This window comes from Hemicordylus capensis, chromosome 1 (genome assembly GCF_027244095.1).
Source record: "Hemicordylus capensis ecotype Gifberg chromosome 1, rHemCap1.1.pri, whole genome shotgun sequence".
Lineage (NCBI taxonomy): Eukaryota > Metazoa > Chordata > Lepidosauria > Squamata > Cordylidae > Hemicordylus > Hemicordylus capensis.
In genome coordinates, this window is record NC_069657.1 from 221,431,012 (window position 1) to 221,715,071 (window position 284,060).

A 284,060-nucleotide genomic window follows, 5' to 3' on the forward strand; every position below is an offset into this window, starting at 1 on the left:
TTTTATATTCCAATTTAATATTTTTCTTGTGCAACTGTTTTATAGTTTTAGATTGTTTTAAATGTTTTGTAAAGCGCCTTCTAGGGATGTTTGAACAGGTTCGAATTGGGCCCACTGGGCATGCACGGTGGCTATTTGTGAATAAATGAAGGCTGGCAGGGGGAAGGGGGACCTCTGGAGACCTCCCCACAGCCTCGGAGAACCCCCCAGAGCGGGAGGCAGTGAGTTTTATAACTTAAAAAAAATTGTTTAATTTTTTTTTTACATGAACACCCAAACTGAACCGGGGGTGGGGGAGGAGATGTTCGGGGATGTCCAAAACCAAACATGTCCCGTTCGAGTCCAATCCAGACTCAAATCAAACCAGACAAACCGGTTTTATGTACAACCCTACCGCCCTGAGGTTGTTTTAATAAGAGGCGATATAAAAATCTAACAAACAAACAAACAGCAGAGCATGGGAGATCTATGGAGTTTTAAAAGCATCTGTCAAATTAAAAAGCATGTACATATTGAGCAGTTATTACAAGAGAATGAAAGTACGGATGGTCAGTTCACAGCAACATCATTATTTAAGCAACGACACCCCTAAAACTCCCAAACTTCTTCTAAAAAAAAATCTCTTAGCAATTCCTCTGCTTCCTCATTGACTCACCAAAGTAGTTTGCCAGCTTATTCCATCCCACACGATAAGCATAGACATGAACCTACAATCCTAATGACCAAGGTGAACAACTTCAGGGATTGCACATTAATTACTATCTGTAGTTAGTGAGAAAGGCATGTCAAAGCTAACTTAGGGAAACTTTGAATAGTAGGACAGCATGTCTGGTGTGAAATAATGGCCATAATTAAGCCAAAGCAGAACTTTGTTTAAATATAATTTTTATTAATCAGTTATATACTTTTTAAACAAAAAGAAAAGAAAAGCCAACAAAGCAGTTTCACAAAGAAAATGTAGCAATAATGCAGCAAAAGATTAACATTTCAGGGATATCTATCAGACAGAAGACAGTAAGAAAAAGAAAAACAGAATAAAAGAGACTATTAGACTTATTTCAGGGTGAAAGAACCGCCAGTCAGTCAGTCTTTATTTCGGTCTTTGACCAATAAACAAACACTAGCCAACCAACCCCGCACAGAGCATCTGTGTGCTCTTTGGGGCCGGCTACCTCTTCCCCCCCGCCTTCTGCCCCAGTCTCCAGCCCGCGACCAGTTCTCCTGGGTGCGCCTCAGCCAATCAGGTGTCTCTGCCACCCAGCCAATCAGCTGGGCACCGGGACACACATTCCAAAGCTCACCCAGGATAATTAAATATATAGATAACAAACAACTCAAACAATCAGCAATTATATACTAAATTTCCATAATGTGTTAGAGGTACTACAATTCAGGACTATGAAGGTAAAACTGAGTATAAAATATAAACTAGAAAAGGGAACAAAATAATCTAAATTATATTAGCAAAGCAACCAGATTTTATATTTAAAGCCAAGCAGAAATAGATCTCAGAGATATTTGCTATTGATATGCTCTAACCGAATTTTATTCGCAATAAGACAAAACTTGGCAACGTTATAAGACCTAACTTGGTTCTGATCTGCTAAAAGAAAATTCAAATAAAAGGTATCAGTAAAGCCTGGATAGAAGATAATGTCTGGAGAAATAAGCTTATGTTGGATATCCCAATAATATTGACAGTACAAGAGTACGTGTGCTGTTGTTTCGATCTCACCAGAGCCACAGGGACAGACACGCTCTTCGTAAAGAATTCCTTGGTACCTTCTAACACTGCAGTGCACAAAGCGTTACAACGGGCCGGTGTCAGAGCTCTACGACACTTTGGAGCTGTTATCTGTTTCAAATAGTTGTCAGAGGTAAAGCTCGTAATTTGATTACCCAAATAAACATCAGCCAGGATGGAGCCCTGACTGATCAGCGCTCCATGTCATAGATCCTTTCCCTTGTTTTGAATCTGGCATTATCATAGCCAAAGATAATGCAGTGGGGGGGGGGCCTAATAATATAACCTCTCCTCCACTCCTTTTCCCCACCTTGAATGGTGCATGTCCTTTAGTACCATTGGAGCTGGGCCAATAGGGTTGAAAATAAGCTTGAGCCAAAATTCAAAGATGATAATCCAGGCCCTGGCCTCCATTTTGAGCATCCCCGCTTCCAGCCGAAGTACCACCCTAGGGACGCAGCTGGGGACCTGAAATATATTCTTCAGGAAATGTGATTGAATTGCTTCTAGTCTAGCAAAACTGGAATATATACCCAGCTGCACTCCATATAGAAGTTGTGCTCGAACCTTGGCCTCGAATAGTTTAATGGCTGCGGGAATGAATTGAGCACCTCTAGAGTGATCATAGGATTGAATGGTATGTGAGCTCTTCTTTGCATTCTGGACAACATAATCTCTGTGTGCAGATCTGGAACCAGAAGAAGTGAAAGAATGTATTTCCAAAATGTAAAATGTCTTTTAGAACTATGAAAGATAACTGTTGGTATATTATTATATACTGTACAAACACACACAAGGATGTTTGTGCATATTTTAAGAAGATACCAACAGTTAATTAAACCTGTTGTTAAAATGAGCTGGAAACCCACCCAACCCTGATAAATTTGAAGTTGTAGTAATTTGTCCATTGGCAATATTCCACAGGTGTATATACCATTGCTTTATGGTGGGCAGTACTGGATCTTTCCAGTGATATGCAAGTTCCATTCTGGCCACTGCTAAGTTATAGGACAAGAAGTCTTTATAATTAATTGTTTTGTCTTTTGGCTCTGTATCCCCAATACAAAGCCAGAACTTTTAACAAAACTAAAGAACTTGATCTAGCCAAAGCCATTTACTTTTGAAGTAAATGTATTCCAGATTCGCGAGTGTTTTTCCAATGGAGGCTGTTTACCCCAAAGAATATTCATTATAGTATGCTACAAGCATGCAAGTGCTTAACTACCAGCAAGGGTGGCTCCAGGGGGGGGGCAGGGGAAGCAATCCCCTCCCAGCAAAGTGGTTAGCTCCCCAACTGCCCCCCCTTTCTGTTTCAGAAATCTACTAAGCGGGACACAGCTTGCCCACCCATAAATGCACTTTGCCCCTTTCGTGCCACCACTGACTATCAGCAAAATCAACAGGAGACAAAATTGCTTATCTTTGGCTCGGGCTTCCCTTTGTATATACTTTTGCACTGTCCTTTAATATCCTGGCATTGCCTCTTGCTTGTAGAGCAATATAGTAATCATCATTCCCCTAATAACTTTTGTATATGTCCAAATTTACATCCATATGATACCTTTCATGAACTAACATTTAAATCAGGCTAACACAATCCATATGTTTTATTTCAACTATTATTATTATTACATTTATATCTTGCTCTTCCTCCAAGGAGCCCAGAGCGGTGTACTACGTACTTGAGTTTCTTTCACAACAACCCTGTGAAGTAGGTTAGGCTGAGAGAGAAGTGACTGGCCCAGAGTCACCCAGCTAGTTTCATGGCTGAGTGGTGATTTGAACTTGGGTCTCCCCGGTCCTAGTCCAGCACTCTAACCACTACACCACACTGGCTCTCTATGCAGTTGTGCCCCAAGAAAAGTATTTAAACATTTAGAAATATTTTGATTTAAGTTGTATTTTGTACTCTTTCTTCCTCTTAGGCTGTCAGAAGCCGGGGGAAGTGCATACATTTTGTTGTTTCTTTGGGGTGTATTTACGAGGCCTGCTTACCAGCTGGAAATAATGATCCTTTGTTTGTGACATTTTAATTGCTTACACAGCCACCTTTCCAAGTTAAAAGATTGTGAAGGCAAATAAAATGTAGGGCAGCTGAAAGCCTTTCATTGGGGACAATCAAGCCATTTCTTGGTACAAGTGAGAAAGTAGCCAAATGATTAGTATGTGGACCAATTTTTTAAAAAATAAATGTATTTCAGATTCTTTAGAAGTTTCTTTCTTTTCCACTAGATGTTGCTTATCCAACAGAATATTCACCAGAGTGTGCTTAAAAGCATGTGGGTAGGAAGCAAACAAACATTGTAGTATTGTATTCATCTGCAACTAGTCTTATAGGCTGCCCAGTTTGAGGAGCAGATGGATAATGCTGGGTTGGGACAACAACAACCCCCCTTCTTCAGAGCAGACTGCCAGCATCCTGTTCTCACACTTACCACTCAGTTCTCACATCTCTCTCACTTCCAGGTTGAGATCTGGGGAAGGGCTGATACTCCTCTAGGGCCAGTAACCCTGGAGCTCCCAGTTGCCTACCACTACTGTACAGTCTTGAGGAGACTGAAATGCCTGTCCTTCCATAATCAGGTGTGTAATGGATTTCAAGCCTTTGTCTCAGAGCAAGCCCACATGAGAGGAAGGAAAATGCTGAATCATCTCCCCTACGCTTTCTGAGCAAAGGCTTATCCCAAAACTTTCCTGTAATCTTGGTAGGTTCTGAGGCTGCTTATGCCCACTTATTAACAGAGCTTCACACACACACACACACACACACACAGCTTGGGTGGAAATCCTAGGGAAAACTCTCTCCTTCTTTTGCTATTGGAAAAGTATACAAAAACCTTCCACATGTAAGCTTACATGTGATGAGAAAACTGGTAGTTGCTGAACATCTGAGGACATGTTTTGCACATGAGAAACCCCCTTCCCTCCTTCCCTGCATTAAAAATCCACTCAGAGAGGCTTGCAAAATGCAAAGAACAAAAAGATTACAAAAACTTTATTCAAATGCTACAGACTGCTTTGCTCTGAGGCTCTCTCAGCAATGGTAAACCCCATCTGTATTCTACCAAAGACAACCACAGGGCTCTGTGGTCACCAGGAGTCAACACCAACTCAACAGCACACTTTACCTTTAAAAGAAATACTCAGTAGGTTACAAGAATACTTCAAAAAGCATCTCAGATGATGTTGGGGCAGCACACTTTAAAAATCATGGTTACCCAGTTGCAATGGACATGGATGTTGGAAAATACAAAAGCACCTTTAAAAGCTTATAGATAGACCATCCTAGAACAGTATCAGGGATTTACAAAGCACACAAAAGAAATATAAGTTCCTAACACAAAATCTGACTAACAAACTGTTCCCTAGGCTGAATCTCCTTTTCCTTGAAAACTCACCCACCATCTGATGAGAATCAAGCTTCCTGCAATCCTGTCTCTCAAGGATCTGCAGTTCCTTCCACAGTCATCCTCCATGGCCATATGTCCTGCCCTCACCCCCAGTCCTCCTCCTTTCCAACAAATGAACTTCTTTTCCCCCCAACTTTCTCTAGATCCCACCCACTTGGTGTATAGATTAGCTGATCCCTGGAGTTCAGCAGCCTGTCAGTCAGGACAGGATTCACTTCCGGTTAACTCTTTAGGGGAGAGGAGGAGCTGGTCAGTGACTGATCACTACAAGGTGTAAGACAATAAACCTGGCAGCTGGAAGGGAGAGGCAGGACGTGGCACCCAGATGATTCCTTCTGCAGTGTACCACAAAAGTTGCTGTAATTACAGTGTTGTTTTCACAGTGGTAGCATCAGCTGGTTTTCAATGCAGTAGTCATTTGCCCTACCTGAATTGTTTCTGCATGTTTGATGAGAAACAGCCACTGACACGTTCTGCAAATGAGTGATCCATAGACTTCGTCAATACCATTGACTACTTTATTCTTATGCTTAGGCATAAAACTAAGGATAAAATTATACATACTTTGTTTATATAACATCTAATGAACAGGTTCAACAGACATCAGATACAACTAACCGCAGCTTTTATTGTGTGTAAACGTAATATAACCCCATAGTGATCCTCAAACAAAGAATTGCCTTGTGTCAGGACCTTCACCTTATCTCTAACTGGCAAAGCACAAAAACGATAACTGAAAATAGAGGAAATGCTTCCTCATTATTACTCTTCCAGGTAAGCAATTTTCTTTATAATGTAAAGTTAAGATAAAATAGGACAACAGTTTTTCAAAAGCAAATGTGGAATTTAGGGTACATTCCCATTCCTGCTGGGCAGGGATAAAATTGCTCCTTAATTTCCCTGCACTGGTAGAGTCTGAAGTTACACGGGTGAAGAAAATCTACAAGGGTTTAACTACATCATCCTTGCACTCGTGGAGGTGACTGCCATTGGAACTCTTATGCCAAAAGGACAGTAGCACAAAAGGGGAGGGGGCAAGCAGAACAGGGCTATGGTAGGGAGAAGAGAAGCTTAGGAGGAATCCACTCATACCCAAGTGCTATTTTGGTGTAATGTTGTGCCAAGAAAAGAGGTGGCATAACTGAAAACATTCCCATGGAAGTAAATGGGGAGCCCCAGACAACTGCCCACTCATCCCATTCCACACACCCACTGCAAGGACTCTGATTCAAGCTCTTTTCAGAAATTCCTCCGTGTATTCGCTGAGCATGTGGGGAGGGGAGCAGAGCTGTGCACTCTGGCTGCACTCCTGACATCACCGCACTACACCGGCCCTACCCTAACACCCACACATTCAGGGCAACATCTGACAGAGGGTCTGTTGTGCATATGGTTCTACACACGTAGGTGCTCTATGTAACCAGAAGCACCTACTGCGGCCCCCAGTTGTGTAAAGCTGCTGGTATGCATGGTATGTGTGTGTAGGCGCCCTTTTCAGAGGTTGGGCAGAATGCATGGACATCAAGAGTGTGGGGCACAGTAGTGTCTAGGGTGGAATTAACAGATGCAGCCCCTTCTTCACGTGTGGAGACACGTCTGAAAAGGGTTGAAGTATACATCCAATTGCAGTGCACTACAGCTACGATTTACATACTGCTTTCCAACAAAAGTTCTCAAAGTGGTCTAGATGGGAAATAGAGAAGTTGGTTCCTTGTCCCAAAACAGCTCACAATTTTAAAAAGAGCAAAAGGTAGACACCAGCAAGCACTGCTGGAGGGATGCTGTACTGGGGCTGGAAAGTGGCAGTTGCTTTCCCCCTGCTAAATGTAAGAGAATTATCGCTTTAAAAGAAGCCTGCTGGAGAAGAGGAGAAGAGGATTCCATCTCCCCCAGGGTGAGAGACTGGGGTGTTTGCCTCTTCTCTTCTGCCCTCCCTGGTTGCCATCTGCTTCTCCCAGGACTGCTTGTGGAGTGGCTTTGCAGGACTGGGGTTGTAAGGGTGAGTGGGCAGTTTTTTTCCTGGTTCCACCTGCTGAGCTTACTGCTCAGCCTACATAGGAAGGCTGCCAGTGGCGGCGGGCCCGCCACCGGCGGGGTCACCACCGAAGGGGCGACTCCAAAGGGGGTTGCCCCTTTGGGGGAGCCACTTCGGGGGAGAAACGAGGGCGAGGGCTGGACACTTTGTCCAACCATTTGTATAGAGGGAGGCTTCTGTTCAATCAGTTTTAGGTTGTGCTGAGGTTGGGTTGAAGTTGTAATGTGTGTGGGTTTGTCTGGAGATGGGGAGCCAGGGAATGCCTTCGTTGAAGGTGGGGCTGCTATTCCTGTGGTGGTGGGGAATAGAAGAAGTAACGCTGGCAGGTCCGCAGGCTGTTCCGGGGGAAGGGTGGTCAGAAATCTAATAGCTGTCCCCCTTTCCAGCTCTCCTGCCAGCTCTTTGATCTCGGGGAGCACTGCCAACATCCCACATAACCTTACCTTGCTTCTCTGCAATGCCAGGTCGGTCCAAAATAAATCAGAACTCATCCATGATTTGATCATGGATGAAGGGGCCGACCTAATGTGTATTACTGAGACTTGGTTGGGGGAGGCTAGTGGTCCAGTTTGGTCCCAGCTTCTCCCGCCAGGATATTCTGTAGAGGAGCAGGTGAGGGGACGTGGGCGGGGAGGTGGAGTGGCTGTGGTCTATAAGGATAACATCTCCCTTACCAGGGTCCCTGTTAGGGTATCGGACCATATCGAATGTGTGTACTTGAGTTTGGGGACCAGGGATAGATTGGGACTTCTGTTGGTGTACCGATCGCCCCGCTGCCCAATGGAATCCCTTACTGAGCTCACGGACTTGGTCGCGGAACTTGCGTTGGAGTCTCCCAGACTTTTGGTGCTGGGGGACTTCAATGTTCATTTTGGGACCAATTTGTCTGGGGCAGCTCAGGAGTTCATAGCGGCCATGACAACTATGGGCCTATCCCAAGCGGTCTCTGGATCGACGCATATTGCAGGTCACACGCTTGATTTGGTCTTTTATTCTGCTCAGGGTGGTGCTCCGTGGGTGGGGACTCCTTCGATCTCCCCGTTGTCATGGACGGACCACCATCTGGTTAAGGTTGGACTTACAACCACTTCCCACCTCCACAGGGGCGAGGGGCCTATTAGAATGGTCCGCCCGAAGAGGTTACTGGATCCGGTAGGATTCCAAGGATCCTTGGAGGGATTTAATGTTGGCTCTGCAGGTGATCCTGTTGATGCCCTGGTTGAAAACTGGAACAACTTGCTTACCAGGGCAGTAGACACGATTGCTCCTAAGCGTCCCCTCCGACCTGCTTCAAAATTGGCCCCTTGGTATACGGAAGATCTACGGGGGCTGAAGCGGCAAGGTAGGCGACTGGAGCGCAAGTGGAGAAAAACTCGACTCGAATCCGACAGATTACGACATAGAGCACATTTAAAGATCTATGCTCAGGCGATACGTGCGGCAAAGAAGCGGTTCTTTTCTGCCCGTATTGCCTCTGCGAGTTCACGTCCAGCGGAGTTGTTCAGGGTTGTCAGGGGACTAGTATCTGCTCCCTCTCCCTTGAACCAGAATTTGGAAGCATCAGTTACCCGCTGTGGTGTGTTTAATGAATTTTTCGCAGACAAAATCTCTCGGATTCGGGCCGACCTAGATGGAGACTCCACAATTAATCTGATGTCTGAACTGGAGGTGTCCGACAACCCCTCTTATACGATTCGGCTGGATCAGTTTCAGTTTGTGACTCCTGAGGATGTGGACAAGCTGCTTGGAGTGGTGAGGCCTACCACTTGTCCCCTTGACCCTTGTCCAACATGGCTTGTTCTATCTAGCAGGGAGGCTGTTGTAGGCGGCCTGGTAGAAATCATAAATGCTTCTCTGAGGGAGGGCAGGATGCCTCCTTGTCTTAAGGAGGCAATTATTAGACCTCTTCTAAAGAAGCCTGCGTTAGATCCCTCAGAGTTGAGCAATTATAGGCCAGTTTCCAATCTCCCATGGCTGGGCAAGGTAATTGAGAGGGTGGTGGCCTCTCAGCTCCAGACGGTCTTGGAGGAAACTGATTATCTAGACCCATTTCAAACTGGTTTTCGGGCGGGCTATGGGGTGGAGACTGCCTTGGTCGGCCTGATGGATGATCTCCAATTGGCAATGGACAGAGGAAGTGTGACTCTGTTGGTCCTCTTGGATCTCTCGGCGGCTTTCGATACTATCGACCATAGTATCCTTCTGGAACGTCTGAGGGGGTTGGGGGTGGGAGGCATTGTTTTTCAGTGGTTCCGCTCCTACCTCTCGGACAGATTCCAGATGGTGTCAATTGGAGATTGTTGCTCTTCAAAATCTGAGCTTAGGTATGGTGTTCCTCAAGGCTCCATACTCTCTCCAATGCTTTTTAACATCTACATGAAACCGCTGGGAGAGATCATCAGGGGATTTGGAGCTGGGTGTTACCAGTATGCTGATGACACCCAGATCTACTTCTCCATGTCAACTTCTTCAGGAGTTGGCATATCCTCCCTAAATACCTGCCTGGAAGCAGTAATGGGCTGGATGAGGGAGAATAAACTGAAGCTGAATCCAGATAAGACGGAGGTACTTATTGTGCGGGGTCAGAACTCTAGAGACAATTTTGATCTGCCTGTTCTAGACGGGGTCACACTTCCCCAAAAGGAACAGGTTCGCAGTCTGGGAGTACTTCTGGATCAACGTCTCTCCTTGGTTTCTCAGGCTGAGGCGGTGGCCAGGAGTGCCTTCTATCAGCTTCGGCTGATACGCCAGCTGCGCCCGTTTCTCGAGATCAGTGACCTCAAAACAGTGGTACATTTGTTGGTAACCTCCAGACTGGACTTCTGTAATGCGCTCTACGTAGGGCTTCCTTTGTACGTAGTCCGGAAACTTCAGTTGGTCCAGAATGCGGCAGCCAGGTTGGTCTCTGGGTCATCTCAGAGAGACCACATTACTCCTTTGTTGATGGAGTTACACTGGCTGCCAGTAGGTTTCCGGGCAAAATACAAAGTGCTAGTTATTACTTATAAAGCCCTAAACGGCTTAGGCCCTGGGTATCTAAGAGAGCGTCTTCTTCGCTATGAGCCCCACCGGCCGCTGAGGTCACTTGAGGAGGTCCGTCTCCAGTTGCCACCAACTCGTTTGGTGGCTACACAGAGACGGGCCTTTTCAGCTGCTGCCCCGAGATTGTGGAATGCACTCCCTGCTGAGATACGATCCTCCCCATCTCTTGCAATTTTCAGAAAACACCTGAAAACACATCTCTTCAGCCAGGCTTTCTCAGCTTTTTAAAAATTTGTTTTTAAATTGTTTGATTGTTTAATTGTAGTTTTATGATGTTTTTAATTGTTAATCATTGTTATGTTTTATCATTTTTATTTTAATTATTAACTGATTTTAAGGTGTTTTAATGTAAACCGCCCTGAGCCTTTTGGAAGGGCGGTATAAAAGTTTTAATAATAATAATAATAATAATAAAAGGTGCCACGTTTTTGCCCACTTAGCAGGTGTCAGTTCGTAGAGCACCTGGAGTGGAGGAGACCCAGGAAGTGGACACGGATCTCAGACTTGGCATTGGGCTACATCACTCAGTCTTTCCCACACCAGCCTGTTAGAACTAGGAGTACTGAAGTGGGGATTTTTGGTAGTGAGACCTTTTGCACAAAGGAATCGCAAGCAACAAGCAGACTAGTCAGCTCTTGTCACTGGAGCACCAGCACTGAGGACGAATCATATTGTCCTTTGGGGAAATAACCAGCAGCTGCTGGCAAGCAACTTGACACAGAAAGCTAAATGGGGTGTTTATGTGCAGCTGGGGGGGGGGCTGGCTTCATATGCATCTTGTGGCTGACAGTTGTCAGGCCACTGGCCCATGCACCCCCCTCTCTCAGTAGCTATCACACGGCACTGTCTCAGGGCATAGTCTGAAGGCACATGATCCAGCAGTAGACAGCCCTGGAGACCAGCTCCCTTCCACCATGATTCAAGCCAGCTCCTGCTCCCAGCAGGCACCAGGCAAACTCTTACAGCCTCTTTTCTTAATTTTCTAATGCCCATTATTGCTGCTGGCACAATAGGCAAGGCTGTGGTGCTTTTGCAGAGGACAGGAGGTTGGTCATTAGCACTCTCTGGGATAACTTCCACCAGATACCAGCAAGCGGATAGAAGACCACTGTGAAAGTAAAAGAGAGGTGGTCAAGGTGAGTGGGATGAAGTGAACAGGGCAAAATGGGAGTCTGAGGCATGATGAGCAATTTAGGACATTGCTTTCTCCTATGTGAAGCCATTGCTCCATCCATTGCAAGTGTACCATTCCATAGGAACATAGGAAGCTGCCACATGCTGAGTCAGACCATTGGTCTATCTAGCTCAGTATTGTCTTCACAGACTGGCAGCGGCTTCTCCAAGGTTACAGGCAGGAATCTCTCTCAGCCCTATCTTGGAGACGCTAGGGAGGGAACTTGGAACCTTCTGTTCTTCCCAGAGTGGCTCCATCCCTTGAGGGGAATATCTTGCAGTGCTCAAACATAAAGTCTCCCATTCAAATGCAACCAGGGCAGACCCTGCTTAGCTAAGGGGACACTCGTGCTTGCTACCAAAAGGCCAGCTCTCCTCACACATTCCAGTAGCTCCCTCTCAAAAAGAATATTGTAGAATCCGAAAAGCTTTCTAAAAGGGGCAGCCTCAAAAATTGATTAAGTGGGATCATAATAAAAGTGTATTATTATGTATACAGCACTATGCTTGCACATGGCACTTTGTAACAGATATGCAGGTGAGAGGATTGATGTGAGCCCTTGCCCAGAGGTGTGACTAAAAATAGACGCAAGGGAGACAAAAGAGGAAGGAAGTAGATGCAAGGTTAATACTGGGAAGAATATGTGATTGTTCCTTGCTGCAGGATAGTATGGGGACTAGCGGGTTGACAAGGGCAGTTTTGAGCGATCTGAAGGAAGTAAAAGAGGAGGTATCATGCACAAGGCAGTACCAAGCATAAGGGGCAGCAAGGGAGAAAGGATGGAGTCATCTGAGAGAGCAGGAGATCTTTTGGGAGGGTTGAGGGTGCTGGAGCTGGAGAAGTCAACATCATGGGATAAGAGAGTGGAGATGTATGGAGGGGCAAGGCCATGGAGGCCTTTGAAAGCAAGGACAAGGAGCTTACATTGGCTCCAGAGTAGACAGGAAGTTGGTAGTTGTTCTTTGGGGTTCAGCAGGGTTCCATTCTTTCCCCTGTGCTATTTAACATCTACATGAAATCACTGGGAGAGGTCATCCAGAAATTTGGCTTGAGCTGTCATCAGCATGCTTTTTCATCAGATGCAGGTGAGGCCGTGACTGTCCTGTCTGAATCAGTGCTCAGATGTGGTAATAGACTGGATGATGGTGAACAAGTTGAGAATCAATCCTGAGAAGAGGGAAATACTGTTGGCTGGTGGTTTATCTGTCTGGGTTAATGATGCAGATGGCACTTCCCCTGAAGGACTAATTGATCCAGCACTTTCACTACAGGCTCGTGGCTTCTGTGGCCCGGAGCACCTGTCAGCTTTGGCTGATATGTTGGCTGCAATACTACCTGGGTGGAGACAGTTTGGCCACTGTTGCACATGCTCTGGTTACCTCCTGCATAGATACTGCAATGAGTAGTATGTGGGGCTGCCTTTGAAAATGGTTCAGAAACCACAGTTGGCCTAAATAGGGCTGCAAGATTATTAACTGGGGCTGGGTGTTTTGATCATATTATGCCAGTGCTTTATCAGCTGCACTAGTTCTGGGCTCAATTAAAATTGCTATTTTTGACCGTAAAAGCCCTAAACTGTTTGGGACCAGATTACCTGAGAGAACATCTTGCCCCTTATCTATGATGATAAGGAGAGGAGAGCTGGTCTTGTGGTAGCAAGCATGACTTGTCCCCTTAGCTAAGCAGGGTCCTGGTTGCATATGAATGGGAGATTTGATGTGTGAGCACTGTAAGATATTCCCCTCGGGATGAAGCTGCTCTGGGAAGAGCATAAGGTTCCAAGTTCCCTCCCTGGCTTCTCCAAGATAGGGCTGAGAGAGATTCCTGCCAGCAACCTTAGAGAAGCTGCTGCCAGTCTGTGAAGACAATACTGAGCTAGATAGACCAATGGTCTGACTTAGTATATGGCAGCTTCCTATGTCCCTATGATAGCAAAAATTAAATCTCCAAGTGCAGAGGCAGCATACTTGCAGTTGCTGTGGGTGGGGGAAGAACAGTGTGGAAGGATTATTTCCCTGATGTTGGCTGCTTGTAAGTATCTGGGTGGCCACTGTTGAAAAAGAATGCTGGATTAGACAGTGGGTTCTCCTTCTGTAGTTAGGATTCTAGAAGGCAGAAAAAAGATGGTAGAGGGAAAAGATGAAGAAATAGGAAAAATGTGCATCAGAATAACAAAAAGAACAGACTACTTCTGAAGGCACATGATTTTATCGCCTAACTGTCGCTAACAGTTACCAGGTTAAGTTTAAAGTTTTACCTTCAGCCTAAACATGTATAATGTTTTGTGAAAGCAAGCTTGTCTGATGCTTAATCTGGGTGACACAGAGGGGAAAGTATTGGCAATTTCAGCTTGTCCCTATTTCATTCGTGCAGCCCGATCCTATGCATGTTTACTCGGAAGGTTTTACACCAAATGAATGAAAGGAGTCCTACTGCCATTAAATGTGCACAGCGTTGCAGATCTGCTCTCGAGTTCTGTCCATGAGACTTCGGAAGTCAGTGTCTCCCCTTTGGCTGCACCGCACGAGAGTTAGTCCTTATGAAGTGTGCTGATGAGTGCAATCTTATTCTTACTTATTCGCTATGCGATGGGAGTTTTACCTTTATTCAAACTACCTCCAAGGCTTAGTAGCCTGAGACATTTCCTTCTCCCCGCACATAAGGGCAAGAAGATAAAGATGCTGGCGATCATCTCTTCCCCTTTTCCCGCCTTCCACACCTCAGGGAGCTTTTAAAGCATCAGTTTCTAATATGAACAAAGTGGTCCACGAACCGTCTTGAGACAGACACTTCCCTCTTCCCATCTTTATCAAACGGAACGTTTTGCCAGGAGTCAAAATGGCCGCTTCGCTCCTCAATGGCGCCATCTCTACGCGCCTGGAAGGCAGGCGGCGCCACGGAGATGATGAGGGATGTAGGGAGGGGCAAGGCAGGCAGCAAGCGCTGGAATGTGGGCGGGTCCTCGAAGCGGGCGATGTGGCTTCCTATTTGCCAGGAGCGGCAGCAGCAGGACTAGGGTAGTGTCTGCTACCAGCGAGTCGGACTGAGTCGGATGGGGGCCAGAGAAGCTCCTCGGCGGAGTTGCTCCACTTGATGGTGCGTCGTCCCTGGCAAGTTACTTTGCGGAGGCCCCCAGCTAAGCAGGGTCGGACTCTGTGCGCGAGCAGGAGGGGGACGGCAAAGAAATAGAAATGGGACCAGGCGGCTGGGAAGGAACAAGGAAACTGACATCAGGGCACTGGGGAAGCATGGGAAGGAGGGAGCCGTGCATTAATCTCTCCCCATGGAATGGCATCGGGCTGAGTGGGGTGAAGGAGGGGGCTGGGAGCCGCCGTGATGGGGAAGGGGAAATGTGGCGAGGCTGGCTGCTCTTCAAGATGGGGAAGGAGGAAACGAGGCAGGCAGGAAACAAATGAATTCCTAAAGACAAACACAAATTTGCGCAGGAGAAGAGAAAGTAGTTGTGATGGTGGATTGGCTTGACATTTCATAGGGACGACGATTCGACATTGGAAGAAAGACAAGGGGTAATTTGACGTTTGATGGATTGATTGGTTGATTGAAAAGTTAAAGCATTTGCGCCCCCACCCCCTCGCTACAATCGGTTATTATTTTAGGAGAAAGCCATGATTAGTTTCTATTTTATCTTTTTAAGTATCTCTCATAGGGCTTAGTGTGCTTGGAAATTTAAGAGAGCCATCCACCTTAAGTCTATTTTTGCACTAGGGGAACAAGTTGCCCTTGAGAACCCAAAGAGGTAGACAGCTCTGAGACAGACTGCTTTTGGAAAGAGTTCTTGCTTAATGTCCTTTATTCTGATTCCTTGTGTGTGCTTGGTGGTTGGGGGTGGGGGGAGGATGGTGGCAAGGGAACAAATTCTACCTCCAAAATTTGAAATTTTTTAAGAAGCTGATGTGTAGAAATGGGGTATATGTCCCAACATGCTATCTATTTGACAGATAATATTTCTTTTGACAGGTGATCATTTGCTCACTTTCATGGTACATTGAAAAGACACTTTCCCGTCAGTGATAACAGCTGTTTAAATTGCCACTGAGAAGCTGATGAAGACTTTGATACCATCAGTCAAACAACAAAAATAGTTTCTTGGATCTTCTACAATATGGAATTATAGCAATTCCTTTCCTGCGCCATCACAAACCCAACGGGTTTGATTTTGCTTTTCAGGGATTAATTCCAAAGTGGCATTGATGAAAAAGAGAGGACAGACTGTCACCTTTGGCCATTTGAACTGTGCAATTGTATTACAGAAATTAAATTTTGTCCTCCTTGATTGAATCTGGAAATTAAATGCTTTGAATAGAAAGTGAGCATGGTAGGCTCTTGAGCATATGCAGCTTTACAACCAAGGAAGAGGAAGTGAAGGATGGCGTCCAGAGAGAGGCTGTATGAACTTTGGATGCTCTATTGCAATAAGGTAACTTTAAAAATAGTTGATGTGCATTAGTTGGGTGAGCTTTGCAGCAGCCAAGTAATTAAGACTGCAAGGGAATCCCATTTAACTTATTGAGACTTACTTCAGAAAAAAACATGCTTAGGATTGTACTGCATGATTAGTTTCCTAACATAATTGTAATATGCTGATAAATTTCACCAGAATAGAGTACTCCTCATTCTACCTGTATTCACTGGATGTAAGTAATTTAGGCTCATTTCATATGCTCCCATGTTTACATTTATGTTTAGATGTCTTTAAAGTGTGCACATAAAAATGTTGAGTGTGTCATACTGGCATGTTCATCATGCAGCTAGAATTGACTGCAGCTTCTTTTTGGCCAACCCAGACTGCATAGGCTGAAACTGGTGGTGTTGAAGATGATCTAGAAAGGACATTGAATTTCAGGCTAAAATAAATGATGCACACAGCGCCATCATAACTTCCTGGGAATTCTCAGTATATTTATTCTTTCTTCTTCCTCTTGATTGTTGTTATATTACAGTTTCTTCAACAGTTAATTATACAAAGCACTTTAAGTTTCTGGTTTGTGTGTTTATTATTATGTAGCAAAGAAGAACATGCAGAATACTCCTCTGAGCTGTAAGAATTTGTTGAGGGATTTTTCTGTAGTCTGTTGTTCAAGCACTTTTGAAACACAAAGGTCCTGTTGTTTGGCTTATAAGCTCATTATTATGCTAATCAGGTTTCCCTTCTACATGAACAGGTACTTGATAGTATAATAAGAGAAGCAGTGTTGAAGTAAAGATTTTGATGTTGTACTTAACATCTAAGCCACCTAATGGGGCAGCGGAGAAATAACTTGCCTAGCGAGCAAGAGGTTGCCGGTTCGAATCCCCGCTAGTATGTTTCCCAGACTATGGGAAAATAGACTATGGGACACATCTCTATCGGGCAGCAGTGATATAGGAAGATGCTGAAAGGCATCATCTCATACGGCGTGGGAGATGGCAATGGTAAACCCCTCCTGTATTCTACCAAAGACAGCCACAGCGCTCTGTGGTTGCCAGGAGTTGACACCGACTTGATGACGCAACTTTACTTTACTTAACACCTACAAAATTAGCAGTAACCTCTACTATTTGTTCCTAGCAGTACTAACCACCTGACCTCCCTTGCCCATAAGTAAAAGATGTAAGACACTGCCTTAGAATCAGTACAGTGATTTTGTTTAGGAAAATTGTATTGTACCCACTGAGGAGCGGGGAGGGACTGGTGTACTGTGCTGGGTGGTTATACCAGCGTGGTGTAGTGGTTAGAGTGCTGGACTAGGACCAGGGAGACCCGAGTTCAAATCCCTTCAGCCATGAGACTTGCTGGGTGACTCTGGGCCAGTCACTTCTCTCTCAGCCTAACCTACTTCACGGGTTGTTGTGAAAGAGAAACTCAAGTATGTAGTACACCACTCTGGGCTCCTTGGAGGAAGAACAGGATATAAAATGGGAAAATAATAATAAAAAATAATAATAACAATGTTTTCTTTTTAAATGGCCCTTTAAAATGAACATGGTAGCTTTGGGCACAGCTGCTTGGTGGTGTGATGGGAGAAGAAAGATAAAGGGATGCTCTTAACTGGTGAGTGACTTGTAACCATTCCAGTCATAAAAATGCCTTGAGGGATTTCTTAAGGAGTCTCTTTTTTGAGGTTTGCTGTCATACTAACCTGTTTACCTCAATTAACCCTAATTTCTAACCTGTCCCAAAAATGTCAGTTGTGACAACGATTCATGTGGTGAAAAGCACCACTGGAACTTGTTTAGGGATTGCTGTGAAGAAAGCAGAAAAGCCCCAAAGACTGACTGGGGGCCCAGCTTCTCCTGCCTGTATAACCCTAGAGTGGACATGAGCCAGGTAGTTCTCACTCAGCTCTGCTCAGATCCATGTATTGTTCCCTGAGCTGACACTATACCATGCATCCAGAAGGGCCAGTCCTTTGCAAAGAGAAGGGGGGGGGCACCCATTTTGACCACACCATGAGGTTGTTCTCATGAGCAGCCAAGACCAGGCTAGGGCAGCCGGGACCAGGCTTGGCTGCCTGTGAGAACAACTGGTAGCCCCAGGGCTCCTGGCAGCTCCTCAGCGGCAAGCCCGCCTCTTAAATGAGGTTAAGGGAGTGAGTGCTATTTTCCTGATGCTGGCTGTTTTCAGCTGGCGCTGCAACACTGACAGGTGCCCACCTGTCACTGGGGGGATCCCCACTATGCACCGTGCCCTGGTGCATTGTGGGATTTCTTGGGGTCAGGACAATGCATCCTGGCCCCTGCTCCTCTGCACTGCCAGGGGCAATAGCGGAGTGTCTTGGTGTGTGATTTGCGTGCCCAGCAACATCCTGGTGTTTGTCTGCGGGGAAGGGAAGGTTATGTAGCCTTCCTCCCCTCCCAAATGGTTGTGTGAATGGGCCCCATGTCTATAGTGCATTGCTTGCTATGTCTTCCTCACCCAGCATGATGCACAAACAAGTCCTCATGTGAGGACATGTTAAAACAGATGGAAATAACAATGAAAATGGGAACCATCCCTAACTGACACTGGTAATCAGCTCTGTATATGGTTCAGTTTGGACCGTATGAGTTTAGTTTTTGTATCCTAATGTTGTCGGTTCTTGTAATAATAACTTTTATTTCTCATAGTTGAAGAAGACACCCTTAAACGTTGACCACTAATGCTGAATGATCTGTTCTGTTGTTGTTGTTGTTGTTGTTGTTTACACAGTCAGACAGGTGTTATTGACTGGTTTGTCTTATCCAGACATAGAGTCCTTCCCAAGGACTTGGGATGGCTGAATTTTATTGTCAATGTTGTTGCTGTTATTATAGATATCGTTGCAGAATATAGGCTGTTCCCAGTAAAGCTGGTTTTTGTAATTGGCTGATGGTGATTTCTGTGGCTCCTATGGTGTTGAGATGCTCTTCAAGTTGTTTTGGAATTGCACCCAGGGCACCAATTACCACTGGGATTATTTGGGTCTCTTTCTGCCACAGCCTTTCAATTTCAATTTGTAGATCTTTGTATTTTGTTGTTTTTTCTATTTCTTTTTCTTCTATTCTGCTACCCCCTGATATTGCTATATCGATTATTTTGACTTATTTTTCTTTCTTCTCAACTACAGTTATATCTGGTGTATTGTGTGGCAGATGTTTGTCTGTTTGTAGTCGGAAGTCCCATCATATTTTTGCATCTTCATTTTCTACCACTTTTTCAATTTTATGGTCCCACCAATCTTTGGCTACAGGTAACTCGTATTTTTTGCAGATGTTCCAGTGTATCATCCCTGCTACCTTGTCATGCCTTTGTTTGTAGTCAGTCTGTGCGATCTTTTTACAACAGCTGATTAGGTGGTCCACTGTTTCATCTGCTTCTTTACAAAGGCGGCACTTGCTGTTGGTTGATTTTTCTACTTTTGCTCTTATTGCATTTGTTCTCGGTGCCTGTTCTTGTGCAGCCAGTATTAAACCCTCTGTTTCTTTCTTCAAAAGTCCAGCACTCTAAACACTACACCACGCTGGCTCTCTGTTATGTCTTCTCTGAAAAATATTTTCAAAGAACTTCACATAATGTAGGTGCTGACCAAATAGCATACAATTTGCATTATGGAAAACATTAAAGAATGCAGCAGTTGCAATTGACTTGAGGGTTATTAAAAAGTAGGTTAAGATGATGTTTTTTATTGGGCCAGCATCTGTTGGCAAGAATGCGCAAGCTTTTGAGTTTAAAAGCCCATCAGGCAAAAAACGATTGCTCTTAAAACTTTAATCCACAAGTGATTTATGGCAGTTCTGAAGCTGTTTGTCTGCAGGGCAAAATGCAGTACTGGTGTAGCTATTGAACCACTAGAGGAATCCATCTCAGCTTTATGTTGTTTATCACCTGTCATAAGAACAGCCCTTCTGGATTAGGCACAAGGCCCATCTAGTCCAGCATCCTATTACACACAGTGGCCCACCAGATGCCTCTGGGGAGCCCACAGGCAAGAGGTGAGGGTATGCCCCCTCACCTGCTGCTGCTCTGCTGCAACTGGTATTTAGAGGCATTGTGCCTCTGAGGCTAGAGGTGAGCTGTAGCCACCAGACTAGTAGCCATTGATAGACCTGTCCTCCATGAATTTGTCCAAGCCCCTTTTAAAGCTATCCAAGCTAGTGGCCATCACCTTCATCCTGTGGCAAATAATTCCATAGATTAATTATGTGTGGTGTTAAAAAGTACTTCCTTTTATTGGTCCTAAATTTCCTGGCCTTCAGTTTCATTGGATGACCCCTGGTTCTAGTGTTGTGGGAGAGGGAGAAAAATTTCTCTCTGTCTGCTCTCTCTACTCATGCATAATTGTATGCACTTCTGTTATGTGACAGAAGAAGCGACTAAAGGGAACCTTAGTCACTTCTTTTCCAGACTAAAATGCCCCAGATGCTGTAGTCTTGCCTCATAAGGAAGGTGCATCTTGGTTGCCCTTTTCTGCACCTTCTCCAGTTGTACAAAGTCCTTCTTAAGATACGGTGACCAGAACTGTATGCAGTACTCCAAATGTGGCCTCACCATAGATTTGTATAAAGGCATTACAAGATTAGCATTTTTATTTTCAAGCCCCTCCTTAATCATCCCTAGCATGGAATTTGCCTTTTTCACAGCTGCCGCACACTGAGTTGACACTTTAAACATCTACGATGACCCCAAGATCTCTCTCCTGGTCAGTCACTGACAGCTGGGTTTGTTTAGCCCAATATGCATCACTTTACACTTGTTTACACTGAACTGCATCTGTCATTTTGTTGCCTAATCACCCAGTTTGGAGAGATCCTTTTGAAGCTCCTCACAATTTTGGATTTCACTAAGCTAAATAGTTTGGTGTCACCTGCAGCTTTGGCCACTTCGCTGCTTACCCAACTTTTAGATCATTTATGAACAAGCACTGGTCCAAGTATGGATCCCTGGGGGACCCCACTTTTTAGTTCCCTCCATTGTGAAAACTGTCCATTTATTCCTACCCTCTGTTTCCTGTCCTTCAACCAGTTACTGACCCACACATGAACCTGTCCCCTTATCCCATGGCTGCTAAGTTTACTCAAGAGTCTTTGGTGAGGAACTTTGTCAAAAGCTGTTTGGAAGTCCAAGTATACTATGTCAACTGGATCACCTTTCTCCACATGCCTGTTGACACTCAAATAACTCCAAAGGGTTAGTGAGGCAAGACTTGCTCTTGCAGAAGCCATGCTGGTTTACCTTCAATAAGGCCTTTTCTTCTTTATGCTTAACAATTTTGTCTTTAAGTATTCTTTCCATCAATTTGACAGGCACAGAAGTTAAGCTGTAGTTAGTAAGTTAGGCCTATAAATGTTATTAGGTTTGTAAGCTAACCAGCCTGTCCTAATTATGAATGGAGTGAAATCAATAGAACTTGAGTGGTTTAACTTTGGATGTGCTCCTTGTTTTTGGACCGGTGTACAGAATTACAATATGTGTCTCCTTTTGCTTCCAAATTAAGAACTGTATAATGCATGAAGTACTTGTGCCTCTTTAGGGCACTTGTTTAGAAGAGCAGATAAGATTGAAAAACAATCAATCAAAATGTTTCAAATGGAAAAGCTCGATCCATCCAGTAAATGCCCTAAAGGGAAGAAATGGGAAACACTTTCTGCACATTTGGCAGACGTTCTTCTGTTTGTTGACACAGGCTCATCTTGTGTCACTTTAAGATTACCAAAATGTTTCTGGTTATATAGCTGTGTCAGTTATAGATACAAAGACATCCAGCATGGGATAGTGGTTAGAATGTTGGTCTAGGACTGGGGAGACTTGAGTTCAAATCCCCATTTTGCCATGAATCTCACTGGGTCAGCCACTTATTTCTCAGCCAAGCCTACCTCACAGGCTTGTTGTGAGGATAAGCATAACTCTGGGCTCTTTGGAGAAAGATCAGGATAGGTAAATGTAAAAATAATTAATAAATGAAGATTGAATCTATGTAGATCACCAGCGTGGTATAGTTGTTGGATTAGGATGGCTCAGGTTCAAATACTTCTTGTCCATGAAGTTCGCTGGGTCACTTTAGGCCAGTTGTTCAACTTCATAAGGTAGTTGTGGAGAAGAAATTGGAATCGGAAGAATCATATAAGAATCCTGAGATCCTTGGAGGAACGACAGTAAAAAGTAATGATAAATACATTTTGAAAACATTATTTAAATAATGCTCTGATTAGTAAACATTCTTGAGAAGACCCATATGCTATAAATCACTCTTGATTTCTCAAAATAAAAAACTAAAAGTCATTGGGCCTCTTCAGATGATTTGCAGTCTCTCTGGCTAAGGTCAGTTCTGTGGTGAGGGAGCAAGAATGCAGCTGCATGCTCCAGCGAATGGGTGTCCATGTGTGGACGCTGTATTCAGATAGTGCCTATTCAAGAGAGATCCAGCATAGGTAGGTCAAACTGCACGATCAATATCTCCTCTTAAATCTGGGAATTGACCACACCATTCAAGCTTTTGTGTGTGTGTGTGTGTGTGTGTGTGGAGTTATTTTGTGTGTAGGTGCTGTTTGAATGTGATGCCCAGAGATGGGATGACGAGTTCTCCTAGTGGGTAGTGACCCTACTCTTCTCTGATATGAGTTGATTTCGCTGATCTTTCTGGCTATATTATGAGTTTGGAAATAGAGCTGTGGCAAAGCAGCAAAGAACGCTAGGTGGGAAGGAATAACTCGGCTGAAAGTTTTCAAGATCGCTTGTAGTACATTAAATGAATGCATTTTCCATTCAGTGACAGTTCACTGAATCAGCAGTTCGATATTCTACCTCTTTAACATGGTAACCTAAGAGCCTTAGAAGCTGGTTGTGAAAATATAGACAGCTGTCATGTCCAATATCTTCTCTCAAGTTCTGCCTAGGGGCTTTAGAAGCAGAGAAGGTCACTTTGGCAAAAAAAGCAACAAGAAGATAACCTTCAGGCTTTGTAAAAATAACAAGTGTAGAGCAATATGCATCACATGTTTAAAAGTGCTTGTATAATTCCACTGCAAGTGATGGAGACATTTTTATTCAAAATATTTAATGAATTCTTAAATTGTACTCAAACAGGTTTTCACTCATGTTTCCTGTCATCGTTAGTTTGGTCTCTCTGTGGCTGTTTATTGTTCTTCTCCATCTTCTTGGCTCATGTTCATATGTTGTCTGCCTGTTCGTTTGCAGTTAAGCGAGTCAGGTGATAACAGTTCTGAGTTTCAGTGGTGTGAGTAGGTTGTATAGAAAAAGTCTGCCGTAACAGAGTTTTGTTCACTGTTCTTAAGCTCCAGAACCTTAGAGCCAGAAACCAGTTCAGGCAGTGTATCACTTCAGAATGTAGGTAGGGAAATGCATGTGTGATTACTCTCTTGCAGCAAAATAAAAGTAGCATGATTGGAAGAAGCCCTTCTCCCTGATATGTGAGCTATAGGGTTGTGATCATGACAGTACCATACCTCTCTGGGGCCACCGATAACTTTTACATCCCATGTGATTTGCCAATTCCATGCCATTTTTTCATCCAAGAGATACCAGCAGCATGGTATCTTCTCATAGGGAAATAATAACCATGCCACACAGATGATATTATTATGAATCATCATGCTCTGGTTATCAGCTCAGAAGTAGCTCATGGTAAATTAATCAACATGGATGGAACTCCAATATCTTTTTTTTAGGGGTTTGAACTAATCTTGCTTTTAAAATTTGTGATTCTATAATATGCTTTAGTTCTCCTGCACTAGCAAGTATTCTAGTGTGTGTAGATACAGAATATTTGTTTTATATGGAAGCAGTTCTGTAGTTGAAAAACATCATTGGATACCTTCTTAGTAACTGAGCAAAGAAATGGGGTGGGGGAAACCATATTGTTCAAGAAGTGGGGATGCCTACTGAAGTTTTAACTTTCAAATAGCCATACGTTATGATTTACCTCTCCCTTTCCCCACTGTGACCTTATTTGATCACCATATTGGGGCAGGGCCACTTAGTGTTTCCTACCTCACTTCTGATGAGACTTGACTTGACACTTCAGATGTACAACTGGAAGTTGTAGGAAGTGGTGCCTGAGCAAAAGAAGGTGGAATGCACCATAGCATCCCAGGTGTTGGTGGGATTCCTTCCCCTCTGTGGACTGTGCCCTCTGGGCTCTATTTCCTTGCCTCTGTTGTACGGGTGAATTATGCTGGACTGTGCACAGTGGTAACCTGGTTAAGGATCCTAGGCACTGAATGAGTATGCCCCGGCTCTGAGATAAAGCATCCACCTGACTGTTAAAAACAGCCTCTCCTTGGCAGATTCTACTACTTTGCAATAGGCAATTGGGTGCTGTATGTTCTGGTTTAGTTGTAAAGACAATAGCTCAGTGGTAGTGCATCTGTTTTGCATTCTGAAGGTCCTGAGTTCACTCTCTGGCATCTCCAGGTAGGGCTGGAGGAGATCCTGCCTGAAACCCTGGCACTGAATCAGATTAATAATTCCAAAACAACAACATGCCCAAGAGAAGCAGACTATCTTTCTCAGATACAAATATATGATGATTCAGATTTACCATATGGCAATTATTCAATAAAATGAGCAATGTTGTTAGTTGGAACCCTACACATTTCAAACTGCTCTTTTTACTCCCCATTTGCAAGCCCATTAATTAAAAAAATCTATGACCTATACAGGTGGCCCTCGAATAGCCGTTTCGCCCATTCACAGGCCACCTCCCTGAATAGTTATCATGGGGATAGTTCTTGTCCATGGTTTTTTTCTACCCTCCTAACGAACTTGGTCCACAGTTTAAATCGCCACTCTCCCCACTTTTCAACGGGGAGGTTTAAAGAAGCAGCCCAAGAGGCGCAGGCTGCTCCATCCACTCTTGCCTCTGGCGCCATGTCTTTAAACCTCCTTGTGGGTCAGCTGAGAGGTGGGGAGAGTGGCTCTTTAAACCTCACACCTCCCTGCGCTTCTCAGCTGACTACATAGAGGTCTAAATAGCCACTTCCCCACGCAAGCTGCCCCATCCACTCTCACCATCGGGAGTGGATTGTTTAGCTGAGGAAAAAAACTCAGTTGTTTAGGCTGGTTCAAGCACTTCAGTATTGTGGTAACCACGAGTGTTACCCCTGCGATATTAGAGGGCCTCCTGGATTTGTGTAATGTAATGTAATTTTATTTACAGTCATTGACCAAACAGAGAGTAAAAACCAGTAAACGTTAAAATATGTATACACATATATACAGTTTAAGATTGGGGTGATATCCCATTATACCTTTTAAAAGCAATATAACTAAACTTAGCTACAGGAATAGAAATTAAAGCATCTTGGTCTGAAAGCAGATGTTTTACAAGGTTAGCATCGGATTGATCTGCCAGTTTACATATTAGAGGAGCAGTAAGGCGTTCCCTGGGATACAAATGAAGATTACAGTGGAGAAGGATATGTGCGACAGTTTCTGTATCTCCTGACCCACAACGGCAGTGTCGTTCTTCTAAAGGCACACCTTGAAACCTCCCAGCTAGAAGTGCGGATGGAAAGGAATTAACCCTTACTCTTGTGAATATCCATCAAAACTTAGAGAAAGTAATTGTCGACAGATATTTTGCGGGGAAGAGATCCATATTAGTTCTTATAGCTCTATCAAACTCTGGAAGCGCAGCCCAGTTTTCTTGGATCTCAATATCAACAAAGCGTTGTTTCACTACTCTTTTCATGTTCACTAGACCCAATTCCAGCAGTTGGGCTGGGTCTAAGCCTAGAGAGGTGAGCTTCGTACTTACTGTAGTCAGGGTGGATTTGATTTAAATCAAACTGATTTAAATCACGATTTAAATCACTAGCAGGGTGGATAAAAATCAAAAAAATCCGATTTAAATTTAAAAAAATCCGATTTTTTTGATTTAAATCGGATTTTTTTGATTTAAATCGGATTTTTTTGATTTAAATCGGATTTTTTTGATTTAAATCGGATTTTTTTGATTTAAATCGGATTTTTTGATTTTTATCCACCCTGCTAGTGATTTAAATCGTGATTTAAATCATGATTTAAATCAGTTTGATTTAAATCAAATCTACCCTGACTGTAGTACACCATAATGGCTGGGGACTAACTGAAAGAAACTCAGGAATTAAACCAACTGGTCGCAGATGTATTTTCAACCAGAAATAAATAATCAAAAGCCAGGCCCGAGATTCAATTTTTATGAAGCCAGCCTCTGTCCTTAAAGTCACGTTTGCTGTACATTTTGGTGTACCAAATAAATTCCTCAAGAACCCTGATTGGGTTCTTTCCAAAGTGTCAAACCTTGAGTATGGACCTAGTTGTATGCCATACAATAATTGCCTCCTGGATTTCATTTCTTGAACTTTCTTAGCAGTGTGATCTATGCAAAATGACTTTGTCCAGTCCATGATGGGCCTCACCTACTAGTTTGCTATAATTACACCTCTCCGCCATATAATTTCTGTACTAGGCTGCCCATTCATTCACAGAGCCTTGACTCAATGAGTTGAAACGTCTGTACAATTAAAATAGTGTAGCCACAATGACAGAGCATCTAATTTTTCAGGGCAGCCTGCCAAATCCTGCGTAAGTCTTGTATTTCCTTTCACTAAGAAACCTGGTTTATGTAGGGTAAATGTGACCACAGTTAAAGACTTTGAAACCATCTCCTATGCTGACCTTGACAAATTACCATTTGATGGTATCACTTTTCTTGGCCTCGCAGCATTGATGTACACAATGTCTTTTTCATTGAACTTTCCATGTAATAAGCAGTGATCCTGCCCTGCCCATGTCTGTGTTTGCCTCATGCTAAAGAGAGCAGAATGTCTGATGTTCCAGAAACTGGACCGGTCTCCAGTTTCCCCTTCTGTACTAGGGGGACATAGAGGCATCAGGAGCCCTCAGTTCATCAGTGTGTCCTCACCCTGAGGTGTGTTGACTGTTCGAGTGAGCCAGGATCCGTCCAACAGATTCCTCGGAGCATAAGGCAATTGTGAGAAGAACTGGTTGCTTCCTTTCCTCCTGTCCTGTCCATGGCCTGTCCTGTCCTTAACCCTTTCTTACTTGGCAAAGAGGCACCTTTTAATGTGGTGATTCTCTTTATATAGCAGGGGGAGAGTAATTGACCCTATCCACCCCCAGCACAGTACCTCCAGTCACTGTTGCTGGTGTCTATCTTGTGTTGCTTTTTAGATTGTGAGCCCTTTGGGGACAGGGATCCATCTTATTTGTTTGTTATTTCTCTGTGTAAACTGCCCTGAGCCATTTTTGGAAGGGCGGTATAGAAATTGAATTAATAATAATAATAATAATAATAATATGAGGTTGGGGTAAACAATGAGACACTGTGATGGTGGTGTGGCACATATAATTGAAACATTTGTGTGTAATGGATTTTAAATTGCTTAATTCTAGGAAGAGAGATGAACTATGTTTGGTTTTTAAAAAATATAAAAATGCTGAATTTGAAATCTTTAAGAGGTATATAGTTATAGCCTATTAATATCAGTGACCTTTTAGTGGTTTATGATTTATTTATTAGTATAAGCAGTGAGTTGTCAAAATTATTCCTGTTGCAATTAATGCCAAATGGAATTGTCAAGTAAAGTGCTATATTGCTTATAGTTTTGCTCCAGGCAAGATAATAGGAGATTGCTGGACCATAAGTTCTCATGTTCTTTGACTATGTAAAATACATTCCTTTTTTCACCTCAAGAGATTTCAAAATACCTATAGACCAGAGCTTTCCTATACCCTAATATTGTTTATACTGAAGTATTAACTAGGCATGTTGCTACTATGTTCTAGTGTAGAACTGAATCCCTTAACTGGATTATAGTACTCTGTAGAAGACCAGAGATTTGAGCGAAACTTTTATGCTCCTACAAAAGTGCCCCTGTTGAACAGATGTCTCACCCTTTTGCATTGTGTCTTTCTCAGCTACTGTGGGGACTAATTACCCTCAGCCATTTGTTAGCAATTAGAATGTACTGAAATATGCCAAGACACTTCAGCAAAAACAGCCTGAAATGATCAGGCAAATTGGGTGAGTTGGCAATAACTGATGCTTCAACAATGTCACACTTATGATCTAAGCAATCAGATCAATGGTTAGCAAAAACCAGTAAGTGCAGAAAGGAACTTGTGAGTGGCAAGGGGTGGTGGTGGGGAGAGTGCATGAGCTCACAGGGGTGCTCTGGATTGCCAGACTGTGGCCTGGCATTCGGTCTGCACTGAGCCATTGAGTTCTGAATCAATCTATGAAGGCTGTAAAATATATAAAATATATATCGCAAAATATCTTCCGTTGTAAATTTATTTGTTGTAGCCATTCGCCATAACAGGTTTGACTAGTCAGTTGACCAGTTGGCTTTTGGCTGGTTAAGAAAGAAAGAAAATAAATAAATAAATGCCATACCTCTTTCTGGATTATCTCTATCCCAAATTATTTGAGAAGTGCTAATTAAAGTATGAACTGAACTGTGAGTGCTGATTCTGATCCAGGCTGTGGTAGAAAAGGTATTTCAGATCAAGCCCAGGAGTTTATATAATCAAGCAGTCAGAAGATAAATCATTAAATCCCATGGTTCAGCATCATTCCAGTAAACACCCATAATATGCAAACCTGATGACTCAGCACCTTCTTGATAAAGGCTGTTACAAGGAGTGCATCACTGCCAATTTATAGCCAGTTTGTACTATATACAAAACTGTCTAGGACTGCATGGAGTCTGTTTGTAGAGTGCTCAGCTGTATCCCTGCTGCTATTACTGTGCTGCTGCTTTCTACAACTACCAGCTACTGCTTATATGTATATGGGTATTTATTCATAATTAACTTTATCTTACTGTCCCACCCTTCCTTCAAGAAGCTCAGAGAGGGGTTTACATGGATCTTCCCCATGTGCTTTTTATTGTCACAACAATCCTGTGTGATGGGTTAGGCTGGGAGACAATGATTGGCCCAAGTTTATCCAGTGAGCTTAATGTCTGAGCAGGGGTTTTAACCTAGGGTCCATTCTAACATCCTAACCATTGTACACACTGGCTCATATATCTTGAAATGGCAATGCAGCTACCATGGCCACAATTATTGCAACTTTTTTAGCCTACTTTGCTTAACATAAGCAAGCTTATGAGATCACCTGGCATTGTGTGTGTGTGTGTGTGTGTGTGTGTGTGTGTGTGTCCATCCATCCATGTGTTTCCCTCTAGCAACTTTGCAGTGTTTGGACCAGTATGAACCAAATTTGGTACAGTTGTAGGAACACTTTAATGGTGTAGCTTGTCATTATGAACCAAATTTGGTGCAGTTGTAGTGAGTGACTCATAGGGACACTTCAATGGCATAGTTTTTAAAAGATGTCATCCATCCCATTTCAAGATGGCGGTCGCATGAACCTTTGAGGCACAAGTGGGCTAACTTGTGGACTGTCTAACTGATTTGAACCAAATTTAGCCCAATTGTAAGGATAGTGAAAGGATAGTAGGCAGATTAGTTCTTACCAAAGCTACTTGTCCTCTTTAGGATAGACCTGGCCGAACTGCCCTTACAGGTGCTTGTGGCAAGGGACACAAACTGAAGAGAGGGCAGTTTCTTATGGAACCCCCTTAAAGTTTGGTCATGTTTTAGCTTTCTTTTCCTAGAATGTCATCTAGTCTGCTACAATGCCTTTACATAGAATTAGAAATGGTAAAATGTGGTAATTACCAACTTTCTGCAGAAGGAATGGTGAGGGTTGATTTTCATTGATTGGGTGTTCAAAATAATCAGAATGGCCACAGAATGCTGAAGGAGTTAAAACGGTGTATTATTAAACATGAGTCAAGATGGTTAGATGTCTTCCTTAGATGGCTAAAATTAAATTCTAGATGCTTAGTTGGGTTTCCTGTGAACTGAATAGCAGAAACCTTACTATGAGCTTACATTAAATATCTGTTAGCCCGAGATAGTTCTTTTGTGATAGAATATAATATAAGATACTCTTCTAGGAGAGTGTGGGAATTCCATAGGTTACTTCCTATTGCTTTTTAGCAATTTGTGCAGCATGGTGTTTCCCATCAGGCATGTCTCTAAGAGCCCCTGGTTATGTTTACTAAGGCAATAATTTTTGTAACTCTAGAAGAACGCTTCAAGCTAAACATAGTTGTTTTGATGGGAGCGGAAGCAAATTTTCCTGGGATCTAATAGAATTCCTTAACCTTCTGCCCCTTCCCTTTTCTAAACCAAATAGATTCAAATTGGAAGGAAGGAAAAGGACATGAGATTACACAAGTAATATGTGTTTTGCATTACAAAGGCAAAACTATAGTGAGGATAACCATAGGGTATATTTTTAAAAAATCTTTGGTCTATTTAACTACCTTTCAGAGAGGCCTCTAACATTAAAGCTCAAATACTGAGCTTTATGTTTGAATGGGGGATTGGAAGCTGGGTTTCCCTAGAATAAGAACAAACACTCTAACCCCAGGATGCTTGCTTGAGTGATATTGATGGTTTGATGACTGCAGTATCAAGTTATAACTTGCAGGTGTGAATGGGTACTCAGAGATACACCACACAGATGAAATCTTTTGCATGGTCTCATCCGCAGTGCTTTTTAAATGGAGTCAGTTCAGACATTTAGCTGAAACCATCAAGAGTAAGTAACCAAGTGATGTATATGCATATGTGAATTGGAGAGCCAGCATGGTGTAATGGTTAGCGTGTCAGACTGGGGAGACACAGTTCAAATCCTCATTCAACCATGATGCTTACTGGATGACTTTGGGCTAGTCGGCTATCTCTTAGCTTAACTTACCACATAGGGTTATTATGAGAAATTGAGAATAAAAATAACCATGTACAGTGTCCTGAGGTTCTTGGAGGAAAAGCAGGATATAAATATGATAAATAAAGCAGTTGTCATTAGAGCAGAGTTTGTAACTAATCAATTACACTATTCTAATAATCTGGAAAGAGATTTGTGTGTCAGTATTTAACACTAAAGAGAAAAAGTAGTAAGTGAGATTTCTGTGTTATAAAGTCTGAGATAAATAAGTTAAATGTGACTTTTGGGAAGAAAGTGATTAGCAATGTCTATGTACTGTTCTGAAACTTGGCTAGAATAGATGTTTTGTGACAAATGTAATGACTAGTTGCACCATGATGTAAGTTTGACATGGTTTCTGAATTGTGATGTGAAGAATTCACCCTGCCCCCTTTAGAGTGTGGAATGTAACACTGAAAATAGCTACTGGCTGATCCAGCTTTTGTTTGTAGCAGCCAGTACTTCCTGATGCAGCTATAAACTGTGCTGAACTTTGGTCTTTTAATTGTACCATCAAGTTTAGTTGAAGTCCAGTGAAGTCTGTTCTGAATTGTTAAAGATGCAGGGCAATGTATAGCTAAAGACTAGGCAAAATAATTTGTCGGCTTGCTCTTTTCTTTTAAATTTCAGTGCCCAAAACATCCTTGTCTTACTAGCTTGCCTGTTGTTTGTACAAAATGCACCTCTTACCATGGACCAAGATCAGGTGATTTCCCCCCGCCCTTACTCTTATTTTTCTAAAACTTCAGAGAACCTGATCTGAAAATGCATCTAAGGCATTAAATCCTGATTATGTGTTGCTTGGTTGGAAATGTTGGTCTTTCAAGTCAGAAGATTGCTGGTAATTCAAATCATTTCTTGTTTTGGTTACATTTCTGGATGCATGCTTTCATCTTTGAAACTTGAAAAGTTAGTGGCTGTAAGTAATGCAAAGATTCAGCTAAAACCTCCCAGCAAAATATTGTATTTATGTTGTCTGGTATGGGAAGTGTTGTGACTGGCTTGGTTGGCTCTCAGTTTAAAGTTTATTAATGGTGTGTGGCAAGAGTAGATGGCAGTTTTTCTCAGTCTAGAAGTTGGGGTAACTCTATGGATTGTATCCTAACCTGTGCTCATGCAATGAATGGCATGAGTGCAAGCAAACTTGCTTCCTCTCTCTTCCAGCAGTGCCCCAGGCCCTCTGAAAAGCTGTTCCTAAGGGTCAGACGACCATTGGGAATGAGGTGGGATGGGGCATGAGGAGTTGCAGCAGGAGGGAGGAATTTCCAAAAAATGGGCACATGAGTGCTTGTGGAAGCTGCCCAAGGGCTGGAAGGGTGGGGAAGTTTGCTTGCACCACTGTGCAAGCATAAGTTAGAATACAACCCAATGACATTGAAAGGCACTAGGTTTACTTATTTACTGGCCACATTCAGACGTAACGCCTAACTGCAGTTAAATGTGGCCAAGGTTCCTATTCTTAACACAAATTCATGCCACAGATATTCACCTAACTGCAGCCAGCCAAACTCCAGTTGCGGGAGCGGGGAGCCCCTCATGACTGCTCAGCCTTCAAGGCCTATCCCAGCCAGCTACATGGCCTGATTGTGGGCAAAGTGTCAATGAGTCAGCGGCTCGGCCACGATCTAGAAGAGGCATGCTGAGTGCGATCTTCCGCCAACCATGGCACCGCTGTCCCCCCAGTAGCCCTGCCCCCCCCGCACCACACAAGCATGAATTCCATGGTGGTTTGCGGGTCGGGGGAGGGGTAAAATTCCACTTTCATTGTGGGAGGGGAGGGGAAATTGCACATCTGTTGGAATGGGATATGCAGATGAGGGAGGGCAAAGGATGCTGGGGGTGTCACGAGGGGTTGTCCTGGCAAAGCAGTTCAGGCAAACCCAAGCAATTTCCTTCTGTCCAGCACCTTGCTGCTGGGTGGGCTAGCAGTCTCATAAGAGCGCCAGTCTATTGGGGATGTAGACTGTTTTGCCCATAAAAGAGCAAATCCTCACCTACAGACTGTGAACTCACAAGTACAGCTAGCCCACTTTACCACCATCCAAGGGGGCCCAGCGCTAGTGGGGCCCCCAACTCTTTGTTAACACATAGAAAATATTATCCACTACTAGCTCCCTCTCCTCTAAACCCTCTGAAGCCTTGCACGTCCCCCAGAGGAGATCCTGATACCCCATGTGGCATAGCCTGGTGGTGCCAATGGGACTGTGCATTTGCACAAATTTAAATATCCCAGGTCTGCTCCATCTGTGCGCCATATGCAGATATGTGGGTGCAGGGAAATGTGGGAGAGGGACTTTCCTCTCCTCCCCCAGCCCCAGGGCAGTGGGGTTGACTGCAGGGCCTACAGGCATGGGCGCACCTCTGCACATGTGCAGTGACCAGGCAGGGGGCTTGTTTAGTTGACATCTTGGCCGCCATCCCCAGGATCAGGAAAGCAGTCTCTGGGATCTGGGCTCAGATCAAGCCTTTTGCCGCCAGTAGGTGGCCAAAGATTTGCTGACCCCGCCGCTGCAGTGAGGGTAAGGGTGGAAGGAAAAAGCTTGATGACAGGTACCAAAACCCATGCGGACTACACCCGCTCACAAGAGTGTCAGGCCATGGGTGCTTTAAGTAGAGCTGTACTGAGTGTTGGGAAGGAGTTGGCAGGGGTATCCCAGACAGTGACAGATTTAAGCAGAGGCAGCGGCACTTGCCTACAGTGGCAAAATTTGAGGAGCGGCAAATTTTGTCGCCCCTTTTTTCTCCATAAAAACTACCTCTGTGCAGCAAGATAAGTGAAGTCCCTGTGGGGAGGGGGGCGAGGGGAAATCCCCCCTTTACCTTTAAAACTCTGCACAGGAGATGGGGCTGCAGTGAGGAGGATCGTAGTGGGCCAAGGGGAAAGTTCCCCCTTTTAGCAATCTTTTAGCAATGCCACTGCCCCTTCCATCTCCCCTCTTCCCTCGCAAGTGACTGCATGGCCCATCTGCAGTCCGTTATGGGCCTTAGATGGAAGGAGTTCTTCTTCACTGTGCTTGCCGCCTGCACAGCGGCATTGCTAAAAGGGGGGACTTTCTCCTTGGCCCACTACCAGCCTGCTCCTGCTTCGTCATCGCACTGTATGCAGATATTCCGCTGTGGGAATTCCTGGGAAATGAGAACCCCCGTTCCCCGGCCACCATGGGACAGGGGGGTGGCAGTTCTGGGGCCCTTGCCGATGTGCACATGTACACGTGGGCAGTTGGTGGGCTGGCAGGGGGCACGGCTTTGCAGCAGCTTGCCCACAGTCTCCAAGACAAGGAAAGTGGTCTCTGGGGCAGTCCCCTCCACGGCTCTCCTGCATGCAGCAACCTGACTCCACTGTTTCCTCTAAGGCATGCCCATGTGCTTGCGCTCACAAGTTTTCTCATGCCCGCTTAGTTAATTTTAGATCCCGCTCAGGTTGAAGGCCCCACTCTGAATGCATGTGCGCACACAGTGCCTTGATACTGCTGCCCAGAAGAAAACTCTTTCTGCACAGAGATGAAAAAAAATAGAGGGACCACTGCCTGGCTCTCTATTCAGATCCTTCATGGTTGGACACTCTGAGGGAGGTTTTGTTGGGGAAAGGGGATATATTGCCCTCTTGGATCAGTTATGCTTTGGGCACCCCCCCCCCCGCAATGGTCCTTCTCATGAGTTGTCTGCGGGGTGTGTGTGTGTGTCTCCATGGTCTTTCGCTCTCTCCTTTCGCACATGCCTGACCAGTGATTGCTGGGTTGGATGGCTGGACCCTTGAAGGATTTCAGTTGACCCAAGACTGGCCCAGGTGACTGGGGAAGGGGCTGGGACCCCCTTCCCCCATCCTTTCTGTGAAAATAGTAGAACTCAGCTGCTCAGGAATCCCTTCTTGAGGCTGCCCTTCAAATCCTGCCAGTGGCACCCCCCACCCAAACCATTTGCATGGATGGTGCAGACACCAACGCTGCAGCACGGACCCTCAAATCCATTCAAAATTCCCAGGTCCAATCTAGCGTACTGCTGTATGCAGATCTTCCAGTGCGGGTATCGGCGGGAGAGGGGTATCCTCGGTCTCCAGCTCCCCTGGGATGGTGGCTGCCCCTGGGGGGAACAACCCTGGGTGGGTGGATGCCAGGGGTAGCACATGTCCACATGGGTGGGCTGGCAGGCATTTGGCATGTTTTTGCAGCAGCTTGGCCATGGTACCCAAGATGTGGAAAGCTGTTTCTGGGGTATTTCTCCTAAGGGAAGGGGGAATCCTCCCCTCACTGATGTTAGTCAAACCCATCAGCCGTAGGGATGTGAGAACTGGCTCACTGGTGTGCCATTGAGCCGGCCTGGTCCGAGGGCTCGCCCTTGAGCCAGACCCCTCAGGCTGGGGCCAGTTCAGGTTTTTCTTTTCTTTTTAATGGTGGACTTAATGCCTCCGAGGCCTCGGGTAGGTGCTGCTGCAGCTCCGTGTGTGTGTGTGTGTGTGTGTGTGTGTGTGTGTGTCAGGTGGTTCCCCCTCCCATTGGTCTCTCAAGAGCAATTCCAGCCCATTTTCAGGCTAGAACTGTCCATGCAAATGGCCCATGCACACATGTGGTGGTTTCCAAAATGGCCACCCTGAGCTTGGAGAGGGCTGGAACAGCCCCAAAATGGGCAATAACTGCCCACGGGAGACAGTGTGGAGGCCAGAAGGTGGGGGGGCACTAGAGACCCTCCCCGCAGCAGCATCACCACCCCAAGGCCTTTGAGGTGGGAAGTCCACCATTTTAAAAAAAAGTTCCTGGCACCCCAAAAAGGATTCAAGCTGAGCCCCCCCCCCCGTTCGGGGTGCCCAAACCGAACATGCCTGGTTCGGTTTGAGCCCAGTTCACACTCCAACAAAACTGGGCAAACGGTTTTGTGCACAACCACATTCAGCCGCACAGGTGCTTTTCATGAAGCACTCACACTTCATTACTCAAGAACTTGGCCAGAATTCTGATTTATATTTTTTTCAGTCAGGATACAAACAAGTCTTCTAGTGTTCTGTGGTTTGATTGAAGCCCAAGCTGTGTTTCTTGCAATACAGATAGAGAAAGGTAGTGAAGAACAAGGAGGAAAAACTAAGTTTAAAGTGTTTGACTTTGAATATAATTTCTGTGACCTTAGATACTTCAGATCTTCCAAAGTAAAGAATTCCTGTATTGAAACAGCAGCACACTGAGGGTTTATACCATTACTTTACCCATAACTGACTTCTGTAGGCCAGCATGCCATCTGACAGACTGCTTATTCCTATAGGTACCACTCCTAGTTCTGTAGTTTTCTCTTTTTACTCTGGCTCAGCAGATAGTTGCATCATAGATTTGTTTTTTATCCACACTCCAGTAGGGGAATGGCCAGAGGAAGTGTGGTGACAACAAATCCAAATAATCAAGTGTTGGAACATCTACTGTGGTGATCACATTTTCACGTGCTAGACATATGAAGAACTTAGCAGAAGGTGGTATTTCAACATGCACTCACGTACACTGCACTAGTGATTCAGAAGCAAGGTGCAGAAGAGGGCAACCAAGATGATCAGGGGCCTAGAGCAACTTCCTTATGAGGCAAGGCTACAACACCTGGGGCTGTTTAGTTTAGAAAAAAGATGACTGCTGGGAGACATGATAGAGGTCTATAAAATCATGCATGATGTGGAGAAAGTGGATAGAGAGAAATTCCTCTTCCTCTCACATAACACTAGAACCAGGGGTCATCCCATGAAATTGATTGCCAGGAAACCTAGGATCAGCAAACAGAAGTACTTTTTCACACAACGCATAATCAACTTGTGGAATTCTCTGCCACAAGATGTGATGACAGCCAACAACCTCGATGGCTTTAAGAGGGGTTTGGATAACTTCATGGAGGAGAGGTCTATCAATGGCTGCTACGGTAGTTGGAGGGCTATAGGCTACCTCCAGCCTTAGAGGCAGGATGCCTCTGAATACCAGTTGCAGGGGAGTAACAGCAGAAGAGAGGGCATGCCCTCAATTCCTGCCTGTAGGCTTCCAGTGGTCTCTGGTGGGCCACTGTGTGAAACAGGATGCTGGCTTACGTGGGCCTTGGGCCTGATCCAGCAGGGCTGTTCTTAAGTTCTTAAGCATGTCTTATTTATAAATATTGCAGAGAGACGAAAGAAAACATCCCATGCCACAATACCTTCCTGACAGTGTTTGAAGAGCAAATGATCTTTCCGTTGCACTTTTCCAAATGTGTGCACTTTGAGCTTCCTCTTCAATATTTTAAGATCAACTTGCAACAATAATGTTAGCTGTAAGTGCGGAAATGGAACTGACATATTTTGTAGGCATGTTCATTTCTGTTTTCCTTTTGACCAGGAAAACCTCCTTGGAACAATAAAAAATAAGAAATAAAAGAAACTAGGATAATTTTATGCCTCCTGAATAATGGATTACACAGCCGTTCTTGATTGTAAGTTCATTTACACACACCTCCATGCACACAATCACATTTTGTGTAGCCTTAATCACAAAGGGATGTTAACTTGTGTTCACGTGTTTACAGTGACTTCTTCATCATGCGAGTGAGACATCACTAAACACTTGTTGTCTGAGGGCTTTTCTTGTTTCTGCCTCCCAACTTGCATCATGATGATGCATCACATAATTGCATTGTGGAGTTTCTGAAAGTGTATAAGCAAGCCTTTTACAGTGGGAAAACCAGTGTTGACGATGCTGTTGAATCAATGGCTATAACCATGTCTGTATGACTGGATTTTGTCTTTTGCCCTGGCGTTGATAGTACAACAAACAAAAATAACCATATTATGTGGCTCTCTTTTGGCATTGAAATGGCAGATGTGACGGTGTTCTTGATAACCTGGTATTCTGCCAGTGTATGTAGGGTGCAAGGTTCGTTATGTTAGTACCTGAAGTTGCCATCTGGCTTCCCTGGAAATAATATCTGTTGAAAATAATGTTTAACCACTGAATAAAAATTGGGATGATTCATATCTAATAGTCATACCATTGTAGTTTGGTGAACTTGGATGAGGTGCCTTGGGCTTGCCCATACTGTCCTACCTTTGCATGCTCCAGTTCTCCCCCTCATTTCCTGGTTCAGGCAACCCCCATTACAAACAAATTGGGCAAACTAAAATTTGCACAAATCATAAGCCATATAGACACATTATGTTCAGTGTACATACCATCTATACAGGCGTGGAGACAGCCAAGTGGCGGCCTGCATCCAGCCCTGCTCGGCGACCCCCTCCAATACACCAGTGTGTGTGACTCGGGCTCTGGAAGAGCCCAAAGTGAACTTCCCCTTCCCACACCCGGGCTGCTAAGAGCCCGGGCGAACTCTTCACCAATTATTTCAGGCAGCTTCGACTGCCCAATAGAACGTTTTCCCCTTTCTCTCCCTCTTTGGAGGGAGAGAAGGGGGGAAAACGTCCTATCAGGCAGCCAACACTGCCTGAAACGAGGAAGGGAGAGCTCGTTTGGGCACTTAGCAGCCCAGGCTGTGCCCACTTGGGTGTGGCCTGGGCTGCTGAGAGCCCAAATGAGCTCTCCCCTTGTCATTTCATGCAGCGTCTGCTGCCTGATAGGACGTTTTCCCCTTTCTCTTCCTCCAGAGAGGGAGAGGAAGGGGAAAACGTTCTATTGGGCAGTTGAAGCTACCTGAAATAATTGGTGAAGAGTTTGCCCGGGTGTGGGAGGGGGGAGTTTTCTCTGGGCTCCTGTGGAGCCTAAGCCACGGGGTGGGGCTCGGCGGCCTTTTCCCATTGGTGGCCTGGGTTCTTTGAACCCTTTCACCCAATGGTGGCTCCACCCCTGCATCTATATCAGGCCTGCAAAATATAAGACCCGGTGGCTGGGACTGGCCTGCAGGGACCTTTTTTTTTTTTTTTTTTGCTGACCCCCAGGTAGAAATATCTTGCAGCATTAGTAGGAGTCATGAAGAGCTCTTGGCTTCTCCCACTGCTGAGCAGCAGTGGCTCAATGCAATTGGATGCTTGAGATCAGCTAAGATGCACAAGCCAGTGATAAACCAAACACCGGTGGGAGCCAGTCGCAATGGATAGAGTGGGCTCAAAGAGCATCAGCATCAGGCGGGCACAGGCAGAGAGCACCCCAGAAAGGCAGAGGTCACTCTCTCCGTCTGTTTTCTCTTCTCCAAGGGGGACTGCTAACTAAGCAGAGGCACCTTTTAAAAGTGGTGGTTCTCTTTATTTAGCAGTGGGAGAGCAAATGGCCCTATCCATCCCTGGCACAGCATCCCTCCAGTGGCTGCTTTTGGTGTCTATCTTATGTTTCACAGAGAGCCACACAGACACGCAATGTGTGTAAACCACTTTGGGAACTTTAGTTGCAAAGCGGTATATAAGTATTCGCTGTATTGTACTGTTGTATTGACTGCCCTCTCCGGAAATGGTCTTACAACAGCATCCAATGTGTGTTCACTCAAAAATAAGTTCCACAGTGCACCTAGTAAGGCTTATTTCCAAGTAAGTATGGCTAAGATTGCAGCCTGAAAGCAACAGTGATTTTGGGAGGGTAGAGGGCTTAGCATTTGTTTGGGACTGGCAGGTACTCCAGGTGCCCCACTGACTGAGCAGGGAAAGGGCCTGTTTTCTGGCAACTATTCTTGTTTGAAATTATGGTCTCTTAATGGGGGGAAAAGATCCACAAGTAACTAATAATTTTCATTAATATTGTTAATTTTAATGTAGTGTGTTGAAAATTGACCTTGGCCACTGCACACCAAATCATGGAGAGCGGGGGAGGGGACTGCGTGTACCAAATACGTTGTTTACAGCAGTCAAACCATATGGGTAAGTTAGCCACTGAGTTACACCAAGTGACTTCTGGGCCTTGAACATGGGAAGCTGCCTTATACCGAGTCAGACCATTGGTCCATCTAGCTCAGTATTGTCTTCACAGACTGGCAGCGGCTTCTCCAAGGTTGCACGCAGGAATCTCTCTCAGCCCTATCTTGGCGAAGCCAGGGAGGGAACTTGGAACCTTCTACATGCAAGCATACAGATGCTTTTCCAAGAGCGGCCCCATTCTCTGAGGGGATTATCTTACAGTGCTAATACATGGAGTCTCCTATTCAAATGCAAACCAGGGCTGACCCAGCTTAGCAAAATAGACAATTCATGCTTGCTACCACAAGACCAGCTTTCCTTGGTGGTGGTAAGGGGAAATTCAGGTTGTATCCCCCAACCTATTCCCTCTATTTATAGCTGGATAACAACTATATTTCAAGACCTCTATGCTGCTATTCTTGATGGTTCCCTCCTATATTTATTTTGTTGCTCTTCATGATAGCTTCTTGATGAATTATAGCCAAGCTTACTGAAGAATATGAGTAGTATTTTGTGGTGCATCTTTTGTTCATTTAGAAGTATAAATTTCACTTTCCATGTATGCCCTTAGGGCTCAGGTCAGGGAACAAGGAAGACTTTAGTCTTTTTCAAACATTACATTTTACAGGTGACTGTACAAATGTAGCCACCTAATGGTGCAGTGGGGAAGCAACCTGCCCAGAGAGCAGGAGGCTGTTGGTTTGAATCTCCATTGGACTGGTGTGTTTCCCAGAATAGGGGAAACACCTCTATCGGGCAGCAGTGACATAGGAATGTGCTGAAAGGCATCATCTCATACTGTGTGGGAGAAGGCAATGGTAAACCCCTCCTGTATTCTACAAGAAAACCACAGGGCTCTCTGGTCACCAGGAGTCGTGTATGGATTTGTGTTAATGACTGTACATGTGTTAATTTTAAAAGTGAAGATACTTCCTCAAATGTAGAGCATAGTAGGGTGTCTACTACTATATGTGTGTTGAACATAAAGTGCAACCCACAAAGAATGAGAGAATAAGATGGCCAGAGCTTAGTGAATTCTAAATGTATGCTTTTGAATAGGCTGCTTTTCTAGTTAAGAAATATTTCTAAGATTGTCAAAGTAGTTGAGGCTGAGGCCATGGCTCCTGTATCTTTTTCATCCTTCCTTTTCCTTCCTTCCTTTCAGCCCTGTAACTAGCAAAAGCAGCATACTAATACAAAACAGTAAACACTTCAGAAAGGATTATGCAAAATAACAAGGAAATGGTACAAATTCATCTCCTCTTCTTGTCTGCAAAATTTGGACTGCTTGAGGACAGACACCCCAAGTATCTTGTAGATTCTTTCGTTTTTATAGTTCTCAGTTTTTAGCTTTTAAAATAACTTTTTAAATTGGAAGCTTTAAAAAATGTAGTTTTAAATGTGGTTTTAGCCTGATCTTTTAACTTAAGTTTGGTTAACTTTATTAGCCTTATTTTACATTGTATCTTTTTATTAATGTTGTGAGCCACCCCAAGCAGTAGTGGACTGGAGGGGTGAGGTATAAATATTTTAAATAAATAAATAATAATGCTGTATTAGGTATTGTCTGTACTTCGGCCCTCCAGCCTCCACCCCCAGTCTAAAAAAAACATCCCCCTGTTTTGACCTCAGAATTGGGGGAAGGGATTAAGCCAGCCTTCCACTTGTCATCTGCTGTCATAGGAACATAGGAAACTGCCATATACTGAGTCAAACCATTGGTCTATCTAGCTCAGTATTGTCTTCACAGACTGGCAGCGGCTTCTCCAAGGTTGCAGGCAGGAATCGCTCTCAATCCTAACTTGGAGATGCCACCAGGGAAGGAACTTGAAACCTTCTGCTCTTCCCAGAGCGGCTTCATCCCCTGAGGGGAATATCTTGCAGTGCTCACACATCAAGCCTCCCATTCATATGCAACCAGGGCAGACCCTGCTTAGCTATGAGGACAAGTCATGCTTGCTACCACAAGATCAGCTCTCCTCACCAGGGTCCTTCTTGGCCCCTCTCTTTCTCTCTGCCTTGAAAGAGCTGCTGGCACTGTTGACAGTCAAGCGCTTGCACAAACCCTGCTCCTGGCTTCACTCAGAAAGCTTGCAAGAACTCTGCTGTCTGTTCGCACTCACGCCTTGCCGTCGCAACACACTCTCCTCTGCTTCTGCTACCGCAGGGAACTTTTCCGTCCAGTGTGGCCCTGACTCTTGTTGTGTATCCCTTCAGGAAACTCTCTCAGCCTGGCCCTGCATGGTATGTAGGAAGCAGCTCTACAAGTACGCCCAGCCCTCTTTATTGTGTAACAGCTTCTTTCTATGACATCACTGTGACTGCTTTGATAGACTCAAAATGTAGTAACTGGCTGTACACTTGTAACCCCTCTTCTTACGCCAGAAAGGCAGGGGGGCTTTGGGCTCGAGTCTCTCTTTTCCTGAGACCGTGTATTTCCACCAGTGATTGCAATAAAGAGACACTCTAATGCCAAACTCAAGAATGTACAAGCACTGAAAGTTTCCTTTATACATCTGAATTTGTTAAGCACACATCAAGATAAAACTTCAAATATCTGTTTACAAAATGGTACAAATCGTAAAACATACATACAATGATGTCAAAAGGCTATTTTATGATAGCTTCTCTTTCACAAAGTAGCATGTGGCTTGATAAAGAAAATCAGACCAAACACAAACGCCCAGTCTCTCTCTCTTAAAAAGAAAAGAATTGTCCCAAAAGCAATTTTGCACAGCTCATACCACTCCTTTGAGAGGTATTGTGGGTGTGCAACTGAAATGAAGAAAACAGATGTGTAACGAGCTTTTAGGGTCTTGTCCAGAGTCTTGATTGAAGAGGAACTGCAATAAGGAAGAAAGTTCATAAAACACAAAGGCTTTCCCAAATCTCCTTTTCTGGGGTTGGGTGGGGGTAGAACCTCCAGAAGATTCTAAGGACCTTCTGAACATGCTCTACTACCAATTAAGAAAGGGGAGGAGAGATCACAACACTCTTTAGTTGCCAAATTCAGGGAGCCTCTATTATTAACCCACACCATAAGCTAACAGTCATACTGGTAATAATGGTGGGGGTTACACACTATTAACTCTGCTGTACACTGCCAATAAACATTCTTCAGAGAATGTTTTGCTTTACCTCAGCCTCTCTTTCTCCTGACAAAAATCTGTCATGCTATAACACGGCAGCCCGCCTACAGCCCTCATTGCCACTTCTCTCATGTGAAGCATATACAGCGGCCTTCTGCTCTGTTTGACCATTGGTCCATTGAGTTCAGTATTGTTTACACCAGGGCTGCACAGCTGTGACCCTTTGGCTGCTGTTGGACTACAACTCCTATCATCCCCAGCAGTATTTCCTCTAACAGGGATTCCCAGATGATGTTAACTACAACTCCCAGAATCCCCAGCTATAATGGCTTTTGCTTGGAGATTATGGGAGTTGTAGTCAACAACATCTGGGAATCCCTGTAAGAGGGAACACTGATCGCCCGTCACAGTGGCCAATAGCCAGGGATGATGGGAGTTGTAATTCAACTTCAGGAGGGCTGAAGTTGTGCAGCCGTACACTGACAATCCGTGACTCTCCAGGGTTTCAGGTAGGGGTCTTTCTTGGCCCTGTGGAGATGCTGGGGATTGAATGGGAAACCTTCTGCCTGCCAATCAGGTACTCTAACTCTGAACTGTAGTCCCTTCCCAACCCAGGATGCCTTAGGATGCCCTAGTGGGGAATGTGCCAGGTCTTTCATAACACCTGAAGTAAAACAACAACAACAACAAAAACACAACCAACATAAGTTTGTTGTGTCAATCCAAGTGTCAATCCATGCCTGAGAATCCAGGCTTCATTGTTTTTGTTGCCAAAGATATAATTCTGCTTCAAAGGATGTGTCAGTGCATTTTAAAAACATAAATACATCTTTGCCTTTACCAAGTTTCAAACGATCATTTTGACAATTGCATGGACTTGGAGTTGCAGCCATATATTGAGCGCTCATCAGTGAGTGGCGAGTGAAAGCTGACACCTGACTGCAGTCCTGGTGCATTGCCTCTGCAGCTGTTTGGAACAGATCCACCCCATGGGAGCTTTTGTGTAATTGACTGCTGTAGAGGAGAGTTTGTGTGTCTCTGCTATCCTATATATTAATTTTGGCATTCCCAAAGTGCATCTGTATATGCAGTGTCAGGTCTGTTTGATCCAAAGGTCAAGGTGCCAACTTGCTGAACTTGGCTACTTACATTGTATTGTATAGACGCCACATCTGTTCAGTGGTGCTGTTAGCCAGATGTTTGTACCAGGCACTTTTTGCTTGGTTTTGTACACCACAATAACACATTTCTGGGCCAGTTCAGACAATACTTTCCCCTCTCAAACCAGGCATACGATTAATGGGAGGTACTGAGGGCACATGCATCCTGACATCTTTCCCAGATGTCCCGTCTTCCCAGGGTGTTTTCCCCCTGGTTGCATGGCAGGGAGTGTAGTTTATCCAAACGACCTCTCTGCATGTAGTCCAAAGTATTAGTATTTGGACCATGAGGCGAGTGGTGGTTCAGATGGACTGCCCCACCCACATGATAAAGGAATGCTCTGGGAAGGTGTCAGGACATAGATCCTTTTGGTATGGGCCAGTTCAAAGGGGGAAAGTATTGTCTGAACCAGCCCTCTGGTTTTTGTTAAAAATTTAAATGTAACAAACTCTTTGAAAAGGTTCAAAGCACCTGATTCGTGAAGTCACTGCCTATTCTGGAAATTAGGAACTTTTTGTCTGGTTTGGGGCAAAAATAACTTGAATATGTTATATGTTTGAAATTCAGCTTATCAGTTTTTAGATGGAAAGATTTGTTTTGCTCTCTGCCCAAGAGTAAAAACAGCCAGTGGTATATTAACTTACTTGGAAGCTTTGGCAACTTAACTTCTTCCAATATGAGAATTTTACATCTCTTCCAATATGAGAATTTTACACCTCTTGCTTGGTCATAGTTTTAAGCTGTGCTACCTCAGTGTGTGTGCTTAATCATATGAATGATTTTACTTTCTTTTTGAAGAGCATACATAATTTCCTTATTTTAAAGATTGCTCTTTGGCCCCAGGTCATTCAGATGCTTCTGCCTACAAGTGTCTCCCTACTTATTTACCTGTAAAGGTAAAGTGTGCCGTCAAGTCAGTTTCGACTCCTGGTGCCCACAGAGCCCTGCGGTTTTCTTTGGTAGAAAACAGGAAGGGTTTACCATTGCTGTCTCCCACGCAGTACAGTATGAGATGATGCCTTTCAGCATCTTCCTATATTGGTGCTGCCTGAGAGTTGTTCCTAGTGCAGTGTGATTGACTTTCCTGAAACAGAATGATTAAGAAGAGCAGAATAACTTTGGGTGTTTGAGATGGTTTGGGTGTTTCATGATGTCATACACTAAAAAAAATAGCAGCAGGCCCATGTGGTTACCAGGACTATAATTTGACTGCTTCTGGAAAGAGGATAGTAAAGCAACTTTGGCTTATAAAGAGGTAGGCCAGTTTCCATTTTGTTTCTTGGACATATTTCCAAGTTTGTTCATTGCCACGTAGATGAATGGGTGATTGTCAAGTACATCCAACAGAAGTAAGGAAGTATGTGTGTGTAACAAAACACAACAGGCTGGTGAAGGCTCCTAGTTACTCTGGAAGTGAGTTATCCTTCTGTTGTGGTTTTTCTTTTTAAACAAAGTTTCTGTTTTAAAATAGACTTTTGATTCCTGCTCCTTAGTTGTGTGAAAGATCCTTTATCCATAAAGATGAAAGCATGGCTACTTCTCCCTCACCAGCAGGGCAATGATATTTCAGTGGAGGTAACTAATTGATTGCATTTTTACATCACCAAATCATGACAGTTTCCAACGGGATTAGAGTGGCTACAAGACTGTCAGGTTCCTATAATGCATCAAAGGAGGTTTTTGAAGTCATTTGCATGCTTTTAAAAATTAGATTTGCATTTTTTCCTAGGCCCTTTTGCTTCCACATACATTTCCTCAACATTCGGATTGTAAGATTTGGAGCTGGTGCTGCTCAAGCCAGAGCTGGGGATGGGGAGCACTAAGACCTTTTGATGAGACGAGAACACCACATTTGGGAGGCAGATCTTCATGTGTTTCCAAATTTGAACCTGGTAGTACATTTAGTGGGCTAAGATATTGCCAGTGTTCATATGTCTTAAGAGCTATCTACCTAATCCTTTGTTTGTTTTAAATAAGTTGTGTCTCTTTCCAGTAAACGTCAGCTTACAGAGAATTTTAAAAATAACCTGAGACAATGGCTTACACCTACATGGTTGAGAGCAGCAGGAGCAACACTGATTGACTTTAGGCTGACTTCAGCTTCTGTCAGCAAGGGTAGCACCTAACAGGGAGCAGAAATACCTCATAGAAGGTGTAAGCTGCTGTTGGTGTTTCACCCGTGCTGGTCTTTGGACTTGCAGAGATCAGCCCAAGAATTGGCACGGTGCTGGGATGAATAGAGGCAGAATGACTGGGAGCTTGAGAAGTGAGGAAATGGGTGGTTGTAAATTGCAAAAAACCCAGAAAAATGTCCCAAGTCGCCCTTGTTCAGTTCTTCAACAGCCTTCCTTTCTTTCTTTTTCTCATTTGCCCTACACTGTTCCTATCCCTCACAAAAAGATGTTTCCCTCTTCCAGCTAGCCACAAAGACCACAATATTCAGGGATCTCTTGAACATGTGCAACTACTTATACTGAGTTGGCCCATCTAGTCCAAGTCTGCGCAGCTTTGGCCCTCCAGCTGACTACAACTCCCATCAGCCCCAGCCCCAGTGGCCAGTAATGAGGGATGATGGGAGTTGTAGTCCAACAACAGCTGACAGGCTGAAGTTGTGCGGCCCTGATCTAGTCCAGTATTACTTCTCCAAGGTCTCATATGCAGTTCCTTTCAAGGTTTGTTAGTTGAGATCTGCCCCCATCACTCATCTCCCCTCCACCCCCTTGCAATCCAGAGATGTCAGGGATTGAACCTGGGATCTTGCATGCATTTGTTTAGCTCTCCCATAGCCTGAATGTTCTGTCTTGGGGGCTCTTCAGGCCACTCTAGGAGGAGCATCTGAATGCTTGCATACAGAAGTTCCAAGTTCCCTCCATGATATGGCAGAGAGAGACTCTTGCCTGTAACCTTGGAGAAGCTGCTGCCAGTCTGTGTAGACAGCCCTGAGCTAGATGGACTAATGGTCTGACTCGGTAGAAGGCAGCTTTCTGTGTTGGGCTTGCTTTGCTGCTGTGTCAGCCCGCTTCTCTTCTTCCTACATGATTGTAAATTAATTAACAGGGTGAAGTTCTTGTGTTTTGTCTTTTTTGAAAAGTGTATTGGGAAAGTGATAATCTCTGGGAATGCCTAGCCTCATTGCTGAATATCTCATAAATAGCTCAATGGGACGCAACACTCAGTAGGGATGTGCACAGAACCGGCAACTGCCAGTTTGAAGGTGGGGTTGGGAATAGCTTTAAGGATTGGGGAGGGTGCTCTTCCCTTTCCCCTGCTGGCGCTGTATGCAAAATCGGTCCCGTAGAGCGGCAGCATACCTCCTTGCTGCCCCAGTCCGTTGCGAACCGGAAGTACCTGGTGCGCGTGTACACATTGCGACGTGCGTGCTCACACTGGACACTTCCGGTCCAAGATGCACCAGGGTGGCAAGGAGGTATGCTGCTGCCCCGCAGGACCAATTTTATACACAGTGCCGGTGAGGGAAACGCGGGGGGGTGGGTGGGAGAGCAGCCTCCCCAGTCCTCAAAGCTGTCCCCCCCACCTTTGAACTGGCAGAAACGCTGGACTTTCAAACTAGTTCGGAGGTCTGCAAAAGGGCCTCCGAACTGGTTCCGTGCACATCCCTCACACTCAGGAAGTAAAGAGTCATGGTGTGGCGCTTGATGTGTGCCTAGTGCAAGTAAGTATGCTACTGTGGCAAAAAATGTTTTTGAGGGCGAGGTGCGTTTTGAAATGCTTTCAGAACAAAAATTAACTTGCTTAATTGTTTGCTTGTCTTCACAGAAAGACCCAGACTACTTGAAGCTCTGGTTGGACAGTTTTGTCTCTAGCTATGAACAATTTCTGGATGTGGATTTTGAGAAACTGCCCACCAGGTATGTAAAAATAGGCTTCCTGTGTGCTGATAATGGGTAGCATCCAGACTAATAACATTGGTGTATGGAAAAATTCTGCTTATGTGAAGTTGGATGCATCACTGACCCTCTCTTAAGAACATAGGAAGCTGCCTTATACTGAGTCAGACCATTGGTCCAACTAGCTCAGTATTATCTACACTGACTGGCAGTGACTCTCTAAGGTTTCAGGCAGAAGTCTTTCTCAGCCCTATCTGGAGATGCCAGGAATTGAACTTGGGAACTTCTGCATAAAAAAAAGATGATGCTCTACCATCTGTCCCCTGATAACTGAGCAAAGGCGCACATCCTTCCAGTGGCTGTAGCTGGTTTCTATCTTTGGTTTCTTTTTTAGATTGTGGGCCCTTTGGGGAGAGGGAGCCCTTTTATTTATTTGCTTGCTTGCTTGCTTACTTTATTTCCACTTTGGGAAATTTTTGTTGAAAAGTGGTATATAAATATTTGTCATGAACCACTGAACTATGACTCTGTCCCTGCTTCTGTCTCCCGCACCTCACCCAATCTGCTCTTGAGGGTCCCCCAGCCCTCAGGAATGTACTGGGGTGGGGCACGATGGGCTGCAAAAGGGAGGTGGGAACAGCAGAAATTCTCTCCCTTCTTGTGCAAGTGGAATTTCATTAACAGAAGTACTGGCCTGGATGCTACCCAATATGAGTGACTAAATAAAAATGTTTAACACAATTTCTTTTTTGTATATATGGGGCTTTAATGAGATCTTTACTGTTCCTAGATTTTTGTTGCATTCTTTGCTCTCATGCCATTGGTATTCTGTGGGGTTCCCTCCCCCGCATCAAATAGTGCACCAGCACTGAGGCTGATGTTTTACATTGAAATGTCTGCTATCTTGAACACCTATTTTTTAAACATATATTTGTGCATTAAAGAGGTCTCGAGGAAAGCTGGTGAATTGTGGAAAATGTGTGTTTCATTGTCTTTCATCATCTTATTAATAACGTTTTTAAATTAAACTATCTTAACCTGAGATTTGTGGGGAAATACACGCACAAAGTACAATAGCCAAAAACAATGTATTTACAGTCTGTATTTATGACACGTGGGCTTGTCTAGAGCCAGTTCGGAGACAGGTAAGAAAGGGAGGTGATGATGTTGGCCAGAAAATGGTAACAAAGCCTTTGGAATGTTAGTCCTCCCCCTGGTCCTGTCTGATATTTTGGAATTCATCTTATCATTATACCCTAAATGGGGGAGGGGTGGCTTTCCAAGGTTTTAGACAGGAGTTATCTCAGCCCTGGCTGGAGATACCAGGGATTGAACCTAAGACCTTTTTCATTAAAAGCAGGGCTCTAGCCCTGAACTACAGCTTCATCCCCTAAGGCGGCCCACCATATCAGCTGGGCTTAGGGTCTGGTTTAATGCCTCTCTAAGTTGCACTCTTAGAGTGCACACTTGAAAATACATCTTTCACTGGCATCTACAATTCCCAGGGGTTTTGAGTACAAAGGTCAGCTGCTGCTTAAATTGGCTGCAACTCAGCAATAACTCAAGATAAATGTTCAATTTGATTAAACCCTATGGGTGTGTAAAGCTTCTTTCTTCCTTTTGTTACACACTGGTATTTCTTGAATGCCCTGGTTTACATTCTTTAAAAGTGGGTTTGGGGCTGGTAAATTATAGAGCCAAGTAAACATTCTTGTTTGCACTGAACCAGGAAATGATCTCTGTATGTGCTTCTTGAATGTAGTTGTAGCAGTGAGGAGGTACTTCACCCTAAGAGGGTCCTGGTATTGATGACTGAATATATGTTTTGCTTGTTTAAACCTATTTTAACAACAACAAATGTCTGTGATTTTGTCTTGCATTTGAACAATAATGAAGAACTAGAACCTGTTTTAGGTAAAATCTGTATAACCTGAAATCTGTGGTAAGGTTCCCATTGGTTTACATGTTGTACATCCTTAACTCTTTGTAGCTGGATGACGTGAGAGAGATTTTAAGTTTTTGTGTTAGTTTCAGTTGATCCAAATACTTGTTTAAACAACTCTTTGGAGCGTATGTAATGGGGTCATTCAGATTAACAGGGTCCCCCTCGCATGATTAAAAGATGTGCCAGGGAGGGCATTGGGCCATCTGTGGAGCACATCTTGATGAGCATGTTCTCTTCCTAATTGCATGTGTTGAAGGCTGTATTGTTCACACCAGCCCACTGTAATCCTACTGAGATCCAGGAATGATAGGCACTGTGCATGTTCAGGACACCATTCAGCATCTCATGCCCTCACACATTCAGTGCTCCAAGAAATACACAAAGCTTGCCACAGGTTGGTGGATCACAGATTATGTAGGCCCAGCATAGTCATTTTCCAGTTTGTTATTCAGAGGATAAATTTATCAGTGGAAAATAGCAAGCTAACTTGTTGTTTACTGTACTGTGGATTCCTTAGATTAAAGTATCCCCGCGCCCATCTCTTAACTAATAGTATTTTTGATAGCATGGCAAAAGATTAAAAGGGGAGAAAAACAGAGTTCTGTATTAACAATAACTTCACCATCATTTGCAGTGATGCTTTTGAGTGCTCAGTATAAAATCCGATGTTTTGCTCTGAGATTAATGACAGGATTAAAGTTGCGACCTAAAAAAACCCCCAGCATATAGGATTGGCCTTGCATTGTAACAGATGTACAGAGAAAATATCTAGGCAGCCTAAAGGCAAGAGAAAGACTGCTCCCGTGCCTTAGAGAGCTGTCATAAAATAATTCCCAGTATAATCTATTCATTGTACATGTTCATTTGCTCAGAACTGCAGATGATTGTTTTTGCTATTGTGGTGACTCATGCACCTTTTGAAGGATGGTATTTTCCAGAATATATTTATTGTGCATTTTTGTAATTCCAATTAAGTGTTTATTAAAGGTATGGAATTTGAAAATAAAAGGGCTATATTAGTTACAAAGTGCTAAATTTTATAGTTAGAACATTTATAATTTGCCTTTATGCATACAGTATAATAGCTGTCGATTGGCAACTAGTCATGAAATCATTCCTGGCCTTCCAATTGAATGTTGCAGGATATAGCTAACTGCATATACTGCAGTTTCACTGCATGATTTGCTTCCTGTGGTCTTTCTCCCCACCACCCAGTCCTTTATCAATGTAACTTACTTCTCTCTGGCACTTTAAGGACTGGGATATTAAATTCAGTTGAAATCAGTGGGGCTTCCTTGCAAGCAATGTATGATGTTCGCATGTCAGTGCATGATGCATCTGTTGGAAGATGGCACAATCTGCTGCATAATAGATCTCTTAGAACGTGAAAGATTAATCCACTCTACTGCTTTGTATTTCCCAAAGCATGCATGGCATCTTGTTCTACTTACCGTTGAAAAGGTGAAACCTTGCCAGCTGGTGAGAGTCTGTGTGCCTTACTGCAGGGGAGAAGATTTTCAGTTGCAAAAGAAATTTGAATATGACAAGATCTCGTCTTCTCTCATTACAGTTGTTAAACATATAATGAAGGGAATATATTGGTTCTTGGTAGAAGGTGATGAACAATAGGATGTTTCATTCTGCTGTGGAATTCAAGTTTGTATAAAAGGAATTCTAGAAATGTAACAGTATACATCAGACTTTCTGTTAAGAAATCAAAATTAGCACTTGCAAGTTCTGTACTAGGCACCTGTTGACATCTTGTAATTAATATTGGAAATGTTGCATCCTGTATTGATTTTTATCCCTTCTCATTGGCATACAAGATTAGATCCAGTTAGCTCTGATGAATGAAGGACTGAGAAAATCATAAAAGAACTGGGCTATGCCAGAAGTTACAGTAGTTTTCATCTCCTTTTGACCTTAATATATTGTTACTAGACATATGCAAAGAGGGAAATTACACCTCGCATAAATATATATCAAAAACTCAAAGGGCCTGTTAAAAACAATAGTAACAAAAAGTTCATTGCTATTAGTTGGGGTCTGTGGGAAAATAGTTTGGCACTGAGAAACAGGCTAAATGTTTCTGTCACCACATGTTAAAATGGATATCTGCTGTCCTGGGGCTTAGAAACTTGTTTTTAGAAAAGCAAAAACAAAACAAACCAAAAATGCGGAAATGCTTTAGAATTCTGTCCAAAGGGTACATATAGGGTGTACAACAGAGCCTTAAAAAAAATTAAGTTTCATTCAAATTTTTCCATGTTACAACAAAGTCATTACAACAAAAAAGGTGGGGGTTTGAGAGAAAAACAGAAAAGGGGCAGGATAAAGGGGGGCAAGACAATTATTGACCTGAAATAAACAGAAGAAGTTCAAATCTCTGATAAAGGAGTCCTTTTTTTTTTTTAAGCATATGATGGTGAATTGTCAGTTCAAATGTAGCCAGATTAGAGAGGTCTTCTCTCCATTGATAAACTGAGGGGCTGAAATGATCTTTCTGACACTATATAGTAATACTTTTGGCAACAAGTAGCGCATGGGAGAGCCATTCTGCTGCCTCAGGAATGGTTCCAGACATTTGATAAATAGCCAAGAAAGATTGTTCTGTCACAACATTTAAAACTGGAACGCAAGAGTTGCAAGCACTTCTTTGTTTCCCCCAACTCTTGGTCCATCAAAATCTAGAACACGGAATTCAAATCTTTGAAAAGGCTGGAGGGGAATACAAAGTAGAGAGGACCCTTGGGGTCCAGTGGCCCTCCTATCTGCTGTATATTTCATTACAAATATGGAGTGGGAGTGGGGGGAGTGATGTAGAGGTTCCTGCCTGTGATCTTCAGAGAACTGCAGTCCAGCAGGGAGGAACTCTTTCTTTCGTTCTTTCTCTTTTTTTTGTCCCTCCCCTGAAGACATATCGGGGAGGGAGAAATGATGACTTCATAATCAACTTGGGCCACTTATGTAGCAGATTCTTCCATGGATAAATATGGGAATGGGGGGGATCCTAATATTACTAATGTTTCTTTAAAATGTTATTTAATTATAGGATTAAGTGGAAGAGCAAGCACTGTGTAATATATCAGCATGAAGGCCTTGTAGCAGTTAAGTGGCTGAATTCTTTGGCATTGTTGAATGCAGGAGAGAGGCTAGTGATAATTACTTTTTTATTTGTGTGAAACGTTTGTGGATGTCTTCTTCTCTCTCCCCCCCCCCCCCTTTCAGGGTAGATGATGTGCCTCCTGGAATATCACTGCTTCCTGATAATATTCTCCAAGTCTTGAGGCTGCAGTTGCTGCATTGTGTCCAGAAATTATCAGAAGGACTAGAAGAACCTCAGCAAGCCCTGTCGCTTCTCCTTGTGAAATTCTTCATTATCCTTTGCCGGTATTTATTTGAACTAGTTGAAGGCCTGTGAAATTCCACAGGCAGTTTGGGGAAGAGGGCACTGGTAATTTCCTCTTTTCCTTTAGTTGCTTTTTGTCCTACCGAATCCTACCTCTCTTGCTTCCCCCTTTCTCCAGCATTCTGATTTCTTCACCTTTCCACTGACTACCCCATCAGCTGCTCCCGCCCCCCCTCCCCGCAATATTACAGCTTCATCATTTTTCTAAGCACAGGGCAAGGTCAGGTTAGGAGAAGCAAGCCTAAATATGTCCACATTAAAAGCCTTGGTGATCAGAGGCAATCTTTCCCATGGACCTTGGGGATCTGGTCCATGGCCTCTTGTCTTTGGGAGGTCCCTTCCCAGAGACCTGCTGCTCCCCCGCTCTGCCACTGCCCTGAGCTCAATGATATATACACTGAAAAATAAATAGGCTTCTATTTGGAAGCCTTTGTGGCATGTTGATAATTTCTCGCCCCTTTCACCAAGCAGGACCCTGCTGAGCTGACTTTCTAGTTCTCAGAAGTGTATCTTACAGGTGGTGAGTCCTCGTCTAGCCAAGCAAGGTGTGGAAGCAGAGAGCGGAAGCGCCAAACTCAAAACATGACCAAGAAACACTCCCCCACCACCCGCAAGTGCATAACAAGCAGGGTCAGGACAGAGGCCGCTGGTGACTCCTGGGACTGGGTGGGCACCAGGCAGAGCCAAAGTGGGCGGTGCAGAGGTGATGCAACCCCCCGCCCCCAAAAAACTAACTCCTGTGGGCATATAGAAAGTAAAAGTAAAGTTGTGCTGTTGAGTCAGTGTTGACTCCTGGCAACCACAGGACCCTGTGGTTTTCTTTGATAGAATACAGGAGGGGATTACCATTGCCTCCTCCCGTGCAGTATGAGATGATGCCTTTCAGCATCGTCCTGTATTGCTGCTGCCTGACATAGGAGTTTCCCATAGTCTGGGAAACATACTAGCGGGGATTTGAACCAGCAACCTTTTGCTCCCTAGGCAAGTTACTTCCCCGCTGTGCCATTAGGTAGCTTGGGCATATAGAAGCAGATGCCAAAAAACTCCCCCACCTCTCTTCCCAGCAGCTCCCTGAAAGGTTGCTTTGGGGGGGTTGTAGGAAGGAACCTTGGGAACGGGTTGGGATGGGACATGGAAAGATGAAGGGGACACTCCTCAAAACCAATGCAGGAATATTTCACAAATGACCTTATTAGGTATGTTTATTTCCAACATACTGTATATTAGCAACATGCCCTTCACAGTAACAACCAGCTCCTGAAATAAAATAAAAGTCTAAAGACAAAACACACAAATACATTATTTGCACAAATTGGAGGAGGAGGAGCGCTGTTCCAAAAAGAAGAGGAATGCCAGTTCCTTTAAGGTCTTTGATAAAATCCAATGTTCCACAGGTGCAGTTTCTCCAAAACTCTTAAGGGCATGTCTACACTACACATTTTAAGCCAGATTCAAACCTGCTTAATCATCATGGTCCCTCACCACCCAGGCACTGGGAGCTGCAGTTCTTTGATGAAAGGGTTCTAATAAAGGCTTCTCAGCATTTGCACAAAATTGCAGTTCCCATTGGTTTTTTTGAGGGTTGGGAGGCCCAAAATGATGAAAGCTGTTTCAAACTAGTTTAAATGTGTGGTCCATTCTCTTTTGGAATAAGATCACCATAGCACAACCCACCACATAAGCCTTCTCATTCACTAGCCAAATTACTATCCATCTCTCTTTAACAAGCCTCCATCAATTCGAGATCTGCTGTGGGAGGTAGACAAAATAGGCGAGTGGTCCCTTTTTCATGCAAATACAGAAGACCTGAATTATTATTATTATTATTATTTACATTTATATCCTGCTCTTCCTCCAAGGAACCAAGAGCGGTGTACTACATACTTAAGTTTCTCCTCACAACAACCCTGTGAAGTAGGTTAGGCTGAGAGAGAAGTGACTGGCCCAGAGTCACTCAGCTAGTATCATGGCTGAATGGGGATTTGAACTCGGGTCTCTCTGGTCCTAGACCAGCACTCTAACCACTACACCACACTGAATAAACAGAACATAATTGTTAAGGAGGCAGGAGAGAACAGTATGCAATTCAAAGGGGGAAAACATTCCTCTAGTCTTCAGAAGGGAACTATCAGGTTTGGGCTAACAGGTTGAAATATTTACTATAAATAATTAGGAAAAGTAGGAATCCTCAAGACCAACAGTTGCTAAATGTTAAATACTGCATTTGGAGTTATAAAAACTACAGAGAAAAGCTAGCCACCCACCGTTTTAAGTAGATGGAAATAATTCATTTTGAAGTGGGGAGAGCAACCTGCAGACGATGAGAAGCTGGCATATTTATTCATAGGGATAGAAGGAGCTTTTGAAAAGGGTTCATGCAGTTGATATTTACTTTAGGAACATATTGCAAACACAGCAACTGCTTTAAGGGGTAGCTTGGTTTCTGAACACAAGAAAAACTTGCAAATACAAACAAGTTGAAGCATATTCATTCAGGGCAGACAGGGAGACAAATTTCAAGGGTACAACAAATATACTCACCACTACCACTCCTCAGATGTTGTCCAATCCTATATTAACAATGGAGTTTGTTTCTTTGCGGAACTGAACATCTTATTTTCAAGTCCATTCCTCACACAATGCAGGAGGAACTCTTCCTACAAGCACTGCAGTGCTAAACAAAATGGTGCTTCCTGCTCTTTTTGTCTTGTCTCTCTCAAAATAGATGGCCCTCCCATCTGGCCACTCTGATTGGCTGATAGGTTAGTCAGTCCACATGATGCCTCCTATCAGGTCGTTTCAAGCTCTGTCCACTTATGAAAACAAAGGCAGGCCTTTTCATGGGCTGCTGCCTCATTAATATTTAAATGAAGGGGGAGACACTGTTCAGCCTTTTCAATAGGAGCCTGCTACCAGCGCCCACTCTATGTAAACATTGCTGGGCAGGCAAACTGCAGGCAGCGAAGTGTAGAGGGCAGCCACACACAGGGCGACAGTGAGTTATCAAAAATGGTGGTGGCATTGATATTTTGGGAGGGTGCCGCCCACTTTGCCCTAAGTGAAGAGCCTCTCATGGGTCAGGAACAGAAGCTAGCAAGGAGGATAAGGTCAAAATATTGTCTAATGGGCAGCAGGAACGTTAATCATCATGATTAGGAGCTTGCTGCTGTTCTACTCCCCACCGCCTGGTTTCTGTCTTATTATGTCTAGAAGGCCTTTTTTCTGTCTGGAACTTTGCTTTTGACTCTCTTGCGCAGAGGACTGGAAACAAGTGGATGATTGCTCCAGGGAGGGAGCTAAACTGGCTGGCAAACACTAAACACAACTAAGTCATGACTTCAGAAAGCCTCTGCTTTGGGCTTTCCAGTCCAGTTTAAACAGTCTTTCCTCCCAACCCAAAGTAGACAGCATTTCCTTTCTGCTGCTTCCCTCCAGTCCCTGGAGGCGGATGGGGGAAGCTACTATGCTTGCTTTAGGGGCAATCAAGCAAAGGCAAGGATTGTCATGTTTGGAGAATCCACTATAGCAGGCTTCCCCAACCTGCAACCCTCCAGATGTTGCTGAACTACAATTTCCATCACCCCCAGCTACAACTTATTGTGGCTGGAATGATAGGAATTTTAGTTCAGCAACATCTGGAGGGCTGCAGGTTGGGGAAGCCTGCACTATAGTGACTGGGCTCGTTAGTGCTTTGCGCACAGAGCTGCAAAACCTTAGATCCATCAAAGGGGACGAGGTGGATCCACATTAGAAACAAGCAAACACCCTCAAGTGGCCAAGCGTACCCTGTCCCATCTGGCGCTACAGCCTGCCCATAGATTAGCTTTGGCGCCTAGGAGAGCAGGGATTCCTTATTGATTGGACACCCAGCTTCCCTTCCCTATAAATAAATAATTCAGAACAGTCCCAACACCAGGTAGGGTGCCCATGGTCTTCTTGCTGTTTGTCTCTTTGTGGTATCTCCCCATGCCCATGTTAGCATAGGTGTCTGCCAGACCATTTTTTGTGGTGGTGGTGGGGGCAGGGGCAAAGCCATCCATCCAATACCCCCGTCTCTAGGAGTATGCCCAATTGAATTAAATGGAAACAGGATCAATCCAGGGGTGGGGGAAACTGCCCCCTGTAGCCCCTCCTCTTGTTACGTCCGGCACAGCTTTCTGGTCTTCTTACAGTCTTTGTGCTGGGATTGTCAAACCAAAACGTTAAAATCAAAAGGGGCAGTACATGAATAAAGGAAAGGGGTACACACCTAATTACAGAATCAGGAAAAGAAAAGAAAGAGGGCCCCCTAGACAACTGTTTTAAAGGTAGCGGTGGCTACTGCTGCCACTGTCAGGCAACAGAGGCATCGTGGAGGATGGATGGGAGCCATCAGACGTGCAGGAAATTCAGGCTCTGTAGTTCTGATTCCAATCCTGTTCAGTTCCTAGCATCTCATTTAGAATTTCCCCATGATTCAGGTGTTCCCCACCAAATTCTGGAAAACACATAATTGTTAATAGTCCGTATTCACGTTTATATCCATTGCTTTTATAAAGCCCCCTTGAAACTGCTCGGTAGTGAAAGGTGGGATGTAAATCCCATAAATAATTTTACTGTCTCATGGCTTGAGTGGCCATATTTTCCAGTTATTACAGCTATCTGTCATTCCAAAATATGGAATTACAGATAATTCCATATTTTGAAATATCTTGCAAGATATTTTTGGAAATCTTAATGCACATTTCCTCAATCTTTTTGCTGAATCAGAAATAATATCTTTTTAATCTCATACAATCTCATGTCTCTTTTTCTGTTTCAGAAACTTGGCTAATGTGGAGGAGATTGGGACTTGTTCTTATATTAATCATGTCATTACGATGACTACGCTCTATATTCAACAGGTAGATGAGCAACTTCTCTTCACTTGCTTCTTAGCCAGAAATTGGCGCTGGCTTGATATTTAACTCTTGATTTTGTTCTGTAGCTTGCCACCTCCATCATTCATAAAGTGGTACTGATGATGTCTCCTTCACCGCTGGAGTTGAGAATTCGTTGATTGCTTTAAAAAAGTGAAATGAGTGTTTGATAATTTTGTTTATGAGGTTTTGAGGTACCTCTTTTTATTCTGGTTATGAATGGTGATGAAATAGTAAATGTCTCAGAATTTCGTTTGTTTGTTTGTTTAGCATATTTATACACTGCCCCAAACTCATGTTTCTGGGTGGGTTTACAATGCCCACGGACTGCAGAAATAGCTCTTAAGTACCACTGTTTGTTCTATCAATAGTAGTAGTAGTAATAATAATAGTTAGCATTTGTATGGCATGTGTTGTGAGTCACCTACATTATCTCAGTCCTTGCAACAACCCTGTGGGTCAATATAGCCAATTGGGCACTGAGACCTAGACAGAATGGCCACCAAATGTGTTCATGGCACAGGCAACCTTGAACTGGAGACTTCTTAGGGGGGCAGCTCATTCTCTTAGGCCCAGGATAAGCAACCTTGGCTCTCTAGCTGTTGTGCAGTAAATTGTGGCTGAGGATGATGGGAATTGTAGTTCAACAGCAAAAGAAGAGTCAAGGCTGCCAACATCTGTCTTAGGCAACACAATATTAACATTATGCCCAACTTCACGATGGAAACTTTAGCTGAAAAATAATTTAAAAGCATTAAATATGGCAGGGCTTTTATTCGCCTTGAACTCATCAATAAAAAGGGCAGCAAGCATTCATTTTTGCAGCTTATTTATGCACACACACACACACATACACACACACACACACACACACACACACACACACACACTCACTTGTATACTTATACCCGTCTTTTCTGCTTTAGTATAGAGGTACTTAAAGATGATTTACAAACAAAACAATTTCAAAAATACAATACAATCAAGTACAAAACCAATAACACACATAACGGAGAGAGCAGATAACAAGCAAAACCAAATCACATCAGAGAGGAAATGAATTTTTAGTGAAGCAAAATGTTATGAAATCTGTGTTTAGTTTGTATGTACAGTTGAGAGCTTACGGTCAGGAGCAGGCTACAGGATGCCCAGGCCCTTTTCTTCTCCTCTCCTCTTTCTTGCATGTAAATTAGCTCACATAATTCAACATTATGTGTGATCATCAGCAATCCAAGTTAGAGTGAAACTTGGGCATACAGCTAAGCTTGCTTTGGGTATTCTGCCTCAAACCAGGATCTCAGTGCGAGCAAAGAAGCATAACCAGTTTCATTTTGTTGTGTCTTGGTAATGGCCAACCATAGGAAGTAAACTCTGTAGATGGGTATGATGATGAAGAAGTGGTAGGTGTATATGAACAATACTATAGTCCCTCCTTAACACCTGGTTCTAGTTGTATACTTAGCCCTGGCTCATGTGGCATTTTGGTGTTTAACTGTGGGGGGTGCGTGTTGTTTTGTTTTCTTTTTGTCTCCACTTCCTTTTCTGGGCTGCACACTTGCAAAACTTGCAGGGTTGAAAACTTTTGGATGATTACCATATTGCTTTTGTCTTTTAGCTAAAAAGTAAAACAAAAGAGAAAGAAGTGGCAGATCAAACACCCATAGAAGAGTTTGTGAGACATGCATTGGCCTTTTGTGAAAGCCTCTATGATCCATATCGAAACTGGAGGCAAAGAGTAGCAGGGTATGTGTGAGTTAAATGATGATGTTTTAATTGTTGTGGCCAGCTCTTTAAAACATGGCTTGGTTTTGCCAGTGAAAATAGTCTCTCTCTGCCTTGAAAACTTCAAGTAGTTCTAAAAAGAAAGCATGCGTGCACTGTTCCACTCTGTGTAAGGAGCAGTTTTTTGTGGGGTTCAAGTGAGTTTCAGGGCTTGGGCTTTCTGAAGTAAATAGTTCACAATATGCTAAGATTGGTCATGATATGTAAACCATCCATCTTGGCATATCCTGAGAGGAGGCAGGCACTTGTGTTGGGGCAGGAGCATGCTCCTGGGGCTGAGGGAGCTTGTGAAGGGCTCAGCTTCAATGTGATGTCTACATCCATCCAGAGAGAAGACTGCTTCACAGGTGTGCACACTCTGTGGAAGAAAAATATGCCCCCTCCTTTTTTAATTGTATGCACACTATGGAAAACTGCCTTTGGAACTGGGTATAGTCAAAAGTCCTTTACATATTATAACAGTATAACCACAGCTTCACATCGTGAAAAATCAGACTGATTTTTTAAATATGCAAAGTAGCCATAAATGCAGGGTAGGAGGGGGGGAACCTCTGGGAGATTGAAATGTTGAAGAATCCCTTCTTATATATGCTTATTGGGGGAAAAACCTTATAAAGTCACATTTCCTTCAAAGTTGAATTATTTCTTTCGCCTATTTTAGAAATGCATGGTATAGAAATAAAGGCACACCATTGGGAATAGAATGTTGGGTGGAATACATCTGTTTATATCAGGCAGGCAGATATAATGGGTTCCTGCTCCTGCTTTGGCTGGACTGTTCCCCATCCACAAGGCCATCAAATAGGGTTACCAACAGCCCATTATTAGCATGGATATCCCTTATTTCAGCCCAAAATGGTCTGTCCCTTACAGGATGTCATTTGTCCCTTATTATCAGCAAATGGGAAGAACCTATGGCTCTGATCAGACCAGTTATTTTCAGCCCAAAATGGTCTGTCCCTTACAGGATGTCATTTGTCCCTTATTATCAGCAAATGGGAAGAACCTATGGCTCTGATCAGACCAGTTATTTTCACTAATAACTAAATAATTAATGAGCCCCAATTCCTTTCCCTTCTCCTGTGGTTCTGGTGGGCTGCGGGCTTAGGGTTGCCAACAGTCCCATGCTGGGGACATTAACAAAAACATTAATAGCCATCAGTATTATCAGGATCATGAAAATCATGCAAGCGATGACCACTAGATAGTCCTCATGTGTGAAATCTATTTTTACTGGCTAACAATGCTTCTCTTTCTGGAAAACAAAATTACACGACACCCAGTTTGGCTAACCGTGGTTATATCAATAAGCAGAGGGGAAGCAATCTAAGTTGTAACTTATACCATAGTTTAAGTTGAAAGTGGTAATAACACATACAACACTCAGGCTCCCAATGACTCCCACATAATCCCTCACTCGTGTCCCTTATTTGGACATTGGGACGTTGGCAACGCTACCATCTAACATTAACTGCCTTGTGATAGCAAAGTAGTGAGGGAAATACCTGATCCTGGTTCAGCTGGACTATTTTCGTTTTTGTTTAAAGTCGGTTAATGTATTGCAGCTTATCAATATTGTGAGCCCCTTTGGTCAAAAAGTGGGCTAGAAATCTACAAAACAAACTAAATACACATATTGTTGCATTTGAATGTCTATAACTTCCAGCTAAAAGCTACAGTGAGGGAAATAAGTATTTGATCCCCTGCTGATTTTGTCCGTTTGCCCTCTGACACAGAAATGACCAGGCTATAATTGGAATGGTAGGTTTATTGTAGCTGTGAGAGACAGAATAACAACAAACAAACCCTCAAAAGCCCAGTGCCCAAAAGTCAGCGATGGATTTGCATTGTAGTGAGGGAAATAAGTATTCGATCCCCTATCAACCAGCAAGATTTCAGGCTCCCAGGTGTCTTTTCACTATATGCAGGTAACGAGCTGAGATGAGGAACACCCTCTGTAAGGGAGTGCTCCTAATCCCAGCTTGTTACAGTACCTGTATAAAAGACACCTGTCCATAGAAGCAAGCAATCACTCAGCTTCCAAACTCACCACCATGCCCAAGACCAAAGAGCTGTCGAAGGATGTCAGGGACAAGGTTGTAGACCTGCACAAGGCTGGACTGGGCTACAAGACTATCGCCAAGCAGCTTGGTGAGAAGGTGACTACAGTTGGCACGATAACTCGTAAATGGAAGAAACACAAAATAACTGTCAATCTCCCTCGGTCTGGGGCTCCATGCAAGATCTCACCTTGTGGAGTTGCAATGATCATAAGAACGGTGACAAAGCAGCCCAGAACTACACGGGGGGAACTTGTCAATGATCTCAGGGCAGCTGGAACCATAGTCACCAAGAAAACAATTGGTAACACACTACGCCGTGAAGGACTGAAATCTTGCAGTGCCCGCAAGGTCCCCCTGCTCAAGGCAGCACATGTACAGGCCCGTCTGCAGTTTGCCAATGCACATCTGAATGATCCAGAGGAGAATTGGGCAAAAGTGTTGTGGTCAGATGAGACCAAAATCGAGCTCTTTGACATCAACTCAACTTGCCGTGTGTGGAGGAGGAGGAATGCTGCCTATGAGCCCAAGAACACCATCCCCACCGTCAAACATGGAGGTGGACACATTATGCTTTGGGGGTGTTTTTCTGCTAAGGGGACAGGACACCTTCACCGCATTGAAGGGACGATGGATGGGACCATGTACCGTCAGATCTTGGGTGAGCACCTCCTTCCCTCAGCCAGGGCATTGAGAATGGGTCGTGGATGGGTATTCCAGCATGACAATGACCCAAAACACACAGCCAAGGCAACAAAGGAGTGGCTCAAGAAGAAGCACATGAAGGTCCTGGAGTGGCCCAGCCAGTCTCCAGACCTTAATCCCATAGAAAATCTGTGGAGGGAGCTGAAGGTTCGGGTTGCCAAACATCAGCCTCGAAACCTTTCTGACTTGGAGAGGATCTGCAAAGAGGAGTGGGACAACATCCCTCCTGGGTTGTGTGCAAACCTGGTGGCCAACTACAAGAAACGTCTGACCTCTGAGATTGCCAACAAGGGTTTTGCCACCAAGTACTAAGACATCTTTTGTGAAGGGATCGAATACTTATTTCCCTCACTACAATGCAAATCCATCACTGACTTTTGGGCACTGGGATTTTGAGGGTTTGTTTGTTGTTATTCTGTCTCTCACAGCTACAATAAACCTACCATTCCAATTATAGCCTGGTCATTTCTGTGTCAGAGGGCAAACGGACAAAATCAGCAGGGGATCAAATACTTATTTCCCTCACTGTATGTCTATAACTTTTAAATGAAAATGTGTTCTGCACTATGTGCCTAAACATATGTTATCTCTGTTCCTCCTTTTAAAAACTAGACGAATTCTGGGCACTGTTGAGAAAAGCAGACAAAAGTACAAACCAGCTTCACTAACAGTGGAGTTTGTCCCTTTCTTTTACCGTGAGTATCGTCTTAAGTGTCCTAATATCATAGTGTTTACCTCAGAATGTTACTATTTTAAGGCATAGGCTTTCTTCCTTCACTGTTCCAATCTGCAAATGATAAAAACTGAAGAACTGAAACAAACAAAAAGTCCAAGCCCAAGTCTTGGAACACATTGACTATTCAAACAAAAACTGTATTTAAGAGCTTGATTTTTTTCAAGGTAAAATGGTGACATTTTAACAGTGTTGGCTTGTGACGTTATTGGGAGTTTCTCATGATGTTAATTCCAAACAAAATAATCCTTTGATTTTGGCAGCAGCTACTCTGTCTGTGTAAGGTTATTGCTATGGCAACAACTCCAGGTTAATGTTTGTTGCTAAGAGAAATTCCTTAGGCTACTTGTAATTGCCTTATGTTAGGTATGTATGGTATGAGGAAAGATACAATATAATGGTTTTTCAATGGACTGGAAAGGTTTTGGACCTAAGTTTGTTCTGGTTTTAGCCAGTAGGAATTTGGCTTTCATGAAATTTTAACCTTTGGCAGTGGTTAAGAGGCTTTTGCTGCATTAAATTAAAGTTAGTATTACTTATTTTAAAATATATTGAAAATAATAGATCGATAGAAAATATAATAAATATGTAACTTTTTAAAAGCACAATAGCATCTTTAGATACTTTATGAGATTATTCAGAAAATGTGGCCAATATTTCTCCGCTGAGCAAATTCCTTTTATTCTTGTTCTAGTGTTATTGCATTGTATTTATTTATTGTTTATTTATTCGATTTTTAGACCGCCCTTACAAAATAGCTCAGGGCGGTTCACAAACATTGTAGGCGATGATTAATTATTCTAGAGCAGTAGTTCCCGAGCGAGCCACCTAATGGCACAGTCAGGAAATGCTTCACTAACAAGCAGAAGGTTGCCAGTTCGAATCCCCACTGGTACTTTATCGGGCAGCAGTGATATAGGAAGATGCTGAAAGGCTTCATCTCATACCGTGTGGGAGATGTCAATAGTAAACCCCTCCTGTATTCTACCAAAAGAAAACCACAGGGCTCTGTGGGCGCCAGGAGTCGAAATCGACTTGACAGAACACTTTGCCTTACCTATTTCCTAAGCATCTGATAACTGAAGCACAGTTTCCCCCCACCCTTGACTAAATTGGAGGCACACTTGATTCTTACTTCTAAAAATATATATACACATTTTCTTGGTCAGCTCCCAGAAAAATGTGTAGGCATCCTCCTTGCAACTGAGAGAGATGCCAGTGCATGCTGCTGGGGGTTACCCCACTGCAAGAGATTCTGAGTGGTGGAGGAATCCAATAGGGTGGCTTAATTTTTCAAGGGTTGGAGAAAAAGACAGAAAAAGACAGTAACACAAAAATGGAGGAGGAGAGAAACTACTAAGGTGGACAAGAGATCTGTTTCTGCTGCCCAATGTGTTTGGAGCTAAAAATCTCCATCTGGTCACTGTAGAGAGAAGACATGCTCTGTTGCAAAACAGATTCTGCAACTGAGCTTGTAAGTAAGAGATTGTTTTATTTCCCCGGTGCCTTGATGAAGATGTTTAAATCAAAATGTGTTGGGCAGAATGAATGGATACCTTGTACACCATAGAGGTATTCCTCCTCCTTTGCTCCTTAATTTTTGAAGACCTGCTTCAGCTCCCATTCTGGCATGTCACTTGGGAACTACTCCTATAACTAAATGGAAGGTGATGGATACTGGAGTTAATTTTTATTCTGAAAGAATATGAAAAATGATGTTGTAAATTATTTTTTGATGGTCAGATTTTATTTGGGGATACTTCTAAAAAAATATTTGGGTTCAGAGTTAATAGAAGCCATATTGTGGAACAGACCAGTAACTTGTTCTCTGTTTTCAGAGTGTTTTCAAGAAAGTGAGCATCTGAAGGAGAGCCTGAAATGTTGTCTGCTGCATCTCTTCGGAGCTATTGTGGCTGGAGGGCAGGTGAGAAGATAATGCTGACAGAATGCGGGTGTAATCTCAAAGAACAGAGTCTATTTGACACTGGAAAAAAGATTTTAGCTGTAGAATGTCAATGAACTTTAAGGAAAAAGCAAAATAAAAATTTCCTGAAATGTTTAGAAAATCTATGATTATAAAAGTTTATTTATGGGTGTATACTTTTCAATAAGTGAATACAATCCTACATTTCCCCCCTCACAGAATGTAATTCATGTTTTGCTGAATGCAGTTATGATGTTAATGTGTTTTTTATTTTTGAGGTTTTTGCAGCAATTTGATGATGTGGTGAATTTTCATTGGTGTTTTGACTTCCCCTCAGAGGTTGTGAACTGACATAGGAGCTTTACTGCCCTATTTAAAAACTATATTAAATTGAGTAAACACCTGTGCTGAGCATGTGTGCAGAGGCACCCCTGTTCCTTCATTCTAAGTGTGTGTCTCTTCCCTGAGCCATTATTTTGCACCTGGCTCTGGTTGATGGACATCAGTTGTAAATAAAATCCCCAAGGCAGGTCCTACAAGTAGGGATGTGCAGAACCGGTTTGATTGTGAACCAGACTGCTGCGAACTGGGCTGCTTTGAGCGGCTCAATTGTGAACCACTTCGAGCTGATTCGTCGAACCTACTGGCCCAGCCTATCAGTTCGACCAAACCAGTTCGCATACCCACGGTTCGGGTTTGAATTCAGTTAGAATTTGGACTGAACTGTGCCAAATGATCCATGTACACCTCTACTTACAAGCCTGAGATCTGCCCACCCCAGGCTACATCTGCGACAAATAGTTTCGCCTTTCTGGGGGATTTTTTTTCTAGGCTGAGTTGGTTGTTGAAGTAAAAAAAAGAGCACAATTGAGCCCAAAGTGAACCTGTTCTTTTCCGAGTACAGTGAGCATAATGTACTTAAGTGCAACTGCATGTGAGTTTCTGTGCCAAGCAATTTAGAAATGTGTACAAGAATAGACTGGAAAAAAAACAATCCTTGCCCAGTATATTATTTCAGCTTGGTGGACATTTTTGAAATCTGCCTATTGTCTGTTCACCGTCTTCACCCAAACAATGCATTAGTGGCTAATAATGCCCAGTTGGGTGTTGGTGGATAACAGCCTGAGGTTAAAATGAGCAGAGGATAAAGTCCTCCAATGGGAATTTTCAGTACAGTTTTAAAAATATTACTACTTGGGAAGGATATCTAAAGAACCTTGGACTTCTGTGTAATATCTGAAGCCCATTCCAGCTCCACAAACTCTTAGCAAGAAACAGAGGGCTGGACATTGTTTTCAGATAGTGCTTTGAGGGTTGGATCTAAAGAGCCATGAACAGAGGCAAAATATCCACTAGCATGGCTTTGCAAATGGTTACGAGTTTACCCAGTGCTACAACAGGTGGATCCCATAGCAGATCTTGTGCTGAAACAATATTTTCAGATTTTGTTTTACTTTTCCCACATTGTGCTGTAGTGTGAGATGTTCAAAATGCTCTTCTCCCTGTCCATGATCAGAAGGGCACTTCTGGATCGAACCCACTGCATTGATTCACCAGATTTGTTCAGATAAAATGGTAGATTTAAAATGTATTGGATTACAAAATTATATACCTGTCAATCGGTCTCTTGTTTTGTGTGCGTGTGTGTTTTAATGTTGAGAGGTTTTTATTGCTATCTTTAGAGAAATGCTCTCCAAGCAATCTCTCCTGCCACCATGGAAGTCTTGATGCGTGTACTGGCAGATTGTGACATATGGGATAACAGAGATCCAGATGAAGTGAGCAGGAAGGCAGAGCTGACACTTAAATGCTTAACGGAAGTGGTGCACATACTTCTGACCAGCAGCTCAGATCAGCGGCAAGTGGAAACCAGTACCATACTGGAGAACTACTTCAAGTTGCTCAACTCTGACCATGCAGCTTTGCCTAACTCAAGGAGGTCTAGGCAGTGGGAGAGCAGGTTTATAACACTACAAATTCAAATGCTAAGTAAGTAATACGATCCTTTATGAGTGGGTAAGGAATGAAGTCTATATCTCTAAATGTCTGTTTGCCTTAAAAAAACCCCAAACACCTATGTAGTTCCATCATTATATTACATACCAATACTTACCATAATGTTTAACAAAACATTTGTTTTTTCCGTTATGTGTAATGGATGAATAGCAGCCAGCAATAAAAACTAATCCGCCACCCTCTGCTTTTACTTAGCTTATTCTCTATGGTTTGCAGCTGAAGTTTTTTTATTGAGTTCTTTTGGCTTGCATGCTCTAAAAGAGAAATCATTAGGTTTTAAAGAATGTAATTCATTTCTCCTTTCTTTTCACTTTTACCACCTTAGATACCATCACTGCCATGTTAGACTGCACTGATAGGCCCGTTTTGCAAGCCATTTTCCTTAATAGTAACTGCTTTGAGCATCTCATTCGACTGCTGCAGAACTGCAAGGTAAACAGCATTGTTTAAAGGTTACTATCTCTTTCCCCTCCCCACCTCCCACAAAAAGAAATTATCCAGCCTTTGCAAGAGCTTAGTTGTTCCAATGTCCTGACCGTACATTAGATAAAATCTTTGTCAGAACCATGTACAAAGTGGCTTGATATTATATCCCAGAGGAGTGTCTTGTGGTTGCCTAATGTTGTCAGTACAACATTAAGTTGTATTGCTTCCAAAGCTTTAGTTGTAAGTGCTTCCAAAACTTTTGAGGGAAGCCTTCTTTGTGCTGTTTTGCAGATGTGCATCTTGTACTTCAGTTGCACTTAAGATTGTTATATTGGTGGCATTACAAACAATGAATAATAAATGCCTTATTTTACTCTCTCAGAAGAGTTGGATCCAAACAAGCGTGAATAGAAGAAAGGTCACAGAAGGGGACTTATCTCTCTTTCTTCCCCATTGCAGCCCTGCAAAAGCTGCTCCTGAGGGTTCAGAAACCCATGTGCATGGGAAGGAGGGAATCTACTGAAATGAAGTGAAGGCCTCTGTGTGTGTGTGTGTGTGTGTGTCTCCCACAAGGTGCAAACACCATCAGATGCTATGCTGCGGTTCTGGCCATCCTCCTGTCTCTGTCCAGAATAAAGGGTCTTCACTCCCATTGTCATCTCCGACGGTTCCTGAGAGGTGCAACTCTCTCCTCTCCCCCGGTTGTTCACAGGTTCCTTACATGGGACCTCCACATGTTCTTCGTGTACTTCACACATCTCTGTTTGAGCCTCTAAGATCCATACCTCTCTTCATACTGTCCTTCCAGTTGGCTTTCCTTGTTGCCATCACCTCAGCCAGGAGAGTTTCCGAGCTCAGGACTCTGTCATCAAATCCGAGATCTTGCGTAATCTCCTCAGACTCAGTCAAACTGATACCAGATCCATCAGTACTTTCCAAGGTGGCATCTGTCTTTTACCTCTCAGAAGAATCCGTCCTCCTTTCCTTCTGCCCCAGTCCTACCCATCCCATGGAAAAGGAATGGCACAAACTGGATGTGTACCACTTTCTCAAGATATACTTGTCCAGAACATCATTTTTCAGGTCCATAGAGGCACTGTGTCTCATTCCTACCATCTTCCATGGGACAACCAGTGTCAACCTCTACATTTGCAAGATGGATCAAAGCGTGCATTGCACTTGCGTTTGAGGTTCAAAACCTACTTCCTCCTCTCAAAGTGACAGCTCATTGACAAACTCCATTGGCTGAAATCTGCAGAGTGGTCATCCTCGTCCATGTTTACCAGGCACTACAAGTTAGACGTCCTCAAGTCCTCCAGGGCCACCTTTGGTAGACATGTTCTACAACATGTTCTTCCTCCCTTTGTCTATCAGCTGTGGCATGTCCCACGTGAGTGGTCCTCATCTGGCAGCTGAGAAAGGAGCATTGGTCACTCACCGTAAAGACTTCTTCTTGCTGCTGGATTTGAGGACATCTCGACCCACGCTCTGGGCGTCTTTGTCTACTGGTAGACATCTCTATTATTTGTCTCTTTCTGTATTCACCTTTCTCATTCCGTCCTTCTAGAAGCTTGCATTGGCTAAACATAACTGGGAGGGGCTATCCTCCCTCGCCTTTTAAAGGCTTGAACTACCGTAATGGATTTGTCCTGCCTCTGGAGCATGCAGGAAGGATAATCCATGTGAGATGTCCTCAAATCTGGCAGCAAGAAGAAGTCTTCACATTGAGTGACCAATGCTCCTTTCTGCAAGCTTCCTACTACTCATGCTTGTTTGGATCCAACCCAGTTTCCATATATTTCCTATTTAGTTATCTGTAGTATTGTATGAATCACAAATGACTATGAATTCCAGGGCAACCTGAATGTGGTTGAATTCTGAAGTACATGAATTATTTTGTAACAGGTTTCTTCTGGTCACAATGTGTGCACTTTCTCCATGTCTGTAAATGTAATACCATAGTTTGCAAATAGGGAACTAGCCTTTGGAATGGACTGCCCTCCTCTCACACCTCCTGAGTTATTTCTTCTCTTGTCATGGTTTTGAATGGTTTAGAGTTGCATGTGCAGAGTCACAAGTGATGGTCAGTGCTAGCCACGGCTCCCTTATAAACTAGAATTTGAAACCATAATTTGTAATGAGTTTGCAGACCCTTGTTGAGAGGAACCTGATACCATTAACCATTTTTAGCTTTGGTCCATGTGTAACTCTAAACTAGGGGATGCACAACTTTGGCACACCAGTTGGTTTTGGACTACAAGTCCCATCATCCCCAGCCACAGTGGCCAATTGTAAGGGATTATGGGAGATTATAATCTCCCATAATCCCAATTGTAAGGGATTATGGGAGATTATGGCCAATTGTAAGGGATTATGGGAGTAGTCCAACATATGCAGGAGGGCTGAAATTGTGCAGTCATGCTCTAAACCATGGTCAGCAGTAACAGTGGCAAGCAAAAGGAGGATTAATGCACTCTGGAGACGGAAATGGGGAAGAGTACATTTCCCTGAGCCCAGTTCTCAGTTTGTAAGTCTTAGTTTACAGGGAGTCAGACATATTTCTTCACTGGACATCTGTCTGTGGGATCTCATCATACTGACAACTTTGCTGTCCTAAACATTTCTGGATAAACTTACAAAGTCGCATTTTGAATAATTTTGAAGTATATTGTATGTAATGCTTCAACACCTTATTTCATTAAGTATGTAGAGACTGTTAATTCAGGGCTTGTATCACATGTTGTTAGTGTCTTGCTTGCACGGGCAGGGAATACATCTAGTGGGTGTAGTTGCACCTCCTAGTGCCATGGCTCAGGTCTCCACCATGTTTCCTCTGCATTATAAGATGACAGTCCATCATTGGAGATTTTGGTATGATATTTCCCCTGGCCTTTCTTGCCCCTTGGAGTATGTCTATCTCCTTGTGTTTAAAAACCAATACACAAGCAATCCCAGCAGGAAGCAGCTATAGTCCTATCTTTGGGTGTATAGGTTTTCTCTGTGTACTATGCTGTGTGCTATGCCAAGTCCTGCGTTAATTTCCTTACACCAGGCAGGAGAGAATATTGTGAAATCTTTGGGAACATATTTTATACTTCTAGGTTTATTAATGACCTTCCAAATGTTCAGTGTATGGCAAGCAGGTGTGCAAAGAGCAGCATTTTGTATTCGTTGACAGTAAATACATTGTGAAGTATTACCAGTAGTAGTAATATCTCAGCAAATATACATGCAAGAGAGAGAAAATAATCAAAGGAATGTGCATATTTTGATTACAAGAGCCAAGTGTGTTTCTCCCCCACTGCTTAAGTCTTCTTATAGAAGTTCCTGTGTGATTTCTGCTTATTTACTGGTATTCAGAGATTCTCAGAAGAACTGGAGATATTTTAGCAGGCTTTAGAATGCATGCAAGAGTTGTGCAATGCTGAACTAGCCAGGCCAAGTTCATCCCTGAAAATCTTTTCATATGAACGTTTTGATTTCAGTCCAGTACACACTTACAGGCAAATAAGTCTATTTTCAAATTGCATGCTATGGGGCTTATTCTCAGGAAGATGTGCAGCCTTAAGCATATATAACTCTATGTGCAGTGCTTGTAGCATCTGTCTTCTAAAACAGTTTGGGTAAATAGGACTGTATCTTTATGGATGATTGGGTAGAAAGAGCACCCATAAAGACAGGAATCCCAAGAGTCCCATGTGTGTGCCAAAAGCATTTCTGGGGTTTCTGCTGACTCCCTTTCCTGTTGCAACCCCACATAAAGTAGATTTATTTCACCCAACATTGTACCCTGAATGGCATGCCTTTATTTCTATGCCATGCACTAAAAATAGACAAGAGAGAAATAGGTAATTCAGCTTTGTAGGAAATGTGACTTTTTCAATATAAAGGTTTTTTTAAATATAAGTTTTTTAAAAATAAGCATATATAAGAAGCCGTTTTTGGAGGTGAGTAAGGACCTGTGCAAGAAGTGGGAGGGGTTTGAAAAACCCCAGTCTATATTTGGAAGTCCACATATAGCATAGGTCCCTTAAGACTTGTGTGTGTCGTTGCATATTAAAGTAAAGGATTCTTTATTTGAAGGAGAGCTTTACTGCTAGCCTTAATATCTACATTCCAATGAATTGCCTTAAAGGCACTGTTTGTAACTGCTTCTCAGCAACTTTAATACATGTGAGTTCTCTAATTTGTGTGTTTTCTTTTATGCAGTAGAAGGAAGAGGAGATATAATTATTTCCGTTTGTTTTCTCTTGGGGTGTGTGTGTGTGTGTGTGTGTGTGTGTGTTTTAGCATTACCTTCAAGATGAAATTATTCTGCAATATTAGCATAGCTGTTGCAAGTGTTGCATTCTCTGCTTGAATGCCATATTGTAAACTAAATTTTAACACACTTGTATATGTGCCTGCATGTGTACCATGCCCCATGTTGAGCATATCTGTGTTAAGTAGCTTCCGAGTCCCTTTTCTTTTTTTTCGTCATTCACCTTTCTGTTAGTTGTTTTCTCCCAAGTATATAGAGGAGGTTGCCTCTTGCTTGGAAAAGTTAACCAACCCATTATGCTCATGATTTACACTTCTATAGTGGTCCCTGGTCATGATCTGAATGTCCATAACGCAACAACCTTGCTGAAGCCAGGTCTGGTTAGTGCCTTCCACTGGAGTCTGCCTGGAAATCCTATGTACAGTATGCCACTTTGGGATATAAATTTATTTATGTATTTATTTTTACATCTATATCACATTCTTCCTCCAAGGACCTCAGAACGGTACACATGGTTATAAATTATGTTTATCCTCACAACAACATCCTCACAGGAGGTAGGTTAGGCTAAGAGATATGTGACTGACTGGCCCAGAGTCATTTGGTGAACTGCATGGGGATGGGGATTTGAAATCAGGTCTCCCCAATCCTAGTCCAACACTCTAACCACTACACCACACTGGCTAAATAAATATTGATTTTAATTGTGAAATAGTCTGCAGCAGGCTTTGTGTATGATCATTGTTCACTGCCAGCTCTCCAGACTTGGCCAGCGTGGACATAATGCTCCCAGTCTTTCAGCCAGGATTAATAGATTAGGAGCAATCCATTAGGATAATGTACTCCCTTCTCCACAGCCCCTCTAATTTTTTGGTGTAAATTCTCCCACCTTTCCCTTGAGTGTCTTAACCATGGTTAAGAGCTATGTCTGCACTAACCAGTGTTTGAAACCAAGATTTGAAGTAGGTTTGCAAACTCTGGATAAGAGAGAACCTGCTTACTATTAATTAATGCTAAGGTAAGTGTAGTCATAACAAAGGCCACTGGGGAAGGCGAGGACATTCTCACCATGAAGGGTGGATACTAAGGAAAAGAAGTGCAGAAACTTGTGGCCTACTCCATACCTCTCTTAACCATGGTTAAAAGATAATGAGCCAGTTCAGATGAACTCAGCCCTTTACATGCAACAGAGTTGGGGCCACGCTGAGAACATACCTGCCCCAATGTCACCGGCGGATGTGCGGACGCATTTGTGATAGTCCTTTAATTATGTGAGGGGATGTTCATGTGAATCACCCCTCTCATTAGATTAAAGGATGTGCTGTTAATCTCTCATCATGTCTGCCAGTGACATTGGGTTGGGTGCACTCTCGGTGTGGCCCTGTGGATTCTCACTGTGGCTCAGTATGGATCTGTGGATCATCTGAGCCAGTCCAGTGGCACACTGATATTAAGATGCCAGCCACCTTCTTCCTTTCCCTCCTCCATTTTGAACACCGTGCAGTTTTCCTTTAATCTGAGGGGGGAAAGATGGAAACTCCATGTCTTGGCATTGTCCCTCTATGTCTCCATGGACACTGTGCCAGGTCCTTGTCTCTTCATTTGTCTCTGCTGAGATTATATCTGGGAAGGAAAAACAAGTGATATTTTTTTTTAGCAATGGGGAAGGTACAGTATTAGGAAAAAGGACTGTTTTGGGTGGTGTATAAGTATGACAAATAAATAATAGACCTGTTGTATTAAATTGCCATTGATGAGATTTTGTCAGTTTGCAGCAGTTCACCCCAGCCTTGTTTACAGAGATCTTACTACCTATCAAGCAGGGGCCACTTTGACAAAAAAACCCAACCCTTGAATATAAGAGCCATAGACCTTCACATAGTGCTGTGCTTGGCCCAGGCTTGGTGGATTCCCTCGAGAAGTGGAACCCTCTCGAGCCATAGCACCATCTTGGAAGGCGCGCATGGAGCACTGAAGAGTGTGGCCCTTCTTGATGCTTCCCCCATGGAACTCTCTGGGGAGAGTGCTGGGAAGGACTATTTTGCAATGCTGTATGCACACCTTCAAAGATGGTATTGGGGCTTGAGAGGGCTCAATTTCTCTTGAGGGGCCCCACCAATGTTGGGCAAAGCGCAGTGCTGTTAGGTGTCAATGGTTAGCTTTGTGTGGTGCCAGGGGGGCCATGTGGAGCATTTGGCTTCAGCTGAAGCTCCACATAGGCCAAATAAATAGTCAGGCAGGAATGGTCGATGGAAGCTGCCACTGGGTCCTGGGCCTTTGAATGAAGAACACTGCTTTATCATATCGGCTTCAGGTCAACTATTTAACATACCTATTTCCATTATTCTTATCTCCCATTTTTAACAGCTGTTTTTAAATGCTAACAGTAAGGTGGCAGACAAGAATGAGAAAGACCTTGCCAACATATTACTGACAGAAATGAATCAGGAACAGGTATCTCCAGCCAGCTTGTATTTTGCTGAAGTTGAAGCCGAGACATAGTAGCAATCAGTGGGATGAGCAATTTCCTGTACCTCACCTCAACCATCTTCCCTGCAGAAACCAGGCATTTTCTGATTTGTTCACAGGCCAACATTTCCTCGTAACATCTGTTTATTTTGAAATTGACTGACCAATGTAGGTTTAAAAACACTCAGACTTAAAATATCTGATATTTTTGTTTTATTTTAAACTGAAGAAGGTGAAGTACAGGAATAGAACTCCAGTTTCAACACTATAAACTTGGTGATTTTGTTTTATTTTAGTCCCCCCCTTTCTCTCTCATTCTCTCCCTCACCCCCCTTGATTTGTCTGAGCACTGTGGTGTATTGGGCTCTGGGGCTTTGTGGAATCTGTGTGGTTGAATTTGATGTCTTGATTCTGTTGCCAAGAAAAAGATGTTCACATTACAATGGACAGACTGAATCTGGGAGGTGGGAAACAATAGGTGACACTATTTTTTAATGTTTCCTTTGGCATCATGGGAAAATGCAAAATGCCAGTTTGGACCTTTATCACTAAAGAAATGGCATAGAGGTTTTCATAACAATAGCTTATAATTCAGAATGGTTAAACAAGTGAAAATAACGTGCTTCCAAAACTTTGATTCTGTCTAAATTAATCTATTAATAATCTGACACCGTAATATTTGCATAAGAATGAATTTGCCTAACATTCTTCATTTTACCTGTTTATTTGGCACACCATAGATCAGCGGGTGCCCTTTGTTTGCAGAGCGTTACTGGACAGGTTTACAAATAAGCCTTTGGATTCAGTAGCAAATTATTTTCTCTCTCCCCCTTTTTTCTTTAAAATAGCATAAATGTCCACCAGTAATATGCAGTAACCAGAGGCAATGAGGGAAAGGATTTGTTTTTCTTAGAGACTGAGAGACTTGTGGTTCTACTTGTGATGAAAGAACGATGGGGTTAATAATTTATTGAAGCAGGAGATTCTGCTGGCACAGTTTAATATCCCCAATCCCTTCTTTCAAAGAAGGCTTTCCTTCTTTGTTTGTCCTTAGGAGCATGTCCTAAGGATAAACAGCCCCACAAAGGACTAATTGGCAGGAAGCCTGATATGCCTAAGCATATAGTTCCTCCCTCTTGAGATTGTCCATTAAAAGCATGAGGATCCTTTTGTCAGTCAAAATGTCTTAATGAGTACGTGTGAATGCTTTTCTCCTCTTTTTCTTGAAATTCGTGGCTCCCTTTCTCTCACGTCTTTCGTAGGTTGTGATGTCATAAAATCCATACCTGTGGTGGGGGGGAAGAGTGATTGGGAAGCATGTGAATGGACCCTTTGTTTACAAGAAAGCACCAGTGGGCCCTGCCCTTCAAGGTTTCAGTGTTTTTATTTTCCCACTTCAGGTATTTCAGGGACAGCTAGACTGCTTGGCAGTGTCGGCCATTCAAGCCCTTACAGCAGTGATGCATAAATCTCCAGCTGCTAAGGTAAGCATAGGTTTGTCGTGGCAACTGTTCCAGTCTTCTGACACCACTTTCAGTGCAATTATATTGATGATAATGATGATTTTGTAGGGCGAGTAGTGCTTGTTGGAAAAAGATAATAGAGAATGCAATATGATATACTTAGCATCCCAGGAAAGTGAACTAACTGCATTGTGTCAATGCAAAATGGCTGTCGCATTCAGTCATTGCTTTACTGAGGATAACGGCAGCACTGTTGAGCATTTGCTTAACTGCATGCTGAACAGAGGATTAAGCTTTCTGTTTGATCTATGTAAAGTTAACTTTGCTGGGAAATTCTGAAGCTTCTTCTCTTAGCTTTTAAAATGGGGTTCACTGACTAGAAATTCAATGGTGAGTTTTGCTACAGCTGTAGGGGAGGAAATGAAGGCATCAGTGTGAGTATTTTACTTTTGTGATCTGTACTGTCAAATGAAGAGTTTAAATTTAACCTTGTAATTTATATTTTTTGGCTTGAAGATAAATCCATATATTTGTGAACTGTGCATGTTGCTTACATAATTATATCTCTTAGGAAGTGTTTAAAGAACGGATTGGCTATGCCCATATATTTGAAGTCCTAAAATCTATGGGTCAGCCTTCACGGGAATTGCTTGAAGAACTTATGAATATGGTAAGATTCGTATTTGTATTGAACATTGTTTTGAATGGAGTAGTTGTGTTAGTCTTAACAAATAGGGAATAAGCCCGATCCAAAATAAAACTAGAAAACTGTAGAAGATCAGGAACAGCTACTATATTGGCAATATAATTCTTAGTTAGTATCCTCTCTGTGTGTGTGTGGAGAGAGAGAGAGAGAAATATAATTAAATGTGTACAGGCAAATCTCACTATTCTTGTATCCCCGGTCAGGTAAAAGACCCCCAACTTTGGCATATACGGAAAAAAGGGGAAAATCACATCGACTTCACATATCCACAGGTCAGAGGTGGCTGAAAATGACTGAAGGTCATTTCTGGCTGCCATTTTGTTTCTCGGAGCCACAAAATTGCTCCAGCTTAAAAACAACAACCCCCAACGATGATTTTTGACCAATTTGGGGGCATTCTGGGGCACAGTGCGACGCAGGGGAGGCAGCAAAATGTAAGCTTCCCCCTGCTGTTTCTCCAAATTTGGCCAAAACCCAGCATTTTTTGGCATTTTCCCATTGACCAGGAACCTAGCCCCCAGTTCCCTATTGAAACAATGCCTCAATATTCATGGTTTCCGTATCCTTGGTACAACCATGGAACGGAACTGCCGTGAATATCGAGGTCCTCCTGTATATTAAAATTCTAATAAATGATTCATAATACTTTACCCACATGAATACTTACGTTTCCAACAAAAGCTTTTTAATACATACAATTTTTCATAAAAGCTTGTTAATATATAAAACAAAAATAAATATCCTAACAGTCTTGATGGTATAACAGCTTTCAAAGGTAAGTAGACAACAATCACTATTATAACTGCCTTCAGTATTAAAAGTTCTTAAATATGCCTTGACTGCTTAACAGTGTTCTTGGTTCTTTTGATTCCTGGTACAAATCAGACACGTTTTGACTGATGGTCTCTTTCAGTGACTTTGTCCATATAGCATTTACAGGAGGACAATGTAATTCTAATTTCCTTCTAGCCCAGAAAGGTTTTCATAATTTTTCCAAAGTGTATATTTGTGGTCCACTTCCACATGTTTCTTCTATAAAATATTGAACTTTTATTATAAGAGTTAAATAAATCATGGAACCACTTGTCAATGTATAGTGGGCGTACCCATCAAGAGCTTTTAGTTTAACTTCATTACAAAGGGCTTACAGGTCTCTTGGATCAACCACCCATATCCTCTTCTATACTTCTTTAAGTACAAAGTATACTACTTAAAGTATTAAAGAGGATATGGATTTCCAACAAAGCTTTTGTTGGGAACCTTTAAGTATTTATGTGGATAAATTACACACACATGCATACACACACTGGATATTTACTTACTTATTTATTTAAAACTAGCTTAACCCGCTCAGAGCATCTGCGCTCTAGTACTTGATTGCTCCCCTCACCCCTTGCTACAGCCCCCCTCACCTCAGAGATCTTTCCACCCTCACATGAACCACACTCCTGCTCCCCCTCCTCCATCCCGTTGCTTCCATCCCCCTCACTCCTCTTGGTCACTCCTCCATCCCTTTACTCCATCACCCTCAGCCCTCTTGGTCATGGCTGCAGCATTGCTGGTGCCTGTTGGCCAAGTTGCAGCCCCTATCCCCAGAGACCTCCTCACCCAAGTCCCAGTCCTGCTCCTCCCCACAGAAGCAGCAGGAGCAGCAGCTGTTGATCGGGCCCTTCCTTGCTGCTGCCACTGCAATGGCCACTTATTCCCCTCAGGCCGCTGACATGCCTGGGCCCGTCCCTTGCCTGCCTGCCTCCCTCTGCCAATGGCCTCGGTAGCCTCAAACAGCAGCAGTGGTTGACTGGGCCCTTCCTTGCTGCTGCTGCCACTTCCATGGCATCTCATTCCCCTCAAGGCACTGACAGGCCCAGGTTTGTCCCTCGCCCTTCCTTCTTTCTCTCTTCCCCTCTGTCTTTCTTCCCCTCCCTTCTTTCTTTATATATAACTAGTATTTTCAGGCCCATTGCAATAACGGGCGCTAGTAGGGGAGAGTTCCCCCCCCGCCCCACTCCCTCTGACCTTTGCCCCCCCACCCCCACGCCCTCCCAGCTGGGCGAGACCTCCTTATCCGAAGCAGCCCGCGACAGTCGGGCGATCTAAAAGCAGTTTTTGCGAAGAAGAGAGGAGCTCCCGAACAGAGCTCCTCTCTGTGCTAAGCCAATGCCCAAACTGCTGTTATGGACGCAAAGGACGCAATATGCGTCCTTTGCGCCCAAAGCACCACTTCGGGAAGAGGCTTAGCACAGAGAGGAGCTCTGTTCGGGAGCTCCTCTCTTCTTCGCAAAAACGGCTTTTAGTTCGCCCGACTGTTGCGGGCTGCTTCAGGTAAGGAGGTCTCGGCCAGCTGGGAGGGCGGTTGGTGGCCGTGGCGGCGGCCGCGGAGGCATTCTTCTGGGCCATTTTGGCCCTTAATCATTGGGCGGGGGAGCGGGGAAGGAGTATTTGGGCAGCTGGGAGGGCGGGAGAGCGGGCGGCGGCGGCCGGGCGGACTCTGGGGGCACCGCTGCCGGTCCGGGCCGCCCCCGCCTCACATTCCCGGCCAGTCTCCCGGGCAAGGGCCCCAAGGACTCGCAGCCGCCCCAAGGACCGGCTCCGCCGCCACCTCGGCCAGCTTCCCCTGCCGCCTCCTCCCCCCACCCAGCTCCCCTCCACCTCGGCCAGTGTCCCCCTTCTCCGCAGTCCCGGCTTCTTCGGGGCAGCCGTTTCTGGCCGCCCAAGATGGCCGCAGGGTCCTGCCTTTCGTGCCTCCCTGGCTCTGTTCTGGGCATGCGCTCTGCGCATGCCCAGAACAGCCGAGGCACGAACACACGCTTGGTGTCCGTCCACGGACGGACACCAAGCGTTTTATTAGAGAGGATAGGTTCCTCTCCTCTACAATCAAGAACATTTTCCAACCAGTAACAGTTGCATTCCAACTGACCTTAACCATCACAAGCTCCTCCCCCCTATCTGCATATGGAATCCCCAATGCCCAATCACCACAGTGCCACAGGCTCCTCCTCTCTATCTGCATATGGAATCCCCACTGCCCAATCAGGTGCTTCCACGTGAACTCCCGCGAGAGCTGCCACGCCCGGGATAGATAATTATATATAGAGATATTTATACCCTGTCCCTCTAGTACACTACTGCTCATGGTGGCTCACAACAATAAAATAGATACAATGTAAAATAAAAGTAATACAATTAACCAAATTAAGTAAACAAGTTAAAATTCAGGCTAAAACCACAATTAGAATTGTTTCAAATTAAAAATTATTTTAAAAAACTAAAAATTGAGAATTATGAAAATTAGGAGCATTAAAAAGCCTCTTTGAAAAGATGTGGTTTTGGTAGTTATTTAAAAACATGGAGGGAGGGAGCATGGTGAAGCTCTTCAGGGAGGGTGTTCCAAAGCTGAGGGGCCATAACCAAAAAGGCCCTGTGTCTAATCCCCGCCAACTGGATCTCTGTCAGTGGCGGGGCCATGAGCAGGGCCTGAGATGATGAGTGGAGGGGCCTGGCAGGTTCATATGGGCAAATGTGGTCTGACAGGTACCCCGGCCCCAAGCCGCATAGAGCTTTAAAGGTCAAGACCAGCACCTTGAATCTTGCCCAGAAGTGGACTTGTAACCAATGAAATGGCCGCAGGATGGGTGTGACACTCATGAAGTGATTTGCACCCACGAGCATCCTTGCAGCAGCATTCTGGACCAGCTGAAGCTTCCGAACCATCTCCAAGGGCAGCCCGACATAGAGCACATTGCAGTAGTCCAATCTGGATGTTACCAAAGCAAGAGTGACTTAGGTCAGGTCTGACATTCACAAGTAGGGTTGCAGCTGGCGTACCAGCTGCAGCTGGTAAAAGGCACTTTGGCACACCACTGCCACCTGCGCCTCCAGGGACAGCATCAGGTCCAGAAGTACCCGCAAGCTATGGACTTTGTCTTTCAGAGGGAGTGTGACCCCGTCCAAGACCTCATTACTTGGATGATCAATTCCACAAACCCAGTGCACTTCTATCTTATCTGGATTAAGTTTCCGTTTGTGTCAGGGTCCCTTCCTGACACCCACCTCAATTCCAAGGAGGTGATTTAGTTTGTTTGTTAAAATATATTGTTCTATCACAATTTAGTCCTCTGGAATTCATTTTTTAAAACAACTTTCCCTCACTGCTACCATATATATTCTTGTTACCCTGCTCTTGGTTCTTAACACCTTTGGCTATGTAGCCTTGCAAGTGCAGGGTAGGTGTATGTTGATATATATAAATGAAACAAAACTTAAGGTATAAAATGGAAAACAAGAATAAGTTTATTATTTACTGATTAGAATAAAGGTCTCTGCAAAACAGGGCACACAAGCTTCTTTACCAAGTTACTAGGTACATCCGCTGTTCAACTTTCTGTGTGTTTCTTTTCATCTGGATAAAGTGTAACATATAGAGGGGGGTGAGATAACTGGGACAGAGGTAATTAAAACTGAGTTTGTAAACTTAGTGAATTCTTCCAGACTGTCTTGTCTGGAAGAGGAGAGGATGCCATCTGTTCTTAGGAAGGTGGTGGTGAGGCCTCTTTTGAAGAAGCGCTCTCTTACCTTCTGCAATTTGAACAACTTTAGGTTGGTGTATAACTTCTCCTGTTTGGGCAAGGTGATAGGATATGTGGTGGCATCAGAACTGCAGAGAGTCTTGGGTGAAACAGATTGTCTTGATTGATTTCATTCTGGCTTCTGGCTTGGGTTTGGCACTGAATTTTCCTTGGTTGCCATGGTGGGGATACAGGTCCAGCCTTTGCTGGATGCAGTTGCACTTCTGAAAGATGCACAGCTTCTGCATAAACAGATAGCTACTGTGACCAGGGCTGCTTTTACACAGCTTTGGCTTGTGTGCCAAAGTTACCTTTTCTTAGATAGATAGATACTTTATTTACGGCCAATGGCCAAAACAGTTACCTTTTCTTGAAAAACCAATCTGACCACTATCACTCATGCCTTGGTAACGTCACTTAATTTTTGCAAGGTGCTTTAGGTGGAGCTGTTCTTGAAAAGCATTTGGAAGCTTTAGTTGGTACAAATTGCTGCAACCAGTCTAAGTGCTGCATGGAGGGATCAGATCATTCCTCTTTTAAAAGGCCTGCATTGAGTTCCTGTTTGTTTCTGGGTGCAATTCAAGGTGCTGGTTTTGACCTTTAATGCTCTAAATGGTTTGGATCCTAGCTGTCTGAAAGACTGCCTCCTCCAAAGCGCTTCTGCCCACTTTTCAGGACTTTCTAGGAGAGGCTATTCTCTGTGTGCCAATGACCTTAGGCTCACAGCTGTATTGCACACAGGACTTCTCAGTTATATTAATGCTGCCGGACTATTGAATGTTCTCCCAATGGAGATATGCACTGCGCTGCCCCCGCCCCCCCCCCCCCCCCCGGATTATTTTAGGCAGTTGAAGACTTTTATTTACCCAGTCCTTTGGAATGTAATTGAGAGAGAGGGTTTGGTAGCTTAACCCTGGTTCTCTTCTCTCCTTGTTTCTCTAATCTGACTTATTTGTGATCTTCTAGTGTTTCCTGAGTCTTATTGTGGGTTTATATCTTTAACTAATATTATAACTTAATTATGGCTTCTTACAATGTTTGTATTGATGTTGTAAACCGCCTTTTAGAGTCTATGGACATTGGCAGTATGAAAATAAAACGTAAAATAAAATAAATACTAGCCGACCCCGCACAGAGCAACTGTGCGCTCTTTGGGGCCAGCGGTTACCTCTCCCCGCCTTCTGCCCCAGTGTCAGCTTCTGAGCCCAGCCACCTCTCCTCCCCACTGCCACTTCTGCCCCCCCTTTCTTTCCCCCCTCCTGGGCTTTGCCTCCGCGGCTAGGCTGGGCCCACCACCTCTGGCTTCCACGGCTGGGCTGCCGCGGCGGCAACCAATCCTCCTGGGTGCGCCTCAGCCAATCAGCTGGGCTCTGGGACGCACATTCCAAGGCACACCCAGGAGGATTAATATAATAGATAATATGAGAAAGAGACAAAGGGGGAGAGATCAATTTAAGAGGAAGTAATAGGTCTGTGACATTTCTTTGCAAAGCGAAAATGTATCTAAGATAAGAACGTACTTTATTTCTTATTGTGCTTACATTTTGATTCTGCATAGAAATGTCTGAGACCTGCTGCTGCTTACGTTTCATGGCCTTTTGACCCTGCTGTGTGTGTGTGGGAGAGGGAGAGGGGATGGGAGGGAGTGTGCATGCCTCTGTGTGTGTGTGTGTGTGTGTGTGTGTGTGTGTGTGTGTGTGTGTGTGGTTTGTGTACCATTCCTAAATTGGCCCTTATCTACATAATCTTATACCACAATTTCCAAAACCATGTTACTTCGTTGCAGCAAACGTCCCATGGCACTTCACAAACTGACTGATGTATTGTGGCTTAAGCTTTTGGAGACAAACACCCACTTCTGATCTGATGAAGTGGTCTCTGAGCAATAAACCTGTTTTTATGCTCTGTTGTTCGTTCTTTTAATCTTTTAAATCTGTATCCCTGTACCTATTACCAGATAGTAACCTCTTTTCTTTGCCTTCCTCAAAGGCTGTTGAAGGTGACCACACATCCGTCGGAATGTTGGGCATCAGTAACGTCCAGCCTTTGCTGCTGCTGATTCAGTGGCTTCCGGAGCTAGAGTCGCACGATCTTCAGATCTTCATCTCAAATTGGCTGAAGCGCATTTGCTGTATTAACAGGCAGAGTCGTGCTATCTGTGTCAATACAAATATGGTCACTCGCATAATTGAGACACTGAATGGACACTCTTCAGTCCACGGAGCGTGCGCTGAGAACCTGATTGCTCTTTTGGGTTCTTTGGGGAGCCAGTCAATGAGCTCTGAAGAACTGCACCGGCTAATTAGTCTGTTGAGGACTAAAGACGTGAAGCAGACTCACCCGTATACTGTCCCTGTAATGCGTGCAATCCTTACAATGGCTAGAAAGCAAGGCCTGGATAATGCCTTGCAGTACTTTGACTTGTCGCATAGCATGGCAGGCATTGCTGTGCCACCTATTCACAAATGGCCGGGTTCTGCGTTTGCCTTCAGCGCTTGGCTATGCCTTGACCAAGACCAAATGACTCCCAGTGCCTGTAACAAAAGGAAACAGCTATACAGGTATGACAGTGGTAATGGCAGGATGACGGAATAACTTTAGATCAGTGGCATTCACCAGGAGAGTGCCTGGAGGTGCTTTGGCTTATGTCATATTTGCATCCTTGCAGCCACCACCCCTGTCTGTTATATGGCGGCATTGCTGATACTGGTTTAAATCAGCCCTTCACAATTCATTTTTCTCAGTCATTGAGTGTGTGGGAGAGGGGAGCGTGTGTGTGTGGGAAAGAGGTGGGAGGATGTGGAAAGCAGGAGGGTACAAATATAGGTCATCTGTAGCTTGGCTGGAGATTGATATCTGTGCTGGTAGGAAAACTCCCCAGGGAAGGTATGTTTTGAATGTGTGTATATATGCGAAATTTGAAATTATTTGTTTTCTATTTTGAAAGTGGAGGTGGGACCCTTACATTTATCCCATTCTTACTTTGACCTTTCTAAAATAACTCACTTGGGACTCTAGATAAAGTGCTGACCGGGCAGCTTGACCACAGCATTAAGTGTTCCAGGATCAAAGAAATTCAGCTGTAGGTGACATCTTCTCAACCTTTTAAAAATTATTTAAAAACAAGGATACTCCTTCTGTTGCAAACCTTCAGCTTGGGTACCTCATATAGATTTTGCGTGTGCCCGCACACACACGCACACAAATTTAAATATTAGTTATGAGACAGGCTACTTCAGTCACAGCTAACTGGGCAAAGAGGCACCTTTTTAACGTGGTGATTCTCTTTATTTAGCAGGGGGAGAGTAACTGGCCTTATCCACCCCCAGCACAGTTTCCCCAGTGACTGTTCCTGGTGTCTGTCTTACATTTCCTTTTAGATTGTGAGCCCTTTGGGGACAGGGATTCATCTTATTTATTTATTATTTCTCTATGTAAACCGCTTTGGAAACTTTTGTTGAAAAGCAGTATATAAATATTTATTGTTGTTATATCCAAACTAAGTACTGATGAGTAAGTTAATCTGGATGTAAGCCAGTGTCTAGAGTAGCCTGTCTCATAACTGTAACATTTTGGTGTGGGTGGGTGTATACACATAAAAACATGCAATTATGTGTTACATTTATGGAGACTGGCTACTCCAGTAACTGGCTCACATCCATGCGAAGTTCCTCATAAACATTCTTATTGAAATTAATGGGACAAGCTTACTTGTCCCATTGATTTCAATGGAAGTATTCAGTGCTAATTTTCTGAAGCCTATCAGTCAGGCTAAGGGGAGTGTACCATGGAGCTTCAGCACATAGCCAGTCAATTAGGAGCAGTAGAGGAGAACCTTCACCTTCCTCTCTCCTTTGGTAGTGGGCACATCACTGAGGATGCGATGGCTTCAAGCTGGTGATCCTCAAATGGGGAACAAATAGCTCAGCTGCAACATAGGGCAGTCAGGAGGTCTCTGATTACCCCCTGGGAGCCCTTCAAGTACCCCTTATTGGGAGAGCCTGTTCTAGATGGAGCTTTTGTTTTGTCCAGTTTGCAATTTCTTAATGCACGCTACTTCTCTAAGTATATTTTGAGTGCCTTTTGAAGCTATGTTTCTTTCCTTGGCTAAGTAATTTCCAATGGAGGCAAGAACTCACGTGGATTGCTTGGATCTACAGAACTTGGTTGAGCAGGCATTGCAAGCAATTTAAGTTTGTTTATTTTATTTAAAATGCTTACCCTGGTTCTTAAACTAGCAGCTTACTAGCTAGTAATAAAAATATAATAAAAATACATAAATACTAAAACAAAAACAGATGAAAGCATAACTGTAGCTGCTGAAACCAGCAAAATAGCAGTGTCAGCAGAAATAGACATTTAACGTGTGAAAAATAAAGTTGTAAGCTGCTAAGATAGCCTGTGACTGTTGGGTCAGAGAACAGAAATCAATTTAAATATAAAATCCTACCTTATTAAAGGTTTTGTTAGTTTAATTGTTCCAGAATGGACATTTAACCTATATCCAATGTGTTCAATAGCAAGAGAAAAATTAACTCCCTCCTGCCCCCAAATTGCTGTCGTAAAGAGGTCTGTACAATTTAGAAATAAATTAGTTTGTATATTTCTGTTTCTACCTGTGTTGGCAATGAAAATGTTGTATTGTGGGCCACTTAATGGTGCAAAGTCATGTTTTTAGATCCAGTCCCTAAAAAACTACTGAACCTGGGATAGAGTACTTTTATGTAGCACATCCCAGCTTGAAGTGCAAAGGACATTTCTTGTCATGTCACAAGTACATAACTGGCTCTTTTTAAAGAAATTTAAACTCATTTTATAGTATATATAATATATAATCATTGTCTGTGTCTCACTCAGTTTCAAGAGACTGAAAGAGATCAAGCGGCTGAAAGCCATTTTCATATTCCATTTAGATACAACATATCTAATATCGTGTTGGAGATTTGATATAGTAAGAAGTTAGAGAGGAGTGCCATCTATTGAAATACATATGCAAGTCACTGTATATTTTAAGGAACTATTTCCCAAATCTTGCAGCATGAAGCAAAATCAGCATGGCCTCTGAAAACTTCTAGTATTCAAAAGAAACTTTCCTTCTGCCCATAGTGGGATTATAGGGGAAGGGACCATGGGCATCTGCAAAGGAGGGGCAGTTGCTCTCCCTTTGATTCATGGCAGTATTAATGTGAAGCATTGGATGCTTCTGTTTGTTCATGTGTGTATACTTTGCTCTCCCACACCTGGAAAAATTCCTGCAGATGCCAATGGGAGGGGCCAGAGTTAGGAGTTTGTCTAACCATGCTTGCATGCAGAAGGATCCTAGATGTAGTGCAATTAAACAGGATCTAGGAAGAATTTTCTCCCAAAAGTCACTTACTGTATTTCATGGTGCCTTCAATAACTGGGAGACCTCAAAATCAAGATAGTGCAGTCTGACTTGAAATATATTCCTAAGCAACTGTCAGTGAATACAGGTTGGCTCTCTAAATGAATAGGCCAACCTACAGATGCTTCTTAAGGCCATCATCCTAATGGGGATGGGGCGGGCAGGGGCATATCTATAATAGGGCAAGGGGAGACAGTTGCCTGGGGGCCCACTGCCTTGGGGCCCCCCAGAGGCAAGTCACATGACTGACTCCCCCAGCTGCGCACCCGCCTGGGATTCCTTCAATTGTATTCATCCTCCGAAATTGATGTGAGTGTTAAGACCTGGAGCTACCAGAAGAGCATGTCTTTCTCTAGTACCATTAAATGACTTGCATCGTCCACAATTTGCAAAACCTTTAAAAAAATAATTTAGGATGATGTTCTATTGTGGCACATAGGAGATGTCTATCTATCTATCTATCTATCTATCTATCTATCTATCTATCTATCTATCTATCTATCTATCTATGCTTTTTGTTACCACTGTTCAGCCTCATTTAAGATTTCTTTACTTCTTGAGCTGAGCTCCAGGGGGGTGGGGGGGACATTTTAAAATCTTGTCTCTGGGCCCACTCCAACCTTGCTATGCCCCTGGGGGCGGGGTGGGGAAGGCACACTGATAGTTCTTGGAAAACAAAATCCCCCCCCCACCGATAAAGCCGATTTGTGCTACTATGCTAAGCTTTTAAAAAAGTTTGTATTAGGTGTGCATTAGGCAGCCCATCTATATTCCCTAAGACCTTCTTTTCTTCCCTTTTTGTAGCTTTTTTACAGGTAGTGGGATGGGCTTTGAGGCATTTATCACCTACTCTGGAGTGTTGGTGGTTGCTGTGTGTACAAAGAAGGAGTATGCGACAGTGATGCTATCGGACCATTGTTTCTGTGATTCCCTCTGGGTAAGAGGCTGCTTCCTTCTGTCCTGCGCAAGCACAGGACTCTTAAAAATGTGAACTTAGTCTCTGTTAGGTAGTTCTAAGAGTTGCCTGAGATGGCTAGGTACTATGTGTACTGCATTCCCTAGCTCCCATCAGCTCAGTCTGTGTAACTCACAGATTCACAATTGGTTGTGTCTGAACTATGTTAACTCTGGTTAAATGTTAACAAACTGTGGGTAAGTTCCTAGATTTTCTTTCCAAACTGGGGTTTAATTGCAGTTCTGGAGAAGTGTTTAGGATTGTCCCCATGTTCATTTTGCCAAGGATTTAATAATACCTGGATATAAAATCAGGCCTGGATAGAGGAAGTGTGAGGGGAATTTTAATGTGTTTAGGGTAGGGAGTTCTCAGTTGAATATCCTGTCCCCAGTCTGTTCATCCAGGGAAAGGGTAATTTGCATGGGTGGGAGGGGGTGGAGATGCAAATGTGCAGCATCAAATCATGATGTTATGCTTCTCTTATTTGCTTCATGGAATTTGGAGGTTTATATATGGATAAATAGCATGTGCTTTTGGCATAAACAGCCCAGCACTGATTAGCCACTTGGAACTGCTTCATAGAACTAATTCCAATGACTTGACTTAACAGTGTTATTGAATTTTTCAACAGCATAATATAAGCATTGTTCATATGCCCGGGAAAAGGCCATTTGGTCAAAGCATTGTCTACATTTATGTAAACGGACAGCAGAAGATATCTGCGCCACTCCGATTTCCTGCAATGAATGAAGTAAGTCTGTGCTTCCATCCTACCTCTGCACTAATTTTTCTTAGATAAAAATTATCAGGTATACTTAACAAGCACAACAAACATTTTGTCATATGACTTTGTTGCCAACATTTTGGCTGGTCAACAAGAATTCGGCCACTGTGATGCATGAACTTTCCTGTCACCTCTAAGTTGGATGACTGCAATGGGTTCTGTATAAGGGCTGACAGGAAAGTTCTTTGGGTGCAGAATACTGAAACTTGGCTACTCACTGGGTCCAGCCATTGTGAGCATATTACTCCTGTAGCTGGTTACATTGAATTCCAGTGGATTCCTGGGTTCAACTTAAGGTTGCAGTTCTAACCTCTACAACCCTCATGGTCTCAGCCTAGATCATCTGTCTCCATATTTTTCTCTGTGGATATTAAGATCACGGGATGAAATCTTGATCTGTGTTTCACAAGACTCATTGTCATAGCATTCTTCACATTTTACAGGGTCATTTCATAGCTTAACTCAGACATATTGGACGATCATGGCTTTCTGAACCAAGCTATAAAGTGATCATGTAGAATGTGAAGAATATAACAGTGGTTGGCATAGCATTGTGGAAAGGATGGTTGGGATAAACTGTCATGTATGAATAGAATTCAAATATGCATTTTCTGTTTGTTTGTTTTTAATGCTTGTGAATAGAAATCCTAAGCACTAATGATTAGTTTTGTGTACAAACCCTATTTATGTTGAGCAATATTTATTCACATGAGTGTTTAGGCTGCATTGAGGTGTCTTTCATGATTTATCTCTACTTTTTAAAAGTCTCATGCTGAGAACTGAATGACCAAATCTTTATATTTAGCAGCAAAATTCTGTGACCTAGTTTGACAGGAATGTAACTAGGAATCAAAGCTGCTGTTTTTGAAAGCTGCTAGCAGAAACCAGATGTGAACAAATAGTTGCTCGTGACTGAAGTAAACTATATTCTTTTGTGGTTTCTGGAAGACACTATAAATTGTGTATATAAAGTGCCAACAAGCAGGTTGTTTAGTTTGTTCCCCCCCTCCTTTTTTTTGCACATCCTCTGTAGCCTGACTACATAAAACTGCTTATATTGGACAAAAAGTAGTAACTTTGCAAATTTAAGGCCTCTGCTTCTTGCATTGAACAAAATGTGTGCATGTGTGTAAATATTTGGCTCTGTGATGCTGTTCTTTGTACCTACAAGTATCTTGTTATCTTCCCTCTACAAGATAAATGGGGCAATCTCATAGATGCTTGTCTGGGAGTAAGCCTTATTGAATATAGCAAGACTGGCTTCTGAGTAAACATACATAGGATTGTGTTGTAAGCCTACAATCCTATGAGTGCACATAAAGACATATTGGGTAGGGCTGTTTGTATATTTCCTTGCACATTTAAAGGCTCAGCGTTATCTGACCAGAGCTAGGTTTGTGCCTGTACTCAATAGAGCTGAGCCCCAGAATCCATTTTCCATTCTAGAGCTGAATCCTGGGATATGTGAAGTACTAGTAAAGAAATAGTGATGCCTGTGGCCATGTACAGAGTACTTGTCCCTTTCCACTGAATAATTGCATTGAATCTCACAGAGGTCAGGCCTTACAGGGCATATGTATGGTTTTGAGCCAGGCCTTAGAATTTCTCTCTTTAGAAGTGATTATCTGTGACATTTAAACTTTGATGCATCAAATTGTATTTCACCTGCAATGTGTTCTTTCTTGCATGGGGGAATCTCCAGCCTTTTACTTCTTGCTGCATTGGTTCTGCTGGTCAAAGGACAACTACTCCTCCACCATCGCAGATCCCAGATCCACCTTTTTCTTCCCCTATTATGCCTCACCGGACATCACTAGGTGGGATTCTTTCTCCAGGCACCTGGGGTGGGCTCCTGGGGAAGCCAGAGCTAATCACCAAACTGATCTCTGCGGGGACACAAGACAGTGAGTGGGGATGCCCTACCTCTCTGGAAGGCCAGCTTGGATCAGTCATCATATTTCATGAAGCATTACAGCCATCTCATGTGAAAGCACTCTATTTGGCAGGTGAGCATTAAAAAAAAATCTTATCAGAATTTTAGAAAGCAACTTCATTTCTAGTTGCTGTGGTCCCAATTGATATAGCTGTTTTACGTATCCTCTGTTCATGTTCATGTTTCTAGTCCTCACCTTTATGAAGGCCAGTTTGCCACATATTATATTTTTCTCTCTCTTCCCTTTTTGCTGTCTTTATTCACATGCATTATTCTGTTCATTGGTCCTTTGTTTTCTTTGTTCCGTGCTGCTCCCATGGTTTGGGACCAGCTTAAACCCCTGATTGATAGACTCCTGCTTGTGGTGATATAAGGCTTAACTATAGTTAAAGTTAGCGGAGGAAGTGGTTGGGAGGAGTGAACGTGATCCTGGGACCCTCTCTCAGTTGCTTAACCATGGTTTTGAAATGGGAACATTGGGTGTGTACTAGATATACTATTATTTAAATTGTCTTTTCCACTTGGATAATTTAATTCCGCTAGTAAATATCAAGGAAATTGTGGAGGCTTTTGTATCTTTTAAACTAATGAAAGAGGTAATCTCATTTTTGTCAAAATATTGAAAGCTGAATTGAGTCACATGCCACAACTAGTGATCCGAGACAAATGAGCTTCCAAAATACGCATCCTGGCAGTTCAGTGAGCTGTGACAGACATTGTGATACCAATGTGCACCCATATCCTGATTGCCTATATGTATGGAAGTCTCCTCCTGAACATTGATCTTTCTTGCTGGACCAGGGAGGAAAAGTTTAAATACAAGCTGCTTGGGCTCGATTGTCAGAAAAGGCAGGATATACATTCATGAATAACTTAACTTATTTCTGTTTGCAACAGGATGAAATGTAATTTCAAATTATCACCACAAATATGAAATATATTGGAGTTTTAAAATTTTTTATTTTGAAGGTCCAAACTGTTTAACTCCATGGAAATCTCAAGAGACTGATGGAGCAGATTTGCCCAGTAAGATGCTTCTTCACTATACTCCCAAGGTAACAATCCGTAATCGTTTTCTGCCTCCTTATGGATGTGGTGTTAGCTGCTGGCTTAGATGACTTTAAAAAGGACAGACTGATGGAGCGACAGGTATGCTGATGGCTATTAAATATTCTAGCTAAATGAGGCCTTCATGCTCCGAAGCAGAGTACTTCTGAATCCCACTTGTCGGGACAGAGAGTAAGACGGATGCCTTTATGCTCTGCTTGTGGTCTTTCTGGAAGCATCTAGCTGGGCCACTGTTTAAAACAGAATACTTGTCTAGATGGACCCTTGCCATGATCTAGCAGGGCTCTTCTTAAACCTTGTCACCTGCTATACAAGTCCCATTTGCCAAAAGCTTGAAACAAATTGTGCAATAGCATCATGAAATGTAGACAGGACAAAGATTTGTGTCTTGTTTGTAACATCAAAAGACAAGAGGGGCTGCACATTGAGGACAAAACATGGAAGGGATTATCTTAAAGGAGTAGTGGCAGGGGTGTGTGGTGGGAGAAACTTTTGTGAAAGTTACCCAGCATGTTTAAAGCTGGTAAATCTCTTCATCCAGGAATTCTAGGAATTTCTGCCTAACCAAACCCACTTCCAGCATTGAAACGTGGGCTGAGGAGTGTGGGCAGGGTTCTGCACTCCTTGCCCATACGCTTCTGATATCAGCTCTCGCCTCCCCCTTCCTTTTTATGTGGTTCGGGGAAATCTGTGTTTCAACGCTTAGAGCAGTTCTATCGAGTCTAGTTTGGCCCTCACTGAGCTGAGAAAAGAGAAGGGATGTGATATATCTTAATCCAAGTGCCCAGTGGCCACGGCCACCAAGAAGGCTGGTGCTTGGCATGTGGAATGCTGCCAGAATTAAGAAACCAAAGCTTGGCATGTGGAATGCTGCCAGAATTTAGAAACCAAATTTCTTCTCCTAAGCTTTTTTTGTCTGAATTGTGTTCCTGACCTTAGTAAAGTTTTAGTATTAAAAGATGATTATAAGCCCTTAAGCTTATTCTTGGATCTTTGGAGCCCATTTGTTTCCTTTTTTCTCATAGGCTTGCAGAAGCCCAATGTGTCTCGATCTTTCCACAAATCTTCTGCATGGAAGGATAACTGGGAACAAAGTAGTGAACTGGGACATCAAGGTAAACCATGTCAATAGCTTGTCAATGCTAAGGTTTTCTGTAGTGGACTGGTTAATGTGAGAGAGATGCAATATAGCAATATGTTCTGGGACCAGTGAAATCTACCTCAGCCCCCCATTCCGTTTTGTGCGTCCGTGATTGTGCAAAAAATGAAGTGCTAAGGAACAGTGGAAGAGGGTAAATGGTAACTATAGAACTATAAGGATAACTATAAAGTGCACACCCAAAATACTTGGCTGGTAAATTAATGATCAGAAGCGATATCTTCAAAGTGCTTTCCAAAAGATGTGTAAAAACTTACAAGCTTTCCTAAGTTTGCTAAGGCAACGTCATTTTGCTGTTGTGCTAAACTGGAAGCATAGGGGAAAGGAAGTGTGGAAAGAGGTGCCTTAGTTCTTCCTCACTTGGTATCCGAAAGCTACTTGAGTAGACACATTTCACAGTCTGGTGGGCCATTGTGTGAAACAGGATGCTAGACTAGATACGCGCTGGGCTTCAATAAACAAATTATACAGCACCGTAGGACTTTAGTCTTCTCTTTTGCATCTGGACTGGATGCTTCTCATTTATCTTCATTTCTAGATGGGTCTTGGGCCTGATCCAGCAGGGCTGTTCTTATGTCTGAATTGATCTTGGTATGATCAGATGCAATGCTGCTTTCCTGGGACACAAGCAGAGAATCAGTGCAGCATCGGCACCTCTGTATTGGGCCTTGCAAGGTTCAAAGTGCATGACAGTTTGAGAGGCTGCATGTATTTTCTCATACAGAAGTAGATTATTGTTAGGAAGAAATGGACTGCAGTGCAGGGATACAGTTGATATGAGGCCAGACCTCCCCTCTGTTCCAGACCTTGGTGACCCAAATGGAGGAAAGTTTTGCTTCCATCTCAGTGATGTCTTAACTTGCAGCCCTGTAAATTCTCCTCCTCCAAAAGATTAAATCATTGGAAGTCATTTACTTCTACGGAAGAGAAGGAACCAACTTAGGAAGTGCTCAGTTTCTGCAGGAAAGGAGGGTATTCTGTACCAGAAGTCAAGTGTAACCAATGGGCAGACCAGTACATTGACATACACACTAGGGATGTGCACGAACCTGTTCGGAGGCCCTTTTACATATATGATTCCTCCAAACCATTTCAAAAACTCCATACAAGTGAAATGATGATAATTCCTGCTCAGTTATGATCATAGGTCTTAAAAAAAAGTTTTGTTGTTGGTTTCAGAAAGTTTACATCTGGATAGTGATCCAGTGACAGCCACAAAAGTGGGTTCTGCACCTGCACAGACCAACTTCAGGATAGATTCTTTAGCTCCTCAATACGCCCCTCCCCCACTGAATGCACATGTTCCGTGCCCATTACTTTCGGCAGTTGGGTGCCATTTCCTTCAGTTTCTTTCTGACCACCAATGCTATCACTTCTTCGGCTCCTTAGAAAGACTGTATTTTGGATTTACGTGCTTCCTCATTTACTGGATTGATCTTGGACTGGACTTTGACTATTCTTCTTCTAATTGTAGAGTATTTGGCTTGACTTTATGGACTCTTTGACTCAGAACGGTTTAAGGATTCCTCTTAGTGTTTTGGGGACTGGCTGTGTTTGCATCAGTGGATATTTCGTAATGGACTTTGGAAAGCTTACTGGATATTTTTTGATTTACAGACATTTATTCTACTTCCTCATGAGCAGAACTTCTCCCCAGGGGAAGACCACCTTTGAAAGGTGTGCTGATTGCAGGGGCAAACTCCCATCTACGGACGGCCACGACCTCTGTTTGATCTGTTTGGGAGAGGGACCTGCCGTGTCAAATTGTTCGGTCTGTTCTTCATTTTCCAAGCAGACCTTGAAAAATTCGGTGGCTCGCTTAAAAGTGGCTCTTCTGGAGAGACTTCGGATGCTCTACCTTCTAAAAAACTCACAAGGATAAATCTGTGATGTCATCCCATCATCACTCAAAATCTCCTGGAACGACTCACTCCCCTACAGGGCTTCAACGCTGCTCTCCGCCTTTGACATTGACAGGTCGAGATAGATCTTTCTCACCAACTTGAACTCTTCGTCATTCTCTGACTGTGGCTACGTCGGGTCTTCGACATCAAGCTGTTTCCTTATCTCTGGCTCCAACGCCTCATCAATCTCCATCAATGCCTCAATGCTCATTGTCGGAGGCAAGGTCTACGGTGTCGATCCGGCATGCAACATCTCTGCTGGTATTCGATGTCGACTTTGATGCCGAGGCTAAGATGTCTCTGGATCCGAAGTCGACTCAGCATATTTTAGCCCTGTTGGAGTCTGGTGACAGCACTCTGTTGGCAGGCACTTTTAAAGGCTTTCTAGGTCATGGACTGGATGTGGAAGATGAGGACATCGTGGATGTAACCCATTCAGTCCATAGAACACCGTCATTCTCTCCAGTGTGCCAAGGCTATACAATGCCTGTGCAAGGTCTACAGCCTGCACAAGGATTGGGTGCTGCATCCACGGATTCTTCACCTGTTTCCCTGGAGGACTATGTGGCTTTTAAGGTGTGGAAAGTGAAGCAGCTGGAGTTGGTACAAATGGCTACACAAGCCTCCCCTCCTCTAGTTGTCATACAAGATATGGCTGTACAAACTGTTGTGCAATAAGTTGTGACTCCTCAATATGCTGTTCCACACTTTCTGCATCAGGATGCAGCTGTACAAGCTTGTGTAGTTCCACATGTTACTACTTCTACATCATCTAAGGCAGCAGCTAACACCACATCCTACTGCGTCTGTGCAAATCAAACTTTAGTGGCTATTCCTGCTCCAGTTCGGGCTGTTCATTCTATGTGTACTCAGACAATAATTCAACCAAAATCTATGGCTACACACTCATGTGGTATTGGCCTCAAATACGACTCAGACCCGTTCCTCACTTACCTCAGGCAAGGCTATGCAATCTTCAAAGTCTGGGACTTCCTTCGGTTCTTCGGCAACCTTAGATAAATGACCCCGACTGTTGAAAATGAGTGCATCTGGTACAGCACACACTCCAACTAAGGTGATTGGTGCTAAGTCTGGAGTGAGGTCTGAAGAACCTGTTTCATCTGATGATGACTACGATTCTGTCTCTTTGGAGTCAGAATCTACCGGTAAGAATCCTGACCCAGACCAGAATGTACCTGCCACTCCTTCCATATCTCCAAATGAGGAAATGCACTCCTACCACCAGCAAGTGGCAGAGATGGCTTCAGTACTGGGTCTCGATCTAAAACAGAAAACGATGGATTTGGATGACCCAGTTTATAATTTTATGAAGAAGACCTTGATGACTGTATATCTTCCCATGCTTCCAGTAATAACCAAGGCTGTGAAGTTGGCATAGGAGGTGCTAGTGACATCGACGCCCACCTCAAAAAGATTAGAAACACTCTCTATAGGGTGCAGGAAGAGTATAATGAATATCTGTTAAAGCACCCAATACCAAACTATTGTTTTCGACTGCATCTCTTCTTCCAAGGGAAACAGGCGGCATACTACACCGACCGATAAAGAGGGCATTTTGGGGCACTGAAAATATGCTACGGCGTGCTTATCATTAAAAATAGCTAATTATATGGCCTTTTTATCCAAATACACACACACACACACACACCCCTTGTGGGACAATCTTTTGAGGAACGTGCATTTCACATGCTCACATCTGTGATAGCGTTACGCCGGTATGCTTGGTTACGCTCCACCAGCCTTCAACAAGATATGAGAGACAGGATGGAGGCTTTACCTTTCGATGACAAAAGTCTGTTTTGTGACGAAATGAACTCCACGGTGAGAAGTGGGGGGAAATCTAAATATACAGCTAACACCTTCACTTCCACAACTCATCAGTACTCCAATAACAGATTACATCCTTATGGTTGCTGCCAAGGCAGCTATCCTCAATCAGATTGGAAGGACTATTGCCGGCCCTTCCAACACTACAAGAAGCCTTATAACACCAAGAATAAAGGCAATCAAGCAGCATGTATTGTGCAATCCACAAAGCAACACCTTTGATTGGTGTACCAACCCAGTTGCACAATTGATGATGTCGCCCTCTCTACTAACACTTCAGTCTGTCAGAGTCAGAAACACCATCTCCCTGGGCAGAGCCAGCAACACCATCAGACTGGCGGATCATGCCCAAGCATGGCACCGCATATACTGGTGGGTCTTGAGGATTATTCAAACCAGATATGCTATAGGATTCAATACTCTACTGGTTTACATGGGGGTGAAGTACACTCATGCCTCGGAGACTCTGATGGAAGAAGTCATCACATTGTTGGAGAAAGGAGCGATATCTCCAGTGTAATGGGTGTACAGATACGGGGGATTTTACTTCTGTTATTTTCAGATCCCGAAGCAGGACGGTGGGATCCAACCAATAATGGACCTGAAGTGGCTCAACATGTATGCTGAAAAAGTTCTGAATGATAATGTTGCAGGTGATCCTTCCCCTCCTACATGGAGAGGAGTGGATTGCAACGTTGGACCTAAAGCATGGCTATTTTTGCATCGGCATAAAGGAAAAACGCAGGAAGTTCCTTTGATTCACTGTAGGACAAAAGATTTATCAATACAGTGTCCTACCTTTGGAACTGTCTACAGCACCGAGAATGTTTAAGAAGTGTATGGTGGTGGTGGTTGCGTACCTTCGGACTCAATGCCTAACCGGTTTTGGACGACTGGCTGATGACAGCAAAGTCAAAAGAACAGTTACTTTCTCAGATTACCTATGTGACCGATCTTCTGCTGCATTTGGGCATCCAAATCAATTGGAAAAAGTTGCACTTAACTCCGGCAAAGTGGCTGCAATATATAGGAGCTGTGTAGTCATGAACCCTCAAAAGGCGTTCTTGCCAAAAGAAAGTTAAGAATGCCTAGTTCAGCTGGTACACACGTTCCAAGCGGAACCGCTTCAGTGGGTGAAAACTGTTCAAGCACAAGTACTGTAAACTGGGCCTCATGGCTTCATGCACTTCAACAGTTAACTTCAATATGCCAGACTGCGGATGCAAAAACTGCGACTGTGGTATCTGTCCACATTCAGACTGAATGTGGACAGCCAGAACATGTGGCTCACTATCCCGGAACCTGTGCACCAATCCTTAACTTGGTGGACGCGGAGAGAGCATCTTCTGCAAGGGATGCCATTCAAGATACCTATACCCACTCTGACGGCACGACAGATGCCTCCTTATTGGGATGGGGGGGCGCACGTGTTGGGCCTCAAGGTGCAAGGTCTGTGGACTGCACAACAGCAGGAACATCATGTACATTTCCTGGAACTGCTTGTGGACTGTCTGGCCCTGAAGTCATTCCAAAACCAGTTGAGCAGGAAAGTAATTCAAATCCAATTGGACAATACAGTTGCAATGGCTTACATAAAGAAGCAGGGCGGGATGGTGTCTCGGTCCCTCTGACACTTGAGCCAGCAGATATGGAACTACTGTGTCATATGCAGAGTCCACATGGTGGCGATTCATATAGGGGACAAGGACAACACTCCTGGTGGACATGCTGAGCAGATCACAGATCCTGTTACAACAGCACAAATGGGAGTTGAACCCCTGCTTACCTGAACACTGTATTCACAATATGGGGCACCCCAGCAGTCGACCTGTTCATGACACAAGAGAACAAAAAGTGTGCAAGTTATTGCTCAAGAGCAGGGGTGGAAAGGTGCACCAAGAGCAATGCTTTCCAGTACCTATGGACAGAAAGTTTGTTTTACTTATACCCACTTTATCCACTGCTCAACAGGGTTGTAGCAAAGGTGGTACAGGAAAGGATAAGATGCATAATAATGCCGTGGTGGCCAAGATAATCTTGGTTTCCATGGCTACTCAGACTATCTGGACAAAATCACTGACACCTACCAATGCAAATTGATCTGCTCATTCAAGAGCAGGGCAAACTGCTTCACCACGACTTGGGCATGTTAAACCTCACGGCTTGGAGGATAGATTACTAGGCAAAATCCTTTTGAAGGACAAGAAAACCTCTACCAAAAGAACCTACTCAGCTAAATGGAAAAGGTTTTGTATCTTTGCTGAGTCTAAGCACATTTGGCCGCATAAGGCTTCTATTCATGAGGTGTTTCTTTACCTGACTAGCTTGAAACAAGCTGGACTAGCGAATGCATCTATCACAGTGCACCTGGCTGCGATATCATCACATCATTCTGGGTGGCATGGGAAGACAGTTTTCTCTCATCCGACCTGTAAGAGGTTTCCGAAAGGTGTAAACAATTTGTATCTGCCAGTGCGAAAGCCTGTCAGGAGTCTAATGTTGGCTCTTTCTGCCTTGACTGAGAAACCTTTTGAGCCTATGGCTATGACTTCTTTGAAACTGGTGATTCTAAGACAGTTTCCCTCATAGCAATAACTATGGCAAAACAGGTCTGTGAGCTCATTTCTCTACGTATTGATGAGCCTTACACTAAGTTTTACCAGGATAAGGTGGTTATGTGTTTTGGCCCAGAGTTTCGCCTAAAGATTGTGCTTCAGCGGCCCATCTCTCATGCATTACATTTAGAGACATTTGCATGGCTGCCACTTGGGCCTCGGATCAAACGTTCGTGAAACAGTATGCGCTGGACCTTGGTTCAGCTGCTGCAGCATCTTTTGGATAGGTGGTGCTTAAACAGGTTCTTCAGTAGTTTGCTTCTCCCACCTCCAGCTAGGGAAAGCTTGTGAGTCACCCACTTTTGTGGCTGTCACTGGATCACTATCTAGATAAACAGGTAGCTTACCTGTAACTTATGATCTGGTAGTGATCCACTGACAGTCACAAAACCTTCCCATCTGTCCCCACTTCAGGAAGCAAGCATTGGGAAAGCATAAGTTGATTGAGACTGAAAAAGTATGGCATTGTTGGCCTGCAGAAACGGAGGGAAATGGTGCCAAACTGCCGACAGTAATGGGCGTGGAGCACGCACATTCGGGGGGGAGGGGCACATTGAGGAGCTATTCCGAAGTTGGTCTGCATAGGCACAGAACTCACTTTTGTGACTTTCAGTGGATCGCTACCAAATCATAAGTTACAGGTAAGCAACCTGTTTCTTCTTCTTCTTTCAACCACCTCACCCATGTCTCATTTCTTAAGGATATGATCAATTGCATAGGCGGATTAAATGTGCTCTTCCCGCTGCTGGAGCAGATCAGCTTCCTTGATGGGCAGGTGCCTACAAGGCCAGAGGCAGAATCTGCACTTTCTGAATTGTTGACCCCTGTCGAAGGAGACTGGGTGGTATTAACTTCTACCAAGGCTTCAGGTATATATTGAAACTTTATGTAACCTTTTCCCCTGAGCCTGAGGGGGAACAATGGACTAAAAAAACCATCAAACCTGATTTTTCTCCTTTTCTACAACTGTGTAAGATAATTAACAAAAGTATGCATTCCATCTTATAGAGGCTCGCTTGGAGAAGAACATTGTTGCAACGTTCATCTTGATGATAAAGCACTTTATTCAAAGGCACCCAATCAACCAGGACAATCTTGTTCACACACACGGAGTTGCAACCTTAGGAGCCCTCTTGCAGAAAGTAAGCACAGAACTATAGAATTTGGGTATGCTACAGACATTTAATGCTAGCAGTTACTGAGTCTTGCAGAAAAGCCACCACACCATTTGTTTCCTCTGCCTTGCATTTGTAAGATTGGTGTTGTTGTTATCTTAACACTGTGTTTGCAACAATGCCCACAGTGTAAGTGTTGGGCTCACACCAGATAGCTGGAAGGAATCAAACCAGTCATAGGTTATGGTTGTCTGGAGCTGCAGAACTGAAAGCTATACATGTAGTTGACCTCCTTGTAGGAGGACTGAGGGCTTGTCCAGTCATAATAGAGAACTGAAATCCTCAAACCAGGCTGTTAGCACAATGCAAATGAGTACAGTTCCACACCAAACTGCAGAATGAAGCTTCCCTCTCATGGGAAAATACATATTCATTTCCTACTGCTATGTTTGAATTTCATTTACAGAACGAGATAATCACAATGTGTTGTGAGGAAATTGTTGCCTTAGCCATCTGGGTGGGTGCAGAGTCTATGCATGGAGGAAGTTTTGGATCATGCTAGCTTGCTTCCCCCCCAGACCTGCCTAACATTGGTGCCCTAGTGCAGATAACATTTCTTGGACTTTTAAGTATGGTGAGAGGTGCAGGATTGCCTGCAGACTTATGCATCCCCTTACTCTTTCTTTCTCCTGCTCAGTTTTTCTTTCCCTTCTCTTTTCAGTTTCAACAGTGTTGAAGCATTACTTCTGCACCAAGGTTAATGGAGCTTTAAATCAGAATTTGAAGCAGCTTCTTGGTTTCAAATTCTGACTTAAAACTAGTCATGGTTAGCATTAGTCTCATTGCAGATGTAACATGACATCATGGTTAATGCTGAAGAGGGAGTAGGAATTGATGTGGGAGAAAGGAGAAGAGGGTATGCAAGCCTGGTGAGACGTTGCCAATCTCATAACCATGGTTAAAAGACTGGGAAATATAATATTTGCACTGGGCATTGTGTTTTAATAGGAGGGCTACCCAGATAAAGCCCAAAATGGTTGAGCCTGATCTACATAATAAGTACCCATTTAAATTGGAATGTATGGATCAAACCTACTCAATTTGGGCTCAGTGCACACAGCCCCCTGTTACAATATTCAGTGAGGAGCAGTCAGCTAAGTTGTGTGTGGGGTGGGCGGGCGGGCAGACTAATCCTGATTTTCTACTATGCACATACCCTAAAGCACATTTGTGTAGGAATTTATTTAACTCAGTCGTGGTGTTTTGATCTTCTGTTTGGTGTGTGTCCGTAACTCTCAGTTTTCTTGAAGTATCTGTTCCACACTGAATGTGTGCTATTTAAATACATGACACATGTTGTTTGCTGAAGTATCAAGTGAAATTGTCAGGTGTAAACAAAAGTTTCTAAACAAAGCTGGCTGGTCTACCACCACCACCCCCGCTATTTGCCCCCCCCCAAGTCTTTGTTAGACATGCTATTAGCAATTTCTTTAAAATATGTAAATGTAGACCAGTGTTCATGTGCCTGATTTCTAGGTACCAAGCAATTTCATGGACGTGAATGTACTGATGGCAGTCCAATTACTGATAGAACAAGTCTCTGTGGCAAAAAATGTGCAACTCTTGCAGCAGATGTATCAACACCTACTTTTTGACTTCAGTATCTGGAATCGTGGTGACTTCCCATTCAGAATTGGTGAGTTATATGCTGTTAAAATTGATACTAGACCGCAACATGATTATCTTCACATAAATCTCCACTTTCGTTCTAAACCAAGGTAATAAAGCAGTCTTTGGGCCAGTGCTGACCCATATGCCTACACTGTATTTGGCTGCTGATATTTTTATTTGGCTGCTGATATTATTGGTGCTTTTCTCCTTATCTGAAGAAAGAAAGAAAAAAAACAAACCAGAGGCATTTTTAATAATCTGCCGAGTGCCTCCCAGAAATCCCTTGCACATATTCTTGTTCCTGCTCCAGATCTAATGACCAGAGATACGACAGAAACCAGATGAAAAAGTGTATGTATGAGAAAAGGAAGGGAGCGCGGTCGCCTTCCAGTTATGTCTCTGTACCAGACAGAGGTAGATGAGTGTGATGAAGGCTTTTGCAGACCCAATTCAGATGTCACACTGAACTCTGATAAAAACTCTGGTCTCTGAATCAGCAAACTAGAATCAGAAACCATAGCTTGAAGTGATTTGGCCACTGTACCCAGCGTGATGAGCAGACAGAAAATGAAAACAGCTCTATCCTGTGGTTCGCCAGTTATATGTTTGGAAGCTCAGACCATGGTTTTGGATTCTAAACTATGGTTAGTACAAACCATAGCTTGGTGTGATGTACTAATTGAGTCTCAGAACCATGAGTGTGTTGCTGAGAGCGACTTTGCTTGAACACTAGGGAAAGGGGGAGGAGTCAGATTGGTTATAGGATTCTGGGATCTCAGAAGAGAGAGAAAAAGATTATTTGGGCTAAATTTGGGAGAGGAGTGTTGTGTAAGCACCATAGAGGAGAGTCTGAGGTTGGGCATATACTAGAAGGGAGTCTGTGGCAGTTGTAGGGAAATGACGGGTGTATGATGTGTGAGTTTTTGAGTTTTTGGTGTAGCTAGATGGAATCAACAGAATGCTGAGACATCATCTACTGGTATGGCTTACAAATACATTGTGTGTATGATACATGGTCCGCAATGTTTGAAAGGCTAGTCTACCCTGCCTTAGTGGGAAATGTTGTTATATTTTTTTAGGTCATATCCAGTACCTTTCCACAATTATCAAAGATAGCAGAAGGCTCTTCCGAAAAAAGTATGGCGTGCAGTTTTTGCTAGATACTTTGCGGATTTATTATGGGTATGTGTCTTGTATTCTTCCTTAGATTGTTGTGTATTGTATATGAACTGAACTCCCCCAAGGCCATCTATAAAGCAAAAATAAAACCTATGTTTTCCAAAACCTCTGAACATCTGACTCTCCTCTTGCCTGAACTGCAGCTTTCCAGTAACTATAGATGCTGAGATACTGTGCGTGAAGTGCTTTGAATACTTGAAATACAGTGGTTGCATTCACATGGTGATGGTGATACTGGTTAAAGAGTTAACTAGGATTGCTAAGCCCTGAGGAGCTGATTGTGATAATCCAAAATTTCCGGGCAATCACAGTCAAACCACTGTGGTTAAACCACATTTAACCAGGATCAGCCACTGTATAAAAGTCAAGTTGTAGTAGTTGTAATAAATAATATTTATTATTATTAATAGCACTGTTGTTATTGCTTGCTTACTAGCATCAGTCCAACCTGAAACTTTGGGGATCAACAAAGAGCAGTTTTTCATTCTACAAATATATCAAAAACACATTTCTGTATCAGTTGTGATATGCTTTCCCCCTTTAAAATATGAGACACTGGCATAATCCTTTCCTGGCCATGGCTTCTGATGATTATTAGGGGTGTGCACAAAGTCAAAGTCACAAACTAGTCCACAACACACGGGGCCGGTTGGATGGTTTGATCTGAACCAGCTTCCACGAGAGGTAGTTCGTTCTGTGATCGAACCGAACCAAGGGCCTGGCATTGACCACGCCAGGAACATTTTTTTTTAAAAGGTAGAAAATACAGCCCCTGAAGCCACCAGGAAGTGTATCTTAAACTCATTGTTTAAATTCCTTGAGTGCTTGATGCCAGGCCTGCGCCCCCTAGGGATCAGACTGGCTGGACCAGCTTGATTAGCAGGCTGTTCCAGCCAATAAGACCAAGGAAGGAAGCAACAGGAGATGGAGGGGCTGGCGGAAGCTCAGTGCTTTGGAGGATTTTCTGGCTGCTTGTACTGATAAGTTGGAGCTTCTGTGGTAGCGTGTTTTTGTTTTGGGGGAATGCAAGTGCTGGCTTTCTCCCCCTTGAGTTCTCCTTTTTGCACCTCCTTTCTCCTCCCCCCCTCTCTTTTTGTCTTTTGGCTCCTTCCTTCTCTCCCCCTCCACTTTCTGCCATTTGGCCTCTGCCTTCTGCTTCTGTTTCCTCCCCCTTTTTGCCTCCCCTCCCCCTGCTTTTCTGCCTTTTTGGCTTCTGCTTCTTCCCCCTTTTTGCCTCCTTCCTTTTGGCCCCTGCTTTCTGGTTTCTGCTGCTCTCCACTTTCTGGTTTCTTCCTTTTGCCTGGCTTTTTGCTCCCTCGCCCCTTCTGGTTTCTTCTTTTTGCCCCTGCTTTTCTGCCTCCCTCCTGCTTTCCTCCATGTTGGCAGGCTTTTCCCACACCAGCATGGAGGAAAGCATGGGAGCGGGGGGGGAGAAGCTCCTGCGTTGGCGAATGGGCTCTCCTCCGGCCTCCTAGCCCTAGGTCCCACCAGCTGCCACTGAGGGCATGTCTAGCTGGCTATTGTCCTTAGTTCCCTCACCTCAGTTTAAATTTTTCTTTTTAAAAATATTGGAAACATTGGCTGACAGTAAAAAAAAACACTTGCTCTTGAAAGCTACAGTGTCTAATGGTTCTCACCTAACTTCTTTCCTGACATCCTGATTTATTTATTTTTGGCTCCTGCTTTCTGCAGGGTGGTTCCTAGATAAGAATAGTCCTAACGTATAAAACCTCCTTATTACAAACTCAAATGGTAGCCCATCAAGAGCAGCACCATAGGATCTCCCTGATCATGTGTTTAAACTCTTTCATATCTATATACATCAGTGTTTTAAAAAGAAGGCTGAATATCAAAACTGGCCAACAGTTCCTTTGCCTATATCATCTGGGAGGAACAATATTTTTAATGGGATTTTTCCTTGGTTTTATTTTGCTGTGATTTCATTATATACTATGTATATTTGATTGCTGTGTGTGTTATAGAAATATATAGAAATGTCATATTGGTTATCATGAGAAGTATAGATGTACTCTTTAGATCAAGCTTACATCTTTAGTAATCATTATACTAACCATTTTTGTAAGCTCTGTATTTCTTGTTTTTGCTAGAAGCGGCTATAAAGACAGTGATTTGGCTCCAGATGATCTTAGAACAATAAGGACTTCTCTTTATGGATTAATCAAATATTTTTTGAGCAAAGGTGGGACACATGAGGAAGTACAGAGCATCATGGGATATATAGCAGCCATCAATGATGAGGAGCAGGTACTTAGTAGGCATAAATCAACTCTATGACTACTTCTTGCCTTTCATTCTCTATACCATCTTTAAAAGGTGGTAGCAAAACAAGATGTAAGCTCTTTCAGACATTGTCAAAAAGCCCAGCTGAGGCTGTGTACAGCGGAGTGAAGGGGGAGGAAGTCCCACCCCCACTGTGTCAAGCACTTGTGTGCCCTGCCACACATGATTGTGATGGGGCTTTTCTGAAGAGGGAAGAGCTCTCCCTGTGACGGCAGGCACTTCTGTGACTGTGAGGCTGGATCAGTCAACTCTTGCAGTCACAGATGTGTCTGTCATCACGGGGAGGGTTTTTCCATCCAACCTGTGAGTGGCAGGGCACATGGGTGATTGATGCGGTGGGGATGGGACTGCCTCCCCTTTCGCCCTGCTTGTACACTGCTCTAGTGGGGCTTTTGGATAATGTGGGAATCAGTTTGTAGTGGCTGGGTTCAAGTGTCATGCTAAACCATGATTAAACTATGTTACTGTTACAAGAAAAAAGCCTTAGGATCACTTGCTCTCCTCTCCTCTTTATGCACAAAAGAAGATTTGCGACTTTCATTTGTACTGTAAAACAATACAATCCTGGCTTGTTTGAGATTAGAGCGAACTGAGATTTGCTTCGTTTGGACACAGTGAGGTTGTTCACATGAGCAGCCCTACCTGGGTTTGCACAGCCCTACCTGGATAGGGCTACTAATGCCCAGCCGGACAGCCCAAGTTTTTCACTTGACGTTTACAGAGGTAGAAGGGCACAAGTGCGCCCTTCTTCTACACCAGATCTCGGTTGTGTGGCTGCTCAAGCTGCACGAGCACCCACAGAGCTGGGCACCTAGAGCATCTGGCAGTGGGGAAATCCTCCAATGCATCGTGCTCCTTGCACAGTGCATTGTGGGATTTCTGGAGGCCGGGCTGCATTTCACTTTCCTACTATTTTATCTATGTGTGTCATCATCTTAGCACCTCAGTAGGGATCAAATATATAATACAAAATGCAAATTCATAATCCATAGATACAATAGTTGGAAAGTGAAACATTTGTTTTTTAACTTCAGGACTATATTGAGGCATAGTAAAGATTTTTTGGATTAAGGCCACTGAAAAAGCCTTAGGAATAGCCGACATGCATCAGGCATATTATGAAGAATGTTTAGACACCCTTCTGCAACAATTTAAATCAGCTCATGGATTTTTAAGAAACACCTATGGAGTTTCGTTAAAGACATCATAATAATATAACATAAGAACAGCCCTGCTGGATCAGGCCCAAGGCCCATCTAGTCCAGCATCCTGTTTCACACAGTGGCCCACCAGATGCCGCTGGGAAGCCCAAAGGCAAGAACTGAGGGCATGCCCTCTCTCCTGCTGTCACTCCCCTGCAACAATGTGACTTTGTTCACATTGACTGGAAATCTCGGAAGAGATTTTAAAAATTATTATAAGACTGAATTTATACACTTTTAATAAAGGAAATTATTTTTCGATATGATTATTTGTAAGGATTTTATAGTGTCAATTATTATGGGTTATGAGGGGAATCAATGCATAGGAATCAATGAAGAGTTATAATTTATTATGAAAGTTTGATTAAATGAGATACTTCATGATTTAAGATTTGTATATTAAGATTTTTATTTAGGGTTCTTTTGTGCACTAGTTACTGTTTTTGGAACCCTAAAATGGTTTTAATCAATCTGTGTTTCAAGCCTTGGGAGCACATACTCTTTTCCCCTACCCTTCCCATCCATGTGCAAGTTGGAAGAGTTCTACTTCTGACTGTGGTTAGAGACAACCAAAATTGGTTGTGATGTCCAAACCAACCAGTTTATTCTAATCAATATGCTTGAAAGTTATTTATTTTATTTTATTTATTGTTAAATCTATATATCGCCCTTCATTAAAACAATCCTAAGGCGGTTTACAGCAAAATTTTAAAAATGGCGCAATTAAAATATTAAGCTAAAAATATAAAACAAATCTGATTAAAAAATTTAAAACACAAGCATAAAACAGCAACAGCAGAGACAATCATATAAAAGCCTGGGTAAAAAGCCAAGATTTAACATACTTTCTAAAAGCTGTGATGGAGTCACTGAGGAGCGAATAACCATCAGGAGAGCATTCCAGAGTCTGGGAACAGCAAAAGAGAAGGCCACGTCCCATGTGCATGACAACTGAGCCTCCCTCATTGTCGGCACCCGGAGCAGAGCCCCCTCAGACGACCTCGGCAGCAACCTTTGGGAGCAGGCAGTCCCTTAGATATCCAGGGCCCAAACCATTAAGGGCTTTAAAGGTCAAAACCAGCACCTTGAATTGGACCCGGAAACGAACCGGCAGCCAGTGCAGCTCTTTCAAAATGGGTGTGATATGCTACCACCGGGCAGCTCCAGATAAAACCCTCGCTGCCGCATTTTGCACTAGCTGCAGTTTCCAAATATTCTTCAAGGGCAGCCCCAAGCTGAGCACGTTACAGTAATCCAGCCGTGACGTGACTAAGGCATGGGTAACCGGGGCCAGATCTGCCTTCTTGAGAAAGGGACGCAGCTGGCGCACTAGCCGAAGCCGTGCAAAGGCACCCCTGGCCACTGCCTCCACCTGAGCTTCCAAAAGCAGAGCTGGGTCCAGTAATACCCCCAAGCTGCGTACTTGCTGCTTCAAGGGGAGTGCAACCCCATCCAGAACCTGTAAAATCTCCTCATCCCGATTGGCTTTCCTGCTAACCAACATTACCCCCCGTCTTGTCCGGATTCAATTTCAGTTTATTAGCCCACATCCAACCCATCATGGCCTCCAGCCCCTGATTCAGGACATCCACCATCTTCCTAAGATCAGGTGACAAGGAGAGATAGAGCGGAGTGTCATTTGCATATTGCTGACAACAAATAGACTGAGATTTTAATACAGGGTTCAAAATGAGTTTCAGATCTTGGTTTAGTTTCATTTATTTATTCTAGATAACTAAATGGGTGACATTCAAAAGTGAATGTATAGGAAGAAAAACCAAGGAATGGTTTCAGTGAATGATATTGAATAGTGACAATTGCACAGATTATGCTTCTACTTAATGTTAAGTGTGTGTTCCCCCCCCCCCCCGACTCTTTCCTGTAAGCTCTGTGGGATCTTGGATGTGCTCTTCAGTCTGCTTTATACCAGCCCTACTCGTGATCAACTTTTTTTGCTGCTCTTTGAGCCTGGAAATGCAGACATCCTCTATGCTCTGTTGTTGAATCAGAGGTACTCGGACAGACTAAAGGAGCTTGTGTTCAAGGTAATGCTGTATCTTTGTAAAAGATAGTTAAATCACCATGAAGACATGCTCTTATATGAAATGTCTTCCTATTGGCAGCTAGAACTCTATGCATGCTTATTAAAATGTACATGGGGAAACAAGCTGGTAGTTTTATTTTAATATACCATACTCATTGGCTCAACTGCTATTAGGCTTTTTTTTAAAAAAACTTTCAGGCCACTGACAGAATAGATCTCCTTATTCCAGTTTGTGTTTGGGTGCAAGACTAATGATTATTACTAGCCTACCCGCACAGAGCATCTGTGCGCTTTTGGGGGCCGGCTGCTCCCTCCTGCCCCACTCTCTCTTGTCCTCCCTCTCCCTCCCTCCTGCCCCTCTCTCTTGCCCTCCCTCCCCCTCCTGCCCCTCCCATTCCTCCTGCCCCACACTTTCTTGCCCTCCCTCCTGCCCACACTCTTGCCCTCCCTCCCCTTCCCTCCTGCCCCACTCTTTCCTGCCCGCCCACCCTCCCTCCCCTCCCCTCCTGCCCCACACTCTCTTGCCCCCTCCCCTCCTGCCCCACACTTTCCTGCCCTCCCTCCTGCCCCACACTCTTGCCCTCCCTCCCCCTCGCCCCACTCTCTCCTGCCCTCCCTCCCCTCCCGCCCCACACTCTCTTGCCCTCCCTCCTGCTCCTCCCCCTTCCTCCTGCTCCCCTCTCTCTTGTCCCCTGCCCTCCCCTCCTGCTCCTTTCCCCCTCCCTCCTGATCCCCTCTCTCTTGCCCCCTCCCACCCCACACTCTCTTGCCCTCCATCCTCCTGCCCCCCTCCTGCTCTCCTCTCTCTTGCCCCTGCCCTCCCCTCCTGCCCCTCCCCTCCCTCTTGCTCCCCTCTTTCTTGTCCTCCCTCCCCTTCCATTCCTCTCCTCCTCCTCCCCCACCCGCACTGTGCCTCTTACCTCAGCGGGTGGTGAACAGGGAACCTTCTCCCGGGCAGCGAAGCCCCGCCGCCCGTTTCCCTCCCATACCAGCCTCCCAACGGGAGCTGGGGCTTCGCGCCACCTCCTGTTTCCCACTCACCCCTCTCACCGGCACCTACTCTGGCCATCCTGCTGCCGCCGCCTCCCGCACCTACTCCCGGCGGCCAGGCCAGGCTGGGCCAACGCCTCCTCCTTGTCCTTACCTGGGACGGCCTGACCTAGCCAGGCCGTCCCGGCGGCCAGCCGAGCCAGCCTCCTCAGGCCGTTTTGCGGCCCACTGATACCGCCTGCTGCCATTTTTTCTTGCCCGCAACTCTCGCCCTTTGGCGGCGGAACTCTCACAATGTGTAGCGAGAGTTCCGCCGCCAAATTCAGGACACGCATGCCGGCTAAGAGAAATAATTATATAGATTATTATTATTTACATTTTATATCCCGCTCTTCCTTCAAGGAGCCCAGAGCGGTGTACTACTTTCTTAAGTTTCTCCTCACAACAACCCTGTGAAGTAGGTTAGGCTGAGAGAGAAGAGACTGGCCCAAGGTCACCCAGCAAGTATCATGGCTGAATGGGGATTTGTTCCTAGTCCAGCACTCTAACCACTACACCATACTGGCTCTCCAGTGTGATTATATTATAATACATAATAGATTATATCAATCTAATCTTAATCTAACCTCATCTAATCTTAATCTATAGATTATATTAATCTAATTTTAACTGGAGAGTTATTTTTAATTGAGGTTTGGTTTTTCTGCTTTTAAAAAACATTTTGGCATTTTTGTTGTCACATTTGACATTGTCATAAAGTACAGTGCAGTTCACCGCCTGATTCCAGCCCTCCAGTCATGCTCTAGCTTCACTAAGAAACAGAACTCAGGGTGGAACTGTGTAGATGGGAGAAGGCTTGATTCTCAGTGGCTGGGGTCAAAGAGTCCAGGAAGCAGGTATAGCCCCCTTTCCTTATAGTACTGCACTATTTCAGCAAGGATAAAACCTCACTAACAGGGAACCTGTTGCGGGGGGGGGGGGGGGGGGGATTGCTTTTCTGTGCACTAAGCACCCTAGCTGACTCTGCTCCCTCCAGGATTATTTGCTATTTACAAGTCCTCCTTCCACATAGACCCTTTCCATAATGATAATAATACCACCACCCTTTAGGAACTTTGAAAGCTGCCTTATACTAAATCAGACCACTAGTCCATCCAGCTCAGTATCTCTGGGGTTTCAGACAGGCGTCGTTTCCAGACTTACCTGAAGATGCTGAGGACTGAACATGGGACATTCTGCATGCAAAGCAGGTGCCCTGCCACTGAACTATAGTTCCTGCCCACTTTATATAGCTGTAATTGATCTCAAATATATGCAACAGACAATGGGCTCTAAATAAACATGTGAGTTAAGTTTCTGAAAGATTAGCAAATTCTGAATTTTTGTCCAGAATTCACAGATGATTTCTAAGAAGTTGTGTCTGCATATGAAGGGTCTGCTTGAATTCCATTGTCCTTGATCCAATAACCTCCTGCTTGTGAAGGATTTATATCCTTGGATCAAAGCCTCTAGAGGGTTTTGGATCTGGTGTTAACATTGAGCTTTGTGCATCTTTTCTTTGTAGATTATGGAGCAGATGCTGAAATGTACCAAAGTCTACGAACGGAGTAAACAACGCATGAAACTCCGAGAAGTTGGGTATTCTGGGCTGGGATTGCTCCTGAATGAAGCTCCAGTTACCAAGTCTCTTATCAGGAACCTTCTCAACCAAGTTCTGCGTGCAGGTGCTCAAATGATTACTCATGTGTAAATGTGTCGTATGCAAAGTTCTGAAACATTCCACAAAATCTTTCTTTATGCTGTAGAACTGTAACCTTCTGCAATAAACACAGACATAAATTTACTTCTGTCCAAGCTGCAAAATAGCAAATATAATGTTATTTACTTTGATTTTACTGTTTTATTAATAAATTTGTAAGTCTTAATCAGTGGGTTTTGATCGTATTGTACTTTTTCCCCTTATAAGATGGATTATGACATTTAATCTTTTTCTTACTTTACAGATCCAGTTGTGAATTACAGGGACTTTGTAGCTGTGGTACACTTGGCCCACAGAGCAGATATACATGTCAGAGTGGCCATTTGTCGAAAGGTTAGTGGGATTTTTTGGTAGGTAATGGAAGGCAGACACATCACTCATGCATATTAAATGACAGAGCCATACCTTCTTAATAGAGATGTCTGGAGTGACAATGGACATTAGGAGTTTTTACAATGTGGAAAATGATTCTTCATGTCACTGCTGTTCTGAAGACTGGTACTGAGTTCACCCCCTGTATTGCTGTCTCATGTGCTACGTTTCTTTCCATATGGTTTCCCCATTGATATGATGAGAAAAAATATCACCAAATCATTATGTGAATAATATGGCCTTGTGGAACTCAGTTATGCCTGGTTATCTATCACCATTTTTTTCATTATGAAGGAGATATAATTTGATGTGACTGGTTTGTGGTTTTTTGAAAGCTCAGATTGCATCATCAGTATTTTTACAATAGTTACAATGGCTGACATCCCACTAACAAAATGCATATGCTTCTAGGGGCTGTGGGGCTCAATGGGAACCCTCACACAACACCCGCTGCTCCCCTACATGAGCACAGTTGTGCAAGAGCCCTTGGATGCCAGTAGAGATGTCCTAGGAGAGCAGGGTGTGTTTCTTTAAGGTGCAGGGGAGGCATCGACCACTTCCATGCCAATGCTGAGTGGGGCTGCAGGGAGGCACAGGGCAGCCCCATGCGCCCGCTTTTTGCAAGAGCGCCGGTGGGGAAATTGGTGGGGTGGGTTGCGTGCCCGTCCCTAGATGCCAGAGCATTCCCCACATTCTGGAAGAACTCTGAAAGAACAGAAACATGTTGCTGACCATTGTGCAACTACTGTTGTGCAGGGGGAGTTGTGCAAGTGCTCCGAACACACTTTCAGAGCCTCTAGAAATGCATATCCTTCATCAGTGAAGATGTCAGTCACCGTATGTAATATTATCATCTTTAAAACAGTTAAATTGGACCCAGTATTTTGGGTCATCTTCAGTAGCCGCATTCTGCCTTACCTTTTTCAGTGGCTCTCTGGAAACATAGATTCTAATTAAATCTTTGAAAAGATCATAGACTGATAACATATAGGAAGCAAAAAACTGACATGGTACACAAAGTGCAAAATTTATTTTTTTTATTTATCATATTTTTGAAACACCTAATATGTACATCTCTAGGTGGTGTACAAAATTTAAAATACAAAATACCCCTGCTAACTTTGTAAAGAGGCACCTTTTAACGTGGTGATTCTCTTTATTTAGCAGGGGGAGAGTAACTGGCCCTATCCACCCCCAGCACAGTACCTCCAGTGACTGTTGCTGGCCTCTGTCTTATGTTCCTTTTTAGATTGTGAGCCCTTTGAGGACAGGAAGCCATCTTATTTATTTATTATTTATCTGTGTAAACTGCCCTGAGCCATTTTTGGAAGGGTGGTATAGAAATCAAATTAATTAATTAATTAATTAATTAATTAAATAGAATAAAAACAGTTAAAATTTCACAAAATAAAGAGGGGGGAAATCTCATAAGATAAAAACAAATTAAGCAGTTCAAAATGAATTTCAGTTTAAAAGCCTAAGAAAATAGGTGCAACTTGAGGGTCTTCCTAAAAGCACACAGAGGAGGAGATGCTCTTATTTCAATAGGGAGCATATTCCAAAGCCCCGGGGCAGCCACAGAGAAGGCCCAGTCCTGAGTCACAACAAAACGAACTGGCGGAAACCGTAACAGGACCTCTTCAGAAGATATCAATAGGTGACAAGGTTCATGACAAAGAAGGCGCTCTCTTAAATACACTGGCCCCAAGCCTCTGAGGCTTTATAGGTAATAAACAGCACTTTGTATTTCTCTCGGAAACATATTGGCAGCCAGTGCAGTTCTTTTAAAATTGGTGTCGGATTGTCCCAGAGACCAGCCTGGCTGCTGCATTCCATACCAATTGTAGTTTCCGGACTACATACAAAGGCAGCCCTATGTAGAGTGCATTACAATAGTCAAGCCTAAAGGTTACCAGCATATGCACCATTGCTTTAAGGTCATATACCTCCAGAAATGGACATAGCTGAAGTATCAGCCAAAGCTGATAAAAAGTGCTCCTGGCCACTTCCTTAACCTGAGAAACCAGAGGGAGTTTGGGATCCAGGAGCACTCCCAAGCTATGTACCTGATCTTTCATGTGGAGTGTAACCCCCATACGGAACAGGCAGATCTAAACCATCTCTCAGGTCTTGATCCCTCACAGTCAGTAACTCCGTCTTATTTGTATTCAACGTCCATTTGTTATCCCTCATTCTGCCTATTACCGTCTCCAGGCAGGCGTTTAGGGAACTTATGCCATTTTCTGATGAGGTCGACATGGAGAAATAGATCTGGGTGTCATCAGTATATTGATAACATCCCGCACCAAACCTCCTGATGATCTCTCCCAGCAGTTTCATGTAGATGTTAAGGAGTATTGAAGACAGTATGGAGCCTTGTGAAACTCCATACTTTAGTTCTCGCTTTGTAGAGCAGCAGTCTCCAAACGACACAATCTGGAATCTACCGGAGAGGTAGGAATGGAACCACTGTACAACAGTGCCACCCAATCCCACCCTCCTCAGGCGATCCAGACGGATAATGTTTGGTGGTATGGAAAAGCGCTGAGAGATCCAAAAGGATCAGAAGAGAGACACTCCCTCTGTCAATAGCCAATTGTAGATCATCCATCAGGTCTAATGAGGCAGTCTCAATCCCATAGCCCACTTGAAAGCTGGTTTGAAATGGGTTTAGATAATCTGTATCATTCAAAACTACCTGGAGCTGGGAGGCCACCACCCTCTCAATCATCTTGCCCAACCATGGAAGATTAGAAACGGATCTGTAATTAGCTAATTCTGAGGGATCCAATGCAAGTTTCTTCAAATAAGGTCTAATAATAGTCTCCTTAAGCCAAGGAAGCACCTTGCCTTTTCTCAGAAAAGCATTTTTAATATTTACCAGACCCTCTCTGATAATACAGTTACCACATTAGATAAGCCAAGTTGGGCAAGAGTAAAGAGAACAGGCTGTAGGCTGCACAATCCGAAGCAGTTTGACCACATACTCAGGAGTCAAACTATTGTGATCCATTCTAATCCTATAAGAGGAGTTGCTGGACACCTCCACAATAGACTCTGCATTAACTGTGGAATCCAGTTCAGCCCAAATATGAGATATTTGATCTGCAAAAAAGTAATTGAAGATGTCACAGCAAGTGACTGATGGTTCCAAGTTCAAATTCAAGGGAGAGGGGGCATAATACTAGCCCTCTCATGACCCTAGACAACTCAGCTGGATGTTAGTTTGCAGAATCAATGCCAGCAGAAAAGAATTGCTTCTTTGCTGTCTGCACTGCCAGAGCATAGATCTTCAAATGTGCTCTGTGTTGTGACCTGTCAGACTCATGGCAAGTTTTCCTCTGACTTCTGCTCTAGTTGTCTATCTTGCTGCTTCAGCTCCCATAGTTCTTTTGAATACCACGGGGCTAAGTTTGAAGCAGGTCGGAGAGGACCCTTAGGAGTGATTGTGTCTACTGCTTGAGTGAGTTCATTATTCCATGCTTGTACCAGAGCATCAACAGAATCACTAGCAGAGCCAACTTTAAACCCTTCCAAGGCCTCTTGGAATCCTTTTAGATCCAATAACCTTCTCAGACAGACCAACTTAAAAGGTCCTTCACTCCTGCAGAGGTGGATTGTGGTTGCAAGTCCTACCTTAACCAGATGGTGATCCATCCATGACAATGGGGAGATGACACGAGTCCCAACCCACAGAACACCACCCTGATTAGAGCAAAAGACCAAATTGAGCATGTGACTAACATCATGCATCAGTCCAGAAATCAATTGGGATAGACCCGTAGTCATCATAATAGGCCACTTTGAACTCCTGAACCGCTCCTGATAACCCATCCCGAAATGAGCATTGAGGTCCCCCTCCACCATCAACCTGGGCAACTCCAGTGCCAACTCTGCAACCAGGTCTGTCAGCTCAGTTAGGGGCTCGATTGGGTAGCGGGGTGATCTGTACACCAACAGAAGTCCAGTCTATCCTTAGTCCCTAGACAGGTACACACATTCATTATTGACCTATTCCCTGACAGGGATCCTGGTAAGGGAGATGGTATTTTTCTAGACCACAGCCATACCATCTCCCCACCCACATCCTCTCACCTGTTCCACCTCTCACCTGCTCCACCAGTAACTCACCGGGAGAAGCTGGGACCAAACCGGACCACTAGCCTCTCCCGACCAGGTCTCCACAATGCAGGCGAGGTTGGCTTCTTCATTCATAATCAAGTCATGGATTATCTCAGACTTAATCTGAACTGACCTGGCATTACAGAGTAATAAGGTGAGGTTCTGTTGGCACTGCTCCCCAATGTCAAAGAGGTGATAGGCCTGCTGGAAGGGAAAACAGCAATTAAATTTCTGAATTCCCATCCTCTGCAATGCCCTGTTGACCACCACCACTTTCTCCTCTTCCTTCTCCTCCTCCTCCTACCAACACCACCACAATATCTTCATTGATTGCCCACCGCCACTGGAATAGCTGCTCCAGAGTCGTTCCCCACCTCTGGACAACCCAAGACACATATACCTGTACCTAGCCCAGCCAATTAGTAGGCAACAATTATCATGTAGTCAGCAGGAGTCTTCCTTTTAGGAATTCAGAACAATACATTGGCCCCAGTCCTCGCTCCCACCACCAAAGGCTGGCCCCCTTTGGCTGCACCCCCGGGACTGCTCCCCTTTATAAGGGCCAAAAGTTTAAAAGGCCAACAGGTGTGGGCTCTCACCCACACTGTCAGGCAAACCCAGCACAGGTGCAGATGTTACAGCAATTAAAGTGAGCAAAATACCAGATAGCCAGCCAGAAGAATATTAATCTTGTTCTGTTCTTCCTGCAGCTTTTGCAAATTCTGCATTCTCAGCAGGATTCGGCCCAACAGATTTCTCAACAGCTGGGCTGGCAGGAGACATTGACTAGACTCTTCTTAAAAGAGAATGCTGATGTCAAGAATGGTGTCAGAGAAAGCAGAAGTGGCTCTGTTAAAGAGGATGAAAAGAGAGCTTCTGTCAAAGAATTTCAGAAACGTTCTTCAAAAGCAGATGGAGAAGATGCTACCAGTTTTGCATCTGTGAATGGTTCTTGTGATCAATGGAGCTTAGAAGAGAGCAAATCTGTGACAATGCTTGAAGATACCTCCATGGCAGAGATGTCATTCAAGCCGGAGGACCAAGAAGAGTTGTGGCAGAATAATCCTTCACACTTGAGTTTAGACCTGTCAAGTGTTGACTCATATGAACTGGGTGACGGTGGGAGCCAGATGGCAGATAGCTTGCCCAGCACACCTTCACCTGTTGAGAGCACAAAAGCATTTTCTGGGCAGTTTGATAAAGAACTGAATGCTGCAACAGAAGTGATGTTCACAGATCTTTCATTATTTGAAATTCATGAGGTATGTTGTTGTTCTGCTTCTTCAGAGTATTCTTTAAATACCTATGTGAAGAACTGACTGGTTAAGGTTTATGTTTTTATATGTTACTTGGTCTGGGAGTTAGTGAGTTCAACCAGGGCAGCTGTTGCCAGGTACTTAGATTGACAGGAGGAGTTTCTGTGTTCTCTTCTGTCAGTTGTTGGAAGTTAATTGCCAAGGAAGAAACTGATAGAAAGTGACTCAGATGGAAAGAGAGAAAACTGTAACTTTGTTTTGCTTTCTTGGAAAGGACTTTCTTTTGTTTTTCTTGGAGGAAAAAATAAATCCTCTTTATCTTTTAAATATGTCCCCCACTGTCAAGGGCAATAGCTATTACAGGAGAGGACTACAGAAGATAAATGGTGGCAGTGGATGCAGGAACCATCTCAACCCGCTTCTTGGTATTTAATCTTGTCTAATGTTATGTTTTTAAACCATCCTTTCCAGTTAGATATCTGCCTAATGGAAGAGCAACTCTGCAATTTGCTCAGTAACTCAGGACCAACCGTAGTTAGAAGGAATAATACATATTGTGTGCTCATGTTAAAGATGCTGTACAAGATTTTAAAAGCAGAATGAGTGAGGCCTCTTTTCTAGGCCCTTTGAAAATACATGAATTTCTGTGTTTCTTAGGCATGTGAAGAAGATCTCATACAGTTGCTCACGGACATCTTGCTCTGTGTGATGTGGAAAGGCATAGAAAGGTCTGATGATGATGCTTGGATTGAGAGGGGACAAGTTTTTTCTGCCCTCACAAAACTGGGGATATCCAATGAATTATTACGACCATCGGATGAAATAAAACTCAAGTGAGTTGAGTAGTTATTTAATTATTCTATATTGAGGTAAGAGGTGGAGAGTCCCTGCACCTGATAAGTAAAAAATGATGCAATTGATTTTATTTCATCTCCTTTGTTCTTATTTAAATAGAATTAGGCTTTTAGTGTCTAGAATTTACTTCATAGCCAATAAGAGGCTCTAACTTTGGCAAGAGATCACAAGAGCTAGCTGGTTGTGCAGTCACAGAATATTTGTCTTTTTTCAATAGTTAGTTATATTTTCTAAAAGTGCTTGCTTTTTGTAATATGTTTTCTTTTTATCTTAGTTTGCTAGAGAAGATGCTGGAATGGGCAGTCACTGATAGCAGAGATGCTAAATCTATCCCAGTGTATGCAGAAAATGGTTTCCAGCTCATATGTATTGTGCAAGATTTCCTGCAAGCAGAAGGGCTTGTTAATTCAAGGTTGTGGACAGAAAAGGTACGAACAGGCCAGTATGGAAAGTGCCTGGAGAAAGGGCTGTTGCGTGACACTGACTGTCTTCATTGTTCAGCTTGAAGCTAGAAGTGATTGATTGAGCTCAGACACCAATGTATGCAATAATTTGCCAACTTGTTTGGCAACCTGCCTGATTGTAACATCCTACCAAATGGCAGGAGTTTTTCCCCTTCGTTTTGGGTTGAGGTTTAATTCTCTAGCTAAGTCTTATGCTTAATCTTCATTGTGGGGGAGTTGCCATTTTTGGCTCTTTCTGGTGCTCTAGGAGCAAGTGTCCTCTTTATTTTAATATCGGCGGTATCTATCAGTAGAATTATTCTGAATACATTACTTGAGGCAAGAGTCCAATTGATAAATATATCAGTCCGAATGCTTATTTGCACTATGAAGCTTGTAAGTAGAGATGTGCAGAATGTTCAAATCTCAGAACAGAATGCCCTTCAAATGAAGGGCCTGTTCTGAGCTCAGAACGGAATGACCCCATTCCAAGTCGGAACATTTTGAATGTCCAGAGAGCCATTTTGGACTCCAAAATGGTGCTCCTCTGCGCATGCATGGCTGCCATTTGCGTAGTCACCACCACCACGCAAATGGCTACCACATGTGCAGAGGCCAGTAGAGCACTATTTAGGAGTCCAAAATGGGGCTCAGAATGTTGCAAGTGTTCCATGTTTGTTCCATCAGAACTACCGGCTCAACTGGTGGTTCTGACGGAACATTCTGCGCATTTGCGGTCTGCTCCAAGCTCGGAATAGAACACAGATATCATTCTGTACCCATCCCTAGTCATGAGTAATACAAACAATGACCCATGTCGGAGGGTCTGTAAATGCTACATGAGCAGCATGGGGGAGCAATATACAAGCCCTTGGGTCCCCAACAGTTTTAGGAGATTGTGAGGGTAGGAGGGAGGCTGGGAGGACATCTGTTACCACCCTTGGTAGGAATACTCTCCCAGCTTGCCCTCCAGATTCAGGCTACAAGATGTCCATGCACAGACTTAACAGTTGAAAAGACATGTAATGATACTTTAGTGGAAGAATTTTATGCCCTTCTCAGACCATTTCCTGCAGATATGAGAGGCAGAACTCTCCTGTGCCCAAGGGCTATTCCATTCCATTCAGTGGAAGAAGCAACTCACCTGCTTACACCTTTGGGCACACTTGAGCACAAACAACATTTTAAATAGTTTAACATTTTTGCAAGGCAATACTACCATCTTCCCAAAGCCAAAGCGACTTGGAAAGAGAGATCCTAAATGAAAAACGTATTTGACAATGGAATTCAAGGCATCAGACTACCACCTTTCCTAGGAACGTTTAACACAAAATGGTGAAAAATGTTTTACTTTCCAGAATATTTTTGTTTGCCAACTAATTGTTGGGATGGGGCACTTCCTGTAATTATTCAACTAAAAAATCTGTGTTTGAAGTCCCTCCCCCCCACATTCAAATCTATGCTAATTATGTGGTGTTAACTTGTGAGAGGGCACAAAATTAGAAAGAGACCCAAATAGGACGTGCCTTGTCTTTCTGTATTGTAGATTGCATATTGAATTGCTCCCTTTCTCAGTGCTTTTTAACCCATGACCTGTGTTTTGCTTTGCCCTGCTTCCTCAATGTTACTTCTGATAGCTCTTGGAAGAGCTGGTGACCCTCATGGACACCTTGTCAGTCTGGTACTCTTCTGGCCCAGAATGTGTGAAGCTCTACCAAGTGCAGGTCCAGGTGCTCCTTGGGTTCATTGGACAGGATAACTTACAGGTTTGTATCTTGATGCACATGTTATACAGTATGCAACTGGTGTGGTGGCTAAAAGCAGGTAGGCCTGTGCAGCAGGATTGTATTGGAGCTTCTGAAACATATTTCACCACCCTGGCACAGAGGGGGGCGGATGCTCCTGGGGCAGTTGGTGGCGGGTAGTAGCTCTGGGGCAGAGCAAGGGAAAATCCATTTATTTGGAAGCAGTACCTGCATGGGAAAGGCTGGGACGGTGCAGGGATGCCAGGAGGGGTCTGCCAGAAGGCTGGGAGGACATGCAGGCAAAGCTGGGGAAAGTGTGGGGATGCCTGGCAATCGTCGGTCCTCCCAGAGCTTTACCCTCACATGGTGGGAGGCGAAATGTATATTGGAAGCTCTGATACAATCCTGCTACATGTACCTAAAGCAGGGAGATTTGGGGCATTCAAGTCCCTCTGGGCAATCATGGGGCAGTCACTCTCTTTCAGCATAGCCTATTTAATGGAGTTGTTGTGAGGATAAAGAGAAGGGTCTTTATACTGCTCAAAGCTTGTTGGAAGCAGGGTGGGATTTTTAAAAATGTAATTAAATAAAATAATTAGCTGTGAAGGGTGGGAATGCAGTTCACTAGTGTGTATGTCTTGATACATAAATGCACGTTCAAATCTTTTCTCAATCTGGACTGGGTCTTGCATCACAATTGCAATACAAACAGATAAAAACCTAGGCATTTTGCAAGTCAAAAACAGATGGCACCTCAAAGTAAACTTACAGTCTGCTCACTAGCAGTGTTCTCTCTAATTCTTTTCATCTGTGTGCGGAATGAGTTTTGTTCTGGGTGGCAGTATCAAGGCAGTGTGTGTGCACATACATTCAGAGTGGGGCCTTCCTGATTCAACCTGAGTGGTATCTAAAATTAACTGAGCGGACATCACTAAATGTGTGAGCACGCACACATGCACACACCTTAGAGGGAACAGTGCTCAGTAACCTCTTTTGTTCTCCAAGTGCCCAGGTGACAAGCACATGACATTGTCTTTTACTTTTAAGTTTTCTTCTTAACAAGTCTGTTGAAGAATTTCTACAGGTTAAAAGCTTGCAAATTATGTTATGCAACTTAGAGATGCCTCAAGAAAAGATATCCTGCTATCTGTTCATGGCTTCATAGCATAGCTCCAGTGAAGCCCTGGAAGATGTTACTTAATAGAAACTAAATGATGTAGTGATCATGTAGAGATTGATGGTTTCCAAGAAGCATTCATTGGGCTCATAGCTTTTAGTCCCAAGCAGTGTTCTCTCTAATTTTTTTCATCTGTTTGTGGAATGAGTTTTGTTCTAGGCGGCAATGTCAAGGCAGTGTGTGCACACTTGCATTCAGAATGGGGCCCTCTTGGTTCAACCTGAGTGGGATCTAAAATTAACTGAGTAGACATCAAAAAACGTGTGAGCGCAGGCACATGGGCACGTCTTAGAGGGAACACTAGTCCCAAGATATGGTCTAAAAGGCATACAGTACAGCAATCTTGCTGAAACTAGAAGGGTTGGCTCTGGTCAGTGCCTAGATAGGCAATCACCTGGGAATCCTCTCTGCTGTCTTGGGATCTAAGGAGGAAAGTTGATAACATAAATCAAAATTCATAAATGGAGTAGCTCTGGGTTTTCAAAATACCTTGTTGGATGCTTTTTGTTTTCTTTTGTTCTGCTCAGGTTTGTGCGATGGCTTCGGCCAAGCTAAACACTCTCCTTCAGACCAAAGTACTTGACAACCAAGCAGAGGCCTGCTACCTCCTGGGCAAGCTGGAAGGCATCCTAAGCAGATCCATCAAAGAAAAGACAGAAACGTACTCCTTCTTGATCCCTCTTGTCCGAACTCTGGTTTCCAAAATATACGAGCTCCTGTTCATGAACTTGCACTTGCCTTCCCTGCCTTCTACTAATGGAAGCCCTTCCTTTTTTGAAGACTTCCAGGACTATTGCAGCACTGATGAATGGCAGATTTTTATTGATAAATATGTAAGTTGTGACATAAGAGTCTGTGGATTTCCCCCCCTCTTTCCTGAGAGGAACCTCAGGCATTTAATCAATGCTCTCTTTTTCTACACCAGATCATTCCAAATATGAAACAGTATGAACTCACTACTTTCAGTGATGGCCATGAACATATGGCAGTATTTTGGAAGGATTGTTACGAGGCATTGATGGTAAACATCCATAAACGAGAGCGAGAGCGAGGAGAAAGCAAGCTCAAATTTCAGGTAAAATATTGTTTCACAAAGCAGAGAGAACATCATAAGAGTTCTTCCTACACAATCATTGCCTAGCCAGGAAGATCTGTGCCTAGTCCATGGTTATTAGAAAAACCAGACTAGAATCATTTTTAACCTACTTACTTAAGGAAAGTAAACTCATGAGATCACTGACAATGTGTGTCTCCCCCAAACCCCATCAGCTTCACAATGCCTGGACCAATATGAACCAAATTTGCAACAGCTGTATGGACACATGGCAATGCCTCAATGGCATAGTTTGTAATGGTGTCATCCACCCCAATTCAAGATGGTGGGTTAGGGTTTGAGCGGTTACATTTGAGGTGTAAGTGGGCTATCTTGTGGACCATCTAACCAATTTGAACCACATTTGGTACAGTTGTAGTGAGTGACATATAGGGATATCTCAATAGCATGGTTTGTGATTATGTCATCCACCCCAATTCAAGAGGGCGGATGTGTGAATGGTTGAGGCACAAGTGGGCTAAATAACTGACTGCCTAACTGATTTGGTACAATTGTATAAATTTGGTACAGTTATAGTGAGTGACACATAGGGATACCTCAATGTCATAGTTTTTGATGATGTCATCCACCCTGATTCAGGATGGCGGATGTGTGAACATTTTAAGGCTGAAGTGGGTTAACTTGTGGGGATGGTAATTATCAATTAAGATTACAGTGAAAGGAAAGTATGCAGATTAGTTCCTACCAGAAAAACGTGTTGGATAGATGAGATATCTGAAATGGCCTCCTGTTAGAATCTGCTACCTGGACCACTGTTGTTAGGGTAAAATTAGTACAAAGTGCATTTCTGCAGAACTGATTATCAAACACTGCTGCTTGTGAGAATCCCTCTTCTTCACTAGTATCTGCTTCTCTGGTACAGTGGTGGTGGCAAAATCACATATGAAAGAACATGGGAAGCTACACTTGGCCCATCTAGCTCAGTATTGTCTACACTGACTGACAGGGGCTCTTCAGGGCTTCAGGCTGGGGTGTTTTCTAAGCCCCACTTGGAGATAGCAGGGATTGGACCTGGGACCTTCAGCATGCAATTTTTATTTTTTAGTTTTGTAATTTGAAATGCTACTTTGAAGGTTATTAAACTAACCCCTTTTGTAACAGGTTTTTATGTTCTTACATGACCCCACTAGTGTGTTATGGTTCTCTAGGGTTTATTTACAATATTTGCCTCTAGGGATTTTTTGTGGAGCCATTTAACCGAAGGGCACGGCAGGAAAATATGCGTTACAACAGCATGCTGAAACAGTTGAATAATCAGCACACAGCAACTCTGAGACAGTGGAAAGCTGCCATGCTCTACCTAACTTGTGAACAGGGTCCCTGGGCTGAAAGGTAGGAGAAGCCTTTGTCTCTGGGTCCATCAAGGCTGCATTTTGCATGTCTTTGGATTCTTCCCTCTCAGTATGCCAAGTCTATCCATTTAAATTGGGGGTTCTTAACCTTTTCCCACCTACAGACAACACCCCAAGATCCTCAAGTATTATCCAAGAACCCATGCCCCATTAATATAATGTATTTTCATAAGACTCCAGTAAAAATTAGGTGGGGTGGAAGTACTCAGTATAATTATTTTCTTTTGGCTCAGCAGGAATGTAAAGTTATATAGTAGTTTGTTTTGTGTATTTCCTAGAAACTAATTTCTGCTGAGACGTACAACTTACCAAATGAACTATGCCTGTCTGTGTGTGTCTGTGTGTGTTGAAACTGTCGTGAATTTGTCCCATAATCTAGCCATTAGATAAAGTCTTCCTAATTGAATTCCCTGCTGCAATTTCTGATACTTTTCCAGACTGTAGAATCCACAATGCCAGTACTTTTACATATTGTATGAAACTAGGACTGCAATATTTCAATAGTTGATTGATTGATTTTTAAAGGCTGTTGATATATTTAAAAGGCTTTATTGATTAGCCAGGCAGGAATTCTTTTTTACAAATATTAATGATCTGGAAAGAGATCTGATGCCCTCCATAGTTGTGGGTTCTGCACCTGCGCAGGACTAGCCAGGTAGAGTTTGACAGTTCTTCGCGGCGCTCAGAATTGCCCCCTGCACGAGCTGCAGTTCCATTTGAATTGGCGGTTGGGCGCTCTCTTCTTCAGTTTCTTTTTGACTGCCTAAGTGCTTGGTGCTGTGGTAGCTGTGGCTCGTCGTACTTGTTCTTAAAAAAAAAATAAAAAATGAGGGAGATTAATTAGTTCATATCTAAACTAGCTGATTTACTTGGCTTATAAACAATAGAATGTGGAACCCCCAATATGATCCAGAAGAGATCCAATGACATTCGTAATACCCTCCCAGCCTCCTCGTGGCAGTAAGCATACTATGTGGATTATGATCCATTGGATCATTAGAAAAATGGGGTTCTGCTCCTATGCAGGAACCTCATGGCCCGATTACTTAGCTCCTCGCGACAGCCCAACTGCCAGCTTGTGCCTTGCTCCTGTCTATATACGGCGGCTGGGCTTCTGTTAGTGAGTTTCAGTTAGACCGCCAAAGTGTTCACACCTCGCCCTGGCTCCTCTTAACAACTGAAACATTTTATCTCTCTAGCGACAGCTACATTCTTAACTAACTAAATTTAAAAGGACTGATATACTGGCAATTGACATACGGACTTCTGACAACATTTCCCCTACTGTTTAAACACTGGCGAAAGACTTAGCTTCACAGCTAATGCCATGGAGGCTAAAACTACATTCAATGCCAGGCAAAGCTGCCTTTGATAGATCACCATGATGCCTGCTTGTTAAGCTTGGGAGAAGAGCACAATACCAAAGGGTGTAAAATCTGTAGCTCCTTCTCAAGGCAGACATTGAAGAACAGAGCCCTTCTCCTCAGAGTGGCTCTGTACGATGAGGCATTATGCCCGCCCACACCACGCCTGACTTTGCCACCATCATCGGCAACCACCTTGGCATCAGGCTTGGTGTTGACTGACCGTGGACTTGCCAAGCAGAGGCAGTCTAAAACCGGGTCGGAAGAAACGCAGTTTAAGAAGCCGGGTGAAATCCCTGCTAAATGTGTTTGGCTAGTAGATTCTGTGCAACTAGTGGTTTCTGTACATTGCCGGCCATAAAGAAACTGAAGAAGAGAGCGCCCAACCATCAATTAAAACAACTGCAGCTCATACAGGGGGCAGTTCTGGGTGCTGCGAGGAGCTGTCAAACTCCACCCAGTTAGTCCTGCGCAGGTGCAGAACCCACAGTAATGAATGTCATCAGATCTCTTCCAGATCATAAGTCATAGGTGAGCAACCTGGTTTTTTTCAGTATAAGAACTTTACAAGATAAAATTGGGCAGCTGGTGCCATCTTAGAAGGGGCATCTTAGAAGCGGCCTGCTGTGCACATCATCTAAAAGCAAAATCGTACTTTCTCTTCAGAATTATTGTTTGATTCAGAGAAAATAATATTTCTTTGACAGTTAAAACTCATGTGATCAATAAAATGATGTTCCTTTTAATTAGGTGATAGCAAGCAGTGATATTTCTGTTTGGAGGGACATGATGACTGTGTGGTAGACAAATGAGTGAGAAAAAGCTAAAATTCACTCAATGACCTGATTGTTGCTTTGATCACTTTAGTCCAGGGCTGCACAACATAAGGGGGTCCAGATCTGGCCCATGGGGAGTTCTTTGCTGGCCCACAGGTAGAATTGTCCTACAGCAACAGCAGGAACCATGAAGAACTTGTGTCCTGTTCTGCTGATGTGCAGCAGTGGCTCAATGCAGCTGAGTACCTGAGCACAGATGTCCTCCACCCCTGGGCTGGAACCTACTGACACCATCCTATTTCTCCTCGCCTTTCCCCTTGGCTCCAGCCCTCTGCCCTCTTGCTTTCACGAATATTTTTAATGCTAAAAATTAACCTTGGCCCCCACCCACCAAGTCATGGTTGGTTCCAGCCCAATGGACATTTGAGTTGTGCACCCTTCCTTTAATCTATGCTTATCTGTACATATCATCCTCCTCCCTGGAGTCATGTCTCTCCGGCAGGGACTGAGTTTCACATATAAGAATTTAGTTGTACTTTAGTCGTAATCCATAAACCTCATATCCTTTTTAGAACTGTTGAGCTACCTTGATCTGTCACTCTGAACCAATTCACACTTACATGTAGTGGCCCAGGAGATACGGTTCTCTCCCTATGCTGTTTTGGTAACAAGGAACTTTTGAATGGGGCCAATGATATAATCATTGTCCCCAACGCAATTCCAAACCCAAGCTAACTTGGCAAAGAGGCACCTTTTAATGTGGTGATTCTCTTTTTTAGTAGGGGTAGAGTAACTGGCCCTATCCACCCCAGCACAGTACCTCCAGTGACTGTTGCTGGTGTCTATCTTATATTTCTTTTTAGATTGTGAGTCCTTTGGGAACAGGGATCCATCTTATTTATATATTATTTCTCTGTGTAAACCGCCCTGAGCCATTTTTGGAAGGGTGGTATAGAAATCAAATTAATAATAATAATAAATTGAAATTGAAAGGCTGTGGCAGAAAAAGACCAAAATAATCCCAGTGGTAATTGTCGCCCTGGGTGCAGTCCCAAAAGACCTTGAAGAGCACCTCAACACCATAGGGGTCACAGAAATCACCATCAGCCAATTACAAAAAGCAGCTTTACTGGGAACAGCCTATATTCTGCGATTATATCTATAACAATAGCAACAACATTGACAATAAAATCCAGCCATCCCAGGTCCTTGGGAAGGACTCGATGTCTGGATAAAACAAACCAGTCAATAACACCTGTCTGCCTGTGTAAAATAATAATAATAATAATAAACCAGGAATGTGATTACATGAGAAGGAACCATTTTGTTGTTCCCGAAACTTTCTTCATACTTGCTTTACTAGAGCAATGTAGGAAGAAACCATGCTGCTGCAGGTATGTATGTATGTATTTGTTTATTTCGGCCCAAGGCCAGCATATGCTGCTGCAGGTAAGTATGAGTCCGCATTTAGCTTTTGCAGCTTCTTTATGTATTTTGAAATCCACATGCAATGATACTCGTGTTTCATTATTGTTCTCATGGCTTTTCAATATAAACTCTTCTAGCTGTAAAGTCATGTGTCTGATGTATTTCAACTTATTTTGGAAATATTTGTTTCAGAAAATTGAATCTTATTCACTGGAAACTTTCAAATGTGGAGAATTACTCACGAATGAGGCTAAAATTAGTGCAAAATTACAACTCCACCTCTCACCAGGAGGCAAGTGCACTGAGGGATAATTTAGGTGAGATCTAATAGCTATTGCATTTTCTAAATGAATGCTTTAGATTGTAAAGTATTTATGTTCTGATTCTTCACTAGATTTTTATTTTCTCTCAATTTCTGGAAATTATGTCTTGTAGTTCTAAACTGTTTCTGTCCCCCGCCCTTAGAGCAGCTCAACCATTAATGTAATAAACATCACAGTGTAAATTAAATAGAATTGTGTGATTTAAGGGACTGGGAATTTTCTCATCAGTCCATAATCTTATGGCAATCAGCTGATTTTGTTTAACTGGAAAATATCATTTTATCTCACAAGGAGTGCAACAGGCGCAGCCATCAAGTGAAACTTTGCTTCTGGAGGCAGTGAAACAAGTGAAAGTTAGTGATATGGAAGATGATATCCTTGAACTGCCAGATGAAGATGCAGCATCCATTGCAAACATGTATGTAGGATGGTGTGGATAAGCCAAGGCTGGGATCTAAAAAATTACTTTAGGCATGCTGAGGACTTGGGAATGCTCTGTAAAGATTTTGACCTCTCTTTTTTTGAAGAGCAGATCGCAAACTACTGTTGAACGTCTCCCATGCCAAACAGCATGGGAAGGCTGCTTTAGGGAAGTATAAGCCCAAAGTCAGTGACAACCACAAAGCTCTGTGTGCCTGAGGCAGGACACCAAATGCCACCCCCTCTCACATGCCTAGCCTTCTTCCCTTTTTATCTCCCCCCATCCCCATCTCTGTCTGCTCTTGTTTTGTGGTGGCAATAGCTTCTGCTATGCATTACATGTGCTCTCCTCCACCTTCTCCCTTATGCACCACTGGACTGGCTATGAAAAGGGGTAAGAAGCAGAAGAGGAAAGGAGGAAACAGTAGTAGGGTGCTGGATCTGATGCGGGCGTCTTGCTGCCCTGCTGCCACCCCAATAATCTGCTGCTTGAGGCAACTACCTCTCCTTGATTTATGAAAGAACCGCTGCTGACCAAAGCCCAGACAGAACTAGTTGCACTGTTCTTTGGATCCTGGACTGAGTGTATCTACAGAAAGGAATTGTATGTTTCTTAGACTGTGATGAATAACGAATAAAAATGGGGTGTGTGTGTGTGTGTAACAGTGACTAAAGCTGATCAGTCCAGTGTTCTTACTATTCCTTGGAGTGCTATGCTAAGTTGCCATAAGCTTTTCAAAAAAACAGTCTGCAGATTGTGCAGGGAACTATTATTACATTCTAGGGAAAATATGAAATTGAATCCACATTTTTTGAGAATGAATTTTTAGAACATTCTGCCTCATGTCAGCATTAAAAAAACAGTGATTTGATAGTGATAAGCATTCTAGGGGGACTTTCAGGGGATAGCAGTAGTCAAATTAAAGGTAAAGTGTGCCATCAAGTCTATTTCGACTCCTGGCACCCACAAAGCTTTGTGGTTGTCTTTGGTAGAATATAGGAAGGATTTACCATTGCTTCCTCCCACACAGTATGAGATGATGCCTTTCAGCATCTTCCTATATCGCTGCTGCCCAATATAGTACCAGTGGGGATTCGAACCAGCACTTCTTCCCTCAGGGATGTATATTCTGATATAGTGGTTGAGTTGGTTTCCTCGTCCACTGCTCTCAGGGTGAAGTCAGTAGGTTTAGAATTTTTCAATGCACTGCAGGACCAAGATCATGAAAATGTCATACTGCTTGTGAAATAATCTGATAGCAGATCTTTTTGGATGCATCATTAGATTTTTTTCCCCCAAGGTGGCATTTGTGGAATTTGTGTGGGCATATATGTGGAGGGGCAATGGAATAATGCCCATTTTCACATTAAGAAAAAAAACCCTGATAGAAACCATTAGATTAGAATGTTATGGCTGTGTAATCATTTTGATGTGGGTTAAACAGAATATTCAGTTATAGCAGAAAGAGTTTCATCTCTATAGTTAATTTCAACTTTCATATTATGTGATTATATCATTTCTCCGGATCTGGTAGAAAATGGAAAGAGTAGAATGTTCCGCTATGAAAAACAGCGGACTGGTTTAGGTATAGTGATCCAGTCACATAACCATGGCTAGAAGAACAGGAGCAAGACACAAGATTAAATACTCCTTTGCTATACTCCCTCCCCTCCCATTTTAACCATATTTAAGGGGTGTATCAGCACCAACAATTAGGTTCTCTCTCCACCAGGATTTGTTACTCAAACCCTGATTTCAGGGAACCTGGTTAGTAGTAACCATGGTTAAGATTAATGCCAGCTTAGCTGTTAACTGTGATTACAGAAGGAAGGGTCTGGCTGAGGGAATAAATGAGGAAACATTTATTCCTCCAGCCAGCATTTAATTTTTTAACTGCAGTTAAGAGGTGAGAGCTGTTACATCTGCACTGTTATCGAGTGGGTTGAGGTCTTATTTCAAAGGCTTTTAAAAGCAATTCTGATATTGATTGTGTTCTAAGATAAATGTTGTGAAAAGGAGGCTTCTGGCTGCCCATTAAAGATTAATTTGTTCCCCTCCAAAACTGTCAGGGATGGTTGAGGCAGCAAGCTCCTCTGTTTAGAGGGAAAGGTAATAACTATGACTGATATCTAGCAAGCACCCAGAGGGAGAAGCTATTACATAATCTTCACTCCCTATTGGTTGAGTGAGTGGTCTGACTGAAGTGGGGTGCATAACACAACATCCTGTGGTGGAAGTTCCAAGTCTGAGGTGGTGAAGAAAAGGTTTTGTGAGAGAGATCCCTAGATTAGAGTCAGTATTAGGAGGTACAGGTGAAACTCGAAAAATTAGAATATCGTGCAAAAGTTCATTAATTTCAGTAATGCAAATTAAAAGGTAAAACTGATATATGAGATAGACGCATTACATGCAAAGCGAGATAAGTCAAGCCTTAATTTGTTATAATTGTGATGATCATGGCGTATAGCTCATGAGAACCCCAAATCCACAATCCCAGAAAATTAGAATATTGTGAAAAGGTTCAACAGTCTAGGCTCCAGGTGTCCCACTCCAATCAGCTAATCAATCCATAACACCTGCAAAGTGTTCCTAAGCCTTTAAATGGTCTCTCAGTCTGGTTCATTAGGAATCACAATCATGGGAAAGACTGCTGACTTGACAGTTGTGCAGAAAACCATCATTGACACCCTCCATAAGGAGGGAAAGCCTCAAAAGGTAATTGCAAAAGAAGTTGGATGTTCCCAAAGTGCTGTATCAAAGCACATTAATAGAAAGTTATGTGGAAGGGAAAAGTGTGGAAGAAAAAGGTGCACAAGCAGCAGGGATGACCGCAGCCTGGAGAGGATTGTCAGGAAAAGGCCATTCAAAAGTGTTGGGGACTTTCACAAGGAGTGGACTGAGGCTGGAGTTAGTGCATCAAGAGCCACCACACACAGACGGATCCTGGACATGGGCTTCAAATGTCGTATTCCTCTTGTCAAGCCACTCCTGAACAACAAACAACGTCAGAAGCGTCTTACCTGGGCTCAAGAAAAAAAGAACTGGTCTGTTGCTCAGTGGTCCAAAGTCCTCTTTTCTGATGAGAGCAACTTTTGCATCTCATTTGGAAACCAAGGACCCAGAGTCTGGAGGAAGAATGGAGAGGCACACAATGCAAGATGCTTGAAGTCCAGTGTGAAGTTTCCACAGTCTGTGTTGATTTGGGGAGCCATGTCATCTGCTGGTGTTGGTCCACTGTGCTTCATTAAGTCCAGGGTCAACGCAGCAATCTATCAGGAGATCTTGGAGCACTTCATGCTTCCTTCCGCAGACGAGCTGTATGGGGATGCTGACTTCATTTTCCAGCAGGACTTGGCACCTGCCCACAATGCCAAAAGTACCAAAACCTGGTTCAATGACCATGGGATTACTGTGCTTGATTGGCCAGCAAACTCGCCTGACCTGAACCCCATAGAGAATCTATGGGGCATTGCCAAGAGAAGGATGAGAGACATGAGACCAAACAATGCAGAAGAGCTGAAGGCCGCTATTGAAGCATCCTGGTCTTCCATAACACCTCAGCAGTGCCACAGGCTGATAGCATCCATGCCACGCCGCATTGAGGCAGTAATTGCTGCAAAAGGGGCCCAAACCAAGTACTGAATACATATGCATGCTTATACTTTTCAGAGGTCCGATATTGTTCTATTTACAATCCTTGTTTTATTGGTTTCATGTAATATTCTAATTTTCTGGGATTGTGGATTTGGGGTTCTCAAATATTCTAATTTTTCGAGTTTCACCTGTAGATGTAATTGTTTTTGTTTTTATTTTCTTTGCCTGTCATTTTCCCTCTTCACCCTTATTCCCTGTTCCTGTTTAGTGTTCAATAAATAGAAGGGTTTTAATTGTTAAACTGGAGTGTGCTGATATTGTCTAAGCACTCTGAGGAGAAATTCTCTCCCACTTGCCTAGCACTTGTACACTTTATCCTCCAGACACCCAAGGGTGGGATAAGTCAGGGAAGGCTGAATACCAGTCCTCCTAATAGAAGGAGGTGGTGGGAGAAAACCAGGGGAAGGGAATAAATGGATGGAGCCTAGGGTGTGTGGGGGCTCTTAGGAGCTAAGGTTGTGTACACACACACACACACACACACACACACACACACACACACACACACCATTTCTCAACATATGTCATGGTGCATTTTGTAACTTGGCGCTCACAATCCGGTCAAGGTTGTTATAGAGTGTTCTTGTTGCAGGGACGAGAAGGAAGAAACAAGTCAGAAAGAGAAACTAGTTCTATCGGAAGACTGTGAACTTATTACAATAATTAATATAATACCTGGCAGACTGGAGGTCACTACCCAACACATTTATTTCTATGATAGCAGCATTGAAAAAGAGGAAGGTGAGATCTCAGATTGTGTGTGGGTTTCCTCGGTACCACTGAACACTGAATGATCAATTTGCTGTCTCTGTTTATCTTTCAAATGAATTCCCTACAAAGTGAAAAGAAAACTAAAAAGCCTGAAACTTTAGAATTGGCAGTAGTATTGTCATAGGCAATATTTCTCATCACAGGCAATTTTTGTTTTCTAAACCAGACTAGAATTATATTTCTTACCAACTTTCTCTTGGCTTCACAATAGTTGTTTCTCTTAACATATTTCAGAACAATAACTGAAGTCCTTTTTTTTCCAGGTGTAGGTTTTGATTTCAAATGGCCCCTTTCTCAAATTCGAGAGATTCACTTGCGTCGCTATAACTTGAGGAGGTCAGCCTTGGAGCTCTTCTTTATTGACCAGACTAACTATTTCCTTAATTTCAAAAAGGAAGTAAGTAATTTTACTTTGTTTCCTGCACAAAGTAATGTCCAAGCTTTTGGTGCAGTGGTGCTCTTTAAACAGAAGTTAGTTTTGCAAGTAGAGGGAAAGTTGCACTCACACAAGGGGTCCTTCCTCAAACAGAAGGGGTTCTTACATGGGTGTAACTCTCCTTCTGCAATTGGTATACCAAAAATTTGGATGCCACCTATGAAATATTTGGATGTGGCAGAATTATTATTACAAAGATTTTCATGTCACAGTACAGTAGTTGTCTTATGGTGACAAGTCACATGGAAAGTGTTCTTCTGAAAGGATTCAGCTCAGCTGCACAGCCTTCATATTCCTGGCAATGCTAACAACAACAAAAAGCTCTAGCAGGCTTGCGTGGTGGAGTGGTTAAGGCCAGGATTGATTTGATTTAAATCATGATTTAAATCGCTTCACAGAAAGACTTGATTTTAAATCTCTTCACAGAAAGACTTGATTTTAATTATTTAAATCACTAGTCAGAAAAATCATCATTTTCTAGTAAAAATATGTTATTGTCTAATATCACCTTTTAATGTGGTGATTCTCTTTATTTAGCAGGGGGAGAGTAACTGGCCCTATCCACTCCCAGCACAGTACCTCCAGTGACTGTTGCTGGTGTCTATCTTACAGTTTCTTTTTAGATTGTGAGCCCTTTGGGGACAGGGATTCATCTTATTTGTTTGTTGTTTCTCTGTGTAAACCTCCCTGAGCCATTTTTGGAAGGACGGTATAGAAATCGAATGAATGAATGAATATAACTGTAATACATATTCAGAGATAGATGTAGATTTCATTTTTAAAAGGTAGGTACACACTTCTCATAATACTGTTTCATTTGGGCAACCAGGCCTTACCTTTCTTTGTTGCACTGTTCGCATTTCACACACATGCCTGTCCTACCCACAGAAATTTCATTAAACTATTCCCAAATGGGGTCTCTTTTACAGCCTGCTGCCTTGATAGGTGTTTCCCTTCTACAATGGAGGATACACTCCAAAAATTGTCCTCAGGATTGCATGTATATATTTTTTTGTTTACTTTTGTTTTCACTTTCTATTCCACTCTTATCATCCCTTGATTTTTATAATAATTTATAATTTCTCCTCACTCAGGTCTACTCCATCCCCTCCAAATCCTCGATATATTTATTGACTACCATTGTCATTGCACTGGGGGAGGGGGGGCAAGGGCTTGACTGTCTCTGTGTGTACTGCATGTAAACCATCTGCAGAATAGGATGGGTCAGGTCTGTTACCTCTCGTCCCCATATACTGCTCTTAACATGTTCATAGAAGATAATAAGAAGTTATGATTAATATTCATATAATCTTTGACCTAGGTTCTTTTTTAATGATTTTTTTTTAAATTAAAATCCAATTTAAATTTTAAAAATCTGATTTAATTTTTAAAAATTGATTTTTATCAACCCTGGTTATAGCCTCTTTGCACATGTTGTTTATGTATATGTATACTTATGATTTAAATAGACTGCTGCAATTGTGAAAAGTTGAACAGTTGAAGATAGTTTAATCTTATTATAGTATTTTTGTCAAGCTATTATATTGCGTGCGAAAAGGCAGGTTTTGAAATCTGTATATAGGAATAGCCTTTAAATTGAAAATTACTTGTCTAATCTAGGCAGTGCACAGGGTTATGTTTAGCTGAACTGTAATTATGTAGAAAAAAATCAGCAAGGAACAAATGCCCATTCTTTGCAGAGCATCTACATTTCATTTATTTATTTATTTGAAATATTTATATCCCGTCCCTCCAGTACACTACTCCTCAGGGCAACTCACAACATTAATAAAATAGATCAATGTAACGTAAAAAATTAATAAATTATACAGAAGACCAGGCTAAAACTACATTTAAAATTACAATTTCTCGGCTGGTGTAGGAGGTCACCCAAGCTTGGGATTACATCCCCCCCACATGCTCCAAAAGGCAGGAAGTAGTCATACTTGAAGATCCTTAACCCAGTGCATGTGGGCGGATCTCCTCAGTTCTACTTCCTGCCTTTGCTCCAGAAGGCTCGCATTACAGCTCGCAGGCTTTGGCCTAGTTAACTAGGCCTCTTCTTTTCTTCTGCTTATATTCCTATTGTTTTTGACTATTTCCAATCTATTCTTCACCTGGTATTCTACTACTATTAGTTCTCTCTAGTTACTAAAGAAAAAAAAATAATAATAATTTTAAATTTAAAAAAAAAAAATCATATCTGTTCTTCTACTGTCCTTTCTGTTATTCGTTACCTCTCCTCACCTCTTGCCGACCTTTTGGCCGATGTCCGCTAAAAAGACCTTCGGACTCCTGGCTATTAGGGAGAGATCCGCCCATCAGCGCCTGTTCCCGCCAAAAACTCGGGACTGCGCAAATCCTGTAAGGAAAATGGCAGATGTATCAGATGACCTTGCTGGCGCCTGTAGGCCACAGCGGTCCTCTCTGTTGCCAGATACCGGTGAGGAGACTGGGCGCAATCCATGCCACCAGCAATCCACCGAAGCAGGACGCAGGTGGCGGCACCAGAATCGGAGGCTTCCTGACAAGGAGGCCCCGTTGGTGGCCAGATACCGGTGAGGAGACTGGGCGCAATTCATGCCACCAGCAATCCACCGTAGCAGGACACAAGTGGCAGCACCAGAATCGGAGGCTTCCCTACAAGGAGGCCCCGTTGGTGAGAGAGCTTTCGCCCGGCAGCACGAGCAAGGTAAGCCTGTGATGTTTGGCCTCGCCCCCCCCCCAACTCCTTTCCCTAGCAGTTGGGCGTGCAGGAGGAGGACTGCCTCAGCAAGTATTGGGGCCACGCTGAAAGGAACGTCAGCAGGAGTGGCCGCCCCAGAGCCTGTCGGAATCAGACGGGGAAGACGTGCAGGATGATGAGGCAGGCGGTGCTGAGCCCGTGGATGGGGCGTCGGAGCACCCAGAAGGCCATGAACAGCTCCCCCCGGTAAGATCGGGACTTGCTCGGGGGGGAGGAGGTGAGTGCAGATGCCCCCTATGTGGCCCCTCCCTCAGGGCCTACTCCTACAGGGAATGTGGGGGTTCCCCCTGGTGCTGCCACTGCAAAGGGCTGGATTCAGGAGGCCGTTCAGGTCTCACTGGCAGCGGCGCTTAAAGCGCGGAAGCCTGCAAGGCAGGCTGTGATCCATGTGTCACCCTCAGACTCTCAGGAGGAGATGGTGCCCGCTAAGCAGCCCAGGGTGGCTATACGCCAGGACTCTGTGCCCTTGCGTAGAGGGAGGTCTTCAGATGAGTCTGGAGAGGACTCCCCAGATCTATTGTGACCCAGGGTCAGTGGGTCAGAGACATTGCTGGGCAACCCAGACAAGGGGCCCTCCTCCTCGGAAGAGGGGGAGATGATTGAGGACTCTGCTGCAAACTTACACAGTCAGAGGCTCTCTCTTATGGTGGATTTTCAGCCACTAATTAACCAGGCTATTGCTGCGCTTGATCTGTAGCCAGTTACAGAGGAACAGATCTCTCCTGTGTCCAAGGGCTCCTTGGTGCTGCCTAAGGCTAAGGTACCGCAGATTAAATCAGTGATACCTGAGGGCTTTACTAAGACCATCAAGGAGGAATGGGCAGCTATTGCGACTCCCAAAGCATATGTTGACATTGGCTAGCAAATTGTACAACTTTGAGGAGGAGACTCTGGACTTGCTGAAGGTGCCACTTACGGTTGCTCACTTCGGGGCCCTACTTAGTAGCACAGTGGTACCCAAGGATGGGGACTCCTCTTCTAAGGAGCCAGAAAACAGAAAAGCAAAATCTGCACTGCGCAGGGCCCACGAGGCTTGAGCAGTGGCCATCAGAGCTGACACCACTGTGTCCTTGGTGTCTAGAGCATCGGTCTTGTGGGTTGGCGAGTTACCCAATGACCCTCCCACTAATCAGTCTAAGATGTGGCATAAGCTACTTCGTCTGCAGAGGGCGGCTGCCTTTTCAGCGGATGCTACTCTGGACAGTGTTCAGTTCTCGGCACGTGCGGTCAGTGCAGGTGTCCTGGCAAGACGCAACATATGGCTAAAATTTTGGAAGTTGATAATACGTCTAGGGCTAAATTAGCTGCTGTTCCCTATGCTGGGGGGAAAGCTAATTGGGAATGAGGCCCTGAAAGAGGTCCTCATTGAAACTAAGGATAACCGCAGGGCTCTGCCATCAGCTCCTAGGAAGAAGGACAAGAGTTTTAATCATAGACCGATGCAAACCTTCAGGGCGTTTAGACCTGAGTTTGTCAGAGGGAGCCTTTTAGGCCTTTTTGATCGCAGTGGAACAGATCCAGAGGCCAAGGCAGGCAAGGGTGCACTCAGCAGAACCATCAGTCTCTCGGAAACCAGCAGCGGGGCCCCCAAGCAGCAGTTCTGACTCCCACTCTGGCAAAGTGGGGGTCTGCCATTTGGACTGTTTTGGAAAGAATCCATCGACAGGTGGGTTCTTTCCATTAGCCTACACGGGTACGAAGTGGAGCTGGCCAGCCCCCCAGGAAACAGATTCCTCCTTACCCCTAGATCTGGGAAGCCGGAAAAGCACAAGGGGTTGTCCATGGCCATTCAGTATCTGGTGGCTATAGGGGCCATAGAGGAGGTCCCACCTCTTCAGAGAGGCAAGGGCATCTATTCTGTGATTTTACGGTGCCAAAAAAGGACGGATCGGCCAGGGCAGTTCTCAACCTACGCCCAGTCAACCGTTTTGTGATAAAAAGGAGGTTCAGGATGGAAACCCTTTGTACCATCTCAGAGGCATTGCAGATGGGGGACTACATGACTTCAATAGATCTCCAGGAGGCGTATTTACACATCCCCATTCATCCATGCAGTCGACATATACTCCACTTCTGCTACATGGGGAGGCATTATCAGTACAGAGCCCTTCCTTTTGGTCTCTCATCAGCCACCCGAGTTTTTATGAAGGTTCTAGTCTGCTAGTGGCCACTTTATGCACTGAGGGGGTCCACCTGTATTGTTACCTCGACAACTTGCTCAAGAAGGGGCAGTTCAGTCGGCTCTGTCCAGAACAATGTCTGTGTTACGTGCGCATGGGTTTCTGATAAATGTGGGCAAAAGTCACCTGATGCCCACACAGAGCCTTCGTCATTTGGGCATGGTAATGGACACCTCAGTAGGCAAACTGTTTCTGCCACAGGATCGGATGGAGGTCTTAACGTCACTGGCTCGTGTGATTGCTTCGAGACTGTGGGCCAGCCTTCTCAATCTAGCAAGTTTGTTGGGTCTCATGGTGGCGGCTATGGACTCGGTGCCTTGGGCGAGGTTTTCATCTACGCCAGTTACAGTGGGGTTTCCTCCTTTACCAGCACAGGATTGCCCTCAAACGTGACAAGAACATTCCTCTCTAGGTGTCTCTTCGCGAGTCGATTCGTTGGACGGCCCGGGGAACCTAGACAAGGGCAAGCTGTTCATAGAACCCGAGAGAGTGATGGTCACGACGGACACCAGTCTATCGGGCTGGGGGGCTCACTGTTGGAACAGTTCTGCCCAGGGGCTTTGGTCGGTGGAAGAGTTGCTCCATAGCATAAACTGGCTCGAGCTGTGGGCTGCCTTTCTGGCCCTAAGAGCCTTCACGCCCTTGGTGAAGGGAAGGAATATCTTAATGTGTACAGAACAACTTAATATCCATTCTGGACCATCATGTAAACGGAATTTCCAATGTTCGGGCAGATTGGCTAAGACGGCAGGAGATCCAGCCGGCAGAATGGGGCCTGCACCCTCAAGTATTTAGGTGGCTGACAGAGCAGCTGGGGTGTCCCCAGATAGACTTGTTTGCATATCCTCAGAATGCCAAGATTCAGAGGTTTTACTCACGTTGCCCGATGTTGGGGGCAGAAGAGACGGATACGCTATCGGTGCCATGGCGTCCGTGTCTGCTGAATGCATTTCCTCCAGTGCCGCTGCTCTCCCGTTGCCTCAGGAAGCTGTGGGGTTTCCGGGCATCCCTGATATTGATTGCGTCTTTTTGGCCCAGAGGGCCTTGGTTTTCTGAGATTGTCGACTTGACCGTAGGTCATCCACTCAGTTTGCCAGACCATCCAGTTCTGCTGTGTCAAGGTCCGATTTACCATCCTTGCATCTAGAAAGTGTTCAGCCAACAAGATTTACCAATCGACTTGGCGTCGTTTTCTGCGCTGGACAGCAAAGCTCTCCCTGCAGCTGGACAAGTGCAGATCGAGGGGATTACTAGGTTTTTCTTCAGGATGGCCTTGCGCTTGGTCTGAAACCCAACACGCTTAAACACCAGGCGGCGTGCTTGATCCAGATGTTGTTTCCTCATCAGCGTTTGTTTAGGCGTGGCACCCTCTTCTACGCAAGTTCTTGAGGGGGGCAGCTTTGTTGTCTCCTCTGGTCTGCCATCGTTTTCCGTCATGGGATTTGCATATTGTGTTGTGGGGTCTGCAGTTTCCGCCATTTGAACCACTTTGATCTGTATCATTGCAGATGCTGTCCTGGAAGGTGGCCTTTTTAGTAGCTGTAACATCAGCCAGGAGGGTTTCTGAATCGCAGGCTCTGTCAGTTCAGAGTAATTTGTGTAATTTCTCTAAGGACTCTGTGAGACTTATCCCGGATCCTTCGTTTATCCCTAAGGTAAAGTCTCAGTTTAATTGTGAGGCGGTCATTTAATTACCTTCTTTTTGTCCGGATGCTCGTCACCCTGCAGAGAAGGAGTGCAACCGGACGCAGGCTTTTCGTAAGTCAGATGCTCTTTTTGTGGCCTTTAAGGCTTCTAAGATGGGATGCAAGGTCTCTTCAGCCATTATTGCTCGATGGGTTCATTCATGCATTACGATGTTGTATGAAGCCCAGAAACTTTCGGTGCCTGGTCAGATTACGGCGCACTCAACTACATCGGCAGCCACTTCCACTGTGTTATCTTCACCGGTGTCCCATGAAGAGATTTGCAAGGCGGCTACTTGGTCGTTGCCTTTTACATTTTCAAGGCATTACAAGTTGGATGAACATGAAGCTGCCAGAGCAGCATTTGGTCGGAGGGTCCTGCAACAGGTCCTTCCGGGTCAGTAGCTCCAGCTTGGGTATTTTCCCTCCCGTGGTTGGTGCTGTGGTATGTCCCAAGCTTGGGTGACCTCCTACACCAGCCGAGAAAGGTACATTGGTACTCACCGTGAAGGTGTCTTCTGGCTGGTGTAGAAGAGGTCACCCAAGGCCCGCCCGGGTTGTGTTAGGCTGGAGCTGATGATCTGGTTGTAGGGGGACAGTTTTTCTGTCTTTCTCCGCATTATTGTTTGTATATTGTTGTATATTCTCTGTTGTGTTCTGTGGTTTTCATTCCGTAGCTTGAGCTGTTTTAAGCACTGAGGAGATCCGCCCACATGCACTGGGTTAAGGATCTTCAAGTATGACTACTTCCTGCCTTTTGGAGCATGTGGGGGGGATGTAATCCCAAGCTTGGGTGACCTCTTCTACACCAGCCAGAAGACACCTTCACGGTGAGTACCAATGTACCTTTTTATAAAATGTTTCAAATTAAAAGTTATTAATAAAAAGCTAAAAACTGAGGACTATAAATATTGCATGTTATTAGATGAATTATCCAGTGCATCTGCTTTCTTATAGGCAAGAAACAAAGTGTATAGCCGAATTCTATCTCTTTGCTCTCCAAACGTTAGTGGGACCAGATCTCTTCAAGAATTATTTAAAGCATCAGGCATGACACAGGTAGGTTGTTTTTTACACTCATGTTAATTGATGAAAGAAAATTTTCATAGCCCTCGATCTCTTAAGTTTAGCCTCTTTCAGTAGCTTTCTGGCTTCAAACCCCAGAGAAGGTTTATCAAACGTACCTTGATATAGCAGCATGGGACGCTTTTCCTCACAGCAGTAATTGAAGTCAGATGACTCTGTTTAGTGCTCTGTTGTCTCTACCAAAGTCTGTCAGTTGAATGCTACAGTAAGTCCTATGGTTTGTGATGCAGTCAGATTGAGATCCTATTTCCATGTTTGTTTGTTTTTTTATACTGATAATTCATTTTAGCCACATTCTGTGAAATGTCCATCCTAGCTGGAGTCGTGTAGGCCTCCCTTAAACATGGATGGAGAAGCTTGCATGTGGAAAGTTTTATCAGTTGTTAATTACTGGGTGAACTAGACACATGGATCCACCAGTGAGACCCCTGTGGCTTGGAAAAAACCTAATGCACTTCACAGAACCACAATTCCTTGGAGAGATGCATAATGGTCAATAAGTCAATTTCAGATCAACAGCAGGTCTGCAGTGTTGCAGTACTTGAACTCTAGCATTGGGATATTGTGTTGAAATTGTTAGCTGCCTTGAGCCATTGGGATAAGATGGACTAAGGATCTAAATAAATAGTGTGAATCAAATTTTCCCTTAACGTTATCACATGACAATATGTTGGTCACTTGTTTTAAATACTGGGAAATTGCATCAAGTTGCTTTTTGAATAGCTTCAATATTGCCTTTCTTTTATCTTTATCTTTAGAAATGGGTAAACAGGGAGATATCAAACTTTGACTACCTCATTCAACTGAATACTATGGCAGGGCGAACCTACAACGACCTTGCACAATATCCTGTGGTAACTTCCCCTCTATCGTTACTGATTAAATATTAATATGATTATTGAAATATTCAACTATGGTTATAATTAGATTTTATCAAAAGACAGATGAAACAGTTGGATGAAAACTTTATTGTTGTTGTTGTTTCAAGTTTCCATGGATTTTGCGGGATTATACTTCAGAAGAATTGGATCTGAATAATCCTGCTGTGTTCAGGGATCTGTCCAAACCCATTGGTGTGGTGAATGAAAAAAATGCCAAGGCAGTACAGGAAAGGTATTTCACTCAAAACATTTAGTTGACATCATCTTATTGTTTTGGAGTGGTCTTAATGTTATGTAAACTCTCTATAGAAAGTGTGATGAGAGGGGAATTTTCTGTTGCCTTGTTATTGTTTTATTTATTTATTTCTAAACTTCCCAATGATGTCTTGTTTTGCTGCCACAATTATGTCCTCTGAAAGTCCAGTAACACAGGAACTCACTTCATATGGGTCATCAGGTGTTGTAGTGTTGTAGGTGTAACAGAGTCCTTCTCAGTTGCTGTTTGAACATTGAATAAAAAAGAAATTTCTACTTATTGTGAATTCCTGTTCTATGAGTCTCCCAGGGGGCATTTGTCACCATAGGGATGGTGCTTCCCACTGGAGCAAGTAGGTAGGGTCTTCCAAATAGAGCTTCTCCAGGGGCAGGTACCACCCTGTCTTACCAGACTGGACTGGAAGAGCACAGAAGGCCCTTCAACCACTTGAATAAATGCAGCACTAAGAGAAAAAACAACTCCATGCAAACTACTACTGTCGACCCAACACTTATTTTAGTAAGAATATAGACCAACCCTGTTTTGCACAGTGGATCAAGTCCCTGGTTGTTGAGGAGGTACGGGGTGGGGTGAGGTAGTGGTCTTGCCAGATAAAGGGGCGTCTCCTTATAGGTTTGAGGTGTTGGCATTCCAGCTGGTTCAGAGGCAGGGGAGGTTACTTTAAGGGGCAGGGAGGATGCCTCCTACCTGCCCATCCCTGTCCCGCCGCTTTCTCCCCACCGACGCTCTCCCAAAATGCGCAGGCATGGGGCTGCAGCGTTCCTCCTTGCAGCCCTGTTCAGTGTTACCATGCAAATGGCCAGCATGTGTATGCATGGCACGCATGCACGTCAGCCATTTGCGTGGCAGTTCTGAACAGGGCTGCAAGGAGGAACTCTGCAGCCCCGCATCCGCGCCTTTTGGAATGCTGAAGCCACACACACATGTTTTTCGGGAGACCGGTGGGGGGAAGTGGCGGGGCAGGTAGGAGGCACCCTCCCTATCTCTTAAAGTTACCCCCCACGCTCCGCTCTTCCGGGAGTGCATGGAACCGGTTCCGTGCACATTCCTACTTGGGGAAAGGGCAGGCGCTTGCATAAAAGCCACATATGGCAGTCCTGTAATTCTTCTTCATCAGAAGATCCTCTTCCTCCGAAGATACTACCTCTCAGTCCCAACAGGTGTAAGGGGGTGGGGTACAAATGGGCAAAACCACTTTGGGATTGTTTTTAATGAAAAGTGATATAGAAGAGCACCATTCTAATTTTGTCTAGGAATCTGCCCCTTCAAAGTCTTTTGTGAAGACTTCCCCTTTACAAGCAAAGGGGAATTCCCCATCCTCCTCTGGCGAGAACTGTCTTTACAAAAGGCTTCTAGAAGGTGGTGGGTGCGTGGGGCGGTGAGAGGCAACTAACAGCAGTAGGTGAGAAGGTCCTTAGCGGTGCAGTACTGCTCCTCGCTGGCTGGCCGTCCTTTATACTCACTGTCACTGCAGAGCAGTGGCATGCCCTCCCTCCCTCCCTCAGCCTGCAGTGTGTGTGGTGACATGACCCAGTGTTTTAATTTGTTAGTTTTATTATGAGGTGCTCTTGTACCAAAATCAGAATGGTGCTCTTGCACAAGAACTTTGTCTACTTCAAAGTTCCAAGCTAATCCTAGGACAAAGCTCTATGGTGGGCCAGTCCACGAGGTCTCTTGTTGAAGGAGATCTTCAACTGTGAGCATCTTTTTCACTTCACAAATGTTTAATCACCAGCAGCAGAACCTTTTGGTTAAGTTTCAGCATTCTGAAAGGCTTCTATCATTTGCTTCACTTAGTAGGAGCCCAGATTCATTTGTAATGATGGAAACGTCTTTTTTTTGCCTTTTAAAAATAGATATGAGAACTTTGAGGATCCACTTGGAATTATTGACAAGTTCCATTATGGTACACACTATTCTAATGCAGCTGGAGTCATGCATTACCTCATCCGGGTAGAACCTTTTACCACATTGCATATCCAGCTTCAGAGTGGCAGGTATGGCTCGAACAAATAATAAAACAGATTTTCATCTTTCTGCAATGTCTTTAATTTTTTTCTTCCCTTGAAAATTGATAGTAGTTGGTATATTGTGATTTCTCCACATACTTCAGATTGAATACTGCTTCCTGACAGACAAATAGAAATTTCACAAAAGCCACAAATCTGTAAGGAAAGATACTTTATTTTAATCAACAACTTTGTACTTCCTGATTAAAATAAAATGTCCTTTCTGACAAAATGAAAATGCATTTTAATTGGATTACCAGCTAATTCTAACACGGTGTCTTATGGAGTGATAATTGGGCTTGTTAGTTACCATAAACTAGAAAGGGAGTGAAATTGCTGAACTTAAAATCAATGGCCTTTATATAATTCACAGTGCATGCATAATGAAGATGTAAATGGAAGATTGGCTGGCTGTAAATAAATATGAGTTGTGTGATATGTAATGTTACTGGAGTTTTGCACAGAATGCACCTCATATTTTAAAGAGCAGGGCTGACGACATGCCAATTGTTTAATGTTTGTAAAAACTTGCAAATATTTTGTCACAGATGGTAATGGACATATGTAGGCTGCATTCAGAATACAACAAAGCCATATAATCAAATCTTGATTTGATATCATGAATTATTAACTATTTATGGTTTGTTCAAATCATAGTTTTCTCATTTTTTGATAACACGGGAAATTATTACAAATTGTGACTTGGATGCTTTAAATTTCCTTGTGTGCGCAGGACTGGGGAAGGGGAACATACAATCCCAGTACTATAGTTTGTAGTTACATCAGAATTCAGCCATACTTTTCTTCATGCAATTGCTGCCCTGATCCAAAGCCTCATTTGATTTCAATATCTAGGCAGAATTCTTGTGTTGGATATCATTCAATTTTTTGGAGGTGACATTTGCAACATCTGCATTCTTTGTGTGTGCAGAGTTGCCCCCTCCATTGAAGTGAATGGTGAAGCTAGCCCCCAGTCAAAGGGGAAGTCCACTGTCTGTAATCCCATACCTGCAAGGGATTGCTAAATTAGGGCGTTAAGCTGAATAAGCTGCAACAAACTGAATTTTAAGTGATGTTTCCATATATTTACTGATGTACATATTATTAAATACTAATTTAATACTTCTGTATTAAATATGTATTTAATATGCATTATTAAATTAATCTATTAAATGTTAATTTAATACTTTTACTTATGTAATTTGGATTGAACTAATGGTTTCTAAATAATTTATCAGAATACATCAATGTGTTTTCTAACCCAAAGATTTGACTGTGCTGATCGGCAGTTCCATTCCATTCCTGCTACATGGCAAGCTCTTATGGACAATCCAAATGATGTGAAGGAGCTAATCCCAGAGTTCTTCTACTTCCCAGAGTTCTTGAAGAATGAAAATAGTAAGCAGTCAAATCAATCATGTATTTCTGAAGGGATATGTAGCTATTTAAGCAATGTGTGTGGCTAAATTCTGATTGCTTAGTTACAGAATAGATGGAAAGTATAGTGTACACTAATAAAAAAGGGGTTAGCCAGTTATTTCAATGTCATCTGTTGTGTAATTGTTTGTTTCTTAAATCCATTTTTGTGCCTCTCCCAATACAATTTCGTTCATTCATTTATTTAACGTATTTTTATACTGCCCCAAACTTACGTCTCTGGGCAGTTTGCATTGGTTAAAAGGTAAAGTTGTGGTCGGGTCCTGGTGACCACAGAGCCATGTGGTTTTCTTTGGTAAACAGGAGGGGTTTACCATTACCATCTCCCGTGCAGTCTGAGATAGAGCACTTATTTTCCTAAATAATTATACTTTTCCTATCATTGCCCTGTCTTGGAAAACTTGAGAAATGCTAGTATCTGGATAGTGGTTCCCTCATTCATAAGTAGTGGGTTCTATGCCTGCGCAGATCAGCTTCGGGCAGAATTTGTTAGCTCCTCGCGACACTGGCAACTGCCTGTTGCACGTGATTGCAGTACCCTCTAGTGGCGGTTGGGCGTCTCTGTAATCAGTTTCTTTCTGACCTCCATAGCGATCAGTTCTCGGAGACAGTTTGCTCCTCAAAGAAAGTTTGTTATTCATATAATAGGTTCTTTGACTTTTGGAAACAGACTCTGACTATTCTTTGGGAATTCCTTCGGATTTGGCACTATTTTGAGATTTATTTGACACTAATTTGAGACTTCTGGATACGGACTTGACAACTCTTTTCCTACTCCTTTGTACTTGGTTCAATCTCTGCCTTCTCCATTGACTACGGACTCTGCCTTCTCCATTAATCTTAATGGACGACTACACTGCACCTCTCAAAGATGAGAAAGCCTGGCAAGCCGAGCAGCTCCGGCAAGCCTGGTAAGAACAAAACTACTTTCAAGTGGTGCACCAATTGCTGCGGTAAAATCCCCTTGACAGATGGCCATGCCCTCTGTTTGTTCTGCTTAGGGGAGACACATGATACGAAAGCCTGCTCGGTCTGCGTTACCTTTAATAAGCAAACGTTTAAAAATCGTGAAGCACGCCTAAAGGTGTGTTTGCTGGAAGAGTCTCTGATGCCCAAAATGGCTTCCAAAGGGACAACGCCGGGTCCTGCCTCGAACATGCAGTCTAAAGTCCCGGAGAAGTTGAATAAAACCTCGACATCACACACCACAACATCGGCCGCATCAGCATTGAAAGCCACGACATCTACCGCTACGGCATCGGGCACCTCGGCCCTATTTAAGCAGCCTGAGGATCAACGTTCTAGCCCGAAGAGAAAGTACAAGAATAAGGCTTCAATGCAGGAGGCTCCACATAAGAAGCTTAAGCTAAAACACCATGACCAGGGTGTGGAGCACACCCCTTCGCCTTCAGGGCTTCAGGACTATGTGATCCCTCGGCGCCGAGCAGCTTCCTTATCCAACACCACTGCAGTCACCACTGACTCCTGGGCCCCAGACACATACCACACGACCTCGATATGCTCAACGTCGGGACCACTTGATGTCGAAGAGGACCAGAGAGGAGCCTACAGATTGCTCAGCAGTACCATCAATGCCAACCGCTCGACATCGACACCACACAACATCGATGTCGACATCGACCAATTTCGCAGCGCCGGAGTCAACAGTAGCAATAATATTAGACGCGGAACTTGACGCCGAGCCCGACATCGAGCCTGATATTGAGGTGGATTCTGCTTATGTGAATCCAAACTCTGAGGAGGAACTTTGTCCTGCACGGGCTACTACGGAGACATCTCCATTGACCCCAGTGGGGATGTGTAACCTCCCTACTGGATGTCTTGCCCACATGTTACACTCAGAGGAAAGTACACCTTCAACCGGTACCTTTACGGGATTCCGGGAGGGTGACTACCAGCCGGTGGCTATACCCCAAACACCCTCTTTCTCTGCTAGAGAGACACCAGTCATGGGTCTCCTACCCAGTGGAGGTTGGGGTGATTCTATAACGGTGACAAGAGAGGAGTACTCCCTATTCACAGAATGGTTAAAAGAACGGGAGCAAGCTCCCACAATACAACTTCAGAGGAAGGAGACAGCTGTGCAGACCACTGTAATTCCTATACAACATACAGAAACAGCCGTCCAAGCCTCGATGCCATTTCCACAGCAGCGTTCTGTCTCACTTCAGGCTAACATACCACACAAGCCATCACTGTCAATAATGTCCACTCAGCACCAAGCAGCAACACAGACAACCCATACTCAGGTGCCAGTACGAATGACTTCTGCAGCCGTGGGCAACTCACCTGTTTCATCAGATGGGGATGACGATGATGATATAGAGGATAACTACACCTCAGACTTGACTGTACCTGATCCAGAAGACCCAGAGGTACCTGTTCCCCCGGATCTGGATTCTGATGTTGCACCTGTTCCTTCTACTTCGCCCAATGAGGAAATGAAAGGATATCATCAGCAAGTGGTGGAAATGGCTCAGGCCCTAGGTCTGCACCTGAAGGAGAAAACCACCGACTTAGAAGACCCAGTGTATAATATGATGAGATTGGCCTCTGGTCTGCAGCCCGCTTACTTACATATGCTGCCACATATCTCCAGAGCAGCAAAATCAGTATGGGAGGTGCTGCAGACTTCAGCGCCCACTTCCAAGCGTTTAGAAGCTTTATACCACATACAAGAAGAAGTAAATGCTTACCTTGTGCACCACCCTGCTCCGAATTCATTGGTGGTAGATTGTGCAATGACATCTAAAGGCGGCAAGTGGCATACTACACCAGCGGACAAAGAAGGCCGCAAGTTGGACGTGCTTGGGAGACACACTTATTCTACAGCGTGCTTGTCGATCAAGGTTGCAAATTATGTGGCATGCCAGGCGAGATACACACACTTGCTCTGGGAGACGTTATTTGATCAACGTGCTACACTGGAACCAGGAGAATTTGTAAAGAAATTTGAGACTATATTTGCAAAGACAACTGCAGCCACCCACAGCAATTGGCGAATGCCAAGCATTTGGCTGAATCCAAGTCCTGGACATTAACATCATCCATCATTTTGAGAAGAAATGCCTGGTTACGGGCTACAGGGCTGCAACAGGACATGAAAGACCGAACTGAGACTCTACCATTTGATGGTGCTGGTCTTTTCTCTGACAAGACTGATGAAAATATGGTACTATGGAAGAAGTCTCAAATTACTGCACGTTCCTTCACAAATCAACGGTATACCAACAGATACCGACCATACAACCAGTTTAATCAATATCAAAGACATAAAGGCAATTATCGGCAATCCGATAAAAGAGAATTCAGGTGACCCTACCAGCGCTACAGTAACAATAACAAATGGCCTTTTTATCCTAAGAACAGGACGAACCAATCTGGTCAAATAAGAGAACACCACAGTCAAAGCAGCAGCTTTGATCAAACTCTGAGCCCACCGGCAACATGCGACATACCTCTTCAACACAACAAGAACAGCTTCAAAACAAGGAACACCATCTCCTTGAACTCCGCCAGAGTTACCATCAAACTGGCAAGCCATGCGCAAGCATGGCACCATATAACATTGGACCACTGGGTCTTATGTATAGTTTCAGTGGGATATGCGCTGGAGTTCAAAGAATATCCTCCATTCCTGGGCGTGAGATACACTCCCGAGAGAGGAGGTGCAGAAGCTCTTGTTGAAGAAAGTGATATCTCCGGTGCAGTGGGCTCTCAGCCAGACGGGATTTTATTCCCAGTATTTCCAAATCCCCAAATGCGATGGCGGCATAAGACCTATAATGGATCTTTGTGGCCTAAATCAATACATCGAAGTACAGAAATTCAGGATGACAACGTTGCAAGCCATCCTTCCACTCCATGGGGAGAATTGGATTGCTATGCTCAATCTGAAGGATGCATACTTCCATATAGGCATTCAGGAAAATCATCGCAAATATCTCCGCTTTACTATGGGGAGCAAGATTTATCAATACAATGTGTTACCCTTCAGCCTAGTCACCACCCCAAGGGTATTCACAAAGTGTGTAGCAGTGATAATCGTCTATCTCAGGACGAAGTGTCTGTCCATTTACCTTTATTTGGACGACTGGCTTCTGACTGCCAGAACACGAGAACAGCTGCTAGAACACGTAAGCGTAGTAACAACCCTGTTGGACAATTTGGGAGTGCTAATCAATTGGGAGAAGTCCTTTCTACAACCAGCGAAGCGCCTGCAGTATATCGGCACACAGTTAGATATGACAGCCCCAAAAGCATTCCTCCCGAAAGAACGGTTTGCACGCCTGTGAGCGCTCATTCTCCAGTGTCAGAAGACTCCCATACAGAAGGCAAGGACGGTCCAGGTGTTGCTAGGCCTGATGGCGTCCTACACCACTACAGTCCTATATGCAAGGTTACGGATGCGCAAGCTACAGCTCTGGTTTCTAAGAGCCTACAAACCGAGAATTGAACCTCAATCCAAGCAGGTCACACTTCCAGGAAAGGTTTTGGACTCGTTGAATTGGTGGACAAAGGAGTCGAACATGCTCAACGGCATGCGATTCCAAACACAGGGACCAACGTCAACTGTTCCCTCCGATGCTGGGGAGCCCACCTGTCACACCACAAGGTACAGCGGCAGTGGACTCCGACAGAGAGACTTCTACATATCAACTTCCTGGAACTACTGGCTACATTCAGGGCCATAGTCACCTTTCAGGAGCAGCTTGTGGGACAAACCGTCCGGCTACAGATGGACAATACAACAGCCATTGCTTATGTAAACAAGCAGGGCGGGACGGTGTCCAGATCATTATGCAATCTCAGTCTACAGTTATGGAACTGGTGCATCCCGCACAAGATTGATCACATTGCCATTCATATCAAGGGCACCATGAACTGTTTGGCAGACTTGCTGAGCAGAGATCACGTGCTGGAGCAGCACGAATGGGAATTGAATCCAGTAATACTGGAACAGTTATTCCAAGCTTGGGGCAGGCCACAAGTGGATCTGTTTGCGACATTCAACAACAGCAAGTGCGATCAATATTGCTCCTGGATGGGAGTCAGACCGCGAACCAAGGGTGATGCTTTTCAATATCAATGGAGCCAGGAGCTGTTTTATGCCTATCCACCCACTCTGTTACTACCCAGGGTGGTGGCCAAGTTCCTTCACGACAGAATGCAGGCAATAATAATTGCACCATGGTGGCCAAGAAAACCATGGTACACGCAACTACTCAGACTGTCCAGAGGCAGATTCAGAAGACTCCCACAGTGGACAGATCTGATCACACAAAATCAGGGCACGGTGGTACACCCCAGCTTATCCGTACTGAAAATCATCGCGTGGAGGATAGGCTTCTGAAGAAGATCCTCCTGAATACCTGTAAGCTGTCCACGAGACAAAACTATCGGGCAAAGTGGCATAGATTTGCAATGCATGCTGCCTGTAGGGGCTATGACCCCAAAGAAGCAATCCTAAAAGCTGTCCTCCTATACCACCTGACCACTCTAAAACAAAGCAGGCTAGCAAATGTCTCTATTAAGGTGCATATGGCGGCTATATCAGCACGCCACAATGGGTGGGATGGAAAAACGGTCTTCACCCATCCAAGATGTAAAGACTTTTTGAGAGGCATCAATAACCTATACCCACCTGTATGGCACCCGGCCAAAAAGTGGAGTCTCTCCTTGGTACTCTTGTTGCTGACGGAGCCACCGTTTGAACTATTGGCAACTACATCACTGAAGCTCTTAACTCTAAAGACACTCTTTTTGGTGGCAATATCCTCGGCCCGGTGTGTAAGTGAACTATGTGCACTCCGTATAGATGAGCCGTATACAAGGATTTATCCGGAGCGGGTTGTCATGTGCTTAGATCCCGACTTCCAACCTAAAATTGTTACTGAGTTTCACTTGAATGCCAAAATTGTGTTGCCTACCTTTTCCAGGGACCCTTTATCTGCTCTCGAGTGTGCGATGCATTTGCTGGATGTTCGATGAGCTCTTCTCTTCTATTTGAAGGCCACTAAAAGTGTTCATAAAACACCTCAGTTGTTTATTGACCTACAAGGGAAATTCAAGGGGTATTCGCCAACTTGCCAAAAACTGTCCTTCTGGTTAGTGGAATTGATTAAGCTGGCATATGACCAACTGGGGGTCAGTCCACCAGCCACAATTAGGGCACACTCTACTAGAGCATACGCCACATCTGCGGCTCATTTGGCTGGCATTCACTTCGCAGATATCTGCTCAGCGGCCACATGGTCATTGCATCAGACATTTATAAAGCACTACACCATAGATCTGCGTGTGGCTAAGTCTGCTGAATTTGGATGGGCGGTCCTGAAGAGGATGTTACAGTGACTTGCAGTATATACCCACCTCCAACTGGGTAGCTCGTAATTCACCCACTACTTATGAATGAGGGAACCACTATCCAGATAAACAGGTTGCTTACCTGTAACAGATGATCTGGTAGTGGTTCCATCATTCATAACACCCTCTCGTCCATCCCCGCTACTGAAATGGCAAGCCTCTATACCATCATACACAGGTCACTGTACCATCACGGGCCATGCTGCCATGTCGGCCAACAAGAAACTCATTACAGAGACACCCAACCGCCACTAGAGGGTACTGCAGTCACGTGCAACAGGCGGTTGCCGGCATCACGAGGAGCTAACGAATTCTGCCCGAAGCTGATCTGCTCAGGCGTAGAACCCACTACTTATGAATGATGGAACCACTACCAGATCATCTGTTACAGGTAAGCAACCTGTTTTTATTTTATACTGTTGGTAGCTGCTGAAGCCTTATTGACTCATTTGCACTGTACAGGTTTCAACTTGGGTCAGCTGCAGATCTCAAAAGAAGTGGTAAATGATGTCATCCTCCCAAAATGGGCCCAGTCACCAGAGGACTTCATTTATAAGCACAGGAAAGCCTTGGTGAGTCACTGTAGCCTGGTGAAATAAGCACAACGCTGAAAATGGTATGTAGCACATTCAGGCAGCAAAGCTAAAATGTACATTATTGTGGTGGAATCCAGAGATGGCTTCAGGTTTCACGTGCCCCTTGGCAAACTGCCCTCCATAGATCCCCTCCTTTCTGCCCACCCCCTACCCCTGTAGTTGGCAAATGGGATGAGAGAGGTTGCAACAGTGGAGCAACTCTCTTTGCCAGGAGTCAGTTGCCACCACTGCTTGAAGGCTATGAAGAGCAAGGATGATCACAGAGATTGGCAGTTGGTTGACAATGCTGGCTCTGATGGAAACAGAATACTACATATAATGTCATTTAGCAATGCTTGCTACTAATTTTATGAAGTTCACTTCATGTTTTTGTAGTTAGTGGTGCTAGATTTATTTTTCCTCTCCTCTGTGTATAGTTTTGTTGTTTTTCTTTTTAAAATTCACCAACGGTATAAAAAATAACTGAAAGAAGTTATGAAAATTCCCCACCTGTGTGCTTAAAAAAAATAGTTTGCAAGAGATCTTCATTTGTTCAACATATCCTCATTTGTTCAAGCAAAAGGCAAAGTAAGGTTGTACCTGTATTAGAAGCAAACCTTCAGGTACTTCAGAACTCTTCACGAGGATGGGTGTTAAACAAAACAGGAAGATGTGAAAAGAGACTGAATTGGGTATGTTAGGAAAGCCCCCAAATCTGCAGCTTGCATCAGTCTTCAGATGGAATGCAGGAAGTTTTGTGCAGACTACATACAACTGCAATATTTGAGGAATTTGTTCTAGCTATCTAGCTATAAAAAGGCAGAGAAAACAATGAAGGGAGAACGTAAGTGGTGGGGAAGAGGTCAGAATTCTATATATGTGGTACTGATTTACTGCCAAGGTTCTTCAGACAGTGCCTTGCACAGGTTTTTAAATCAAAAAGTGAGGCATAGGGAGTGATATTTACCTATCTGCTGCCAATTAAAAGCACTGGGGTTCAAGGGAACAGTCCTTATAAGGCTTTGCCTTTTCAAGGATCTTTCTTAGAAACCTTAAAGTGCATGACCCTGTGTCTGTCTGTCTGTCTGTCTGTCTCTGTCTCTCCTTCACTCTTTCTTTTTGTCCATTCTTCACAGAAGTCTGCGGGTGAACTCTGTATCTCCCACCCCACTTTGTTCTAATAATGTTTTGTGGGATGTTAAATTCCTATGTGCCAGGGTAGGCCTTACCTCATACTTTGAGAGCCAGAGCTGAATCATATTATCTTTTTCAGGCACTGGTATTTAATATGTGATGTTTACAGACAAATATTTATATTTATATTTGTTTGTTTGTTTATTACATGTATATGCTGCCCCATCCGAACGGCTCTGGGCGGTGCACAGCAGCAAAAATAAAACCCGCGAATCAGTCCTTTAAAAAAAATCATTACAAAACAATTCAAAAACAGTTTAAAACCATTAGCAATTAAAACATTTAAAACAGTTTAAAAACCCTGGAAGACCAGGCCAAACAGGTTTACCCCTTGACAGATGGCAAGCACATATCTGCTTTTTTCATTTTTGTTTTCCTCAACACCTGAAAAGCCTAATGTATTAAAAGGATAAGATAGATGTCATATGTAGGCCAGGTATTCATTGTTTGAATTGAATTCTTTGTGCTTTTAAACACTTGCATTTTTTTAAAAAGGTAAAATTGGACAGGATAAGTTTGAGTTGTTTCCTGAGAAGATCTTCCATTCATTCAAAGGGAGGGACAATTTATCACGGATCCTTCCTTCCCTCTTCAGGCCCCCCCCCCCCATATTAATCAGCTCCTGAGGATCCCCCAATCTTCAGCAGATTTCCAGGTGCAGAAATTCAAGCCCCGCTGTTCCTTTCTGTTTTAGGAATCAGAGTATGTTTCTGCCCATCTCCATGAATGGATAGATCTGATTTTCGGCTATAAACAGAGAGGGCCTGCCGCAGTAGAAGCATTCAACGTCTTCTATTACTGCACTTACGAAGGTAGGAAGTCATATTTTCTTCTTGTGTCATATTCTGTATGTTGGTTTTTTGAAATATGTCTTGAAAAAAATGATGAGTGAAAGCAGGATAGCACCTAGGAACTGCACTCTCATCCCCTGCTGGCTCAGCCCGACTGCTGGTTCATTGTGGTCCACATTCAAAGCCTATTTCCATGCACAATTCACTCTTTTTGAGTGCATGTGTGCATGCACATGCATAGATTCTGTATTCATGTAAAACTTTGGAGGGGAAAAAAGACAGTAGCAGTGTTAACATTGTTCTTTTCCAGTATGTCTTTATCATGGATTTCATTTTTATCTGTGCAATCTATTTCTGATTGACTTATGTATACAACCAAGATATCTGTTGCAATATTTGTTAACTCTCTTGTCAGCTTGGAAGCTGTCTTCTGTTGAGATGGACCATTAGTCCATTTGATGGTTTCAGGCAGGGATCTTTCCCAAACTATTTGGAGATTCTGCTAGCGATTGAACCCAGGGCCTTCTGCAGGCAAAGCAGGCTCTCTGTCATTTAGCAAGGCCCTTTCCCCTATTCAAATTAAGTACTCATAGGTTCTTCTTTTAGAGCACCTTTTGTTTTTCTAGATATTCCTGGAGTCCCTACTGTTTTAATAATGTATCAAAATACTTTTCCAGCCTTCCTAATCATCATTGTTTTTTAGTGCTGCACTGTAAATAAAAAGCACTAGGGAGATATAATGCCTAACTTGAGCAATCACCTGCACAGAAAGTTGTCTTATTTAAAGGAGAGACTAATTTTTTTCACCAGTCTCTTTTAATTGAAGCTTAAAAGTGACAAAAGACTTCTGAAACACTGCTTGGAGTCATGTTTACATATTCTGCTGGTATGGTTAGCATATTTGTGTGGCTATGTATCAGGCCGTTACCTTATTAGCATAGTACGTAACCACACAATAGTCCCTAACTACGTAGATGAAAAATATAGACATTGCAAGAGGAATGTGGGAATAACCACAGAGGTGGTTGCAACCATGTTCTCTCAGGCAGCACACAAAAGTGTTGCAATGTGTTCTTCTGTTTTGATTGTTTTTTGCAATTTGACTGTTAATTTCAGGAGCTGTAGATCTGGATGCCTTGACTGATGAGAAGGAAAGGAAAGCTTTAGAAGGGATGATTAACAATTTTGGACAAACACCTTGTCAGCTACTAAAGGTAAAACTATTGGTAGCAATAGAAAATGTAGGTGCAATATCCAGGGTGTAAAAGATCATTCACGTAAATAACCATGGGACGTCTTAGTTCTATGTACAGGTAGTGGAGTGCAAGAAGAGTAGGGAAGAAGTGTATGATCCCAAGAACTGCTTCTAATTTAGGTATAGGTAAAAGTGGTGTGTGTGAGGTTAATGTCCAAACAGGCCCTCAGAGTTTATTTAAGCATCATTTATGGATTTAAAATTAATTTGGTTGCAGACCCTGTCCTGTGTTCTTTGGAGGGGAGGGCATATTTAGGAACATTGGAAGCTGCCTTATACTGAGTCAGACCATTGATCCATCTAGCTCAGTATTGTCTACTGTTACTTGCAGCAGCTCTTCAAGGTTTCAGGCAAGCATCTCTCCCAGTCCTACCTGGAAATGCTACTAGGGATTGAATCTGGGACCTTCTGCATGCAAACAGATGATCTACCACTAAGCTATGGTCCCATCCCCCTAATGAGAAGACAGTGCTGACATGTAGTCACACATCCAAATGCAAGCCAGGGTGAACCCTGCTTAGCAAAGGGGGCAATTCATTCTTGCTACCACAAGACCGGCTCTTCACTCCATATTCCCCTCCCTTCGCCACTCCATATGAGTGGGTGGATTAATTTGCTTCCTTGAGCCACTGAGATTTACTAAGTCATTGAACTCTTTGTAGAGGACATGTCTTTGCCCATTGAAACCTAACACTGCATTGGATTAGGCTGTTAACACATTTGACACAACTCTCATTTGGAAGAATTTGTCTGTAATTGTTCTTCTGCTGCCATTGAATTTCTACCCCAGGAGCCCCATCCTGCAAGACTGTCTGCAGAGGAAGTGGTGCAGAAGCAAACCAAAAATGATAGTTCCACTCTTAACCTGTTTCAGCATCTTCCTGAATTGAAGTCATTCTTTATTGAGGTAACAGCTGTTAGTATCACACATGATTTAAGTGCTCTCAAAAGCTTGTAATCCATTTGATTTTTTTAAAGTTGTCAGCAATGTAGAGATAGTAAAGTTAAAAACAGTAGAACTGACCTTTTATGTAGTAATGGCTATGTCTGAAAGCACCCTGTACATCTTAGTAGGCTTTGCCAATTACAATTGTCCTCATGTTTTATGTTGCCAACTGAAACTATCTCCCCCCACTTAGGGAATCAGTGATGGTGTTCCTGTTGTTAAGGCTGTTGTCCCCAGGAATCAGTCCCATTCTTTCATGTCACAAGGGAGCCCAGAGATCTTGGTGAGTTGGGTATGCAAGGGGAAAAAATAATAATATACTGGAAGAATTTTGAATATGGAATTGATAAAGAAAAAACGATGGTGATCTTTATGCTGTGTCTTTATCAAACAATGGAAAATTGCAAAGTAATTTGTGCTGAGCTAAGTTTGCCATTGATTAAAGCATTTCAAGCTGAGGAGATGATTTATTATTTCCAGAGTGAGCGCAGTTCTTAGGTACTGTATGTACATCAAAATAAAGAGACAAGACCCTACTCTCAAGCTTCCAGTCTAAATTGAAATAGACACCCAAGGGAAGAGGAGGGAAAAAGTACAGGAGGGAAATTAGTTGTTCTCCTACTTTTTGTATTGTTCTTTGTGTTGGATGAAGAGAATGAGGATACTAGTATTTAATTTAGTGTAGCTATTTAAAACTGGTGGTTTTACCAACTACCACCAAATATTTTCTTTTGAAGGTAACAGCAAGTGCAAACTGCATCATTGGAACCCATGGGTGGTTACCTTACGACAGAAATATCTCCAACTATTTCACTTTCCTCAGAGACCAAACTGTGACAAATCCCAAGTGAGTAATAAAAAAATGGAAAGTGAGCAGCAAGCCCACAGAGTCTATTGTCTCGCTGCTTTGTCTCGTTGTATTGGAAAATCTTTTAAAGTTTCATTTTCTGAGATGAGAACAATGATAATGTTGCAGCGCTTTAAATACAACAGATTTATTGTGGCATATGCTTTTGGGGTCTAGATTACACTGACATTCATAATTTCTCAACTGTCCGTCTGTCTTCATAGATGAATATGTGCATATCTTTACATTACACAATAGGTTACACAATATACCTGCGGCAATGGGCTCTATTGCACAAATGTTTATGCTGCAGTCAATCTGCTAGACTTCTTTTAGGTGCCACAAGAGTCTGGGTTCAGATAAAACACATTATTGAACACCTGAGGTGTGAGGGAGGAAATCGTTCTTTGTCACACAAATCTCACCATAATAAGTTAGGGTAGGGGTTAAGATCACACAGTCTGTAACAAATGCTTCTATTTCTGTCTTGGGAAGCTTCCCCAGAATTTGGTTCGGCAATTTCTGGGGCTGTACGGCTTCTTTTCTCCAAGGCGTAGGAGTTTCACAGGGCTTGCTTTGTGTGAGGAGCAATTGGTGTCCAGAACTTAAAAGATATCAATGAGGATGGAGAGAGTTTCATTTTGATCAGTAAATCTTTGATGGAAGTGATATTAATCTCCCATTACTTCCGAACATTAGGAGAAGGCAAAATTCATACTCTGAACGCGGGAATTAAGTTTTATTCCACCATCTCGTGTTTTATGTACATGTAAATCAGCTTAGTTAGTGTTAGTGCTAACTGTTTTGCAAGCTTTTGTATTTCATTGGTTCATTGCATGAACTATATGCTTGCAGGTCCCCAGTTCAATTGTCAGCACAGTGATGAAACTCAGGAAGGTTGCCCCCCTACAAGTCACAATCTCTCCCCTTCAGATTTGCCCGTAAATTGCTAGCAAAGACTAAAATATCCTAGTCCCCTTCAGTGTAACCAGGAGATGGGTAGGTCTCTTGTGCAAAGGAGGAGGACAGGATCATTCCCAGTCTTCCATAAATGCCTCCCTCTGCCACCTTCTATCATACTAACATAAATGGCTACTCTGGGGACAATACTGGCCTACCTAGCAACTTTATAATATACTTTGGGCCCTTTGAAGCTCTGTGTAAATCTCTATATATAAAAGGTTAAGGATGTATGTGGCAAGCCCTGCCCACACAGTGCTTTACCAATCGGAGGTAACAGAGCAGAAGCACTGTGATGATTGGGCAGTGGGGATTCCATATGCAGATATGGAGGAGGAGCCTGTTATGGTTAAGGTCAGTTGGAATGCAACTGTTACTTTCGGAAGATGTGCCTGATTGTAGAGAAGAGGAGAATCTATAGCTTTATCTATCTAGTTAGTTAGTTAGTTGTTTATTTATGATCTTAGATCAAACATCTTTATCTATCTATATGAAAGGATAGTGGGCAGGGGTTTGTGAAGAGAGGGGTTGTGACGGAGGAAAGAGCCCCTTCCGGAGAAGGAGGCTGCCACTATGTGAATTAGATGAGGAAACAAGATCTGTTAACTCAGGAAGGGAGGGGGGAGGGGAGGAAAGACAGAGGGAAAGTGAGCAGAGGAGAGAAAAAGAAGGGAGGGGAAGAGAGAAAGAAGGAAGGGTGTGGGACAGTCCCAGACCTGTCAGTGGCCTGAGGGGAACAAGCGGCCGTGGCAATGAGGAAGGGCCCAGTCAACCACTGCCACAGCTGCTGCTCAGGGCTAACGAGGCCACTGGTGGAGGGAGGCAGGCAGATGAGGGGGCCCGGGCCTGTCAGTGTCCTAAAGGGAATGAATGGTGATGGTGGGAGCAGGGAGGAAGGGCCCAGTCAACTGCTGTTCCTGCAGGGAGGAACAGGAGTAGGGTTAGTGTGAGGGTGAGGAGGTCTCTGGGGTTAGGGGGCTGTGGCTTGGCCAATCAGCACTGGCAGCGCTGCAGCCGCAACCAAGGGGGGTGAGGGGGATGGAGCAATGGGATTGATGAGCGGCCAAGATAGGTGAGGGGAGTCGAAGCAACAGTGAGGAGGAGGAGGAGGAGGAGGAGGAGGAGCAGGAGAACAGCTCAGGTGAGGGTGGAGAGATCTCTGAGGTGAGGGGACTGTGGCAGGGGTGAGGGGAACAATCAAGTGCTAGCACGCAGATGCTCTGCATGGGTTAAGCTAGTATTTAATATTTTTCTAAACATAATTTTATTTTAGTTTGTATTGTATATCTATGCAGATGTGTTTAGGGCACTCCATTTTCATTTATTCTGAAATTCTGTAGATGAGAGAGAAACTATACATTTGAATAAATGGATAATGAAGGTGTTAATGCAAGCCCTTGTTTGCAGAACCCAGCGAACTGTAAGTGGCCCTTTTGCCCCAGGACTGGAGATTAGCCCTCGGTTGTTTGTAGTGTCACATGACGCAAAGCTGCTTTTTAGTGGAGGACAATGGGACAATAGCATCAGAGTGACATCTCTCACCAAGGGAAAATTGGTGGCACAGCACATCAGGCATATGGGTAAGTCATTTTGGATAAAGGGAGCCAAGGTTTTATAAGGGCTCTTCAACGTGTTGCTTTGATCAGTCAATGATAATAGTGCACAAACAGGAAATACACCAAGAAGTGCCTTATTTAAAAGATATTTTCCTGTTACAAAGGATTAGAGCTGTTGTTGTTGTTTTGGTGTAACAGTAGGTGAGCCTGCCCTGCTGATATGGCTAATCTCATTGGGACTGATTCAGAGTGCAGATAACGCACAAATGCATTGTGTGGGTGGTCTCATGTCCTGTTTTGGTAAAGAATGATAGCCAGTTATGTTGGCAAAGTGTAAAGTACAAAGAAAGCTGTGTGATAATGTGAAAAGAATAGAATAGAACTTTACTGATATCAGTTGCATAAAGCAATAACAGAACAACTCACCTAAGAACACTTCCAACGCACCCACCTCTCCCTGGTCTCAGCAGAACCCCCTCAACTCATCCTAGAGAACTACAGCAACCTAGTGCAGGAATTCTAAAAGGACCGATCTCACAAAAACACTCTTCACCTCAAATGGCACCTGCACCACTCCAAATCATGGTTTGATTCTGAATGCTTTTACGCACACACAAAAAAGCTCATTGCCTACTACAACGCGTACAAAGCCAATGCAGGACTAATGTCTGTGCATGACCTTCTTAAGCAGAAGAGGCAATACAAACAGCTTCTCAAACATAAGAGATGCCATGAAAGGTATCTGGTCCCGTCCCGTCCAAGCAGTCGTAACCAATGACCTGGTCCTATTCTGACACATCACCGCGGATCACCCCAGCAACATCCTGACACATCTGGACAGCTGTATCACACCAGAGGTCTGGGAAAGACACTTTAGTGAACTTTACAGAGATGAAGTATGGGACCATCGATGTTTCTGCAGGAGAGCCAGAATTGTGCAGCCATGGATTAGACCAAAGATCCATCTAGTCCAGCATCCTTTTTCCTGCAATGGTTGACTAGATGTCTTTAGGAACCTTACAATCAGGGCTTGAAACAGCAGAGACCTCTTCACTGCTTGGTCCCTAGGATCTAATATTCAGGGGTACATTGCATCTGAACATGGAAATTCCATTTACCTGTCATAGCCAGACCTATCCTCCAGAGATATTGCTGGGCACAGTCTACCTTGGATATCTCCTCCTGCACAGGGCCCATTGGAATGGGAATTGTGCAAATGCAGAACTGTTCTCATTAACACCACCAACTGATTTCAATATGCTCTACGCATGATAAATTCCCAATTTGCTGAAGTTGCTAATTTAAATACTTTTTAATTTGGTGCTGTACTCATTTGTTTTTCAACTTAGAACTGTAGTTGAGTTTGTAAAAGTCAGCACACAGTAGTCTCTCTTAATTGGATGTTTAAAACTCTGTAGTTTATCATAGTACCTTAGCTAATTGCTTTCTCTCTCTCTCACACAGACATTGTAACATGCTTAGCTATGGATTTCTGTGGAATCCATTTAATTTCAGGCTCAAAGGACACCACTTGTATGATATGGCAAATAGTTCAGCAGGTAAGTTCGTTTTTGCAGACCTGTAAAAGTAACCTTCAGTGGACTGGAAAGCATGCTCTTTGGTTCGATTAAGCTCCAGGGAGAGGAGAAGTGTTAGGAAGTGAGCTTGAGGTGAACGTTTCTAAGGTCCAATATGTCCTTGTTGACAGTGAGCATGTTTGTTGCATTTACACTGTTGTTCCTTGTGGGATACATGAAGTGTGAAGGGGAAACTTGTGTCTCAAAACACTTGGGGAAATGAAATGGGCATGTTCCAGAGAGCTATGAGGATAACACCTCATCCATCTGATGAAGTAGGCTCTAGTTCACGAAAGCATCTGTTAAGGTGTCAAAAGTCTCTTTGTTATGATTGGCTATGACTCCCTGAAGCTTTCTAGACATATTACAAGATGCAAGATTCTGGTTCACACTTTGGTGTTCCCTACAGGGAACAAGTAATGCTATGGTGAGAAATTGTGCCTGCCCCCATGAACTGTTAATGAGTTCCGAGGCATCCCTTCAGTTAAGATTATCCACAGTTCTTTCTTTAATAGAACACACATCTCCTATAATACTGTCTAAAATTCATTCTGACATTGGATTTCGGCAACATTACCGTGTGTGTGTGTGATAGTTTTCTCTCTATTAATCATCAGTAGTGATATATCCTGCAAGGCTGGATTAGAGCAAAACTTGATATTTGAGTTTTGTATTAGGAGTGGGGTGGGGGACACTGACCCTCTTCAGAAGGCCAAGTGTGTGGGCGGGGGCGGGGAATCAGCTTGCAATGGTGAGAACAGGTATCATCTGTATCTAAGGGTGGGACAAAATTATGTCCAAACCTATGTTTACTAAGGCAACCAAATGCTAAGTTGACTTTTCAGGGAAGAATTGGCAGATGTGGGGAGAGAATTAAGCAACCACCTTGTGCTTGCCTGTTGGTCAGTTCTTCTATGCAAATGTTCTCCTTTCTTTTGCCTTGTGGGGAAAACATGGAGTTGAGGATGTCATTTCTCCCTAGTACTATGTAGTAGTTCCATGCAAAATTTGATATGTATAAAAACAGGGTGCTTACCTGTAACAGATGATCTCGTAGTGATCCCACGACATTCATAAACAATGAGTGTGAAGACTCTTAGTGAGAAAACCACCTTTAAAAGGTGCGAACGCTGTAAGGGCAGTTGATGGAGTAGTCTCTCTGGACTCCATGAACTTTATTATTTCCATCATCGATGTTGGGTCTAACTCAGCCTCCGCCTCGGGCTCGACATCGTGCACGATGTTGAAGGCGGCAGGCGTCCATTCACTTGGCTTCGATGCTGAGGATGTCAACATTGAACGTGGCTGTCTCTGTGTCGATGGAGACTGTTGTGCAGTTGGCACCGGTGAAAGTGAAGTCTCTTGATGTTGTGGTTCCAGTGCCAGGATCTCCTTTGCTCAATGCCATTCTGATGTTGATGGGTTTTTCACCTGCTGCAACCTTGTTGGAGAAGGGGTTGTCTCGGATGTTTTGCTATGGTGCTTCTTGTGCGACTTGTCCCTCTGTTTCTTCGGCGGTGGTGCGTCCTCCAGTGTCTCGCCCTTTCTTTTTTTATTTGTCCCGTTTTGGACTGGCTTGTATGGTAGCCAGTCTTTTGGGGGGCACTTCATCCCTTGAGGTCGAAGCTGTCCCCTACCCTGGATACTGAGGATTTAGACTGCATTCGTGTTGCAGTCCTCAGTGCCAATTTCGATGTCGAGCTCAAAGCCACAGGCGATTGAGGCATAGTTTTTTCGGGACAAAGCGCATTCTCCAGTGACGCAATTTTAAGTCGGGCTGCCCAGTTCTTCATAGTCTGCTTGAAGAATGAAGACCTGACTAAGCAGGCTGTGGCACTGTGGCCCTCCCCCAAACACAGCAAACAGAGTTGGTGGCTGTCTGTTGAGGGGAATTTGCCCCTGCAGCATTCGCACCTTTTAAAGGTGGTTTTCTCCCTAGGAGCATTCACACTCATTGTTTATGACTGTCGTGGGATCACTATCCAGATCTTGTTGTTTTACCCTTAGCTCTGTTCTTGAAGTTCAGAGTAGAGGGGGAATGGGAGTGCATCCCAGCTAGAGTGGAGAGCAGAAGTGCACCAGGCAGTGTTCTCTCTAAAAAAAATTTCATCAGTGTGCAGAATGAATTTTGTTCTGGGCGGCAGTATCAAGGCAGTGTGTGCGCACATGCATTCAGAGTGGGGCATTCCTGGTTCCACCTGAGTGGGATCTAAAATTAACTGAGCGGACATCAAAAAACTTGTGAGCGCATGCCTTAGAGGGAGCGCTGGCACCAGGATTGCCTCACCATCACCACAGACCTAGCCATGCCTCCTGCATTTCACCCTGAGTTCTAGAACACTGGCCAGCCATGATTCAAGGAGAAATGCAAGGGCCGTGACCATGAAGAGGGGTGGGTGGGTAGCTGTTGCACTCCTGTTCCCCCCTCTACCCAGGTTCAGCCTGGAGAGGGCTTTTTGTCTTCAAGCATTGTGCAAAACACCTGCCATGATGTTTTGTGATTATACCAGCAGTATGCTAGTAACAAAATTGTTCCCTAATTATATTTCACAGCTGGCTATAATAACTTTCCATAAACGTATTTTGCAAAAAATGCTTCACTGGCAATTGCTAATTTAGGAAGCCACTGAGTGAATTTGGCTAGAAACAAATCTATCTAATGCAGTAATGTGTGGGAAATGCTCCCTGGGTGCCTCTTTTAACTTATCAGATCAGATAACTAATATATTGTTTAATCTCACTTAATAATTATTTTTAATATTTAATACCAGGGAGGAGTGCCCATAGGCCTGGCTCCTAAACCTTTGCAAATTCTATACGGTCATAGCAATGAAGTGTCTTGTGTTGGCATCAGTACAGAATTGGACATGGCAGTCTCAGGAGCCAGGGTGAGTTTGTTCATCTTTTCTCACATAGAATTTGAAGGCTACTCCTGATTTATCATGGGCTTTTTTCTTTGGGTTTTCCTCTTCAGTCTTGTGTCACTTTGCTCTCCAAAAAGATGCTTTCATTGTTACTGTCCATTTATGCTCCTGATCCACCTCCTTCCTCATATATTTGTAAGCTCAAAATGTGATACAAGTGGAATGCTGCCTTCAGAATATTCTTGTTTCTGTATTTATTTTATAAATGGTTATTCATGTTGTATTTAAAGGAAAGAAAGGAAACCAAATGTGTCTAACAATCTGTATAATATTAAACAATGCAATGTGCACAATATAGTGAAAATCAGGGGAAAGCCATTTTATTAAAAGAACAGCACTAAAACTGACAAGTTGTCTGCTTTAAAAAAATTCTTACCTGTTCCTTAAAAGAATGTAGGGTCTGGCTTTAGCAGACCTTCTTAGTAAGGAGATTCCACAGTTTGGGCACTATAGCAAAATCCTAACAGATTTCAATTCAGGGGCAATTAGTGCCCAAATATGACTTCCCATGTATCTCTTTTTTAATTTGCTCTGAGCCTTAAACAAAGCAGTTCTCATACTCACCCCAGTAAGCTGCTGATATGGCTACTACTGTGCTTTTAGATGCTTTGCATGGTTTCAGATATGTTCAATAAAGGCAACTGGATGAAATGGCTTAGAACACCTTGTTGAATATATTTAATTTTTTTAATAGGATGGCACTGTGATTGTTCACTCTATTCGGAAAGGACAATACATGAGAACTCTGAGGCCACCCCGTGAGAGTTCTCTCTTGCTCACTATTCCAAATCTGGCAGTATCCTGGGAAGGACACATTGTTGTCCACACAAGTATAGAAGGAAAAACAACCCTCAAGGTATGGACAGCTAGACCTACAGGCTGCACAGAACTGAGCATGTGTATGTTTGGGGAATGGGGTGGATGGGATGGTATCACTTACGGAAATTAAGCGTTCTCAGGCAATTCTTACTGACTCCTCTTTCACAGTTTCCCTCCTTTCTTCACTCTATCCTAAGTACCATAGGCTCAAAAGGGCCCTCCTTCCCCAGTGAGAATGCTAAGCACAAACCAAGGCATTTGTATTTACATTTCTACATGAGAAGGCCCCCTTTCATCCTCCATACACCACAAAAAAGGGGGCACAAAAACACATATATTTGGTTTGGTTCGCATATGTTGTTATAGATATGTACTTTCTGACTTCTGGTTTTTAAAATGAAATTCAAAATAAGGAACAGCAAATAACATAATCGCTGAAAAGAGCAGAAGATGGAACAAAGAGAGCAAAGTCATCCCTCAGAATGACTGAAGGCCTGCCAAGAAGTTTTTGCAGGCAGCGGAATGCCAATGGATGGGGCAGAGTAATCTCCTGGGGCACAGAATTTCATTGCCTGTGCGCAGCAGTAAAGAAGGCCCTTTCTTGCATTCCTCATCAACAGTGCTTCAGATGTTGAGAGAAAAAGAGGTTGCTTACCTGTAACAGATGATCTGGTGGTGATTCCGCCACATTCATAATCATGGGTTCTGCGCCAGCGCAGACCTGCATCAAGACGCCTTTGACTGCCTCTGCATGAGCCTGCAGTACCTATACTGGCGGTTAGGCGTCCCTCTCTTTAGTTTCTGGTTGACCGACATAGCATGTATTGGCGAAGGCATTGATTCCTGTATGTCCTATAGTATGCAGCTTGCAGCGGGGCTGGATGGGCGGGTATGATGAATGTCGCGGAATCACTACCAGATCATCTGTTACAGGTAAGCAACCTGTTTATCTGGATAGTAATTCCCTGTGACAGTCATAATCATGGGTGTTTAATGAGCTGGCTCCACCAGTGGTGGGCGCTGAATACTACTGTAACACCCTTTTCAAAACTTCCCTGCCAAATGTAGCCTCTGCTGCAGATCGTAGGTCTAAGGCATAATGTTTCACAAACGTATGGTCTGTTGCCCATGATGCCGCCGAGCTCATATCTGTCATTCGCAGACCCGCCAAATGAGCTGCTGAAGTAGAGCAAGCCCTCGTCGAATGAGCCTTAATGGTTCACGGGGCAACCTTTCCCTGGCAGTCATATGCAGACTTAATCAACTCTACCAACCAGGCAGAAATGCATTGGCGTGATGGCTGTTGGCCCTTGTTACACCCCTTGAATGTTAGGAACAAATGATTAGACCTTCGAAACGGCTTTGATCTTTTCAAATAATAGAAGATTGCCCTTCTGATGTCCAAGGAGTGCATTGGTTTTTCAAGAAGCGAAGTTGGATTTCTGAAAAAGGTAGATAAAACAATGTCACAGTTGACATGAAAGTCAGTCACAATCTTAGGCTGGAACTCCGGTTCCAGGCGCATCACCACTTTCTCTGGATGGATTTTTGTGTACGGTTCATCCATACAAAGAACAACGAGTTCACTCACACGTTTAGCTGAGGTGATGGCAACTAGAAAAAGGGTCTTCAACGTTAGCAATCTCAATGTCGTAGTAGACAGAGGTTCAAAAGGTTCCTGTGTTAATGCGGACAGCACCAGGGACATTTCTCCACTGGCGGCCGAACAGAAGGGTATAAATTATTTATGCCTTTCATGAGGTCCTTAGTTCGTAGATGGGTAAACACCGGTTTTCCATCCCAACCCTGGTGGCAGGACGAAATGGCAGCCATGTGCACCTTGATAGAAACATTGGCTAAGCCTTGAGATTTCAGGGACGTGAGGTATAACAGGACCTCTTGTAATGTGGCATCCTTTGGCTTGAAGCCCTTGGCCTTAGCATAATTCGCAAACCTCCTCCACTTAGCCTCGTAATTTCTCTGTGTAGATTCTTTCCTGTTGTTCAGTAGGATGTGTCTCAGAAGCCTACCTTCCATGCTGTTAGATTGAGGGTGGCAAGGTTTGCATGAAGTAGCTTCCCATTGTCTTGAAATATTTGATCCTCTCTCTGTGGCAATCTTTTGTAATTGCCATTTGCCAGGCTGAGTAGTTTTCGGAACCACGGTTGCCTGGGCCACCACGGGGCAATGACTATGGCCTTGGTCCTGTCCTGAAGCAACTTGGCCACCACCCTGTTTAGCAGTGGATACGGTGGGAACAAATAGAAGACACTGTGAGTCCAGCGGTATTGGAAGGCATCTCCCAAGGAGGCTTCTCCCAGTCCCATCCTTGAACAATATCCTGCACATTTTTTGTTTTCGACCATCGCAAAAAGATCCACCGACGGGGTTGCCCATGTCTGGAACAACTTGTCCACCAGCTGTGGGTGTAGCCGCCACTCGTGTTGGTACAGGGTCCCTGCCCTGCTCAACACATCCGCTAGCACATTCTCCTTGCCTTTTATATGGATGGCCTGAAGATGAATCTTCCTGGCAATGCACCAGTTCCAAACTTGTAGGCTCAGCTGACACAGAGATGTGGATACCGTGCCGCCCTGATTGTTTATATATGCAATCGCCGTAGTATTGTCCATCTGCAACAGTATTGTGCTGTTATATGCCACCTGTTGGAACGTCTGCAGTGCTTTGAAAGCAGCTAGTAGTTCTGGGAAATTTATATGAAAGCATTTCTCCCGCTGATTCCATCGACTGCTTCGTTCTTGGCCTCCTAAGTGGGCACCCCAACTGTGCTGTGAGGCATCTGTGGTCAACGTCACGGCTGGCACTTCCACTCGAAAAGGCATCCCGGTCAATAAGTTTGTGGGTTTCATCCACAACTGTAGAGAAGCCAAGACCCACTCTGGAATTTGAAGTATTTTCCCTTGTGGGTCTGCATTCAGGCAGAACGAGTGCAGGAACCAAGCCTGAAGTTTTCGCATTCATAGTTTTGCGTATCATACTGTTGTGGTGCAGGATGCCATCAGGCCTAGCAGTACCTGAATGGTCCTGGCCTTCTGCCAAGGGGCTAGCTGAAACCACCGCACCAAGTTGCAAATGCGCTGGTATCTGTCCTCGAGTAGTAACGCCCTTTGAACAGTCATGTCCAAGACTGCACCTATGTAAGGTAGGCGCTTGGCAGGCGTGAGGTGTGACTTTTTCCAGTTGACCCTCACCCCCAGTTGCTCCAAAAGGGACGTTATTGTCACAATATGTGACTCCAGTTCCTCTCTTTTCTTCGCTGTCACGAGCCAATCATCTAAATAGGGAAAAATAGAAATTCCTAGTCTGAGATACACAATAATTACCGCCTCCTTAAAGTCTCCTTTCTCCGGGAGTTTAGACTGCGAGAGTTGAGCAGTTCCCGGGGCAGTCAGAGAACCTCCAGAGGGCAGGCATAAAGCCTTCTCCATCCGGGTGACCTTCAGACGTGACCACCTATTCTTCAAAGTCTGCTTAGAGAAGCCTGCACAGATGTTGCAAGTCGTGGCAGAATGTCCCTCTCCAAGGCAGAGGAGACAGAGCTGATGGCCGTCGGTTGACGGGAGTTTGTTCCCGCAGCCCTGGCACTTCTTGAAAGTGGTTTTCTCCTGAGTGCCACTCTTAGAGCTCCTACCTCCAGCAGAGGTGGTGCCAGGCACTGATCCCTCGCTCATGGGGTTGTGGTAGGGGAGTTTGGGGCAAGAAAGTGCTGGGCGTAATGAATACCATTCCATTTGTCTGTTGCTGATTTTCCGTCCGTTTTATTTATTTTATTTATTTATTTACAGTTATGTGTGTTAAGTAAAAGGAGTCACAGAAAAATTATCAGTCAGTCCAAAGTTCAAACACAATAAGATCAAGAATATATTTTGCTGAGGAGCTAAAAACTATCCGAAGAGTCTGAACACCTAGACGGTCAGATAGAAACTGAAGAGAGGGATGCCTAACTGCCAGTATAGGTACTGCAGGCCCGTGCAGAGGCGGTTAAAGGCATCTCGAGGAGCTAACGACTACTACCCGGAGCAGGTCTGCGCTGGCGCAGGACCCATGATTATGACTGTCGCAGAGAATCACTATCCAGATCATGCCGAAGGGTCTCCTGGCTGCCTTAAGCAAGCAGCCATGAGGGGCAAGGGATGAATGTACGGTTAATCAGCCTTGCCAGGATCCTGTCCATATTCTCAGACTGCACAGATTGAAAAGTATCAGGACAAATAGCTGACAATCTAATGATTCCGCAATCCATGTGGCACCAAGGTTGGAATGGATGGAAGTGACTTTAAGTGTCTCACAAACTGGTCACAGCAGGCCACTGAAGGATCTTCTACAGGGACGTAAGGAGCTCGCCGGTGGCCGTGGGACAAGGTCCTGCTGGCAGATCCCTCCATTTGATTTTTGTGTGCCCATAAGCGTGCTTGCCCAAACCACGTCCCCGCATCCACGTCGGACACAGGGGACGTGGTCTATGCTGGGACGGGGCTATTTAGCCCAATTGCAAAGTTGCTCCTCCTCAGTCAGCGGTCCATTGAATCACTGACTGGGAGCTTCTTTCTCTGCCTTGCAGAAGGCCAGAGAGCCAGAAATGCTGGCTGGTTCATTTTCCTCCCTCTGCCTCGCTAAGAGCCAGCAAGCATTTCAATGGAGATTTTATTATGAAGATATGAATACTACATTATATAAGGAAAGAGGCGTTCTTCATACACCTGTTCAGGACTCATGTTGAAGGCCTTAATACGAATCAGGATCTCTCATGTTTTTTGGGGGACAACACATTAGGAAAAAGATGAATATATCTAGTCACTCTGTAACAGCATTTTGAACGGGAATCTTGGACTTGCAGGATCAGGAGAGAAGGATGAAGGTATAGCAATTAACTAATCTACTAGAGAATGCAGTTGTCAGTCATTAGTCCTCCACGTGCTAAATTGGGGAGTAGTATAAGAAAGAAGGGAGTGTGTAGAACTAACAAGCATGTCTCCACAGGCGTGGTATCCTAAACACCGTGGGAGGACAAGGCAGTTGTGATCATTAAAGTATGTGATGTTTAGACCTAAAATGATGTTATTTGAAGAAGTAATATTCAGTTACGAAACAGAAAATCCTTGTTTAAAAACAATAATACAAGGCAGTATCCAGAAAATCTGTAATATTATAGTACATTGTTTGTTATACTGTACATTATTTATATTGTACATTGTTTGGAACATTGTACATTGTTTGGTCCCTAAAACGCCTGGTTGGATTACTTATATTATCTCCACCTCGAACAAACTGAGAATGAGAATGCTTTACTGAGAATGAGAATGCACTATTACATCATGATGAGAAGTTTTCTCCCTATTGGATTCAACTGGTATTGAACTCCATCAGTTGACAATCAGGACTACAAGATAAGAACTGTTTACACCTAAGTGCTTAATTGAACTATACATCTGTTTGAGAATTTCAGGTTATATTTTTATGCATTTATCTGTAGACTATAAGTGTGAGCAGAGTAAAGATATTCCCCTTAGGGGATGGAGCCGCTCTGGGAAGAGCAGAAGGTTTCAAGTTCTCTCCCTGGGTTCTCCAAGATAGAGCTGAGAGATTCCTGCCTGCAACCTTAGAGAAGCCGCTGCCAGTCTGTGAAGACAATACTGAGCTAGATAGACCAATGGACTGACTCAGTATATGGCAGCTGCCTGTGTTCCTATCCTCTAGTCCTTCCTGTGGGCTGACGTACAAAAGGTCTCTAGAAACAGCTCAGCTGACCACTCTGGGAGGATGCCATCACCACCAATGAATAGGCTCTCAAATGGAATCTAGCCTGACTTCAGTCATTCTTTGCACAGTGGGAATGGGGACCCAAACCCACTCTTGTGCTCAGCTGTCCGTGAACATCTTTAGTTTTTTGTGCAGAGAATATGTGACTAGCAGAGAACATGTGACCACTACACAGTAGTAACTATATCTGTTGCATAAACTAAATATTAATATAACTTTTTCTCAGTTTATGTTAGGCTGTATGCCATCTTCTGCTTAAAATCTCAAGCTTTTCAGCCAGAACCTAGAAGGATCACTCCATGATTCCTCTTATTCTTTTCCAGCATGGAAGTTGTTGTTAAAATTGTAGCTTCAGTTATCTTTGGGGGCCATAATTTATGTAGAATCAGTTCTGGATGAAAGTTAATTAAGAAGGGAACATAGGAAGCTGTCTTAAAACTGAGTCAGACCATTAGTCCATATAGCTCAGTATTGTCTACACAAACTGCTGGTGGCTTCTCCAAGGTTATAGGCAGGAGTCTCTCTCAGCTGTATTTTAGAGATGCCTGGGAGGGAACTTGGAACTTTCTGCATGCAGGTGCTCTTCCCAGAGCGGCCCCATCCCCTAAGGGGAATACCTTACAGTGCTCACACATGTCTCCCATTCAAATGCAAACCAGGGCAGGCTCTGCTTAGTAAAGGGGACAATTCCTGCATGCTACCACAAGACTAGCTCTCCTATTAGAGAAGAGGGTAATATTTGCAAGGTATATCTTGGTGGTGATCATCATCACTTCTTGGGTTATATTTCTTTTTAACCTTTTTAGTTATGTTTGGAGTAGCCCTGGTTGTGTGTCTTAATGATGCTCCTAGGTTGCTGCTTGAGAACCTAGAACTGAATCACAGTCCCCAGCAGTGATTAGAGCTCAGCTTGAAGGGTCTCTCTCTTCTTCCCTGGCCCCATTGAACATATCATGCTCCTCCTACACACACAATTCTTCATGCAGGTACACTCCCCTTGTGTGATGCATCAGCTTTAAAAGGGGGTTAAAAATTTCACGTAGGTGGAGTATAATTACATATGCTGCTGGTCACATGTATCCTACATGTGATGGGGGAAGCATAGGGAGCACCAAATCTGCTTTACACTTTCAACTGTGTATAGAGTCTACATGTGTAGGCCTCAGTTATTGTTTGTTGTGGGGTTTTTTTGCACTGTTGAAACTACCATGCCGACAAATACAATATTAAATTACTGTAGGCTAGCAAAGGTTAAAAAGCTCTGTCTCTATGTATAAATTTCCTGATTATCTCATTGGGTTATAACCAGTACTTGTTTTTCACCCATACAGGATAAGAATGCACTACATCTCTATTCTGTGAATGGAAAGCATTTGGGCTCTGAGAGCCTGAAAGAGGAAGTGTCCGATCTTTGTGTGACTGGAGAATATATTGTAATGGGGAGTCTCCAGGGATTTCTGTCCATAAGAGATCTTTACAGGTAATAGGTGAAGCCTGAAAATAGGATCTCTTTGACTAAAGCAGAATTCTTACAACCTCAGTGGCTTGGGGCATGGGATTGCTTGATCAGCAGCAGCCAATCTTATTTTAAAATTCATTGATTGGTGGTAGTATTTTTGTTTGTTTATTACACTTATATTCCACTCTTTCTCTGAGGAGCTCAGATTGGTGTACAATGTACATGGTTATCTTTATCCTCACAACAACCCTGGGAGGTAGGTTAGGCTGAGAGATACATGACTGGCCCAGAGTCACCCAGTGAATTTCATGGTTGAATGGGGGTTCGAACTCAGGTCTTCCCGGTCCTAGTCCAACACTCTAACCACTATGCTATGCTGGCTCTTGTGTAAACTCTTGTTTACCTGGGAGAAAGCCCAGGTCTATCTTGAGTCATTCTCAGGTCTTTGTATACTTGCACTGAAGTAATCGGTTCTGTACTCTTATTCATGCTCAAGCTGGCCATCCTGTGTGCTAAATTCTACTCTGAAGCAATCTCAAATTGAATGCTACATCCCTCTAGAAATTATGCAAATTATATATGCATATGTTACAAAAATGTGAATGTTGACATTTACTGGAAACATATAATTCAGTGCAGTTCTGTTATATGTAATAGGGTTTGCTTTCTGTTTGTTTCAGCCTAAACCTCAGCATCTCCCCATTAGCCATGCGACTGCCGATTCGCTGTGTTTCTGTTACCAAAGAGTACAGTCATATTCTGGTGGGCCTCGAAGATGGCAAGTTGATTATTGTTGGCGTCGGAAAGCCAGCTGAGGTAAAACCTACTATCAAGAACTTTATCTACCGAACGGTGGGAAGCTCACTTATTTCTGCTTTCCAGCTGAGCAAACGATCGCCTCTCTGGCAGGGCAAACTTCAGAACAAGTTTGAGCTTTCAAGTGGGAAGAAGTAATCCCCGAGATATTCTTATAGATTATTTTGAAGGGTCCTGTGCTAGATACGAGAGCATAGAAGGGCACATATGGTGAAAAATCAGGCACCTGGATTAACATACAGAACTTGCTGACTTAAGTAGAGCAGACTAATTGTGTTTTCTGGTGCTTTCTTGACTGAGTAACTAACTGAACTGTACCAACTGAATGCACTTCTTTCTGCTTATCTTCTAACATTTCATTCTAACCACTAACACTTCATCCCTGTTTATACATAATAAAATTGGGCCTCAAAAGAACACTGAATAGATGAGAATGAGCTACTTTGGAATGTATTCGCTTCTGCTTAATTTTATTTAGATTTGGTCTTAAAAGCTATATCATCTTAAAGTTGTTAATTAGAATTATGAAATGGGATAGATTTAAAGTTGCTGAATACAAGTTTCAATTGCACAGTGTCAATCAAGCATACACTTTAGTCTACTGCACAAAATGGGTCTCACCAAAGCCCTTCTGTACCATTGATAAAATACAAGCATAGGATTTCTGAATCGATGGAATGCTGGCTGTCTTTTTGTTTGAGAAAACTTCTTCCACTGTCACAATGATGCCTAGTAGGTATTCTTAAGTCAAACAAGATCTATGCACTAACATCCTTAGAAGATGCTAAGAAGTAACTGATAAGTATCTCTTACTGATTCCCAGTGATCACTTTTGAGATACAGACTGCAAAGAAAATGTTGCAGTCTGTATCTCATACGTGCTACACTGTGGGAGCAGTTTTAGCACCTTTCAAATGTCTGTAATATTTTGCACTGCTTTTCCTCAGTCCAAACTGTAAATAGGTGCCTGAGCCATTCGTTTAGGCAAGTCAATAGCACTCAAACATTGCACTAACAGTATATCTTCTTTTTTGTATTGCATTAGGCAATTATTTTTGACATTTTTGCCAAAAAGATTGTATAGTATTTAGACAACAGAAATTGGTATGCCTTTAACTCTCCAGCCCAGCTGGGTCACATGGATGTAGGCATAGACTTTCTTTAATTAAAAAAAAAGACTATGGATTACATTATTTGATTCTTGCAATTATTATTTAAACATGTACACATTTGACACCGTGATCACTTTTCTTCCTCCATGCTCTCATTGCTATTATGCAAATGATAGTGCAGCCTTAAATTGATGTTGCTCTTCTTACATTGGGCCTTTAAAATCAAACCTGCGAAATCCTATCAATCTAAATTCAATATTCTTCAAAATGCAAAGCATTTTTAAGGATGGTCTGATTGTGTTTCTCTAAACTCACTTAATGACCCCATAACAGTCACAAAGTAGAAATAAAAACATCCACATTGTTTTGAATATTTGTCCTAGAGTTGTCTAATCATTGAATTGTTTTAGGAATAAATTTCTGTTGTTTTTGTGTGTGCTGTATCTTGTAATGTCTGCGCTTCTCCAGAATTGGTGTCTGAAGCTTTTTATTTAATTTATCCCCCTTATCCACTCCCCCTCCTTTTTCCTTCTTCTCTGGATTACTTTAAACAGATGCGTGCAGGCCAGCTCTCCCGAAAGTTGTGGGGATCAAGCAAACGGATCAGCCAGATTTCATCGGGAGGGACTGAATATAACACTCAAGATTCCATGTGATTTCTGCTCCTGCCTTCTCTTGTGATTCCACACATTTATTTAATCTTTGGTTAATTTCTTCAAACATATCTCTCATCATTCTCCATTATGTTGGAGCAACAGCACAATTTCCATAGGCACAGACGCAAATTAGCCTACAGCATCTACAATTTTTGTGATTGTGTTGCTATATTAGAAATGGAAGCAGTAAGCTAATTCAGTACTTTATAAACACGTTAGAGTTTGTGTGTGTGCATGTTTGTAACGTATGTGTGTACACTGTGTGTTAGACTTAAATATATGTATGTTTGCGTGCATTATAGTGAATGTAAGAAACATGGTAGATATTTACATTCATGTTGATGCTGAGAATCCAAGATGAATGCCCCAAAAGAGGTATTTCTCAGCTTTTCAGAAATATGCCAGTGAATGCTGACAAACTCATTGAGGTCAGCATTCATGGTGTATCTGACTTCATGGAAATTCACTAACTTTGCCTGTCATAATTGACATCCACACATCCATGTCAGCATCACCACATTTTTAACATTCACTGTAACACATAAAGATGATAATCCATTGTCTTTATTAAATAAGCCAATCCCCTCTTGGGGGGACGGATTGGACTTGGGCATGTGCAGCTAGACTTTTTGCTGCTTCTCTCTCTAGAAGTCCTTCACAAACACTTTGCAAGCAGTGTATAAGCTAGCCTGAGGTTCAAAAGTGGCTTGGGAAGGTTGAGGTTAGGTTGTTGCTACCACGCCAAAAAAGAAGCATAAGGCCTTATTTCACATCTGGATATGGTATGGTTGGTCTTCTAGATTTCAGCCCATACCTCTAAATTACTTGATAGATATAAATTAACCATTTTTCTTTTTTTTTACCTCAAAACCTTTTTAGTTCCAGAAATGTGGAGCCTGGACATTATTTTACCTTCCTAGACTTGAAAGAATAAAATTGAGCAGTGTAGGAGATATAGCTTGTATAATAGCTTGTATATTTAGATGAATCGGTTTGCTTATTGCTGCAAATGATAATGTTTTATTATCTAGCTATGCTCGAGACGGTTTTTCAGGAAGTATTGCACTATTTTAATGTCACAAGTTAGTGTGTGATTGCATAAAACTGAATGGTGTGGGGAGGAGTGAAGAGGGAGGAATATTGGCAGCATGATGCTCTTAGTATTGGTACACTCAAGGCAGGATTCAGCATGCAGTTCAGAAATTTTTTAGACTGTTAGATTCAACATTATCTCAGAAAGAAAATGGCAGCTGAAATAACTTTTTGCTACTAAAACTGACTTCAGCCGTAGAATAGTTCAGAAAAGAAGTAGTGTGTCAAATTTATATCTATGCCTGATTGATGCACAGGAACAGGTTTCCACATAGGGATTGCCTTTCTGGTTACAAAAGGTGCTCTGGTGGGGCAGGACCCATATCCAGCACCAAGGAGTGTGCATGTAGTCTTTTGCACTGAAGATGCCCTGACAGACAGCAGCTGTTGAGTGTGGGTAAGTGAATCCCATCAGCACTGTTGAAGATAACCGTGGCAATTGTGTGGTAATTGGGGAGAGATACTCTCATACTGGGCCATCGTATTTTAAAAGTTTTCCAAATATGTATTTGTTTGGCTGCTGTTCTGTATTTTTATTTTCAAGTACAGGAAAAGTAAGTGAAAGAATCTAAGTGTCACATGCATTTATAGCTATTTATTTTGTCTATATATTAAACAAAAGAAAACCATCCTACTTCTTGTTATGTTTTCTTCACAGTGGGAACCATACTTTTAGGTAACGATGTGTTTGTAAGTCATTTGAAACTGATTCTAGAGCACTATGTGATAGGTAATGTTGTGGTTTTAGTCCAGTAGCTCCAGTATTTGAACAAGAAAATGTAGACCTCCAAGGATATACTTTGGTTAAGATATGCTGTTTTGCTGGAATTTGCTGTTTCTTGTGAGAAGAGTGTAGTTTAAAACCTTGATATTATATAATTGGATAAAAATTAATTATATCATTATTCAACTTCAGTGAGCTATGTACACAATTATAGTGGGTATTGCAGTTTTCCCAGATTTCCTTCATGTCTGGAAATTGGCTATATTGCAGGACATTTTAGGCTTTTCGTTAAATTTTGTGCACAGTTTTCTAAGATCGGATCATCTCTGTGTTTGCCTGTTTCTTGAGATTAATTTCTTAAAGCAGTGTTCTTGTATTGTGTGTTTTACACATGCGGTATCTTTCATAACTTTTTGTACTTATCTAAAGTGTGTGTTTACATATTCTTTTATAAATTGGTATTTGGTGTGCAGTAATTGTGGTTAGAAATTATTCTTTACATTCTGTTAGACAAGGATATACTGTAGATATACTGGAAAGCTGTCGGGAAAATTGGAAGACTTCATTGTGTTACAACATGTTGTAAGCCAATGTATCGATATTCTTTATATAAATTTGTTTGTTATAGGGATCAACTGAGGTTTAAAAGATTCATGCAGTTCTTATACAATGGGCTGGTTTGGATGTCATGTGGTAGTAGTGTGCACGGATCGGTTCGGAGGCCATTCTACTGGCCTCCGAACCGGTCCGGACAAGGGGTGGTTTTAGTTCGGGAGGGTTAGGGTGGGGGGGTCCATTAAGGGCGGGGGGGGCTTTACTCACCCCTCCCGCGCTTTGCTGCTTCGGCGCCATAATTACTTTAAAAAATGCGCCGCAGTATCATTTGCCGCTCCGGGGCTCCTTCTTGACTGCAAAATCGGGCGGCAGGATACTTCCCTGCCGCCCCCAAAGCCCCCTCAAGCCATTTGAGCGCTTTAAATCTCGCCCCGGACCGAGTGCTAAAGCGCTCGGGCGGGCGGCGGGGAGATGTCCGTCCGTCCGCCCGCCCCCTTCCCTGCACTTCGCAGAAGGCAGGGAAGGGGGCGGGCGGACGGACGGACATCTCCCCGCCGCCCGCCCGAGCGCTTTAGCACTCGGTCCGGGGCGAGATTTAAAGCGCTCAAATGGCTTGAGGGGGCTTTGGGGGCGGCAGGGAAGTATCCTGCCGCCCGATTTTGCAGTCAAGAAGGAGCCTCGGAGCGGCAAATGATACTGCGGCGCATTTTTTAAAGTAATTATGGCGCCGAAGCAGCAAAGCGCGGGAGGGGTGAGTAAAGCCCCCCCCGCCCTTAATGGACCCCCCCACCCCAGTGCCGAGCCGCAGGTCCGCGGTCCGGTGCACACCCCTATCATGTGGAACCTCAGTTAATACTGGGCTCCATGCAATATCTCAAAGCCTTAGAAGCGTATGATTCACACACACATACACCCATCCCCATACAAGATCAATCATGACATTTGAACCCATCAATCTTGAATTATTCTAGCATGCTTTTCAAATAAGATGAGATCTGTACGCAGATTTTGAAATAACTATAGATCTTGGCTTATTTGAAATAAGTAGACTAGATCAGTGGGTTTAGACGTCGTGACTGATCTTAGTATACTTTGGCTTAGAGTCAAAGTGGATGCTCATGTGGGCAATGAGAAGGAAAGTTGTATACTCCCAAGGCTTGGAGATGTGTGGAGCCACATTAAGTGAGGTTCCACATGACCTCTGAACCAGCCCAATGCTACGTTCCTATGTTATACTATGTTACAGGCATGGGAGCAAATTAGAACAAAACCAGTCATTGTTATAGAGACAGTACCAAAGAAAATCTGGAAATGTTAACAGTGTTTAAGAATGTGAAGTTGCATGTAAGAATTTTAAAGCTGAAAGTGATATTGGTGGAAGTTGGCTGTCATAGATTGAAGCTAGGTGGTGAAGCACGATTGGTACCGTAGTGAAGTATGATATTATATATAGTTTGTTATAGAGCATGTTTTGGGGCATTATTTTGATGGTTCTCTAAAATGGTGTATTTGAAATGCGTATATTTTGGATTTTTTAAAAAACTTGAAAGAAATTTCAATCTAGCAGGCTGGAAGTTAAATCTTCATGTGCTCTAGACTAGGAAATTACAGCATTCATGGGAGTTTTCTGCTATTTTCTCCTAAACAAGCTTCAAAGGGCCTCCCATAAACACTTTTCTCAACTGTGTGCTAACAAGAGTGCACACTGCATGTGTTTAAAGCAATTTACATGGCGATTTCTGACTTTGTGAGACGATAGGTTGTCATAAAAAGAAATGTAGACACACACAAAAAGTGGAAGTTTAGCAGAACTGTGTATGGTTCCCCCACTCTCCCTCTTTGATTTTCAGTAGAAACAATTATTTTTTGCATGATCACTTTACTTTATGCTAATTTGCAGGTTAGGCTAAGTGGCAGAATTTGATGGCTCCATTAATTTATTTGATTGCAGATTCAGACTTACAGTTGTTCAGGGTCTGTCGTGTGTCCCATTGGTCTAAACTAGGTTATAATGAAGGAAGGGACTGGTGGTGGAAGCTAACAGTTCAGGTTAGCCTGGTAGCAGCAGCTGACAGTTTTGTAACAATGTTAAGGTCGTTTGATGTATTAAGTAATGTGCTATCTCCTCAGAAAGCTGTTAGGTGGTTAAAAATGTATTAGTGATAGAATATACAAAGATACAACAAAGTAGTTACTATATGAGAGGGATGAAATAGCAGAAACAACAAAATTTCAATTCCTGGCATTAAAAGATACAACCAGAAGTAATGTCTCAACACGGATAAAAACCTAAAGTGTACAAAAATAATACCATACATTGGACTGTAGCAAACAGTAATAAAATAGAATTAAGACTTGTAAGACAAACACCACAATGTAGAAGTAAAATAATAGTAATACAATTAAAACCAATAAGAGCACAAGCAAAATATCATACAAACAAAAAACACAATGTAGAAGTGAAATAATATCATTAAAGATATTAATGATAATATAAGAGCACAAGTAAAATATACAAATTCAAAAAATACAATGTAATGAAGTAAAATATGAATAATACAGTTAAAGTCAGTAAGAGCTGATATAATATCATGCAGACACAAAAATAATATACAAATCCAAATTGAAAAGTAAAAATCACATCTTAAACTTCAGAATCTCAAGCTGCAGAAAATACAAGTTGACCAAGGTCTTTGAAAAGGTCTAATTTCTACCTTTTGATTGAAAATCCTTACTTGGCCATCACCTGAAATGGCTGTCCCCTGGATTGATTAAACAAGATATGCAACGGAGTAAGCACTTCCTGATCATTCAATCCACTGATCCTAATACAGATTGATGTGCAAATTTTGCAACAGAGGAAGCAGAGTGTCCTCTTCCCATCATCATAATGTATTTTCCTAAGAGTGGAGCAATTCCTTTCTGTGTGTGTTAAGAACGATGCTTAAATCCATTACCTTGCCACACATTTCCTCTCTATTGGCTGCTCAACTGACTGGCTCTAGATTTATAGATGTGTGTCTCGAGCCTGTTCTTTGGGCGGGGCAACCAGGGCCTGCTGCTGCTTTTTAGTGTTTGCTGTTACATTCAGAGGGGGCCCAGGTGAGGGTGGATGTATATACATATATATACATACAAAGGGATTAAGAAACACTGGCTCAGTTCACCAGCCAGACAAAATGTTTTATTCAGATGGTTCCTTGAGCTACGTTGGTACATTACTTGTGGGCAGTGTTCCCTCTAAGATGTGCACATGAACACAAAGTTTTTGATGTCTGCTCAGTTAATTTTAGGTTGAATGCTCAGGTTGAACCAGGAAAGCCTCATTCTGAATGCACATGCACACACAATGCATTGGTACTGCTGTCCAGAACAAAACTCATTCTGCACATAGATGAGAAAAATTAGAGATAACACTGCTTGTAAGGGCTTTCTTCACTTGTCCGGCATTATTAATCACTCGTCACAGACTAGTAGACTAGTGGATTTCCTGAGCTCTGTGTATGTGAATAATATGAGCTGCTTGTAAGGAGGGATGGTGGTGGATATGGGGAGAGTTGTTTGTTTGCTTGCTTGCTTCTGCAACCTCAGTTTAGCCACAGCCAATGTGCCTCTAAGGGAAGCAGGGTAGTTAATTTGGTGTGTCGGAGTGGGGGGTAGGGAGTCCTGCCTAAAGGAAGCAGGGTAGTTAATTTGGTGTGTCGGAGTGGGGGGTAGGGAGTCCTGCCTGCTTCTGTACCTCTGAGGCAGCCATGGCCAGTGTGCCTCTAAAGTAGGGTAAATTAATTTGGAGTGTGTGTAGGGTGGGTGGGGGGGAGGCAGTTAAGGCCCCAGAGATGTGCAAGAGTCCTGCTTAATATAATTATATCATTTGCTATGCAGGGGGGTAGCAAGGTTGGAGTGGGCCTGGGGACGAGATTTTAAAATGGGCCCCTCACTGTAGATTAACAAAGGAGACTTTCAACCATGCAGTATGAGCCTATGTATGTTTTCTCAGAAATCCTAACAAATTCAGTAAAGCTTGCTTCCAGGACATTTTTCACACTGGGCTTTTAAAGCCCTTTAACACACATCTGCTCTAGAATAGAGGGGGTGCATTCACATATCCTTCTCCATTGCTGCACCAAGGCTTTGGAATGCGCTCCCTGCTGAAATAAGAGCCTCCCCATCTCTTAATATTTTCAAAAGGCAGTCAAGACGCATCTGCTCACCCAGCTTTTAGTTAGATACTATTTTAATAGTTTTATTATTTTTAATAGTTTTAACATTGTTTTAAGTTTTAAATTGTTGTAATATTTTAACCTTTTTACTTTGTTTTGTTGTAAACCACTCAGAGATTTGCATTTTGGGTGATATACAAATATGTTAGTTAAATAAATAAGTAAAGTTAAATAAATAAAGTTAGATAAATAAATAAAGTTAAACAAACAAACAAATATGATGCATATAGTGGATTTTTTTTTAACCCTGGATATAAACCAGACTGTACTCTAACCAGTAGTGAAAAACCCTTATTGTGTGTGAACTGCTCCCCCGTAATTCGCAGGGCCTTCGGGGTAAATCTGGCCAATATTTATTTGTTTGTTTGTTTGTTTAACTTTATTTGTTTAACTTTCCCTCTCTCCTGAAGAATGGTGCTAATTCTTGCTCTTTTCTCTATTTCTCCCCACCTATCTTCCTTGCTTCAGTGGGACTTACTGATCTTCTATAGCAGGGGTGGGGAACCTTGGCCCTCCAGCTGTTTTTGAACTACAACTCCCATCATCCCCAGCCACAATGATGATCTAATGGGGGGTGGACTTCAGTTCCAGGCGTTTTTATAACGTTCTGCCATGAAACAAGCCACTTATAGAAATTTTTTGATAGTTTTTTATTATTAGAAAAATAGTAAAAACCAGCAAATTCTCCAATCTGTTTAAAATTAAATATCCAGAGACTTCTCAATCTGCCCTACCCCCCATATCAAAACCAGCAACCCCCCCCAAAAAACCAGCAAATTCCCCAATCTGTTTAAAATTAAATATCCAGAGATTTCTCAATCTGCCCTCCCCCCACCATTTCAAAAAGGAAAATGCATTCTACCTCCATTACTAAACAGGCAAAGGCTGGGCTGGGCTGAGCAGAGGGTCTGCAGAGAGCTGTGGTGGGCAAGGGCAGCCAGTGCTGGCCACTCTGCCTGCCTGCCTGCCTGCCTCCTTCCTCCCTTAGTTCTTTCCTTGCTTCCTGGAAAGCTTCAGGCTTCAGCAAGTACTACACGAAGGCCTCTCTGGAATCCCTGCCCACCCACCGAACAATTGAGAGGCGGAGAGGGAAGGCTCTAGCAGCTTTCAGGCTGCTTAGCTTGCCCGGGCAGTGAGCAGGAGGGCGAGCAGGGCAAGGGGGACTGGCTGAGGGACCTGGGGGGGCAGACCCCGTGGGCCTGGGGACAATTGTCCCCCCTTGTCCAATGGACCCTATGCCCCTGTTACTATGTTATAATAATTCTGGAATGTCTGGGCAGAAAATGTCAAAATTGCACACAAGGAGTGAATTCTCCAGTCTTACTGTATGTTCCGCCATGAGTGAAAAAAAGTCATTACAAATCACTCATTAACTTCAAATTCAACACACTAGTCTACCATAATGTGCTGCTACCATATGAATTTTGAGAATCTTCTGCTCAACCATTCAGGGATTAAGAGATGAAGATATAAAATACTCATTTTCTATGAAGAAAGGGGGCAGTTACCTCCAAAAGAGGGCTGAATGATGGTCATTGTGGGGGCTTCAGTTCCAAAAAATGTAACTATGCCTATTTTATTCATTTAATTTAATTTAATTTAATTTAATTCAAGGGGGAAGCTATCTTTAAACTTGTTAAGAAAAAATAACTCTGATGGCAGAGTTTGCTGCAATGAAGTTGAGTAAGGTGGATTTCTTAAGCTTGTGGGAAAACATGATTTGTTTTATGCTTTTCAAGCTGAACCATTTCCTGCAGATACAGAGTCCCCCAATCTAGTTCTCCGCACAAGTCCATATGTTTGCAAGAAGAAGGTGTCTTTTTCAATTTCTTGGAGAGGAGCCATTTTTTTCTCTTAAGAGAATAGACAGATTGCAGTTCTTGTAAATTGTCTTTGATCTCTGCAAAATAGAAATCACAATGATTGTTTCAGTGTTGAGCCATGATAAATGTCTTCAGTGTTTTTCTGAAAAAGCCAGTGATATAGAAATGGAACAAGTAACCATTAGCAATAATGGACTTGCTTCTTAGGGGTCTATTTTCCCATTGATGGTGTTTCATATATCCTTCTTACTGAAGTAAAGCAACAATTTTGATGTTCTTTGCCTCAGACCTTTTGTTATGAGCTTCTGCATTCTTAAGATCATGGGCTTTATGCTTTTCAAGCCAAGCCATTTGCAAATCAAGATTGCCCCCCCTCCGCCACCCCAGTTATCTATACAAGTCTCCTCCTTTACAAGACAAAGGTACTTTTTACTTACCTTGGAGAAGTCTCTCTTTTTCTCTTGAGAAAATAGATTGCAGTTCTTTGTATACTGGAAAGTTACTTTTTGATCTGCAAAACTAATCAAAATGTCAGATCAGTGTTTAACCATGATAAATGTCTTCAGTGGTTGGAAGAATAGGCCAGTGTGCCAGAAAAGAGAGCAAGTTGCCACTTTCTTTAACAATCAAGAACTTACTTCTTAAGGACTTATCTCCATGTTGGTGGTGAGTGGCCACTTGTGATCTTTAACACTTCCTCCTTCCCGGAACAGTGCAACAACCTGTATCATCAGACTTTTTGTTATGAGAGTGTTGCTTTCTTAAACTGATTGAAAAACCATGCATTTCAAGCCAAGCCATTTCCTGCTAATAAAGCATCTTGTGTTGCCTCTCATTATCTCAGAAAGAAACCAAATAAATGCTGTCTTTAGCAGGTATGTTGATGTTCATATCTGAAGTTTTTCACTTCCCTCTGAAACCGGGCAACAAGTGATGTTCCTTACCTTGCATAATTCCTTACCTTTTATTGCGATTTTTGTTATGAATTTGTTTTCTTAAACTTGGCACTATCTAGGGGTGGATTTTTTTTAGCCTTTTCAGATGATTCCCAAAATGAAGGTTGTCGTCTTGTCCATTTGTTTGTAGTCTCCTGTACAAACTGGTCTTTTTCCAGGTTGAAGATGCTTCTCTAGGCGACATGGTATCTTCCCCGCTACCCTCTCTAGAATCCAGTCTTAACAAAGGTTCTTTACAAAGCCAAAGGCAGAAAGGGAGTGTGAGAATTTGGCATTGTATAGATCCCGAAATACTTGCCTCATCTGCTAGATTGATTAGTTTCAAAATGCCTTCATCTGTTACAAATTCCAGTTCTAGAACAGAAAACTATTTCTTACCTGGCAGCCTCACACTGATTTGTATATTTAATAATAACTAGCTGACCCCGCACAGAGCATCTCTGTGTTAGTACACTTACTCTGTCGGTGGGTTTGGCAGCCAGCCAACTGTAGAATAGTAATGGCCTCTGTCTTGCGCAGCCCTTTCTGACGCAGCTGTCAAACTTCTCCGTCCCTTGGTGGTTTCTGAAGTGCCCTCGTGCCGCAAATCTCCCTGCTGTTTTTTCGTCGCTGAGAAGCTCCCTGCCAATTTCCGAAGTTGCAAACTGCCAGCCGCCCCCCAGCTACCCAAGTCCCTGCCACTCCCAAAGCGGCCAAACTTATCAGCCCTGGTTGCCTGTTCTCTCTCTGCCCTCGTGCAGCCAGCTGCCCCCACCCGCCCAAGTCACGGCCGCTCCCGATGCAGCCCAACTCCTCGGTGCTGGTTGCCTCCTCTTTCTGTTCTGTGCCGGTTGCCTCCTCTTTGGCTGCCCTCGTGCAGCCAGCCACCCCAGTCCCTGTTGCTTCCGAAGTGGCCAGTCCTCTTGGTGTTGGTTGCCTCCTCTCTCCACATGCAGCCGCCCAAGTCTCTGCCATGCTGACAGTTGTCTCTCGTGCGGTGCTCTCCCGCCGAAAGCCTGGAACTCTCACAAGTGGTGCCGCCACTCTTGCAAGAGTTCCGACACGCATCCCCACGCATCCGTCTATGAGAATTAATTATATAGATAATAATAATCTTTATTTGTTAGCTTCTCCATTACAATTTTTTTCAGGGCAGCTTACAACACATTTAAAAATGAGATAAAAACACACATATTTAAAAGCAGCACAACTGCTTTGCTTTGATTACCCCATCTATTCTTGGGTGCCTGTGGTGCCACATAATAATCTATAAGTATCTTGCATACTGTCCCATTAAGTCCTTGGTATGCCACTGTCTCCTACCCTAGTAATCATCATATGAACTGTCCTGATGAATAACATTACAAGGGAGAGGAGAAGATGAGGTCTGTGGGAGACAGCCAAACAACACAGACAATCCTTACTACCACTGTCTCTTTTCAGTAGATTGCAGAAAGTTTATCACAGGGCAACCTGGCAAGGTTAGGAGTCACCCTTCCAGCCAGGAGGGGCTAAGAAGGGAGATTGTCAGGAACAAAAAGCTGACACAAGTGGAGGCCACAGTGTTCGCTCTGTAGATCAATTTCATCTGGAACACTGGAGGATGCTGAGTGGAGGCATGCTGCCCCAAAATGGACACCACTGAGAACCTATGGAGGCCCCCCTACACTAATCTCTCTGCCTCCAGTATGCTTGGGCAGCTGGAAACCTGTTCCTTCTGAAACGGTGACCGGGTGGATGAGTGCCAGTACAGTTCTATTTTCCCCAATTTATTTAAAATATTTATACCCTGCTCCTCCAGTACACTACAATAAAATAGATACAATATACAATAAAAGTAATAAAATTAACCAAATTAAGTAAACAAGTTACAAGTCAGGTTAAAAACCACAATCAGTATTACGTCTCAAATTAAAAGTTATTTTAAAAGCTAAAAATTGAGAATTATAAAAACTAAAGAACCTACCAGGTATAACCAGAGATGGGGCATTAAATAGCTTCTTTATAAAGATGTGTTTTAGTTGGTTTTTTTTTTAAAAAAAAAATACTAAGGGAGGGCATTCCAAAGCCGAGGGGCCACAACCAAAAAGGCCCTGTCTCTAGTCCCTGCCAACTGGATTTCTGTTAGTGGTGGGGCCATGAGCAGGGCCTGAGATGATGAGCAGAGGGCCCTGGCAGATTCATATGGGCGAATGCGGTCCGACAGATACCCAAGCCGTGTAAAGCTTTAAAGGTCGAGATCAGCACCTTTAATCTAGCCTGGAAGCAGACTGGTAACCAATGAAGCTGCCATAGGATGTTAATGTAATCTTCCTTTTTTAGCCTGTGTTGAGAGTAGGGAGGCAGAAAGACTTTATCCCATGCTAGAAAGAGTTAAGGCCAAACAGGGGCACCATTTAGAGAAGGGAAGTGGCAGAGTGTTACCCCCTTCTATCACAAAACTTTGGCCCATAAAGAAGTGTGTCTGTGTCTGTGTCCCATTAATTTCAACATGACTGCTTATGAGTAACTTAATCTGGATGTAAACCAGTGACTGGAGTTGCCTTTCCCTAACGCTAACATTTAAGTAAGTGTGTGTGTGTGTGTGTGTGTGTGTGTGTACAGACACAAAAACACAAATCTAAGTGTTACAGTAGAAAGGCTACTTCAGAAACTGGTCACATCCCCACTCATAAGCAGTCTTATTGAAAAAAACGAGACAAATTTACTTGTCCCATTAATTTCAATGGGAGTACTCAGTGCTAATTTTCTGAGGCTGAGAGGAGGGATACACTGAGCTTCAGCACATGCCAGCCAATCAGGAGCACTCTACACCAATTAGTCACTGACTCTAAACCAGTGTACCCTGTATCAGGGATGCTCAGATGTTCACTACAACTCCCGTAACCCCCAACTGCAATAGCCTTTGCATCTGGGAATCCCTGATACAGTGAACACTGCTCAAATGGTTTTGCACAACAGTGTGGCCATTAGATATAGTGGCTGTGTTTATCATACAATTCCATCTCCACAATTTTTGTGCTTGCACAGCTTTATAAACAGAGCATTTAGTGAATGGCTGGTGTCCTCTAGCTGATGTCTGCAAACTTTGAGGCAGATTGGGCAGACAATTTAGATTATATCACCAAGAGAATAGTTCGGGCTTATAATATTAGAATGCTGAAACAACTCCTGCATCTTAATTATATTAACAGAATTGTGACATAAGGAAAGGTTCTTTGGTAGGAGTATTCCCTCTGCAATTGGAGGATAATTTTTTCTATCTATTGAAAAACTGCTGAGTTTGATCAGCCTTGTTTGAGAGATTACTATCCATGTCTCATCAGACTAATAGAATTATAGACCTCACTAACTGGGCTGGACACACAATTGATCTTCAAACTCACAGAATACCACATCTATTATAAGCAATAGAATATTTAGGGCTTATAATGTCAGAATGTTGAAAACACTCTCCATCTTAACTATACAGGCACAACGGTGCCACTATAATGAGTCGGTGAAGCCCCTAGCATTATTGTGTACAGGCAAACCTCACTATTCATGGACTTGACATCTGTGGTTCTGTGTATCTGCAGTCGTGTAATTGACATTTGACCTCCACATATGTGGGGGGTAGGGTTTTAAAGGGGTTTCGTTTGTGTTTCCGCAGTGGCAGGGTAGCCAGAAATGACCTCCGAGGTAATTTCCTGCCACCATTTTCTGAAAATGAGCCATTTTGTGGCTCATCTTAAAAACAACACCTCCCCCCATGAAGGATTTGGAGGGAGGCATTCCTGGACAGCTGGAGACCCGCGGAGCACGATAGGGCACTCCCCCTTTTGTTGGTGGTTTCCACCCATTTTTCCCATTTCCCCAGCCTCCAGGAACCTAACCCCTCCCCCATTCCCATTGCCTTAATGCCCTATTGTTCACCGTTCCGTTATCTGCAATTGTAGCAGAGAATGAAACCCCTGTGTATAACAGAGTTCACCTGTAATTGGGGCATAGTATAAGCTTGCTGTGTGCCTTCCCTCCCCCACTTACACATGAGGAACATTGCCACACTTCTCCAGAATCTTCTGCATATTGGTGTCCTTTCTTTGAAGCTGTAACATTGTATTCTCTATCACACCAAATCACATGGGTGTGATTTGCAGAAACACATTCATGTTAAAAAGTGGCATACACAATGTTTCCAGATTGCATATTGAGAATTACATGAAGGGTCTATTCCCTTAAGCATTCTACACCCTGATTTATTATGTGCTTAGGATCTACAAAAATGATGCATGAAGGGTTGCTTTTCTGAGAGCAGAGATTACCGTATTTATTATCATGCTTTACCCAGGGAGCATACACTAGTGAATGTTCAATATATTGAATATATAGGGGACTAGGTAGAGGGGTTTATTTTTGGTGTGCAAAACTCTTCAGAGGCCATATCCATTGAACAAATACATAATCTCAATTTAGTTTGCTGCACTAAAGTGCTACATTATAGTACTGAATATGTTGACCACTAACCAAAGCAGAATTAAACAAGCTTGAGCTCATTGAATCAATGATTTAAGCATAATTAATATTGTGTTGATAGTGACCAGAGTATTTGCATTTCCCAAGGTGCTCCAAAATGAAAGTGTATTTGTTTTGCGAGTCTGAGGCTGTTTCTGGAAATGCAGTTTTAGAAAGTTCAAGAATGGAGAACATGAATAATAATGTACCTCTTGCAAATGGTAAAATATTAATCTCTTTATAAATGTGTTAAATGGATGTTTAATCAGTGTATTCCCATGGGCTCACTTGTATTTACGTCCAGGTCAGATGGAAAATGTAGAAGAGCTCCATGGGATGCTCCTCTTACGAACATTCTTGGGTCCACTTTATGTGTTAGCCTGTTGGCATGGGTTAGCACTGGGAAACGAAACTCTGTAGGGCCTGTCTGCCCACTTAGCCACCTGTGTGAAGTGGCACCATTCATGACCATTTTAATCATGCTAAGGAAACCAAGTTCTTCATTTGGAGGATACTGAGCCTAATTTGTCAAGCACAGGGGGTTAGGAAAGTCATAACAGGTGGACATGCTGTGTGCGTGGCCATTGTGCTACTACATTCCAAAATATCCTCAGCTTGCCTATTTATGTGCATGTCCTTTACATACTCATAACAATACAAGAACAAAATTATGGATGGTGCATTGCTCAACATACAGGGTTTGTGAAAGCCCATCTTCTTTACTTAGCAACCTGCCTTGGAAATTGTGCTGCTGCTTATAAAACATTTTTTTTCTTAACAAAAACCAAGATTCACTTAATGTGTGCCTCTGCATTTGTGTAAAACACTACACTTAAGATAAACACAGGACACTAAGCCTTATATAGATAAGGGCAAATGATGATCTTATACTGATGATTCTGATAGTGCAATTGTAATGATAAATGGATTTTAATGCCAAAAATGCCTTCAGATTTTAAGAAGGGTTTTGATAAATTTAGTTTCAACTAGCCTTCATGTATGTTAAAATATTTGTTAGTCTTCTGTGCAATATCTTTCCTCCTTTTTTGGGGTGCTTTTAAAGTTAAATAATATACTGTCTGTATTGTTTTAAATAATTTAAGTGTGTATGTATGTATATTGGCTAACAATGGTTTGTTTCTGTACAGCATGATGGAAATGTTTTCAAATTTTGCACTTTGTAGGATTTACAAATTTGTAATTTAATCATTTTTAAATGCTTGCTTTGTACATAAAATGATTGTCAGATTAGGTTTGTATATAACAGAAAGGGTGCGAAACCAATTAAATAAAAGTTGGATATGCAATAAGTCTTTGCATGTGGAGTGGTTTTTCATTTTCCAAAAGAACAATGCCTTGACCCAGCAAAGAACATTAGGTGCATGCAAGCAGGCTTCTACATTGTATCCACAACACAAAATAGGGTGTATTGCTGATGCAAAAAAAAAGACCAGAACAAAAACAAAAAGTAATAATAGGCTGCCAAAAATTCAGAATGACCTTTAAAAGCCCTTAACTGTTTGGGCCTGGGATACCTGAGAGACTGCCTGCTCCCAAGGGTTGCTGCTCGCTTGACGAGGCCCATCTGAGGGGCTCTGCTCCGGGTGCCGACAATGAGGGAGACTAGGTTGCCATGCACTCGGGACGCATGTCAAATCGTGGCATTTTACCCAGGCTTTTATATGATTGTCTCCACTGCTGCTTCTTGTGTTTTGTACTGTTTTTATGCAAGTGTTTTAATTTTTTAAAATCAGATTTGTTTTTATATTTTTTATCTCAATATTTTAATGTGTCTTTTTAGTAATCTTGTTTTTAAATTTTATTGTAAGCTGCCTCGGGATTTTCTTAATGAAAGGCAGGGTATAAATTTAACAATAAATAAATAAAATGGGTATATTAATATAATTTACAAGTTCTACATAGAACAACTACAAACATTTTAAATCATGTGCAGACAACAGAATACAACATTACATAAAGGAATATATTAAAATGTCCCTGAATAGTCCAAGTAAGCCCTTGTAAGGGAAGGTTACATTTTAAGTTGATGAAAAATCACTTGTCTGTACATGTGATGTTTTTATGAAGGTACAGGTAACCGAGGAAGATATACATCAAAACGTGTCTGACCCATTGGAAATGACCCACTGAAAAGGGCTCTTACACTTTGAAAAGACTACTTATGGTTTGGCAGAAAGGCATTTGGTCTTCTTAAGGACTTTGGCTCACTGTGAGCCTATTTTGACTATTCATGGACATTTTTATATATTCCTTTATGCAATTTTGTATTCTATTGTTGTCTGCACAGGAATGTTTCCACATTGTATCCCCAGCTGAATGGGAAATGCCATGCACCAGTGGGTGTTGCACCCTTGGTTCCCCACTCCCATTCAACAGTTGGGGCTGCATGCTGGGTACTTGCCAAAATGTTACAATTCTGCCAACCAGCTGTTTAGATGTGAGGCTGGATTAACTCTACCTGCTTGCAACTCTGCACTCTGCTAGAGGAAGGGGGGGCATTCTTCTCCCTTCATGAGTGCCCATCCCACCCAGTAGGAGGCAGGGCAAGCTTGTTAATTGGTTCTGCCATTGTGGAGGGGCTCCCTATCTCCCAGATTGACCTTGTCTCTTGGTTAGATGGAGTATACAAGCCTTATGAGGAAAGGCTGAAGGAATGGCTTATGTTTAGCTTGGAGGTGAGAGGGGGAGAAATAAATGCACTTTTTGAATACCTGAAGGGCAAATACTAGTTCTCCATTGCACCAGAGGGCAGGGCTAGATCTATTGGGCTTACATTGCAGGATAGTATATTTCAGCTAACCATTTAAGAAGTTTCTCCCAACAACCAGTAAGATCAGTTTGATCATGGAACCAATTTCCTAAAGTGGGGTGGCCCTCCCTCACTAGAGGTCTTCAAGCAGAGGCTGGACTCTGTTGGGGATGCTCAGGATTACTTGCATCAAGCAGTGGGGTTTGGAATAGATGATCTATGAAGCACCCTCCAATTTGATAACCTCACAGAGAATATCCTCACATATTTATCTGAATAAAGAGTTCTACAATTCATGTTTCCAAACATACCAGAGTACTAGAACAGGCTCCTTCATGTCACACTGAAGTAACTTCTTTCTGTTTGCCTACAAGGTTCTGGAGAATTGAACATTAATCAAAACTAGTGTGGTATTTAGTGGCAAAGAGAATGAGCTGTGAAACACCTTGTTTAAATTTTGCTTTTTCCACTAGAAAGCTTCAGGCTTGCCACTACTTCTTAACTTCAGCACTTCATCCGTAATATGAGGATAATATTGACCTGCTTTGTAAAATTGCTGTAAGGATTCCTCAGATATGGAAAGTAAAACTCTGTGAAACCCTTTGAAGCACTACACCAAGTAGTGTTGTGATAACTCTAGTTACAGACGTTCTGATCTACTGTTATAGGCAAATACTTCAGTATAGAGTGACCCTTAAACATATCCCATAGAAGAGAAGCTTGTGATTAGATCTGCACCAACCAAGTAAGTGAAATGTTGAGGCTGTGGTTTTGGAAGTATGTTTATTTTTTTCCAGAGATGTAAGTTAAGCAGGACTGAAAACATTTTTGTAAACCTTAGGAGAAGATTAAGGGCAAGAAGGATAGATGGAAGAATCCTGTTCTTGTTGGAGCAATCTGGTCTGTTTCACTTTTGCCACTATCGCTGCTGCCTTCCTTTCAGGCAGTGCTAGAGGCACTAAGATTCAAGACTATCTGGAAATGAGATTTTGTGTCTACCTTCAATGAGCAGCAATAGTTGGTGAGAAGAAAGCACTTCACATATGACTACATGTTTTCGAGAGCTGGACTTTACCACTGAAAGAGATTGAGTTGCTCCAGATAGAATGTGGAACCTCTTTATTTCATATAACCTAGTTTGGTTTTATTGTCTGGACCCATGCCGGTCCTAACTGCAGTTCATTTGTGGCCATCTAACCAAGATTTAAAGGTTAGGTTTGAAGTTAGCTTGTGTATGTAAGTTAAGCCTAACCTTAGTTCTGTGTTGCCTCTGAACCCACCCTCAGAATTTCTTTGACTTGTTCAAAGGGCTGCTGCTCACAGAGATGCTAGCTCAGAGAGGTTGCAAGACATAGCCACTCTAGGCTGCAAGCATCTCACTGACGCCAGCTTAAAATCTCCCCTAATCTGCCTAGCAAGTTCTTATGTAATTTCTCTAGTCTTTTGCCTAGAAACATTTACTGACAGAATTCACCTTTATTTTAAAATGTATAGACTTGCCACTCAACTCTCTCATTATTCCCACCACAGCTGAAATCCAGTAGCAGCCAGTTGACACAGCAACCAAGACAGCACAGGCTGTACTGAAATCCCTTTCCCAATATGATCCTTCTCTACCTTATGCCTCATATTCTATTTTAACTAGCATCATTGGAGTTGAACAGCTTGTTTTTTGTTTGCCAGTTAGCCCAGTGGTGGTGCCTTGCTGCTCCCCCTTACAAAAGGAGATTTGTATAAGGAGTTTGGAGAAGGAATGGCCATACACCCTTGTATAGCTTTGCAGCATTACTGCTGACAAAGCCCAAAGGGAACACTAAGAACAGTCATTCAGGAATTACATTTCCCATGCTCATGTAGCAGCACTCTCCAACTATGCTTTTGTTCTTTACCATAGCTCTAACACTCCACAATAATCCTTCTCTAAAATCTGCCCCCACCATAACACTGCATTCGCAAGAAATGTTTCTTACCTTCCCCTTCCACCCCTGCATTTTTTCCTTTTGTGTGTGTCTTGTTAGTCTTGTCTCCCCATTGTTCAGGTATACAATTGTACCTGAGCAGTGGGTTGCCTTTCTTCTGCCATCTGAAAATGCTCTTTTACCTATTCCCTCCTGCCATTTGAACCCAGATAACCGATTCATAGTTAGCTCTGACTTGCATTACTTCACTTCCCCTTCTGGTTCCTTTCAGTGTATCTCAGCTTCATCAATAGGCATTATTAGCACTGCTTTCAGCTAGTCTAGGAGTGGTATGAAATGGTTCACAGTGCTTGGTGGGAAACTCTAGAAATGTGAGACACAGCTTGCTGGGAGATGGGAGGATTAGTACTTTAACAACCTCTTTGTTTTCTATAGAGAGTCAAGAGCATTCAGAGTACTCCAAAAGCAGGCAGAAAGAGTATGTTCCAGGCAAGCCTGCCCCTTGTAACCAGAAACAATGGTTGGGAAGTGGAGAATGGGACAAGGGCTTGCCAGGAGCAGGGCAGCACAAGGAAACCTGGGATTGCATACGGGCCCTTTCATGGGAGACAAACACAGGGGGTTGGCCACTTACAAACTATGGTTACAAGGAACAAGCTGAGATTTGTAATAGTGTGCGGAACCTTTTTCAATTTATTTCATAAACCTTAGTCAAACCATTCTGGAAAGTCCTAACACAACCCAATCACCAGACTCGCTTTTTGAGGTATCAGCTTTTTTGAGTGGTTATTGGCTTTCTAGATTTTTGCACCCCTGGCATAAGGTATTTCTTTTTCTTCTCAAGCAGATTGCTGAGAGATGGCATTTTGGCAAAAGTTACGGTTCCTCAGTCAACAAGAAACTGAAATCCGTTCCAGGCTCATGTTCTGTTGGGCTATTCCCTCTGTTCATAAAAAGACAAAAATGACTTTTTAAAAATTGAAATTCAAATTATTAGACAACAGATTTTCTATTCAGTTTAAAAAAAAAATATTTATTTGTCAGACTTCTATACCGCCCAGACTTTCATCTCTGGGTGGTTAAATGAGCATTCATTGGTCATAGGAGCATTCACTGGTGACATGCTGGTGGAGAATAATTTAAGGCTCACCTCTAATGAACACAGTCTAGGAGCTATAGTTCTGATGACAATTATTTATGTCATGTGGAGACTCTATCCGATGAAAGCCTCCAACCACAATGGTATACATATAACTAGCACATTATTACATGAAAACATAATTGTGTACATTTTCCTCCAGATGAATGAACTGAGGGTAGAACTGAGGAGGCCAGTATAGGCCATGGCAACCTCATTTATTCAATCTACTGGCAGGGGCAGCTAAAAAGTTAAGTTTGAGAAACCCTTGGAGAGGACCTTGAACAGTAAGGCCCATTGAGATCATCAGGAGAGGTCCGTTTGCATTTGCCACCGGCTCGTCTGGTGGCTACTCAGGGACGGGCCTTCTCCGTTGCTGCCCCGAGGCTTTGGAATACGCTTCCTGGTGAAATAAGAGCCTCCCCATCTCTGACAACTTTCAAAAGACACATCTGTTCACCCAGGCTTTTAACTGATAGTTTTGATTGTTTTAATGTTGTTTTTAGAATATTGTTTTAAAATTTTGAATTGTCCTTTAAATTTTTTTGGTTTTGCTTTTAATTAATGTTTTACTTTTTAATCTAGTTGTAAACCACCCAGAGACGTAATTTTTGGGTGGTATAAAAATATGTTAATTAATTAAATAAATAAATTAAATTAAATGCATGAAATGAGCATAACCACAGCATTCAAAAGGCTGTCTTTGACATTCAAAAGCCCTAAATGGCTTGGGACCACCATCTTCCCCATAATCAAGTCAAAATGCTAAGATTGCTGGGAAGATGATTCTTTGCATCCCACCACGATATGGGCTCACCTGGTTGAGATGCAGAAGGGAGGTTTCTTATGACCATGCCTAGACTCTGGCACTCTCTCACTAGGGGGGTTTGGCTTCTCTGCTAATCTTTCACCACCATGTAAAAATATTCTTATTCCAGTGGGCTGATGGTAGATGGTCTATGGTGGCAGTTGAACTGCTCTTTGGATTGTTCTCATAGCTCTTATGTTTTCAGTGTGCCATGGTGTTGCTTTTTAACTTCTGTAAGCTGCCTTGAGTGTTTTAATAATGAAAAAGTGTTGTATTAATTGTTTTAAAATAGAGGAGACAGAACGTCAGCAAGAGGAAGGACTGAAAAGTTATGATAGCTGCCCCTTTAAGAAATATACCAGGGTTAAACTATGTAGGTATTTAGATAAGCTTCCCCCAAACACACTACGGTCAGTTTTAGAGAGAACTGCAGCAAAGTGTTGTAAACTGCTTCTGTGTTTTGGTCACACTGGGCATCCTGGTCTCATGCCAGTACCTTGGCCACAGAACTGCAGACTCACCAATGTACTGCATGATTAGTTTTGATTAAGCTTGCTAAGCCAGGGCATAGAACTGGGTCTTTTACCTCACAAACAGGCGAGCCCCAGTTTTCCCTTGCAGGGTAGCTTTGGTTCCTTCCACAAGCAGCATTGCTCCTTCGCGTAAACCCTTTAGAGACAAGGAAGAAAATGTGTAAATGCAGGGGGCCAGCACACACCAAAAAAACCCTCCCCACAATTGAGGGAAGATTCACAAAACCAACCTTGAGTCTAGCAACAACAACAACTGTGGCTTCAGCAACAACCAAGTTGGGTGCATACCTGGGGAAACCTACCATGCAGGTATCTTTAACAAACGGAACGTTTCACAGAACCAGTCAATCTACACGCTCAGTCTGCCTATTTGACTGTACAAATTAGAGCTTTTAATTTCTCACAATGAAGCACCTAGAATTTTGAAACATTTGGAAAATTCATATCTAGTATGTACTCAAAAGAAGAGCACAATCTATATTAATCCAGCATTTTCACAACTGAATAAAACACTCATCTGTTTTTATGGGCCATTTTGTACTGGTGTGCATGAAACTGATTTTGTGTTACGAAAACAAAATGCTCGAAATGTTTAAAAGTTTAATTGAAACAGCAGCCAATCTGGCTGTTTCGACAAAACAAACTTGAAACGTTTTGAGTGTTTTTTGGCCATTCGGTTTGAGTGTTTTGAACAATAGGGAAATCGAAGTGTCCCTAGGAGCTACGTATGGGGAATAAAGTGGGTTGCGTGGTAGGGTATGATGGGTGCTACCCACCTCCAACCCACAAAAGAAATGGGCAAGCGGGTGATTTTTTTTTAAAATTAACCTTTCCCCAACCCCCCCCATAGGATCCTATGGGGAAAGGTTAAATTTTTTTTATTGCCTACACCCAACCCACTTTGGTGTCCCTAGGAGCTACCCATAGGGAACAATGTGGTGTTTCAAGGTCCCCATTGTTCCATATGGCTGGAACAAGCAGAGTACAGTACACACATTTTGCAACCCTGCCTTGAAAAACACTGGATAACAGAAGCAAGCACACAGAAAAAGGGAATCAGTCCCTCCCAACACAGAACACACATTTCAAAGACAGTCTGAAAACAGCCAAAAAGGAACCACTGACCCAGAATCCACTGCTAGCCACAGTGCCTGTGTTGCAGTAACAGCATTGGCAAGTTGCGCTCTCTCCCACAACTATGACTCCTTACTTCTGCATTGCAACAGCTGCCACAGTAGCACGAGCATAGCCATACGCTCAACTAGAGCAACTTCAGCCACATTTTGACTGAGTACACCTTGCAATGCAGATGGCAGGGCAGAGCAGTGAGTGAAGCACTAGTCAAGGCCAGACATGGAGCTGATCACAGCAATCACCAAGAAATATTACACACACACAGCTGCCACTGTCCATTTCTCACCACAACATTATCTCACAAAATAAAACAAACTCCACCCCAAGGCAGGCAGGCACCCAAGTTCTGCCTTTGTCAATGTGAGATCCAGCAAAACCAGATAGTTTATAGCAACAACAGCACAGCATATCATATTCAGTGCTGACAAGAAAAGCACAAAATCAAACCCACCTTCCTTTCATCCTGCCTGCCTCAGGAGGACAGAGTACTGTAGACCAGGGATTCTCAACGTTGGGTCCCCAGATGTTATTGGACTTCAACTCCTATAATCCCCAACCAAAGGCCACTAAGGCTGGGGATTATGGGAGTTGAAGTCCAAAAACATCTGGGGACCCAATGTTGAGAAACCCTGCTGTAGACAATTCTGAGCTAAATGGACCAATGGTCTGAGAAGAAGAAACAAAAAGCTGACTCTTACCATGAGAAGAACTCTACTTTCTTCTCCAGGGTATGTATATTTTACGCCACAACACTGCTGCCTGCCTGTCTAGGACTGAATAACACCATGGCCTGAGATTGGTGCTGGACCCCGGCTGACAGCCTGACACTTGGGCTGGGCACCAGTCTATCATCTCATCATTGGCCATGGCAGTGGTGTGCGTGCTTGTCTGCATGTGTCAGCAGAAAGACTGTGACATATCTGGTTTGGGGGTTGGCCAGGGTGGGGCGAGCCCAGCAGAGGAAGATTGGCCTTCAGGAAGACCAGACGCTCCACCAAGTCAGCATCCAAGCATAAGCGATCGGGTGTCACCACACCCCTGTCCATGGAGAACACCCTCTTGCTCTGGACACTGCTCGACGGCCATGAGAGGAACCGTCTGGCAACCATCACCAAGTCTGGCCAGGATTGGCGCCATCTCCTGGCCTGCTGCCACTGGCTCCTGAAGGTACTGCAGCACACACTGCTTAGCACTGCTGCAGGGCTCATTGGGCCCCTCCCATCCCCCTGGCAAGGCTCTAAGGTAGCCCACTGAACCACCCGGTGGAACGCTGAAGCAGAACTACCAGGTGCCACTGCAGGGGACACCATGCCAGGGACACCATGCTGCCGGATCGTGAAGCAGTGGTGATGCTGCTGCTACGGATGGACCATGCACTAGCAGTAGCTGCTCCAGCACCCTCCTCCTGCTTGTGCCCCAGCCTTCTCTCCTCAGCTCACTTGACCTTTTCAACCAGGGGTCCCTAAAGCTGGGCAGCCGGGCAGGGGTTACAGCTTTGCCCTTCATCCTTGGGTCACATAGGCAAGACAAAACATGTGCTTCCAATGCACCCCCAAGGGTATCTGACCCATCACTCCAGTCCTCAGCTGACTTGCCAAGGCGATTGCTTCTTCAATGGTCGCTGACCCTCAGCAAAAGTTTGGCTGCCTGGACAGCCATCCCTCAACCTGGCAATCAATGGACACTGAAAGCTCATCTGCTGTGTGGTCAGTGTACATGACCTCCACACATTGCAGAGCCCACCTGTGCTTTGCTGCATGGGAGGGGTCACACCGCCAGCAGCAGATGTCCCCCCACTCTCCTGCCCCCACCAGTGTGCCATGAAGGTCAGGAAAAGAGCGTGCAGGTCACTGTGGCTGGTCCACAGATTCACAGTGAAGTACATGCTGGTGTTAGTAACCCCGATGGCCTCCCTGCATGCCTGGTACAGGGAGGGCACCACCCGCCTCCTGCAGGTGGTGTGTGAGGGGATTTTAGAGTCGGGGACAAGCAGTAGGAGCAGCCAACAGAAGCCAACATTCTCCACCACTTGGAATGGCTGATCATCCAAAGCCATCACCATCACCTTGGCCTGGGTGATATGAGGTTCTGGGCGACCAGACGGCTTGGACACCGACTGCACTCACTGAACAGGCAACTTCCCCTTCTTGGGAGCTGGAGCAGCTGCCTTGCTGGCACTACTCAAGGGCACACCAGGCCTATTGCTGCCAGCAGGAGCAGGGCCTCCAGGTGATGCCGTTGCAGGTGCAGCAGCATCCCCTATGTCAAAGGATGCTTAGGGTCCTTTCCCCTGCTGACCTGGATGGATGCAGGGATCAGATGGCATGGGCTGGGTCATCATGGCGGTCCCACGCCACCCTACCCTGGCCCCATTTCGGTGGTGGTGGTGGTACTGGGGCTGCTGATTCCTTCTGGGGGCCGCCGCCACCACCCTCAGTCCAGGGCTGAGAAGGTCCAGAAACAAGAAGAAACATGGGTGGGGCATGTTGCACTGCCAAGAGGGGTTGGAGAGGATGGCTAGAGGGATCTGGCTGGGCGAGCAGCTGACACCACCTCCTCTGCTGCCACAGGAAGAACTTCTTCCCTGACAGGGGAGGACCTACCGACTAATTCTACTCCAGCTGCCACTGGTGGCCGGGGCTGCACTGCAGGACCATCCTCCTCCCCAAAGGAGAGCCTGCGTGCAAGGGGGAGACTCGGGGAGCAGGCCCCTCTTGCCGTCGCCCATGACCCGCATCACCCCTCCTTCTGCCTGCCAACCTGCTCCTGGATCTGCCTCACGCCCTCCCACACATCTTGGGGGGTTTTCCATTCAAGACCTCCCTCTGATGGAAAGGCAAGAGAAGAAGCACCTGTAAGGCAGGTATTTTTAAAAGGGGGGTAGAATCAGGGGTCGTCTGTTTATGGTGTGCATGCCACTACCTATAGCATTGTAGAGTGCAAGCACACAAGCTAGAAAAATTGAATTTCCCTAAATAAGCAACCTTTTATTTATATAAGGCTTTTATTGATGGGCGGGGGGGCCTTCTTTGGAAGGGAATGAGCAACAATGGGGTAAGTCTAAGGAAAGGGGATTGCTGTGGTCTGTCTCCTAACCCACCCCTCCTGTCCTACATCTCTGTCCCTTCCCCAAACTAGGCCCTGTTTAAGGAAATCTAACCTGGCCTAGGTTACATAAGAACAGCCCTGCTGGATCAGGCTCACAGCCCATCTAGTCCAGCATCCTGTTTCACACAGTGGCCCCCAGATGCCGCTGGAAGCCACAGACAGGAGTTGAGGGCGTACCCTCTCTCCTGCCGTTACTCCCCTGCAACTGGGGTGCTTACCTGTTCCAGCGTCTTCTGCTGGGGTCTGGCCAGGTGCCGCACTCAGAGGCACTTGAGCCAAGCAGACACTGGGACGCAACAGCTGGGGGTAGGGCAGGTGGATGCCAGGCAAGGGGGTACCCACCACCCCCCCAAAAAAGGGAAAAAAAGGGGTGCAGCTTGGGGCTGCAAAAGGGGAGGGGGGAGTCATCACAGCACCCCAGTTATTAAAGCCATTGGAGGCTAGCTACAAAAAGAAGAAAATTCCACAGCAGCACCCAGTTAAATCCACTGGTGCTGCTGGTACAATTAAAAAGAAAGAAAAAAGAAAAAGTAGTTGGCACTGCAAAGGGAAAAAGAGAGCGAGAGCGAGACAGATAAGCCACAGGCACTCTCTGTCTCTCCCTCTCCACACAGGCAGGCCCCAGTCCCTACCATTTTGTACTTTTTCCAGAGGCAAACACTCTGTTCCCAACGGCTAAAGAAAGCCTGCCATACTCCCACCAAATAGGTATCACACTACCACCAATCAAAGACAACCTCAGGGCTCTGTGGCTGCCAGGAGTCGATGCAGACTCGATGGCACGCTTTACTTTTCAGGAGCAGACTGTTCTGTGCTACAATCTAGGCGAACTATTAAGAACTGGGAAAGAGAGGGGGTGGGGAACAGCTTCCAGATGAAAAGAATTACTACTCACCAATACCGGAGGAGTATTTGGTTCTTCATGATACTGAAGAATCCTTTTTTCACGGGTTTCCTGCAGCAATAGTAAAAGCCTATTCAGTATGCAGAAAATAGCTCATAGCCCATTTTCAACAGACCTTACACTCAAGTGTGTGCATAAGACAACAGCCTTGAGTATTTCAATATTTAAAAATCCACCCCATCTCACATAGTTTATGCTGCTGTTAAATATCTAATAGATATTGATAATGCAAGGATTAAAAATGTGTGATGCAGGAGATTCACCAACAGGATATCCTGGTTTCTCCCCCACCCCCCAAAATATTAGAAGTAGCTTCAAGAGTAGCAGCTTTCAACTATGGTGCTGGGGGAGGGAGAGGTTTTCCTCTCCCCAGCAGTTTTTCCAATTTAAAATAACCTTTTCGAAAACTATTTAGCCTACCGGACAAATAGTAATAGGTTACCTGTATGTATGCCCCTGGACTTTGGAATGTACTCACTGTTTAAATAAGAGCCTCCCCATCTCTGGCAACTTTTAAAAAGGCACTGAGGACACATTTATTCACCCAGTCTTTTAATTAGATTTATGGTTTTAAATTTTTAATGTTTGTTCTAAATAATTTGATTGTTTAAATGATTTTAACTGTTTAATTGATTTAGTTTTGATTTTAATGGTTTTTTACTTTGATGTAAACTGCCCGGAGCCATTTTTGGAAGAGTGGTATATAAATCAGATAAATGATAATAGTAAATAATAGTAATGTATTACCTTGCAGAACAAACAACAGCTTTGGGGGCAGTGCAGTTTCAATCAGGATAATGGGGTGGGGGGTGCTGGTTAGAGTCACCCTTCCCAGCTTTACAGTGCCAGTTCAAAAACTCCCACCCAGAGGTTGCTGTTCATACTTTTAAAATGGGAAGGAGGAGACTCTATTCAGAACTCTCCTACATTATGCCTCATTTGCCCGCAACAGCCTCAAGTTAGTCAGAATTTGAAACAACATTACTGTGGTGAAATGGAGGAGTCATCTACTGGCTCAAAAACCATGGTTTGTTCGAAGCACAGTTTAGAATCTAAATCATGGTTCGGGCATTTGGGCAAACCGGCAAACCATTATTTACAGCTGGTTGCCTGCTTTGGTTTTTCATCTTTTCAGTAACCAGCTTTTAAGTTGATGAAAGTTTGGGCGGTATATAAATGTGATGAATAAATATAAATAAATAAAGTTCATCCCCATCTCCACAGTGGGCAGACCCTGGAGACAAAGCAATATCTGTGACTACACTTTGTCAATTCAGCCATCATGCCAAACCAGTCAGAACAAATGAGAGTTTGCAAGCCCAGTCAAAGTTCTAGTTTGCCAGTCAAACCCAAACCATTGTTTGTTAAATCAAATGCAACACCCAACCTGCAGCAGTTTCATTGGTTACTAGTCACTTCTGGGCTAGATTCAAGGTGCTGGTCTTGACCATTAAAGCTCTACACGGCTGGGAGCCTGCAGTGGCAGATTTAAGAAGAGGCAAAGTAGGCGCTTGCCTAGGGCAACAAAATTGCCACCCGTCTTTGGGGACAAGGGGAAAGTCCCCCCTTTTTTATTCTAAAAATTGCTGCTGTGCAGCAGGATGGGGGCAGGGACGGCCTCACAATGGCAGCTGCGGGGAGGGGAGGCAAGGGGAAAGTTCCCCCTTTTACCTTCAAAGCAATGCCGCTGTGTGGTGGGGCAATGAGCTGGAAGGAGCTCTCCCCTGCCACACAGCAGCACTGCTTTAAAGGTGAAAGGGGAAAACTTGCCCCTGGCCCCACCCCACCCCTCCTTGCTGCAGCCGCTTCTGCCCCATTCCGCCGCATAGCAGTGCTTTAATGTAAAAGGGGGAACTTTCCCCTCACCCCCTGTAAGCTGCCAATGTGTGGTCTTTGCTGCCCCCATCCACTGCACAGCGGTTGTTTTAGAAGAAAAAAGGGGGATTTTCTATTTGCCACTCCTACCTTTGCTGTGGCGGTGGGGGAGGCAAATCCTTGGTTGCCTAAGGGCGGCAAAAGGCTTAATTTGCCCCATGGGCTGGGGTACCTGTTCTGCATTCGCCCATATGAATCTGCCAGGGCATTCGCCCATATGAATCTGCCAGGGCCCTCTGCTCATCGTCTCAGGTCCTGCTCATGGCCCCGCCACTAACACAGTTCCGGCTGGCAGGGCCTAGAGACAGGGTCTTTTGGGTTGTGGCCCTTCAGCTTTGGAATGCCCTCCCCGAAGATCTTCACCTTGCTCCCTCCCCTCAATGTTTTTTAAAAGACATCTGAAAACACATATTTTTAAAGCGGCTTTTTAATGTTGTATCTGCTGTTTATATCTGGTTGGTTTTTTAGATTTTAATTCTCAGTTTTTGGCTTTCTATTAATAACTTCTAATATGAAACTTTTAAAATTTGTGATTTTAAATGTTGTTTTAGTCTGGTCCTTTAACTTGTTTAACTGTATTAACGTTTTATTTTATATTGTGTTTTGTTGATGTCGTGAGGCACCGCGAGCAGTAGTGTACTGGAGGGGTGGGGTATATATATCTTGAATCATCATCATCATCATCACCATCATCACAGTAAACTATTCTTAACTTTTAACTGTGATTTTGGCATGATGTTCAATTTAGCCACTAAGAGCAAGAAGAGAAGATGCCCATCAAAGGAGCAAAGATGTAAGACATATTTAATGCTCCTATACGGCCTGGGTACTGCAAGGACATACTGAGTTGTCTTAACGACAGTTGAAGCTTACCCCCATGTGGGTGCTGTTAACATCTGGATCCAAGTAATGTGGGTTGATGTTGAAAGGAACCAATCCAAGGGCAATCAAGGAAGGGGGATATACAATTGGCATATCATTGGTTGTGTTGATGCTGATAGTTGCTACGTTAGCTCCTGCACTGGATCCAATATATGGAATCCCATCCTATAAGACATGGAATGCTTTTTTAAAAGTTTCTTCAAATCTCAATTAACTTAACAAAATGCAAAGACTCAGTGAAACAAAGAGACTTAACAATTCAAAGCTGTCTTGCACAAGGCCAAGGGCCTTACACAGCTCTGCATCACTTTCTTATAGGGTTCTAGAGCTGGGAAGAGGGTTCTTACAGAGAAGAGAGCTGGTCGTGGTAGCAAGCATGACTTGTCCCCTTAGCTAAGCAGGGTCCACCCTGGTTGCATATGAATGGGAGGCTAGAAGTGTGAACACTGTAAGATATTCCCCTCAGGAGATGGAGCCGCTCTGGGAAGAGCATCTAGGTTCCAAGTTCCTTCCCTGGCATCTCCAAGATAGGGCTGAGAGAGACTCCTGCATGCAACCTTGGAGAAGCCGCTGCCAGTCTCTGTAGACAATATTGAGCAAGATGGACCTATGGTCTGACTCAGAGGAGAGCTGGTCTTGTAGTAGCAAGCATAACTTGTCCCCTTAGCTAAGCAGGGTCCACCCTGGTTGCATATGAATGGGAGACTTAATTTGTGAGCACTGTAAGATATTCCCCTTAGGGGATGGAGCCGCTCTGGGAAGAGCAGAAGGTTGCAAGTTCCCTCGCTGGCTTCTCCAAAGATAGGGCTGAGAGGGACTCCTGCCTGTAACCTTGGAGAAGCCATTGTCAGTCTGTGAAGACAATACTGAGCTAGATAGACCAATGGTCTGATTCAGTATATGGCAGTTTCCTATGTTCCTATGACTCAGTGTATGGCAGCTTCCTATGTTCCTAGAGTCTCTTCCCATTACGCTCGGTTTGAAGAGAAATGTGAAAAGCACATCCTACTAGAAAATATAGTTTCTGAAATATTGCAGTGTGGAAATATTGCAAAAAAATGCAAAAATAAGTGCAATATGCAAAATAAATGGGAATATGAAAATGGGAGGATGGATATAAACCCCTATGTTTGGATAAAATGGGACTGATCATAAGCTTTTGTATGTTTATATTGGTATGTCACAGTATAAGCTAAAGAAACAATGTGCTTACTTCAGAACAGCAACAGTCTCCATTTGAAGAGCACAACCACATGAGTTCCACTTAGGACTTAGCACCTGTTATTGCTGCAGGAAACGAATATTGCCACTCTTCGAAAGCAAGTTCCACTAATTTCCTTCATACTTTATTTTAAGAGCTTGTTTACTATATATTACCTCAAGAATTTTTTTCCTGATTGGCTGCACCAGACCATTGTCATACAGAGTCTTCAAGAGACGAAATGTATTGCCACCACCTGCAGGAAAAGGGAGCCCAGTTTGACCAAATTTGCTTCATATAAGAACAAGTTCCAAGACAAAGAACGACATGAGAGATATGTATTGTAGACAGAGAGTCTTCTCAGGTATAGGGTTATTTCAGCTCCGTATCTGGATCAAGAGCTCAGTCCAGTTTTCACTACCCAAAACCAGTTAAGCCATTTAAATGGCAATTTCTTTCCAATAACCAGTGCCTCAATTATCTTACTTAGAAGCAGAGGCGTAACTAGGGAAAACAGTGCCCGGGGCAAGCACTGAAATGGCGCCCCCCCACCGCGCCCCCCAACATACTACATTATACTTAGGTTTTTCCTCACAAGCGCCCGCTGCCGCCAAGCCAGGCCACTGACTGGCCGCCAGGCTCCAGCAAAGCAATGGGGGGGCGCAGGCGGTGCGGAAGGGACTGCTCGTGGGGAAGGGGGCACCGACGCGCTCCCTTGACTGCTGCAGCACTGCTGCACTGAGCAGGAAACATTAAAAATTAAAAAATAAAAATAAAAAAATTGGTCATGGCGGTGCCCCCCACGTGACCAGAAAAGATGGCGCCCGGGGCACGTGCCCCCCTGCCCCCCCTATAGTTACGCCTCTGCTTAAAAGGGGAACTAGCATTCAGAGTTCTCTTTTTATACCTTACCCTGTAGTTATATAAAGAAGGCCATAGAGTGATGTAAAGAAGAAGTCCACCAGGAGCCAATATTTACCAATGAATATCGCTTCAGCTTTTCTCACAGCCTCTACTGGATCAGGAGACTCATGAATACTGTCTAATCCATACCCTAGGGAAAAGGTATAAATCAATGAAATAAGGAATGCATTGTAAGGGAATTTGTAAACAAGGTTCTATTAGGCCAGCTAAATATCCCTGGGCAAGTACTGTAATGAATCCATGATCAAGAGGTTAATTAGACCGCTGCCAGATAGCAGATTCAGCATTCTGGCAGAAAACCAGAAATTGGAGGGGGGACGCACGATACTGCAAGGGGAACAAACATAGGGTGTGTTTGCACTAGTCTCCATTAAAGACATTTTATGTTATTCCTATTTGAACTGGCTCATGGAGAAGAGCACTGTCATATGTCTGGTATGTTTTCTGTCCTGGTATGTCTTTTTTGGCATCAGGCACACCAAATCTGTGTGACAGATACTTAACATATTCCTCTAACTAACAGATTTTGAGTTCCTCTCCTCAAGCTAAAGTCACTTGCAATAACTGAGTTCAAAAGTAAAGTGTGCAGTTGAGTCGATGTCGACTCTCCTGGCGCCCACAGAGCCCTGTGGTTGTCTTTGGTAGAATACAGGAGGGGTTGACCATTGCTGTCGCCTGTGCAGTATGAGATGATGCCTTTCAGCATCTTCCTATATCACTGCTGCCCGATATAGGTGTTTCCCATAATCTGGGAAACATACCAGCGGGGATTCGAACCAGCAGCCTCTGGCTTTCTAGTCAAGTCATTTCCCACTGCGCCATTAAGTTCAGCCAGTAAGAAAAACCATTGGGAGGCAAGCCACAAGTGGGTGGAAAAGTTATGTCGCTTTAAAAGACCTCAATCACTCACTCTTTTACATGATGATAGCTTTAAACTCAGAACTGCCCCAGTCATCGAGTTTTATCCTGATAAGCTTTTTGCTGCACGGGGCCAGTTAGGGGCTCTTCTCATTTCTACTTCTTGACCATCAATCATTAAACTGACCACACGTAGATAGGAAAAGTTTGCAGTTCATAATGCAAGCCTGCACAGTTTTACCCACCAAGCTAAATCTAGTCTATGAGTCATATGTTTATGTATAAAGAAAAGCCCAATAAACTCCTATTTTTGCTTGCAGGGTTTGCAAGCAACAGTAGGGTTACCTAGCACTTAGCAAGGCATGGTGGCTCTCTGTGGCTGGTGAGCTGCATTTGGCCAAGTTGTGCAGGTCTGCAGTAATTCAAGATCCAAATGAGCTCTATTGCTACAATGCCATGGGCATTGTGTTCTTGCAAATATGGGTGAGCTGTTTCAGGATAAAAGTCTTCAGTACAGTATCCTTGATTATGGAAAATGAACCATATGAGAGCTGGTTTTATAGTAGCAAGCATGACTTGTCCCCTTAGCTAAGCAGGGTCTGCCCTGGTTGCATATGAATGGGAGACTTGATGTGTGAGCACTGTAAGATATTCCCCTTGGAGCCACTCTGGGAAGAGCATCTAGGTTCCAAGTTCCTTCCCTGGCATCTCCAAGATAGGGCTGAGAGAGACTCCTGCCTGCAACCTTGGAGAAGCTGCTGCCTATCTGTGTAAGCAATACTGAGCTAGATAGACCAAGGGTCAGACTCAGTATATGACAGCTTCCTAGTTCCTAACCTTCAGATGCTCTATTTTAGGGGATTTTCAGATTTGAGTGTCTTCAGATATTAAATAATGTTAATATTTAATACATTGGTTTAATCATAATAATAAATATACTTGTCTTACCTAAGCTTTCAAACTTTTCTCTTGCCATCTTGGCATAGGCATCTCGGTCATGGAGAGCATAAGGAACAAACAGAACTCTCTTCACCTTCCTGGAAACAGTAACTTTGTCACAACTTAACCGTTTGGGATCTGTCATAGTCAGCTTAAATCAAACTGAACCGATACCCACCACCCCACCCAATTCATCACGGCACTTAGTAATATGTAAAAGCTTAAAAGACCCCCCTAGAGTTTATTGCAAACTGCCAGCTAGAAAACTGGCACAATGCACATGTTAAGAGGTTGAAAGTGTGATGTTGTGGTTTCTGTTACAAGGAATGGAGTTCTTGTATGTGTGTATATGTGCGTGTGTATAAAATATTTGTATCCTGCTTTTCTGTTGAAAACAACTAAAGCAGCTTACAAAAAGATAAAATAACACAAAAAGGGATGAAGAACAATTCATCTTTCTAATCAGAAACCAGCACCATTGTATTCAGTGGTGTTACTCCCTAGTAAGTGGTCAGCATTGCAGCCTAAAAATAACAGCACTGAAACATAAATTTGAAAGCCCATTCAAAAAAATCCATAAAAATCGATCACTAGATACTAAAAGCTTGTTGATTTTTTAAAAAGTTATTCACAAATTGATAAGTATTTCTTTTTCTTCCTGAAGGATCCTTTCTTCAAAAATCCTACCACCATCACGGCAAGCACAAATCACAGAAGACAGACAGGATTGAAGCAGGGCTATGTATCTCAAGAACTATTGGACTTTGACTGGGGAGACCAGGTTCAAGTTCCCACTGAGCCATACAGCTCTCTGCATAAGCAGGAGACAGGAAGCTGCCATATAACAAGTCAGCCCATTAGTTCATCTAGCTCTGCATTGTCTCTACTGCTCAGTAGCAGCTAAGCTTCCCCAGCCTTACCTAAAGCTGCCTGGACTGAACTTGGGACCTGCCACATGCAAAGCAAATGCTCTACCTTTGGCCCCATCGCCTAAGTGTAGGGTAGTCACTTGCTGTCTGTCTATCTTCCCAGACGACCTGTGGGATAATCCCAAAAAGTATCGGTCGACTTTGAGAACGGATGGCATGAAATATCTACATTAAATACTGAGCACAGGAATCAGCATCTTGATAGATCTGGTTATCAGGCAAAGAGGCACCTTTCAAAGTGCTGACTCTCATTGCAGGGAGAGAGCAACTGTCCATCAGAGCACCTGATCCCTCCCAGTGGCAGGCTCAGACTGGCCCACAGCACAAGAGGGCATATTCCCAGGGCACCCCCGCCCTTCCAAAAATGGCTCAAGGCGGTTTACACAGAGGAATAACAAACAAATAAGGTGGCTCCCTTGAAGGGCTCACAATCTGGAAAGAAACATAAGAAAGACACCAGCAACAGTCACTGGAGGTACTGTGCTGGGAGTGGAGAGGGCCAGTTGTTCTCCCCCTGCTAAATAAAGAGAATCACCACGTTAAAAGGTGCCCCTTTGCCAAGTTAGCAGGGGTTATGGTGAATATCCTCCCCCGCCTTGGGATAGGGAACTATATTTTATTATTATTACATTTTATATCCCACTCTTCCTCCAAGGAGCACAGAGTAGTGTACTACATACTTGAGTTTCTCCTCACAACAACCCTGTGAAGTAGGTTAGGCTGAGAGAGAAATGACTGGCCCAGAGTCACCCAGCAAGTCTCATGGCTGAATGGGGATTTGAACTCGGGTCTTCCCGTCCTAGTCCAGCACTCTAACCACCACATCATTCTGGCTCGTGCTGGCTGTTGCTATGTGCACTGACTGCGTTGAGAACTCGGTTGCTGTCTACAAGGGGTATAATAACTACTGCTTCAGTTTAAAAACAACAACAGATTCTATAAAACGGGTTGTAATTAGGCCTGGGTTCACATTCTCCCACAGTCATCACATTCAATGGGAGTAGGCAGGTCTATCTTTCTCTCCGTCCAAGCTAACTCACAAGGTTGAGGGGAGACAGAAATTTTAAATTTTCTCTTATAGCAGCTTGCAGTGGAGGAGGGAGCGATTCCAGTCTGGGAATCGGTGCAGGGGGGAAAGAGCTGGACTCATCTACCCTTCCCGCCCCCAATCTAAATCTATCCCCCGATCCCGGTGCTTTTACAAGAAAAGTTGGAAGCTTAACCAGGGAGCTCCAGGGAAAGGTATAGTTTGGCTCGTGAGAGAGTCCAATCCTGCGTGCGCATGTTCACGTGGAAGCAAGTCCCGCTGACTTACATAGGACTTCTTCGTAAGAACGCAACCCTGTGAGCAGCACTTCCTGGAAAGAAAGTCCCACACTGAAGGCAGCGCGGGGGGCTTTCTTCCGAGTCAACATGTGTATCTAGGAATCGAGGGCGCACAGTTACTGGGCAGCAAGTCCCACCGAGTTTAAATAGGTTTTGGTCCCAAGCGAGGACTGTTGTAGCTTGAAAAGCACCGCTGCGAGGCAGCCCCCAGAGAGGGTCGAGACAATCGGGACACACAGAATGACGCGGATAGCTAGGCAAGCTTCTTGCGAGGCAGGCAACAGCAAGCGGCAGAATGGGGTGTGTGTGTGTGTCTTAAAGAGGGGGCTTCTGTGTAGCTCGCCCCCCCCCCCCACCCAGGCAACACTTGCGCCAAGGCTGCCTCTTTAGACGTGCTTGCTTCCCCTCACTTGCAGTGCACTTACTCCCCACATAAGTCCTTGATCTGCTTCTGGCAGTGCTCGAGATAACCCCCTCCGTGCAGGGTGGAGTTGGAGACCAGCAGCAGCCGACGTGCCCCCATCAGGGCAGAAGCCGCCCGGCGGAACCCTGCCCAGTCCTTAGGAACTCCTAGGTAGGAGGCCAGTCCGGGGTGCCAGAGAGACCGCTCGCGAGTGAGACGGCGGCGTCCCTAGTCCGGCAAGCAGCGAAGCAGCAGCACCCGAGAAGCGCTTCCCCGAGCTCCACCTTGCCACTGGCGCAGCGGATGACTCGATTGCTCCTGTCTTCTAAGTCCGGCGCCTCCAGTCCAGTCCCCGCCTCCTCCTCCCGAGCCCGGGCACGGCGCTGCAGAGCGGGACAGGCGTGGACGTGGCCAAGCAGCCGTCCTTTCCAGGCGGAAGGCAGCCACTGCAACCATGCTGGACTTTGCCATCTTTGCAGTCACTTTCTTGCTGATCCTGGTGGGAGCCGTGCTTTATCTCTGCCCGGTAAATTTGCGATGCCTTTCGGAGAAGCCACGACCAGAATCTTCGGGCACCTTAAACAATAACGACGGCGGCCCCCGATATTGCCACAGAAGCGTCCCCACGCGGCATCTGTGAGGCTTTAAGGTGCCCCAAGACTCGTTTGTTGCAACAGCACAGGGTGCTCGCTCGCCACCCCTCCCGGAATTAGACTCACTGTTACCTTCCTTGTCCTGAGCGGACAGAGTTAACTTAGGGAGGGAGGGAGACCGGAAGGAAGGTCGTTCTGCGTGGCTAAGCATGGGCGTGCGGGTCGGGAGCGGGGACCTCCCCAGCAGTTCAAGTCGTGCGTGTACCCTGAAAGCCCTCCTGCTTTCAGAGAGAGAGAGACTTACTAGCTCTCTGTGGTTAGGGTTAGGGTTGTGCAGCCTTGTCCTAGAAATGTGTGTGCAGAAGTAGATCCCATTGATTTGAATAGGGCTTGCTCTCAAGTAAGTGTGCATAAGACTGCAGCTTCAGTATACAAACACCACCTTCCCAGCAACCTATCCTATTCAATGTTAGTGTGCCCTTCAGACTCCCCCCACCCCCACAACACACACATTGTGTTTAACCCTTGCTATTCACCTTAAGTGGTGCAGCAGGGAAATGCTTGACTAACAAGCAGAAGGTTGCCAATTCGAATCATAGGAAGATGCTGAAATGCACCATCTCATACTGCGCAGGAGGAGGCAATGGTAAATCCCTCCTGTATTCTACCAAAGACAGCCACAGGGCTCTGTGGTTGCCAGGAGTCAGAATCGACTTGACGGTGCACTTTACTTTTATTATAGGGAAGCGAATATATCTTACAATATATTCATTCATTCATGTCACTAACATGGGCAGTTCCATTGTGATATGCAGCCTGAGGGGTATGCATTGTGATATGCAGCCGGAGGGCTGTGGGCCACCTCCAGCCTCAAAGGCAGGATGCCTTTGAGTACCAGTTGCAGGGGAGTAACAGCAGGAGAGAGGGTGTGCCCTCAGCTCCTGCCTGTGGCTTCCAGCGGCATCTGGTGGGCCACTGTGCAAAACAGGATGCTGGACTAGATGGGCCTTGGGCCTGATCCAGCAGGGCTGTTCTTATGTATGCATGTTTACTTGGAAGTACATCTTTCTGAGTGCAGTGGGACAGTTCTAGTAGGTGTGTGTAGGACTGCAGCCTTAGCTACTCACAGGTGTCTTTGGAGTGCTTGACTCTGACTTCTCCTCTGTTCATTTTATCCTGGGGCAGGGGGGATGGGGGACATTGTAGACACTGGGGAACACTATCCAGTGTTCTCTTGCTCTGCTTTCACTTGGTACATCAGCTTTCTTGCAATTTAAAATATCATATGAATCTACACTTTTCTAAAGCATACTGTCAGATGAAGAATCAACTCATTTCTTTTTTCTTTTTAACCATCAAACGTGTGGATGTTCACTTTAGTTATAGATGCTAGAAAAGTGTACAGTTTCAAGCAAGCTGCAGTTACATTGTATTCATGCCCATGCAGCTCACTCATGTACATGAGTATAGTTAATGTGGGAAGCCAGAGTACTCAGATGTCCTCATATATGGCCCCCAAAATGCTTGTATGTGCATGCATGTATGTTGTCAATGCTGCTGTGGGAAATTCTGATGTTTCACCAATATATACACAGCAGTCCTGGATGCTACATAATATGTATCATTGACTTAAGTGTTCCAACTTGGAACTTCCAAGCAGTTGTGCATATTACACATATGATTGCCCTAAATATCAGTGCTGTTTCCTGCAGTAGTATAGTGATGTGTGCATGTACACACATTTTTAAACACTCGTGTATGAGGACCCTGGTTCAACGGGGATCCCTAACAGCATGTATGTGAGTTCTTAAATGCATATATCGTCCACACTGTTGTGGGCAATGATGGCATAGCACCAGTGTACATGCAGCACTCGTGTCTGTTATATAGCATATATGACTGCCCTGCTGAGCAATGAACTGTAGGCAGATAGTGGTCTTGTGGTAGCAAACATGAATTGTCCCCTTAGCTAAGCTGCATCCACCCTGGTTGCATTTGAAGGGGAGACTACATGTGTGAGCACTCTAAGAAATTCCCCTTAGGGGATGGGGTTGCTCTGGGAAGTACACCTGCTTGCTTGCATTTAGAAGGTTCCAAGTTTCCTCCCTGGCATCTCCAAGATAAGGCTGAGAGAGATTCTTGCCTGCAACCTTGGAGAAGCTGCTGCCAGTCTGTGTAGACAATACTAAGCTTTATATGGCAGCTGCCTATGTTCCTAAGATGGGAATGTTAGGACACTGATGTGACAAATGATGTGGATATTCTAGTCACTATATTTTATCCAAGGGTACCAAAGTATATTCTCCCTACCACACTTGCAGTTTAATGTATTGCTTGCTCTCCAGGATGGCTCTGAATATATAAAATTATAATCTAAACATACTGGAAAGGATAAAGAGCTTTGTTGCTAGCCAAAGGGATTCCTTTGCAGTGATAGCTATGGGAAGCCGGAGTTCTTGGAACTGTTCCGAACGGCATCCACCACATTGAGAACTTTTTGCCAATCATTCTTCTAGACCAGGGATTCTCAACATTGGGTCCCCAGATGTTATTGGACTTCAACTCCCATAATTCCCAGCTACAGTGGCCTTTGGCTGGGGATTATGGGATTTAAAGTCCAATTACATCTGGGGACCCAACATTGAGAATCCCTGTTCTATCTAGACTCTATACCTTTCTAGGTTAACCTCCATCTCAGAATGGAAGGGATGGAGAAGAGCAGCTAGAACTATCCACTGTGGAATGCACAGGATGAAATGATCATTCCATTATGGAAGGATTACTGTGAAAGCTTAAAGCTTAAATTCAGGTCTGGGTCTGATGAATCTTCCGTCAACTGAGTCAGACCATTGGGCTATCTACCTCAGACTTGTCTACATTCACTGGAAGATGCTCTCCAGGGTTTCAGACTAGGGCCTTTCCAGGCCCTAGTCTGGAGTAGGGGTGTGCGTGGACCGAGAGTTTGTGGTTTGGTCAGAATTTGGACTGAACCATTCTCCCATGAACTTGTTCGGTTCAGTTCAGCCTGACCACAAACCGGTTCAGTGGTTCAAGGGCCGGTGAGGGCCGTGCTGCGGGAGGTAGCTTTAAAAGTAAACAAGCAGGTCCTTACCAGTGCTGCTGCTGCTCTGGGCAGCTTCCTGTTGCAATAATAATAATTATTTATTTATTTATTTATTTTACATTTATATCCCGCTCTTCCTCCAAGGAGCCCAGAGCGGTTTACTACATACTTGAGTTTCTCCTCACAACAACCCTGTGAAGTAGGCTAGGCTGAGAGAGAGAAGTGACTGGCCCAGAGTCACCCAGCTAGTCTCATGGCTGAATGGGGATTTGAACTCAGGTCTTCCCAGTCCTAGTCCAGCACTCTAACCACTACACCATGCTGGCTCTGGCGCTCCCCCAGCAGCCCGTGTGTGGCGGTGGGTTGGCTCCGGGACTCATTGGGCCTCCATGCATGCACACAGAGTGTGTGCACAGTACACATAGAGAATACATAAATAAAATAAAATAAAGGTGCTTATGCCATGCATCTTAGGGCTCCAGAGTTTAGGAAAGAGGTGGTTAACTAATGTTATGAGCCATGCTGTCGTCTTCTAGCCTTTTGTTAGCTTTAGGATGGCTTGGACACCGTCAGTGATTACAATCTGACTGTTACTTTTCTTCTTCCTAGTCTTCCAGGCAGGCTTCAGGTATCCCAGGGATGACTCCGACTGATGAAAAGTAAGTGGCTTCTTTATTCTGTAGAATCTGTTGTATATTAATTTAGGATGTGGTTCTTCCTACTCAGTGCGCGAAGGAGCACTTCCTAGGTGATCACTAGAACTCTTGCCAGATCACCCCATTTGCAGCAAAGCCAACCCTCCCATGCCTTTCCTTGATCCTTCCAGAGGCCTGTTCCACTCACATTCCTGGCAGGAGTAGCCTGCACATCATGGGCTTAAAAAAGAAAACCCAGACATCTCCTCTACCATAAGACCAGAGGAGAGCTGGTTTTGTGGTAGCAAGCATGACTTGTCCCCTTTGCTAAGCAGGGTCTGCCCTAGTTGCATATGAATGGGAGACTTGATGTGTGAGCACTAGAAGATATTCCCCTCAGGGAATGGAGCCACTCTGGGAAGAGCAGAAGGTTCCAAGTTCCCTCCCTGGCATCTCCAAGATAGGGCTGAGAGAGATTCCTACCTGCAACTTTGGAGAAGCTGCTGCCAGTCTGTGAAGACAATACTGAGTTAGACCAATGGTCTGACTCAGTATATGGCAGCTTCCTGTGTTCCTATGATAAAGTCCAGGAGGGCTTTGGCTAGGTTTGTTGTGAGCTTCAGCTCTCCTGACGCAAAAGCACACCTGCACATGGTATTCCTAAGAGAGAGTGGAGGGTTCTGATAAGACACCTTTGGGGTACTGCTCTGCATGATTCTCCTTCCTAGAAAGAAAGTTTTTTGCATGGCTTGTCACTACTTACTACTAACGCGGATGCATTTTTGTTCAACCTCCTTGTGTTACAGAGATGGAAACCTCCCAGACATAATAACCAGTGGCAGCTTGCATGAGTTCCTTGTAAATCTCCATGAGAAGTATGGTCCTGTTGTCTCTTTCTGGTTTGGACAGCGCCTTGTGATCAGCCTCGGGTCCATTGATCTCCTGAAGCAGCACATCAACCCCAACAGGACATGTGAGTAAGCTGTTCTTCTAATGATTTCATTCAGATTTCTTAAAATTAACTTCATATTTCAGTGATGGGGAGGACTGAGTTTGTAACAGTATGTTGGCTGTCAAATTTTTAATTTTGACTAACCAGAGATGTTTCTTCTGGCTTATTGCCTTCAGTTTGTGCCTAGAGATACAGCATGGTATAATCCAATAAATTCTGTTTATTTCCAACGCCATAGTTTTCATAAGAGAGTGGTACTTGCTAACTGGTTTGCAGAGCAGTTAGTAAGGTTAACGGTAAGCATTAAGAAAGCATACCTGAACAAACTGGGAAATAGAGTGCAAACTATAAGCCTGATTCAGATATCATGCTGTATGTCGGTTCAGGTGTCTGCACACTTGTACATGTTTTTGTGTGAATGACTAAACATCTGTTCACTTATAGATAATGTATACATATCTCACTCTTTACTTTTGTCTCGTGTGTATGCTTTTGCTTAGAAGAAAGCATGTTGCACAAAAACATCTGGTGATAGTCCTCATGCTCTGCCCAGCGTAAACAATATTGGGATATTCTCACAGTTTGAGAAATGCATAATTAGTAGACATTCAAAAGCTGCAGTCTGGCAGTATCTTTGTTAGGACTGACATACAATCTTGAGCTTTCAGATTCTCCAGAATTCCACATTGTCAGGATGGTGAAGCAAAGCAAAACAAAAACAAAAAAGTTGTGGGAGGGAAAAGCTGGGCATGGTGTGATAGTGCCAGGGCCTGCAGTTATCCTAAGATGGAGTGCAGAAGTTATGTAGACTTAAAGTAATTAGCCTCGTTTCATTTGTAGCTTACCACTTCATGCCCAATGACAGAAGTGATTAAAGAACTTCATAATTGGCCAGGTAGAAATGGGTACCACAGGCAACCATATGGTGAGCCCCAGCCAAAACAAGTAACTGAGTGGGATCATCTATAAAGTCCGTTATGCATTTAAAAATGTGGAAGAGGTAGCAAATTTGTGAGGACAGAACAAGGTGGTACGGAAATGTGATGTCACACTCAGGTATTTGCTTCTCCATCAATCATTTAGTACATTGTTACTTGATGCCGAAAAAGCAGCTTCCTTTTTTCTTGACTCCAGTGTTCACCTGACGTCCCTTTTGACTCCTGAAAATTTATGAACTCCGTAATTAATTAAAACGTGTGGAAAGAGTTGTGATGACGGAACAAAGTGGTACTGAACTCTTTTTCCATGAGCTCTTTGTCAGTAAAATAAGATTCCTTGCATAGAATGGAAGTATATATGTGTGACATACTTTGAGAGAGGCTATACAACTAGAGTGACAAATTGTGGCGGGAGACAGCAGGAGTTGCAATGGGTTTTTAAGTGTGGCATAGATTTCGTGCAGGGTTCCAAGCATGTGCGCATGTGTTTTTAAAAGGGACAGAGAAGAGAGAAAGCAGACATTCAAGGGCAAGGAATTGCGTTGATTGCACCCTACCAGTGGAAAGAAGAAGAGAGCTTGGTGGAGTAATGCTGGGCGTGGAGAAAAGAAGACTGCCTGAGAAACGCAAAGACAGGAAGGAGCATAAGTAGGAAGCAAAACAGAAAAGAAGGGACAGTTAGTTGAGCGAGAGTATTTTAGAAGTCAGCAAAAGCAATTTGAAGTGGATCTGATATGGAAATGAAAGTCAAAATAAAGAAAAGTGAGAGAGAAACCTGATCAAATTTTCTAACAAGGAAAACAAGATACATGAGAGCATTAAGAACAGAAATAAGATTTTTAAGGCAGGACATAAATGCGCCAGGTAAGAGAAAGCTGGTCAGATTTTCTAGCAAGGAAAATGGCACAAAAAAACACAAAAAACACAAAAAAAACTTTTAAGGTATGACAGAAGTAAGCCAATAAGAGCATTACTGTAATCTAAACATGAAAGGTGTTGTTTTCTATTATAAAAACCACAAAGAGTCTGATGGCACCTTTAAAGATTAACAGATTTGTAGTGGCATAAGCATTTGTAGTCCACAACCCACTTTGTCAGATGCATATTCTGTATTTACCTGAATCCAAGATAGTTTCCCCCCAAGTTTTTTTAATATAAGAAATCAAGAGCTTGTCTTAAATTCAGAGATCTATTCCTTTTGAGTAAATGCAAGTTTTACCTGTATTTAACTTCTGCTTTTTAAGGGGGTTGTCTTAAATTCAGAGTTGCCTTCAATGCAGATAAATATAGTAGTGTTATTTTCAGTTGACAGTGGGTATATAAATTGTCCCTCTTAAAACACACGGCACACTCACACTCCTATTTGTTCCCCTGGGACTATCCATAACATCTGTTAGTTTTTTGTTTTTTAAGTATAGCAGTTTTCAGGGCTGTTGCAGAATGTTCTGGCAGACTGAAATGCTCCCTCCCTGCTACACACATATACACACGTTTCTAACCATTTTCAGTGTCTGATTAATGTCCATTTATTCTCTTGTATGGAGTTATGTTGGTATAGAGACAGGCTGGCCTGTGTGAATGGCAGAATGGCAAATTGCTGGCACATGATGGCATATTTGATGACAGAAGATGTGCAAGTGAATGAGCGCTTGATGTTGCTGGTCTCATGAGAGTGTTGCTTAAGTAGATACAAGGGCAGAGTTGGCACAAGGCTGACTATTATGGATCATAAGACTACTGCAAGACGTTCTTCTGACAAAACTCGGCAGAGTCATGGGTTGATTTTTTTAGAGGAGAGCTGGTCTTGTAGTAGCAAGCATGACTTGTCCCCTTAGCTAAGCAGGGTCCACCCTGGTTGCATATGAATGGGAGACTAGAACACTGTAAGATATTCCCCTCAGGGGATGGAACCGCTCTGGGAAGAGCATCTAGGTTCCAAGTTCCTTCCCTGGCATCTCCAAGATAGGGCTGAGAGAGACTCCTGCCTGCAGCCTTGGAGAAGCCGCTGCCAGTCTCTGTAGACAATACTGAGCGAGATGGACCTATGGTCTGACTCAGAGGAGAGCTGGTCTTGTAGTAGCAAGCATGACTTGTCCTCATAGCTAAGCAGGGTCTGTCCTGGTTGCATCTGAATGGGAGACTTGATGTGTGAGCACTGCAAGATATTCCCCTTAGGGGATGGAGCCTCTCTGGGAAGAGCAGAAGGTTTCAAGTTCCCTCCCTGGCTTCTCCAAGATAGGGCTGAGAGAGATTCCTGCCTGTAACCTTGGGGAAGCTGCTGCCATTCTGTGAAGACAATACTGAGCTAGATGGACCTATGGTCTGACTCAGTATATGGCACCTTTCTATGTTCCTATGTAAAATCTCATACCTACTGTCTCAGATTAAAGCCTTTGTCTCAAAGCAATCTCAGGTGAGGGAAAGAACTGATGAATCATCCCTGCTGAGCTGTCTGGCTAGGCTTCTCCTAAAACTATTCTATATTCCCAGTAGGTTTAAAATGCTGCTGCCACCACCCCTTTTGCCTACAGAAACTCTCTGGGCTTGCGGTGGGATAATCCCAGAGAAAACTTTGGCTCTTGGACAAGTACAAAAATCTTCCACGTCCAAGCCTACATGTGGTGAGAAAACTGATAGCTGCTGAACGCTGGAGGGCATGTTTGCACCAGAGGAATCTCCCTTCACCCCCGCCCCTTCCTGAGTTAAAAACCAACTCGGAGAGGCTTGTAAAAAGAAAAGAACAAAAATAAAACCAGTTTTATTCAATTACTACAGACTGCTTCCGTCTGAGGCTTTCTCAGCTTTTAGGTACAGTTAAAAATACTTAGTAGGATTACAAAAATAGGTTGCCTTAATGCACACTTAAATGTTTATAGAGTCTTTTGCAACGCACTAGGTAGGATGGGCGTAGGCTAGTGTTTTTTATTTTAATTATGTGACAGGTAAACAATAATATAACAGTATCAGGAATATGCAAAAGCGCGCACACACTAAAAGCACACTGTTTTCTTACTAAACAAATGTTTCCCTAGGCTAAATGTCCCAAAGCCATAAGCCCTTGCTCCTTCCCTTGAACTCACCAAACTCCTGTTGAGAATTCAAGCACCCTGTCCTCCTGTCTTTCAAGGATCTGCAGTTATTCTCCTGCAGCCAACCTCCGTGGCCACATGTCGTCCTGTGCACCTCCAGCCTAGCTTCTCCTCTAACAAAGAACTCAATTCCTCCTGGCAACAGCTTACTAGGTCCCACCCACCTAGTGTGTTGATTGGCTGAGCCTTGGAGTTCACCAGCCTGTCTGTCAAGACAACGGTTCACTGCCCATTAACTCTTTAGTGGGAGGGGAGGCTGGTCGCTACACCCCTCTCTTTAAATTGAGACTGGTGGCTGGAAACAGGAGTTGACAGCTCCTGTCGGGTTGGGAACACAAAGCTTAATTTCCTAGCTTACTGTCTAAATACAAAATGGTAATAAACAATAACTGACAAAGTAACATTTGGAATCTCTTGTCCTGTTGCCTCCATCCTCCCCAAGCATCCGTAGGTTCCTGTGGAGTCTTCAAAATGTCTCTGTGACCAGGGCGCAACTATAATAGGGCACGGGGAGACAGTTGTCTGGGGGCCCACTGCCTTGGGGGGGCCCCCAGAGGCAAGTCACATGACTGACTCCCCCAGCCGCGCACCTGCCTGGGCTTCCTTCAGTTGTATTCATCCTTGGAAATACAGAGTGTTAAGACCTGGAGCTACCAGAACAGCATGTCTTTCTCTAGTATCATTAAATGACTTGCATCGTCCACAAAACAGGTTATATATATATAAAAATTTTACTGTGCTTTTTGTTACCACTATTCAGCCTCATTTAAGATTTATTTACTTCATGAGCTGAGCTTCAGTGAGGGGGGGCATTTTAAAATCTTGTCTCTGGGCCCACTCCAACCTTGCTACGCCCCTGCCTGTGACAAGGCACAATGTTCCTCTTCTTCTTTTGTGGGGCCCCCATGTAGCCAGTGGTTCTCCCCCACTGACCACTTCTGGTTAAGGACCACACCCATATGAAGGACCTGGTTTGGACCCAATAGCATCATTTCTGCCCCAGTGCCCCTCTCAGAAGCATCAGTGGTCAGAGTGACAGTTCTTTTCAAGTCTGGGGCTTTGAGGATGGTTGTTTTTTTAAACTGAGGGCTGCTTTTGACGCCTCAAAAGCAGTTTGACCTTCTCCCACATCTCCTCATTAGATTTGTTGGTCCCAACTGGTCTGAGGACCAGCAGCTCTTCTCCTAAGTCAAAGATACACTCCCTGGCATGTAGGCCATGCCAAGCCTTCTGCTCTGTTTGGGCCTCCCACAGATTGTGCTGCGCAAGGGATAGGTTCTCTGTCAGTGTGTCTTGGAGCTTGCCCCCAAAGTCCAATACATCCCCCCCCGGGGGGGGGTTTCCTTCCTCTCCTACTGATGTCGCATCAGTCCCAAAATCCCTCTGACATCTCTCCCATGGATTAGCTCAAAGGGAGAACCTCCTAGGTTCGGATGCATCACAGCTCTGTAGGCCTGCAACAGCTGTGGAAGCCCTAAGTCCCAGTCCTTGGAATGTTCCATAATAAACTTCCGGTTCTGGCGCTGACTGAGCAAGAAGCTTCTCTTGGAGCCTCCGAGAGAAGAACTGCAGAAAACAATTGGGGGGATTCAACAACCTCCCCCCACCCCACTGGATTAAAGTGGGAGATGACAAAGACTCACCCAGCCTGGGAAAGTCAGCTCCTGCTCTGAAGGGGTATGGGGAAGCTGAGGTACTTTCGTGCCAGTCGAACAACAGGGCTAGAGTCAAGGAGAGTTCTGCAGTGTGGAGTTCAGGCTGCCCTGAAACCAAGCTCGGAAGTGCTGCAACTTCTTTTTAACACTAATAAGCCAACAAAGGAATTCATTAAGAAACTCATCTAAAACGACAAGGAAAACAACAACTTGTGACATAGAACCTCATTTAAATATTGCTTTTGGATGTCAAGGTATGGTTGAAATATCACAGTCCTACATGGAGAGGAACTAAAGCTCTATAAACACATCTACAGAAGAGGATCCAAAACTTTGCAGTAGTTTCGAAGAGAGGGATGACTAATGTTCACTCCTTCCTTTGGGTTTCCAAATTGTTATTAAACCTGCTAAGGTAATCTAAAGTAATCCAAACCTTGCTAAAGCTACTTAAAGTAGCTCAAGTTACGTTATTGTTAGCTTATAATATGCCCTAAAGTGCAAAGATTTGATGCGCGAGATACTGAGATGAATACGGCGAACTTCTGGGTGTTTTGAAGAGTGTGAAGTATATCTCTTACCTTCTTTTGAGGCACAGTTGATCATCAACGTGAGCCTACAAAGTGAGATTGGGACGAAGGGAGCCCATGACTATATTTACAGAGTGAACGAGCAGCCAGATACATCTTGGCGAAGAAGTGCTGAGAGTACTGAAAGCGAGGCAAAGGAACTATTGTGGATTATAGAACAACACTTACTACTTCGATTTGGATTTAGTTGTTGAGTTAACATATGACAAAGTGGAATCAAAGTGAAAATTGTACTTCTTTTGTAGTTATAGGGGGTGAATATTGTTTGAAGAGTTCATTCTGTTGTAAACATCTAATATGTTACTGTAGGTTATGGTTGGTATATTAGAATGTCTAAGAATAAGAATATTCCAACTGGATCACAAACTTATATGGCTAGGAAACTATCATTGGGAATGATTCCCCAAATGGATAGGTCTAGTGGTGAAATCTGGGAGTTACTTCAAACCATTAATAGTAAATTAGACATAAATAATGAAGTGGTACAATCTATGGTTCAGGATATGCAAACTCTTAAAGAGGACATACAACAGATAAAAGTAGATTCACAGGTTTTAAAGCAAGATATATTGCAGTTGAATAAAGAAGTACAAGTGATGAAACACGGGATCACAGACAACTCGAATAAATGTAACAATTTGGAAGAAATAAATAAAAGGATAGTGGAGGCTAGTAAACAAATTTCTAAAAAAGTAGATGCTGCAGATCAGGAGGTAGTGGAGCTGAAAAGGGAAAATGAAGAGTTAGCTTGCAATGCTGCAACTGGTGCAGAGGGGAAAAATGCTTAGAATAAGGGGAATTCCAGAAAGCACAACTCAAAAAATAGCAGATTTGTTGATAAATGAATTAGCCAAGCTTTTGCAGATAGATTTACCTAATATCAAAGGTCTTATTGAAGATGCCTTTAGAGTAAATTCTACATTTTCTGTTACCCACAAGGTGCCTAGAGACTGTATAATTAATTCAACTTAATTCAAAATCTACCCAAGACTGTATCATACAAGCCTACTTTCAAAATAAATGGGAAATTAATGGACAAACAATTATGGTGATGAAAGAAATTCCAAGAAGATTTCTTAGGAAACGAAAAGATTACAGGGATTTGACTGATACTCCAAAACAAAATAAAATCCCCTTTAGATGGGAGTTCCCTCAAGGGGTTGTCTTTACCTATAAAAATAAGAAATATAGGTTAACTGAAGATTCTAAAATAAAACTATTTCTTCATAGATATAGGAACAATCTTCAGATCTTAGGGGATTTTCAAAAGGCACAAGACAATAAATAAGGGGCGAGAAGCAAAACAAATAAATAGTCAGTATGGAAGTAAAATTCTTTTCCTTAAATGTAAATGGTTTAAATATAAAAACACCAAATATAATATAAAATATATAATATAATATAAAATATATTATACAAATATTTTAAATATAAAAAACACCAAAATATAAAAACGCCAAAAAAATTTCCATGATCTAAAGAAAAGAAAAATGGACTTGATTTGCTTACAGGAAGTGCATATAAGGAAAGACAGAAAATACCTACAAAATAATGCACTTGGCCAGCAATTTGAAACATTAGATACTAAGAAAAAAAGGGGAGTAGTTTTTTATATAAAAGACTTTTTAGAGCCGGAACTGATATATAAAGATGATCATGGAAGAATTTTGATAGTAGAAATAAAGATCGGAGATTTAAAATATACAGTAGTGGGCATATATGCCCCTAATGAGGCAAAAGCGGATTTTTATAGAAAATTGGAAAAGCAACTGATAGAGACAGATAGACGACAGATTATATTAATGGGAGACTTTAACGGAGTTGTCTCAACACAAGCTGATAGAGATTCAATAGATATGAGAAAAAAACGGTGTGAAACTACCAAAAGCCTTTTTTAATGTAGTTGAGCACTTTGGTCTACATGATATATGGAGAATCAAAAATACAGATGCTAAGGAGTATACTTTCTTCTCAGATAGACATAAAACACACACGAGAATAGATATGATCTGGGCTAACGCAGATGTGTTGATAACAATCAAAGATATTGATATATTGCCAAGGATATTTTCTGACCATAATCCTATAGAACTAAAGTGGAAAATTGGAAAAAAGAAAAACTATCAATGGAAATTAAATGAGTCCCTTTTTGAATCACTCTAAAATTGTGAAATTAGGTTCACAAAAACTTAAAGAATATTTTGAGATAAACTTAAAGGACGATCTACAAATGAAGACAGTATGGGACGCAAGTAAGGCAGTGATGAGGGGTTTCTTTATTCAATGAAAAGCATATTGGGGGAAAAAGAAACAAGAGAATAAGGACCTAATTCAGATTCAAATTAAGGACTTGGAAGGGGAATTAATTGGAAAAAAAGATGATCAAATTTTAATACAGCAATTAAAGGTATTAAAACAGAAATATTCCATGCTGATAGTGGAGGAGATGGAAATAAATTTAAAATTGCTAAAACAGAAATCTTTTGAACAGGCAAATAAACCGGGTAAATATCTAGCCTGGAAATTAAGAGTTGAACAGCAAAAGAATTCTATAACGAGTCTGAATACGTCCAGTGGTATTATTAATCAATAGTCAGTAATCAAAAGAGAATTTTATAAATATTACAAGGAGTTTTATCAAAAAAGAAAGGTCGATATAAATAAAGTAGAACAATTCTTACAATTAAGGAATTTACCAAAACTAAACCCCAAACAATGGGAAATATTGAATCTTCCAATTTCCAACAAAGAAGTTAAGTATGCTATTAAGCCAGCTAAGTGGGGGAAATCATCTGGACGGGATGGTCTTTCTATTACATATTACAAAGCTTTTAGTAAAGTACTGCTTCAACCATTACAATGGACAATGAATGAAATTATAATGAAGGGTAGGCTTCCTGATTCATGGAGGCAAGCAACTATTACACTAATACCAAAACCTGGCCAAGATCAAACCTTTGTTAAAAATTATAGACCTATCTCTTTACTTAATAATGATTATAACTTATTTGCTTCTATACTTGCCAAAAGAATGGAGGGGGTCGTGGTAGAGTTAATTCATGAAGATCAGTCTGGATTTCTACCAAGAAGGCAAATAAAGGACAATGTGTGAACTGTCTTGAATGTATTAGAATATTATAAAAAGCACAGTTATAAACAATTGGCTATGTTATTTTTGGATGCAGAGGAGGCTTTCGATAACATCCTGGCAATTTATGTTGAAAACCCCTGGAAATTATAGAGTTTGGAGCTAATTATATAAGGGCGATTGGGTCTATATATTCTGAACAAAAAGCAAATATTAAGGTTAATGGAGAACTTACAGACTATTTCAGTATTCAAAAAGGTACCAGACAAGGTTGTCCCTTGTCTCCATTATTGTTTATATTGGTCTTGGAAATTATGTGTAGTATGATAAGGGAAGAAACCAAAATACAAGGATTGTCAATAGGGACACAAAGATACAAATTAAGAGCCTTTGCAGACGATATAGTGTTGTTTTTACAAGATCTTTTAGAGTCAGTTGATACATTATTGGAAATATTAGAATCATATGGGAATTTGGCAGGGTTCTATATAAATAAGAATAGGACAAAGGTATTAATTAAAAATATGAATAAAGAAGATATTGAAAATTTTGCTTTGAGATCTAGTTTTAATGTGGAAAAAAAGGTAAAATACTTAGGAGTTACTCTTACAACAAATAATGCCTTACTGTTTCAAAATAACTATATTAAAACCTGGAAGGAAATAAAGACAGACTTATGTAGATGGAATAGATTGAATTTATCGTTAAGTGGAAGAATTTCTGTTATCAAAACGAATCTTCTTCCTAAAATATTATATTTTTTCAGATAATACCAATAATAAATACAATGTCAATTTTTGATCAATGGCATAAAGATGTAAAGAATTTTATTTGGCAGGGTAAAAAACCTAGAAAAATTTTAAAAATCTAATGGATGATAGTAAGAGAGGAGGATTTTGAAGCAATATGCCTAAATTGGATAAAGAATGGATTACATTCAAGACTGTTAAATTTGGAAGGATTCTATATAAGATATGGTTGTCATGCATATCTGTTTTATGATAAGGTAAAAATAAATAAAGACTTCTTAAATAATTATGTTAGAAAAAGTTTGTATATGGTATGGATGAAAAACAAACTTGTATTAGAACCAAAAATCCCACTTTGGGTATCTCCACTGGAAGTTATATCTAGAAAACAGAAAAATATGCAACAGACATGGCCTATGTATGGACAACTGCTTGTTCCGCAAGGTGCAAAATACAAACTTTAAAAACTAGATCTTATGCAGGATTGGAATATCTCATGGTTTCAGTATCATCAGATTAATACCTTATTCAAGCAAGATTGCAAAAAGGGATTTAATCAATCAGAGTCAGAATTTGAACAACAGCTGTGTGACAAGGAAGATAAACTAGTCTCCAGGATGTATGATTAGTTATTATTGGAAGATACAAGAACGGAGGTAGTGAAAACTTCAATGATTAAATGGGCTCAATATTTTGGTTATAAGTTGAGTTGGAGAAATGGCAAAAACTATGGATACAAGACATGAAATATATACTGCCTGTTCTAATTTAAAGGAAAATAACCTTAAGATTATGCATAGATGGCATCTAACTCCTAAGAAGTTGGCTTTAATGTACAATAACATGTCAAATAAATGTTGGAAGTGTAAAAAAGAGGAGGGTTCCTATATACATTTATGGTGGACTTGTAATAAGTCTAAAGGCTATTGGGATTTGATATACAACGAGCTTTAAAAAGTGTTTAACATGACTTTCCCTAAAAGCCCAGAAACAATATTGCTAGGCATCGATAACAACTTACTGCCTAGGAAATACTGGACCCTCTTTATTTATTTAACAGCAGCAGCAAGATTGACATTTGCATACAAATGGAAAGATATTGATTGTCCGAGTAAAGAAGATTGGATATTTAAAGTGCTAGAGCTTGCAGAAATGGCAAAACCAACAGCACTATTAAGAAATAAACTAGAAGCATTTAAAAGGGAATGGGACCCCCCTTCTTATTTACCTTAAAACATATTATAAAATGGATTTGTATCAGGTTTTTGAGTGGTAACAAAAATGTTTTTTCAAAAAACGCCTTAGAGCTTACTTTTGTGATTTAACTGGGGGAGAACAACTAAGCTACAGGCAAGTTCTTGGTATTGTAATTGGTACATGTTCTAATGAGGAGATGGAAGTCCTCTTTTTCTACTTGTTGTTGTTGTTGTTGTTGTTATTGTTGTGTGTATGTCTTACTACCCTGAGCCATTTTGGAAGGGCGCTATACAAATCAAATAAATAATAATAAATAAATAAATTATGTTGTGGGAAAACCGAATAAAAAATTATTGGATTTTTTAAAAACCAAACTTCTGGATCATGGCCCACAAAGTCCCTTTGGCCTTGCCCACTGATCCCACTGTTGCCAGCCCACTGTGCTGGCAACAGCGCCCTAGATCCCACCCACCTGGTGTGCTGATTGGCTGAGCCCTGGAGTTCACTAGCCTGTCAATCAAGAAGAGTTCACTTCCAATTAACTCTTTAGAGGGAGGGGAGGTTGTTCACTACACCTGCATTATCAGTTTGTCAGCTTTTAAGGTACAAGATACTGAGCCCTTTCTCATGGTTGCAAAGAAAGGGCCTGAGGGTGAGCAAGGAGGAAGCCTTAAAATGTTTACCTTCCCACAGATGATCTTCGGCCCTTGCTGGGTGGACGGATCACCCGACTGGACAATTGTCGACAATTGCTGGCAGCCGGGAGGTTGGGGGTGGGGGCTGGAGGCCCCTGGAACTCCCATAATGCATCACATGAGTGCATGGTGGATTATGGGGATCCCCCTGATGCCAGCCAGGAGCCTTGCTGTCTCCCAGCCCTGGCTTCAAGCAGCCAGGGGTGGCAGATGATGGGGGAAACGAGGTTAAGGGAGTGCTTGCTCCCCTAACCTGGTTTTGAAGATGGGCTCCGGAGGTGGATTTGCCGCTGCGCCACCATCGTGAGCCAGGAGCTCGGCAGTTCTCACATGCAGGCAAAACTGGGCTGGGCTTCCTTAGCTCCGTTTTGCCTGTGCATGAGAATAGCCTCACTGTTGTGTTCGCTGCAACAGATAAAACATGACTGCCCATCTGAAACTATCAATTGAAAAGAGCTCAAGGAGTCTCAGTTAGTAACAGAACAAAGATGGCTGAGAGGCAGAGGCTCAAGACTTGTTCTTTTCTCCTCTCTTGAAGCTTGGAATGGCGATGACCCAAAGCAGCTTGTTTTGCAGTTGAGCAGAGATGTTCAGCCCCAAGGATGCCATTTCTGTAACTTGAGCACTTCATATCACTGCAGAGCAGGATACATTTCTCCTGATGCTCTTTATAGACTTAATTAAAAAAAAAAAAATCAAAATCATGGTTTTACAAGTTTACTCTTGCACCTTTCCTTTCAGATGCAAATAAAGGTTACAGAGTTCCTAAGCCTACCTGTCAAAGAGGTCGTTCAGATTTTTTTTTTCATGTGACACTTGCTTTTGGACCTGTCTCCGGCAATATTTAAAAGTGGTTTCTTAGCCACCAGACTTCGGAGACATAGCCAAAGTGTTTTGTGGAAAAGGAAGTGTGGAGTGCTTTTCACGCTCTACAGAAATAGTGATGGAGGTAGCATGAATGCATGCTTTCTCTCCTCCCTTTTCTCGCCACTAGGGCATATTAAAAAATTTTTTTTTGTTTTAAATTGTTGTAATGTTTTAAATTTTTTGTTTTTGTTTTAACTAATGTTTTACTTTCTGTTTTTATTTTGTTGTAAACCGCCCAGAGATGTAGGTTTTGGGCAGTATAGAAATGTGTTAAATAAATAAATATATTCAAGAAGAAGAATGTATGCATATCTCCTGCAGGGAATCATCTAATGTGGGGGGCAGAAGGGCATATTCCCACAGGAAGTATGCATATTTTCTCCTTCCCCTCTGGGTTTGACAGGATATAAATGCATTTTTTAAATAAATAAATAAATAAATTGGGGGACTCCCACTGTGATTTGTTTCAGGCTGACCCTCATTGTTTGTTTTGGAATCTTTTTGGAGGGGCCTGATTGATCTTTTAAAAACCTACTCATTTTCAGGTGTTTTCTTTTTAAATAAATAAATAAGAAACACTTTAACTTGGTTTCCACCACCACCTGTGTGGACAGAGGTGGCAGGAGTTGCAATGCACAGTCACCTCCTTGGATACACGCAAGTGCCGTTCTTACCGGGCTCTCCCATGGAGAGGAGTAGAGGGAGGGATAGCGTCACAGTTTGAAAGCCACAGAATTTGTTTTTGTTGGTTGCGAGTTAAACCATGAGCAGAATTTGAAGCCTAGAGCCAGAACCAAGAAGTTTTTGAATTGATGTATCAGAATGACCTGAATACCGAAAAAGGTTATAAAATGTAATTCACTGATATTGCCTATTCTTGTTTCAGCACCAGTGGCTTTTCATCACCTACTTATGAAAAGTAATTTATGTAAGCTGAACAAGATCCACATTCATATTTGGTTTGTACCCGGGATTGTGTGGGCAGTGATTGTGTAAATAACAGTTAATTAGTGGTGTTTGGGGATGAGAGTTTTCTTGTAGAAAAGATGAACAACTGGTAGAAGGAATCATGCAAGGAAATATACGCTTTCCTCTTCCTTTTTTGCTGTAAACTGAAAGCCATTACTTTCTCCCTGAAGAGTTATCTTTTTTTCTGTCTTGGGGCTTGGCGGGGTGGGGGGAGAAAACAAACACATTTACAGGTGAAACTCGAAAAATTAGAATATCATGCAAAAGTCCATTAATTTCAGTAATGCAAATTAAAAGGTGAAACTGATAAATGAGACAGACGCATTACATGCAAAGCGAGATAAGTCAAGCCTTAATTTGTTATAATTGTGATGATCATGGCGTACAGCTCATGAAAACCCCAAATCCACAATCTCAGAAAATTAGAATATTACATGGAACCAAGAAGACAAGGATTGAAGAATAGAACAATATCGGACCTCTGAAAAGTATAAGCATGCATATGTATTCAGTACTTGGTTTGGGCCCCTTTTGCAGCAATTACTGCCTCAGTGCGGCGTGGCATGGATACTATCAGCCTGTGGCACTGATGAGGTATTATGGAAGACCAGGATGCTTCATTAGCGGCCTTCAGCAATTCTGCATTGTTTGGTCTCATGTCTCTCATCCTTCTCTTGGCAATGCCCCATAGATTCTCTATGGGGTCAGGTCAGGCGAGTTTGCTGGCCAATCAAGCACAGTACACTGTATACTTTTCAGAGGTCCAATATTGTTCTATTCTTCAATCCTTGTCTTCTTGGTTCCATGTAATATTCTAATTTTCTGGGATTGTGGATTTGGGGTTTTCATGAGCTGTACGCCATGATCATCACAATTATAACAAATTAAGACTTGACTTATCTCGGTTTGCATGTAATGCGTCAGTTTCACCTTTTAATTTGCATTACTGAAATTAATGGACTTTTGCACGATATTCTAATTTTCCAAGTTTCACCTGTATTATTATTTTATTTTTATACTTTTTATATCCTGCTCTTCCTCCAAGGAGCCCAGAGTGGTGTACTACATACTTAAGTTCCTCCTAAAGGTGTGGTATCCACTAACTTTTTCATTTTTATTTTTCTCCCCTAGTAATTAATTTACTCCTGTGTTACTCCTGCTGTTTTGCTGTGTTGTCTGAAAGCCTTCTTTATGCCTGTTTCCCCATCTTTCCTGTGCTATTGAGCCCAGTTGAAAACCATCAGTTTGGTGCAAATGCTTGTGAATTGGGCTTCAAGTAAAGGAAGGAATATTAGGCAGAGATGGAAGTCTCGTAGGCTGTGGAAATGATGGGAGGCCCAGTCATTTGGATAGCGGAGAGATGATTTCAGGCTCAGGAAGCTGCATCTGAGCTGTAGGAAATCTCCATTATATTTTGTGTGTGTTAGGTTGACATAGCTCACAGCTTGCTTGCCTTGTGTTGCTGACTGCTTGCCAAGCTCCTTTATTTAATGTATAACTTCTTTTCCCACTGTGTAGGCTCAGTTATGCTGAGAAGTAAGCCAGCATAACCTGCATGTTCAGAACCTGCATGTTCTTTTTTTAAAAAAATCACACACTTAAGTGATAGCACAACTACACACAAACGAGAGTGGGATAAAATCTGTGTGCCCAGACACGAAGGCAGGAAAAGGGTGCCTAGGCCAGAGAGTTCTTGTTCTCAGCTTCTATAGAGACCAGCACTGGTAGGGGCAGCCCAAGTGCCTGAGGTGTGGTGCCAAATGCTGCTGTGTCCCACAGCCCTGATGGGGGCCAGCCCCCTTTTCAAACCAACCCTTTCAAGTTCGGAGAGGGGTTGCCAGCAGCCTCCCCTTTTCTTCTTGTGCTTCTTGCAAGCTTTGCAAGACTTGCAAGGGTTAAATTGAGCCTGAACAGTGGCTCTGATGACGGCAGCAGGGCCCATCTTGCTGGTCTGCTGGCACCCCAATAATTTGCCACCTGAGGTGATGGCTTCACCTCTCCTCATGAAAGAACCACTCCTGAGCACTGGCCTGTGAGCTCTATTGGGGCAGCCCTCTCCCTCGCCCACCTTCCAAGGGGCAATGGAAGACCTCTGGGCCCTGAGGGGAAGGAAAGAAAGGAGGCACCCAGGCCAAGGAGCTCTTGTCCTCAGCTCTTGGAAAGACCACCAATGGCCTGAGGCAAGACTGCTTTGTAAATCTTTTGTAACATGTTTGTTTTGATATTGTATGGTTTGTTCTCAGAGTGTGGGCAAAGTTGCCACAGGGACTGTGTGTGTGATTTGGAAGGCTGATGTTGAAATCTCTGCTCAGCTAAAGTGGCTAGAGTGCTGGACTACGTCTGGGGAGACCCGAGTTCAAATCCCCATTCAGCCATGAGACCTGCTGGGTGACTTTGGGCCAGTCACCTCTCTCTCAGCCTAGCCTACTTCACAGGGTTGTTGTGAGGATAAACTTTAGTGTGTAGTACACCGCTCTGGGCTCCTTGGAGGAAGAGCAGGGTATAAAATGTAAAATAAAATAAAATAAATAAACATTGCCAACCTCACAGGGTGGTAATGGTGGCGTGTGCTGACCGGTGCTTTCAGAATTCCCATTAAGAGTAATAATGGAGAAGGAGACTTGATATTTGAAGACCCAAGAATACAAGTGGCTCGTGACACACAGCATCCCACTTTGGACTGCTATTGCTAATGTTGGATTTCTCTCTGCTCTAGTCTTCATTTTGCTTTAAGTTAAAGCAGTATAATATGATCTAACTTTAAACTGGAAAGGGTTTGAGCTCATTAAGCTCCACATATTATGCGCTTGTAGCAAACACACAATGTGCAGATGCCACACATGGGGATGAGCATTCTAAAATGCTTGTGTACAAACATCTTACAACCCCGACTGAGCCAGAGTTCCAGGGGGCATGTGCATGGGGGTGTCATGTCCACACTTTATGTGTTTGCTGCGGCAGTGTTTCCTACAACAAGAGTCACACCTGCAGCTGCTCTGTATGCTTTGAAGTCCAATTCTACTGTGTAGGCTGCACAGCAGTGTTCTCTGTGAGAGTGACAATACAGAATTTGTATGCCAGCTGGATTTTTGCTAATTGAATTGAGCAGCAGATGGTTTGGAGTATTATCATCTGACATTACTGGGCAGAGGATGTTGTCAGCCAGGAAAGTGACCAGCATAATAAATTGATGCTGCAGCAATCACTGGTGAGAGTTGCTTGTTGGGCTTATAATTTGTCCAGCATGGATGAGAAATGTTCTTTGAGGGGGACCATCTTGGTGACCTAGTGGCAGTGTGTCATGTTACCAAGACAAGTGACTGTGTCTCAGAATTAAATACAGTGTGACAGGACAAGAAGTAAAATCTTTTTAAAAAGGAAGGCGGTGATTCCTAGATTATCACTTGGGACATGTTGCTTAAGTGCTTTAGTCAGTACCTAATTACACCAGTAGACCACTTTAGGTCCACTTCTCTACCCCTTTCTTCCCTCTGCTTCTATTTCTGGCAAGGAACAGGAAAAAGCAAAAACTGTGAATGTGTGAGGCTATTGCCTAGCAACAGCCTCCAATGCTCTTTTGTTATTTCTGGATAACCCAGAAACGTATTCAGAAACCGATGAGAGTATAGTATTTGGAGTCCTTGTGTAATTTTATTCCTGTTGTGACATTCAGGGTTTTTTGATGCACATTTTAAAGTAAAGAATTCCGGGTTCACTACGTAGCAACCAGAATCCATTCCATGTTTCGATACAAATACACTTCGTCAGGACCTCTTGACAGCTTCTTCCTTGAACATTGTGGGGATTTCTGGATTCTGTCTCTTTCAGCGGATCCCTTTGAAACGATGCTGAAGTCCTTGTTGCGGTACCAGTCTGGCCTAGGTGGAGATGTGGGTGAGAGCTGCACTCGAAAAAAGCTGTATGAAAATGGTGTGACCAAGTCACTGCAAAGTAATTTCCTTGTCATCCAGAAGGTGAATGGCTTTCTCTTGAGGGCTTAGTGGCTTACATACTGTACAGCACCCTGCTGATGGAGGGGTGGGATGTGCACGCTGGTTCCACATGAGTCCAAAGCCTGTCGACACTATTAGCAAATATAGAACATCTCCATTGTGCCTAAGGATTGCATCTGCACTATAGCATGCGTCTTCCATTGGTAATAATGGAAGAAGTGTCCTATACTGCAGACTAGGGATGTGATGAAATGTGGTTTGGCATCTGAATCACCAGCGCAATCCCTTTAAAAATGAGGGCTTCCACAGCCCCTTTAACAAGGATGAGAGCAGGTCTATCCTTGCTCCTCCTCCCACTTGCTGCTCTGGAATACCTTTGCTCGCCAGCAGGTTGTCTCCCAGCTGCCCCTGTGCGTGACCCCGGCATGCACGCAGCCTCCACGCATAGTTTCTGACCATGATCAGCATAATTGCTGACCATGCTGTGCGGAGGCCATGTCGAGTGTAGGAGCAGCTGGGAGACTCCCCGCCAGCATGCAAAGATATCTGGGAGGAGCTCTAGGATGACAGAAGTGGTGGTGAGTGGGAAGAAGAGCAGGTATGGACAGGCTCTCTTCCTTACTAAAGGAGTTGTGGAAGCCTTCATTTTTAAAGGGATTGTGCCAGCAATTCAGACACCAAATCACATTTTGGCACATCCGTACAGTCTTTCTATTTCAGATTCTGCACCAATAAATATAAAGACCTCTCAGGTGTTAATGGCCTGATTCTGTAAATGATCCGATTCTAATACTGCTGCACACCAATGGCAACATCAGCACATTTCGAAGCGTTGTCTTGGCCATAACGTTTTCAGAGGTCCTGTACAAGTAGGCATCCCAGTTCCATACCCTCATCCCTTTGCTCATACAGGACCTGCTATTTCCAATGAAATGAATCGGGAACCTTGTTCACACAGGTATTAGAGCTATCATACCCACAACACCTATCATAATGAGGATGTAACTCTGATATTGTAGGGAGATATATCAGCTCCTGATATTTTCCGGCGTTTTTAGATGGCTTGCCTGTCCTATCTATAACTCTCCGGACAAGTAACAAAAATGTCATTATCCCATTCATTTTCTCACTAATATTAGGGGAGGGGGGGGGAGAGTGGGATTAAGATAGTTTGTTTTGTTTCCCTTAAGCTCTCAGAAGAATTGCTAGCAAAGTGGCTGTCCTTCCCCGAGTCTCAGCATGTACCCCTCAACCAGCACCTACTAGGATTTGCAATGAAGGCGGTCATGCAGTCAGCAGTGGGCAGTCGATTTGAAGATGACCAAGAAGTGATCCGATTCCGTAGGAACCATGATGCGGTAAGCCCAGAAAAGGAAGAGGCAAAAATGTTATCTCAAACTCTGCTCCTGTTCGTTTGATCATTTGTTCAGAGAACTTGCATTTTGGGCGGTATAAAAATAGGCTAAATAAATAATTACATGACTAGCCCTTTGAGAATGCTTACACTTTTTGACGTACTGTATTTTCACATATAGACCCCACCCACGGGAAGAGCTGCACCTGCCTAGAGTCTGCAGTTCATTAGCTTGCTTGTTAAAAGTCAGTTGGAAATTCCACACCCAGCTGCTCCTCATGCAACTACCTCTGCTGCAGAGATGCCTGGAAACGCTGCAAAAGGGGGGCTGCCAGACTTGCCTTCTTGGCACTGGCTATGAGGACAAGGTGGGGGGCAGACAAAGGGTGGCCAGTGTGCCTAGAGGGAGGAACAAGGCAGCAGCAAGCATGAGGAATGCTGCCCTGGTAGCAGAGGCAACAGGGGAGAGACACGGTGGGGGGGGGAGAGAAATGGGCTGGGGGAGGTGGGGAGTGAAGCAGGGCGGTGGGGAGCAGTCTGTGTGAATGTCTTTCTAGAAAGCCCACACCTCGTTAAGTCCCCGCACCCGCTCTTCTGTTTGCAAAAAATTGGATAACCCATAAGTTATCTGTGTGAAAATATGCTAATCATAATGGCTGCTGCCTACTGGTTTAGCCAGTTACTGGGGTCCCAGGTGCGGGCAGCATCCTTGCTTGAACTAAGGAAGTCTAGGACTGGCTACTATTTGGGTAAGAAACCACCTGAGAACCCTGTATGCCTTGAATCCTAAAGTGGAAGAAAGGTGAGATATAAGTAAATTGCAGACAGTTCCATGATACCCATGATTTCCCCCTCATTTTATATTGGGTGAGTGGTAGGGATGTGCATGAACCATCCGACCAACAGTTCAGCGGCAGCGGGGGGAGGTTGCCTTTAAGGGACCGGGAGGATGCTTTTACACCTCCCCCGTCACATCTCCCCCACCAGCACTAACCAAAACCGCTGGTGTGAGGCGGCAGCATACTTTCTTGGCGCACTGATCAGCGTCAGACCGGAAGTGGCTAGTGTGCATGCGCATGCGTACTGGCCATTTCTGGCCTGACACTGACTGGGGCAGCAAGAAGGTTCGCTGCTGCCCCACAGCAGCGATTTTGATGAGAGCACCAGCAGGGGAAATGCGGCAGGTAAAATCACCATCTCGGTCCCTTAAAGGTAACCCCCCGCCTCCGAACCAACAGACTTCTGCATTGGTCCAACAGTCTGTTAAAGGACTACCAAACCGTTTTGGGCACAGTGAGTGGGTTGTCCCCTTGCTGGTACTCCCATCAATGTCCACAGACTTTGTAGGGTGGCGAGTATCCCCTTGCTATTTGCTTTAATGCAGTGGAATTTGGCAGAAGGTGAGAATCCCACCACAAAGAATTTCATTTGCCAAACACTATCCAGTGAGCTCCAGAGCAGAATGTAAGTCTGCCTGCAAGTTTCTTGCATAGGATATTACTGTTGTCAGCTGTAAAGCATTTTTGCCTTCTTTGATCTCACCTTCCATACAAACAGTGAGGCTTGGTTCCATATAGTAGATAATCCTGGCTCTTTTTCATCAGTACTGTTCAGTATTATTCAACTACATTATAGTTTTAGCAGATGACCACGGCATCTATATATAAAACACAGAGAGTCACTCTCCTATTTTGTGTCCTATAGAGCCAAAAGCCTAATTTTTGTGTTCTGGGAAGATGGAAGTTAGACAATAACCTGGAAGGGTAAGGTGAATATCTCTGCATCTCTTTCAGATCTGGGCAGAAATTGGAAATGGCTTCTTGGATGGATCACTTGACAAAAGTGTGACTAGAAAAAAGCTCTATGAAGACGGTAAGTTCTATTCCTCCGTTTGTACATGAGACTATGAAGGGTCAAGGAACTTCTGTAGTGATTATCACACCTAGGTTACATTTTTCTATCTCGAGTGGAAAAGCCCACACACACCTTTTCCAAAGGTTTTGTTGAGAGGGTCTTGAAATCTACACAGCTGTGCTGAGAATGCCTGCACTTTATTTTCTAGCATAGACTGTCCTTCTGTTTTTTCCCCCCTGTTAATTTTTTCAACTTTGTTTTAAAAAGGAAAAATAGAGTGTTTCCCTTTCTTGTTTGGAAGAGAGAATATTTCCATCGTCTAGAGGTGGCATTCTTGTGTTGTCTGATGGTATCATCTTGGGCAAATTGGATGTAGCAAGGACAGAAGTACATAAAGTACTAGCCAGCCACCATCCTCTGCCAGAGCAACCACTGAGCAATGCAATACTTTGTTAAAACATCTCTCATATCAGTTATGATAAAAAATCAGATACATCGGATACATCAGTTCAGAAGAAAAAAAGAAAAGAAAAAATACCCTATTAAATTTAATTACAGTAAGGCTAACACTTAATCATAGCTATTAAATATATTGATTTAACCAGCTGCAGGTTCGTACCGAATCTTATAACAGCCAACACAAAATTTTTTGCCACGTTATCAGTGATGCCAGGTTTCTTACCTGACAGGAGAAGTGTAACATAAAATTCATATTCTCGACCAAGGAAGTTCAGTAATAAAGGGGATAATCAGTTTCTTACGAACCCTTCCATCTAGTGTTTGTAAATCGTTCTCTCATAGTCTCTGATACCATATTGATTTCGTTTTGGTATGCAATGTCCACAAGTCTCTGCATAGACACTTCTTTAGCTTGTTTATAACCTAGTGACATAAGGAGATCTGTAGACAGCCCATATGTTACAAACTTCCTAACTAAAGTCAGCTTCCAGTTCAACTGAAAATAGGGATGTACCCAAACCAGTTCGGTGCCGCATCCGGAAAAGTGGTGGGACAGCAGAGGATCAGAGTAAGGTCCTGCTTACCTGCTTTTAAAAGGAACTGACCCCTGCCCTGCCCTTGGCTGCACGAGCCATTTATGCACATCCCTAATTGAAACGTATCAATAAAAATTAAGGGGGCTAGCCCTGCTAATTATTAAGCTCCATGCCCTTACTTCAACTTTCTGCATTCCAGTGTCCATCTTTAATATTACATTAGATGCACACCTAGGGGCCCAGAGAATTGCTCTTGGAAACTTAGTTTGAACTGTCCCTACTAGTTTATAATTGCTGTACAATCTCACTTGGGCTCCATATAAGATCTGTGCCAGTGACTTGGCCTCAAATAACTTTAAACCTGCAGGAACAAACTCACCCTCTTTGGCACAGGGATGTAAGAATCGATTCGGGTACAAATTGATTTGTACCCGAATCTAGCTGATTCGGGCAATTTGGAGACAGAATAAATCGCTCCTGTGGTCCATTGGCTAGATTTGGGTCGGGTCCAAATTGAATCGTGCCAGATCTGAATCAATTTGAGCTTTGGATTCCTCCTATTATTTTCACTGATATCCCAGTTTTCATTTTTTTTTAAAGCTAAGCTCTAGCCCTTGTAGAAGTGGAGTTATGGAACAAAATATGTAGTCACTATTTTTCAAGTGTTTGGATTCTTTGGTATATAATAACTTTTCCTCAGTGAATCCCTATGAGGATTGGTTGATTGATTGATTAAGTGTTGTCAAGTCGGTGTCGACTCTTAGCGGCCACATAGATAGATTCTCTCCAGTATGATCTGCCTTCATCTTGGCCTTTAAGGTCTCTCAGTGGTGCATTCATTGCTGTCATAATCAAGTCCATCCATCTTGCTGCTGTTCGTCCTCTTCTCCTCTTTCCTTCAACTTTTTCTAGCATTATGGACTTCTCAAGGGAGCTGGGTTTTCGCATAATGTGTCCGAAATATGATAGTTTGAGCCACACCTTCATTTTGACCGTCTTTGGACAGTGTCAGCTGGTATGTGCTAACTACACCCCCACTTCCCACCTGCAAGGCAGTGGGTTACTACTCAGTTTATGTTCTAGGAATTTTTCAAGTATTTAGACTCTTTGGTGTCTAATGACCTTTCCTCATAATGAATTCCTCTGAGGATTCATTACACACCAAAGAGTAAACACCTCAAAAATTCCTAAAATGTAAACTGAGTACCCAGTGGCTTGCAGGTTGGGGGGTAGTTGGCACATGGGATTCCACTAATTCCCCACCCGCAAATCAGTGGGGTCAAAATGAACAGAAGAAATGAAGGTGTGTAATGAAGATACCAAAGAATTCAAACATTCCTAAAAATAAACTGAGTACCCCACTGTCTTGCAGGTTGGGGGGAGGGGGTGTAGTTGGCACATGGCAGTTGACAGTTGGCACTGGCCAATGACAGTCAAAATGAACAGAAGAAATGAAGATGTGCAATAAATCTTCATAGGGGTTCGTTATGAGGAAATGTTATTATATACCAAAGAATACAAACACTTGAAAAATAGTGACCACACATTTTGCTCCATAACTCCACTTCTACATGGGCTAGAGCTTAGCTTTTTTAAAAAAAATGAAAGCTAGGGATTCATGTTAGGGTTAGGATAGGGTGGCCAAATCCCCATTATTTTCTATGGCGGAAATATACAAAATCAGTAAAAACTAAAAAAAAAATCATTTAAAAAAATCAGGTGCCCTGCTGCCTTGAAATTTGGGTGGTAGGAGGCACCCATGGGGAGCTATCTACCACCCAAATCTGGTGCCCATAGGACCTTATAAGTGGTCTGAATCGATCTGAATCCAAATTGAATCAAATCAAAATTGAATTTGGGGTGATTCAAGGGGACAGATTTGGACACAAAATAAATCAGGGGTGATTCAATGTGGGCACAAATCAAATAAAAAAAATTGATTCGTGCACATCCCTACTTTGGCGTAGTAAAATCTCAAAATGGCTGAAGGGCTGTTATGGGCCTCTTGCAAGGCATATTCTGTATGTCCCTGAGGAATGGAAAACTACCCCCAAATATTTGAAGGATCTAACTTGTTCAATTCTGTTACCCGCAATTGTCCAGTTCAATGTTTTTTTTTCCTTTTGGAGAATGCTATAATCTTGATTTTCTGGAAATTTATCACCAGGAGTATTGCACCAAGATATTTAAAGCTCTCTTGAGTCCTATTGGTGTACATGAGATGACTGCCATCACATATAAAAATATTTTAAACACCTCTGTTACTGAGAGGTGGGTTATGCTAGATTATGGTGGATTATGTCTCCGATGTGCTGAAATTCGATTCAGCTTCCAAATCTTGGCACAATCCCTTTAAAATCGAAGGCTTATTCAGCCCTTTTAATGCGGAGGAGAGCAGGTCCACCCCTTCTGCTCCTCCGCTCACCACCATTGCTGTACTGGTGGTGCTTTCCTCTGCTATCAGCATGTAACAGCGGCGCCTCCCCCAGCTGCCCTCATGCAGCACCAGCATACACTAGCCTCAGTGCATGCCGTGAGCGTGCCTTCCTGCTTATGGTTTGTGTACTGACACATTATCTCCCCCACTACCTTCCTTCATTTCTTCTGAAAACATCTGGAACTTTTGAAAGTCTAGATCTTTGAAATAAAATTAATTTTGTGCATTTCCCCAATTTTAGTAAACTGAATAGAGGCCAAGAGGATATGGTCTCAACAGGAGAGACCAACAGCAGTTTGAGTACCGCCTAGAGCCTTTGGAGTCAGGCGATATATAAATTAAATAAATAAACAAACAGTAGAAGTTGAGAAGTAATGTGGAAGCACTGCCTGGACACTTTAGTCTGAAGAAATTATACCTGAAAATGAATAAAGTAAAAAGGGTATCCTTCATAGATCCTGTGTCTTCATAGATGCTGTGAAGTGTATAAAGATTCCATTTGGGTTAAAGAGGAAGAATGGCAATGTAATCTATCTTCAGGAAACTTGTATTAACCATCGTGATCGCTGTTGTATAAGTAAGCTCATAAGAAGCTGCCTTCAAGGGATGTGGCAGTCGTGATTCCAGAAAGAAAATGGAGCCGATTTATTGGAGACTTGGGGAGCTGCAGTTGGGTGGAAGGAGCAAGAAACAGCATGTGAAGTAGCCCTCATGATGGCGAGGGTCCAGATGCCTGACATAATACTCCAAGAAGGTCTCCAGGAGATGATTTCGGATGGCTAGTAAAATAATTCCTCTTTCCTTTTTTTGCCTGCATAAAGCTCTGACGGAAATGGAGATGGTCTTGAAGAAAGTCATAAAAGAGCGACAGGGAAAGAACTTCAGCCGGCACATCTTCATAGATTCCTTACTGCAGGGGAACCTGAGTGACAAGCAGGTATATAAAGCTGTTGTGTAATTAACCATTAATAGAGTCTCCCTAGATCTTCTGCTAATTACATCTTGGTGAGTGTGATTAATTTAATTGCCTGCATTGTATCGCACTTGATCTAATCTTCTTCCCAATTAAAATGTGATTAATAGCTTTTCTCTTCTCCCAAGCCTGAGACTTGATGTTTTATTTAATTTTGAATTTGATGGTTCCTTTTTTGCTTTGGTCATGTGAATAGCGTATGGTGCAAAACAGCTACCTTTTGCTTAAGATGGTTTCAGTAGAGGCATGACAATGCTGGCCTTTGTGGGGGATTTGCTAGTCTGTAGCTTCCCAGGCAGATTGTCCCAAGGGTGTTGGGTTCTGAGTTGAGCCCCAAATGCCATCTTGGAGCACATAAGTAGTAGGCTTTTACAAGCAGCTACCGTGCAGAGTAAGTACACTTCTGAACAAGATTACCCTTTGAGATTCCAAGCTTACTCACCTGAAGCAATCAGCATACTCCAATCAGAATGTAACTCCAAACAAAGCTTTGTATTCTGTGTGCAGTTGTAACTCCCTTCTGCTGAATAGTAATTAAGTGGTGGTTTAAGTATAGTTTTGCTGGAAAATGTGAGCTTTTTTTGGTACCACAAGGCTGGACACACTACTGTTCCAAAGCGTAGATAGTGATGACTTGATATTGAGTTGAAGTGATGACCCTGATCCCCATTAACTTTGTGGGGTGTGCTTTGACACTATGTGTGGTGGCTGAGTCTCAAGGACTATGTATAGGGGCCCCAGTTTTATCCTCTGAAGCTACATTTCTATTCTATTCTATTCTATTCTATTCTATTCTATTCTATTCTATTCTATTCTATTCTATTCTATTCATTTTCCAAATGTGACTAAATAGGAGAGAAAGGGGTGATGGGTAGTCTGGTGCTGGTTCAAACTCTAAGGCTCTCCACACGAGCAGCATGGGGAGCTGGAAGGGGTTTGGCAAGGAGAGTGGGTTTGACCCACTCTCCCCACACACGAGCATCCAGCCCTCCCTGGGCAGCTGGTTTGGCCGCCCACACAATTACTGGCTCTGTCACAGAGTCGGTTCAGGTGGCAGGGATCAGGGTCTGCCCAGCCCTTGGAAGTCCCAGAATGCCCCATGCAAGCTTGTTGTTGCCTCCCGGTCAGGGGTCTCCTTGTGAGTTGCCGCAGAGCTGCGCCATGGCAACTCACAATCAGGGAAACAGGGTTAGCGCTAGCTCCACTGACCTCATTTTAGGGGAGAGGGGAATTAGGCAGGCTAGCAGCGGGGAGCCACACGCAGCTCTCGGTGCTGTACTTGACCGTGGGAAACTGGGCTGGCCTCCCTTAGCCCGGTTTTCTGCAGTCGTGAGAATAGCACTGTTTCAGTGTGTTACTCCCCACCCCCACCCCCTTGTTTTTGCTGTAAAAGACTAACGAGGTTGTCCTCCTGGAGTCTTTATAAACATTGTGTCAGAGGATGGAAGGCACTGGATGTAGCCTTCCATCCATCATTTTTACTGCTCATCCCATTCATGCATCTGACAAAGTTGACTCTAGCTCACAAGAGTTCATTTCATAGCAAATGCATTATTCTTTGCTGCAGGATACTATGGCTGCAGTCCTATGCAGGCCTGCTTGGGAGAAATCCCCACTGAATACAGTAGCACTTACTTTTGAGTAAATACGGGTAGCATTAGACTGCACCGCTGTCCTCTTGGAATTCTACATTTAAATATATCCTGTGAGTACTTCCTTCTGTTTTTAGGGATCACATTCAAGAGCCAGCCGAAGTACGAATCCCATTTAGCAAAAATAAGAATCCTATGGTACTTTTAAAGACTGACCAATTTGTTATATGCGTTTGCATCTGAAGAATGCTTATGCTGCAAAAGGATTTCCTAGTCTTTAAGCTGCCACTGGATCTTTTGTTATCTATCTATCTATCTATCTATCCATTTCATTCTACAGGTGGCCTGTGTTATCTGCGGTTTTGGCACTTGCAGTTTTGCATATCCGCAGTTGAGCAATACATACCTGACCTCATTACGCAGCTTTGCATATCCATGGTTTTTGGCAGAACAGTTCATGCTACATTACATCATACATACTTTATTATTTCATTCTACAGGTGGCCCTTGTTATCCACGGTTTCAGCATTTCAAATTTAAATTTGGCTTTTAAAAAATAACTCAGTTATTTTTAAATTTATTTATTTTATATTGTTTTTGTTATTATTTATTATCTGTTTCACTAATTTTGTGAGCAGTAATGTACTGCTCGAGGCGAGCAGTAATGTACTGGAGAGGTCTGGTATACAGAGTTTAAAAATAAATGAAGAATTTATTTCTTTTGCTATAGGAATAAATATTTTGAATTTATTTATTTTTTTCTGTTACGAAAACATTGAAAACAATTAATATACAACTCTCAGAACATCTCAGCACAAACTTCTTCCACTCTCATACTTCAGCCTCAAGCAGGGATGGGCACGAACGGCTCAGGCAGGGCAGGGAGCGGTTCCCTTAAAAAGCAGGTCAGCATGGCTGCGGCGCTGTTCCCTGCAGCCTGTGCACAGCAGCCATTTGCTTGGTCAGCATGGTGTTGCTTTTTAAGGGAATTGCTCCCTGCCCTGCTGAATTGGTTTGGTTGTGGGCACCTGAGCCAGTTCAGCACTTTCCAAAGGAGCCACTGAACCGGTTTGTGCACATCCCTAACCCCAACCTCTTAGTAACTTTTAGTTTTCCTCTTCACTATAGTCTTTTATTGCAGACTACTCTTCCTACAGGACCATGGATGGAATATTGAAAATCAGAAATGCACACTAAAGTGCATTGGGGATCAATCACCCCCTGTCATGAAATCTTCATGTACAGGAGAATCTTGCTATATCCGGATTCTGTATCCACCTTTTCGCTTATTCATGGGTGTTCAATTGAGACTTGATTTCTATATCCATGGATACAAAAGGGTTTAAACCCTTGTATCCGCGGTTCCTAGAGGGCCAGAAGGGACTGTGGGGGGTCACTTCCTGCTGCCATTTTGTCTGTGGGAGCCATGATTTTGGGGACCATTTTGAACTTTGGGGGGGCATTGCTGGGTGCCAGGAGACCCATGGAGCATGGCAGGGCACTTTATTTGGCTCTTTTTGGTGTTTTTTTTTGGTGTGGGTGTTTTGTTTTGTTTTGTTTTAGTCTGAGAATCTAATCCCCATGTTCCCATAGACTCAATTACTAATTATTCATGGTTTCGTTACCCATGGTAATCTGCAGGAATAGAACCCCTGTGGAGAATGAGGTCCACCTATATGCAGATCATGAGTGATGATGAAACAGAGAAATGCATCCACAGTCATGATGGAAATAACAGACCAACAGAATAACGTTTTCAGTACATTTTCTAAATTCCAGTAACATAAAACTGGAGACCATCACCTTTTAGCAAGCTATTGGTCATTAGCTCCCATCACATAGCTTATATTTGTCTAGTTTTACTCTCCCTCTGCCATGCTCCATACGCTCTTATCTCAGTGAAGATCTTTGGTGGGATTGAAAATTACCCCATACTGATTTCATCTCCCTGAACCAGATTTTGTTTTCTAGATATTGGAAGATACTATGATATTCTCCCTGGCTGGGTCCATAATTACAGCAAAGTGTAAGTATATAATACTGTGCATAAAACATCAGTGAAGTAGGATTTTGCCTATACAAACTCAGGACAAGTAGATTTCAGTCTTTAAGGTGCCACTGAATTCTTGTTTCTCCATAATACAGATAACTGGTTTGACTTGTGTACATATTGTGTTCATGGGACTTCAAGGCCTTAAGAATATTCAGAACCTTAAGAATATTCAAAACACCTTTAATGAGCGTTTTGACTTTGATATGATGTTCAAGCTTTGCCAAAAATCATAGACAGATGACTTGATAGTGCTCACTTTTAACAGGAACCCATGACCCAAGCAAAACAAGAGAGGTGATTCATGTGAGTCCATGGCATGCACGGGCCCTGGAAAAGCAAAAGACCAATGGAAATATAGAGAGTTGCCCCATTGGACCCTAACACTGTTGTCAAAGCAAGTCACTTGGAACAAAAGGTGAGAGTATAGTGTAGGGAGACTCTGGGTTAAAATCAACACTCAGCCATGAAGCTTATTAGGTGAGCTCACTGCTTCCCAGCCTAACCTACTCTGCAGGGCCCGGCTGCCATGAGTTCTTCATGCTTTGGCAACATCCTGATTGATGTATTGCAGTGTGTTATACATGGGGCTGCCCTTCTGTTCAGAAATTACAGTTAGTACAAAATGGCAGCTAGGTTACTAACTATGACAAGGTGTATGGAGTACTATATAGCTTGACAGTCTTAAAACAGCTGCACTGGCTTCCTGTCCATTTCCAAGCCTAATTCAAGGTGCTCATTATTACCTTTAATGGCCTAAATAGCCTGGTACTTCTCTCTCCATATCAAGCTGCCCAGGTGCTGAAGTTAGCCTATGCCAGGCTCCTACCCTATCTGAGGTGTGGAGGGCAAGGATTTGTGAGAGGCCTCTTTTGTGGTAGCTACTCATCTGTTGAATGATCTCTCTAGGGAGGCTTATGTGGTGCTGAGTCTGTTCTCTTTCTGGTGACAGGTGAAGACCATTTTATTTGTCTAGGCCTTTTAGACGCCATCTGTTTTAACTGGCTTTTATATTGTTTTATGCTGCTGAGCCTTTTTAAATGTATGTGTGTGCTGTTGTTGCTTAACTGCTTGAAAGCCACCCTGAGAGGTTTTTAATTTGACAAGTGGGATGGAATATAATAATAATAATGAGGATAAAATGGGTCCAAGGATGGATTCCTGAAATCAAAACATCCTTTTGGAGGGAAGAGAGAGCAGGTAAAATATCTCCCCTCTGCCCTCACTTCCCTGCTCAGCAACATGTTGGGCGGAGCTACGATGCTGCTGAGTCTTCCACTCATGCAGCTCTTCAGAATGTTCTCCTGGTCTTTGCAAATATATTTTTCCGTTGCCTCAGAGCTACCAAACAGCTGCTTCCACTTTGTGGGGGGCACTGCTTCACATGCTCTGATTTTTACATTGCAGCTATTACATTTTTATTTTTAGCTGCAGTACAGGAACTGTGAATTATAAGGACGGAATTGCTGACCAAACATGTACTCTCTTCCCCCTCCCCCCACTTTTTGCAGTATGCACCTGGGCAGTATATTTCCTGACTACCTCAAAAGAAGCTCAGCAGAAACTGTACAAAGAGATGGACCAAATTCTTGGAAAGGGCCCAGTTACACATGAGAAAATTGAGCAGCTCAGGTGTGTGTGAAATTTTGGGGTGTTTTTTTTTTTTTTAAATAACCGTGCCATTGACCTGGTACAAATATACAGTTCTGATCTCTTAGCCATGGTTATGAGAGTAGATTACCACAGGCTCATATGTTCCTTCCACCTCTTCTCTCCCATGCCATTTCTTTATTCCACGATTTGCTATAATTTTATGTTATAATTTTATGTTTGTGTTGGTACTAATTGTGGTGCACTGATTGCAAAGGAAAGCAATGTACAACCATAGTGCATACCGGAAATGTCCCCTGCCATAAACCCATCAAATATCAACTGCTCTGTAAGGAATAGTAGGAGCTCTCCTCCTTTAACTGTAGTTTTACAGCAGAATCCTTTGGAAGGAGAGCTGGTCTTGAGGTGGGGAGGAGAGCTGGTCTGGTGGTAGCAAGCGTGAATTGTCCTCTTTGCTAAGTAGGGTTTGCCTTGGTTTGCATTTGAATGTTATTCCATAGTTCGGTGGTTATTCCATAGTTCGGTGGTAGAGCATCTACTTGCATGCAGAAGGTCCCAGGTTAACTCCCTGGCATCTCTAAGTAGGTCTGGGAGAGGCTTCTGCCTGTAACCTTGGAGAGCTGCCAGTCTGTGTAGACAATACTGAGCTGGATGGACCAATGGTCTGACTCAGTTTAAGGCAGCTTCCTATGTTCCTATGCATGTTTACTCAGGAGTAAGTGCCACTGGGGTTACCTTTGGGTAAGTGTGCCTAGGCTTACAGCCTTGGTGGTGGTGTTCTGTGTATTATTTTATTTTTATTGTTATCTACCTTGTGAGGACAGCATTCTTAAAGGTGGGGTATACCGAATATAAAATAGATAAGTGCCTGGTTTTGAGGCAGTCTGGTTGTGCTGCGCCTTAGTTAAAGCACACTGATGGGGTGGCTGGGTTTAGAATTTGCCTGTGAGCCCACAACTTGCCCCTCATCTCCTAACCATGGCAATAAGGAATGTTACATCTGCACTGGGCCATGGTGGTCAGTTAAAATAGAGCCCCTATACTAATAGATTAATCTTGTTGTGCTCTGACCAGTTGGCTTAATGTCAAACACTTTGTTAGATTCTTCTTGTTCTAGATTTAAGAAAACTGTATGTGGAGTCTATAGCCGTATGTGTTGAATTTTATTTGCAGTTTAAGACTTGTATGGGCTTTTTTGTTTGCAGATATTGCCGGCAGGTTCTGTGTGAGACTGTGAGGACAGCAAAGCTGACGCCAATTGCTGCACGGCTCCAAGAGCTGGAGGGCAGAGTTGACCAACATATTATTCCCAAAGAGGTAGGATGGCAGCTCAGATCTCAGATCCTTTGTTCCCTATTGGTGGATGTGAATCTTTCATTCATTATGGTCTTGCCTACGGAGATGATTATATATGAAGACAGATTTTTTTTCCCTAATGCATGCACACAAATCAGAACATAAATAGCTCTGTTCAGTATAAATGTTCTCATTTACAAAGGAAAAGGGAGAAGTGTACCAGAGATGTGTTTTTACAATTCTATATCATTCTAAATCAGGGAATGAATTTTCATTTAAAAAATAGAAAATATTTCCCTCTCTGACCTTTTTTTTAAAGGTCATTACAGCCCAATCCTAAAAACATGTTTCCTTGGAAGTAAGTCTCAGTGAGTTCTACTGGGCTTCTTTTCTAATAAGCCTGCTTAGGATTGCAGCTTTTAATTTTTCGAGGCCAGTACATCTATACTGTTCTTCACATCTGGAAGAATGGTGTTAAGAACCTCCTCTAAAAGTCAAGAAGCTTGTATAAAGTTATTGGCTTCTACCAGTTTTGTTTATTGACTATCAAGAATGCCTCCTCTTGCTTCCACTTATAGAACAAAATTATAGTAGGTACAGACTCTGTGTGTGTGTGTGTGTGTGTGTGTGTGTGTGTGTGTGTGTGTGTGTGTGTACAGACACACACATCTGTGCGTACAGCATGGTGTAGTGGTTAGAGTGCTGGACTAGGACCGGGGAGACCCAAGTTGAAATCCCCATTCAGCCATGATACTAGCTGGGTGACTCTGGGCCAGTCACTTCTCTCTCAGCCTAGCCTACTTCACAGGGTTGTTGTGAGGAGAAACTCAAGTATGTAGTACACCGCTCTGGGCTCCTTGGAGGAAGAGCGGGATATAAATGTAAAATAATAATAATAATAATAATACACACACACATGCATAAGCATACTCCTCCACTGTTATAGAAGGTACATTATTTTTTCTTTAACTCTTACAGGAAATTTCCCATAAAGTCTTTCTAGTGACTGGCTGCTCTCACCTCCTTTCCCCTGAATGCTCTCCTTCCTCAAATCATCCTATATAAATACTGTAAATGGTAGGAAACGAGACTGGTTTATTTGCTGGAAAACAGTTGGTGAAAGAGGACAGAAAAACATGTTGCATGCATTTGTATTAATAAAGGTATTAAAGCAAAGAATGAACATCTTGTATAGGCAGATTAAAAGGAAAATGCCATGTTTGGACTGGCTGAAATGATGCATTTTTTAAATTTTCATTTCAGACTCTCGTGCTGTATGCTCTTGGTGTGGTGTTGCAGGACAGCTCAGCTTGGCCATTGCCTTATAAGTATGGAACACAAACAAGTTTGTTTATTTTCTCCTGGTGATTTTTGCCTCTTGGTTCTGATTGAGTAATCTGGCTCTATTATGTGACACGGTTCTCCTTGAACTGCAAGACCTTAGAATTCAGGTGGAGATTTGCATGTAAGAAAACACTCAAAGCTTGGCATATAGAAAATTAGCATGTCAGAGAGAACTGTTTTTTTTTAAACTTTTTAATAGGCAGGAAATTTTTAAAAGTGGGAGAGAATTAAGTAAATGACTTCCACCCCCACCAGTGTTCTAAAGCTACAGGCCAAGAAGATTGTTTGGAACATGCAGTTCAGCTCTCAGTGGTATAACTTAATCAACCATGAAGTCAGAGACTGGTGAATCAGATGAAAAGGACTTGGCTAAGATTTGTGAACCTCTTTGCTTCTAAACTCAGTTTTATATAACTGCAAATATAATCTCACAAAATGTTTCTTGTACCATTTTTAAAAATCAGTAACTTGGTTTTCTTTGTGTTCGTGACCTTTTGTGGCAAATGCTCTGTGCAGCTATTTTTCTGTTTTTTTAGGTCAACTGTGTGAGAACAGAATGTTGAAATCACAGTTCATAAAACTGTGGTTCAGAGGAAACGTCAGTCAAGGGCTTTGCTTCTTCTGCTTCTTCTTCTGCTTTTTTTTAAGGACATGGAGATTCTGCCTCATTATTTCCAGGCATGAACGCTTTTTAAAAAGGGATTCTGGCTTCAAATCTTGAATTCTACTGCATGAAAAGAAATGGTGTAGCTCTCTTTGGCCTCCAGATGGCAACTTTTAATGTATTTTAGATATGGTAATGGAAATGAAGCAGGTCACTGGTTTTATTCAGGAAGGGAAGACAGTAGGGAGCGAGAAAAAACTGTAATTGAAGAAAAATTCCTCTAAGGGCCATCTTCTGTCTCTGGTAGCTATAGTTTTTCTTCTAGAAGAAGAAAGTGAAGAAGTAATGAAGAGCCCTGTCCCAGTAGCAGCGTGGACACTGATATCTCCAGCAGAAATAGAGAAGTTGCCTATGAAAACTAGAACAGCAAATGGTGTGTCACTTTTAAAAAAAATGGTCAGCATAATTTGCTCTCTGAGGTGAAAAGAGGAGATGACTGAGCCAGCCCTGCCATTAGTTAGGGTGAGATGCCCTCCTCGGGTGTCAAATTTTATTAAAAGGCGGCAAATTGTCAATGATTAAATCAATCAGTCTTTATTATGGACTCAGACCAGCACAAGGTAAAAAGAGCATGTAACAGGTGATATTAAAAGCAGATGGAAGCGATAGAGTCCATGCCTTTTAGCATAAAGACTGTAAGGTTTCTGTGAAATTACTATAAGATTAAAAACTCTGAATGTCTGTAAAAAGTGATAAAGGAGCTCTAAAATTGCTAAAACAGTAGCAAGTGAGTCACAGTAGGGCTAAAATCTATAAGATGCTGTTGAAAGTTACGTGCTAAAAGCTATAAATTGATGCAATGCTAAAATCTGTAAAAGATAAACTAAGACTTTAAAAGCAATAGGACTGAATGATTGAAGAAGTTAGTTCTTCCTGGTGGTCAGGGCCAAGCGAATTCTGCATGCTGCCGCGTAGAACTTGGCAACATTGTATGTTACAGATGGATCACAGTCTGAGAGTAATAGGGAGATGTAGTATTGGCCTGAGCGCCCTGGTGACTCATCAAGTAGTGGGAGAATAAGGGCTTTTTGTACATCTCTATAAAACAGTCAGTGAAGGAGAACATGCTCAATAGTTTCAACTTGTCCCAAGTCGCAGGGGCACAGACATTCCGGGAAAGGGATCTTCCTGGAAGATCAAGGGAAGGGCATCTCAGCGAGCCAAGGTAAAGACCCTTCTTTTGTTAGGTACTTCTAGCTCTGTAAGGTATCCAGCAGGTGTTATGTACCTTGGACTTTCAGAGAGAAGAGAGTTCAGGGACCTTTCTAGGTTGGTTTGGCGTTCTGTGTCCATTATGCACAGTTTGATAGGTGTTCTGGCCTGCTCATGATCCAGGGAAAGTAGGTGGCGAGGGGAGAGTCCAAGTAAGGATAGTTTCACAGATAGAGATTGCTTCCATGTGGATTGGAAGCCGTTCATAAGTTTAGGGGGGGGGGCTAGGCCCATTGAGTGGGTGTCAAATATTTGGGGGACTGCCTTTTGGATTTCCTGACTGAGGCTGTCAGATGTCATAGGAGACCTATGGCAAGGCTCCTGCAAGAGGTGCTGGAAATGCAGCATTCTACACATGGTGCTTCCCATTAGACTATCATGATGGGACCCAGGGGCAAAGGGAAGTGGGGAGTGGGCTCAATGTGACTCCAGATCAGAATGTGTGAAGGATGATACCATGGTAGCTTCTCATGTCCAGCTCTTCCCCTAGTTCTGTCAAGGCCGTTCCCAGATGGCAATTTTACTTTGCTTCACCATGGGAAGGGCAGTAAAGACATTGCATTCAGACATTGGGTGGATTTATGTTGAAGTCCATGCAAAATATTGGGGAGCACTCCATACACAATTTGGGTTTTCCCCTATGCGCTGGAGCTAAGGGTGTGCATGAAACCGGTTTGGCCAGTTCAGTTTGAATCCAAGCTGGATTTGAACCGACCTGGTCTGGTTCGGGATCCGGCTGAACCAGGTCCTGTGTGGCCGCTGAACCAATTTGCAGGACAGTTCAGGGGATATACTTGTAAAGTGGAATCCAGCAAGGATTGCCTTACTAAATCGGAGAAGGATTATCTTAACGGAGGCAGCAGCAACATCATCGGTGACAGGGGCTCCTCCATACCCCCCTACCAGCCTCCTGAAAAAAAGCTCAGGTTGGCTGTGGCCCAATTCAGGACTCTGAGCATGTGAGGAGGCCAGGACTTAGCCACTGCCAAGCCAGCAGCTTGGTGAAGGAGGGGTAGCATGCTTGGGGCCACACCAGGGAGGGTGAGTGCTGAAGAGTGGCCACACCAGCTGGGACTCTCTTGCCACCCCCACCTGGCCACCCCCTACTGTCCCAAACCAGTTCCCCCTAACTAAGCCCAGTTCAGTTCGATTATGGACCAAACCTCTCCTAGTTCAGTCCACAATCGAACGTTCAAACTTACCCCGGTGCCAGGTGAAATGTTCATGCACACTCCTGCTTGGAGTTTAGCCTTCATTATGTCTGCACTAAAAGGTTTCACTTTTTATAGTGGCTTTTTGGGATGTCTCGATATATCCAATATGCACTGTTTCTTCTGAGATATATAGAGGAGCCATGCGAAAAGATTCCCTTTTCTTTAAAGCCTCACTCCCCCCCCCCTTTTAATTTAAGCATTTGCTTGGTGATCTTGTGGAACATCATTCTATGCACCCACATGGTGCATTTTGTTTTTTGTTTTTAAATCTCTCTCTCTCTCTTTTTCTTGTTTGAAAGCTTTCTGACTCCCTGTGGTACTTTATGGTGAACATAAGAACACAAGAAGGCTTTAAGAAAAGCCTCGCCTTTTGCTTTGGGTGTTTGGGGGTTTTTGTTTTTTAACATTTGCTTGGTAATCTTGCGGGACATTGTGTGCCCCCACACGGGGTGGGTGCATACAGTGTTGCACAAATGTTTTACATTTGTCACCAAATAAATGTTTAAAAAAACAACAACCACCGACCACCCCCCCTCCAAAGTACCTACTTATGTCCTTAAGTTCACCATAAAGTACCACTCTGGGAGTGGTACACCCTACACTGACTAGAACGGTGCACGGAATTTTTTTTTGAAAGAACTGACAGGAACCCCATTAAAGCAACCCTATGTGAACGGCCACCCAGGTTTCTTCAAATTATCTTTATTGCGCTTATATGCAGCGAATATATGACCTCATAACTCGCTCTACTTTACTTCACTTAATTCTGTGGTCAAGCCCACCATTTTGGAAAGGCCCTGCTGGAGCAAACCGGATCTGTTGCCCAAAACAGATGAGAACAAGGTGGAAGAAGACTTGGCTGCTTCCTCTCCCACAGCTGTAATCTCTTGGTTGCAGCCTGGCTACCCTAGCTCACAGGAGACAGCAGCCCATTTGTAGTACACAGCACTCTTTCCAAGGAGAGGGCTTAAGAAGCTCCTGGGTGAAAGAAGTGCTAATCTTATTGCCATCTTATTGTTTGTTATTTCTCTTTGTAAACCACCCTGAGCCATTTTTGGAAGGGCGGTATAGAAATCGAATTAATGATGATGATGATGACGTATGACCCTAGGTTGATGGGGACAAATGGGAAGAAACTGCCTTGAGTTGCCTATCTGCATGACCATGGATGGATGAAACTGCTTTATACCAAGGCAGACCACTGGTTCATCTACTGTGATTGGCAGCAGCACTCCAAGGTCTCAAATAGAGCTATCTTTTCCAGATGTGATATGGAGATCCTTTTAACTGGAAGTGCCAGGCACTGAGCTTGAGACCTGCCTGCAACACACGTGCTCTGCTATTGAGCTACAACCCTTTGGCTGCCTGCTAGATTTTGATGTCACTTCTTGCGGTGCTTTAAGAGTTGGGCAAATGGAGGTCTTGACTTAGTGGAGGGGAGAATTCTTTGTCATGGGTGTAGTTCAGGATGCTGGGAGGAAAAAGATTCAAGAGGAACCTTGACAAAAATAAGCTTGGGAATTCTTGCTTTATATGCTTACTCCAGATAGCAGTCAATGCTCTTCCATATATGGCAGCTGCTAATAGCCTTTTGCCTGTACTAATCATCAGTATGTTGGATAAAAGGAGTTGGCAGGAAGTACATCCAGCAAATGTGAGCTGTCCTCAGAGTTTGCCATTTCACTGCAAATTCCAGTTGGCTTTCAAAGGAACACGATGAGGTGCAGCAGTCAGACAGCCAAAGGTCTGAATAGTAAAGGATCTAATTCCCACTGAAATGTTGCTTTTATCAAACAGCGCACGTGCTATAGTATGGCCTTTTTAATCAATAGCATTTGCTACAGTAAATGCTTTCTCCTGTGGAAATAAACAGCCTGGCATCATCTTACTGCCTTCTCAATCCCCTTGATTGTGGGACTCTCCCGTTAATTTAGGCTAGGCACCGTAATTGCTTGTTTAAGACCCCCCACTGACCTGATGGTGAAACAAGCTTTTCTTTCTAATGAATCATCGGCTTCTGCACACACACATTTATTCACGGGCCAGCTGGGTTGAGGAAAATTGGGAGGCGGCATTGTGCAAGCAGCAGGGAAGGAGAAGGAAGAACAGTGACATTAGATTGCAGCAATCTGACCAAATTGTTCAAAATTGGGAGTGCGAACAGCATCAGATTGAAAGAGATGCATGGACAGCAGGGGCCTGTGCATTTTGGGTTGCTTTTGTTCCTGTCTTGCTAACGTAGCATTTCTTAGACATCGTTGTCAGAAGATTTCTAATCCCTGGGTGTTTTTTTGTCTCTGTTGTTTGTAGATTTGATCCAGACAGATTCAGTGATGAATCTGCCATGAGAAATCTCTCCCTACTGGGCTTTTCAGGGAGCCAGGAGTGCCCTGAACTGAGGTGAGAAAAAGCAAGACTGTCTGTTTCATATACAAGGCAGGTGCAGAAAGATTGTTCGAATTTCTCAGGACTGGTGACCGAATGGATCAAGTGATCATCTTCTTAAATGACACCTGCTGTCTTTCCTTTCTTTCTTTTTTCTTTTTTGCCTTTTGGCTTCTAGGTTTGCCTATATGGTCGCTACAATTCTGCTGAGCGTCTTGGTGAGGAAACTCCACCTGCATTCTGTGGAAGGGCAAGTCATGGACACAAAGTATGAACTGGTGACCTCACCCAAAGAGGAAGCATGGATCACTGTATCCAAGAGAAACTGAGGCGAGGAGTGGAATCCGTTCTCGGGAGAAGAGACTTCTTGCATCACTCACCACCCTCTGGTCTTTCTCTGTAATAATTTGGTTGTCTTCTCAGCCCCAAATATTTTACCCCTTTAAGTAAAATCACCCAACAACAATAATATCAGGTTGCCTGTTAACAATGAGTGAATTTAAAGAAATCTGAAGAATTAATGGAGGAAGAGAAGCAGAATTTTTGGTCCCCCCCCCCCACATGAGCGCTGCAGGGAAGCTGCCCCTTTTAATCTAGAAGCCCTTGCCCCTAATTTCAGATGTGTGCAGGCAGGTTCCCACCCCCCTCTCTCTTTCCACTTGTATTTTTATATGAAGGGACATTTTTGTTGTTGTTAGGGGAAGAAGGGATCTCTTGTTCAAAATCAAGCCCTGGCATCGGAAAACACATTCCAGGGCTAAACCATGATGTGACCTGGCCTCAGATTTAAGCCCTCATTTTGGATACAAAAGCAAATGACTATAAACTATCCTTTAACAAAGCTAGTTTGGAGATCAGAATCACTTTAAAGGAATAGTAATTGTGTAAAATGCTAAAGTGTCCATCACACCCCGAATGTGATGCGGGGGACGGGACGGGACTCAGTTGGTTTCAAAAGTGAATTGTATAAATCTGTAAAGTAGTAGAAGATCACTTACTAAAACAGATCAGTTATTTACAAGATGACACTTTTTAATCACTCTTGTGATCACAGCCTGAGCCTTGGTCCAGCCAAAATTGGTCATGACTAAGCCCCATTGAAACCTATGGAACTAGCTAGTCTAAATTAATAACACAAGAAAGGTGGTATAAAAATGCAACAAATAAATCACAAGTTAGTCCCATTGCTGTCAATGGGATTTAGTTGAAACTAAACTTAACAGAACTGGGACCAGTTTAGTTCAAATGTGATATACAGAGACTGTGTGTGGATTCAGGGTGGAGGTGTTAGTGGCTCTTCTGGATTTCATTGATCTAGATAGAACAGGGCTGCTGAATTTCAGCCCTCCTGCAGATATTGTCATACAGCTCTTATAATACCTAGCTATTGGCCACTGTGGCTGGGGATTATGGGAATTGTAGTCCAAAAACAGCTAGGGGGCCAAAGTTGAACAGGCTTCATCTAGAACAGGCTTGCTCAACTTAGGCCCCCCAGCTGTTTTTGGACTACAATTCCCATAATTCTCAGCCACAGCAGCCAATAGCCAGGAATTATGGGAATTGTAGGCCAACATCTGCAGGAGGGCTGAAGTTGAGCAGGCCTGATCTAGAATAATGCACCTTTAGAAGAAGGATATTTTATTATTATATTTAGTCTGGTTCCTCAGTTATAGTCTCTTGGCACCTAGGAATATGCTTGTTCCTTTGCTATATAAGAGGGGAAAGGGTCAGACCAACACTACAAACGCAATCCCCCCACCCACCCAAAGCAGCTCTGATCAAAATTCAAAGCAGTCTTACATATAAACAAGCCATTACATGTCAAATGCTCCAAATTACTTTCATTCAGTTCAGCTGACACTTTTTCCTTTCCAAGAGCTATTGTCTCTCCCCACCCCCCACTCACATTTTTATTGGGAATTTTCTACAATGTATACAATTACCTATAATATAAAAGAAGCCATTTAAAACCAGTCTGCAAAATCAGTAAACATGGTGTTTGTAAAGGTTAGCCACTCTTGAGTAGCAGCTTTGGGAGTGTGTGATTTGACTCTGTGCTTGAGTGTGTCCTCCAAACTATGTTATAAAACCATTGTTTAAACTGCATGGCATCTTTAGTGAAGGGATGCTTGTTTGCCTCTCCTCTTTGCCTGTGGTATGCTATAGTTTGTATGAGAGACATTCATCTTCAGGGGGCTTCTTAGTGAATGTGGGTTTGTGCACAGAGGAATCTGCTTTAGAACAGGCAGCTGGATATGTGAATTTTCAGACCCCTTCCAGCATTGTGGTTCTATAAGATTTTGAAGCCAGCATTTGATATGATCAGTATCCAGAATGTTAAAAGTCGCTCGGCATCAGCATTGCACAGCTTTAGGCCAGTGTATGACTGGCAGAGCAAAGGGAGAATTGGAAGAAAATGCTGACATCTGGATTAATGCTGCTTATTGTGGCTCAGTAGCCAGATCATTTAACCATTTAAACACCACTGAATCAGGATTCTAATTTAGCTTTACAGGTATTATGTCTTTAGGGGAAAGGGAATAGTGGCCAAAAACGCCAGCTTTGATTTAACACATGCCAGAGAAGCAGGAGAAGACCAAATTTGGGAAAATGCTCTTTGCATCAAACTGCCAATAAATCCAAAGGAGTATAAAAGCACAGGAGAAGCAAGGGAATGCCAGAAATCCTATACAACAAAGATAGAACAGCCTGTGGACTGTTCCACTTGCACTCAATAGGAATAAGCAAATTTGTTTTCTCACTATCTTTGCTTTATCCAGGACTTGTTTGGGTTTGCTACTGCCCTGTCTTCACTTTCTTATTTCTTTCCTTAAATAAATAGCTCTGATGTAATTTGGCTGTCTTTGGTTACTGTGCTTTTTTAAGAGGTTTCTTAAGGCTTAGGCTGACTTGGTGGGTTTGCTCAATCTTACATTGACATATTTTGGTTGATTGTTATATGGGATGAGCAATTGAATGACACATAACACGGCAAATATGGTTGCTGTGGAACACAGGGACGTATCTAGGGTGGGGCAGGCAGGGCACATGCTCCGGGTGACACTTGAAAAAAAGTTTTAAATGGCCACTGAAAACAAAATGGCCACTGCACATGCTCAAATTGCCTCTGTGAGGCCCTAGGCCATGCCAGGCCTCACAGAGGACATTTCAGAATGTGTGGTGGCCATTTTGTTTTCAGCGGCCATATATATATATATATAGTCACCACACATGCTCAAATGGTCCCTGCGAGGCCCTAGAGGCCAGCGGGGGGAGGGGGAACCTTTGCAGACCCCCCACGGCCTTTAGGAAGCCCCCCGAATGGGCTATAGGTTAAAACATTTTTTATTTAATATAATATGTCACTGTACACATATTCAGGTTGGCATTATGTACAGAGAATCAGGGCTTGTGAATACTGAGCTGAAGCTTATGAGCTAGGATTGTATTCATTTGTTCTTACTATGCTTCTTGTGATAAGTGACTAAAATGTGATGTCTTAATAATATTAATGGTGAGTTAGTCTTTGAATCAGTGTGAAATCCTTAGTATTAAGGCCCACTGGGAGTTTCTTGCTCTCTTTCTCTCATTTTAACTCTCTTTCTGAAATACTAGAATATATTCCAAGCAGTGACACTGCATCCTTTAATTATTTTCAGAGTATCTGGGAAAATTCAAATCCTCCATTTATTTTTAAAACATATGTAATAGTGATGCTACAATGCATAGTAGAGAATTAGACAAGCACTTCTGTTTAGTTTTCCAAGTACACCTCCACATAGTATTTGGGTATTTCATGAGCCCCAGAATACTGAAATTTGTAGTTTTCCAGCATTTTTTTGGTCTGGCTACGTCCACTGCTAAATAGTTTTTGCAATATTAAAAGATTAACGAGCTTGACTTGTATTTTTCAGCTGATATTATGGTAAAGTTATCTGAAAGATGGGTGTCAGATGTTTGGACAGGGGGTGCAATTTCAGTGCTTGCCCTAGGCACTATTTTCCCTAGATACGCCTCTGGCGAAACACCAGGCCTTGGAATGCACATGCCTTACTTCCCATGTCGAGAAGGCTATGCCGACATTGGGTATGTTGTCTGAAGCTAATGTTTTGCCCTACTTACAGTTCCAAAACCAACATCTGCAACTGGCTTCAAATCTAGGTTACAGGTGTTGGGTTCAGAGCCATAGGTAAGGAGGAATAGGTCTATCTTGGCAGCTTCGGACAACACATGATTGTATTTGACTTAAGTTTATTCCTTTTCTGTAGTTCCTTATGTTTGATTACCTTGAGCACTGGATAAACTGTTCTCTCCCCTTACGCCAACATACATGCTTATTTCAGACAGAGGCAAAATCATCACCTCAGTTAAAGACCTTGTTTATGAACCTGGTAATCCTGAGAAGACTCCTCTCCCAACTCCTTCACGTCAATGACCTGAAGCACTTAAAACGACTTTACATTATCTGCCATGATTTCATCCTACAGGCATCCTGTAAATATACAGCAGGATTATCTCAAATGGGTGGATCAGCTTTTGGGAGGGCACAGGAGAAAAGAGCAAAAGGAAGGATATGTGGAAAGAACCCCAATTCACAAAAGTCCTTATTGCAATGCAATGCTTTAAATGTAACAGAAGTGTCATTAAATGGAAGGACGTTGCTGCAAGAGGAGGGTGTAGATTCCCTAGTTTTCTGTATGGAAATGGCTGAGCTGAGGGGTACAAAAGGGGTATCCTCCAGTTTCTGAAGAATTTTAAAAATACAGTAAAACTTTGAAGTAGGTAGTGTACGGTTGAATAGCTGCTTCATGCTAACTTATATCAAAGACTTATTATAGTGGATATACACTGGATGAGCATAACTTGTGCAACCCCATTGCTAGCTAAAGGAGAAAAATGCACTTCTTCAGTAACACAATATTGTGATTTGATGGCTAGGAAAATATGATATCTCTGCAACAAAAATGTTTCCCTTAAGGAATGATTCCTGGATCCCTTGCAACAAGTACATAATAACTCTGCATAGAGTGATCCTCTGAAAAGCCCCAAGTGTTTGTTTTTACATGTTATGAACAGGGCCCTCTGCACCACTTCCCCAGGGAGATGCTATTTGTCAGTTCAAAGGTGGTTAGGTTGACCCAGATGTTTGCTGAATAAGCTCTCTAGCTCTCTTGTCCCAAAACACCTTCTGCTAAGGAACTACTTCTTCAGTGATTTGTAAAAACAGAGAAATAGTTTAACTCACCAATTCTGGTCACCACATCTTAAAAAGGACATGGTTGAACTGGAGAAGGTACAGAAAAGATGATCAAGGGCCTAGAGCACCTTTCTTATGAGGCAAGACTACAACACCTGGGGCTTTTTAGTTTAGAAAAAAGACGACTGCGGGGTGACATGATAGAGGTCTATAAAATCATGCATGGTGTGGAGAAGGTGGAGAGAGAGAGATTCTTTTCCCTCTCACACAACACTAGAACCAGGGGTCACTCCATGAAATTGATTGCAGGAGGACTAAGACCAACAGACGGAAGTACTTTTTCACACAACGTGTGATCCACTTGTGGAACTCTCTGCCACAGGATGTGACAGCCAACAACCTGGATGGCTTTAAGAGGGGTTTGGATGACTTCATGGAGGAGAGGTCTATCAATGGCTACTAGTCGGAGGGCTGTGGGCCACCTCCAGCCTCAAAGGCAAGATGCCTCTGAGTACCAGTTGCAAGGGAGTAATGGCAGGTGAGAGGGCATGCCCTCAACTCCTGCCTGTGGCTTCCAGCGGCATCTGGTGGGCCACTGTGCGAAACAGGATGCTGGACTAGATGGGCCTTGAGCCTGATCCAGCAGGGCTGTTCTTATGTTCTAACTCACACTTGCATGAAAGTCAAGGAGAGGTCATCCACACCAGCGACAACTCTGTTCTACCCAGCTTTGGGGGCTGTGTGTACCCCTAATTTTTGGTTATGTGGGTGCAAACAACTAGGTAGCAGGAGGGAGAAGTGATTCTGTGGAAACAAGGTAGGAGGGAAAGCTACCCAGGTTTTCCTCCTAGCTCGCTTTCACACATCACTTCTTGCTCCTACCTAGTTGTTTTCACTCAGAAACCAAAAATCACAGAGTTTTCACTTGTGTGAATGACCTCAGAGAATATCTTACTGCTTGTTTAAGTGTGCTCTTCGAAGTACCTATTTGTGTGCTTTACTCTGGATTGTTTTATTAAAATTATAATAAAAGCCCTCAGTTACTCTGACCTCCAGTTAACTGAAGGTCAGATGGGGCCTCAGAAAACAATGCAGATTAAACATTGCTTCACTGCTAATGCAAAATCCATTTTCCTTAAGGTTAGTGATGTTTTTAAAAGCTTTGGAAGCCAAACTGTTATTAGCATTCTATTTTAAGTCTTTCTCCCAATGGGAGACAAAATATGAGTATGTTTATTTCTAAAACCGTTTACTTTAAATAAGTTTCCTTACCAGGAAAACTGGCAGTATAATATAGCAACAGTTAAGAATCTGCCTGGTGGTAGTTGCACACAGTTCAGCATTTGAGTCACACCATGTGAATGGGTGCAGTGTACATGAAGAAGGCCTTCTGAAAAATAATTGTCCCAAGCAATCCATCTCCTAGTCATACTCTCCTCCTCTCAAAGGTACACGCTATACATACTGCTTGATCCTATGCATTTTTACTCAGAAGCAAGACCAACTGAAGACTTTAGCCCACATGCTCCCCTTCTCCATGCTTCGTCTGACTTCTGCTCTCTCTTCACGCTTCCCCTCTTAAAGCAGTGGGAGGAAGAGGTGGAGGGGCAGCAACAGTGGTGGTGTGCTGCTAGGTACAGGGGGTGGTGGCACTGGAAGGAAGCTGGCAGGGCACCCACTGCCCTTCATCACCACCACCTGCCCATCCATCACCTGAGATGACTACCTCAGTAGGCCTCTTTTGGGCGGGCCGGCTGTGTCGGCTTTTCTTTGCGACCTGTTCAGGCAGCCTTCAACTTTTCCAAGTTAAGCTGAAAGGCACTTAAAATGTTCGTAAATTGCCACCGTGTTTCAACTCTACAGCTGTATTTCAGCTTCACAGAGGAGGTGACAATGATAGCTCAGGCTCCCATTTTAATTGGAATTGGCAGTCCTGGCAGCAGCTGTTCCTGTGTCTGAGACTGCAGAGGGATTGGCTGACTCACCCATACAAGATGCTCCCCCGACTGCTGCTTGCTCTCTTCCCTGCTCAGCTGCTGTGTTGTAATGGTGAGGAGGAGAAAGCCAGCCCATTCCAACCCCACACACAGTTGCCTGCCTGCCTGCCAACCCCATGCAACTGTTACCCAGGAGTAGGTGTGTGCATGGACTGGTTCGACCACAAACCCGGCCAGTTTGAGCAGTTCGATTGCGAAACTGCTTCAAGCTGGCTTGGCAACTTGACCAGACCAGTTCTGGAACCCACAGTTTGGTCCAAACTCAAGTTTGGACTCGGACCGAACTGTGGCAAGTATTCCATGCACAGTACACACCCCTACCCGGGAGGAGGAAGAGATGCAAGCATTCTGCCAAGTTGCCTCCCACAGAAAAGTAAGAGCCAGGAAGAGAGTGGGTGGCAAGGGTGAGCAACTTCCAATTCTCCACTATCAATGTCTCTGCTACATGTCTGAATGTCTGTGACTGACCCACCACCAGTTTCGAAAGCAGGAAAAAATAGGGTATCTGGTCTTGGTTGAGGAACCCAATCATCATTTATAACATTGTTTCCTATGGGAAAATAGGTCCCAAGTCAAGATGTTTCAACTTAAGACACATTTTTCAGGAACTGATTGTGTTATAAGTCCAAGGACTTTCTAGAGTGCAATTTCCCTATCTTGAAAAAATTACTACTACTGCAAACGTTTACTACCTCTCTTGGGAGTTTTCCATCTAAATGCCAGTATAAGCTTTTGTGGCAGAATGAATAGTGTGTTGAGGCAGATGTAGGAAACCCAGGTCTGACTTAGTCATAAAGCTCAGTGAGTGGACTTGGGCAAATCCTAACTTGCATCCTATATCGCAGGGCGGCTGGGAGGATTAATACGATAACTATAAAGCTCATTGGGGGGTGTGCTATAGAAAAAATAACAGCAGATGCTACAAATAAACAGCACATTAGGTTCACTTCAGATCAGCTCTGACCTGAGTTACACTAGACAAGAAGGACTAACCCAAAAACAAAAGATCATCCTGGCCTGCTTCAACACCTTTAACAGCATCCTTACTTGCAAAAATCAGTAGGTGATGCTTTCAACAGCATTGGAATTATATGCATTTCCACCTGCTTGCATCTTTACCTTCAACTTAATCTGCGGACACAAGAAAGCCAGTAAAATATTTGGCAGCCCTATCAAGCCATAAGGAGGACCCAACTTAGTATTGAAATAGCAAATTAAGAGCATCACAAAAACAATATACTGCTAGGTATGCTCCCTGCTTCCCCCAGAAGCTGTAGGTTCCAGAAGCAATGTTACTTGGGTCTGACTTCCTTTGGAGGAGAGATCACTGGAGGCTTATGGTATCTTTGTAATATTTGGTTTATTTACAAGTATTCAAGCTGAGCATTAGGTGAAAGTAAGCGACATGTACGTTCCTATAACTCAGCAACAGAACACATCAGATTCCCAGAGAGAGATGCTGCGAGCCCTCAAGGTGCCTTCCATCAGCTTTCAGGTCAGTTTCTCCCAGTCTCCATTCCCATCTTTCTCTAACCAACGTCCAGTCTTTCTCTGTCTCTGATTTGTCTCTGGCCAGAGCTGCTCATTTTCTTCCTTAGCTCACACACATTGCTGGAGAGGGGAAGGATGAGTCACCTCTGATGGCTGTTCCACCTTCCCTGACACTCTGAGTAGGTGTTGCTTGGCTAGAGGCAGGGACAATAACCAGACCTATAGCTTGCAACAATACTTCACATTTGTGCAGGTATTCAGATGCCCCTGCAGAATGCTGCACAGACTGTGAAAGGCAACATGCCAGGAGCTGATCGAAATTGGAAGTGTAAATGCAAAATGTCTCTCTAGGGCTGCACTATTAATTTATTATGGCATCGCTTCGAGTGTCTCTGGAATTTATGACTAATAGTTTGCTTAGCAATGTAAGCATTAATTTTTCACTGGTGAATACCAGTCACTGTTCGAGAGTATTCTTTATTTAAAGATAATTGATGTGGCAAACCTAGAAGGCAATTGCACTCCAGGCATTCTGTTAAAGGAAAAAAACAACCACACACATGCTGACGCAAGTTTATTTCTTTTCTCTGCAAAATGCTTTAAGCAGCACATGCACACACAAATCTAATTGCCTTGTAGGTAGCATTATTGAAACACATTGGGTGGCATTCACAGCTTCTCTGCCCCGGGTATCGAGTCCTTGTGAGTCCTTGTTCCAGAGGAAGGGAAATTGTGGATGCTACCCAGTGTTTAACTTTCTGGATCTGGATAAATCTTTGGGATTTGATTTTGGTGTACTGCAGTGGCTAAGAGAATGGATTGTAAACCAGGAAGCCCTTAGCTGAAACCTCACTTCTGTGATAGCTTCACTAGATGGTTTTAAGCAAAGGCATTGTCTCACTTTCTCAGTTCTTCTCCATCCCCATCTGAAATATGGTGGTAATCATATTGGCCATATAGGGTTCCTGCTAAGAATTACTGAGTCTGTTCTCAAACAGAGTCACTGAGTGGTGATGTGCATCTCTGGCGGAGCCACTAATTGTTCCCCATGAGGACTTGGAAGGGCGGCCACAACATACAGGATTGCCATCAACAGTCTTTTGAAAGGCACAGGCCCACCACTGCCATGAGCTTTAGATGTCTGAGCTAAGCAGGTTTGTTCCTGCCAGCATCCACGCTCTAATCCAGCTCACACAATCGGTGTGTAAAAACAGACCACTGCACATGGATCAGCTGTACTTGATGTACAAAAGATGGCTGAATCGTAAGTAAGAACACAATAAGGTCATTCTCACAACCGAAAATGTTGGGGGTGGGGAGGGCTGGCAGGGAGGCAGGCGCCTACCTGCCTTCCCACACACAATCGAAGATCTTCAGGCAGCTCGCTCAGCACGCAAGCCTCACTGCGCTGAGTGGCAAAGCTTGGAGCCAGAGGCAGAAGTCCTCCAGCATCTCACAGTGCACAGCATCAGGAGTGCAGTGCATTGGAGCAGGGATCCTCAACGTTGGGCCTCCAGATGTTCTTGGACTTCAACTCCCATAATCTCCAGCCAAAGGCCACTGGGCCTGGGGATTATGGGAGTTGAAGTCCAAGAACATCTGGGGGCCCAACGTTGAGGATCCCTGCATTGGAGGATCCCTCGCTGCCTGGCACTCTTGTCACCTGGATTTGGGAGCAGCCTGAGCATTCACACAATGGGGACTGGGATAGAAGGGCATACTTGCACCCACTATTAGCCTGGGTTAAAAAACCCAGGCTACCTTGTCACAGATCCTGACTCTACTTGTCACAGAGGGCCAAGATCGGGTCCAATTCTCTGAACACTTTAACTTAATTGTGATCTTCAACCAACATCCTGATATGACCATATCATTATATTAAAACCTCTTAAAACAAAATCTCAATACTACATACACACACACACACACGCATAATTCCATGAGTTGCAGCTCTTGTGAGGGTTCGCAAGTAAGCTGCTGATTAGCAACGGAGATGGGTGGCCCGGCCAGCCGGCTATGGAGGAGAAGTGGCTGCCGCTGGCTGGCCATGGAGGAGAAGCAGCAGCCAGCAGGCCTGCCAGCTGGTGGAGGAGAAGCAGCCGCTGTCAGGCTGGCCGATGGAGGAGAAGCAGCTGCCGCCATGCTGGCTGGCCGGCGGGCTGAGGAGAAGCAGACGCCACCAGACTGGCCAAGGAGAAGTGGCCGCCAAGGGAGAACGAAATGGGGCTGGTGGGCGGGGGGAGACAGGGAAAACTAGGGGCGCAGTTGGTCTGCACCAGGTCAGCTTCTTATACATAAATTTGTATAATAAAAAAGCAAAAGAAAAATGAGAAGCACTTCTTTATTCATCCAATGACAAATTCTACAAATTGTCGCACAAAACCGTGTGACTTTATATGTTGCTGCAGTTATTATTCCAGTCAGATAGCAATCAAGTGATATAGAACCCATCTGAACATCCAGGGAATTTGTCAGAGGTATGATAAGCTCTCTTCATGTATATATAATTAAAAATATGAAGATATATGCTCAATGGATTCAACTACATCAACACCACAGGAGCATTTACATTCTCCATGGGGAATTCTAGCATAGCTTCCTTCCAAAACTGCTAAGGGAAGGACATCAGATCTTGCTTGTGGAAATGCTCTCCTATGAGATGGAATTACAAGAAATCAATTAGCCAATCTAATCCCCTGATTCTGGTACCAACTCTTAGAACATTCAAGATTCCGTGCTATTCTTTCATTCATTCATTCGATTTCTATACCGCCCTTCCAAAAATGGCTCAAGGCAGTTTACACAGAGAAACAACAAATAAATAAGATGGACCCCTGTCTCCAAAGGGCTCACAGTCTAAAAAAAAAACATAAGACAGACACCAGCAACAGTGACTGGAGGTAATGTGTTTGGCGTGGATAGGGCCAGTTACTCTCCCCCTGCTAAATAAAGAGAATCACCACGTTAAAAAGGTGCCTCTTTGCCCAGTCTGTTGTTGCTTAACCATTGACTTTAGCTTCTCCATACCTGCATTACCTATATTCAACCGGAATGATAAATCCAACCCAATGGCGCTAAATTTCTGGTCTATAGTTTGTTTCCATGTCGAATTAAATTTATCTGCTACGATAAATTGCTAAGGTGCCTGTTTAGTCCTGGCTGTACCTCCACAGATGCCCACAATTGGCTCCACCTCTCACTACCTGTGGCTCCACCCATCACCTGCCCTGCCTAGCACCCCACTCCCACAATCCCAGGAACCACCAGCCAACACTGTATCAATGTGTATAAATAAAGAGGCCAACAGTGGTGGCCACCAGTCAATATTTTCTTTAAATACTTCTGATGGAACAAAAATAACTTCCCAGGGCCTTCCCTGATTTTAACTGGGAAATTAAGCCACCAATCTCAGAAGCTGATACCTCTGGCCACTCAGCAATATGATCGGACAACTCATCATTGGGGCTAACTAATTGGGGGCTAACTGGCAAGTTCACCGTGCGATGTATAAAGATCACAAAAATGAGCTTCCCACCACTCTACTGGGATATGACATTCAATTTCCCTTTTGTATGATTTCAAAGTTCCTGCTATTATGATGCCAGAAAAAAAGACATGCTGTTGCTTGGATTAATTGAGTCCAGTTCTTCTTTTGCATCTCACTCTTCTTTATCTTAAGTAACCACTTACATTGTTTTTTTCTTTGCTAGCAGCCTTTTTTGAATAGTTAAATATGGATTTATGTTATATTCCTCATAAAAATTATATAAGCCTTTTCTGGCTTCCTGGCACTTTCTATCAAACCAGATTTTATCTCATTTTTAACCCTTATCCCCATGGATCTAGTGGCCAAGTATCCTTATAACTCCTGCATTAAAGTACATAGGTCTACCATAAAGGTAAAGTGTGCCATTGAGTCGGTGTCGACTCCTGGTGACCACAGAGCCCTGTGGTTTTACTTGGTAGAATACAGGGAGGGTTTACCATTGCCATCTCCCGTGCAGTATGAGATGATGCCTTTCAGCATCTTCCTATATCACTGCTGCCCGATATAGGTGTTTCCCATAGTCTGGGAAACATAACAGCGGGGATTTGAACTGGCAACCTCTGGCTTGCTAGTCAAGTCAATTCCCCGCTGGCTACATTGGTCTACCATAGTCTCCTCAAATCCCACTTCCAATACACCTCCATAATGCTATCATCTTCTCTCCAATCCCAGCACCTTTCACAATCAAGCTATACCCAGGTAGGGCTTACCTACCTGGGTATAGTAAATTGTGAGACCAACCTTAATGTGTCTTACCACATGTGTACCCTGTATGGCAGCTGATTCATCAATTTGACCACTAGGCATAGTGGTTTTCACATGCATCATCCTGCACATTGCCTTCTCCTTCTTCCAAGCTCCTCTTCATTGTGGCAAAAATCTTGAATGAACTACAAAACCTCAAAAACCTCTTTCAACTTTAGGGATCAATCTAGAAAAAGAGATATCTTACAGAAGGCCAATTGAAATCAAGGAGAACTGTACAAGAGCACAGAAGTGCTCCTTCCTGGGATATTGTGCCCTTAGTCCTTAGTCTTAAGCAAGAGCAAGAGTCATGGCAATGCCATTTTGGCCGCTCTCTTAGAAGTTTGCTGATAAATTAATATTTACCCATCTCTGTTAGAAAACGTTATCAAAGAACATTATTAAATATTTCATAAAGTGTTTTAAAACATGCTTTGTATATTTCTTAAATATTATCTAGGAAACTGTAATTTTTATTGGCTGAGGTTAGGGGAAATAATCTGCATCCTTCCCTGAAGATACATCATTGGAGTAATACTGCTTTCTTGTCTGACAGCCAAACTATTTGGGACATCAGATATGTGACTGCATATCCTGAAGTCCCCGCCCCCCCCACTTTTTTTTTTTTTTGCTAAGAGCCACATAACTCCCAGTTTAGATTGGGACTGTGATAGATGGCTGAGGAGGGGGAAAGGAGTTAACCCTTTTCTCCCATGCTTCAGGGGCCCCAATCCAAATTGCTCCCCCTACAGAGAGCAACACATACAGGGGCTATATGAGTTCTTATTGCGTATATAAGTCTGATTTGCACTGAAGCACTGTTGCAAGGCAAAAGGATTAAACTCTCCTTCTGCCATACCATGGTAGCAATTGAAATCCTACACACACACACACACACACCCCTACACACCAGGAGATAAATGCACACACTTCTCCAGTGTCAGATCTGGTTTGGCCCTGAGACACAGACTAAGTACATATGATCCAAAGAAAGCTTTGCAGTTGAAAAATAAGTGCTAAAGACTATGTAGGCACCTCTATATTTGTTTTCTGTAAAGTGTTAAAGATGGAAGGTTTTGATTTTAGACTGAAGCCACATGATGCTGTGCCGAACTGTCAGAATGGAGAGGGATTGAATTAGGAACCACTACAGAGAGAGACATAAAACACTTCTAACTCATAAGGAGCAGGGTGTGGGAAGGGGATAAAAGGTAAGTGTTGCCATGGCAATAGTGACTTGAAGATAAGTATTTTTAAATCTGTCTCAGTGTAAGCATTCCAAACACATTTGCCTCTCTGCCTTTGAAATGATGCAGTTAAAATTCTCCTCCTTTTCACAGCTCTTAAAAGAGCATCCTCCTCCATATAAAAGGAAGGATGTCATATTGTCCTCTGTTAACACCTATTGGAAAGGGAGGTTTCAGAATAAAGAAGAAACTGCCATATTCCCATTTATTTTATTCCAAAGCCTCTGGCAAAGCTCCCCTGTTGTCTGGAAATTAATTTTGCAGTGCTTAATAAGACAGACCACTATATACACTTGTACTTATTACTTGTAGTAGTACTTCTAACATGCCTGTCATGGTTAGTATTAAAAGGTCAATGTATACTCTGGGAATCGAAAAAACAACATTTTTGCTCTAAACTGCTTAGTACGAATTTAAATTTGTATCCTCCTGACTTAGAATCCCAATAGGATCCATTCACAAAGCAATATTAAGATCACATTATTAAAAATAATGGCCATATAATTAAATCAGTGTAGCACACAAAATTTAGCTAGAAAGACAGCCACAGGAAATCAGTCATGAGCATTTCTCAAAGGCCTTTTCAAATAAAAAGGCCTACTCTTAAAAAAGGAGGGAAGGAGACTGACTAACTGACTGAGGCGGTTTTTCCTAGGGAGAGAATTCCATCATAAGGGGGTGCTAAATTGAGCAGCCTCTGCGACTTACAACAAGCAGCCTGACTTCAACAGAGCAGCTCCCTAAAGAACGGAGGACATGGGAAGGTTCATAAAGGAGAAGTTGGTCCTTAAGGATCAAGAGTGCAGACAGAAGGAAACCTTGAGGAGCAACTCTTCACTTAATTTATTTATTTTTGGCAGTGGGGGGATGCTTTGAGGGGGGAGACACCGGTTATTAGGTTTGGTGGGAGGAAATACAGTATAATGTGTGTGTGTGTAGCAGGGCTCCTCAGATGCTTAGGGGAGATACAAACTCTTTTAAGGACAATTTAACAAAACTTGGTGGTGCCGGCACAAATAATGTTTTGTAGACAACAGCATTTAATAAAATGTTGATTGCACCTAATAGGCATCCATCCAGGAACTTATTTTGAGCTGGAAGTTTCTCCATTCAAATTTCAGCAAAGATCAGATTCCTAATCACAGTGGCAGCTGGTGTTCCTGTCCTTATGTCTTGTTTCTCCTCCTCTGCAGAATCCAAGTAGGCCTCTTCTGCCAGAAACTTGGAGAGGAGAGACCCAATTCCTCCCTTGCTTAATTGCCTGTTTTCTAATTGACCAAGAAAAGCGTTTTAACTGACACATCTCAAGTCAACAATGACTCACAGACTGCAGCAAGGATGGTATTGATCTGCGCTACAGAAAACAACAAACAAAAACAAAAACTAGGTATCTAATTATCTGCGCTGATCAATATATTCTGGAAACTCTCCATTCAAATATATGTATTTTACTGGGCTTAGCTTAGTCAGGAAAATGTCAGAACTGAAAGTCTTTTTCCTCGATGTGAAAGGGTTTTGCAGTGGTCAAGCTATCTAACATTTGCACATCACATTGATGCAGAAGAATTTGTTTCACTCTCACCTCTCAGTCAATTACCTGTTGATCCTCTTGGTCCTGGACTTGTTTTGTTCTGGTTTTTCCTTTTTAATTTTTATTATTAATTTTATTTTTAATTTTTCAAAATTTTATTATTAATTTTTCAAGAGAGTCTTCACTCTCCACAACAATAAGAGAGAGAATCACTCCAGTAGCGAATGCACACTTCGCCTTGGCCAAAACGAGAGAGGAGATTCCTCCTCTGCCAGGGCAGTCTGGCTGGCTGGAGTGCTGCTGCTGCTCCGGATGGGGGGGGGGCCACCATGGGGGTAACAGGGATCTGGAGGAATACATGCTGTTGACTCAGTGGGTCAGCTTCAGTGTCTCTGTGGGGCTTCGTTCATAGCTGTGCTTGCTTAAATCATTAGCTTAAATCATTTCAAGATTAGCAATAGCACTTAGCAATAGCACTTACATTTATATACCGCTCTATAGCCGGAGCTCTCTAAGCGGTTTACAATGATTTAGCATATTGCCCCCAACATTCTGGGTACTCATTTTACCGACCTCGGAAGGATGGAAGGCTGAGTCAACCTTGAGCCCCTGGTCAGGATCGAACTTGCAAGCTTCTGGTTACAGGGCGGCAGTTTTACCACTGCGCCACCAAGATTAGAGACTTGAGATGAGCCATCCTTAAGAGATGTCCTCCTAAAATAAACAAGATGTATGACATTGCGCTCTCTCTCTCTCTCTCTCTCTCAAGCACCCCTTCAGTTCTGCTTGTCCATTCCCTTTCTAAAGCAGATGATAAGTTCCAAGAGTTGTCATTCCAGCAGCAACTCATCTGTTCTTCTAATTGTTGTCCTTCGAGGAAGAAAAGGCCCACCAATCTGTAATGCTGAGGGGCTGCACTCAGCTGCGTTGCCTCCGGCTCTGTCTGGGTCTGACCCAGGGGCACAAATGTGCAACTCATGCTTGACCACCCACTCGGCCTTGGCATGGCTGGGAGGAGATTGGGTGTGCTGCTAGGGCTGTAGAGCCCAGCTACCTGCACTGGGCTGCACGCTGCCTTGGAGAATCACAACTTGTGTCCGCTGCCTTGCTGGGCCGGGGAGATTCCTGCCGCCAGATGGGCAGTGGCGGCAGGACAGGACTGCTCTGGTGCATGATTTGGGGGGGGGGCAAAAGGCAATGGGGGCTGCGGGGGCACAGACCTATGCCCTGGAGTCCATGGGTATTGATGCCTCTGCATGCAGTTTGCTAGATCACCAGACAAGCTGGAACTTGGAGATCATCAGTAGTAACCTTCAATACAGTATAAAGAACTGCAGTTACAGAAGGATACTGAGAAACAGGAAGGCCTGCTGGCAGTATGGAAATGCTCAGGCACATACATGGGGCTATTTGGATCCCAGTCATAGTGATATAGCAGTGTGATGAGGGGACCTCAAAGCCTGTGACATATTAGACAGGAAGTTGCTTTAATGCAATCTAAAACTCAGGGCAACAATGGGTTGACTTGAAACTGGTAATATTCCCTTTCCCACTAACACACCCACACAACCCCCCAGATCTATCATTCAACCTGATCTGCACGATCACAATCCCTTCACTATTGATTTCGCCCTACATTTAAAAGTAGCATACATCCACCAATCCTGCCCAAGATAAACATTTCCAGATCCAGATCCAACACAATGAATATCCAGCTGTTACCACCTCTGATGCTTCAGAGAAAGGAGTGGTTATGGCATATAAGGAGAATGGTGCTTCATTCTGTTAAGAAAATCTAGCTTGTTATTATAGACTTCTAAAGCCAGATATTCATCTGTTCGCCTTCCCCCATTTGCCAACCCCCCCAAAAAACCCGCCACAAACCTACAGCAGCATGATCATACTTCTCCTCTTACTGAAATGTACCATAAGCTGTAGATTTGTAATTCCTTTAACTGTACTGTATAGTAGATCATTTTGCTTGGGCAGGAGTTTAGTCAGATGTAAGAGACTGATTACATTTATCTTGTTTGTTCCAGATAATCCTTTAAGGCAATTTAAGCTTTTCGGCTCTGCTGCTGCACACTGGCTTCTGTCCCCTGCTGTGATCTGAATTACAGCTAAATATCCATCCAGGAATTCTAACATATCCAAGCAACAGAGAGGCGGCACCGTCAGTTTGTACTAAATAGGCTTCAGCCCCCAGTGATGTCAAAGAAAGATGCTGATATTTCTTTTATCTATCCTTGGACTGCTTGCACTGTCACCTTGTGTCATGATATGGCTGCAGAAGAATCAAGGAATCAAACAATGGGTAACTAGATTACCTCTGCACAGAACATTTGAAAAAGCTGCTGACTTGTTTCAACATTTATTAACATTCTTTGTCTTTCTAAGCTCTGCACAAATATGATTCTATTCTTGCAAAGCTACTGTTGGCTAAAATTGCCTGCAATCTGCACCACTTTGCATTCAGAGAAAGAGGAGACAGTATAGAATTTGGCCTGCTTACACTTAATTATTTGGCAGGGGGATGATTTGTTTTCACACATTTTTTAGGTATGGTGCAATCTTTACCTCAGCTAATATAATTTACAAGGGTTCTGCAAAACAATTAGTAAAGATGCCTTTTGTGTTATGTTTTTCAGGGTTTCCACAGCATATGACTTCTGGATATTAGTCTCCCACATCAGCAGAGCTAGAATCACAAAAGGATTGCACATTAATTAGATTTACTTATTTTTACTTATTTGCATTTATATCCCACTCTTTCTCCATGAAGCTCAGGGTGGGTCACATGGTTCTTCCCTCCCATATTTTATTGTCAGAACGACAATTACCTCTGTGAGGTAAACTGAGCACAGATTCAAACATGGAGCTTCTCAGTCTGAGAAGAACGCTAAATACGACAACACTCTGGCTCTGTGCATGTTAACTTAATTCAACAGTCCTGTTAATGGGACTACCTGGCAACAGAGGCATAACTATAGGGGGGGCAGGGGGGGCACGTGCCCCGGGCGCCATCTTTTCTGGTCACGTGGGGGGCGCCGCCATGACCAATTTTTTTAAAAAAATTTTTTGTTAATACAAATGTTTCCTGCTCAGTGCAGCAGCGCTGCAGCAGTCAAGGGAGCGCGTCGGTGCCCTCTTCCCCACGAGCGGTCCCTTCCGTGCCGCCTGCCCCCCCCCATTGCTTTGCTGGTGCCTGGCGACCAGTCAGTAGCCTGGCTTGGCGGCGGCGGCGGGCGCTTGTGAGGAAAAACCTAAGTATAATGTAGTATGTTGGGGGAGTGGGGGGGGCACGATGGGGGGGGCACCATTTCAGTGCTTGCCCCGGGCGCCGTTTTTCCTAGTTACGCCTCTGGCTGGCAAAATGGGGTGCACAAAATGGGGTATCATAGTGATAAATCATCATCTTCTTCTTCATCATAATCATCAACTAAAAGGTGACCTCATTGTTCCTCAAATCTTTGTTATACTGGGTGTTAAGGAATTAGGAGAGCAACAGCAAGAGAGAGGGCATGCCCTCACTTCTTGCCTGCGGGCTTCCCAGAGGCATCTGGTGGGCCACTATGTGAAACAGGATGCTGGACTAGATGGGCTTCCTTGGGCCTCATCCAACCGGGCTGTTCTTAACTGAAGGAAGCCTCCTTAATTGATGTACTTTATACAACTAGCAACGAATCTTTATGGAAGCATCCTGCTGAACACATTAAGTGTTGGTGCCTATTAAAGGTTCAATGGAATCTCCTCAAACATGCATTAACAAAGGGGGAACCACAATGAAATCTTCTCTTTGTATGAGAACCATCTGTCACTTCCAATTCCTAATCCTAATGTGAAGCCGCCATGTACTCCATTATCTCCAGGAGGTATTGCTGGCAATCTGGCTACTTGCTTTTCAGATTCAATCTGGCTACTTGCTTTCAAATTCATGCAACCAAATATTTGATCTGGGAATTGTTATTCTCTCTGTTAACATTCATTGTTCCTATAAGTTTTGAACACCTCACTTAATCTATGCAGTTTCTAAGCAGTCTGGAGAACTCTTTCTGCCATTTTTATTTGGACTGCTACTCGGTGATCTAAAACCCTTAACTTGCTTTTATGATTAATGTAGAAGTTAAATAAGGTATCTATACTCCTTGTCAGGTTAAGCTCTGAACACACCAAGATTCAGCCACGGCATGAATGTCAGTGATCAGGGGCTAGCAGGAGCGAAAGAGCCCTTTGTCAGGGTCTTGGAAAATAAGTGGCTACAGTCATAATTAGAGGAGAGGATCTGCTAGAGCCCCACTTTCTGTTGTTCACCCTGGGAAGGAATTAAATAACCCTTTGCCTATGTCTTGGCCTGCATGGTGTCTTGTTCAAGGCCAAGCTGGGATTTCCATTGAGGCAGGGATCTGGGATGGCTATAGACCTTGGACAGCTCAGAAGGAAAAGGGGGCAGGGCCTTGGCTAGTTCCGACCAGGAATCCACAAGGGCTGGGTCTAGTAACATAGGAGGGATGTTGCTCCAGCTGCTGCTTTCAGAAGACTACCAGTTTTTATGGTTGTGGTCCAGGCAGAATGAATTGGCCCTACTCCTTCTTTAGGGGAGGCACTGTTGCTTAAAGGGGCCATGCTCAATTTTCTAACTTCCGGCTCTAGCAGTGCTGAGGAACCTCTCTACTACAGCTGTTATGTCCTTGAGGGACTCTTCTGAGTCAGAGAATGAAGGCTGTGCCTTCGGGACGTGGTTGAGGTGCTGGCTTGGTTCTCCAGATTCTCCTACTATGGGGTGTTCTAGCAACACAGTCATCTGGAGTCTAGGTTTTAGGGTCTTTCTACACTTTCTCATCCCCTGAACCATATGCCTCATCCCCAGATTGTGGGGGGCTGTCAAGATCTGGAGTCATAGGAGAAATTAGTGACTGAGGTGCACAGTGAGTGTGGTGTTTCTTGGAAATGGGTGCCAGACTAGAAACTCTGAAATGGATTGGGCTCCCTTGACCACCAGTTGCCTGTTCCTAGTTAACGGACTGCTACCAGTACAGATTAAGGTGGCCTGATTCTGGATAAGTTTATTCATTTCTTAGACGTTCATGTTGCTTTTCACATTAATGCATCAACACGGCTAACAATATCAAGTTACATTAAAAAATATAGATTTAAATGACGACATAAACAGCCCATAAAATATCAACGCTCCTCTAAAATTTCTAAGCATAACAAAACAACAGACTAAAGAGACACAAAACAACAGATGAGGGAGACTCAACCTGTGGCATAAATGTGTCTTCAAAGATGTCTAAAAGGCAGATGGAGTAGCACATATCTGCCAGGGGAGGAAGTAGACCCAGTGCCAGGATGCAATCATGGAGAGAACTCTTGTCCCATGTGCTTGTCAACTCAGCTTGGAGAAGTATGGTTGCCAATCCTGACTGCAGCTCTTCCTGAAGATTTTTTTTTCTCCCAATATTTTTCAAACACCAGGATTGCTCAATAGTTACTTGGAGGTTGATGCTGATTCTTGAAGACTTCAGGACCATCCTGGAGAGTTGGCAACCCTTTTGGTAGGCGGCAACATGCAGAACAGAGCAGATTAAAACAGATTGGCAGGATCACATGGGAGCCAGCAGTCCTTGATTGAGGTACATAGGGTTAAGCCACTGAGGGCTTTAAAGGAAATAATGATCGGCACCTTAAATGCTGCCCAGAAACAGCAGCAATCTGGAAATGTGTACCTATTGCAGTTTCCCTAAGGGCAGCCCCACGTCGAGCAGATTGCAATCATCAATGCATGCACTAGGGAGCATATGCAGTACAAGATCAGGTTGCTAGCATCCATGTTGGCATCCTATAGCCTTCTGGGCACACATCAAGGCATGGCACTGTTCTGATCTTTAAAGTCATAATTAGGGTGGACCTCCTGCACTTCGCCGGCTGCCTCTTCCCATCAATCCAGTGGGGATCAGAGGCACTCTTATGGACTTCTGGGCCGGTCCAGGGCCTCCACACCCCCTGGGGGCCCCTAAATCCTTTTAAGACTATCCCGGGTGATTTGATCACATTAGAAATGTGTTAAAACACTGCTTGTGTGGGTGAGGAGGGGCCTCCAAAAGCCTTTAGGTCCAGGCTCCAAAATTACCTAGGTGGACCTCTGTTGGGGATTGCCCAAGTCATCCAGGGCCAGCCTCTGGAGAAGACGTTCCATGCACTGAATATGAATTTGTGGACACAATAGCTGTCTGAGAAGGGCTGCTGTCTCTGTCTGAAGCTATTCCTTGGGATTTATTTTCCAACGTTTTTCACAAAATCAAGCCATTTCAATAACCAGGATCATTCAATAGCCACTTGTAGATTAATGCCAATTCCTGGAGACTCCAGGCCAGTCCTGTAGGGCTGGCAATGCTACAACTGAGTGGCTGCTCCAAATTATGAAACTAATTCTCCGGGGATATATAATCACATATCAGAAGTTGGTCAAAAACCTGAGCTTGAGGATGCTTCACCATATAAATCATTACTATCTAGACAGTCTCTTTAGGAGTTAAGATCATTTTAAAGGTATGTTTATTTTTAGCACATGTTATATAATTTTTGGTAATTTATTTTAAAAGTAGCTTTAAAAAGTTCTCCTGGGACTTAAGACTGACTCTTCTTTTTCTGGCAGGACTTCTGTGACTAATGGCTGTGTGATGACAAGTAGAAATGCAACTAGTAAATACAAGTGCGAGGGGGATGCAGTGATGTAGTGACCTCCTATTATGTAGCTCTTAAAGGTAAAGAAATAGCCATCTAATGGTGCAGCGGGGAAATGCTTGACAAACAGAAGTTTGCCAGTTCAAATCCCCACTGGTACTATGGGCAGCAGCGATATAGGAAGATGTAGAAAAGCATCATCTCTTACTGTGCGGGAGGAGGCAATGGTAAACCCCTTCTGTATCAGGAGAACAGCAGCACATCTAGAACAGCCATTCCAGTACATGCTTAGCTTAACTGACAAAGTGATTGTTTAAGATAGGGCTGCATAACGTTGGTCCTGCAGACATTGGATTACAGCTCCCATCACCCCTGACTATTGGCCACTATAGACAACCACAGGACAACCACAGGACAACCAAAGACAACCACAGGGCTCTCTGGTCACCAGGAGTTGACACTGACTCGACAGCACAACTTTACCTTTACAGGTAAAGAAACTCTGCTAGGGAGGAAAAAATCACGGAAACCCTCCTGAAATTTAAGTTTACATCAATGTATGTTTGCATATCTTTGTGCCTTTTTATAAATGGAACATTTAATTACACCACATTAATTTGGAGCAGTGTAATTTTCTAAACCACCAGTGTGGAAGAAAACACACACACACACACACACACACACACACACACACACACACACACACACACACACAGTATTGCCTCCTCCATGCCACATCTCCCCTGTGGCTGAGGTTTTGTACTCAGAAAGATAAAGAGGACCTTTTACAGTGCAATCTCCTGTAAGAGCTGGTTGTGCCAAGTCTTGCACTGATGTGACTCACTCGCTTTGCTCATGTGGGCAGAGAATTTAGATAATACAAGCAGTTAATGGAAATTGGCGAGAAAGAAGTGCTGATTTCTCTGGAGGAGGAAGAGGAGGAGGGTTCCTGTTGCTGGCATTTTGTCAGAAATGCTGTGAAATTCAAGGAGCTCTGCTAAAAAATTTTAGAAGAGGAGGTTTTTGTTCAGCACTTTTCTTTTAGCACAGCTACTGAAGAATAAAGATGGGCAATTACTGAGTATATATATGCATATTCCTAATGCAGCTGCTTCTGGTCTTTTTTAGTTGCTACAGTGTAGGGGAGAGACTCTTTTGTATTACCGGATGATCCCTTAAACCAGATGATCCCTTAAATCAGAGCTTGTCAAACTTGGGCTCCCAGATGTTGTTGGGCTGCAACACCCATCAACAAGTGATGGGAGTTGTAGTCCAACATCTGGGGACCCAAGTTTGAGAACCCCTGCTTTAAGCCAGGGCTGCATAACTTTATGACTACTACTACTTATATACTGCTTTTCAAAAGAAGTTCGCAAAGCAGTTTACATAGAAAAGAGAAATTAAGATGGTTTGGCTACAACTCCCATCATCGTCAACTGCAGTGGCCAATAGTCAGGGGTGATGGGAGCTGTAATCCAATATCTGCAGGACCAATGTTATGTAGCCCTATCTTAAACAATCACTTTGTCAGTTAAGCTAAGCATGTACTGGAATGGCTGTTCTAGATGAGCTGCTGTTCTCCTGAACAGAGAAGAACAGCTAGCAAGTGCCCCAATTAATCTTTTGTTTAAAAAGCTGTAAGTACTGACAAGAAACAGATTGCTATAAAATAAATAAATCACCCCTTGAGATTATGCACACACTGCAGGTCAGCTAATGTAATTAGAGTTCAGATTCCAAAGGAACTGTTCTTTCTAAGTTATCCACCACTAAACAAGGTTGTATACTTCCATCTCCATGCACAAGGGACTAATCTATGAAGTATAATATAACATTACATTATATTTATCTCCAAACTTCCGTCTGAGTGGTTTACATTAACAAAAAACAAATTAAAACAGGAATTAAAAGAACTTAAAACCACAAGTCTAGTTAAAAGCTTGGGTGAAAAAACTGTGTCTTTAAAGACTTGTATAATGTTGTCAGAGATAGGGAGGCTCTTATTCCAGCAGGGAGCACATTCCAGAGTCTTGGGGTGGCAACAGAGAAGGCCTGTCCATGTGTTGCCACCAGATGAGCTGGTGGCAACTGCAAACAAATCTCTCTGGATGATCTTAACAGGCAATGGGGCTCATAGTGAAGAAGATGTTCTCTTAAATACCCTGGGCCTAATCTGTTTAGGGCTTCATAGCTTATGACCAGGTTATAATATATAATAATTTATAGGTTATAATATAATTTTGCCTGGAAACTTATTGGTAGCCAGTGCAGTTCTTTTAATATAGGAGTGATATGGTCTCTCCAAGATGACCCAGAGGCCAACCTCGTTGCTGCATTCTGTACCACAACAACCACCCTGCCAGTATATGCCATAGGTGAAGAACAGGTGATAGGCCGCACCATTTCAAACAGCTTATCCACATCACCAGGAGTCAAAAACTGACACTGATCTAACATAACCACACAAGAGGAATTGCTGGACGCCTTCACATTAGACTCCGCAATAATTGTGTGGTCTTAAGTTGGCCCAAATACGAGAGATTTTATCCATGAAGAACTCATTAAAAATGTCACAATGGATAATTGATGGTTCCAAATTCTGATTCAACGGAAGAAGGGCGTGTATGAGCCCTCTCATAACCCCGAACAACTCTGAAGAACGTGAGCTTGTGGACACAATACAGGCAGAAAACAATCGCTTATTTGCTGCATGTATTGCCTAAGCATAGGTTGTGATGGAATGTATATAGGAGCTAGTGAGTGAGTGTGTGAGTGTGTTTGGGTTACCCTAGTAACCAGGCATGGAAGGTTCAGAGGGATTTGAAATAAAGGCAGTTGAGACAGAGAGAGAGAAAGTGCTGGAGTTAGTTGAGTGGAAGAAGGAGGTGTTTTGGGCTGAGGGTTGAGAGACTGGTTGGTGGGTTCTGAACAGGAGAGATTATTTAGCAGGGGTTGTGTGGAACTTGAAGGGTGAATGTGGGGAGGCTGGAGAACCAGCAGTGTTCTGGGCAGCTCCTAGTAACAGACAAGAAGGTCTGGAAGAATTCACTAAGTTTACAAACTCGGTTTTAATTACCTCTTTCCCAGTTATCTCACCCCCCTCTATATGAGCCCCTGGTGGCGCAGTGCCCCTGGTGGTGCAGTGGTAAAACTGCCGCCCTGTAACCAGAAGGTTACAAGTTCGATCCTGACCAGGGGCTCAAGGTTGACTCAGCCTTCCATCCTTCCGAGGTCGGTAAAATGAGTACCCAGAAATGTTGGGGGCAATATGCTAAATCATTGTAAATCGCTTAGAGAGCTCCGGCTATAGAGCGGTATATAAATGTAAGTGCTATTGCTATTGCTATTGCTATTGCTATATATGTTACATTTTATCCAGATGAAAAGAAACACTCAGAAAGTTGAACAGCAGATGTACCTAATAACTTGATAGAGAAGCTTGTGTGCCCTGCTTTGCAGAGACCTTTATTCTAATCAGTAAATGATAAACTTATTCTTGTTTTCATTTTATACCTCAAGTTTTGTTTCGTTTTATATCCTGAACATATATGCCTATCCTGGGCTCGTGAGGCTATGTAACCAAAAGAGGTTGAATACAGAGAGCAGGGTAACAAGAATTTATATGGTGACAGCAAGGGAAAGTAAAAACTGAATTAATTCCCAGAACCTGGAGACTAAACTGTCATAGAATAAATACAAATCACATCCCTGGAATTGAGAGGGGCGTCAGGGAGGGACCCTGACAGAGTCTTTAAATGCACTCTGTGTTGTAATTGAGTCAAGTCTTTCTCCACTTGTACTCCAGTCGCCTACCTTGCCGCTTCTGCCCCCGTAGCTCTTCCATATACCAAGGGGCTAGTTTCGAAGCGGGTCAGAGGGAACCCTTAGGAGCAATCATGTCTACTGCCCTGGTGAGTTTGTTGTTCCAGTTCTCCACCAGGGCATCAACAGAATCACCGGCAGAGCCAACACTAAATCCTTCCAAAGCTTCTTGGAATCATATTGGATCCAATAACCTTCTTGGGAGGACCACCATAATATTCCCATCACCCCTGCAGAAGTGGGATGTGATTCATTCATTCATTCAATTGTGAGTCCAGCCTTAATCAGATGGTGATCCGTCCATGACAATGGGGAACTCACAGGAGTCCCCACCCACAGAAAACTACCCCGATCAGAGTAAAAGACTAGATCAAAAGACTAGGAGGTGATCTGAAAGGAGAGCTGGTCTTGTGGTAGCAAGCATGACTTATCCCCATAGCTAAGCAGGGTCTGCCCTGGTTGCATATGAATGGGAAACTAGAAGTGTGAGCCCTGTTAAGATATTCCCCTCAGGGGATGGAGCCGCTCTGGGAAGAGCAGAAGGTTTCAAGTTCCCTCCCTGGCTTCTCCAAGATAGGGCTGAGAGAGATTCCTTGCTTTCTACCACAATACCAGCTCTCCAAGATGAGGCACACAGTATGACAGCAATAACTTTAATATATCAGCTTTAATACTCTGGGGGGAAAGTGGCAGGATCCAGAGTAAGTTATGAGTTAGCCAAGAGTTTGTAATGGCTAAGCCCATTGAAATAAATGAGACAAGTTAGTGATGATTAACTTCGGTCCCATTCATTTTAATGACCATAGTCATGATTAATTTAATCTGGATCCAGCCCAGTGTCTCCAGTTTAAGGGATCCTAGTTCTCTCTCTCTCTCTTTCGAACTACAGTGTCTGTGTGTTAGTACATAGTTCAGACATGAACACAACTATGGTACTGAGTAGAGATTAAAAATGAAAACTGGAAACTGTATGTTCATGAGGACTTCAAAAGGGTTTTCAGTTAAACCAAGAACTTAGTTAAAGGAGGCTGAAACTGATTAGGAATGAGTCATAGGTACCTACCTGTAAAGTAACTAAAATAATTAATGCCTTCCTTGCAAGAGTTCTCGGAGGAGAAGGCGGCAATTAGGGAAGGGAAAGTGGAATGTGATCTTCCTGTGGCCTCCAGATGTAGAATGGTGCCTGTTTAAAAGAACAGCTGTTGCAGCACATGGACAGTTCAGCAATATGGATAGGAAAGGAGGAGAACTGCAGTATTTTTATTTCAATTCATAAAAGTTCAGAGATACATGTGTAAAATCAAGTATTTAAATGCGGGGAGGTGGTAGGTGGTGAAGAAGCATTGGCCTTGAAGATATGTAGCAGAATAATACAGAGTTATAAGCCTAGGATAGTTTACTTTTTATGAGTGAAAAACCTAAAGTTCCCCTCCTGTATACAGATGGGGATGTAGCTCAGTGGTGAAACATCTGCTTTGCATGCAGAAGGTCCCAGCTTCAATCTCTGGCATCTCCTGGTAGGACCAAGGGAGACTCCTCCCTGAAATCTTGGAGAAGCACTGCAAGTCAGTATAGACAATATGAATCTAGATGGACCAATGGTCTGTCTTGATATTTTATTATTTATTATTTTATTATTTATTTATTCGATTTTTATACCGCCCTTCCGAAATGGCTCAGGGCAGTTTACAATTAATATATAATATTAATATATTAACATATAAGGCTTGTATTCACTAACCCTGGTGGTGCAGTGGTAAAACCTTGAGCCCCTGGTGGTGCAGTGGTAAAACTGCCGCCCTGTAACCAGAAGGTTACAAGTTCGATCCTGACCAGGGGCTCAAGGTTGACTCAGCCTTCCATCCTTCTGAGGTCGGTAAAATGAGTACCCAGAATGTTGGGGGCAATATGCTAAAATCATTGTAAACCGCTTAGAGAGCTTCGGCTATAGAGCGGTATATAAATGTAAGTGCTATTGCTATTGCTATTGCTATTGCTAACCCCTGCTAACTGAGGAAAGAGGCGCCTTTTAAAGTGGTGGTTCTCTTATATTTAGCAGGGGGGAGAGCAACTATAATCATCATCATCATTATATATGTTATTATTTATGTTTCAATTTGAATTGTCATGTTTGGTTTAATTATTAATTTTCGACACATGAAGTTTTGATATATGAACTTTGCATTTCCATTATGGCATATGGGGGCGTAGCCTGTGACGGATTACACCTACATTCTACTGGGGCTACACTCGGCTGGACTTGTTTTTGGAATCTGAAACCTTTCAACTTCTGAATGGACTGATTTGAGACCACGTCATCCACGATTTCTTTTGGCAGCCGTGTTTCAGACATCATCTTCCTGTGCCAGCTGAGAGTCTTACCTACTTCATTTAGGTCTTGAGCAAGCCCCCTTTTGCCTTTCAGGAATATCTCCTCCAGATGTCTTGACCACCATCATCATTATTATTATATATGTTATTATTTAAGTTTCAATTTGAATTGTCATGTTTGGTTTAATTATTAATTTTCTTACAACTGTAAGATATAAGAAATTATCCTATCATTTCTCTATTGAATATCAATACATATTTCTATTTGTCTTTTGCAATATATGACTTTTATATATCTCCGCCTTAGTCACGGGTGGGTTCTTTCCCCTATGCTTTGCTTGGTTGTTTTCCTGTGATTGCCCTTGCTTTTGTTTTGGTCCCATCCAACCCCAGCACAGCATCCCTCCAGTGCCTGTTTCTGGTGTCAACCTTATGTTTCTTTGTAGACTGTGAGCCCTTTGGGGACAGGGGACCCTCTTTTTTATGTACTGTTTATTTTTCCTATGTGAACCGCTTCGAGAACTTTGGTTGAGGAGCGGTATATAAATATCTGTAAGGTAACTAACATGGAGGGTAGTCTACAGGGAAATTATCCTGGAAAGGTATCACAGAAACAAGCAGTAGCTGTCCAAAAGGCAAGAATGCACCTCCCATGCATTTTGTGGAGCTTGCCCAGAACGTCCTGGTGAGTTGTAAGCTAGAGGTCAGCTCTGTCCATCTGGCCCTCTGTCTGCTTCCCTGAAACCTGCCGCCACTGCCTGTCTCACCTTGCCTTATGGTTTGGTCACCTCTAGTTATAGTGTGATCGAGTACATGGGATAGCATTCACAGTTGGCCCTGGTCTGGAACAGGAGTGCTTGCTCCTGAGGAAAGACTTCTGCTCCAGAGTAAGTTCACCTGCACCAGACGAAGGACAATTGTGGATGCTGCCTATGGATTATAAAACATGTGCTATGCAAGATAAATGTCTATAAATGCATTATAACAAAAGACTGGGGAAATATCCATGGTATATTAATACACAGATCATTTTGAAAAGTAAGATCCAGACTTCAGCCCACTTAACCAAAACCAAAATCCCATTTTTAATAGATACTGGGCAGGTTCAAACTTAACACAGCACCCAAGGTTCACGTGAGGCCCCACAGCCCTGGGAATATATGATCCCCCTCCCATCCCTGCATGTGTGCCCTACTGAATTAGTAAGTTCCAATATGCCGAGATGGGTTGTGACATTCAAATCCACCAGTCTTGGCGTATTCTAACCTATGTGCTCCAGGCAACCTGAGATCAGAAACGAACTTCAGATCTGAGTTTCCGATCATGGGTTTCCTGGAGCAAGTAGGACAGGGGTTCCCAACCTGTGGTGCTCCAGATGTTGCTGAATTACAACTTCCATCATCCTCAGCTATGATTTATAGTGATTGGAGAGGATGGGAGTTATAGTTCAGCAACATCCGGACTACCACAGCTTGGAGACCCCTGGCTTAGGATATAGTGACACTGGTCAGTTCAAATGTCAGTC

At 43.4% G+C, this 284,060-nt stretch overlaps 3 protein-coding genes and 1 long non-coding RNA gene across 11 annotated transcripts; 2 read left to right on the plus strand and 2 right to left on the minus strand.

Moving 5' to 3' along the window:
• The first annotated feature begins 14,365 nt into the window (after positions 1–14,365).
• On the plus strand, positions 14,366–176,893 carry NBEAL1 (neurobeachin like 1). 5 transcript variants are annotated; one of them, XM_053282771.1, is made up of 56 exons: positions 14,366–14,501; positions 15,384–15,843; positions 47,528–47,619; positions 52,772–52,933; positions 57,754–57,835; positions 59,466–59,593; positions 63,010–63,092; positions 64,969–65,054; positions 66,737–67,043; positions 67,396–67,502; positions 74,125–74,211; positions 75,627–75,710; positions 76,261–76,359; positions 82,950–83,521; positions 87,151–87,283; positions 87,933–88,052; positions 89,788–90,091; positions 90,988–91,073; positions 92,112–92,201; positions 99,313–99,481; positions 99,621–99,754; positions 101,264–101,423; positions 102,478–102,580; positions 104,686–104,842; positions 107,967–108,125; positions 110,679–110,838; positions 111,118–111,206; positions 116,078–116,629; positions 117,281–117,456; positions 117,753–117,906; positions 119,559–119,687; positions 121,371–121,676; positions 121,769–121,918; positions 123,132–123,289; positions 127,070–127,194; positions 127,492–127,618; positions 131,868–132,016; positions 132,310–132,443; positions 140,051–140,152; positions 140,938–141,033; positions 141,168–141,292; positions 143,194–143,334; positions 144,614–144,744; positions 151,633–151,742; positions 153,634–153,751; positions 154,847–154,944; positions 155,776–155,892; positions 156,125–156,214; positions 156,669–156,778; positions 159,146–159,318; positions 160,759–160,853; positions 163,643–163,759; positions 164,490–164,651; positions 171,727–171,875; positions 172,535–172,670; positions 174,337–176,893. In XM_053282771.1, exons 2-56 carry the CDS (start codon positions 15,793–15,795, stop codon positions 174,436–174,438), a joined length of 8,136 nt encoding a protein of 2,711 aa, XP_053138746.1. In that variant the 5' UTR covers positions 14,366–14,501; positions 15,384–15,792; the 3' UTR covers positions 174,439–176,893. The 5 variants fall into 5 exon arrangements, with proteins under 5 accessions (XP_053138746.1, XP_053138750.1, XP_053138748.1 ...); XM_053282773.1 differs by lacking the exon at positions 14,366–14,501 and adding an exon at positions 14,675–14,932; XM_053282772.1 differs by lacking the exon at positions 14,366–14,501 and adding an exon at positions 15,033–15,162.
• On the minus strand, positions 41,988–55,630 carry LOC128339227 (uncharacterized). Of its 2 annotated transcripts, XR_008312915.1 has the most exons (3): positions 55,494–55,630; positions 50,995–51,042; positions 41,988–42,343 (listed from the first exon to the last, which is right to left on the minus strand). It is a non-coding gene; the product is annotated as an uncharacterized LOC128339227 (long non-coding RNA). The 2 variants fall into 2 exon arrangements; XR_008312914.1 differs by lacking the exon at positions 50,995–51,042.
• Positions 176,894–191,815: 14,922 nt separating the features above from the next.
• On the minus strand, positions 191,816–210,225 carry LOC128340266 (alpha-aspartyl dipeptidase-like). Of its 2 annotated transcripts, XM_053285220.1 has the most exons (9): positions 209,955–210,225; positions 208,195–208,311; positions 207,284–207,372; positions 205,533–205,607; positions 204,730–204,809; positions 203,344–203,517; positions 200,587–200,646; positions 195,503–195,585; positions 191,816–193,913 (listed from the first exon to the last, which is right to left on the minus strand). In XM_053285220.1, the coding sequence occupies exons 1-9, from the start codon at positions 210,050–210,052 to the stop codon at positions 193,847–193,849; spliced, it is 843 nt and encodes a 280-aa protein (XP_053141195.1). In that variant the 5' UTR covers positions 210,053–210,225; the 3' UTR covers positions 191,816–193,846. The 2 variants fall into 2 exon arrangements, with proteins under 2 accessions (XP_053141195.1, XP_053141196.1); XM_053285221.1 differs by lacking the exon at positions 208,195–208,311 and having other exon boundaries at positions 209,955–210,221.
• Positions 210,226–210,238: 13 nt separating this feature from the next.
• Positions 210,239–255,351, plus strand: LOC128340265 (cytochrome P450 20A1). 2 transcript variants are annotated; one of them, XM_053285217.1, is made up of 13 exons: positions 210,239–210,458; positions 214,199–214,248; positions 215,031–215,197; positions 232,839–232,984; positions 234,154–234,321; positions 236,111–236,189; positions 240,425–240,540; positions 244,140–244,194; positions 245,730–245,850; positions 247,035–247,146; positions 248,389–248,453; positions 253,870–253,959; positions 254,123–255,351. In XM_053285217.1, exons 1-13 carry the CDS (start codon positions 210,387–210,389, stop codon positions 254,271–254,273), a joined length of 1,392 nt encoding a protein of 463 aa, XP_053141192.1. In that variant the 5' UTR covers positions 210,239–210,386; the 3' UTR covers positions 254,274–255,351. The 2 variants fall into 2 exon arrangements, with proteins under 2 accessions (XP_053141192.1, XP_053141194.1); XM_053285219.1 differs by having other exon boundaries at positions 210,239–210,431.
• The last annotated feature ends 28,709 nt before the right edge of the window (positions 255,352–284,060 follow it).

Excerpts from the sequence above, each read along its gene's own strand:
- LOC128340266 (XM_053285220.1), bottom strand. The coding sequence starts at position 210,052 with ATGGGGGCACGTCGGCTGCTGCTGGTCTCCAACTCCACCCTGCACGGA. Across the intron at positions 207,373-208,194 it reads TTCAGTCCAGGCAGCTTTAG|GAAGGTGAAGAGAGTTCTGT; the intron begins GTAAGGCTGGGG and ends TACTGTTTCCAG. Across the intron at positions 204,810-205,532 it reads AGCTGAAGCGATATTCATTG|GTGGTGGCAATACATTTCGT; the intron begins GTAAATATTGGC and ends CTTTTCCTGCAG.
- LOC128340265 (XM_053285217.1), top strand. The coding sequence starts at position 210,387 with ATGCTGGACTTTGCCATCTTTGCAGTCACTTTCTTGCTGATCCTGGTG. Across the intron at positions 232,985-234,153 it reads ATTTCCTTGTCATCCAGAAG|CTCTCAGAAGAATTGCTAGC; the intron begins GTGAATGGCTTT and ends GTTTCCCTTAAG. Across the intron at positions 234,322-236,110 it reads TCCGTAGGAACCATGATGCG|ATCTGGGCAGAAATTGGAAA; the intron begins GTAAGCCCAGAA and ends CATCTCTTTCAG.
- NBEAL1 (XM_053282771.1), top strand. The coding sequence starts at position 15,793 with ATGGCGTCCAGAGAGAGGCTGTATGAACTTTGGATGCTCTATTGCAAT. Across the intron at positions 99,755-101,263 it reads TAGGAGCCCTCTTGCAGAAA|GTACCAAGCAATTTCATGGA; the intron begins GTAAGCACAGAA and ends CCTGATTTCTAG. Across the intron at positions 156,215-156,668 it reads AAGGGAGCCCAGAGATCTTG|GTAACAGCAAGTGCAAACTG; the intron begins GTGAGTTGGGTA and ends TTTCTTTTGAAG.